The following is a 233,270-nucleotide window of genomic DNA, read 5'->3' as shown; positions in this document are numbered from 1 at the left end:
TACCACTACCCAGTAATCTGGAGTTCCTCTATTCCTCTCCATTTCTTGATTTACTGCTTTGCCTGAATTGTTCTATGTAGAGAAAATATTTCTGCTTACATGAGAAGTTAGAACTGGAGCTATAAGATGGGCACTAATAAACTTAATAAGGAATTTGGGAAACCTTTAACCCAAAAGTGAGTCACATTATCATAGGGAGTAGTTGAGGTGAAAAAACAGATTAATTCAATGGAGAAAAATAGTACTCGAAGAATACACTGATGAGCTTAGATGAAGGGCATGGGGAAGAGACTTAGAGTCATAGAGTTGTAAAGCAGAAAGAGACCCTTCAGTCCAACTTGTCCATGCCAACCAGAGATCATAAATTAATCTAGTCCCATTGCCAGAATTTGTCCATTTTCCTCTAAATCTTTTCCTAATCATGAACCCATCCAGATGTCTTTTAAATGTAACTATACCAGCTACCACCACTTTTCTTGACAGCTCATTTTATGTACCCACCTCTGCCTGAAAGGGTTGCCCCTTCGGTCCATTTTAAGTCTTTCACTTTAAATCTCTAGTTTTGGACTCCACTACCCTGGGAAATTAGCTTGGCTGATCACCCTATCCATTCTCATGATTTTTGTAAACCTCTGAGATAATCTCTCAACTTCCCACACTCCACAAAAAAAACCCAGTCCATTCAACATCTTCCCTATAGCTCAGACCCTCCAACCCCAGCAAAGTTGCTGTAAATCTTTGCTGAACTCTTTCAAGTTTAATATGTTTCCTATTAACAAGGAGGCCAGAATTGAATGCAGTACTCCAAAAGTGGCCTAACAGATGTCCTGTACAACTGCAACATGACATACCAATTCCTGGATGTGAGTTTGCTCACTGCACTCAAAGGTTCATTTTCAGACATTTCATCACCATTCTAGGTGACATCATTAGTGAGCCTCCAATGAAGCACTGGTGTTATGCCCCGCTTTCTATTTATCTGTTTAGGGTTCCTTGGATTGGTGATGTCATTTCCTGTTCTTTTTCTCAGAGGATGGTAGATTGATTTGGAGCCTAACAACAAACATCAACCATCAACAAACAAGATAATAAAATGTGAGGCTGGATGAACACAGCAGGCCAAGCAGCATCTCAGGAGCACAAAAGCTGACGTTTCGGGCCTAGACCCTTCATCAGAGAGGGGGATGGGGAGAGGGAACTGGAATAAATAGGGAGAGAGGGGGAGGCGGACCGAAGATGGACCTCCGCTCAGTTCGCAACAAACAACTGCACCTCCCAGTCGCAAACCATTTCCACTCCCCCTCCCATTCTCTAGATGACATGTCCATCATGGGCCTCCTGCAGTGCCACAATGATGCCACCCGAAGGTTGCAGGAACAGCAACTCATATTCCGCCTGGGAACCCTGCAGCCATATGGTATCAATGTGGAGTTCACCAGTTTCAAAATCTCCCCTTCCCCTACTGCATCCCTAAACCAGCCCAGTTCGTCCCCTCCCCCCACTGCACCACACAACCAGCCCAGCTCTTCCCCCCCCACCCACTGCATCCCAAAACCAGTCCAACCTGTCGCTGCCTCCCTAACCGGTTCGTCCTCTCACCCATCCCTTCCTCCCACCCCAATCCGCACCCCCATTTACCTACTAACCTCATCCCACCTCCTTGACCTGTCCGTCTTCCCTGGACCGACCTATCCCCTCCCTACCTCCCCACCTACACTCTCTCCACCTATCTTCTTTTCTCTCCATCTTCGGTCCGCCTCCCCCTCTCTCCCTATTTATTCCAGTTCCCTCTCCCCATCCCCCTCTCTGATGAAGGGTCTAGGCCCGAAACGTCAGCTTTTGTGCTCCTGAGATGCTGCTTGGCCCAGCTGTGTTCATCCAACCTCACGTTTTATTATCTTGGAATTCTCCAGCATCTGCAGTTCCCATTATCTCTGAAACCATCAACAAACACATTGATTTGGAGCCTATGTGTTGGTTGATGTTTGTTGATAGGCTCCAAATCAATCTACCATCCTCTGAGAAAAAGAACAGGAAATGACATCACCAACCCAAGGAAACCTAAACAGATAAATAGAAAGCGGGACATAACACCAGTGCTTCACCAGATGCTCACTGATGAAATGTCTGAAAACGAACCTTCTCAAAACTCACTAATACCAACTCCTGTACTCAATGAGCTGACCAATAAAGGCAAGTGTACCAAACGCTTTCTTCACTACCCTGTCTACCTGTGACTAATTTCAAGGAACTGTGAACCTGTACCCTAATGTCTGTTTGTTCAGCAACACTCCCCAGGATCCTACCATCGAGTGTATATGTTGTCCCTGATTTACCTTAACAAAATGCAACATCTCATGTTTATCCAAATAAAACTCCATCTGCCACTCATCAGTCCTTCTGATCAAGGTCCCATTGTACTCTGAGATAACCTTCACTGCACCGCAGTACCGATTTTGGTGCCATCTGCAAACTTACCAAACATTCCTCCTATATTCACGTGCAAATAAATTATATAAAGGACAAAAGCAGCGGACACAGCACCAATCCTTGTGGCACACCACTAGTCACAGGCCTCCAGTCTAATAAGCAACCTTCCACCATCATCCTGTCTATTCAAATGGCTAGCTGTTCCTGGATTCCATGTGATCTAACCCAGTCTACCATTTGGAAAGTTGTTCAACACCTTGCTGAAGTCCATTTAGACAACATCCACTGTTCTGCCTTCATCAATCTGCTTTTTTATTACTTCTTACTTGGGTCGGATGTAAACGCTAAGATGGGCCTGTTGAGCTGTATGTTTCTGTATTGTAAATATCTTATTGAAGTACATTTTATAAATCAAGGGAGCTTTGTATAGTAGGTTCATACTGAATCCAAGAAGCTCTTGTATTGATTGATTTTTGGTTTGGTAGTGCTAGTGCAATTCAGGAAACTAGACAATTGCTAGTCCCTTTTTAGCTTATTTTTCTAATCAATCTATTCAGAGATGTTATTGTATACTTCTGAATTTGAACCTGGGCCTCCTAATTCAGGGATAGGAATGCTACCAGTGCTGGTCCTGACTCTGGATTAGTAATAATCAGCACCTGTTCCAAGGTAGATCTGGCTGGCTGTTCAATGCACATTTTAGTTATTTATTGAAGCTATTTGGACATGTTATGCCATACTTCTGGGACAGGTAGGACTTAAGATCAGACCTTCCAGATTAGAAGTGCCGAAAGATCCCTAATCATTGCCAACTTAAAATTGGGTGCAGTGTAACCATTAATTAACACTGAGCAAGTTTTTGTTTTAATTGACTGCTGTTTAAAATTTGTTGCAGTCTCAGGCATACAGTGATGTATGGATGTGCCTTCAGTCAGATGCAGTTATTTACTTTATTGATCTCACGTAGAAGTTAAGCATTTGGAAGTGAGCTATTATATGTGCTATTTACATTGGGAAGCTATTAAATATTGGATAATTGGCTGGGGTGAGATATTAGCTGTTTTGTTGGTAGTGATGAGGTAAGCTATTAGTTATTGGATCATGGACAGAGGGTGTTGATAGTGGTCAAGTGTTACTAATTGGATTATGGACTAGTGGTGAGTGTTAGTAAGTAGATTATTGCAAGGGGATGAGGCATTAATTATTGGATCATGGAAAGTGGCTGAGCTATTAGTTGGATTATGGGTACCTCACTTGAATTTGTGTTATTTATAGGATCAATATTAATTATTGGATTATAGATGGTTGGTGAATTTATGTCATAGAATCCATACAGTGCAGAAAGAGGCCATTCACTCCATTGAGTGCACCAATTCTCTGAAGAATATCGGACACAGGACCCCGCCCAATCCCTGTAACCCCACATATACCACAGCTAATCCATGCAGCCTGGCCACTACTGGGCAGCTTACAATGACTAATTCACCTAACCTCCACATCTTTGGACTGGAAGGAAACCAGAGTTGGGAATTATTAGTTATTTTGTTATGGACAGAGGGTTAAGTATTGTTGGTAAGAGCCAAGTATTAGTTAAAAACCAAAAGAACAAAAACAAAGTTATTGGAAAAGCTCAGCAGGTCTGGCAGCATCTGTGAAGGAGAAAACAGAGTTAACGTTTTGGGTACGGTGAGTCTTCCTCAGAACTGATCAAGTATTAGTTGTTGGACCATGAATAGTGAATAAGGTATTGCTTATTGGATGATGAACAGGGTGAAGTATTAATGATATTATTAGGTGCACTAATTATTGGATAGTGGATGTGGTATTATTCATTGCATTATGGGCAGAGGATGAAGTATTATTGGTAGAGGTCCATTACTACTTGACCATGAATGGAGGGTGAGTTATTAACAGAGTTGGGTATTATCTCATGCAATATTGACAAGGGTAAGCTATTTAAGTATCTCGTCTATGACACTGATTCAGCCTCGGCAGCCCGCGCGCCTGCAGGAAGTGACGCCGGCGGGCGGTTGGAGACACGGTTGGAATCTAAATTTTGAATCTGGGCGATGCCCGCTGCCGACGGTTCAGGGTCGGTTACCGGCCCCGCTCTGGCGTTGGCTTTGGCGGCCGGCTCTCTCGGAGCTCTGGCTTCCACCGCGGCCAAACTCTCCCTCGGAGCCGGCAATGACCTGGGATGGGTGGACCGGGGGAAGGCCGAATGGGTGAGTAACTGACAGGACTGAGGGTAGTGGGGTCGTTGGAGATGGGGAGGAGCGCCATGGAGGAGAGGAGAGAAGAAGCTGGACTATGTATGAGCTAAATGGAAGGGAACAACATACAGGTCTTGGGCACTGTAGATAAATAATAGTTTCATTTGAAATATAACTGGAGAAGGAGGAGAAAGGTTAAATCTGGGGGCATTGGAGAGGGACTGAGTGTACACGGCGTTGGGTAGGTAGGGCAGCAGTGGGACAGAGGCATTAACTGAGTTATTGAGAGGACGCAAGTGTAGGGGATGGGTATGGAAGAGCAAATGGGAAAAGTGGCCTGGGGATGATGGATAGTGTTGTGGTGGTGAGCCATGGAGGTGCCTCCCTACAAGCTGGTCGGGAATGCAGCCCTGCTCATTGAATAATTTTGATTCCACTCCTTCTTCAACAGTTGCCCTGTGGCGATGAAAACAAAACATGCTGATAATTGCAGTAGGTCAGGCAGCATCTGTGGAGATAGAGCTGATGTTTTGAATCAAGATGACTTCATCAGAGCCCTGTGATAATGTCATATGAAGACAAGTTAATAGTTTGATTTGATACATGTACTGCCCAATATTCAGACATACTTTTTAGTCTCTCTGAACTCCAAACAGTAGAGGCTTGGGTCTAGATGACCAAAAATGTAATCTGAAAGCGATTATGGTTGTTATGCTTTCCTGCGGTTCAGCATTGGGAAGACTAACACTATATACTTTGAGTATTTCAGACCTGTGTTTTCAAACTCTGCCATGATTCTAAAATAGCCCTTCCTTCCTCTGATACTTCACCAGGGAATTCCCTGGTTGGGTCTCAGTTAAGTGTCATTGTTCACATTGATGAAGCAGAATCAATAATGGTTGTTGCCCCAAAACTGCTCCCTAGAAATATTGGAGTGTGGTTGTCCAGTTGTTAGGATTGAATTTTGGATGTGTTTGCCAAGGCAGTATTTGCTGTTGACTTCACCTACAACTGTAGATGTGTATGCAATTTGTAAATTCCATACTGTGAAAAAGTGTATGAGCTGTCAAGTGTGACATTACACTTATTTTTGAGCAAAGCCTACACACTCCACTTTCATTCTGTGATGCTTGAGTGTTATTCATTTCCTTAAAGGATTGGGAAGTCTCCATTTGGATTTTCATAGATATACTGTAAAAGTGAAACTCTTGGAATTTCTTCTTGAAAGTACATTATTGCAATTGCCTTGTGTATATGGCAATATTTAGATAATAACAGTATAATCTTTGCCTTGCTGCTAGGTTGCCATGGTTTTATTTCTGAATGTCAACTCTGATGTTTAGTGAATAGTGTGCTGTAGTTTCTGACCGACCTCCAGGTTTTGCTCTATTGCAGCTGCATATATTGCTTCAAGTAGGCTGTGGTGGAATGGCATTTCTGTTTAATGCTCTGATGTGGACATTTTTTGCCAAAGCACTACGATATTCTTCTTCAGCACGGGTATCTGTGACCACCATTGCTTCCAATTTTCTCTCATCAGTAAGTATGATTGGCTGCTTCATTATAGCATCTTGTGTTTTTAAATGTTTTGCCCATACAAAGCAGTGTTGCCCAAATGCTCCAAAGTATTCGATGGTTACTAAATTTAGAGGTCTGGCTGAATATTGTGCTTGCAGTCTCCCCAGAAGCTCAGGGCACAGTGATGGGATGTATTACAGTGTGTTTTTGTTTCAAAATTCTCTAAGCAATGTTTCAGTTCTGGATTTGGGCGGTTCTGACATTAAACCAAGCAACTAAGCAAAGCAAAAATGCTATGATATATACCTATCTGGAATGATTTTTGAGAGCTAATCTGTTATCAAGTATTGTTGGAACCAATGCACAGTTTTATAGTTGTAAAGCAATAGGAAATAATTCAAATGTCTGGAACTATTGTAGTAAATGTAATTAAATGAAAATGACAATTTAAAAACAGTTGATATTATCCATTCCGTAGAAATCTCAATTGTGCTTGGATTTTATCAGGCTGTTATGTAGCTTATGGTGAGATGAGCTGTAGAATGAGGCAAGACGGTCATTTTGACACTGATTATCTCTCTACAGCTACCCTCTTTGCGCGAATAGTGCTGCTAGCTTCTCACAAGGAGCAGTGAGTTCCCAATTGATGCCCTTTTATTAACAGTCCAATTTGTTGTAATTGGATCTCACCACATTTATGATACAAACTAGCTGTTGGGTCAGCACAACACAGAAATTAGAGCAGATTCTTGACATGTCCAATTTACCATTTGCTGCAAAAGACCACCTTGTTGGAAACTAGGCACCACCATGGTAGACATGCTGTCTGGTCCACATGCACCCATGACCACAGACATTGGTATCTGAAACAAGCCAACTTCCATGATTGCTCAAGGCACATCTCTGATTCACTTATTGCATTTTTGCACTCCAGTGCAGCCAGAACTGAAGCACTGGCAGCTGCATGTAATGCTGCAGCAAGAATATTTTGTGCTCAGGGTCACGCATGCAGTTCATGGACTAGGCCATGTTGCATCTCTTGGCTGTTTAGTTGAAGTGTTCACACAGCATCCTTCTTTGCCTTTTTGTATTTTGCCCTCTGAGTCAAAGATACCTGACTCTCATTTCTACTGTCTTGTGTGCCTTTTAACTGAGGCACAAAGCCAGGAACATTACTACTGTTTGCAACAGTCTGGTCAAAGGGATAGACTTGGTTTAGGAAAGTGCATTCAAACGCAGTCTGCGTCTGAAATCAGCCAAGGCGCTGCCTGGGGCAGGCAGAGTCAGGAACTCTGCCTGTATGGAATGACATCATGGGATGGGCTGCATTACACCAATCTTGATTCTTTCTGCCCTCTTGTGGGTTGTTTTGCTCTGAGGAAGAGACATCTTCCGGTATTATGGAAGATGATGGTTGCCTAGCTATTCATACAGAAGGAAATGGTTTCTTGATCAAGTGAGTAGGCAGTGCAGAGTGTGCAAGGTTAGCAGTGTCACACAGGGCTAGGTAAGTAGGGAAGATGTTACATGCATTAGTGAGTGTTAGAGCATGAGCCTTGGTGGGAGGTGAGTGCTATTTGGTCATTAACCTTCCTACAGTACTGGATATTGCTCCAGAAGGCTGAGATTGGTTCAAAAGTGGCGATTTCTGATCGGGTTGGCATAGTCTGTTGTGGCCTACTGCTGCTCTTGGCTAAGAGGATGACCTGCCTGCACACCGTCCTGTCAGCAGAATATCCAGGGCAAGGATTTCACTGTTTGTCAAGTCCTGGGCATGGAACCATGCAGGCAGCTCCAGACTGCAGTCCAGGTATGTAATAGCCTTTTAAATGTAGTGCTGCTTCAAGGAATGAGTGTCAATTCCAGGAACTGCAGTGAGTTGCTCTGGGAGAAGCATGTAAGATGGAGTGGAAATGGGAAACTTACTAAGACATGGTGAAAAAACTCACTCAGCCTCACAGTCATATCCCTGCACCAAACTGTACAAGACTTGCAATTAGCAAAGCAAAAAACTAAGATTCCACAGTATATCCTATTAATGTACTGGATGATCTCCAACTTCTCATTCCTCTTAAGTCCTTGAGCATCTGGGAGTTGTCTCAAATTGCTGTCCATCTATTCTTCCACAACACTCTCTGAATCTCTCCCAGTCAACTATCCACTTTCTATTGCAATAAATGACCCTAACTCATTCCCAGTGACTAGCACAATATTACCAGTTTTGTTTGCCTGCCTTTTTCTTATCACCAGTAGGTTTTGTTTCTTTGATTACCCTTCCCTCCCCTTTTGTGGAATAAGCTTTTGCTGGTATACTTGTTTTGATCATTGCCTGTTAATTTATTCACAGGACTGCAGTAACACTGCTCATACTAGACAAAACTGCATGGTTTGACTTTCCATGTGTTGTTGGTATAAATCAACGTTTTGAATTTTTTGACATTTTGTAACTTTATGAAATCTGGTCATGGAGCATCATATTGCTTTTACGTAGATGGTGTCAAGCTCTTGACTGTTTTTAGAGCTGCAGTCATCCAGGCAGGTGGGAATCGCATCACACTCTTGACGTACTTTGCAATTGATGGACAGAATTTGAGTTAGCTGAGTTAATCTCTGTAGGATTCCAAGTCTCTGACCAGTTCTTGAAGTGACAGTATTTGTATTGACCAGAAACTGAACAGTGCTGATAATGGTAATCCCTAAGATGTTGAAAGTGGGGATTCAGCGATAGTAGTGTCACTGAAAGTCAAGGCTAGTTAAATCCAATCTTATTGGAGATGGCCGTTGGCACCTCACATGTACCAGGCAATGTTGTTTGCCTCTTGTCAGCCAAAACCTGAATATGATCCTACTCTTGTTTGCATTTGAGCATTGATTGAATTTGTATCTGAGCCGTTGCAAATAGTTCCAAATACTGTGCAAATTGAAGGCCAGGTGAATTTTTGTTTTGGGTTGGTGGTGGCTTTAAAGGACAGTACCTGAGAAAATGGATTTCTTGTCAGCTTTTATCAGTGCAGTAAAACGTTAGAAGGACTACAGTTTGGAGAGGTTATGAGAAGGGTGGTGAATCTAATGGATGACGTGTAGAGGGAATAGAAGCGAGATTCTTCCTGCATAATGTAGCACTTTTTTTAGGAAATCATTAATTTGAACTCATTAGTAGAGAGGATCATACCTTTGTGAAGCAGTTGAATTTTTGGGAGCCATTTCTGGCTACTTGTCAAACTTGACTGCTCCAATTACTTTCCTGTCTCCAAAACAGGTATTTCACAAGTATCTTACCACAGAATTCATGTCTCTTATTTTCCAATATATAAACTGACAATGGTATTTATTTCAGGCCTTTCTTGGAAAATTGCTGTTTGGAGAAGTTCATGAGATGTTATGGTGGATTGGGATCACAATAACTTTATGTGGATTGCTGCTGCTTCATACAGTTAAAGAAATGAAGGTCCAAAGTGATGATTACAAAAAAGAAGAATAAACTATATGTGGGAAATTCTCTCATCGATGAAATAAATGAACTGAAACTGTTGAGAGCTTGGTGGAAGTGTATTAGTTTTCTGTGTAATCTATGGTTACCTGGCCATCTCTTCTATGGAAACTAGTTCCAGGCTTACCTCCATTTGGTAATCAAGAGGAATGTAAAATTCAAATGAAACACCAGCTTCCCCTTTCCTCAATTATTGGAAGAGCTGCTGTTGAATTCTACAGGACACAACATCAGCCCTACTTACTTTGCATAACCTATTTTAACTTGTCAAGCGAGAAAGCAAAATTCTGGGCTATCTGCCTGCAAACTACAATCATTGCTGGGTGTTTGTCTGCAGGTGAGTTCTCTTTTGGATACAACAGTTCAGGAACCAGTACCCCAGATATAGTTTTTTATCCTGCTGAATATGCATAATATCAGGCTGATTCCTAACTTTAATAGAAGTGGTTTCAAGCATCCAAATGCCTAAATTTTAGCTCCTTAAGAAACCTCATACAGTTGAAGGATTAAAGCAAATCTATTGCAAATGCTTGCTGTTCATGAAACCCTGAACGATCATCAATTCCAAAACACCTTGAACAAATAATTAATTGACAAAATTAGAACAAGGACTTGAGTTGAGAGCGATCCAGACTTTCCAAGGGCTTTTCTCAATGTTCCTACTGTAACCGTGGTGGAAACCAAACCCTGTAGGTTATCTTATAATGTATACTTACAGTTTCAACACAACATCTGCTAGTCATACAACAGGAGATTGAGGACTTGGAATATGTAATATAGATAATGTAAGTGTAAATCACTGCAAAATTTGAAACTTCCAATTCTGCAGTCAATTCTTGTACTTCTGGTAGTGTTCTGTAATTTCAGGTGAGTTACCTTTTTTCTGCATTTTTCTTGTGCATAGTTTGTGAAAGATGGTGGAAACCCAAAGTCTAATGAACAAATAGAGGTGAAAGTGTTGCAGACTTTTTTGTTTCCTTTTATTTACTTATTTCTGCCTATGTAACCTGAGTTGATTTTAATCCAACAGCAAGTTTTGAATATTTAACAGGTATGAGATTTTTAAAGCTTTCAATTTTTTAATGTTTTATTTTAAGATTGTGTGTTTGTTTAGGAAGGGATGTAAGGAGAAACTTGAACTATAGACCTGAGTCTGACATTGGTATGTTGTTGGAAGAGATTCTAAGAGGATTTTATTTGCATTTGGAGAGACAAGGAATGATTAGGGAGTCGGCATGGTTTTGTATGTGGGGTAATTGTCTCAAACCTGATTTGAGGCTTTTTTTTGGAAGTAACCAAGAATACTGACAAGCACAGCAGTAGATGTTCTTCACTTGGACTTTATTAAAGACTTTGACAAGGTTCCACGTGGTAGGCTAACTAGTAGAGTTAGATCACATGGGATTCTTTGGGGTGAACTTGCCATTGGATACAAAATTTGTCTCCTATCGTTAACCTTCTGGTATCACTCTGGTTTGTTTTTGGTCTGGAGACCTGTGACCAGTGGTGCTCCACAAGTGCTGGGTCCACTTTTGTGGTCACATAAAATGACCTACATGAGAATATAGAAGGCATGTTAGTAAGATGCCAAGATTGGTGGTACAATGGACGGTGAAGAAGGTTGCCTATGAATCAAGCAAGTCAATTGGTTGAAGCATGGCAAATGAATTTTAATTTGGATAAATACAAAGGATTACATTTTCATAAAATAAAGACAAAACTTCCACAATTAAAAGTAGTGCCTTGGGCATTGTTGTCGAGCAGCGACCTTGGGATTCAGGTGAATAATTTTGAATTTTGCATTACATGCAAAATAGGCATTTAGCATGCTTGCCTTCATTTTCAGACCTTCAATATAGAAGTAGAATTGTTCTATTGAGACTGTACAGGATGTTGGTGAGGCCTGTTAAGTGCTGTGTGCAGTTCTGGTCACCCTGTTAATAGGAAAGATGTTAAGCTGGAGAGTGATCAGAAAAGATTCACTATGATGTTGCTGGGAATGGAGGGCCTGAGTTACAAGGAAAGGCTAGATAAGCTGGGGGTTTTGCTGGATCATAGAAGGTTGAGAGGTGACCTTCTAAAAGCCCATAAAATAATGAAGGGTATGGATAAGGTGAATGGCAAGTGTCTTTTCCCTAGGGTGGGGGATTTTGAGACAAGGCATATTTTCAACATGAGAAGATTTAAAGAACAAGCAATTTTTTTAATGGCTCGTGTGTGGAATGAGCTGCCAGAGCAAGTGTAACCGTAGCCACATCTACCAATGTTTAAAAGACATTTCAATAAGTACATGATTTGGAAATGTTTGGAGGAATGAGTCAAACAGGACTAGTTTAGATTGGGATTATTGTCAGCATGGATTGGTTAGACCGAAAGGTCTGTTTCTGTACTAAATGGTACCAAAACTACTTTTTGGGTCTGCTCCTGTGCTGTATGACTCAACTCTGCTTAAAATGTTATTTTATTTCACACTTCTTAGCTCCAGTGGTTGATATTTTTTAAATGATCTAACTAATGCAACTTGCCTTTGCTATAATGCAATAGGAACAGATAAAACAGGAATTATAAGAATGGAGCTTAACACTCAGTTTTGGTGAAGAACTAATTTTTTTTCAGTTGAGTTGTTACTTTGATTGCAATGAAGGTCTTGTAGGGGAAAAGAACTTGCAGCTGTGGTTCATATAATTGATCTGCTCAGAATAATTTCTGAACTTGGTGATGGAATAGGTAACAGCAAAGAAAGGAAGAGAATTATTTCTTTTAAGGTATTATGTTTTTACTTGGATATTTATCTGATACAGTGCTGCCCCCTCTGGACTTTTGGAATGGAAATTATTTTGAATTTGTTGTATCTCTTAGCACAAAGCCATTGTGACAAATGCTGGGTCATGGCCTAAATAAGGCATGAGATAATTTGATCAACGATTGGAATTTTTTCTCCAACTAAAGTCTTGGCCATCAAGAAACCATTTGTGTATGGAAAATGTAAAACAACATTTTTATAATGAAGACTTTGTCCTTACTTACCACTGGTTTAATCTGTGGTGGAGTGAAGTTGACCTTTGATTTCTCAAGAAATAACGCATTTTTGTTGGTTGGTTGGTTTTAATTTGTGGAGGCCATCTTAACTTTCAGTAACTCTTTAAAATGTAACTTTTAACTTGTGGCTGTTGAGGATGCCATGTTCCATACAGGTAATGGCATGACAGAAGCTTCAGTAGCACAGAAAGACATACACGTCATCACATAGACTGAAAGTGATTAAATTTCAAGTTGTAATGCAGTGGCCGCAAGAATGGCAAAAGTGAGCAATGTAAAAAGGATGAAATTATCTGTTAATCCTGCATTGGGGAAGTGTTTTTGATCTTGGACAAAAATAGGTATTAACTTAGTCAACTATTTGAGCTTATGCCCTGGCCCTAGTCTATGCCATAAGAGGCAGGTGGCTGGCCTAGTGATGCTAATCTAGCAACTAGGTAACGATAGTCTAATGCTCTGGGGACCTGGGTTTGAATCCCACTGTGGGTGATGGTGGAACTTACATTCAATAAAAATATGAAGTTGAGTCTAATGATAACCACAAAGCCATTGTGCTTTGCTGGAAAAACCCTTTCCTTTGCTAATGCATTTTAGGGAAATCGTTCCTTGGTCTAGCCTGTGTGACTCCAGACCTATAAGCAATGTGTTTGACTTTTCCCAGCCTGCTGAGCAGTTTGGGATAGGCAATAAATGACAGCCTAGCCAGCAACATCCACATCCCATGAACAAATTTTTTTGGTGGGTATGGTGGGAAGAAAGAGAAAACAAACTTTGCATCTACCCTGACAAGTCCTGTATGAATCTTGTATGTTTCAATAAGGTCAGCTGTCTTCTCCACTCCAGTGAGTTCAAGCCCAACCAGTTTGACCTCCTTTTGTAGGACAGACCCTCCAAACTCGTTATTAGCTTATCTCCGGACTGCCTCTGAAGCCAGTACATCTTTCCTTCAGTAGGTGCCCATAACTGTTCGGTGTTTTTATCATATATATCCATTCCCTATTACTTGTCTGCTGTCAATTTGTGATTTATGACACTCCCAAATTCTGTGTTGTGGTTTTCTGCAGTCTTTTCTTCTGGTCTTTAGCAGTTGCTAATTACATAATATTCAGCTCATCACCAATTCTTGTCAAAGTGTATAATGCCACTTGTTTCACATGCCACCTGCCATGTTTTTGCCTACTGGCTTAATCTCTATATCTCTCTGCAAACTTTGTTTTCCTCACCACTTGCCTTCCCACTAATTTTTGTGGAGTCAGAAAACTTGGTGATAGTACATTCACCTTCCTCACAAAGTCCTTCTGACTTGTCTAGTTTGATTACTTACATTTTAGCATAGTTGGTAAATCATGTATAACATTCAATATGATTTGCCTTCTGTTTGTTTAGTCTTGATCATTTTCACTTTTCTAAGGAATGAGAAGTTGGGTCTCTGAAATTTCCACATTTTTTTTGCACCACGTTGCAACTAAGCATCTTGTGATACTGTCTACTCAACTACTTCTGTTTTAAGCTGTCAGACCTTAAACGTCCCATGCCTCCCTGCTGAAAACTCTCCAATCCAGTTCCTTTACCTGCCATACTACAAAATGGCCAAAGTCAAAAACTGTAAGACTTTGAAAGATGATTGACCATGCTGTCCTCCTTCAATCTGCCTCCCTCATTGCCAAGATTGGTGAGACTACCTTACCTTTTAATTTCACTCTTTTCTGCTATACAGCTGTGTAGGTAGACTGTGTGTTTTTATTAAATTAAAATGTAAGTGACCTCAAGATGAGTGCCTTTCATTAAAAGGCTGAAGTTACAAATACAATCAAAATTTAAAGGTTACAGACCTGTATAAAGCACTGAGTAGTCCACCTTTTCTCTCTTTAGTACAGGATGCTGTTGGCATTTTTAAATTTTTTTTAAAAAGTAACTAAAATATCCACAACTCAAGTATTTTTGAAGTAAATGCAACATTAAAACATTTCAAGAAAGGGGTTTTTTTTTATTTAAAAGGCTGTGTCCAGAAATTAGTTGATTCCACCATTTTCATTTCCCAGATGGTGCGAAATTAGCTGGAAGCCTATGTTGTCGTCATTCCATGAATGCTGCATAGAAGTAGAAATCCACAACTACAGGCTTGCAACTCCTGTTACAAAATGCTTATAGCTTTTAAAGTAACTCTTTTAAAGAGACTAAGGCCGCTAAAGAAACAAAAAAGGGGAAAAGCAAAGGTGAGAGGTCATGCTCAGAATCTGCCTGTTTTAAACTGGGGTCAGGTGTGTTGTTGTTTTTTTTTTTTTGACCAAAAATGGTGGCATGATGGCTCAGTGATTAGCACTGCTGCCTCCGTATCAGCGACCTGAGCTTGATTCCAGCCTTGGAATTCTCTCGAGTTTGTACATTCTCCCTGTGTCTGCGTGGGTTTCCTCCAGTGTTCCAGTTTCCTCCCACCATCCAAAGATTGCCGGTTCGGTGGATTGGCTGTGCTAAATTGCCTGTAGTGTTCAGGGATGTGTGATCTGGTTGGGATTCTCCTGAGGATCGGTGTGGGCTTGTTGGGCCAAAGGGCCTGTTTCTACACTGTAGGGATTCTGATTCTAAAACCTCACCTAAAATGCTTTGGCTGACCTGAGTTGTCACCTTGTGTATACATTGATTCAAATGTTTAATTATCTCATGATAATGATTTGAAAAGAATCTGGATTTTGCGTTTCGATCAGGAGTCTCCTTCCTAACTGAATAAAGATTCAGCAAGTGGCAGCCAGTTTTGAGGTGTTTACCCTTCTGCTTTATAAATTGTGTTCGAATGTCTATCTCCTCTTACACCTGAGGAAGGAGCTCAGCTTTGAAAGTTTGCATTTTTCAAATAAACCTGTTAAACTATAACTCAGTGTCGTGTGTTTTTTTGATCTTGCCCACCACAGTCCAACACTAGTATCTCTGCATCATGGATACCATAGAGAAAAGGAGAGAAATTAAAACAAAAAAAAGTGCTGAATACTCCTGGAAAACAACACCTGCAGTGACAACTCATCATATGTACAGTTGTCCTAAGAGTTAAGTGACCAGTTTATTGGAAGCTGTTGCAACAAAGGGCAGGAGTATGACTTTTCTATGTAGAGCTATTGGCAGAATGGATAGTTTTGAATTATTATTGCTTTGACAATGATTAAAGCCTTTAGGAAGACAAAGGGTCTTGCCATTGACTTATTACTTCAGAATGGGTACAAATATGAAGCATGCAGACCAACAACAATTATATGCTTTTAGGTGCAGTCAACAATTATGGTCAGCAAAGTGCATTAAATCCAAAAAAACAAATCTGTTATCGGTGTGCTGTGTTGCTCTAACAATGTTGAGCCTACCTTGATATCTATAAAGCATTGGGCACAAATATACAGCATAGATGGTTTCAAATGTCAAACCTGACTCCAGAATAAAACAGCTGATGCACCAATACACTGGCTGCAAGGGAAGTGTTTAAAAGGAAAGCAAACACGAATACATAGAAATTAGCTCCAACCTCGTGGACGATTATGCTGATTGTATAAATGATTAAACTTTCCTTATTGTTAATCTCACATCAACAATATAAGGTGGTCAGAAACTTTTGTATCCATAATGTATGTTCTGGAAAAGCAGAATGATTCTAAAAGCTAAAATTAAAATGCAAATAATGCCAACATGTCTAAGATGTTCTTTCCAAGCTGTGTGGCCATACAGCTGCTCAAATGTTTTGTACATGCTATACAAGCACATTGAGTTCTGCTTTTAGAAGCTACTCCTTGCTTAGACCTTTGAGTTCCGCACAACAAGAAACAATTTGAGAAGAATATCGATCACCGTTATGCATCCTGAAAGACATACCTCAGCAGCTGATATTCTGTAATATACTGTGTATTATGGATTACCAATCATGCATTGGCCGAATCACTGTGTTGCCAATACATAAGCTCATTTTGACTTCCTGATAGACATCAATGATTCAGCAGTGACAGCATACAGCATTCCAGTATGCACAGATATTGGTATTTGTCACAATTCGTGAGATTCAAGCCACAAAAACATGGTAGAACAGACCATATGTAACAGTTAAATTTTTTTTAAGGGTGTTACTTTGAAGTGAGATACAAGGTAAGAACTAGGATGATTATGTTTGATACACTGAGCAAATGATCCAACCCACCCGACAAACATATTCCTCTTGATCTACACGTTGATGCTGTTCCTTACAAAGTTAAAACTCTAGGTTGATCTGCTAAACTTTGTCTAGAGCCAGTGTAACATTTGCAATTTACAATTGCTGAAGATGAGCACCTACAGGATTGCAAAATGTTATATCCAGGGATCACCTGACAGTATTGGCTAAGTACCTGGGAAGTTTGTTCATTTAGATCATCCTGAAAGGAAATTGCTATATGCAAGAAGTCATTTTCAAGGGTGAACAAGTCTCTAAAGCACTATGCCAAAATATTCTGTCTGTGGAACTCATGGGTATTGAGTACACAAGATGTGTTTTGGCTGGGGATGAATGTATGTGAAGCATGTCAAACTCATCAACTCCAGTAGCTTCTACATCCACACAATTGTCCATCTGCTCCTTGGACAAAAATAGCAGCTAACCTATTCACAGTGCACAAAGCAAATTATATCCTTATGAATTACTTCTCTAACATTTCTAATGTTCAATGACTTAGCAAGCAAATGTGACCTGCAGACAGGATGAGCGCTATTTTCAATTTATTTAGCTCCTTAGAAAGGAAGGTATCCAACAATGAAGACAGTACACTGACAGTTTCAAGATGTGTATACTGAATGGGGAGTGACCCATATCACATGATATATGACAGGACATGACAATGCTTATTTTTATCTCCTTGATGCAAGAAATTAGAGCATGGATGAACATATTGAAAAATCCAACAAACATTAATTATATTGACTAGTATATATAAAAATCTCACAGCGTGCTCTGGAACAAGAGAACATGCTGTAATAGGCTCATGTTGTGTAATGTAACAAGATTAACAAATGACTTCAGAATAAAGGCAGCAGTGACCAGTACGTGATAAAATTTTACATCCAACTTGGAAGGGAGAAAGGTGGGCCTAAGGCTAGTATTTTAAACTTAAATGAGGGTGACCATGTGAGTTAGCAGAATTGAACTGGGATACTAGGTTAAGGGATAGAGAAGTAGTGATAGATATTTTAGATTAAGTACCTTCCTAGTAAAAAGAAAATTCCAAGTGGAGACAGTGAATTTGGGAGTTAAGAAATGATAAAAAAATTGCAGATTTAAGAATAATTATTTTGCTTCTGTCTTCACCATAGAGGATACAGAAAACATCTCATTAACACTTGTAAATCAAGAGTTTGAAGAAAACAAAGAACCTGGTAAAATGAACAGCTTGATGGAGTTGTGGGTTGATAAATCTCTTGTCTAAAAATTAGAGCCAGTCTACTTCAGAGAGATGTTAGGAAGCACTTCTGCCCACAAAGAATGGTGAAGGATTGGAATTTTCTTGCACAAGAACATCAGTTGATGCTTAATCGGTTGTTAATTTTAAGTCTGAAATAGATTTTTGTTAAGAAAGAGCACAGAATAGTGCAGTACGTTGCAGGCCCTTTGGTCCGTGATGTTGTGCTGACCTATTATCCTCTAAGATCAAGCTACTGTGCATATCCTGCGTTTTACCATCATCCATGTGCCTATTCAAGAGTTTCTTAAATGTCCCTAATGTATCTGACTCCGCTAACACTGCTGGAGTGTATTCCACACACCCACCACTCTCTGTGTAAAGAACCTACCTCTGACATCTCCCCTACACCTTCCTCCAATTACCTAAAAATTATGTCCCCTCATAATAGTCTTTTCCACCCTGGGGAAAAGGGTGTCTATCCACTCTGTCTATGCCTTTCAACAGCTTGTACACCTCTATCAAGTCACCTCTTGTCCTCCTTCACTGCAATGAGAAGAAGTAAATCTCCTTTGCACCATCTCTAAAGCTTCCAGATCCCTCCTATAATGAGGTGACCAGAACTGAACACAATATTTCAAGTGTGGTCTAACCAGGGTTTTATAGAGCTGCAGCATAACCTCACAGCCCTTATACTCAATTCCCCTGCCAATGAAAGCTGACACACCATATGCCTTCTTTACAACCCTATCAACTTGGGTGGCAACTTTGAGGGATCTATGGATGTCGGCACCAAGATCCCTCTATTCCCCCACACTGCCAAGAATCCTGCCATTAATTCTGTACTCTGCATTCAAATTTGACCTTCCAAAATGAATCACTTCACACTTTTCTGGGTTGAATTCCATCTGCCATTTCTTTGCCCAGCTCTGCATCCTGTCAATGTCCCATTGCAACCTACAGCACACCTCCACACTATCCACAACTCCCAACCTTCATGTCATTGGCGAACTTACTAACCCACCCTTCCACTTCCTCATCCAAGTCAATTATAAAGATCATAAAGAGTAGAGGTCCCAGAACAGATCCCTGCGGAACAGCACTGGTCACCGAGTTCCAGGCTGAATACCTTTCATCTACTACCACACACTGTCTTCTATTGGAGGGCCAGTTTTGAATCCAGACAGTCAAATTACCCCAAATCCCATGCCTCCTTACTTTCTGAATGAGCCTACCATAGGGAACTTTATCAAATTCCTTGCTAAAATCCATATACACTGCATCCACTGCTCTACCTTCCTCAATGTGTTTTGTCACATCCTCACAAAATTAATAAGGCTTATGGGGCATGACCTGCCCCTCTCAAAGCCATACTGACTATTTCTTATCAAACTGTCTTTTCCAAATAGTCATAAATACTATCTCTCAGATGTGAGTTTGCTCGCTGAGCTGGAAGGTTCGTTTTCAGACGTTTCGTCACCATTCTAGGTAACATCATCAGTGAGTCTCCGACGAAGCGCTGGTGTTATGTCCCGCTTTCTATTTATCTGGTTAGGTTTCCTTGGGTTGGTGATGTCATTTCCTGTTCTTTTTCTCAGGGGATGGTAGATTGATTTGGAGCCAATGTGTTTGTTGAACATCAACTAGCCACAAAGCGACTTGACCCACTATCACTTGTATCCTTACATACAGATAAAGAAGGACACCACTTTGATTGGGACAACACATCCATCCTAGGACAAGCCAAACAGAGACATGCACGAGAATTCCTAGGAGCATGGCATTCCAACCGGAACTCCATCAACAAACACATTGATTTGGAGCCCATCTACCATCCCCTGAGAAAAAGAACAGAAAATGACATCACCAATGCAGGAAATGACATCACCAACCCAAGGAAACCTAACCAGATAAATAGAAAGCGGGACATAACACCAGCGCTTCGTCGGAGGCTCACTGATGATGTTACCTAGAATGCTGACAAAACGTCTGAAAACGAACCTTCCAGCTCAGCGAGCAAACTCACATCCAGAACCTCAACCTGAGCTACAAATCTTCTCAAAACTCGCTACTATCTCTCAGAATCCTCTCCAATAATTTGCCCACTCGAGAAGACTGACTGGTCTGTAATCCCCAGGATTATCCCTATTCCCTTTCTTGAACAAGGCAATAACATTTGCCGTCCTCCAACCATCTGATACTACTCCAGTGGACAGTGACGATGCAAAGATCAGAGGTGCAGCAATCGCTTTCCTCATGTCCTATAATGCATTTTGGATATATAACGTCTGGCCCAGGGGACTTATCTGTCCTCATGTTTTTCAAAGTTTCTAGCACATCCTCCTTCCTAACATCAACTGTTTGAGCATATTAGTCTGTTTCATGTTGTCCTCATAAGCGTCAGGGTCCCTGTCACTGGTGAATATTGAAGCAAAGTATTAATTAAGGACCTCGCCTACTTCCTTCAACTCCATGCACAAGTTCCCTCCACTATTCCTGATTGGCAATCCTCTTGTTCCTCACATAAACATAGAATGCCTTGGGGTTTTCCTTAATCCTACCCACCAAGAATTTTTCACACCCTCTTCTAGCTCTCCTCCAATGCCCTCATCCTGTGAATGAATAAAGAAAAAAGAAAAGTCTGTTCTTCAGTTCCTTCCTGGCTACCTTGTAACCCTCTAGAGCCATGTCAATCCTTGCTTCCTCAACTTTAAGTAAACTTGCTTCTTCCTCTTAACTAGATGTTCCACATGTCTTCACCTTACCATTCCCTCCTTGCCTCAGTGGGACAAACCTATCCAGCACTCGTAGCAAATGCTCCCTAAACAACCTCCTCATTTCTGTCTTGCATTTCCCTGAGAACATCCATTCTGAATTTATGGTCCACAGCTCTTGCCTAATAGCATTGTAATTCCCCCTCCCCCAATTAAATACATTCCCATACCATCTGTTCCTATTCCTCTCCATGACTATGGTAAAGGTCAGGGAGTTGTGATCACTATCACTGAAATGCGCTCCCACTGAAAGATCTGACACCTGGCCTGTTTCATTGCCATGTACCAAATCCAATATGGCCTCCCTCTAGTTAGCCTATCTGTATATTGAGTCAGAAATCCTTCCTGGACACACCTGACAAAATCTGCTCCATCCAAACTATTTGCACTGAGGAGGTTCCAGTCGATAATAGGGAAGTTGAAGTCTCCCATGACAATAACCCTATTACTTTTGCACCTTTCCAAAATCTGCTTCCCAATGTGTTCCTCAGTGTCTCTGTTGTTACTGGTGGGTCTATAGAATACTCCCAATAAAGTAACTGCTCCTTTCCTGTTTCTGATTTTCACTCATTCCAACTCCGTAGTAGACATACCCTCCTCAACATTCTCCTTTTCTGCAGCCTTGATACCATCCCTGATTAACAATGCCACTCCCCCACCTCTTTTACCTCCTTCCTATTTCTTTTGAAACATCTAAACCCCGGAACATCCAACAACCATTCCTGCCTCTGTGATATCGAAGTCTCTGTAATGGCCACAACATTGTAGCTCCAAGTACTGATTCATGCTCTAAATTCGTCACCCTTATCCCTAACACTTCTTGCGTTAAAATAGACACACTTCAACCTGTCACACTGACTGCAACTTTTCCCGATCCACTATCTATGCTTCCTCACAGACTCTCTGCATGCTGTATCTGCCTGTATACCAGCTACCCCATCCTCTGATCCATAGCTCTGGTTTCCATCCCCCTGTCAAACCAGTTTAAACCCTCCTGAAAAGCTCTCGTGAACCTCCCACCCAGGATATTGGTGCCCCTCCAGTTCAGGTGCAACCTGTCCTTCTTACACAGGTCCCACCTTCCCCAGAAGGTATGCAAATGATTCACATATCTGAAGTGCTGTCTGCTACACCAGTTGTGCAGCCACGTGTTGAGCTGCACTCAATCTATATTTCTAGCCTCACTAACCTGTGGAACCGATAGTAATCCTGAGATTACTACTCTGCTCGTCCTGCCTTTTAGCTTCCAACCTAACTCCCTTTATTCACTTTTCAGATAATAGAATCTCTTACAACAAAAGGATTTGAACAGAAAAGTCAGAATATAATGCTTCAGTTAAACAGAATTTGGTGAGACCATATCTCAAATACTATATGCTGCTTATGTCTCCTTATTCAAGGAAGGATGTAAATGTATTGCAGGTGGTTAAGAGGAGGTTTACTAGATTGATAATTCGAATGAGTGAGTTGGCTGGGGGAAGATTGGCAAGCTGGGCTTGTTTATCACTGGTGTTTGGAAAGGCAATATAATATACAATTAATGGTGGGATCTGGGTAATGTTGTAGAACAGAGAGACCTAGGGGTTCAGATCCATAATTCTTTGAAATTTGCCTCACAGGTGAACAGCACATTTGCCCTGATTGCTCAGATCTTTGAGTATAGGAGTTGGGACATTGTGTTGAGCTTGTACAGAATGTTAATGAGGCCTCTTTTGGAATACTGTGTACAGTTCTGGTCACCCTGTTATAGGAAGGACATCATTGAGTTGGAGAGAGTTCTGAAAAGGTTTACCAAAATGTTGCCAGGAATGGAAAGATTTGAAGTATAAAGATAGGCTGGGACATTTTTCACAGGAGTGTAGGAGGTTGAGGGGTGACCTTTTGTAGAGGTTTATAAAATCACGAGGTGCATAGATAAGGTGAATAGCAAGGGTTTTTCCCTCGGGTAGGGGAATTCAAAACAAGGGTTATATTTGTAAGGTGAGAGAAGAAAGATTCAGAAAGGATGTGAAGGTCAACTTTTTTGCACAGACTGATTTGTATGTTGAATGAACTGCCAAAGGAAGTGGTGGATGCGGGTACATTTACAAAATTTAAAAGACATTTAGATAAGTACATGAAGAGGAAAGCTATGGAGGGATATCGTCCAAATGCAAGCAAATGGGATTAGTTTGGTTCAGAAACATGGTCGACACGGACTAGTTGAACCAATGAGTCTGTTTTCATGGTGTATGAGTCTATGAATCTAGCAAGGGATGACTTAATTGAAGTGTGTAAGATCCTTGACAATATGCATGTAGAGGGGAAGTTTATTCTTGTGGGTGCAACTACAACTAGGAGTCACTGATTTAAAGTTAAAGGTCATTCTTTCAAGACAGAGATGAAAGTTTCTTTTCTCTCCAAGGGTTGTGCAACTTCAGAAATCTCCAGTTCAGGTGATGGAGGCATTATCATTGAAAGTTTTTAAAGATGGAGGTAATAAATTCTTGTTATGGAGCAAAAGGTATTGGGGTAGATAGAAATGTGGAATTTGGAATGCAAACAAATCAACCATGGACTGAGGGAGCAAGTTTTAAGGGTAGTATGAGCTATTTCTGTTCCTAATTCATGTGTTTGTACATTCTGTTGGTTGTGGAGCCACACGTCATTGTCTGTTGGAGACAACAAGGTGTAGAGCTGGATGAACACAGCAGGCCAAGCAGCACCACAGGAGCAAGCAGGATGACGTTTCGGACCTAGACCCGATTTCTGATGAAGGGTCTAGGCCCGAAATGTCAGCTTCCTGCTCCTGTGGTGCTGCTTGGCCTGCTGTATTCATCCAGCTCTACACCTTGTTGTCTCGGATTCTCCAGCATCTCCAGTTCCTGTTATCATTGTCTGTCGCATGCTTTTTCTGCCATTCAGCATGTAAGTAGCCCTGTGTTGTAGTTTCACAGGATCAACACTCATTTTTAGGTATGCTTGCTACTGCTCCTGTCATGACCTACTACATACTTCATGGAACCGTGGCTGGTCTCTTGATTTGACGTTAATGATTGAGAGAGGAATATGCCAGGCCATAAGGTCACAATCTGTGGTTGAAAACAATTCGGCTCCCATTGACGAACCAGAGCTTCAAAACCCAGTAACTGAAATGTAATTTTATACAGTTATGTTAGACCATACATATTCTGACCACAATAATTCAAAAAAGAGCAGGATATTCTGCCCAGCGTGTTTGGCCAATATTTATTCCTCAAACAAAATCATTCTTTCTGCTGAACATATATGCACTAATGCTATCCTGTCCTCTGTGCTACTGCATAAAATATTTACACCACTGGGGACAAAATTGCCAGCAGATGTAAAGATTGGAGACAATGTTCCATCAAAAAGCCCGGAGGGGAATCTATGATGGCGGAGACTGTAGCCTTTATGGGACTGGGAGAAATAAAGACTAGCTGACATGTATGCATGCACAAAGTCTCTCAGCTTTGTTATTAAAGTGCTAGTAAGTTATTCATTTGGCTCTGTTTATATCATATATTTGCGTGGCAGCAGTGACACAGGGAGCCAGCCAGCCAGAGCTTTAGCAGGTTGCAATCATCAGTACTTTCTGAAGCAAGATTCAATTTGTTCCTATTACATCAATCTTATATCTTTCTCAACGTCATTGATCTCAACAACAGGACCATCTCAGGCAATAAGATGACATCTAGTTAATCTCAAACCCTTCCAGGCCACTCAAATTCCCCAACAGGCAGGTGTTAACCCGATGGACTTTGAATCCTACCTGCCTGTGCTGTGCTCAAAATATGTTAAGCAATTTTTTTGATTTTGACACAAGCCCATTAAAAAGAAATAAGGACGTTTCACTGCTCCCTAACTATAAAAATGAATACAACTACGGCAACACTCATAAAAATCTGTATAGTCATTTTCAGCAAAAAGATTAACCAAGTCAGGAATTGGTAGGAATGTTTCAATTTTCCACTTGTAAAATAAAACACTGCTGCTTACTATCATGTATTACAGCTTGGACCTGTGCCCCAGATCTATCAAACAAAGTCATTACTAGAGAGAAGTACAACAGGGATCACTATGTTGCTAGGCTATTGGGCAATTAATAAAGCATTGCTGTATTTCACTGATACGAAGACTTTATTCAAAGTATATCTTGCAGAACTGAAAGGTATCAATGTGGATTTCACCAGCTTCAAAATCTCCCCTCCCACCACTGCATCCCAAAACTAGCCCAGCTCGTACCCGCCTGCCTAACCTGTTCTTCCTCCCACCTCAAGCCGAACCTCCATTTCCCACCTATCAACCTCATCCCGCCCCCTTGACCTGTCTGTCTTCCCTGGACTGACCTATCCCCTCCCTACATCCCCCCCCCCCCCATACTCTCCTCTCCACCTATCTTCTCCTCTATCCATCTTCAGTCTGCCTCCCGCTCTCTCCCTATTTCAGAATTCTCTCCCCATCCCCCTTTTCTGATGAAGGGTCTAGGCCCAAAACGTCAGCTTTTGTGCTCCTGAGATGCTGCTTGGCCTGCTATGTTCATCCAGCTCCACACTTTGTTATCTCGAAAACAGTTAATTTGGGTTTCGCTGAAGTGATAAAAACAGCCAGTTTTCAATACACTCAATGCACAAGAATTCATGCGATAAGTACAGGAGTAGACCATTCAGCCCATCAAGCTTACAATGCCACTTAGGAGAATTATGGCTGATCTTCAGCTTCTGCTCAGTTTTCCTATCCACTTGTCATATCCCACAATGTCCTGATAAAATTTGGCATGGTGCTTTGTCCTAACCCTTGATAAACAGTGTTTGGGAAGTCTGCTCACAATCCCAACATTTGCCCTGCAACAAATTAGCACCAGGAACAGCAAGATTTCAGCCCCTTTCTGGGGGCTAAATTCTATCTTAGAAAGCCACTAGCTAATTGGATACACGGAAGTTCTGTAGGCCCAGCAGTGCTATGAGGAACTGTGGTCACTGCAGACCCATGCTGAAACTAGGTAAGTCTCAGCTTAGGAGTCTCAGCAAGGGAAGGATGTGGCGTTGGTGGAAGCTGGGTACAAGAAGCCAAAGGAAAAGGCTAAAGGGGCACTGAGTTATCTTTGGGGAGGTGGCTCTGATGCTCTCAGGGACACACAAATGAGGACAGGGAAATGTTTGGTGGTGCCATGGTGCTGGAAATGGCAGAAGAGGATGCTTTGAATGCCAAGGCTAATTGGGTAGAATGTGATATAAAGGGAATCCTGTCATGTTTCTGGGAGATTGTGAGAGCTGAAGTGCGGGGATTTGGTGGGGTGGTGGGGGTGGTGTCAAACAGATTTGAAATGATATCAGTCACAATGGGTGAATGCTTTTGATTGAGGAAACAGAAGTCATGTTGAAAATTCCCATAAGGAAGTTGGCATCATCATAATAGATGCATTGGAGATGGAGACACCATTGGAAAGGAATGGAATCATTAGAGAGTGTGAGAAAGTTCAGTAAGAATATATCAGAGTCCTAGTGGTTGTAGCCTGCTCCCAGAAATGAAGTCAGAGATGTCTTGGAAGGGAAGAGTCAGAGACATACCAGGATGTTGTCTGGGCTTGAGTTTCAGTTATGAGGAGAGACTGGATAGAGCAGAGGAGATTGACAAGGGAAATGATGTATAAATGTATAAAGATATGAAGAGAATAGATGGGTTAGACAGGAAGAAACCTCCCCTTAATGGAAGGATCAATGGAGAGGGGTTATAGATTTAAGGTAAGGGGCAGAAAATTTAGAAGAAATATGTGGAAAAACTTTTCCACCCTGAGGGAGGTGGGAATCTGGAACTCATTGTCTGTAAGGGTGGTAGAGGCAGAGACCCTCACAACTTTTAATCACAAGATGTGCACTTGTAACACCAAGACATACAAGTCCATGGATCAAGTACTGGAAATGAGGTTAGAATAGTTAGGTTTTTGACCAGTGCACGTATGATGGACCAAGGGGCCCTTTTCTGTGCTGTAGATCTCTATGACTCTATGATTACCCCTTTGTCTGCACAGCTAAAGCTGCCATGCCACCTGCATGGCATGGGCCTACTTCCTGCTCTGGCTAGAATTCCATTGGCAGAGGGTGAGTCTCTTGAGTGGCCATTAAGTCTTTTGAAAATGTGTTCATGGCTGGAGGCATTGCTGGCTGGGCTGGTGTTTTTTCCCTAATTGCAGAGGGCAGTTAAAAGTCATATTGCTGTGGATTTGGAGTCGCATGTAGGCCAGATGTAAGATATTGGATTTCCTTCTCTGTAAATTTTTACAGATTCCCTGCTCTATTTAAATATTAGACAATTTGGGAAGGGCAGACCACTAGTTAGATTTTATTTGCCCTTACTCTTCATACCCACCTCCAGGAAAGTGTAATATACAGCCCCAAAATTCAGTCTGTCCCAGCCTTACGTATATTCACCAATGTAGCATCCACAATTCCCTGGGGTAAAGAATTCCAAAAGATTCACAACCTTTTGCGTGAAGAAATTTCTCATCATCTCAGTTTTAAATGTGCACACCCCCTTATCCTGAGTCTATAATGCCCCTCCCCATGTTCCTTCTAAGCTGCTCCAAAGATCTGCACATGGTAATTGCCGATGCTATTCGCAGCATCGACTTCCAACCCCACATGATTCCATGATCAGGAGAAACAGTATCTCACTGTCTATCCTGTTCTCTATTGAATTTTGTATTTAAAATAATCTGCTACATTTCCTTTTAAATTAATCAGATGTATCTTGTATTTTAATAAATGCAAAGATAAGTTGTGTAGTGGCTTGAGTTATTTCTCATAATCATGTATTACAGAGATCTAATGCTCATCTGTGTGTTCACCTTGATGATGTTTGCTTTACTGCAAAGATATAGGAGAATCTGTCGCTCTAAATCGTTTCCTGTGTTGTTTCAGTTACTGTGAAGTTGATATTTGATGTCCTAAACTTAAATAGAAAATGAAGGGAGATCATTTAAAAAGGAACAAAAACAAAGTCTCTGGAAAAGCTCAGCAGGTCTGGCAGTATCTATGAAGGAAAAAACAGAATTAACGTTTTGGGTCCGGTGACCCTTCCTCAGAGCCTCAGAGCATCGGAATCTGAGGAAGGGTCACCAGACCCAAAACATTAACTCTGTTTTTTCCTTCACAGATGCTGCCAGACCTGCTCAGCATTTCCAGCAGCTTTGTTTTTGTTCCTGATTTACAGCATCCGCAGTTCTTTCGGTTTTCATTTAAAAAAGAGTTTTGTGAGTTCTTCCAGATGTCAGACACTCCTAGATACAATTTTTCATGAAAACAGAAGCAGAAAATGCTGGAAAAGACACAGCTGATCAGGCAGTAACTGTGGAGAGAGAATTAATATTTAAGATTGATGGGTATTTCATTAGAACTGTTTGTTTTCACTCAATGGACGTAATTGAATTTCATTTCTCATGTTTCCGAACGCTGTGAGGTTGAGATTTTAAACTTTGCCTCAGGTTTTGAAAGGCAGTCTGTAGTTGGCAATGCCACTCCTATGAAGCCCAAAGCAAACAGGGATCATAGGTGTCTTAACTATAAAAATTGGATAAAAACTGTAATGTTCAATTTGAAAACAGCAGTACAAGACAGAAATGACACCCCGCATAGAGCAGTTCATATAAAGGAAACAAATTTTAATCAACCATCAAATTTGAATATCAGGAAAAAGAAAAATTCTCATTTCAAGAGTCCTGTTGATACATTTACATTGTATTTCTCCTCTTTACCCCTCCACAACCACCCTTCAGGTTTCTGTTTCCTCAGTCAACAACTAACATTGAATGAGCCACAGTTTCCTCTGGATCAAAGCTAATGTCTTGACTCATCCAGCACAAACTTTGTACATTCACCATCTTCTCCTTCCCCCAGCTGAGCCACTCTCTCAGGCCAAATTAGTCCCTTTTCAGCCTTAGCATCCCCTTCAGCTGTGAGCTGAACTTCAAACATTCATATTCTCTTCAGCAGGTGACTTCCATCTCCTTCATGTTGCTGTGCTTCCTGTGGCAGCCAGGGAATGGAAGGTCTCCCTGACCGCAGATCTAATGAGAGACTTTAAGCGGCAGAAACACCTCAAGAATGAGGATGAGACTGTAGCATTCCTTCAGTCCATATATTGTCACCTTTCATGAAGACAGTTAAACATCCAACCAACCATCACTCAACAAGTGTGCTAGTAACTGCAGTTTGAGCTATCCAAAGCCATCTGTGTCCTATGTTCGGAACACAGACAATTCTTAATTTGTTGTAGCTATTGGATAATGAAAATTGATATGATAATGATGTGGTGATGCATAAAATGATGTAACAGTGACATCAGCAGTCACATCTTAGTGACAGTAAAAACAAACCTTAACCAAACCTCATTACAGCAAATTTCTCAAACCTCAACTACAGCAGAGCTTCCCAAACCTCAATTAAAACAGAGTTTCCCAATCAATCAGACCACAGCTTTCCAAATCTCAACTGGAGTGGAGCTTCCCAACCCTCAATCACAGCCAAGCTTCCCAATCAATGAGAGCATATCTTCCCAATACTCAGCTACAGCAGAGCTCACCAAGCAACGAGAGCAGAATTTCCTAAATCTTAGTGAGATCAGAAGTTCTCAAATTCTTGCCAATTATGACCTCATATTGGACGTCTCAGATCTGTGAGTACACAGTGGTTGGACAAGAGAATAGGATGCATGACGGCATGGGGGATGTTGGCCTACACTCAGCCTAAGGCCACTGTTAAAAAGCAAAACATAAGATCAAAAAGGCTAATGAAACCATCAGTACTTGGTTGGAGCTATGTGGTAGTCATTGCTGCACTGGAGTTCACAACACCAAAATCTTGGCTGCTGACTGAACTGGGTGTCCCAGCGACAATTTGGAAAGCCCAATAGAGAGACATATTGCAGAGATTGACATTACATATAACGTAAATTAAAGGGTTTGCAGAATCAGACCAGAGTCACAAGGTAATTACTTATAGCTAAGGAGGAAACCATTAGTGTCACATACAAGCAGAAATGACAGTGAGAATATATGACAGCAACCTCTTCAAAGTGCAGGACAGAACCTTGGGTTCTGAACCCATGGAAGCTCAAACCATGAGTACACATCAACATGACTTTCTATTTCAAAGCAGAGTACTGTAGATGCTGGAAATCTGAAACACAGAGAATTGTTGGAGAAATGCAGCAGGTCTGACAGTATTTGGGGAGAGACAGGAGTTAACATTTTGAGTCCAATATAACTCTTCTTCAGAACTGAAACTCCATTTCTCTCTCCACAGATGCTGCCAGACCTGCTAAACTTCTCCAGCATTTTCTTTGTTTGTCGTACTTCCCATTGATCCCATAAAACTCAGACTTGTAAAAGAATCTGTAGTGTGCAGCATCTTATCAAAGGTTTTCTGAAAATCCAGATAGGCAAGGTCAATACCATTTTCCCAAGATCTTTAACAAACAGAAAATATTTAACACTGTTAATCACTTTTTTGGTCTAATAAAAAAAAAATCTGCATCAGGACTTTTTCCCCTTCATTTATTTCAACCATATTTAGTCGTGGTGCCAAGAGATGCACTTTAAATACCATCTCCTGCATTAGTCCACCTTTAATTGTTATGAAAATGGTACCTTTAATTTGCAGCTAATGAAGCCTGTGAGATAGTGAACCATCACTAATTAAAACAGAACTCCAAACCACTCATCTGTCTTTAAGATCTCTGAGATTTTAGAATTAAGTCAAGGTACAGCCCTTGGGATTTTCAGGGAGGTGGGAAGAAAAGAACATAGAATATCTACTTTTCTGAGTTTCCATCCACTGTTGTTAGTCTCAGGCCTTCAAATAATCTGGCTCCAAAATTGGCTATGCAGAGGTTTGCAGACTAATGCAGCACTCTCTCTGTTTACTGACACTTTGTGAAGTGGTGAAGTCTGTGTTCTCTTCACTGGGACAGCACTGTCAGAGTTAGAAATACAAGTCCTTTTAAGGCTCAAACAGAACATGTCCAGAGTCGATTGAAAGCATGCGATGTTCATTGGATATTGTGCTCAAGAACTGAGTTCTTGGGGGCTGTCTTGTGGTGCAGTGGTAGTGTCCCTACCTCTGGACCAAGAGATTCAGGTTCAACCCCACCTGCTGCAAATAACATTTCTGAATAGGCTGATTAGAAAAATATTTTAAATTTTAAAAAAAGCTCAGTTCATGGGTTTTTTTTAATTCACAGGACGAGGTCATCACTGGCCAGGCAGCATTTATTGCCCATCCCTAATTACTGAGAAGGCAGTTAAGAGTCAACCACATTGCTGTGGGTCTGGAGTCACATGTAGACCAGACGAGGTAAGGTCGGCAGTTTGCTTCCCTAAAGGACATTAGTGAACAGATGGTAAAATGTGAAGCTGGATGAACACAGCAGGCCAAGCAGCATCTCAGGAGCACAAAAGCTGACGTTTTGGGCCTAGACCCTTCATCAGAGAGTCTAGGCCCGAAACGTCAGCTTTTGTGCTCCTAAGATGCTGCTTGGCCTGCTGTGTTCATCCAGCTCCACACTTTATTATCTTGGATTCTCTAACATCTGCAGTTCCCATTATCTCTTAGTGAACAGATGGGTTTTACCCCAACAATTGACAATAGATTCACTGTCATCATTCAACCCTTAATTCCAGGTATTTATGGAATTCAAATTCCACCATCTGCTGTGGTCAGATTCAAAGCCAAGTCCCCAGAACATCGTTTGGGTCTCTGGGTTAACAGTCCACTGATAAATACCACCAGGCTATTGCCACCCCTAAGTTCAAATGACACCATGGCAGATGGTGAAATTTGAAGGAAAAAGTAGGTTTAGTTTTGTTATTGTGATATTTCCCCTGGTGGCCAGTGTGTGTTAACTGTTATCTGGTAAATAGTTGTGTGGGTGATTAGGTGCATTTTTTAAAGAAAAGAAGTGATTTATTGGGGGTCTCGTGGTGCAGTGATAGTGACCCCCTCTGGCTGAGAAACCTCCAGTTCAAGTCCTACCTGCTCCTGAGGTCTGTGGTTACATTTTTGATCAGGTTGACTAAAATAACTCGGTCATGTGGACTCAGCTCAGTTATTTACAAAATCTGTTGGTTTTCAGACTAATAGCAAAAATAACTGTATGCCCAAACGTGTTAAAACAAAAGAACTGAGTTATTTCCCAATGATTTGTCGGCACAACATTGTGGGCTGAAGGGCCTGTTCTGTGCTGTACTGTTCTATGTTCTATGTAGTCTTCTGGATAAAGAAAGCATCAAGAAGGGAATTGTGGAAACTGGAGTTTGTGCTAAGCTATAGATTTACAATCAAACCTTTGTAAATCTATGAAAATCTTTTGCCGCCGAATTCAACATATGAATATGGGTCTAAGAAACAAACAACTGGGTTCAGTAAGTCACTCCATAAAAGAGTATTCATTCTGTGGCACAGATTGAACTTCACATTCCATGCTAAAGAATATGAGAAATAGGTCCAGAAACAGGCTATTTGGCCCTTCTAGCCTGGTCCCCCATGTTCGTCCAACATTCTGTTAATAGAACGCAAAATACATAGAAGTTAAAATTAACAAGGCAAATAGGCATTAGTTGATTGTATAAAAATATATATAAAGAAGAGATAGGAAGGCCTGGATCAAGATCCATTTGTTCCTGAGGTGTGTAATGACATCCCTGAACAGGTTGATCAGAAAATACCTATAGAAAAGAGTCATCCAGGAGAGGGTGGGTGTGTATTTGATTGGGGAAGCAAGCTCTGTGTGAAGAAGTTAAGAATCTCTGTGTTTTGGTATCTGTATATGCTTCACAAATATGCTCGAAGAATTCCCTAACATTCCATGTAATAAGATCCCAACATAATTCCAACACTGATTCCCAAAGGTTTATGAAGGAGACAATGGCCTAGTGGTATTGTCACTGGACTGTTAACCCATGGACTAAGATAATGCTCTGGGGATCTGGGTTTGAATCCTGCCAGAGCAAATGGTGGAGTTTGAATTCAATAAATATTTCGAGTTAAGAGTCTAATGATGACCATGTGTCAATTGTCAGGAAAAACCTATCCGGTTCACTAATGCCCTTAAGGGAAGGAGACCACCATCCTTAGCTGGTCAGGCCTACATATGACTCTAGACCCACAGCAATGTGGCTGACTCATAACTGCCCTCTGGATGAGCAATAAATGCTATCTGGCCTGTGAAACCCTCATCCCATATATGAATAAAGGAGAAAAAAATCCTTGAATTTTTCCTGAACAAATGCACTAACAAAATCTTTTCTTAAAAAAGTGTTTAATTTATACAAGGTGCAGGCGTACTTTTGGATTACACAAAACATAAAGCTGTATAAGGTCCACTTTATTATAGTGTTACAAGCATGAAACACTTTAGATTGGTTCCAGACGTAGCGAATGTCTAGTTGAGAAATTGAGTAATGTAACAAAATTAGGATTTTTGATTGTTTGGTTTAAAATATAATTTTTCGATGAAAAGTGTTTAATTAATGGTGTTTTGTCCTCAAGCATTGATACAGTAAAAGTTCTTTTAAAATGTGCAATCTCAAAGTGTCATCCTTTTCAGCCAGTAAGTGCAAGTTCAAATTTCTCTTTAAACCGTTATTGGTCTCAGTGGAGATTGTAACCATAGGACAAATTTTAAGCTTCACTGCTAGATTCCTGGGGCCATGTATACATCAGATAAAGGGGAGCTGCAAAATTTCACAGGGCATGTTGGTACAAATTCAGAACCTCCTGGGAATGAACACTTGTAAAGTATAAATGACTTAAGTTCTGCAAAAATATTTCTTGGAAAATGACAGACATTTTTGGGCCTCTAACACTGGATGGGGTTTCGGCCTATAGTGCTTAATAATTTAGCACCAGGTCTAGGCTTGGGCTGCTGTGCTCAGGAGCCCACAGTTGCTGTTTTACACAGAGATAGTATTAATCTTGGAAGTCATTTGCCCACTTGTCCTCTCCAAGCTCCACGCCATAGGAGTAGAAAATGCAGAGCCAAATGATATGTTAAAAAGTCCACGCAATAATACTTTGTAGCATTTTATGACTCAACAACTTCTGAAATCACTTTTCGCTCACACCCCATGTACATTTGCTTTGTTTCGGAAGCACCGTATTAATAAAAACACTAATAATACTAAAGGATGATGCCCATATAGGCAGAATGATTTTCTCACTCCGCTGCGATCTGTCAGTGGTCCTGTGAGCAATTTTGTTTTTAAAAGCATGTTCAGCAAAGTGGGAAAAATAAATCCTGTTAGAAGGCTTTTATCAAGAGTATGGTACTTAAATAATGACTTAGTGTTGTTGCTCAGTTAATGCTTCTGTGAGATCTTCCTCAGTCATTTCTAAATCATCTGTGTTAACCGCTTTGCCCTTCCTCTTGCAATGAAGACCAGAGAAAGGGTTGAACCATCCCAAGGAGAAGTTTCCGTCAAACGCTGCCTTCATTCCTTCCCATCCCAATTTCTTCTCCCAGGTAGGCGTTTCATTTTTGAGACGCTCTATGCCCTAGAAACAATTATGACAACAAAATGTAACGGCTGCAGCAAAATCACTTGGATGTCAAATATATCCACCAGAATATAAACTACGGCTCATCAGGATACTTACAAGAATGCCAAGTTTCAAATGGAGCAAAAAATTATACTTCATGAGTAACGGAGTGCTGATTGCTTTCAGGCTGTATAAATTGTTATTAACGTAAAGCTCTGACAGCCTTTTTCAGCAAAATGCAAGTTCTGTATTACACAGTGATTAGGAATTATAGCAAAAGTCCTTCTGAGAGATAATATGTGGAAACCCATTATTAATGCTTACTTCAGCTGAAGTTGCTTTGGAAATGTTTTAAGAGCTCTTCAGCAGGCATTCTTTTTTGCTTAAGTGCCTCATTATACAAATACATAAAGCTCTAAGTTAAACATATTATTTAGTAAGACAGTTCACAGATGTGGACCATCAAATAAAAAGATACATCAATCTCAGGCAAACTAACTTTAAATTAAACACTCCTTGCAACCTGCTCATGTAGGTCAGTTTTAGATTGAAAAATTGACCCAGTTGCATAAATGAGCATAAGAGCTAATGGGAGCAATTCCTTTAACGCAATAATGTTACTGAATTAGAAATCTCTGGAGATGTGGGTTAAAATTCCACGATGGCTGCTGGTGGAGTTTAAATTCAGTTAATGAAATCTGAATTTATAAAGTTAGTCTTAGTAATGGTGACTATCATCAACTGTTGTAAAAATCGATCATTTCTTTCAGGGTAGGAAATCTGCTGTCCTGAACTCGTTTGTCCTCTATATGACTTCAGACTCACAGCAACGTGGTTGACTCTGAACTACCCTCTGAAATGGCTTAGCAAGCCACCAGTTCAAGAGCATTTAGGGACGAGCAACAAATACTGGCCTTGCCAGCAATATGTGCATCCCAGGAGAGAATGCACTTTTTAAGTAAAATGGCTTAAATGAGAAGAAACTTGTGGTAATGATGTTCAAACTTTAATTTAGAGTGAAATGAAAGATTGATTCTGCTTACAATACTTTGTACGTACAGTTCACAGCTGCATCCGTTTTTATATCTGATTTAAAAAATACAATTTACTAGTTATTCCTCGTTATGTACTTGAGGCACTTCTCCAGTCTACTGAATAATTATTCCTTCCTCAAATATCTGAGATATGGACATGCCTACGCATTAAAACCATCAAGAGTCAATTATACCCCATGACCTTAAAAGCTGAGAGTCAGGAAGCCCTAATTCCCTTCCTTTGGAATGTGATTATCATTACATCAAGGATAAAGTGAATGACCCAGCTCCAGAGGACAAGCAACATTTAGTTAAACAAAGCACATGGATATTTTACATAGAACATATACCTGGATCATTAAAGGTCAGATATCAGTAAAGACATTGTGCAGGTACCAAGATTACTCCCATGATAGGCTGCAGTGTTAAAAGACAAGAAAAAAGAAGTCAAAGTTAGTCAAAGAAGAAGAAGGTGAAAAACAGATTTATTTAGTCAGGCTGAGACTATGAAAGTGATGGTTAGATGATGCATTGATGTTAATGATTAGTGAAAATGAGCAGTAAATCTGTAAGATTGATGCAGTAGTTCCTCTTCTTTATCAGTGTGATCAGCAGCTCACCTGAAAGCTGCTCCTTCTGCTATCTCAAAGTTTACCCATATTCACATCACTTGCACTGGAAAAGTCTTCATTCATCTGGTTGGTACACAAATCACAAAAATATTCCATGGTACCCCCCACCCCATGCCAGAGAGATGGAAGTTTTTTAAACTCGCCTAACTCTCCCAACAATTTATTGAAATACATTAGCTTTTAACACCACCCTCTCAGCTAAAGATCAGTTGGTAACAATCTTGCAGAGTCAGATGGTTGTGTTTCAAGTCCAATTCCAGGACTACGTCTAGGTTGGCATTCTGAGACAATGTTGCACCAGTTGAAGTTCTGACATTTGGATGAGATATTAAACAGAGTCCCCTACCTGCTCTCTCATGTGGATATAGAAGATTCTATGGTGCTAACTGGAAGAAGAGCATTGCTAGTTGGCCCCATTATCCTTGCCAAGGCTTATCCCTCGGTCAATGTCACACTACAGCTAATTTGGACATTTTAAAATTGCTCAACGTGAGCACTTACTGGGTGTAAATTTGCTGCTTATTTTCTAACAATGACAATGCTTCAAATTTCTTTGAAAGATCCTATGGTTGTAAAAGATGCTATATAAATATGAAGAAGGGTTCCGAGCTGAAATGTCCACTTTCCTGCTCCTCTGATGCTGCCTGGCCTCCAGCTCCACACTGTGTTACCGATATAAATACAAGTCTTTCTTTTTCAGTCCATTGCTTACCCTCTGTGTAAATATATATTCACCCCACTTCCAAGTGGATGGGTCTGGCCTACATGGATTCTGTGGCTATGTTAAACAGTTTACTGATTATCTTGCATTTATCCTTCAGGATCTTGAATAATTTTGTTTTCAATTCCAGCGTAAAATGATTAGCTTTTGCAACCTCTCATTACACATTGATGGGTAATACAACTTGTAAATATGCATGACACAGCCCAAAGATTGTTAGAACAGAAATAAATGGAAATAGATATCAAGCCCTGGTGGGAGGGGGAATAAATTGGAATTGAAAGCCTGTTGGAGAGTGAGATTTTGAGGATGCTTTTCAAGGGAGAAAAGCAGGGAGAGAAAGGAAAAACAGGCCCAAGGTACTGTCACCAATGTACAATGGTGGGGAAGACATTAGGCCATAGGAGATTGTAGAAAAAATGTGGCTATAATTTGTATAAGGGGGAAGCTATGGGATAGGCCAGAAGAGGGTGGTGAAGGATCAAATCTAGAGAATTGTGAAAAACAAGTATGGGAGTAGGTGATTTCTGGTGATTCTACATAGTTGTGGCGGTTAAAAGTCAGTTAAACAGCACACCACGAGTATACAGTCAAGTGCGATTGGCCAGGAAATGTGATGTAACTAATGGTTTTAGAGTTTATAGTGAGAATGATAAGGTCTTCTGCCATCCCAGATCTAAACAGGAGGAAACTGCTGGAGGAGAGGCAGGGCACTTTAAAAGGGGTAGGCAGAGTCTCAGGAATGAGTCTTTATTGGTGGTCTCAGCTGAGACCACCTTTAACAGCATGAATCTTGAAAGGAAATAGGACTCTACTGCCCTCTCACTCCAATTATGGACTTTTTCAGGATCTTCTTGCTGTTAAATTGGGAACTGTCTCAAGATTCTCTTACCAGTTCTGTGGATTAAGAACTAAGGAAATGAGAAATGGGCTACACTGCCCAGCAAGTCTGCTTTGCCATTCAAATGAGATCATGGCTAAAATTTAACATCAACTTCAACTTCCTCATCCCTCGTTAATGTGCAAAATTTATCAATTTCAATCTTGAATATAATTCAAGACTGAGCATCCACATCTGTCTAAGGTAAAGCTGAAGTCACATAGTTTTACAAAGACCACTGGGCTTCTCTCTCATTACAGAGAGACGACGGATGGTGTTTTAACCTGAGGGTTACCATGTCTCAAGTGAAGGGACAGGCTGAGAAGGACGGTCCTTCATGGTAACCCAGATCGTGCAGGAAATTAACCCATGCTGTTGGCATCACTCTTTATCATTAACTAGCCACCCAGCAACTGAGTAGGGAATATCTAAGATTCACAACCCTGAGTGAAGATGTTTCTTCTCATTTCAGTCCTCCTTTAATCATAAGACTCTGACAATTGTATTTAGATTCTCCAGGAAGGGGAACAACATCTCAGCATCTAGCACTCTACAAATTGTATGTGTTTCAAGGAGATCAGCTCTCATTCTCTGAAACTCTGGGGAAATATAATGCTATTCTTCACAACTTTCCCTCACCACAGAACAGCCCTCTCATACCAGGCATCAGTCAACCTTCACTGCAAATACCCAAAGACAAGTATATCCTTTCTTAGGTAAGGAGGTCAGAATTGTACAATTTGGAACGTATGCAGTTGTATGTATATGCAGAGAGGCCAAATGGCCTAATGCTACTCCTAATTCGTATGTGTGTCTGCGCTATAGATGTTGTCCGACCAAAGCCTGTATAACTGCAGTAAGGCTTCCTTATTGTTCTTTCCCAAACCCCTTGCAATAAAGACAAACATGTCACCTGTCTTCCTAATTGTTCACCACAACTGCATGTAAGACCACAAAACGTAGGAACAGAAGTAAGCCCCTTGGTTCAAAAACTCTGCTCCACTATTCAATGAGATTATGGCTGATCTGATTACTCTCAAATACCTGATTTGTAGACAAAGACACACAAATCTCTCTGAAAACATTTTCTGGTCTCTCACCCTTTAAGAAGATAACCCGCTTTTCCATTCTTTATAGCCAAGTGGATAATTTTCAAAAATAAAGGCAAAATATTGCAGATTCTGGAAATCTGAAATAAAAAGAAAAAGTGCAAGAGAATGACAGCAGGCCTGGGAGAATTCGGGGAGAGAAGCAGAGTTAACATTTTAAGTCCAAGTCGTTCTTGCGAAGATGCTGCCAGACCTGATCAGTTTCTGCTGCTGATAGTTTTCTATTTCTGCACTTGCTACATTTTTTCCCCCAATTACTTAATTGGTCTAAATTCCTTTGCAATCTCTCTACATTCTCCTTCTAGTTCACCTAAACACAATATGCTTGGGGGTCTCAATGCATTTAGCCCACTGCTTCCACCGTTATCCTGCCTAAATGGGGACAAAGACATATAAGGGCTTCTCAGGGAGGAATGTTGATATTTAAAACCCTACAATAAAATCAAAATCTGCAGCAGCAGGTGAAAATTTTACATCTTTAGTAAAACCCACTAAAATAGTCTACATAAACCAATCCTTGGATGAGGCAACTACTGATATGAAAAAGGAATCAAATGTAGTAAGTAATCTTTAATAGATATCAAGATGTAGCCACAAAAATGAAAACTACAAGATGCAAGACCACACAACACAAATACATTGAGAAGTGATAATAACCTCCAACATTCTATCTCCCATTCCTAAAATTTGTACTACATTTACCTTGTCTAACAAAACACTTCAGCTATGCACCATTCCATGAGGTTCCATTAGTTATTTAACTTAGTAATATAAAACTTGATTTTCACTGGTTAATTAGCTTATGATGACCAGCAATCCTGTTAGCTAACTATAAAGTCAGTTTCAGGATTTACCTTATCCAAAGTAATGGATATTTCTAACATGCTCCAACAGGAATGTAGGAGATGGTGACATACTACAAATGGCACATAGCAGTGAGCAGGATTTGTCAGTACCTCTGATTTTAAACACTTTCGGAACAAGGGTACACATGGCTTAACTTGCACCTTAACTAATTCCCTTCCCTTGAATTTTCTACTTGAAGGGGGTATGCACTGTATTGAATTAAATCTCGAGTGGCCATTCTTTGTTATCAGGCATATTTTTTTTATGGGTAGTCAAACATAGGACGACAACAGGAACGTTAAACATAATCCTGTCCTCACTTCCAGCAATGATCTTAAAATAGTGATCGGGAGTTTAAAGCCTTGCTGGGTGTGCCAGTTAAGTCAGTGTGTCCTTGTTTAAATGTCACAGAAACCTAAAATACAGCAAGAGACTAGGAAGGCAGACTAGGGATGTTGACTATTATTGGAAGATGTCTTGATACAACATGGGCGAGATTGCACCTGTGGCATTGAATGAAGTTTTAGTCTTCTTAACCAAGGAAAGACACACTGTAGAGTGAGAGATAGAGGTTCACTAGAATAATTCCAGGGACGAAGAGATTATCCTTTGAGGGGAGGTAGGACTTGTATTCTCTAAGGTTTAGAAAGTGAGATGATCCCATTTAAGTGAACAAAATTCTTAGAGATAGATTGGGTAGATACAGAAAGATTACTTCCTTTGCCTTTTTTGAGGGGTGGGAAGGGTCCTAGAACCAGGGAGGGTCTCGGAATAATGGAGCAATGTATTTAGGACTGAGATGAAGGGGAATCTCTTCATTCAGAAGGTGGTGAATCTTTGGAATTCTCTACCCCAAGGGTTGTGGAAGATCAATCATTATATTCAAGACAAAGTTTGAATGATTTCTGGATTAAATGATTTTAATAGATATGATGATAGTTTAGGAAAACAACACAGATGATCAGCCACAATCTAGTGGAATAGGGGAAGCAGGCTGTAGGGGCTGAATAGCCTACCTCATTGCTATGATCCAGGAATACTGAGGATATTTATACAGCATTGGTTGAACATTTACTCCATTGCCTCAGTAAACTGTATGACTAATACTGGGCTCTCAACAGAAACCCATAGTTCAAACAGATCACAAAAGCAAAAAGTGATCATTAAAATTACATTAATATAATTGCCTGCAAAGTGGTTAAGGAATTGTGTCAGTTTCCTTGCATTGCAAAATGAGACTTAGCAATCTGGAAATGTCAATTTACGATAAACTTGTTTCAGACATTGCTCTTTGCTGATGGTCTGTTTGGGCCAAACTGTTGCTAATTCAAGGTTAGGCCAAGACGTAACAGGCAAGAGCTGCATAGCATTGCCAGGAGTATTATCCGAGACTGCTGTGGAACCACCTCCCACACATTCCTCCTCACCTCAGAAATAACATGGCACTGACAGGGCAGTTACCTTGTTGGGTCTTTAGTTGAGGTCACGTTATTAAAAGGAAATTCTCTGCTAAAAGGGAGACGTCTTTCGAGCCTGGGTGAACAGGTTATAGAGTGTTGGTTGAAAATAACGTAGGCTATAGATATCTTGGCAAGCCAAAAACAGGACAAACAAATAGATACAGGTCTTAAAATTAACTGCATGCCTTTGTACAATGACTATTGTTAAGAGTTGCATCATAAAACTGAGGAGCATCTAAGTTTATAATGGTTAAACAAATGGTTCTTGTGGCACAGTGACAGTGTTCCCTACCTCTTAAGGCAAGAGGCCTGGATTCAGTTCCACTTGCTCCGCAGGTTTTTCACAATACACCTTGACAGGCCGATTTAAAATGTAAGAGTTAAACAGGATTGCCAAAGTTGCAGGAAGGGAAAAATAGTGAAAAAGTAACCTTGTAGAGAGAAGTAACCTTGTCCGTACTGTAAGACCAGACAAAGTGGATAACAATTGTGGCAGTTCCAAACGAATTGAGACTAAAAGTAGGTTGTGGGAAAGTAACTAAAAAATGAATAGACTGGAGGAAGGCAATTTTGGTAAAACCGAAGGCAGCAGAATTTAAGCATAGCCACAATCTTTCATCTCCCAGGCTGGCAAGTGTCATTAGTGTGGATGAATTTCATTTTGTTTAATATGATTGCTAAATCAATATAAAATAATGGACAAGAAAAACCCAACAAATCTTATTTCTTAAGGACTGACAATAAGACGTTTTGGATCCGTCAGTTAAGTAAGTTTAGCCGAACAGCTACAGTATAGCAAAGATGGGCCCTGCCCACCCAAAGTCAAAAAATCCTGAGTAAATGAAAGATCAAGTACTTGGTGTGTAACTAGAGGGTCAGTTGCATGTTCAGTGAAATATATACACCTTTATGTTTTCATTAGTTTCCCTTTTCAGCTGCAAACAACTCTATACTGAACAGATTAATCTCAACTAGTGACTGAAATAACCCTGTTAGTATTGTTAGTCATTCAGATCAGTAAACACCAGCTAAAGCCAAACACTACACAAAATATTTGTAAAATGTTTTATTTAGTTATTCAGTAATAGCACCCAAATCACACAGTATTCAGATTGCATCTAAAGCAAACAATTAGACAAACACAAAAATCCCAAGCCCCACATTAAATGCGTTCTTCAGATGTAGTTTCTTTTCCTCCCCAACATAGAGGACACAAGGTTATCAGAAATAATGATTTAACTGCATTTTTGGCAATGCTGTAATATAACACAAAACATTTAAATCATTTTGATATTACTTCTGCAAAGCTAATTCAATTGGCAGCTTTAATGCAAGATTAAAAGCCTCAAGGTTTGTTGACTTGATTTTAAGTAATGCCTCTGTTGGCCTACCAAGTAGTCGACAAATATTCATTTTCCATATTCCAGCATTGCAAGAGGTGACATCTTTTCACAGCAATTTTAAACATTCTTTCTTTAAACAAAAGCTCAATTTGTTTATTTGAGTTCCATTTCCACATCAAGGTTACAGTCCAAATTCAGGACAGCTTAACTCCTAAAGCAACCAATGTCTCAGGTCTTGAATTTTAAACAGCCAGAATTCTCTCACTTAAAAACTAAGTGTCCACCTGTATTAACACAAATCTTCTCTAATTTATCAGAAGGCAGAATTTCCCCAAAATCCCACTGATATACAAAGACAATAGTGATATCTATTGAGCTACTCCTCTAATTCTGACCAGTTTTAAAACAAAAACTTCATATTAGCAGTCCTCAAACTATAGTCTACTACTTTTACCAACCTTTATGAGGTACACATATGCTAGGGTACTGTTGTTTATATACTACCTGTCCTGGGAGAACCTTTGGCAAGTGACAGTTTCTAAAATGATTCTTGAGTGCATTACTATACTATCCAATGTAGGAATTACATTGCAGTGCTCAAAAACAATAAAAAAGGAACAGGATTTTCCTGTTTTCTATTCTTGGGAGCTTCAGAAACCGCTTTCGCTGAGGCTAACCAACTTACTAGGGTTTCAGTAAGAGGTTTTCAATGCATTTAGATAGCCATTGGATTGCGCTGATCGAGATTCAAAGATGCAATTTTAAATTATTTTGTGGCCCTTTTTTAAAAATCTACCCATGGATGATGTCTATAAACTTGACTAAATGCATCAAGAATTAACAAAAATTTAAAAATGCTGGGGAGGTAAATAATTAAACAAAGGCAAAACAGAATTCTGTGAACAAAAGTTTGATCTAGCCCTAACATTAACCTATTCTGAATAAAGCACTCTAACTGTTCATGGCACCATCAGATTGTGAACGAGGGAACACTGCCACAGAATGGTGAGAAAGCTTGCTACTTGGCAGGGTTGGTCAGGAACAAGGTCAACACCAATCTGTAGGAATCACTTCACTTCAATCCCCGTTCACGGATCTGAACACTAGACCTTTCTAAGTTGTACTTGTGGACTGATGTGAAAAGAAGCAATGTTTTCACTAACACTGGACATTGGTTCAATTGAAATTGTAAAAAGACAGAAATCAATACATTCTTGTTGGATAAGATAAATGAACGCTGGGACAGTCCTGAGCAACTGAATGGCCATCTCCGTTCTAATTTAAGAAAAGAAAAGAAAAGACAGCTTGGAAAAAACACTGAAAAAATCCACAGAATATGTTTAAAAGTAAATGAGGTAATAGAGGGATTTTTTTGTAAAAAAGATTTTTTAAAAAAAGTCATGTTTTTAAATGTAACTTTCGAATGTTTACAAAAAGCCATTTTGCCTAGTGTTTGGAAGACTAAATTTACTCTGCCTGCTGAAAACTGCAAACAGATGAGAAATTTTACACAGGACAGCATTGAGCAATAAATAGTCTAACATTATGGAGAAGCATGTAGGATTAGTAATTAAAGATTCTCAGCATATTCTCTTATATAGACTTAACATGGTAAAGTGGAGGAAAATGGAGATGGGCAGACAAAAGTGATTATGAAAGTTAACATCCTAAAAAGATGCAAAATAAATTGTCATGTTAGCAGTCCATGTAACAATGATTTTGGCGCATCACAAACATGGATGGCCATATAAATTAGATGAACTCCCTTGTCACAAACATGAACATTCATAGGATACCATGAAAATAAGTGGGGAGACAGTATTGCCATCAGGTGTGAACCAATATCAGTTGATACACCCCTGCATCAAATGCTCTTTCTGCAACCTTGATTAACAATCTTCATTCTACTAGACTTGTTTAGTATCTGTCCTTTTAATAAGCCAAGTGACTTCCTCCTAACAAGGAAGGTCATCTGCTTCTTTGGTATGATGCAGATTATGCGAGAAGACCAACAGAGGGCAAGGCCAGGGCACACCTTTCTCCCACTAAGGATTAGGTGAACCAGAATGTAAATTCATTACACAAGAGCAAATACAGGACAGAATAAGATCAGGAAGTCAGGATTTAGAAGGCTACGGAGTAGTGACAGTAAGGTTTAAGCAAGCAGTTTCATCTCATCTGTGATTAGCATTTGGACACCTAAGGAACACCTCATAGCACTCTAATTACAGTAATACAGGTTAATAAAGGCATCAAGATTATACTTCAGTACTGTAATTGTTAGAGAACGTTAATGTATAAACCAATAGGCAAATCAAGAAAATAAGTCAAAAAAATTAATGTAGACCCTATCATATAGCCTGAAGTTTCAGAAGGATGTCTGATCCTTAACAGTACTTTCAGCCACTTGATTTTCTTCAATTTCCTTTATTTCAATTTTACAGCTAGAACTGCAGACTTTAGAAGCCTGCATATATTAAACAATATTCCAGTGTAGGAGAAAAGGAAGTTTGACATTTTACTGTTTTACTGTCCTATTATTTTCATGGATCAGAGACTGCAGAAATAAAGTTGAACCACGGTGTGTACCTTTTACATCATCCATGCTTCTAAACAACACGTGGATCAGGAAGGATACAGTCATTTGTAAATAACTTATATAGTAAGTTATGACTGGTACTTGTGAAAATTAAGTAACCAGTTTGAATTGGATTGCTGGCCTAGGATGACTCAGACCACATACTGGTACGGGTCTACCTTCCCTTGATCTGGAGTTGCGAATGGACTGAGCCATTCTATTGAAAATGGATGACCGAACACAGCTTTCATATTCATCCATTTTGTTTTTTTAGCCCATCTTCTCTCTTCCTTTTTCAACTGCTCTATTCCCTGGAAACAGAAATAGAACAGCTTAAATCATGTAGGCAAGATTCGGGGGAGGAGGACTTTTCTACCCACTACAAACAGTACACCAGAACATACAATCAGCAAAGGTCACTGATATTTCAACTGAATATCCAATTAAATTTTCGGTTTAAAAACCCAAAATAGTTGTAGTTAACAGTATAATTTTTAGTTTCTCCCTCCCACCACCTCTATGTACAAATGCTATCCCTCTCACCTTCTACTAAGTGGCTGCCCAAGTGATTGGTTCCCCAGTCTTTGGTCAATCTCACTTCAAAATGGGAACAGCAATGTAGGTAGACTTCAAATTCTCCTCCCACCACCAATCAGAAGGAATGCCTCTCCAGGTGGCCTGGTTGGGATTCAGCCACTGACTAGATGAGGGGAAATTAATAAGGGTGGCCCCAATGTTCTATCATGATGCAATACAGCTGGGCACTGAGATGCTATGCCATCAATCCAACTATTGACCACATTTTTAAATACACCTTTATAGGAGAAAATTTCAAATCAATAAAATCACTAGAGCATACGCATGTCACTTATCACAATATATAGAAAACTACATGAAAATGATCTGTCATACTTGAGCACAGCCTTATAAAACTGCTACAAATACAAAGCACTGAAATTTAGAAAAATAACCCTAGAACAAATAGCTGATAGGTATACATATACAATATCTTTTATTCATAAGTTGCCTTTTACAGAAGTAAACATCTCCACAACAGGGTCCACAAGAACATAAGGTGACAAATTTACACTAAGCCAAGTATTAGGACATTTGGTTAGGTGAAAATGCTTGGTCTGAGGTGGGTTTTGAGGGGGGTGGTGGTGTTAGCAGAAAAAGAGGGAGAAAGAGTCACAAATACAGGCAGAGAAGAATAGATTCAGACCAGGCAGATGAAAACATGATGTGATCATAGCTCAAACCCACTTTGCCTGCTCCCCAAAACCCTGCAAATCATTACCGATTAAAAGTCTGCTCATCACCTCAAAGTCACTCAATGTCCCTGCATCCATTCGACTGAGTTCCTCAGATTAATCACCCTCAGAAGTAATTTCTCATCTGTTTTAAATCTGCTACCCCTAATCCTAAAGCGATGATCTCTCAGTAAAAAGACTGGCACCATTTCAATGTTTGGCAGCGGTCTGTCTGTATTTTACTCCCCCTTGGAGGTGCACCACCTAAAAAAATTATGGACCTATTTAACAGTGAGTTTCCCAGCTGTGTTTGGGAGCATGACATACAAACTGCTGTCCCAGATGTTGTGATTACCCATCTGCTTTTTGCATCTGCATCACTGCCCAGCCATTCATCTCCCAACAGGAGCACATATTAATATAATATCTTTCAGCAAGACACAGGGCCAGCTGGTTCAGAGATCTTTCACAGTGGTCAACACTGCTGCAAGTTCAGTCAGATTTTCAGCCAGACACTTTTACAGTCAGTGTTGTACAGCACAGAAACAGATCCTTCAGTCCAGTTCGACCATGCCAACCAAGTTTCCCAAACTAAATTAGCTCTACCTGCCTGTTTTTGACCCATCTTACTCTAACCTTTCCAATGCATTTATCTGTTCACATGTCTTTTAAATACTGTAACTGTACCTCCATCTTCCACTTCCTTTGGCAGTTTATTTCATATACAAACCACACTCTGCTGAAAAGGTTATGGTTCAGGTCCCTTTTAAACCTTTCCCCCTCACTTTAAAAATATGCCACCTTGTTTTGAACTCTGCCACCCTAGGGAAAAGACCTTAGCTATTCACCTCATCTATGCTCCTAATAATTTTATAAATTTCTATAAAGGTTACCCTTCGACCTCCTATCCTCCAGTGAAAAAGTCACAGCTTATTCTTATAACTCAAACCTTCCAGTTCTGGCAGCATCCTGATAAATCTTCCTGCACTCTCTCCTATTTAATAATATCCTTCCTATAGCAGGGAAACCAGTACACCATACTCCAAAAGTGGCCTCACCAATGCCCTGTACAACCTCAGCAATGATGTCCCAGCTCCCATACTCGGTGGTCTGAACATTGAAGGTAAGTGTGCCATATGCCTTAACCACCCTTTCTACCTGTGATGCAAATTTCAAAGAACTATTACATATCTGAACCCCTAGGTCTCTGTTCAACAACGCTATCCAGGGCTCTATCATTAGCAGTGTAAGTCCTTCCCTTACTAATTTTACCATGCAATACCATGCAATACCATACATTTATCCAAATTAAACACCATCTGCCACTCCTCAGTCCATTAACCCAATTGATCAAGATCCCTTTGCAATCTTAAATAATCTTCTTCATTGTCCACTATTCCACCAAACTTACTGCAAACTTACTAACTGTACCTCCTAAAATTCTCATCCAAATGGTTTAAATAAATGACAGTGGATCCAGCACTGATCCCTGCAGAACACAGCTGGCTATAGGCCTCCAGTCCAAAAAACAACTCTCTACCACCACCCTCTGTCAGCTACCATCAAGCCACTTTTGTATCCAATTGGCAAGCTCTCCCTGAATCCCATGTGATCTAACTTTACTAATCAGTCTACCTTAAGGAAACTTATCAAAAAGGCTTTAGAGTCCATCATGAACTAGCTTGCATTTATACAGTAGTTCTACAATCTAGAAACAATTCAAAGACAAATGAACTGTAATGAAAACCAATCCCAAAGCTGCAAACCCATTCCAAAACAATGAACCCTCACTTGCTTGCACTGCTGGGCTAATCACCACTTTATTCTCCTCAATGGGAAACAGTGCGCGCAAGGAGGACACTGCACTTTGAAGAAAGGTGGATTTGCTATTATAGAGCCTTTGGACCTTTATGAGCCTTTATGTTCCAAAATCTGGAATTCCAAATCAGAGATTGATAAAACCCATGGCCAGTAAGGGAAGAAATGGTCATTATTGGTAGCTTTTTTAAAATTAACAGATACATATTCAAATCCTTGGAATAAATCACTGTTTAAAATAAAACAAAATGCTACTGGGTTGTGCAGTGAGAGATTTAAGCCCTTTCAGAACCTGGATACAAATCCAGGTCAGATCAATGGAATCGAAGACTCCTGTGTCGCTTGACTACAGACACCATGAAATGCATTTCAGTAGTCTTAGTATAAGTGGCAATGGACCGCAAGCAGTGAGGGCTGCTGGGGTAAAGCAGAAGGCACATTACAAATTATAGTGCAAGTGCTCCATGTGGCATCTTGCACATTTTTGGCACAGCGTGAAGGGAGTTTTCTGGTTGGCACATGGCAAGAAGGAAACTCACTCTGGGATCTGGCCACACTTCCAGCTGCCTGAGAATTTTTCTAACAGTGCACGCATATTCGCCTCAACTTGCAGTTCACTGCAAGACAAATTCAAAACTATCAATCTTTCAAACATCTAGTTTGCACATGCCGCCTCTCGTGAGAATGACTTTAATATTCATTTCAAGCAAAACAAATGATGAATACTGTCCAAATGATCACTTTCTTGGAAGTCAGTGCTGACTAATTAGTTTACATGCAACACTACTGCTAACATTTATGCAGTTCGATTGTGAGCAGCAGTTCAAATCTACAGCCCTGATGATAGCAGTTCTATTCTGAAAATTTGGCCAATTTTTTGGGAGCACAATGAGAAAATCTAAACTTAAATTACTTGTGTATCACCAAGAATCATATTGTTGGCCATTAAAAGAGTCAGAGTGGAACGTCACAAAACAATTAGCTTACATCAAGTCATGCTTCTAACCCCACATCTGACATTAAGCTTACAATGCAAGAGCACAATCACAACAGAGTTATTGAAGTCTTATTAAACTAACTGCATTTCCTGTTCGATAACTAATTGTAGTGGTGGTAATGTACTACAGTTCACTGAAGGTTCAAGTTGCTCAGGCAACACATACTTTTATATATCTGTTGTGGCCTAGGAATACGGATATTGTTAGGAGTGACAGTCGGAAGCTCCAACATTAAGTGGCTGATCAGGAATCTCTCCTAGTCTTACTGCCTGCCGTTGGCACTGTGTTTGAAGGATCTGCAGGTCATTACTCATGCAGTTTGGACAGGTTATAAATGCACTTTCCCTGACCTCATAACCTGGAGTGAGACTCAAACCTGGAGTTTCTGGTTCAGACAGGAATGTTAACCATTTGTAACAATATGGCTTTAAACTGTGCACACACAGTCACAGTGACCTGGAAAAAACCATTATATTGGCACTAAGCACATTGGCAGTTATGTGAACTTCTGTGATACTGGTACTTATTAGCAGTTTTCTCATCAACTTAATAACATCCAGAGTCTGTCTTGACTTGAAGGGTAAATGCAGCAAGATATATGGTCCTGGAATAGGGTTAGGGACATAGTCTAGATTAATGTTTTATTTAATTACTATTATAGCATGGGTTGAGTAGGGATGAAGAAACAGAAGGTAGCGATGGGGGTTGGTTAGGAGAGAGACAGACTGCTTTGTCACTCTCGCTGTGGAAAGGGTCACATTCAGCTGCAGTGCTCTAGTTTCTCAGACTGGATGGTTCCCATGGAGTTCAAATGTAAAGAAGAATGAGCACTTGATTAAAGAAAGAGGTTATCATCAATATTGGCAAAACCATATTCTTCATAAAAATAGGAAAAGGGAGGGCTTTGATACAGATGACTCAATAGGAAGCTTTTGCACCCTGATGCTTACCACATGATTTGAGCCTATAAGCAGGTGCAGAAACTCATACCAGGACCCACTCACCAATTTTTTTCCAAAAAGGCCCATATTGGCAAATGTAAATAATTCGAAGAGCAAGGAAGCATTCCCAAGAAAAACAGATTAATTGCCATTTGTTGCAGACGATGCTGTGCACAAGGTGGCTGCTGGAATTTTCAACAGGCTTTAAGTGGCATCGTTGGATTTTAGGCAACCAGAAAAGATACAAGGATTTGGACAAATGTAATTTTCTTTGTCCCTTCTTTCCCTCCTACTTCTACAGCTCAGACATCAGGTCAGTGCCTAGTTTTCGATCTCTGAAAATACTGTTCTACACTGCACTCACAGTTGCACTTCTTCCCAGGAGAAAGCATTTCACTAGGTGCCTGCCCCTTAATGATAGACTATGTATGGGTCAGTTGTTTCACTTATCCTTAACTGATATATACAATGAATGCTCTTAACAGATAGGGAGTGAAAATGTTATTTACTCACCGTTTCATCTGAGCAGATAGAATGTACTTGGGTGCCAAACATGACAGCTGTGAAAATGAGGAAAAGAAGACCCTCAAAGCACAGCAGAATCAGAAGTATCACAGTGGATGGTGGCGAGAATGAGCTGCATTCTAGGAAAGTAGACAGAACAAACCAATGTCAAACACAGTACCACGTACACCATGGCAGGTCAGCCACATGCTTAGGCTGCAATTCTAACTGCTAAAGCTCTTTTCCCAGCTCAAGTAAAACACTCGAATGAGAGGATGACAAAAGAGTGTTTCAATGACTCCCTAAAGGCTTCCTCCAAGAAATGCAACACATGGGAGACCCTCCTAAATGAGGGGAGCCAATTCTTTGAGAAGCCCTATCAGCAAGGGGAAGGATGATAAAGCAACTGGAAAAAGCAATGCCATTGATCAATTCCATCTCCCAGAGACACCTGCCAAACATGGTGGTTGGAGAAGTGGCTCTAGGATCAGGCTCACTAGTCTCAAAAGGATCCACAGGACCCGTGACATGCAATTTCATAGATGAGCTATCATACTGGTAAGCAAGTGACTGATGACGAATGCATTCAGTCTGCAATCATTTATAGGTTTGAATGAAAATCACATGTTCCCATTTTAAGTGAGGCTATATGAAAGTTTTATATATTCAGGAAAAAATCTAATTGTTATAAGTATTGACAGCATTTGTTAATACCTATAGACTATTTACATCTCAGTACTTTATTGCTTTGAAAAACTACCTCTGCGTGCTGAAAAGGGACAAACCATTCAGTGGCTTTTAATTACCTTAACAGGCAAAGCACAACCAGAAATACAACATGATTAAATCAGAAGTAGCGTTCTTTGATTAAACAGCAGAATAGACGTTTCCATTCAATTTCTTGTTGGGAAAACGATCGCTAACAAAAAACAATGTACAATAGCCAAACCCTCAACATTCTTTTAATACTTCCAATACCTTTAGCATCATTTTTAACAAATCTTCTGACAACGGAAGCACTATAAACAATTGCATGCTTGAAAGCACAGCCGATTTGGGGTAAAAAATGCTGGAAATATTCAAGATCAGGCAGTGAACAGAGATATAAAGAAACAATTTACATTTCAGGATAATAAAATGTGAGGCTGGATGAACACAGCAGGCCCAGCAGCATCTCAGGAGCACAAAAGCTGACGTTTCGGGCCTAGACCCTTCAGAGAGGGGGATGGGGTGAGGGTTCTGGAATAAATAGGGAGAGGGGGGGAGGCGTACCGAAGATGGAGAGAAAAGATGATAGGTGGAGAGGAGAGTATAGGTGGGGAGGTAAAGGGGGGATAGGTTAGTCCAGGGAAGACAGACAGGTCAAGGAGGTGGGATGAGGTTAGTAGGTAGGGGATGGAGGTGCAGCTTGGGGTGGGAGGAAGGGATGGGTGAGAGGAAGAACAGGTTAGGGAGGCAGAGACAGGTTGGACTGGTTTTGGGATGCAGTGGGTGGAGGGGAAGAGCTGGGCTGGTTGTGTGGTGCAGTGGGGGGAGGGGACGAACTGGGCTGGTTTAGGGATGCGGTGGGGGAAGGGGAGATTGTGAAGCTGGTGAAGTCCACATTGATGCCATTGGCATCTTTCAACTCATTCTCTTTCAAAAAGATGTCTTAAAGAAGATGGCATAATTTGCAAAAACAGCAAGGGGAAAAAACAAGGAAATCAACAAATGAAAAGGGAACAGATAGGATCTGTAGTCTGAAGCATCAACTATGTCATAACCAAACTTTTCTACATATACACAAACATATTTCCTATTGCATTTATGAGGAACCAAGAGTATCAAGTTATACATCATCCTTACATTGAGCACTAATACACACACTTTATATACACTACAAGGTAAAAATTACAATTATTGAGGACAGAGGATACTGCCAGCTGTGAAATGACAGACTATTTCCCACACCCACTGTACCCTCACTGGCATCACCCCAACACCAGCAGCTTCAATCTGCAGGGTGTAGCAAAAACCCAACCTGGACTATTCTGATAACTGGTAATTATCCTATCCTAGCTGGACACAAGAGAAATCATCAGGGCAGAATTAGAAGCAGCTTAAAACTCCCATAGGTGTAAGCTTTACCTAAGCATTATCATTTATACCAGGGTGCAAGGACAACCTTTGTTTTTTTTAGTCAAATCCTTACAGCACAGAAAGAGGCCGTTTGGCCCCTTGGGTCTGGAGTGACCGACCAAAGAGCATCCCATCCAAACACAGCCCCTTACCCTGTCCCTGTAGCCCCACATTTCTCATGGCTAATCACCTAGCCTATACATACCCAGACACAAGATGGCAGCCTACCATGGCTAATCCACCTAACCTGCACATCCTTGGACTGTGGGAGAAAGTTGGAATATCTGATGGAACCCATGTGGACGTAGGGAGAATGTGCAAACTCCACACAGACATGTCACCCAAGTCATGAATCAAACCCAGTTCCCTTGCTGTGAGGCAGCTGTGCTAATCACTGAGCCACAGGCCACCCATAAAACTAGATACAAGAACATAATTCTTTAAACACCCATTTCTCAGTTACAAACACCCTATATTTGAGCATAAAGCCTTGTCATAGTACAAAAACACAAAGTCTTTACTTATAAAGATCCTTGGTGGGTACCTTTGTGCTCAGTTTTTTAAACTAAATTTAATTTAAGTTTCCGTATGATACTTACTTGTCCACTCCTCTTCAAAGCAATACAGAAAGTGAAAGCAAACCATGATAAGGGCATGTAGTGATATCAAAGCTATATACATCTGAAATAAAGAACAAATTTTTCTCAGTAATTCAGTTAAATTTGAATTACAACATAAAATTAAATGTTGATGCCATGTAGATTGTCAAAAGTGCACACCCTTAAGGTTAACAGTGCAGGTACAAAACTAGGTCAAGTAATGACAAAACAAAGAAAATGATAAATGACAATAATGTCCATATCTATGTTATCTTTTTCCACTGTGACCACCAATGCTAAATATTTATTGAGGACAGTTCCAACATTACCAGGTATCCCCACGTTATCTTTTTGGTCCCTACTCTTTCCAGTTATTCTCTTGCTCTTTATTTTTAAAAAACCCTTTTCCTTCAGTTTGTACGCCTGTGCTTGCTTACACACTGTTTTCCTTGTTTCCTTTTTAAGTTTTCCCTGCACCTTTTAAACTCCTCTAGCAACTCGGCTTTGAGCCTTTGGTATCTACATTAGCCTTTTTATGTTAATTTTATAGCGACCATTTTTTTTATTCTGTATTTTTGATTGTAGGCTTAAATGGACTGTTTTTAAACCAAGGATTGTTGAAGGATCGCTGTGTTTTTTTTTTAAGAAACAAGACACCTGACACTTTTTTAAAGCGCTTTTTACATAGCTACTTGTTCAAGCAGTAATGGAAATCTACTTTTTCAACAACCTAGAACTAAGGGGTTTACACGAAGAGAGGTTCAGCCACCAATAAATAGCTGATCGGTCTGCAGACTAGTACTAGTTATTGATGACAAAGGCCTTCTGCCTGCTGACAGCTGTATTTGGATCCCAGGTAACCGAATGGCTGGGAGGGTGTGAACAAGACAGAAAATTCATTGGACCTCTGGAAGGGCAGGAGCACTCATTTTGCGGCAGTAAAATCCACCTTAAACCTGAAGACAGTCAGTTTACTTTCCCTCAGTAGTTGCAGTAAGCCATGGTTCTTAACCAATAAATCAGCAACTTTAGTAAGTTGTGAACCAGTATCTGCAGGAGAATGAAGGAGCAACACATCTTAACAGTCTAAAGGACAATCTAGGCGAATTCTGTGGACTGGACCATTGAACCAGTCTTTCCCTCTGCCCTCACAAGCTCCGTTCTTCCGGTCTGTGTCTATTTTTGTGCATGCACAGGAGCTTATAACGGCATTAAAGTTTTAATGAGTAGAGCTGCATCTGCATGCCAATGGTTCATAGTTATTTATACGTGTTTAGAATTTCTTTGTAATAAATAACCATTATTAAATACTGAAACCTGGTCTGTGCTTTGTTAACCTGGATCCAAAAAAGTAGTTTGGGATTTCTGTGCACATTTCTTAAAATTAATTTTTCATCATGATTCCTGGAATAGCAGACCTGATTTCCAACATGCCACACCAACAAGACATAATAATTCTAACATTTATGCCCCTTTACATTCAGGGACCTGGTCTTGGTCCCACCCTGTCTTTACAGAAACATATTTGCCCTGGATTCTGACTATTTCCACCAGAATGGCATCCACTGCTGACACTCTTCTGCAAGTGACTAATGCTCCTCGTCCACTTGGGCTAAACTGTACGCTTATCTTAGCAAAATTAGCCTTTCCAACCCATCCTTATGCTTTTCCATGATTTTGCTAAAATAATTGGTAAATAACAAATACTTGTCATGAAAAATTAGTAAGTTAATGTAGCTTATTTAAGCAAAGAGAAAATTATCTATAACAATTTAAACCATTTAGGTGCCGGTTACTCAATTCACAATTGTACTTATGTGCAGTTATTTATACTCATTGAAAACTATTTGACATTTTTGAATACAAAGTTTAAAAAGTTCGCTTTTTGATTATTATTATGGGCTAAATCTAACCAAGATTATAGTCCACTATTTCCAGAATGTTCCCCTACTGATATGTCTTCCACCCACCCAGGCTCAATTCCAAATATTAGGTCCAGAACTGCCTCTTCCGTTTTTAGATTGTGACTACTGGCTGGAAGTTCTCCTGGATGTAATTTAAGAATTTTGTTCCCTCTTTCTTGCACATTACAACAACCTAAGTTAACAAGTGGGTAAGTAGAATCCCCTACCATTGTTAGTTTGAGATTTCTGAAATGTGATTACATATTACATTTTATCCAGGAGAAATTGCTCAGCACGATCAACCAGTTTACATACATAGTGAAGTGTTACAAGTAAGTGGATGGGACTTGCATTATGCACGTGTCCCCAGCTAATACTATGAGAATGCCGTCTGAAAAAAAAATTTTCACATTCTTGCATGTCAGCATACAAATAGGTAGTACAGTCTCACTGCATGTTCATATCTGCCATCAACAGCCACAGGTGAGGTACCAGAAGACTGAAGGTCAGCTAACGTTGGGCCACTATTTAAGAAAGGTGCTAAGGAAAAGCCAGGGAACTATAGCCCAGTAAGCCTGGCATCGGTGGTGGGCAAATTGTTGGAGGGAATCCTGGGGGACAGGATTTACATGTATTTGGAAAGACAAGGACCGATTCAGGATAGTCAACATGGCTTTGTGCGTGGGAAATCATGTCTCACCAACTTGATTGAGTTTTTTGAAGAAATACTGAAGTGGATTGCTGAGAGCAGAGCATTGGACGTGACTTATATGGACTTCAAGGCATCTGACAAGGTTCCACACGGTAGACTGGTGAGCAAGGTTAGATCACATGGACTACAGGGAGAACTAGCTATTTGGATACAGAACTGGCTTGAAGATAGAAGACAAAGGGGGATGGTGGAAGGTTGCTTTTCAGACTTGAAGTCTGTAACCAGTGATGTGCCAGGAGGAGGGTTTAGGCTTGTAACATCAGCTTTCCTGCTACCCTGATGCTGCTTGGCCTGCTGTGTTTATCCAGCTCTACACCTTGTTATTTTAATTCTAGGTCTACTGCTTTATGTCTTTTATATAAACGATTTGGATGCGAATATAGGAGGTATGGCTAATGAGTTTGCAGATGACACCAAAATTGGAGGTACAATGCACAGCGATGGTTACTTCAGAAATCAATGGGAACTGATCTGACGCACCAATGGGCCCAGGAATGACAGGTGGAATTTAATTAAGATAAACGTGAGGTGCTGCATTTTGGAAAGGCATATCAAGGCAGGATTATACACATAATGGTAAGATCCTGGGGACTGCTGCTGAACAGAGAGACCTTGGAGTGCAGGTTCATAGTTCCTTAAAAGTGGAATCGCAGGCAGATAGGATAGTGAAGGTGGCGTTTGGTATGCTTGCCTTTATTGGTCAGGGCATTTCAGTATAGTAGTTGGGAGGTCATGTTGCAGCTGTACAGAATATTGGTTTGGCCACGTTGGCAATATTACCTGCAATTCTGATCTCCCTGCTATAGGAAGGATATTGTGAAACATGAAAGGGTTCAGAAAAGATTTACAAGTACGTTGCCAGGGTTAGAGGGTTTGAGCTTTAGGGAGAGGCTGAATAGGTTGGAGCTATTTTCCCGGAGCGTCGGAGTCTGAGGGGTGGCCTTGTAGAGGTTTATAAAAACATGAGGGGCATGGACAGAGTAAATAGACAAGGTCTTTTCCTCAGGATAAGCAAATCCAAAACTAGAGGGCATAGGTTTAAGGTGAGAGGGGAAAGATTTTAAAAGGACCTAAGGAGCAACATTTTCCCCCACAGAGGATGGTGCATGTACGGAATGAGCTGCCAGAAGTGGAGGAGGCTGGTACAATGACAACATTCAAAAGGCATCTGGATGGGTATATGCAGAGGAAGAGTTTAGAGGGCTATGAGTCAAACGCTGGCAAATGGAACTAGATTAAGTTAGAATATCTGGTCGGCGTGGGCAAGTTGGACCAAAGGGTCTGTCTCCATGCTGTACAGTTCAATGACTTATGAAACAAGCAGTGCAGAATGATCCTCCGTAATTAGAATCTGAAGTAAATTAGATACATTGTTCTGAAGAAGGGGGAGTTCACCGGACTCTCAACACGGACACTGTTTTTTCCTTCACAGATGCTGCCAGACCTGCTGAGCTTTTCCAGCAATTTCTGTTTTGTTTCCTCGATACATTGCAGGTTTGATTACCTGAATATTATTTGCATCAGTGTGGCTTGGGTGAAATAACTTTGGAGTTCATACTGCCACCAAAATAAAAGTGTGAAACCCAAAACTCAGTCCAGCCTATGAAATGAAAAATACTACAATGCTGAAAATCCAAAATAAAAACATAATGCTGCAGAAACTCAACAAGTCTACAGCATTTGAGGAGAGAGAAACAGAATTCATGTTTTGAGTCAGTATGATTTCCAGATAAAAGTCATACTGGACTTGAAACCTCAACTTTGTTTCTCTCTCCACAGATGTTGTCAAACCTGCAGTGTTTCTTCAGCACTATTTTTATTCCAGCACAATTTATGTTTAAAGAAGAATATTTTGGTTGCATTTAAGCATTGAAAACATCATTAGCAGTACTCACTGTAAACAACACAAAGTACTTCTGGTTATTCTCTCCAACACAGTTGTTAACCCATGGACAGTGGTGATCCATCTTTCGAATGCATCTCTTACATACACTGGAATGTAATTTTGAGCATTTAAAAAGAATTTCAGCAACAGATTTGTTTTTTTACAGCAAGCTAGACAATAATCAATGTAACACCCGTTATTCCAGTAATCCCAAACTAGAAGTCAGACTTTTAAAAAGCACTTATTCCTTCTCTTGCCCATGCCCACATTAGAAGTGGCATAAAGGTCAACTTTCTAGAAGATATCTCAACTTATTATGATTCATCTCATTTTTCCTATGTACTCAGCCGTTGTTGACCAAAATGGGTGTTGCCAAATTGGCAGCCTGACAGGGTTGCTCAATGTAAAACAACTGCATTTCAAGTTTTGGGGATGGCTTACTGGTGTAAGAGGCAAGTCTAAATCTATAGAATGCTGTTGTCAAGAGGCAGGGTTGGTGGTGGGCGAAAACATAACTTCTGATTCACTGAACAACTAAATTTCACCAATGTGAATCCTCTTCAATTATCTAGACTACCTTTTCTTCAGAGTACCTTGCTGACAGAGTGATTAACTCAGTTGTTTGGATCATTACTGTGTGGTTCAGAATAATGCCAACAGCATAGGTTCGATTCCCAAACTAGCTGAGGTAGACTTGAGAGCTGTCTTCTAGCCCCGAGCGTGGAAAGTGATTGAAAATTTCCTAATTCTCAGTGCTTGTAGTAATTTTTCTGCTAAGTCAAGGATTACAAATCAAACTTTTTAAAAAGAGTCGAGCCAATGAAAACTTTGCCACAGCAAAATGTTTCAAGGAAGAACATGAGGCTTTCTGAGCTCTAGCACTTAAAGACCAGCAATATTTATTGTTATGCTGATAATAGTATTCTGTACTGATCAGATGCTCTGCCTTTACACAACCTCAATATTAGTATTTCTTGAGGTTTTTGAAAAAAGAACAGTTCCTAGTATCTGTGACAAGAAAAAGTACAACATCAGTACTGTGAAGTAGTAAGATCTTCTCTGGTTTAATACAGTAAATGGCAGAATCCTTAATGGCATCAATATACCGAAGGACACATGCGTATTGGTACACAATTCTCTGAAAATGGAAACAGAAGTGGATAGGGTGGTCAAGGCAGCACATGGCAGGCTTGCCTTCATTGGTCGGACACAGAATATAAAATCTGACAAGTCAGGTTGCAGCTACATAGAACTTTAGATAGGTCACATTTGGAATATTGCATACAGCTCCGGTTGCCACACTACCCCGGAGAATGTGGAAGTTCTGGTTTTGGAAAGGGTACAGAAATTGTTAGCCAGGATGTTGCCTGGCTTGGAGGGTATCAGCTATGGGCAGAGATTGGACAAACTTTGGTTTGTTTACACTTAAATGTCAAAGGATAAGGGGTGAGTTGATAGAGGGCACAGAAAGAATGGAGAATTAGAACCTTTTTTCCAGGAGAGAAATGTCAATTACTGGGGCACACAGGTTTAAGGTAAAAGGGAGAAAATTTAAACAAGTGAGAGGGACAGGTTTTTTTTGTACTGCCAAAGATAGTGGTGGACGAGGCTGATACAATAGCAACGTTTAAGAGGCATCCAGACAGATGAATTAATAGGCAGGAAATAGAGGGATACTGACAGCATAAAGGTGGAAGATTTTTAGTTTGGAAAGTCATCATGTGCTGATGCAGTCTTGATGGGCTGAAGGGCCTGTTCCTGTGCCGTACTGTTCTTTGCTCTTTGAAACTTGTTCCTTGAAAACAGTGATCTTAAATTGACTTTAGTAAATCTTAATCTACCCATTTTAAAATGATAAACATGGAATATTTCAGAAGAGAAACCAGTGTCTGGAGTTGAAAACTTTCCTGTTTTCATATTGCTTGTTACCTGCAATGATGTGCTCGCTCTGGCTTGATGCTGCAGCACTTGGGGCATTTGTATACCACTTGGCCCGGCTTCAATTGTAAACTTTCAATGAACTCTTTAGTGGCATTCCCTTTTGGTACTGCACCCTGTCAAACAATGAATTAATATTTTGTGAGCACAAGATGTCTAGTACTTTGTTGTATTTCAGCTTTGAACATGAAACACTGCAACACTACAATGCTAGTGAGTAAAACTGCTGTAAGAAGTTAAAAATCACTGACAACACGACTCAAGACTTCACAGCATATAAAGCAACTGCAGAACATCAATTTCCTGTTCAACTGAAGAATTTATTTTAAAAAGGTTTAGATTTCACAAGGCCAATGATGTATAAGCAACAGTTGACCTACTTAGACTTTATTACAATACATACTGAAGTTTCAACAAAAAAAAGGCCAAGCTACTGTTTTCTATCCAAATTAAACAGCTATTTAAGTTTATTCTAGGTGGTGGTAGTTGGGAGGAGGGTCTAAAAAAACAGTATGTGATAATTAGCTTCCTACCTATCTCCTTGTAGAAATAAATGAAGGTGATGTAGGCCATGTAGTCCCTGCAGCATGCTCTGCCACTGAATATGATAAATTATTGCTGATGTGAATGTAGCTTCAAATCCACCTTCCTGCTTACCCAATGACCTTTGGTCTCCTTAAGAATCTGGGGTGGGTGAATTGAGTTTCTGTTCTCACTATTAAAGCAAATTATTGCCCACTGAAGAGAATTAAGAAAAGCAGGTTTGCAGTATGCGTAAACATCAGATATAATACAGACAAAAATGGCACAGGATCGGCGAAGATTCAGGCTTTGCTAAATAGAGCTGTCTGAGAACCAAGGGGAGGAATCGTATGCATGTGGCATTTATTTTAATGCCTCTGTGGTTTGGGGCTTATGTTCTTGTGGGATGAAAGGTACAGTGACCTACATGTACCTATAGCTGCCGAGGACTCAATTTAATGAACATGGCTTTATTGTTTAGCAAATCAGCCAGATAGTTCAAATGCAAAGAAATCTAAGTTTTGTTCATTCAAACTGGGTTTCTCTTAACTGTAAAAACTGAAACAACTCACTGGGGATGACTATTATTAACGGAGACATTTGATGTCGACAGAATCATTAGATAATCCAATTTTTCACAATGTGGATAGGGAAAATGATGCTCCAAATGCTGAATGAGAAAATGTAACATACCTAACAGTTATGAACTCTGCTATAATGAATCTGCATCAATGTGCAAGACATTCTGGTTTGTAACAATAAATGGAAAGTTAAGTTTTATTCCAAACAAGTGTCTTGCATTGTCAATGTACAAGAAAGATCTCCCTGAGTTTCAATAGCATTGTACTTGCTACACTCCTGCCTTCAATATAGTGAGGGTTACTATTGACCACAAACCTCACTGGGCTAACCATGTAAATAACCAGACACTAGGTATCATTTCATGTGCAGTTTACTACTTAGCTCCCCAATGTTTTACCATATCTTATAATGGACAAAGTGATGGAATATGGTCTGATTGCCAGAACAAGTGCAACGTCAACATTGTTCCAACAGCTTAACATTATCTAGGACAAAGCAGCTACTTCAGGGCCACTGCATCCATCACCTTAAACATTCAGTCTCTGTACCAATGCACCATGGTCAAATTAAGTACCACCCTCAAGATGCACTGTCGCAGCACCCAAAAAAGTTATTTGACAGCACTTCCCAAATCCACATGTACTCCCTAAAAAGGACAACAGCACCACGTGGTACAATCACCACTTGCAAATTCCCATGCAAGCTAGACACCATCTGGATCTGGAACTATATTGCTGTTCCTTCACTGTTGCTGGGTCAAATTCCTGGAACTTCCTCCCTATCAGCACTATGAAAGCACCTACACCAGTTGGATTAGTTCAGTTCAAAGGCAGTGGCTAATCACCAACTTCAAAGGCAATCAGGGATAGGCAACAAATGCCAGCCTTATATCCTGTGAACAACTGAATTAAAAATTAAAAGGCGGCACTAGATACAATACCTACTCTGGTGTTGTTAATAACCTAATTGCTGCTCAATAATGCATATTGAGAAGCTACAAGGTGACAAGAGGATTAGGATCAGCCATGTTTTGTTACTGACTATAGTTTAAGGGATACCATGGTGAATGGTCATTTTGACAGCTGTGAACAACAGAAAATATAATCCTGCATGAAACATGATCAGAGTACAGGAGTGGGGTCAGTTTAGAAGATTAAAAAAGACAAGACAATACTTTCTAAAAAACAGTGCATCACAATGTAGTTTTAACTAATGCAAAAACAAATTTACCTCATAACATCAAGCCATGTCAATTTATTTAAACAGGAGCCATTTTTGCATAATCAAACCCTGGAGACTGTTTTCCTGCATTTATTGTGGTTTTAAGGACAAAGTACATGTTGGATTACTGTTGCTTCCTCTGTGCTAAATGCTATGACCTTCAAAAAAAGACTGAATAGAATAGCTAAATGTCACGCTGCTTGTATTCTATACTCATACTTTCAAAGGCAATTTGCTGGTGCCCCAGATACTGCAGCTTCGCTTTGCTTTATTAATAATTACTACTGCAAGATTCAGATCTGTGGAATGCTGTATTTAGCGGATTGCAAAAGCCACTATTATTCAACAGTGTTCCCATAATCTAAATCATGTACACAACAAAAAGCGGGTTTCTGACATGGGATGGTTTGTGCAGGTCCCAGCATTTCAATATTGACTGTTCAGAGACAAAGAGACAATTCTATTGCACATGGAAATCCAGCAGCACTGCAAGCTGCAGATTTTAGCCTAAGTAATTATGGCTATTCTAAAATTTTGCCTTTTCCCTCACCCTGCAATCTCAGCTTTGAACTGCTGGGCTCATCTCAGTGAGTCAGTGAATACTACACAAACACAGCAAAGTCAAGTAAGCCAGTTTATGCAACCACAAATATGACCTAATGATCCTGAGGATCCTCTCAAGATCTGGGCAGTAGATTGAAAGGGAATACTTTCTAAAATCTCAACAAACCAGCATGGCTCAGGTCTAAATGCAATTACCATTGTCAAGGCTATCCAATTCTAATTTCATATCTCCCTAAATGTTTTACAACTTTTAACAGTCCAGTCTTCTCTAATTCATCATTTTGAGTAATTTTGTCCTATTTTAATCCAAATGGTTGAGAAAGATACTTGTGGCACAGTGATAGTTTATCCACTTGATTTAGGAAGCCCAGATTATAGTCCCACCTGTTCTTGTGATGTATGATATTATCTGAACAAGTTGACTGAAAATCTCTGAACTGTTGAAATAATGCATTTTTAATATACTTTTATTCATTTATAAACATATTTTCAACTATATCGGTCACTTGAAATATTTGAAAAAAAATTTGAAATAGGCTTCCCTATTCGGATCACTCAACAAGCATGCAACCACAATGAGAACACATTTAGATTACTACAGGCCACATTGTGCAAAGTTAAGCAATTGTTGTAAGAGGGGCACATTTTTTAAAAAGTCGGGAGAATACCATTTTTGTGAAATTATTGCAATGAAAAAAATAACATTCAGAAAATTTATGACATCTTAGGTTGGGTGCAAATGATATTTAACATGCAAGTCACAATCAAAGCTCTTCATTCTTGTGACAAGAACAGCGTGGGTTTACCATTAGTTGTGTTATATCAATCTGCCTGGTTTGCCGGCTGGGGGGGGGGGGGGGGGGGGGGGGAGCATACTGAAAAACACCCAGGAACTTTAAAATATATGTGTTCAACAGAAAAACAAAAGCTAAAACTTCACATGAGCCTACATTAATAATTCCTCTTTGTGTCAAGATCTTGATTGCAATCAAGAAATCAGTGATTGGTATTAGGGCCTTAAAAGGAATTGTGTTCCTCTCAGATTCAGCAAGACTAGTTTGGCCACGGCAGAACTTTTGAATGTGGATGGTGACAGGGAAGAGAGAAAATTAACACGTTGGCAAAGAATATGTCTTTAATTTGTATATTAAAGAAACCAAGAAGCATTGCTTCTTGTTATTTTGGCACAGAAAAAAACAAAGTGAAGTGAATTAACAGCAGTGAAAACACACTTTACCTAGCTCCCAGGAGATCCAGTAAATCCTCTTTGTACTTAGGTGTTGCCCAAAATCCACACTTAACTATTCTTAGGGTGCACTTTCACTTGATAGACCTGCAATATCATCTACATCATACACAAACATCTGCAAGAAGAATACAATTGCTTCCCATTGTTGAACCACCAAGAGCCAATAATCATTGTTTTGGCAGTTCATTCGTTCTTCTCTTCGAAAGACATGAATACCTTGTTTTGTTTTGAAAATTAGGGAGCTAGACACTTTCTGGTATAATATTGTTATGCATGAGTGATCCCTAATATGATATCTACAGCACTTTCAACATGAGTACAAGCAGGAAATTGAGCCATACTGTGACTGGAGGCTGAAGGGACAGGGTGGTGGCAAGGGAAGGATGCGAAAAGAGAAACTGAAGTCACATGTTTAAAAATTATACAAGGGGGTCATGGGTTAGGACCCAAAGTAGGAATAGTTTATTTTGCTTCAGCAGTGACCTCAAGGCCAGCCAACTGCAACACCACATCCTCACTTCAGAAATGACTGAGATCAGCTAATTTGCCTGTCTTACTCCAAAGCAACCATGCATTGCACTTTGAATGTTTTTTAAACCCTGCAGTAGTTTCTGTTCCACTTAAAGTACATTTTTGTAATGAATACAGACACCAGAGATTGCACGAGTCCAGTCGTCAACTACAATTGAGACATGTAACAAATAATAAAATGAAAATTAACATTTAAGCTTCATTTGTAAGCAATTAATGGACACTGTCAAGGGCCACAGGATTTCTCAGTTAAAACACACCATACCAAAATGAAAATGGAAATTACAGCAGACTTTGTAGGAGAATGAAATGAAGTTATTTCCAATGCTGATTGGGATTGTTCTCACCATAAATGCTGTATCATTGAAACTGATTCCATGTCACTCACTCACAGCCACTGCACCCTAATCAACGCCAAGTCAAGTATGGGACTCATTTCCTCTCTAACATTGATCTCTATACCTCCCTGTTTCAGCTCACATACTGTTGAAGCTCTTTTCCAGGCCCTTGTAAACATCAGACTTGAACTTTTCCAATACACTCTGCCCCCCTCTGTCTTCAGCTCAGCCAGCCATGTTCAACTCTTATCAAAGTCCACTTGTCCAGCAGCCCTGTGCTCATTGACCTACACTGAACAAACACCCTCAAAGCCTACAGTTTAAAAACTTGCACACACGAAGCACTACCTCCCTCAGTCTAAAAATCCTCATCAGAACATAACTCTGCTTTAGCTCTGGCCTTATTTGAATTTCATCCCTAATATCTGCCCCACAATCACTATACTTTGCACCTGATGCTATTTTAACAATGTCTCAACTTCTTTTAGGTTCTCCCAAATGCCATCTTTCACCAATTCATCCCAAATCCCCATGTAGCTTTTAAAGATAATTCAGTCCTAACATGTCATCACTGGTTGGGACAGCATTTACTGCTCAACCCTAATTATCCGTGAACTGAGTGGTTTGCTAGGCTATTTGAGAGTCAATTAAATTGCTGTCAAGTCTGAAGTCAAGTATGGGCCAGATGGCAGATTTCCTTCTGTAAAGGACATCAGTGAACCCTCTGGGTTTTTACAACAATGGTTACATGCTCGCCATTAAACTCGCTTTTAACCCCAGATCTAAACTACTTGACCTGAAATGAAAACAAAGTGTTGGAGAAACTGTGGAGAGAGAAACAGAATTAACGTTTTGAATCCAACAGGACTCTTTCATGTTCCCAGAATAGAACATGGAACAATACAGCGCAGAACAGGCCCTTCAGCCCTCGATGTTGCGTTGACCTGTGAACTAATCTAAGCCCACCCCCCTACACTATCCCATATGCTTATCCAAGGACTGTTTAAATGCCCCTAATGTGGCTGAGTCAACTACATTGGCAGACAGGGCATTCCACGCCCTTACCAATCTCCGAGTAAAGAGCCTGCCTCTGACATCTGTCTTAAATCTATCACCCCTCAATTTGTAGCTATGCCCCCTTGTACAAGCTGATGTCATCATCCTCGGAAAAAGACTCTCACTGTCCACCCTAATCCTCTGATCATCATGCATGTCTCTATTAAATCCCCTCTTCACCTTCTCTCCAATGAGAACAGACCCAAGTCCCTCAGCCTTTCTTAATAAGACCTTCGCTCCAGACCAGGTAAATCTCCTCTGCACCTTTTCAAATCCTTCCACATCCTCCCTGTACACAATATTCCAAATGTGGCTGCACTAGCATTTTGTACAGTTGCAGCATGACATCACGGCTCCGGAACTCATTCCCTCTCCCAATAAAACCTAACACACCATAAGCCTTCTTAACAGCACTATCAACCTGGGTGGCAACTTTCAGGGATCTATGTACATGGAAACCAAGATCCCTCTGCACTTCCACACTACCAAGAATCTTTCCGTTGACCTATATTCTGCCTTCCTATTATTCTTCCCAATCACCTCACATTTATCTGCAGTGAACTCCATTTGCCACCTTTCAGCCCAATTCTGCAGTTTATCCAAGTCTTCCTGTAACCTGCAACTTTCTTCCACAACTGTCCACCAGTCCACCGACTTCAGTGTCATCTGCAAATTTACCAACCCATCCACCTATGCCTGCGTCCAAGTCATTAATAAAAATGACAACAGCAGTGGTCCCAAAACAGATCCTTGAGGCACACCATTGGTAACCGGACTACAGGCTAAATATTTTCCATCAACCACCACCTGTTGCCTTCTTACAGAAAGCGAGTTTCTAATCCAAACTGCTGAATCTTCCTCAATCCCATACCTCTATTTTCTCCAATAGCCTACCATGCGGAACCTTATCAAAGGCTTTACTGAAGTCTATGTTCACCATGTCAACTGCCCTATCCTTCCACATGCTTGGTCACCTTTTCAAAAAACTCAATGAGGTTTCAGAGACATGACCTGATGAATCCATGTTGACTATGTCCAATCAAATTGTTGTTTACTAGATGATTATAAATCCTATCCAAAACTTTTCCAACAACAGACGTAAGGCTCACTGGTCTTAATGAGTCTGGTCTCTGGATTACTAGCACAGCAAAATCATCACTAGTCCACTGCCTACCCAGCTCAGGAAGCTCAGACTATTTTTCTCAAATTGTCTCTCTAGAAGACTCCTTGAAGGCATTTTCTATACTGAATATATAAATGCGTATCATACTTGTTGAAACCACATTAATTCAGCTGGGATGTGTGTGTACAAAAGTTTTTGATGAGTTTTCCTATCTTTATTCCTTCCCCTGGGTTAAACGCATTGAGTTTAAAAGGAATCCAGTCAAGGTGGACTACAAACCATGACTGGCAGGTAAAACAGAAGGACTAATCGAGGGCCTTCATGATTGTTCAGATACAGAGGAAAAAGTAGTTATTCTAAAGTTATAAATCAGTGGTTAAGCCTTAGGTAGAATATGATGTCCAAGTCTGAACATCACCAATTAGAATGTCAAGCCTCAGGGAAGGTGCAGAGGTGGTTATTAAACTATTAGGGATTAGGGATGAGGGAATTCAGTTGTGTAGAGAAACTAGTAGTAGTATAACTGTTGTCCGCACAGATAAGATTAAGGAAGAATTTAATAGATGTATTCGTAATGATAAAGGGTTTTGATGGATTAGATAGGAAAAAACAGTTCCAATGGCAGGTGGTCAAGAATCTGAGGACATTGATGATAGGTGACAAAACCACAGAAATATTTATCTGAAATGAATAATCTTTGGAAAATGCTACGCGAAAGGATGGTAGAGCAGATTCACATAGGTATAGCTGAAAGAAAAAAAACTCTGCATGAATATGGAGAAAGAGCTAGAAACGAGAGAACAATTGGAGAACTCAAACAGCCAGGAAATACAAAAATAGGCCGAATGGTCTCTTTCTGTGCTGTCACTCTTTGACTATGTCAGACATCCATTTGAGGTTTGTATTTTCTTCTGTTAACATTTTCTACTCTCTCTTCCTAAAGATACTTGGACAGATTTCTGGAGGCACCAACAGCTCATTGATCCCATGTCCGAGGGCAGTTCACACAGGAAAAGCGATAACAAACCAGCTGATAAGATATCATGGACAAATAACTTCAAAGTCAGGTCTCACCCAAGGTGCATTTCCAAGCAATGAACAGAATGTGCTGATAATCTCTCCACAGCCATTCTCCTGACCAATCTCTCAGGTAGGAAAGCCAAATGTAGCATCACAACCATACCCCAAATTAGCCAACAGCACAGACCTAAAATTCTGCTTGTTTTATGTGGTACTGAATTTTACACCCCATAATGTGGTGCATTTGACTTGTAATCAAAAGCAGCTTGGTAAGGATTGCTTGTACACCAATTTACTAAACCAAACTTCCCATATTCTCTTAACAAAACGGGAACAAACTGATGGCCAGAGATTAAAATGGCACTGGATAAATTCTTGGTATTAGTAAAGAAAATTAAAGGTGACTTACAGGATCCGTCAGCATTGCTCGGGAGTGAGAAGCCAAAGCAAGGAAAGCTAGAGTATTGAATATAATCCCATTAATGATACTGTACAGTAAGTCTTTTGCTGGAACTAGCATTACAAAAACAACAACAAATTCTGCGTATAATATCAGCATCCAGGTCACGATGGCACAGGCCAGACCACAGCCATCTTTGATGAACCAGATCCTATCCATGGAGTTATCACTGGAAGGTGGCAAACACTGGTCAGCTTGCAGGTACTCGGCTCGCCGCTCAATATCCCTGTTGCGATTAGTGGATAACATGATCTAATAAGTAGTCCATAATTAAACCTGTTTAAGCAGAAAAGAAAACAATTTCAATTTTTTTCTTTTAAAACTTATGACCTTAAAAAACACATGACACATTGATCCTGACGATACCATAGTATAAATATTATTGAGGCTGAACAGCATTAAAAGTCATTTTTATACAAAGCTACCCAATATGAGATATGGTACAGGTTCAGTCACCAAAATGTACTCCTAACAGCATCAGCTGTCTCAAAGAAAAGGGCAAAAATCAAATTACCTTAGACGAAGAAGTTCAGTGACATGGATTTTTTTCTTTTATTTTGATATTGGGTGTGACAGCTGTTGGTAAGGCCAGCATTTAGTCCCCATAAAAACCAAAAGAACTGTTATTGTTCCTGATTTACAGCATCCAAAGTTGCTGGAAAAGCTCAGCAGGTCTGGCAGCATCTGTGAAGGAAAAAAAAAATCAGTTAACATTTCAGGTCCAGTGACCCCTCCTCAGAACTCCTGACCTGGACCCGAAACATTAACTCTTTTTTCCTTCACAGATGTGGCCAGACCTGCTGAGCTTTTCCAGCAACTTTTGTTTTTGTTCCTGATTTATTCCCCATCCCTAGGTGCCTTTTCAATAATCAAGCATTCCACTGAGCTCAAGGGCAATGAGAGACAGGAAACACTTTCCAGTCTTGTTAGACACATACATTCCTTAACACACATGTATCACCTACCTGTCTTCAATCATCACACAAATGGTCAGTTGACTGGTTTGCAATGCAAGAGGGATGCCAACAGCTTGGGTTCAGTTCCTGAACTGGTGAGGTTACTATGAATGATTCACCTTCTCAACCTCTCCCCTTGGCTGAGATACAGTGAGCCCCTTCTAAAGCTTAGGTTAAACCACCACCAGTCGACTGTCTCTAATGAGACAACATGACTATAGTCTGGTAAGACTATGGCAATTTTACCTTCATTACTCCGACAAGCAAGAAATAACGTGGGTATGTACATATTCCATACAGAGATCGTACTCATGTACCGTAGAAAATACGGGGAGATCGCTCATTCTAGGAAGTTACCTTCAACAGAAGAACAAGAAGAATAAGCACGAAACCAGCCAGCGGGACAGAACTGGAGCAGTCACCATGAGTAGAGGACAAAAAGCTTGGACAGGTGCCTTCCCCCCCCCCGACCCGAATACTGAAGATCGAAGGGAGGGTGAACTCCACTCAAGAAGACTGATGTAAAAGTTGGGTAAAGCCCGGTGGGTGTAGGGGTGAATGTGAGGAAACACTCACCCGCTAACAACCTTGGCCGCTCCTCCAGCCGATCCTTCCCCCCCGCGAAGGATCCCCCGCCCCACATACAGCGGGCGGCGGACCGGAGGGAGGACCCTCAGGCAGACACCGAGGAGGAGCCGCCGCCGTCACTCCGAGCCTCAGGCTTCATGCACACCGACAGCAAGGCCCATCCTCCTCAGAGGCGGGGGAAAGCGAACTCCAGCCGAACCCGGGAGAGACTCTCACAGCCGCCCCGCGCGGCTCACTCCTCCGCCTCGCCGCCGCCGCCGCCTACCCCTCACGAACCGCGGCCGCCCGTTACCGTGGACGCTGAACGGAGGGCGAGGGACCGGAAACGGAAGTCGTGCCCGATTTTTTTCCGAGGGGAAAGGAAGGACTGGAACTGACGTACACTTCCGGTCCATCTCAACGTCACAAAAAGAGGTCACCAACCGCCTCGAAACAACAACAACAACATTACACTTGGCAACGTTCTAATTCATTTTTTAATGTAGTCCCTGGCAGAGTTGGGCTTGTGCCGATCCTAATCGACTGGCTTAAGTTTTAAGCAAAATTTCTACGACTGGTGAAATGACGGTTGGTCGGCCGAGGGCATTGTGTCGGCGCTTGCAGGTCGCACGCGGATGACGCGTTGGAAGATGGCCGCTGTGGTGCTGAGCGAGGCGGAGAAGGTCTATTTGATGCACGGAGTGCAGGTAGGAGCCTGCCCTTTTACCCCGGCAGAGGGTTCACCTCCAGTCGGCTCGGCCACTTACCAATGGCCTAAACAAACTGGAACTCCGATCTCCCGGCCCCTCTTGTCTCCTTTCACGGTAAATGTTAGCAGCGCCTCTGGTCCAGACTGCCTCCACCGTATCTTCAACGGAGCGTCATTACTTAGTGCTAGTTCTCCCGCCTCTGGGCCTTGTACGATATTTCTGTTCAAAAAGTCGTGCAGTGCACGCCCGAATGACTCACGTGGTCCCCCCCCCCCCCCAATTCCCAGGTAATGTTCCCAAAAACGAAGGACTGCCGATGCTGGAGATCGAAAACAGAAATTGCCGGAGAAACTCGGCAGGTTTGGCACCGTCTATGAAGAGAAAACGGAGTTAACGGTCCGAGTCCAGTGATTCTTCTTCAGAATACTGGCTTGAAGGGAAGGCTGTGTTGTTCTCTCTCCACAGATTCTGCCCGACCTGTTGCGTAAGTTCCTTCTGAGCCCCACGCCTGATGATCGGTGCGCCAATACTGTTCACAGCATCGATGTCCACTTTTGAAGTCACTGCCGTGCAAAGGGAAAATAGTTCAAGAAAATGCCTGGCAGTGTATTCTGTGCCCTCACTACTCACTGTGTGAAAAAGATTTTTCTCACATTATCCTTACTTTGTTCGTACGCCACTTAAACATCCGTGTCGTGGTTTCTTATAGAATTGTAAACGATTTCTTTGTATCTACTTTATCCAGCCCAACCATCTATCAAATCTCCGCTAAACCTACTCTACAAGGAGGACAGTCTCAACTTCTTTAATCTATAATCATAACTGAAGTTTCTCATTCCTGGAACTATTCTATTGAATTATTTTCGCACTGTCTCCAATGCATTCACATCTTCCTTCTAAGGTAGCACACTGCTCTAGCCGAAGTCAAATAAGTGTCTTATTTAACATGTTGCCATAGTAACAACTGCTTGTATTTATGTAGGGCTTATCATGCAGTAAAATGGCCCATAGCATTTCACAGCTGCTGTAGTTGGATGATTAGCCACTGATCCAGAAGGGATCACTATTCGAGATGCACAATTGATTATATAGTTTCTATAAAAGTAAAATACTGAGGATGCTGGAAATTTGAAACAAACATCTCAAATGCTGGAGAAACCCAGCAGGTTTGGCAGTGTCTGCAGGGAGAGAAAAGCATTAAGTTTTCAAGGTGTCATAACTCACCTTCAGAGCCATTTCGGACTCAAAACATTGACTGTAGTTTTCTGTCTCTGTTGTTGGTAATATAACCCGTGGGGCACTAGCCACCACCTCTTCGGGCAATCCTTCAAGATCAAGTGGAAACCTTCAGCTCTGCAGAGCAACATCTAAACAAATACTTGGAGAGTATTCATCTTGAGGGCTACAGGAATAAAAAATACATAACAAAACTTCTGAAGAAGGGCCTCTTCCTCCGTTACATTGATGACTGTATCGGCACTGCCTCTTGCTCCCCAGAGGAGCTCGAGCAGTTCATCCACTTCACCAACACCTTCCACCCCAACCTTCAGTTCACCTGGGCCATCTCCAGCACATCCCACACCTTCCTGGACCCCTCAGTCTCCATCTCAGGCAACCAGCTTGTAACTGATGTCCATTTCAAGCCCACCAACTCCCACAGCTACCTAGAATACACCTTCTCCTACCCACCCTCCTGCAAAAATTCCATCCCCTATTCCCAATTCCTCCGCCTCTGCTGCATCTGCTCCCATGATGAGGCATTCCACTCCCACACATCCCAGATGTCCAAGCTCTTCAAGATCGCAACTTTCCCCCAACAGTGGTCGAGAATGCCCTTGACCACATTTCCCGCAACACATCCCTCACACCCTGCCCCCGCCACAACCGCCCCAAGAGGATCCCCCTCGTACTCACACACCACCTCACCAACCTCCGGATACAACGCATCGTCCTCCGCCACTTCCGCCATCTACAATCCGACCCCACCACCCAAGACATTTTTCCATCCCCACCCTTGTCTGCTTTCCGGAGAGACCACTCTCTCCGTGACTCCCTTGTTCGCTCCACACTGCCCTCCAACTCCACCACACCCGGCACCTTCCCCTGCAACCGCAGGAAATGCTACACTTGCCCCCTCACCCCTGTCCCAGGCCCCCAGATGACTTTCCATATTAAGCAGAGGTTCACCTGCACATCTGCCAATGTGGTATACTGTATCCATTGTACCCTGTGTGGCTACCTCTACGTTGGGGAAACCAAGCGGAGGCTTGGGGACCGCTTTGCAGAACACCTCCGCTCGGTTCGCAATAAACAACTGCACTTCCCAGTCGCGAAACATTTCCACTCCCCCTCCCATTCTTTAGATGACATGTCCAACATGGGCCTCCTGCAGTGCCACAATGATGCCACCTGAAGGTTGCCGGAACAGCAACTCATATTCTGCTTGGGAACCCGGCAGCCCAATGGTATCAATGTGGACTTCACCAGCTTCAAAATCTCCCCTTCCCCACCACATCCCAAAACCAGCCCAGTTTGTCCCCTCCCCCCACTGCACCACACAACCAGCCCAGCTCTTCCCCTCCCTCCACTGCATCCCAAAACTAGCCCAGCCTGTCTCTGCCTCCCTAACCTGTTCTTCCTCTCACCCATCCCTTCCTCCCACCCCAAGCCGCACCTCCATTTCCTACCTACGAACCTCATCCCACCTCCTTGACCTGTCTGTCTTCCCTGAACTGACCTATCCCCTCCCTACCTCCCCACCTATACTCTCCTCTCCATCTATCTTCTTTTCTCTCCATCTTCGGTCCGCTCCCCCCCCCCCCCTCCCTATTTATTCCACAACTCTCACCCCATCCCCCTCTCTGATGAAGGGTCTAGGTCCGAAACGTCAGCTTTTGTGCTCCTGAGATGCTGCTTGGCCTGCTGTGTTCATCCAGCCTCACATTTTATTATCTATTATTCTGAAGAAGGGCCATGGGCCTCGAAACTTCAACTCCCTTTCTCTCTCCACAGGTGCTATTTCATCTCCCGTTCTTTGTTTTATTTGAATAAATTATTGGAGCTTGTAGCAAAGGCAACCCACGTCAGCTTTCCTGCTCCTCTGATTCACCTTGGCCTGCTGTGTTGATCCAGTTCTACACCTTGTTATTTCTCCCTCCCCTCTCTCTGTCTATTTCTGAGCTCCCCTCTCCCACCACATTTCTGAAGAAGGGTCCTGATCCGAAACATCAACTTTCCTGCTCCTCTGATGCTGCCTGGCCTGCTGTGTTTCTCCAGCTCCACACTCTTATCTCTGATTCCAGCATCTGCAGTTCTTGCTAACTTAGTGATCAGTGTTGGGAACTTTAATCTTCTTGTAGACTAGGAGAATCAAATTATCAAGAGCACTCTCGAAGATGAGTTTATAGATTGTTTTTGTGACAATTTCTGGAATGATACATTGTAAAACTTACTACTGATTAAGATTAAGATTGAAATTGATGTACTCCAAATGCAAACACTAATCTGAACCTGAAGGCAATTACATAGATATGAGAGGAGATCTGACTAAGATTAATTGGGTAAATAGACTAAAAGATATGGTAGTAAATAAGCAATGGGAAATAGTTGAAGAAATAATTCAGTGTTCAATGAAAATACATCTGTTGAAAGATTAAAAATTTAGCAAATTTGAACGATAAGTCAGGAAGTCAATTTCAAAGAACTGTAATAAGTCTGAGGATCCAGGAGTGTTTTGAAACCACCAAAAGATTTTAAAAAAGATTTTTAAAAAAGGAGAAAAAATAGAGTAAACCTGCCAGAAGTAACAAAGGAAGAGATTAGTTTACATAAATATTGGTTGTTCAGAAGCAGAGACATGATAAACGATCATGGGAAATGAGAATTTGCAGAGATGTTGAACATTTGTTTTGCCCGGTTGTATAATGGAAGACACAAGTTTTGTTTTTAAATTCTGAAGATGGACTTTCACCTTACGGCGAAAGATAGTGAGGAAATTAATATCAATAGAGAAACATTTGTAAGAACTTGAAGGACTGAAATCTGGAAAATCACCAGGACCTGAAGACTTACACCCTAGGGTTCTAAAAGAAATAGTTTCTGATAACGTAGCTCTGCTAGTTAGCATATTCCCAAATTCCTTCTCGTATTAGAAGTTGCCAAATATTGAACTGCCTTACAAGAAAAAAAGGGAGAGAGAATGTTGGAACTAGAGACTAGTTAGCCTAATGTTCAATTGTCATAAATATAATGGAATTATTCCTTGGGACATCTTCTTGCACATAGAAAAGCATAGCATGATTAGAGTAAGTCAACATTATTTTACTAAAGGAAAGTTTAGTTTGACAAATGTTTTGGGGTTTTCTGAGAATTAACTAATCATATAAGACAGGGGAATCGGTTGATGTAGTACAACTAGATTTCAAAAAGGCATTTGGTAAGGTGCTGTGTGAGATTTATACACAAGATGAGGGCTCATGGAATTGGGCCTAATAGGCAATAGTGAAGTCAACATAGTCCCAGAGGACAAAAACAGAGTTAACGTTTTGGGTCTGGTGACCCTTCCCAGAACCAGAGGACCACTGGGCCACACTCCAATCAGAGAGAGAGAGATAACTGATAGTGGTTCAACCTGAGAGTCACTGTGCTTTAGGTGAGGGAAGAGGTTGGGAAGGTGGGACCTTCATGGAGATCTCAGCTAGGATCTGCGCAGTTGATGTTGCTTCTGCGTTGCAAACCAGTCATCCACCCAACTGGATGGGAGCTAATTGACCTCCAGCAGGGCTACTACATGAGCATAGCTATTATTATTGGTTAACACATAGGAAGCAGAGCATGCATACAAAGGTGACATTTTCAAGTTAGCAGGTGTAAAATAGTCTAATACCATAGGAGTAAGACCATAAGACATAGGACTGGAAATAAGGCCATTTGGCCCATCAAGTCCACTCCGCCATTTAAATCATGGCTGATGGGCATTTCAACTCCACTTCCCTGCACTCTCCCCGTAGCCCTTGATTCTTTGTGAGATCAAGAATTTGTCGATCTCTGCCTTGAAGGCATCCAATGTCCCGGCCTCCACTGCACTCCGTGACAATGAATTCCACAAACCTACCACTCTCTGGCTGAAGAAATGTCATCTCATTTCAGTTTTAAATTTACCCCCTTTAATTGTAAGGCTGTGCCCACGGGTCCTAGTCTCCCTGCCTAATGGAAACAACTTCTTAGCGTCCACCCCTTCTAAGCCATACATTATCTTGTAAGTTTCTATTAGATCTCCCCTCAACCTTCTAAACTCTAATGAGTACAATCCCAGGATCCTTAGCCGTTCATCATACGTTAAACCTACCATTCCAGGGATCATCCGTGTGAATCTCCGCTGGACACGCTCCAGGGCTAGTATGTCCTTCCTGAGGTGTGGGGCCCAAAATTAGACACAGTATTCTAAATGGGGCCTAACTAGAGCTTTATAAAGCCTCAGAAGCACATCGCTGCTTTTATATTCCAACCCTGTTGAGATAAATGACAACATTACATTCGCTTTCTTAATCACGGACTCTAGCTGTAAGGTAACCTTTAGAGAACCCTGGACCAACACTCCCAGATCCCTTTGTACTTCTGCTTTACGAATTTTCCCAACGTTTAGAAAATAGTCCATGCCTGTATTCTTTTTCCAAAGTGCAAAACCTCACATTTACTCATATTAAATTTCATCAGCCATTTCCTGGACCACTCTCCTAAACTGTCTAAACCTTTCTGCAGCTTCCCCACCTCCTCAGTACTACCTGCCTGTCCACCTATCTTCGTATCATCGGCAAACTTCGCCAGAATGCCCCCAGTCCCTTCATCCAGATCATTAATATACAAGGTGAACAGCTGCCGTCCCAACACTGAACCCTGCGGGACACCACTTGTCACCGGTTGCCATTCCGAAAAAGGGCCCTTTATCCCAACTCTCTGCCTTCTGTCAGACAACCAATCCTCAATCCAAGCCAGTAGCTCACCTCGAACACCATGGGCCCTCACCTTGCTCAGCAGCCTCTGGTGAGGCACCGTATCAAAGGTCTTTTAGAAGTTCTTCTGCCTCAGCTATTTATAGTCTTCATTAAAGACTTTAAAGATAGCTTCCACCTAAGTGTGGGGAAGACGCTGAGGCATAAAAAGGCATAGACAGATTAAGTGAGTGGATACCAAGTTGAAAGCTAGTTTATGACATAAATAGTGTGAAGTTATCCACTTTGGTAAGAAGGATAGAAAAACAGAACTTTTTTTTAAGTGTGAAACTTTGAAGTGTTCATATCTTAAAACAGATTTGCTTGTGCTTTTGCAAGATGTACAGAAAATTAGTACGCAGATGCAGCAAGCAATTAGGAAGGCTAAAGGCATACTAGCCTTTATTTTGCAAGGAACTTAGAGTAATTGAATAAATAAGTCTTGTAATGATTATACAGGGCTTTGGTGAGTCCCCAGTGGGGGTACAATGTGCAGTTTTGGTCTCTGCATTTGAGAAACAATATGTTTGCATTCGAGCTAGTATAGCGGAGATTCATTAAATTAATCACTGGGATGAGGGGTTTAACTATAATGAGAGGCTGAGGAAATTAGACCTGTAATCTCTGGGATTTAGAAGAGTGAAAGATGATCCCATTGAAATGTGTAAGCTTCTAAAGGTGCCTTATAGGGCGGAGGCTGGGTGGTTGTTTCCACTGATTGGGGAATGAAAAACATGGGCACAGTTTCAGGATTAAGAGGCTATTGTTTAGGAGTGAGATAAGAATTTTCTTCAGTCACAGGGTGGTGAATCTTTTGTAAGTTTCTTTTTCAGAGTGTTTTGGACCTTTAACGTTTCTCATCAAAAGATTCTCCTTTGGAATGGAGTTAGCTCTGTTTCAGTCTCCACAGATACATCCACACCCGAGTCCCTCCAGCATTATCTGTTTTTATTTCCGATTTCCAGCATCTGCAATATTTTTCTTGTATTTTCACAGGTTTGGAGAGTGATGGGAAAGTGGGGTTGAAGTGCAAGATCAGCTATGATCACATTAAATGCTGGAGCTGACTCAATTGGCTTCATAGTCTATTCCTGCTCCTATTCCTCGTACTTTATAAAAATATTGTTTCTTTTGTATCTGTAATATATTACATAATATGCTATTTATATTATATGAAACTTTTTGTAATATGATTCTTTTCAATTGGGAGCTGATGTCTTAAGTGACTTCCTCCAATCTCCATTCTTTAGGATGATCTACGGATTGATGGTCGTGGGTGTGAAGATTATAGACACACTGAGGTAGAAACAGATGTTGTGTCGAACACAAGTGGATCTGCTAGAGTGAAAATTGTAAGTACTAACTGATGCTGCCTGTATTCTAAATTGAAAAGTTAATCGCAACACTTTATTTGAACATCAGCTGCCATTGTACTGTGATTCTGTGATAAAGGCGGAGGATAGCCCACCTGGATTTTTCAGAATGACACCAATATGTGTGCTCATGCTGGACCAGCAGTTTGAATTGTCATATCCACTTCCTAGTGGATTCCCTTGACCCTTAATTGTGAAAGATGAAAACCTGCCTCTTGGCTTGCTTCAGAGATTGTGCCAGAAGAAATCTGGGCCAGAGGAAACTTTCCAACAAAGCTGTGAAAAGGTGGTGAGTTGAGAGTGTGAAGATAATCAGTTTGCCCACTGTTTACCTCAACATACTTTCACATTCAAACAGATGGCAATTGTAGAGGGTTGGCAGGCTAAGTTTACCAGCAGCTCTGTCTGATTAGCTGTGTATTGAAGAGACAATAGATACTGATGGATACATAGAGATTGATCACAGATCAGCCATAATTTCATTGAATAATGAAGCAGGTTTGAGGGAGCTAAATAGCTTACTTCTGTTCATGAGAGAGACGTGAATGCTAGTTCCTTTCCCATGATGAAAAGCTAATAGAGATATCATTAACAACATCTAATTCCAGCAGGACTTTGCTGGAATATTCTTGGACTATCAAAAAGATTTTCTTTTAGACAATTACAGTTGTGGAAATTATCTTCAGGTGGCAAAGTGGTTTGGCACATTTTTCACACGAGAGAAGTGTCTCCAATTGTGTGTACCATCAGAGGGAGCAATGTTTTCTCATTAGAAGTACAACATCCACTAGATAGTGGGACCCACTGAAGGACACCCTTCATTTCTCCAGTTGGCATCTCAGCAGGCTGTCAAATAGATAAACAGTCAGACATCCTGTTAAAACCTTTTTGTGTCAGATGAAAATGATGGTATTGGACCACTGAAACAGAGGTCAGTTTTACCTTCAAATTGGTACAGTAGACTCCCTCCAGCACAGAAATCATGTAACAGCATGTCTCACCTCATTGTAGTTTTCAAAGATCATGTAAAAAAACAAGCAATTGGCAGTATGTAATTGCATTTGTTTGAGGAGTTGGTACAATTGTGATGGGTCGAATGACCTCCTCCTACTCTGTAACCGTTTGGTGATTCTATGTTGAAGGAGCTGGAAGGATGATGTGATACAAATTCTCCTGTGGTGCAGACCAATGTGCCACGTGGTACTATTGTTCCTTGTATAAGTGCAATAAACTGCGTGGCACACCTGACAATGGATGGAAGCAGAAGAAAATTATAATTAAAATGACCAATGTTTCCTTGATAATCGCACTGCCACCCTGAAAGTAGAAATTAAAATGATTCCTTTATTCTTTGGTCACAGTGAAGATAGATCGAACTTAATGCTGCTTTGCGTAGCTTTCCTGCATTCAATTGCATTCCAGCTTCCAACAACAACTCCATCTATAGTATGTCTTGCAAACCGTCATCTTGCTGTCAACAAAATTCAAGTTTGTCTCACAATGTTGTTTGCTGTAAGTTCATGATTTTAAACTTGGTTGTTACTTTTCGAGAGCAAGAATGAAGAAAAGACCGAGGCATGTTGGTTGCCTTCCACAAGCTCCAAGGTCTGTATTCTTCAAACAGGAAGAGACTGGGCTGATTCCAAAACATTTATCCACTTTCAGAAATCTGCTGTTACGCTTTCAACATTTGAATTAAAATGTTTTATAGTGTCTAACACTGTTTACTTGTTACAAGCTTCATTTATGTTCTGAGTAACTTCATTTTGCATGATATTGATAAAACTCGAAATGAAGTTTGGAAGTCGGTGAGGGATCAAATTTAGAAAGTAAAAGCCTGTCAATATAATGCATAGATAAAAGTGTATTGTTTATTCGGCATCATATACAGGTGATTATTGTAATCAGTTTGTGTAAAAAAAAACACAGCCAAGATGTTCCCTTTGTATCACAAAATGTGTGATGTTGGAATGGATCCAGTTCTGCAGGGCTTGTGCCAACCATAGTCTGTTACCAACCTCCAACTCTCACTCAGTTTACTTGCTCAGCAATGCTCTGAACTTTGTTGCAATTCATTGCTTTGGAGAGTAGTTTCTTTTTTAAGTTGGGCCAAGGTCAAACATTAAAATGATGCATCATTGGAAAAGGCCGTTTGGCTGATTTGTGTTTTGTGCTGGGCATGCCATTCTGATCTCACCCAAAGTCTGATTCATGTCTTGTATTTGTTTATTCATTCGTCACTGCATTTCAAAGTGTAGTTCATTGAGCATTTTACAGACATTGTAATAGGAGGGATTTGGTTAGAAATGTGAATATTATTGGTAAAGAGTACAAATAAAGGCTGGTGGCTGATTAAATGAACTGATTTCTTGCCTTTCCAGTGTGTCTGTATGAGTGTAAATCAGGTAAGTAGCTGCACTAAGGCAGAAACTGGTTGAGAGGTTAGGCAAAGTTCATGAGGTATACCCCATTACAATTGAGTAGTTTTGAAGTATTAGGAATCTACTGATGACCATGAAACTGTTGTTGATTGTCGAAAAAACCCATATGGTTCACTAATGTCCTTCAGAGAAGGAAATCTACCATCCTCACCTGGTCTGGCCTACATGTCACTCCCGACCCACAACAATGTAGGCAACTCTGAATTGCCCTCTGAAATGGCCTAGCAAACCATTTAGTTTCCCAATTTCCACAAAGTCTAAGAATTGAAACTGGAGGGACCACCACGCATTGACCTAGGCACCAGAAAAAACCGTAGCTGAAACAGCCCTGTCAACCCTGCAAAGCCACCCTCACTGACATCTGGGGGTTAGTGCCAAAATTGGGAGAGCTGCTTCAAAGACTAATCAAACAACAGCCTGACATAGTCACATTCACTGAATCATACCTTACAGACATTGACGTAGACACCACTGTCTGTATGCATCCTGTCCCATCGACAGGACAGACCCAGCAGAGGGGGCGGCAGAGGCGAATATACAGTTGGGAGGGAGTCATTCTGGGAGTCCTCAACATCGACTCCAGACTCCATAAAGTCTCCAGCCTTCAGGTGAAACATGGGCAAGGAAACCTCCTGCTGATTATTATGTACCGTGCTCCCTCAGCTGATGAATCGGTACTCCTCCATGTTGAACAACTCTTAGAGGAAGCACTGAAGATGGCAAGGGCACAAAATGTACTCTGGGTGGGGGATTTCAATGCCCACCACCAAGAGTGGCTCAGCACCAATACTACTGATTGACCTGGTCGGGTTCTAAAGGACCTAGCTGCTAGACTAGGTCTGTGGCAGGTGGTGAGGGAACGAAAAAGAGGGAAAAACCTACTTAACCTCATCTTTACCAATTTGCCAGCTGCAGATGCATCTATTCCATGACATATTGGTAAGAGCGACCACTGCACAGTCCTTGTCGAGACAAAATCCTGCCTTCACACTGAGCATAACATCCATCATGTTGTGCGGCACTATCACCATGCTAAATGAGACAGACTTCGAACAGATCTGGCAGCTCAAGACTGGGCATCCATGAGGCGCTGTGGGCCATCATTGGCAGCAGAATCGTACTTCAACATAATCTGTAACCTAATGGCCTGGTATATCCCCAACACAACCATTACCATCAAGCCAGGGGATCAATGGACAGTGCAGGAGGGCATATCTGAAGATCAGGTGTCAACCTGGTTGAGCTACCAAACAGGACTAGCACCCCAAACAGCATAAGCAACAAGTAATACCCAGAACTAAGTGATTTCTCAATGAATGGCTCAGATCCAAGCACTGCAGTCCTGTCACATGCAGTTATGAATTGTGGACAATTGGACGATTAAACAATCTACCAGAGGAGGAGGCTGCACAAATATCCCCATCCTCAATGGTGGAAGAGCCCAGCTCATCAGTGCAAAAGATAAGGCTGAAGCATTCACGGCAGTCTTCAGCCAGAAATGCTGAGTGGATGATCCATCCTGGCCTCCTTCTGTGGTTCACGGCATTACAGATATCAGTCTTCAGCCAATTCGATTCGCTCCATTTGATATCAAGATATGTTTGGAGACAGTGGATACCGGCCCTGACAACATTCCGACAATAGTACTAAAGACTTGTGCTCCAGAACTTGCCGCTCCCTTAGCCAAGCTGTTCCAGTACAGTTACAACACTGTTATCTACCTGACAATGTGGAAATTGCCCAGATGTATCTGTACATGAAAAGCAGGACAAATCCAACTAAACCAATTACTGCCCCGTCACCCTAGTCTTGATCATCAGTGAAGTGATGGAAGGTGTCAGTAACAGTGCTATCACGCAGCATCTGCTCAGTGATGCCCAGTTTGGGCTCTGCCAGGGGTACTCAGCTTCTGACCTCATAACAGCTTTGGTTCAAACATGAACAATAGAGCAGGATTACAGACATGAAGTGAGAGTGACAGCCCTTGACATCAGGGCTGCATTTGACCAAATGTGGCATCAAGGAGCCCTAGCAAAACTGGAATCAATGGATATCAGAGGGAAAACTGTCCTGTGAGTAGAGTCATACCTGACACATAGGAAGATGGTCATGGTTGTTGGAGGTCAATCATCTCAGCTCCAGGACATCTGTACAGGAGTGCCCCCCCCGCCCCTGTTTAATGTCCTAGGCCCAACTAGCTTCAACTGCTTCTTCAATGACCTTCCCTCTATCAGAAGGTGAGAGGTGGGAATGTTCACCCATGATTGCACAATGTTCAGCACCGTTGATGACTCCTCAGATACTGGAGCAGTCTGTGTCCAAACACCACAAGATCTGGACAGTATCCAGGCTTAGACTGACAAGTGGCAAGTAACATTCATGCCACACAAATGCCAGGCTGCTACCATCACCAACAAGAGACAATCTAACCACTGTCCCACTATCAACATCCTGGGAGTTATCATTGATCAGAAACTTAACTGCAGTTACCACATTAATGCAGTGTCGACAAGAGCAGGCCAGAAGCTGGGAATACTGCAGCGAGGAACTCACCTCCTGACTCCCCAAAGCCTGTCCACCATCTACAAAGGTACAAGTCAGGTGTGTGATGGGATACTGCACCTTCTTACCTGGATGGGTGCAGCCCCAATATCATTCAAGAGGCTTGACAGCTTCCAGGACAAAGCAGCCCACTTGATTGGCACTGCATGCACTCACTCCACCACCGCTGATCAGTAGCAGCAGTGTGTGCTACCTACAAGATGCACTGCAGAAATTCATCATAGATCCTTAGACAACATCTTTCAAACCCATGACCACTTCCATCTAGAAGAACAAGGGCAGCAGATATATGGGAACACCACCTTCAAGTGCCCTTTCAAGCCACTCACCATCCTGACTTGGAAATATATCACAGTCCTTCTCTGTCACTGGATCTAAATCCTGGAATTCCATCCCTAATGGCATTGTGGGCCAACCCACAGCAGCGGTTCAAGAAGGCAGCTCACCCCCACCTTCTCAGGGGCAACGAGGGACGGGCAATAAATGCTGGCCAGCCAGTGACACCCACATCCCACAAAATGAATAAGTAAAGAAAAAGATTTGAATGCTAACTTTAAGAGGAGAGTTAGGGTAAAGTCTGAGTGTCTGACTTTTAGTTTTCTTGAAACGAACCTGTAGCATTCTGAATCAGAATTGCAAGCTAAGCTGCCATTTAAGAAAAATGGCATTTCAGTATCAGTGGCTTGAGCCGAACTGGGTCAAGGAATGCTGTTGTGATGGGGGAAAAAAAACTTTCTTTTTTTAAGATGGCTTTCAGCTTATTTCAAGATGAAAGAGAACATTGTTTTTAACCATTTCAGGGCTGGGAACGCTGACAATCTCTAGGACTAGTACTGGACATTTTAATTTTGGAAAGAGCTATCTAACATGCTTTCAGTCTTGCCATTGTAAATCAGGAAAGGGTTTATAACCCTATGTAACTAAACAGTATGGTAGTATGCATGGTAGTCGTGGAGAAATCACTGCCAGCACTGCACTGCGCCAAGATGCTCCATCAGTCTACCACTGACAACGGTGCTAGCACATATAAATTATACAGCAAGTTTGACAGGATTGGGTTGAATCGAGCAATATGCATGTTAGTACCGTTGATTTAATAGTTAAAAGGCTGAGGGAAATGCTGCCTCGTACTGTACAATTCAGAGTTGATTTGTTGGAGAAGTAAAAAGCCTTATTTGGTACCTATTTTTCACAGGGTCACACAGATATTCTTGTAGGTGTTAAAGCTGAAATGGGCACACCTAAACTGGAGCGACCAAACGAAGGCTTTTTGGAATTCTTTGTGGACTGGTAAGATGCTTGTTAAATCTCAGACGTAAAGGGATAAAGTGGGATTGATGTGAGACCTCAAGGCAAGCTTCATATTAATCCACTTATTAGTCATATTAATAGGGATCAGTCTGAAAAGGTGTGAGAATCACGAGAGGCAGAAAATAAATCCTCAGCTTTGTACAAATGTTTGTTACCTCTGGACTTGACAATTTGAATACATGCCTGATAGCCTTTCTATCTCTCTCCATCTGTGAACTTGTAGCTATCACAAGACCTGCTTGTTCCCAAACTCCTATTCTTTCCATCATCGCTCTGGATATTGACCCCCTTGGCTCCTGCTAAACAATACTTCGCCTTCAAAATCCCTTCCTTATTTTCTAATTCATCCATGGCATTGTCCCACCCTATCTCTGTAATATTCTTTACTTCCACATTCTGAGATAACTGCATGTCTAAATTCAGGCCTCTTAAGTGTCCTCAATTTTAATTGCCCCACTGTTGATGTTCGTGCTTTCATTTGGGGGCTGGGTCCCAAGCTCAATTCTTATCTAAACCTGTATTCCTCTACCACCCCTACTTAAAAAATATATTCTATTGGGATGTGAGCCTAACGGACTATGCCATTTTTTAATTGTCCACGAACTGTGTGGTTTGCTAGGCCACTTCAGAGGATAACCACAAGGCAACCACATTACTGTGGGCCTGGAATTGCATGTACAGATCACGTAGAGATAACAAGGTGTAGAGCTGGATGAGCACAGGAGGCCAAGCAGCATCAGTGGAGCAGGAAGGCTGATGTTTCGGGCCTAGACTCTTCTTCAGAAATGTTGGTCTAGGCCTGAAACATCAGCCTTCCTGCTCCTCTGATGCTGCTTGGCCTGCTGTGTTCATTCAGCTCTATATCTGGTTATCTTGGATTCTCCAGCATTGGCAGTTCCTATTATCTCTGATACAGATCAGGTAGGCCTGGCATATTTCCTTTCCTGAAGGATATTAGTAAGCCAGGTGGGTTTCTAGAACAACTAATGATCGCCGTCGTGATCTGAGCTAGGTTAATTAATTGAATTTGAATTCCACCAGTTACTGTAGTGGCATTTGAACCTGTGATGAAGGGTCTAGGCCCGAAACGTCAGCTTTTGTGCTCCTGAGATGCTGCTTGGCCTGCTGTGTTCATCCAGCTTCACACTTTATTATCCTGGATTCTCCAGCATCTGCAGTTCCCACTGTCCCATCAGACCAATAGGCTGGGCCTCTAGATTACTAGTCGAATGACATTACCGCTGTACCACCATCACCTTTATTTTCCTTACCCCTCCATCCAAGCTTTTGACCCTTTTATTGTGTGTGCAGCAGTCTCAAACGTTCCTACAAAGCACCTTTCTGTATAGCTGAAAATTGTTAGCAAGCAGTAGATGGGCTTAACAGAATTAAATAGCCCTTGCGTGTTCAGTGCACTATATAATGCATGTATGTGAATTGTAATTCTATGAATAATCCACTGGATGGTGCTAGTTGAGCACTTTCTACTGTTCGTTTATTTTACAGTGTGAGACTGAAATGAAAGCTGGGATCAGTTGGAATTTTTCTCTATCTACTTTTAAGTTAAAGAGTTGACTGATAAGCACAAATGCAGTATTTTCATCATGCCTGCACACAATGTTGTTGAGTTATTTTAAATATGATTTTGCTTGTTAGTTCTGCCAATGCAACCCCTGAGTTTGAAGGGCGAGGAGGAGAAGATCTGGGCACAGAAATCGCCAACACCCTGTACAGAGTGTTTGATAACAGCAATACCTTGGAGTTGAAGACACTGTGTATTACTCCCAGAGAACACTGCTGGATCCTCTATGTAGATGTACTGGTAGGTTTTCTTCAGGAAGCAGAAAGATCTAGTCACAAAATATAGAAAACTTTGAATAGAAATGTTTAGTTGATGTTCAGATTTGGGATTTAAAGACAGCAGTTGCAGGAAAGGAACACTGCTTAATATAACTTGCCAGAAGTTGAACAGTTTGATAATGGCCTTGCTGGTTTTTTTTATTTAAGATTAGAAATGGTCTATCTTAACAGGATGATGTGTGTCATGCAACGTGAGACAGCTCTATGGCAGCCACTTTTTGGTTAGCTTTGAAATTATGCTGTCTGATATCTCAGCAACCTCTGGGAATGTATGCTGCAGCTGCTGAACGATAACTAGCATGACACATGATTTCACTGTGGACACAGTTGACCAACTGTACTGCCTGAACTGGAGCCTGTGCACCAAACTGCCTGACTTGGTCAAACAGAACAGGTTCAGCAACAAAGTTGAAGGAGGATGAGAATTATTTGCTCCCAACCCTGACTCCCTGGAACGTGTACGTTCCCATGGTGACTGATTCTACAAAAAGGTATTTAGCAATTTCAGCTTCAAGTTTGTATCCTGGGAAAAATGACATTTCATTTCAAAGGACTATGTACACCCAGCCAGAGAATTAATACTTTATGTAACATATATACCATCATTCTAACTATGAAGTTGTCACGTCCACCCAGTAACATTAATTTTCTGCGGGAATATTCAAATAAAAGGAAAAACACTGCTAGCAAATGTCATCACCTTTGAAACATAGGGGTTAGTTCCACAACCTCTAGGCAAAGTTTGAACATCAGCATACTAGGAGTTACTATTGATCAAAACCTAAAACTGTCCTGTTAATTCTAAGGCCTCAAGAGTAGGTCAGAGGCTAGGATTGCTGCATCATGTAACTCACCTCCTTACTCCCAAAGCCTGTTTTCCATAGACAAATCACATAAGGAGTGTGGTGGTATACTCTCCATGTGCCTGCATGACTGCAGCTCCAACAACACTCAAGAAACTTCACACTATCCAAAACAAAGCAATCTGTTTATTTTGCACTTCATCTCCTTCCTTAACAACTCACTTCCTTCACCACTGAAACACAGTGGCAGTAGAGTGTGTCTTCTACAGGATACACTGCAGTAATCTCTCAGGGGTCCTTAAGAGAGCACCCTTCAAAACTGTGACTTCTACCATCCAGAAGAATAAAGGCATTGGATGCATGGAACACCACTGAAAATTCCCCTCTTAAGTCATACGCCATCTTGACTTGCAACTATATCACCTTTCTCTCAGTGTCGCTGATCAGAATCCTGGAACTCCCTCTGGAAAAGCATGGTGGGTTTGACCACACCCACATGTCTGCAGCAATTCAAGAACCTGGTTTACCAACACCTTTCAAGGACAGTTAGGGATTGGCAAGAAATACTGGTCTGGCCAGTCATGCTCACTTCCCCTGTAGTAATTTGCAGAGGAGCGAAGGATAAGAATTATATGTTTATCTCAGGATGAGAAGTTCAGAATCCATACATAAGCATTGGGCTGAACTTATAGACAGCGATTCGTGTGTAGTAGTACATTTGTGAACCTCAAGTTTTTTTGGGAAAGCAAAATCATATCAAATTTATAATTTTTTTAATATATTAAAATGCATTCTTAAATGTATATGAAAGAATAGTCTTTATTTCTGCAGTAGATCAGATTAGTGACAAAGCAAATGATATTTTGTGTGTGAACATAACATTTACATAGTTAGTATGGCTTACTATTATAGCTAAGAACCTTAGGCATTCTAGTGTGCATTCACATATATTCGCTTCAACTCATTGACGAGGATCGTTGTGATGTGAGCACTTCTAATCTGTTCTGACCTGCTTTTGGTTAATTTATGCAATGCAGTAGCTTTTTGCAAGTTTTTCATGTGTTTTTGCCCATCCAAGGAGAATATGCTAAACAAGACTTTTTCACTCCCCTTTACAACCTGACAGTGTGTTTTGCACGACTTTCCCAAGACTACATTTTGAAAGGGCTGAGCCATAATGTACAACTTTTGTTAACTTTAAGTTGCCTGTTTTTCAGTTGTTGGAGTGTGGTGGAAACCTTTTTGATGCAATCTCTATTGCAGTTAAAGCAGCACTTCATAATACTAGGTAAGAATTGGCTTTGTGTATTTTGTGTCCTGGGCAACATTCCCTCTAAACTGCTAGGCCACAAAACCACCCTTGGGTCAATGCAGCAGCAGAAAAAAATGGAGGGAAGATACGTCTTGGGGACATTGCTAAAAGCAGTTTAGATCACCAGTTAATAAACATAGCTCCACTTGCATTGAATGAACATTGTGAATTTTGTTATATTTTTGGAATATGGGCTGTGCCCTCTTAATGAAGTCTGGGATATAATCATGCATATAGTATCTTCAGCCTTATGGGGACAAAAAGCACTGGACATTTATGCTTTAAGAAAGATATGAATTGTGCTTTGGAGAGAGTGAAGAAGAGGTTTGTAAGAATTTTGTGAATTTAGACTGGAGATGTTTGGACTTGTTACCTTGAAAAGTGAAAAGCTAAGATTTGTTAGAGGCATTCAAAGTCATAAGTGAGCTGGACAGAGTGGATAGGGCAAAACTGTTCTCTTACATAAAAGCACCAAGAATGAGAGGGCACAGTATAACTTACGAAAGATGCAAATGTAACACAAGAAAAAAATATTTTCACACAAAGGATATGAGCTAAATGCTGGCAAATGGGACTAGATTAATTTAAGATGTCTGGTTTGAAATAGACGAGTTGGACTGAAGGGTCTGTTTCCGTGCTGTACATCTCTATGACTCTCTAACAAGCAGTTATGATCTGGATCACACTGGTTGTGTGGTCGAGATAGGTTCGTTTGAGGCAGTCGAGAAGATTGTTTAAATAGGAACAATATTCAGGGTTATGGGGAAACGGCGGACGAGTGGCACTGAGTCATTATACTCTTTCAATGAGCTGGTGCAGACACGGTGGACTGAATGACCACTTTGTGCATCATAATTCTGTGATACTGCAAGAGCATCAGAATCAATACCTACGTAAGAACATTCGTCAAGGTGAATGTAACAATCCTTAACTCCATGTCTGGGCTCTTGCTCTGTTTATGCCTGCACAATAATGGCGTCACATAAGCAGTTGGGACCATATTAACATTTACATTGTGATTCATGATTCAGATCAGCACCGGCCACAGAGCAAATTAATTAACTTTTGTTTTAAAAAAGTCATAAAATGAACTTATAAGCCAAGGGGTGGTTGTTTACACTCTCTCCATCCTGCCTTATCAAGACGACTTACTGTACTTTCCTTCCTTGTGTGTTTAGCACAGTTTCTCTGATATAGCTGTGTTTATGAACTGGCAACACTTAAAATAGCAGCCTTCAAACTTTAAAATATTAGTTGCTATTTATTTGTACATTTTGGGTTGCAACAACAGTTTGGATATGCCTCAGAAATACAGCATCAACTTGCTGACTATAAACTTACAAGACTTAACCTCAATTTGCTCCAGTGGGATTAATTTAGGATTAAATTTGATTAAAATAAGAATGTTAATGAATTAACAGTGTTAAATATCCAGTCTATTGGATGATTTAAAATCAAATGCTTGTAGTTGGGGATGTCTCCAGAACTTTGTCGATATTGTGCTTAAGAGCTGCTGTGGATGAATTTGTAGCTTTTGTGTTTCTCCGAAATGCCAGAATAATGAACGTCCACATGGATGTCTGATATCTATTCCCCCTGGATTCTTGGCTCCTGGTTACATGTCAGTAGTGCTTGCTGAGCCAGCTGATTGAAATCTCACCTTCCTTGATCTCAGACAATATGTCAGTCTGTTACACTTGTGTGAGCCCGACGCCCCCCCCAAAATAAAAAGCTGGGTTTATGATTTTGCAAAGACATGTAAAAGAACTCCTTTTAGAAGTACTGATGCAAAGAAGTTGGCAGAAAGACTACTTCTGTACGAAGAGGAGATAAAGTATAACATAACTACTGTCACTTTATTTTCTCCGTACTTCCAAGAATTCCAAAAGTCCGAGTGCTTGAAGATGATGAGGGTGCCAAGGAAATTGAGCTGTCTGACGATCCATATGACTGCATTCGACTCAATGTGGAAAGTGTACCTTGCATCATCACCTTAAGCAAAGTAAGATAAACCTACATGCTTCTGGGTACAAATATCTTGCACAAACCTTTTAAGTACATGACTTCTTGCTGATTGCATGTAAAAATCATATTGAAATACCGCTATTATCTTCATGTTGAAGTTGTTATGTAATTGAAACTATATTATAAACAACTTCGAAGGAACCATTTGATTCAAAATTACCAACATTAAATTACTTACTCAAAGTATTGCAGTAGTATTTTTTTTGAAAAGTAAGTGGTCTGTGGAAGATAATAAAATGTGAGGCTGGATGAACGCAGCAGGCCAAGCAGCATCTCAGGAGCACAAAAGCTGACGTTTCGGGCCTAGACCCTTCATCAGAGAGGGGGATGGGGAGAGGGAGCTGGAATAAATAGGGAGAGAGGGGGAGGCGGACCGAAGATGGAGAGTAAAGAAGATAGGTGGAGAGAGTATAGGTGGGGAGGTAGGGAGGGGATAGGTCAGTCCAGGGAAGACGGACAGGTCAAGGGGGTGGGATGAGGTTAGTAGGTAGCTGGGGGTGCGGCTTGGTGTGGGAGGAAGGGATGGGTGAGAGGAAGAACCGGTTAGGGAGGCAGAGACAGGTTGGACTGGTTTTGGGATGCAGTGGGTGGGGGAGAAGAGCTGGGCTGGTTGTGTGGTGCAGTGGGGGGAGGGGACGAACTAGGCTGGTTTAGGGATGCAGTGGGGGAAGGGGAGATTTTGAAACTGGTGAAGTCCACATTGATACCATATGGCTGCAGGGTTCCCAGGCGGAATATGAGTTGCTGTTCCTGCAACCTTTGGGTGGCATCATTGTGGCAGTGCAGGAGGCCCATGATGGACATGTCATCTAGAGAATGGGAGGGGGAGTGGAAATGGTTTGCGACTGGGAGGTGCAGTTGTTTGTTGCGAACTGAGCGGAGGTGTTCTGCAAAGCGGTCTCCAAGCCTCCGCTTGGTTTCCCCAATGTAGAGGAAGCCGCACCGGGTACAATGGATGCAGTATACCACATTGGCAGATGTGCAGGTGAACCTCTGCTTAATGTGGAATGTCATCTTGGGGCCTGCGATAGGGGTGAGGGAGGAGGTGTGGGGACAAGTGTAGCATTTCCTGCGGTTGCAGGGGAAGGTGCCGGGTGTGGTGGGGTTGGAGGGCAGTGTGGAGCGAACAAGGGAGTCATGGAGAGAGTGGCCTCTCCGGAAAGCAGACAGGGGAGGGGATGGAAAAATGTCTTGGGTGGTGGGGTCGGATTGTAAATGGCGGAAGTGTCAGAGGATGATGCGTTGTATCCGGAGGTTGGTAGGGTGGTGTGTGAGAACGAGGGGGATCCTCTTAGGGCGGTTGTGGCGGGGGCGGGATGTGAGGGATGTGTTGCGGGAAATGCGGGAGACGCGGTCAAGCGCGTTCTCGATCACTGTGGGGGGAAAGTTGCGGTTCTTAAAGAACTTGGACATCTGGGATGTGCGGGAGTGGAATGTCTTATTGTGGGAGCAGATGCGGCGGAGGCGGAGGAATTGGGAATAGGGGATGGAATTTTTGCAGGAGGGTGGGTGGGAGGAGGTCTATCTAGGTAGCTGTGGGAGTCGGTGGGCTTGAAATGGACATCAGTTACAAGCTGGTTGCCTGAGATGGAGACTGAGAGGTCCAGGAAGGTGAGGGATGTGCTGGAGATGGCCCAGGTGAACTGAAGGTTGGGGTGGAAGGTGTTGGTGAAGTGGATGAACTTCGAGCTCCTCTGGGGAGCAAGAGGTGGCGCCGATACAGTCATCAATGTACCGGAGGAAGAGGTGGGGTTTGGGGCCTGTGTAGGTGCGGAAGAGGGACTGTTCCACGTAACCTACAAAGAGGCAGGCATAGCTGGGGCCCATGCGGGTGCCCATGGCCACCCCCTTAGTCTGTAGGAAGTGGGAGGAGTCAAAAGAGAAGTTGTTGAGTGTGAGGACGAGTTCCGCTAGGCGGATGAGAGTGTCGGTGGAGCGGGACTGGTCGGGCCTGCGGGACAGGAAGAAGCGGAGGGCCTTGAGGCCATCTCCATGCGGAATGCAGGTGTACAGGGACTGGACGTCCATGGTGAATATGAGGTGTTGGGGGCCAGGGAATTGGAAGTCCTGGAGGAGGTGGAGGGCGTGGGTGGTGTCACGGACGTAGGTGGGGAGTTCCTGGACCAAAGGGGAGAAAATGGAGTCCAGATAGGTGGAGATGAGTTCGCTGGGGCAGGAGCAGGCTGAGACGATGGGTCGACCAGGGCAGGCTGGTTTGTGGATTTTGGGAAGGAGATAGAAACGGGCCGTGCGGGGTTGGGGAACAATGAGGTTGGAGGCTGTGGGTGGGAGGTCCCCTGAGGTGATGAGGTCGTGAATGGTGTTGGAGATGATGGTTTGGTGCTCGGGTGTGGGTCATGATCGAGGAGGCGGTAGGAGGTGGTGTCGGAGAGTTGGCGTCTGGCCTCGGCGATGTAGAGGTCAGTGTGCCATACTACCACTGTGCCACCCTTGTCTGCGGGTTTGATGGTGAGGTTGGGGTTGGAGCGGAGGGCTGCCCGTTCTGCGGGGGAGAGGTTGGAGTGGGTGAGAGGGTCTGTGGAAGATGTTTTGCCAGTTTAGAGTTGTGATCTTTGAGGTATATGCATTGCAGGGATTGATTTCAGCTAGTTGCTTTAATTTTTCCAAAAAGAAAAACTGTGCTTTTAAAAAGGTAAACGAGGAGGATGATTAATGAGGCTTTGTTTGAAGGATTTGAGAATGAAAGTGAACAGTCTTCTGGGTATTTAAAAGCCTTGAAATGGTCTGGCAATGCAGGACTCCATAAAAATGAGCAGTAAGTGCCATGTGTAAGGTTTCAATTGAGGTATTCAGGAGGCTATGGGATGATTATTTACATAGAAATGCTGTGCACAGATATGGGGCAAAGGCAGGCATTTGGGACTAGGGAATAGAATCACATAGGCATGCTGGGCTGAACGGCCTCTTGCACTATAACAATTATGTGAAAATTGAATGAGCGGATGTGTGTTTTTTACCTTTCAGTGAAATTAATGTAAGTTGCAATGTTAAGTTGATCTGTCACTGTTGAGAATGAGACGCCTGCGAATAAAGGTGACAGAAGTGTCCCTACCTGTTAGTATTAGGAAACAGTAGCAGCATTTTCAAGCATGTCTGAAATGCCATACACGTGAAAGCCACTAGGTGTCTTCAGCACTCAGAGAACCCAACTTTACACTTTACTAACGCTGCTTCATTTAGCAACACCTGTTGACCAAAGAGAAATTCTCTGCCAGTATTTAATTTTCAGAACAGAAGAAATTTAGGAAGATTAATTTTTAAAATTCCTTAGCCTAGAAAAGGCAGCATCGAAATGGCTTTGCTTCCTCATATTTTTTAAAAATATTTTTTGTTTATTTTGTAAGGGATTTCCGTGTTTTCCGCAGACGTCATTTGATACTTTGCATAATATTTACAGAAAGAATCATGTGTAGTGATTCAGTTCTGTACATTAAAGTGAGAGCTGCTACTTAGTATTACAGCACAGAAAGAGCATTGGCTCCTGAAAGCATTAGAACAAACTTTCCAAGCTTCCCACACTTTATCCAGTAATTGCTGTATTTTGATTTTACAAGTTTCCATGAGCCCATACCTTTGAGAGCAGTGGGCAGGGGAGAAGCTGTTTAACCCAGATTGTAAAGCACCAGCTTTTCCATTAGGATGATGTGGGCAGATTTTAAGGCTCCAGGATTGCAAATGAACCAAAGTCACTATACAAAACAAAAACTCTGATTTAGAGGGGCTGTGCAGCTGTCAGCACTCAGAGGTATGAGATAGCCATTGCTGCATTGGAACTGTCTGCCCCAGATTTCAGTCGGTGTTCCCACTGGTGGTTGTGATCTACAGGGCTTCCCAATCTGCATTAGATCATAAGAGGTGGCATCAAGGATAGACCAGATAGCCTCCTTCACCATTCAGTAAGATCACAGCTTCCAAACCCTGGCTGCCTCACTGCCCAAGAACCTGTTGATCTTCATCTTGAATCTACACAATGACTGAGCAACCACAACCTTCTGGGCTAGATGCACAAGCCTCTGAGTGAAAAGAATCACTCCCCATCTTTGTCCACAAGAGCCAAACACTTAACCTGAGGCTACGATCCCTTAATTTAGACTCTGCAGCTAGAGGAAGCAGCTGTTCTGTATTAAGTTAGATATTATCGCTGATGTTCCTTGCTTTCCACAGATTGGTCACAGGCATGTAGTCGATGCCACTTCGCAGGAGGAAGCGTGTCGCATGGCCAGCCTGCTGGTTTCGGTCACCAGCAAAGGGACCATCACTTGCTTCAGGAAAGTTGGAGGAGGCAGTTTGGACCCAGAGAGTATCTTTGAAATGTTAGAGGTATGAATCCAGTCTTTTAATTAATTGATTGCGTTTGGGGTCAGTCACCTTTTCTTTCATCTCTTTATATGTTGTTTTTAGTTTTTGACATTTTGCAGCAGGATTTCAACAACAATTTGCTTGTTGTTGGCTAATCAAGCTTTGATTGTGCATAAAGATGAACAAAATCACTGCTGTTGGTTTCTGCCATACTATTTGCCATTCCCTAAATGAAGGGCTGCCTGGTTGACCAGCAGGACGGCTCATTTATTTTGCTACATGCTGTGCAAATATGTTACAGGTAGAAATGTCTGCACATACCTCCTCCCCCCCGCCTTCTCTGAAAGTAATTCACTCACATTTTGTAGCTTTTTTCAGTCCACATCATGTCACACCAGTCCCATAATGGTTTTAGTATTTGAACAGGCTGACTGATGGAAATGTGCAACTACAGGCAAACTCCATCATCAAAAGAGCACTGTCAGTGGATGTTTTACGGAAGCAAATATAATGATTTCCACTATTGCTTCTTCCACTCAACTGAGTCCCCCTCAATGCAGTCTTCCTGTCTGCCTTCCATTTCCCCAGTTAGTGTTTCAAACTTCTACTTGTTTCTCTTTGACAAATCTGAACTCTAACATGGTGAGTTAAAAATGAAGCACAACTTGTGCTCATGTGAAGTAACACTTAGCAATGCTAGGTAGCCCTTTGTTTCTGTCACTGAGTGAGTAACAGCATTGGTCATGACAAACATTTATGGTGGTAGTGGTGAATTTGGCACTCCACTTGACAGCTGAAGGCATTCACTGTTTTTTGTTCTAACTTGTCAGCTCAATTTGCCAGTTTTTGTTTGCAGAATGATCAACATTCCTTTCAGTGTCACTTTGATTTGGACATGTATATCAGGAGGCTAACATAATTTGGTTTCCTGCATAATTTACAAATTAATATAGCAGCCCAACTCAACATTTCCACCTTTTGAAATTCTAATCACCTGCACAGTTTAAAAAGATCCCTACACCCTCACCAGATTAGTAATTAGAAGCCCCCGATCAAGACTGACGGTGTATTTTTGAACATTGGAAGTAAATGCGGTGGAAGCGATTGGGAAGTGGAGATTATGGATTCCCTTCGTAGAACTCTATTCAGATGCTACGATATGAATTAAACCCTCCCACACTCGGTTGAATATTGACATATTGGAACTGTTACTGACAAAATGTCATTGTACAAAAGATGCATTAGGTTATAGCTTGAACAATACTTGAGGACAAACTACCAGCTATTTACATGACATAGGAGAACTTTTGGTATATTTGGTGGACATTTGTATTTATGCTTGTGGTGAGACCATGGGAGTAAAGACAAATCACGGAGAAGGAGCTGCATGCAGGCCTCATTGTGGTTGAGTGGTTGGGTTTGAGGGAATTTGACCTCCGTGCAGAGTCTGGAATGAGATCTCTCTTCCTTGATATTCCTCCATTGATCTCACTTAACCAATCAGCCAACCGCCTGTAATGCGAGATTGATAATTGTGTTTAATATCTGGTTGGGATTAAGGAGGTGGGTTTTCACATAAGCCTAGGAACCTCTGATGCCAAGATAGAAAATCTCTCCTAAATACAACTTTTTATACTAGGTTCAGTTAATCTTCCTTATGCTCTCTTTCCCTCTGCTCTCCCCCTTCCCCCCACCCCCCCCACCCCACCGTCCCTCTCTACCCCCACTACTCCCTCTTGTTACCCAACTCTCCTCCAACCATCTCCCTCTTTCCCATGTTCCATCTCTGCCCCTCCCACACTCTTTCTCTTTCCACCTGTTCCCCTCTCCTCCTCCTCCTCCTCCTCCTCCCAACCTCTCCCTCACAGACAGGAAACAGAGTTGGAAAAGCTTTGCATATATCTTTACAAATCGCTTTGGAGAAAGAAGAAAGTTTAGGAAGGAAACGTCAAAAAGTTGGATTTCTTGGTTGACTTCTGCACTGTACTTATTTTCTAATAAAGATTTATTTAAAATGTTCTGTGTGGCTGGAGAGAAATCACTTTAATTTAGAATGTTTATATTCTTTCCGAGTAATAAATTGCACATTATAAAAATTGCAATCTATGTCTATTTCATACAGTAATTTGGAGGCAAATTGCTGCCATGACTGGAAAGTATTGTTAAATATACTTGCCTCTTGCTGAAGAAGACATCTTGCTTATGAAATGATGTTAAATTGCTCAACTCACAGGAGCAGTCATAGCGATAGTGTCAGCATTACTTTACTTCCTGCTCTCGTCCCTACGGATTGCAGTTTCTCCAACTTAAGGATAATCTTCAATTTGGAATCTGTGACTCAAGCTTGTGTTGAAAATCCCCACAATATTTTCATTATCTTAGTTAGTACTGGCTTGATAAACTGAGCCCTTGTGTCGTCGGATGTTCTAATTCATACTGCCAGTCAATCAAGACTCATTTCTGCGACTAACTGATCTTCTCTCATAGTGAGAATACTTTTTGCATATTGAGGATTACACCTAGTGTCTATGCAGAATGTGGTAGATAAATCATGGTATTTTGTATACTTTGATGCACTCTATAAATTAAATACCCAATCATGCAAGTTATATTGATATCTGCCTCGAATGATTCTTTTTGCCCTCAGTCTCTTTCCTCTTATCCTTGTTTCCTCTGTGTTTGCCTCACCCCTCTATCTCTCGTGTCCCTTTCTCCATCTTAAATCCTGCTTCCTGCCTTGCGCGTGCATCCCCCAACTTTTGTGTACTCAAACAAGAAACTGCATTCAGAAAGCTTTACATAGGTCATTGCAGGCTGCTTTGGAAACAGAAGAACTTTTAGGAAGGAATATATTCTTTGACTCTGAGTCTGAGTGGGGCTGGCACGTCTTTAAGTGTACTGTGTCCACCTTATTATTTGGAATGCACCTTGTTAAGGAATAGCATGACCCAGAGTCAGTAACATTGAATTTATTAATGTCATGTCAATAATCCCATGTATCACTTTCTGTAATTACCAATGTTTAGAAGAATGCCTTGAGTATAATTAAATGAATATATTAGAATATAGTTTGTCTTATTCTTTATCAGCAGTTTAAATTGACAACAAAGGCAAAATTTAGTTGCTGCTAAAAACAAAGACTTACACCCAGTGATAATGGGAGCTGCAGATGCTGGAGAATCCAAGATAACAAAGTGTGGAGCTGGATGAACACAGCGGGCCAAGCAGCATCATAGGAGCACAAAAGCTGACGTTTCAGGCCTAGACCCTTCATCAGAGGGTCTGATGAAGGGTCTAGGCCTGAAACGTCAGCTTTTGTGCTCCTGAGATGCTGCTTGGCCTGCGGTGTTCATCCAGCTCCACACTTTGTTATCAAAGACTTACACCCAGATAGCTTTGGTGTGTTGCTGGAATGTATCTCCCTTTGTTCCTGTCCTGTTCTTTGCTGTGAGTCCAGTATAGCATCACTATTCCAATGAGGATAATTGAGAATTTATGTAAAACAGCCATTCAAATTTACTGAACCCTACTCCAACTGTATCAACTGAAAAGAACATTTACATAGAAAATAGGAGCTATAGTAGGCCATTCAACCCACAAACCTACTGCACTATTCAATATGGCCGATCCTTTACTTCAACACCATGCTCCCGTGCTCTCCCCATACTCCTAGATGTCTTTATTGTCTAAAAATCTATTTATTTTCTTAAATATATTCAGTGACTTGGCCTTTGTAGCCTTATCTGGCAAAGAATTCACAGATTTCTAAGCAAAGTAGGAACTAGGAGCATGTGTAGGCTATTTGGCCCTTTGTAGTCTGTTCTGCCATTCAGTATGATCTTAGCTGATCATCCATCTTAATGTCATGTCCCCATTTTCTTTCCACATCATTTTGATGACTTCAATATCAAAAAAATTATCTAAGGAAATTTTACCTCATTTCAGTCCTAAATGGCCTACTCCGTATGGTGAGATTGTGATCTCTGATTCTAGGCTACCCAGCCAGAGGAAACATTATCTCTGCACCCCATCTGTCCAGTACTGTCAGAGCTTTATATATTTCAATTCTGTCATTCTCCCAGACTTCAGTGCTTATTTCCCTATTTCCCCTAATCACTTCTAATGACAATCCTGCTGTTCCAGAAATCAATCAGTTGGAGCTTCGTTGCACTTTCTCTATGGCAAGTGTATTCTCTCATAGATAAGGATGACCAAAACTGCCAAGTAATTGTGCTGTTATACCACAAATACCTTGGTTTCATCAAAGCCTTGTACAGCTGCATCAAGACTTCCTCACTCCTGTACTCAAACCCTCTTGCAATGAAAGCCAGTATACCATTTGTCTTCCTAACTGCTTGCTGCACCTGTGTGCTTGTTTTTAGTCACTGTATTAGGACACCAAGGTCCCTTTGTGCATCATCGTTTCCCAATCTGTTACCATTTAAGCATTACATTTCCTTTCTGTTTTTCCAGTTAAAATGGAAGACTTCAACTTATTCACGTAGTTACTCACTTACTGAACCAGTTCCTCATCTCACCTCTCAGAATCCTGCGCAGCTTTGTATCATTAACAAATCTGGAAATATTACTAAATTCCATTATCCAACTTGTCAATATATTGTGATTAGCTGGGGACCGACGCTGATCCTTGTCAAATTTTAAAAATTCATTTCCAGGATAAAGGCACTGCTGATGAGGACAGCATTTAATTTCCACCCCTAATTGCCCAGAGGGTAGTAAAGAGTTAACAAGATCAGTTTTTCCCAACAATCATCACTAATGCAAGATCGTCATTAGACTCTTAATTCCAGACTTTAATTGGATTCAAGCCAGGCCCCCAGAACCATTTTGAGAGTCTCTAGATTAATGATCCAGTGATAATACCACTAGGCTAGTGCCTTCCCAATAACCTACTTCCTACTCCAAGAAAGACTTCATTATTTCTGCTCTGTTTCCTGTATGCCAACCAATTCCCATTCTTTGCCTGTATGTTGCCTCCCTACGTGCTTTAATTTTGCGCAATAAATTCTTGTGGGACTTTATCAAAACCTTTCTGAAAATCTAAATACACTACATTTGTCAGTTGCCCCTCACTTATTAGATACACCATCAAACAAATCTCTAGTACTTTTACTAAAGATGATATCCCTTTGATAAATCCATGTTGAATTTGTCTAGACCAAAAAAAACAAAGAACTATGGATACAGGAAATCTGGAATAAAAACAAATTGCTGGAAAATCTTAGCAGGTCTGGCAGTATCTGTGGAGAGAACTCAAGAGTTAATGTTTTGTTCAGGAACCCTTCTAAAGGAACGTCACTCAACTTGGAATGTGAACTCTGATTTCTGCCCACAGATGCTGCCAGACCTGCTGAGATTTTCCAGCAATTTCTCTTTTTGCTTTTGTTTAGTCCTGTTGATAATGTCATTGTGCCCTGTTATCACACCGTTTCTAATAGACCTCAAGTATTTTCTGTACCTAGTGATGTTAGACTAACCGGCCTGCAATTCCATTTTCTTCCTTTTTTTAAATGGTGGAGATTCATTTGTCATGCTCCCATCTGCGGCGACTTTTCTAAGATGCACAGTATTTTGGAAGATAATAAAGTATCTGTTATTTACATGGCTATCTTCTTTAGCACCTTGGGATGTGGACTATGTGACCTTAGGGATCTAGTATCAGATTTCAGTCCCACAGATTTCTCCTCTGTCCTTTATTTATGAGAACTAATTTCCTTTAATTCCTCTTCGCTAGACCATTTTCTTCGCATTTTGGCGAAGCTATTAGTGTCTTCTGTGGAGGCAGAACTAAAATTGTTATTTAATTGCCACTATTTCCTTCCCATTATTTCTCCCCATTTCCATTTGCTAACGTAGTAAAATAATTATTTTATTGAGTGGACTCTTTAGGTCTTCCTGCTATTCAGTAGCTACAGTGATATGCCAAAATAAATGAACTTATGGTTCCTCAATTTCATCGGATTGTTTATTAGTACTCCCAATCTTTGTAGATCAAGTTGAGAAAGTATTTTGGGACTAGTGAAGATCATTTGTTGACCTTCAAATTCACTTTACTTATAAATGTGACACTCAACATTTTGTGAGTATTTACGTTGAACTGAATGTCAAAATTCTCAGAAATATTTTCTGTGGACTTGATAAACAACTCCGAAAAGACAATGTTGAATTCTGAACAAACAGCAAAGTTCAGAACAGGATGTTGAAGACCCTCAGTAAGCCAGGTAGACTCTGATAAGAAATGTGCTCAGGTGGCTTTTTATGAGAAACAACATCTGTTTTCTCAGCAAATGTTTGATTTGCTGAGAGACTGTGGTGTTCCCGGTTTTGAAATCTTGCTGAATAGCAGGAAGATCTAAGGACCCCACTCAATAAAATTATCATTTTACTACGTTAGCAAATGGAAATGGGGAGAAATGATAATGAAGAAGGAAATAATGGCAATTCAACAACTATTTTAGTTCTGATTTAAGGTGTATCCTTATCAGTGGAAGGGAAAGAGAGAGTGGCTGATCCAATCAGGCTTGCAGTCAATTGGAGAACATGTTTATTTATACGATAGAACAGATCATTAAATATTTGAGGGTTATTAATCCTAACTAGAAACTTCTCTTCAAATATATTAATAAGCATTTTGGGAATGTACTATGATAACAGCGTGTAGAGCTGGATGAACACAGTAGGCCAGCATCAGAGGAGCAGGAAAGCTGAACTTTGGGTCGAGACTCTTCAGAAATTTTTCTGAAGAAAAGTCTTGACCCGAAACGTCAGCTTTCCTGCTCCTCTGCTGCTTGGCCTGCTGTATTCATCCAGTTCTACACCTTGTTATCTCAGATTCTCCAACATCAGCAGTTCCTACTATTTTGGGAATGTACTAATTGGATTCCCTCTGTCTAAATTGAATTCAAATTCTCAGACTCTTACTTGGCATCCTGCTCATTGTCTGGATTAACATAATCGCTATGTTACTTTAACTTTTGTAGCTAGTCATTGCATCAAGCACCACGGGATAATAAGCTTCTAAGGTTTCGGAGTAGATTTGTTGCTCGGTTGTGGGTGCTGAGCTGGTTCATTATTGTTCCGCAAACATTTCATTACTCTGCTGGGTAACATCATCAGTGCAGCCTCCAATGAGGTGCCATTGTGTTTTCCCGCCTGGTTTTTAAACTCTGGAGTCCATTCAGCTGGATCACCTCACTTCCAGTTTTCCTTCGCTGTGGAGTGTTTATGAGGTTGAGTTCTATGTGTTTGTGGATGGCTTCCTTCGTGGAGTACCAGGCTTCTAGGAACTTGATCTGCTTCCACATTGTAGGGGCTGTATAACACAATCAGATTCCCAGCATCCACAATATCTTGTTTTTGTGTCATTGAATTCCTGCTTTCTTTCTCATTACTGTACTTGTGCATTTTCAACTCCTGGAGTACTATCTGTGAAAAGATCTGCAGGGGTTGTTGTTTGCAGAATCATGGGCATCCTGTGCTCTGAACTATCTCCCTATTTGTAAGATGGGACTGGTAAATCGCTAACGTGAGACCCTTGATTAAAAAGGAAGTAAGCCAAAAGAAGGAAAATTACAGGCCAATTAGCCTAACCTCAGTCATGGGTAACATTTTGGAGTCCATGGTAAAGGATGAGATTTCTGAATATTTGGAAGTGTATAATAAAATAGGGCAAAGTCAGCATGGTTTCATCAAGGGGCAGTCATGCCTGACAAATCTGCTAGAATTCTTTGAGGACATAATGAGCAGGGTAGACCAAGGAGAGCCAATGGATGTTATCTTCCTGGACCTCCAGAAGGCCTTTGACAAGGTGCCACATAGGAGGCTGCTGAGTGAGATAAGGGCCCACGGTGTTAGAGGCAAAGGGCTAGCACAGATAGAAGATTGCTTTCTGCCAGACAGCCAGAGAGTGGGGATAAAAGGGTCTTTCTCAGGATGGCAGCCAGTGACAAATGGTAATCTGCAAGGGTCAGTGTTGGGACCACAACTTTTCACGACACATTAATGACCTAGATGAAGAAACTGTGCGATTCTGGCTAAGTTTGCAGATGATACAAAGATTGGTGGACAGACAGATAGTATGGAGGAGGTGGGGAGGCAGCAGAAGGATTTGGGCAGGTTCGGAGAGTGGGTAAAGAAGTGGCAGATGGAGTACAATGTGGGAAATTGTGAGGTCATGCACTTTGGTGAGAAGAATAGAAGCATGGATTATTTTCTAAATGTGGAGAAAATTCAGAAATCTGAAGTGCATAGGGACTTGGGAGTTCTAGTCCAGGATTGTCTCAAGGTAGACTTGCAGGTTGAGTCAGTAGCCAGAAAGGCAAATGCAATGTTGGTATTTATTTTGAGAGGACTTGAATATAAAAGCAGGGATGTACTACTGAGGCTTTGTAAGGCTCTGGTCAGGCCAAGTTTGGCGTATTGCGTACAGTTTTGGGCACCATATCTCAGGAAGAATGTACTGGTCCTGGAGCAAGTTCAAAGGACGTTCACGAGAATGGTGCCAGGAATGAAAAGCTTAACATATGAGGAATGTTTGAGGGCTCTGGAACTATACTTGTTGGAGATTAGAAGGATGAGAGGGGATATAATTCAAATTTTCAGAATACTGAATGGCCTGGACAGAGTGGATGTTGGGAAGATGCTTTCCATTATTAGGAGAGTCGAGGACCCAAGGGCACAGCCTTAGAGTAAAGGGAAGACCTTTTAGAACGGAGATAAGGAGAAACGTCTTCAGCCAGAGAGTGGTGAATCTATGGAATTCGCTGCCACAGAAGGTTGTGGAGGCCGGGTCATTTAATGTGTTTAAGACTGAGATAGATAGGTTCTTGATTATCAAGGGGATCAAGGGTTATGGGGAGAAAGCAGGAGAATGGGGTTGAGGAACTTGTCAGCCATGATTGAATGGTAGAGCAGACCTGATGGACTGAATGGCCTAATTTCTGCTCCTATGTCTTATGGTCTTATGGAGTTGAATTCAAAAGAAGCAGCCTCACGTAACCACTTGCAAAGATGACACCCTGGCCCCAGTTGGGGAGATCGGATTTTCAGAAATCTTCGATGCAGTCTGAATCCCTGGATCTGATTTAAATTATTCACCAATTGTCCAGAATAAGCAATGTAGTTTAATAATTATAAAATAGAAGTTTGAGGTTGTTGGAGGGGGGTGCTGCTGGTGGTGGCAACCTCATTGATGTGTTCGATGTGTTTAGGGTTATGGAAGTAGTGTAGAGTGAACTGTGGCAGTTTGAAGTTCATCATCAGTGCTGTGTGACGCTTAAATGGAGCTGCTGTCATTAAATGAGCAGCTATCTTAACATTGTGTTTCAGATCTAATGTGCCCTCCGTTATCTTGTTGTCAGTCATGCTGAACATTTCTTAGCAGTGGGTCATCACACCGAGATTACGTACACAGTAATGTCCATTAGAAAGAAGCAAACAAATTAGGAGAGGTAGGCCATTCAGCCCCTCAATTCTGCTCTGCCATTCAATAAGATGTTGGCTAACCTGATTGAAGCCTGAATTCCACTACCCATCTAATAACCTTTTACTGGAATTTATCTACATCTACCTTAAAAATACTCGTGGATGCTGCCTTCGCTGCTCTCTGGGCTACAGAGTCTCAGCCTTTGGAGAGGGAATTATTTCTCATCACTGTCTTCAATGGGACACCCCTCATTTTCAAACGATGCCCCCTTGTTCTATCTGGGAAGATACGGATCTGTGAGGGTTGAGTCAGCAATGTCACCCTAAAGCTATCCTTTATTTCTACCATGTTTTGTTCCAAGTGATAGATGACCTGGGAGGGAAAAAAAGGGAAGGGAATTTTATCTTAAATGATGAAAGAAAATGTAATATTTGCATTCATTCCAACCCCCCCCCCCGCAGTCTGTCCACTGCCTCTAAAGAATAAGCATGCTAATCTGAATTTGTAATCTTTTGTTTCATATATTATTAATATTTGTTGTTTGCTGTTTCTATGGTTGCCATATGTTGGAATACTACATGGAACTTGCATGGATAGTTGCCATATCCATAAATTCAGCTGGATTCATTCCCCCCCATTTGGCTCACAGCCTCTAAAGAATAAGCATGCTAATCTGAATTTGTAATGTTTTGTTTCATATATTATTAAATACATCTGGAATCTATTATAGCCTGTGTGAAGCATTGCTGGATGTGGGAAAATATTGGCTGATGCATTTCCTATGGCCATCCAGCTGAATTTTCTGCTTACATAAGAGCTTTGAGTAACAAAGCGGTGATTCCCTAAGGATGTGATTTTTATGGTGATTTGTAACGTTGGAGACAAATTCTATCAAACTGAGGGCTCCGGTGCCACTTCTGCAGCAAATTTACAAATCTGGCTCGATTAGGATTCCCGATTTTGAAGGATTTGGGATTTTTTTTTTAGGAAATTTAGAGGGTCTGGAAAAGATTGGCACTTAACAGGCCTGAAGACTGCTTGAAGCAATCAAGCAAATGCTGAATGTTACAGAAGAAACCTTCGACTGCATCTTCCAGTGCCGTGACCTCTATCGCTTAGAAGGACAAAGGCAGCAAAGGTATTGCAACATCACCACTCAGGCCAAGGAGTACATCACCTCAGTAACTGGGGCTTGGAGCTCTTGGAGTCCCACTGTACCCAGGTTGGAGGCAGAGCCACCATTTCTGGGTCTGGGAGGTAGGACTGATGCCATTGGCCAACAGCAACACCATGTCCGTGTTTTCCAACCCTGGCCTTGTCCCTGTCTGAGCGTTCCTGTCCGAGGCGCACACCATCCTGTGTTGGAACTATATTTCTGTTCGTTCATTGTTGCTGGAACTCCCTCCCTGACAGAACTGTGGGTATCTTCACAGCCTGTGGTTTGCATCAGTTGAAGAAGGTGGCTAACCAGCAACTTCCTGAAGGCAATTAGTAATGGTCAGCCTCCATGAACAAACAAATAAAAGGGTCAGCCTTGCATTTGACTATATCAAATTATGTTTGTCATTGAAAACCACCCATTGCAAGCATGTTTCTGTCTTGGTGAATATTTTTGTAGATTTCCACACTATTAGCTTTACCCTCCACTTTACTGTTGTTTGCAAATTTTACCCTTACATTTCCACTTCCTGAGTCTGAAGAGAGGTCCAGTATCAGTGATCTGAAATAATCATCAATGGATCAATACTTCTTGTTATAAAGTGAAATAAATATAAAGTGAAATACAGTTTTATTCCTGTATAAAACTGGAATGTTGTTTAAAAAAAAATTGTCGCCCAAATTTTTATCCCGTACTCATCAGGACAAATGCAAGAATGCCAAATTTTGAGTCATCCCACCAGTTCATACTACAGGTGAGAAGGTATGATGATTGGCTGGCACGGTGAGAAAAACAGGATTTTGGGTAATGCAGAAAGAATGCAGAGATTGAATATGTATCAGAGATAGTGGGAACTGCAGATGCTGGAGAATCCGAGATGATAAAGTGTGAAGCTGGATGAACACAGCAGGCCAAGCAGCATCTCAGGAGCACAAAAGCTGACGTTTCAGAGCTCTGATGAAGGGTCTAGGCCTGAAACGTCAGCTTTTGTGCTCCTGAGATGCTGCTTGGCCTGCTGTGTTCATCCAGCTTCACACTTTATTATCGCAGAGATTGAATATATTGCTTCTGTTGCAAAGAATGGACCTCTGTGCATGAAAGCTTCAGCACATCTTTCTTTTAAGTACTGTATTGATAGGGAGTGGGTTAGCTCATTTGGAATGATGCCAACAGCATGGGTTCCATTCCTGTGCTGGCTGATGTTACCATGGAAATACCCCCTTCTTGCCCCTCACCTGAGGCATGGTGACCCTCAGGTTAAACCACCACCAATCATGTCTTTCTAATGAGAGAGCAGCCCTACAATGATCTGGGACTAAAATCACTTTACTGTTACCTTATGCAGTGATATTTAATTGTTTGCAAGGTCTCTGTGATATTGCAACAAATGACATGGCATATGATTGATGGTATCATTAAGTAGCTGATAACATATCCATTTTGTGAAATAGCTAATGGCAGGTTTATCTCCTATCAAAACCTGTCACTGTTTCTATTATAAATAAATGTTGCAATATAGAATGTGATATTTCTAGTCCTCAATAAGGATTATCTATAAAACCTGCTTGCAAATGGGTCACTCATGAGCAATGAGGTAATTAGCAATGAAACAAAAATTAATATTTCAATTTTATGGCTTCACGGAATCTCAGAAGTGTAATAGCACAGAAGGAAGCCTTTCTGAGAAATTCTTTAAATTAAGTCAATTAATTGTGTTTACCTCAGATGTCTGTTAAGGCTGCGTCATTAAGTATATTCAAAACTAAGGTAGACAGATTTTTAATCTGTCAGGGAACAAAGGTTTACGGAGAAAAGTGGAGTTGAGGAATTATTAGATGAGCCATGATCTCAGTAAGTGGTTGGTGCAGATTTGGTGTAGAGTCACTATTGAAACTGTTTCTATCACCCTTTCAATCAGTGGATCCCAGATCACAGCAACTTGCTACGGTATTTTTGTTTTAATCTTGTGTTCCCCGTGATTCTTTTGCTAATCACTAGAAATCTCTAGCCCTATTATCAACGCTTTGGTCGGTGGAAACAGCCTGCCTTTATTTACTGCGTCAAAGTCCCCTGATTTCTGTTAAATCTGCCCTGTGACCTTCTCTGTTCCCAAGAGAACAAACTCAGCTTTCACTCAGTTTTGCCATGAAACTGAAGTTCTTCATCTGCGGCATTGACATCTCTCCTGAAGGATGGTCATATTGGGCAATGACACTGCACCCCATCCCCACCCCCAGGCAGTCAGAATTAATTCCATGTTTTGCCCTTTTCAACTGGTAAATGCAGAGAATTATATAGCTCTTTGCAACATTGAAGGAGTTTTGAATTGCTGTCACTGTTGCAATGAAAATGACAATGACCTATGCAAGGAAAGGAGCGGGGAAAATGACAGAGTTAAATCAATTCAGGGTTTAACACGTAGAAACAACAACCCTTTGTTGGGTTGGTGTGATAGGCTGGAGAGATGCAAACTGCCTTTTGTAAAATGTGGGTGTCAAAGCATTGCCCCACACCACTGCAGCCTAATTCTGACGCAAACAGAAATCGCTGGAGCAACTCAAAAGGTCTGTGGAGAGAGAAACAGTTAAGGTTTCTGGTCTAGTGACCATTCTTCTGAAGTGAGCCTAATTCTGTTCCCCGGGCAGGATCAGGTAGACTGTGGAACATTCCACTGCACAGGAGGGTTCCCGAAAGAAAGTGAAACCTGCTCAGAAAACAACCAATTTAGTCTCAAAGCAGAACTTGTTGCTTCACAGAAAAGGAGCTCTGTGGTCAGAGGAGGATAGATATTCTTGCAATAATTGAGAACAGACTGGAATAATCATGAACTCTACTTGTTTTGTACCTCACTTCCTGTTGTAGGCGGACTGCCACATTTCCAGACTGGGTTGAGACCAGGATGAACTAAAGGCGTTGCAGCTGTTGTGAAAGCAGGAAGAAGCTATTCTCGAACATTCTGAAGCCCTCAGCCTGCCCGAATGTCTCGGTTTCAAGCAAACCCACCGATGTTTCTGCAGGCTCACACTGCTATGCAAAAGAAACAATTCAACACAGCATTCTCGATTCATTTCAAGGCTTGATCTTGTTTGGGGATAGATAAGGTGGGAGGAGAGGGTAGAGGAGGAGTAAGGTCAGAATTACCAGAGTGTCTCAGCCCAGGAGGAGGCCATTCAGCCCCTGCTGCCTGTGTGCACGCTCTCCTGAGTGTGCTGTTGTTAAAACATGCCTTCTCCCACCCTTTAAGTCTTGACTGGGGCGGCCTGGTGGCTCTGTGGTAAGCACTACTGCTTCACAGCACTGAAGACCGGCTTGGCTTCCACCCTCGGGCACATGACTTTGTGGAGTTTGCTCAACCTACCTGTGACTATGTGGGTTTCCTACACAATCCAACAATATGCAAGTTAAGTGGATTGGCCATGGGAAACTGCCCACAGAGTCCAGGGATGTGCATGCTAGATGGATTAGGATTGCAGGGATAGGAGAGGGGGGCATGTTTGGGTGAGATGCTTTCAGATGGCCGGTGTGAACTCGATGGGCCAGTGGCCTGCTTCCACACTGTAGGGATTCTATGATTGAAGCTGCCCCTGTGCACACTCTGGCAGCTTGTTCCAGATCATATGCTGAGTAAGTCGGTTTCACCTCCTGTTGCCAATTGCCTTGAGTCTGTGCCCTCTCCTTCTCGATCTTTCCACCACTTTCTCCCATCCATCTGTGTAGAAATATGTGGAAAAATCCAGTAATTGCAGTGGATTGTTTAGAAGATGAATTTCAATGGACTGCTTGCATCTGCCAGGGAGCCGCCGCCTTTTTGAGAACCTCCCAGTACAGATCAGTAAAAAATACCGAAATAAAACCAGAAAAATACTGGAAACAATTGGAGCAGCATCAGTGGAGAGAGGAGCAAAGTTAATGTTCAGGTTAGCTCAGGATTAACCTGCAGGGACATGGGGGAGAAGGCAGGGGGTAATGTGGGGCAAAACTAGGCAGCCCTTTTAAAATGTCAGATCCAGAGAAATGGGCTGAGTGTCCCCATTTCCCTGCTGTGAGCTTATGTGAAACTGTGTCAGAGATGAATAAACTGATTCCTGGTTTGTGCTAACCCCTATCAACCTCAGTACCATGCATGTGCGATCAACCTCTGTGCCGTCAACTGGCACGAGGAAAGCCATGGCCAACATGACATCCTTCTGATTGTGGTCCAAGGAACCTTGCTGGAAAGTGTGCGCTGGATTTTGGCCACAGCTATCAACAGACTTAACTGTGATGCGAAAGATCTGCTCACATTGGCACATGCATCAAGGTGAGGATGTAAGATACAGAACAGAACATGCAAACAAGGAATAGAAGTAGGCCATTTGGCTCCTCGAGACTGCTCTGTCATTCATTGAATGATAGATTTTTCAAAGCATAAAAAAGGCTCTTTGGCCCATTGTATCCATGTCATTTGATTTTTTTTTAAATTGTCTTGAGGATTCCAGCCTGAACCATCCTTTTAGACAGTGAGTTCCAAATCCCTTCTGGGTGAACGTTCCCATTGTTTTCTCACTTTCAGATTTCAGCTTTTACCACTACCCGAGCACCTCTTTTCAGTGCGGGATCAATCCTCTTTTGACTGTAACGTACCTGACAGAAAGGTATCCGGGATTCCAATAATTCCATCTCAAATTAGCCCTGATCATAAATGACCTTAATCATAAGATTTTGGCTTTGTGTAAAACATCGATTAACATTCTTAAATAAATCTTCCTGTCTATTATTTGCTTGGCATTTGATATAAGATAATTGCCAAAAATGTTCTTTTTTAAAAAAATGTATTCATGGGATGAGGGCATCACTTGCTAGGCCAGCATGTGTTGCCCATTCCTAATTGCCCACAGAGCAGTTCAGAGTCACTCACATTTGCGGTGGTTCTGGAGTTGCATGTAGGCCAGACCAGGTAAGGGACATTAGTGAACCAGATGGGTTTTTCTCGCCACGATCAGCAATGGATTCGTAGTCATCATTCGACTCTTAATTCCAGCTTTTCTTGATTGCACCCAGACACTTGAGCATTACCTATGTCTCTGGATTAATTCTCCAATGATAATACCACTAGGCCATCACGATTGCACTTCCATTGCCTCTCTTCTGTTACACTTTGTCACTTTAAAACATGATCTGCAAGTGGACCTACAGAGTTAAGTGGTAAGTTCACTGACTCTTCCCTGGGTTTCTTCTCTAATCCTGAAACAAATTCTATAGCACATGAATTGTCTCTCTCAAATACTTCAGTTCAATTCCTTGTCTGAAGGAGACGTGATTTTAAAAATCTTTGCAAAGTCTATATGTATCTGTTGTTGTTTCTCTAACTTAAATGATTTCCTTGAAAACAGTTGCAAGAATTTTCAAGTTTTTTTTTGGTAGATGTAATTGATGTTACTACTCATTCAATTTAAAATGAACTAAATGTTAAATCTTCCTCAGCAAATTTTCTAAAAGTTTTCTTTCATTGCTGGACAAAGAAGGTGAATTGCCAACAAAACTTTATCCTTAAGAGCTTTCTTTTCTTTATGTAGATTTTTAAAGTCTATCTGAGACCATAAGATATATGAGCAGGATTATGCCATTCAGCCCATTGAATCTGCTACGCTGTTTGATCATGGCTTATACATTTTTCTCAATGTCATTCTCCTGCCTTCTCCCCGTAACCTTTAATCACCTCACTGATCAAGAACCTATCGATCTCTGTCTTTAATATATTTAGTGACTTGACCTCCACAACCTTCTGTGGCAGTGATTTCCATAGCCTCACCATGCTCTGCTGAAGAAATTCCTCCTTATCTTGGTTCTAAAGGTCACCCCTTCACTCCGATGCCGTGCCCTTGCGCTCTGATCTCTCCTTTTCATACAGTTTTATATTGAAATGAAAGCATCACATTGAAATTACTTGCTGAAGGAATATTTTCAGTTCAATAACAAAAACTTACTTTTGCTTCATGAAAGTTTTTTATTTTGTCATCCATTCACAGGTTGAGGGTGTTGCTGGCTAGGCAGCATTTATTGCCCATCCCAAATTACCCAGGGTTAACCACATTGCTGTAGGTCTGGAGTCACATGTAGGCCATACCAGGTAAGGATGGCACTTTCCTTCCTTAAAGGCCATTAGTGAACTAGATGGGTTTTTCCTGACAGTTGACAATGGATTCATGGACATCATCAGATTCTTAAGTCCAGGTATTTTATTGAATTCAGATTCCACCACCTGCTGTGACAGGATTCACACCTGGCTCCCCCTGTATGTTTTCTGGGCCTGTGGATTAACAGCCCAGCAATAATGCCACTCAGCCACTGCCTCCCTCTAAATAAACTTTAATTCTGCCTTAGATCTTTCTATGCGATTTAGTCGTTATACTACTGTTTTCCCAATTTTCTTAAAGAGTGTCCTTTTTTAACAAAGCTTTCACCACAGCCCTTTATCATATTGTAAAATAGTTTACTGTTAATTTGTTTGTTAGAGCATTTCAAGCCTGCCTTTAGCTTCCCAGCTGAAAATTCCTTTTTCTATCCATTTTTTCATGTGGGATGTGGGCACCGCTGGCTGGTCAGCATTTCTTCCCCATCTCTAGTGGCCCTTAAGAAGGTGGTGGCGAGCTGCCTTCTTGAACCACTGCATTCCTCCTGCTGTGGGTTGATCCACAATGCTTTTAGGGAGGGAATTCCAGGAATTTGACCCAGCGACAGTGGTGGAATGGCAGAATATTTCCAAGTCAGGGTGGTGAGTGACTTGGAGGGGTACTTGGAGATGGTGGTGTTCCCATACATCTGCTGCCCTTGTCCTTCTAGATGGAAGTGGTCATGGGTTTGGGAGGTGCTGTCTGAGGATCTTTGATGAATTTCTTCAGTGCATCCTGTACATCATATAGACTGCTGCTACTGAGCATCGGTGGTGGAGGGAGTGAATGCTTGTGGATGTGATACTAATCAAGCATGCAGCTTTGTCCTGGATGGTGTCCAAGTTTCTTCGGTGTTGTTGAGGCTGCACTCATCCAGATAAGTGGGCAGTATTCCATCACACTCCCGACTTGTGCCTTGTAGATGGTGAACGGGCTTTGAGGAATCAGGAGGTGAGTTACTCGCCACAGTATTTACAGCTTCTGGCCTGCTCTTGTAGCCACTCTGTTAATGTGGTGAGTCCAGTTGAGTTCCTGGTTAATGGTAGCTCCCAGGATGTTGATAATGAGGGATTCAGTGATGGTGACACCATTGAATGTCAAGGGGTGGTGGTTAGATTGTCTCTCATTGGTGATGGCCATCATATTGGTATTGTCCAGATCTTGTTGCATTTATACATGACTGCTTCAGTGTCTGAGGAATCATGAATGGAGCTGAACATTGTGCAATTATCTCCACATCCAACCTTGTGATGGAGGGAAGGTCATTGATGAAGCAGCTGAAGATGGTCAGGCCTAGGACACTACCCTGAGAAACTCCTGCAGCTGGAGCTGGGATGATTGACCTCCTACAACCACGACCATCTTCCTATGTGATCAGAGATAATGTGAACTGTAGATGCTGGAGAATCCAAGGTAACAAAGTGTGAAGCTGGATGAACACAGCAGGCCAAGCAGCATCTCAGGCGCACAAACTGATGTTTCGGGCCTAGACCCTTCATCATCATCTCTCTGATGAAGGGTCTAGGCCTGAAACGTCAGCTTTTGTGCTCCTGAGATGCTGCTTGGCCTGCTGTGTTCATCCAGCTTCACACTTTACTGTCTTCCTATGTGTCAGGTATGATTCCAACCAATGGAGCATTGCCCCCTGATACCAATTGATTCCAGTTTTACTAGGGCTCCTTGATACCAGACTCGGTCGAATGCAGCCCTGATATCAAGGGCTGTCACTCTCACCTCCCCTCTGGAATTCAGCTCTTTTGTCCATGTTTGAACCAAGGCTGTAATGCGGTCAGGAGCTGAGTGGCTCTCTCAGAACCCAAACTGGGCGTCACTGAGCAGGTTATTGCTAAGCAGGTGCTGCTTGATAGCACAGTTACTACACCTTCCATCACTTTACTGATGATCAAGAGGAAACTGATGGGGAAGTAATTGGCCAGTTTGGATTTGTCCTGCTTTTTGTGTACAGGACATATCTGGGAAATTTTCCACATTGTACGTTTGATATCAGTGCTGTAACCGTACTGGAACAGCTTGGCTAGGGTTTGGTAAGTTCTGGAGCACAAGTCTTCAGTACTATTGCTAGAATGTTGTCAGGGCCCATAGCCTTTGCAGTATCCAGTGTCTCCAAACATTTCTTGATATCACATGGAGTGAATCAAATTGGTTGAAGACTGGTATCTGTGATGCTGGGGACCACTGCAGGAGGCCGAGATGGATCACCCACTTGACACTTCTGGTTGAAGGTTGCTGCGAATGCTTCAGCTTTATCTTTTGCACTAATGTGCTGGGCTCTTCCATCATTGAGGATGGGGATATTTGTGGAGCCTCCTGCTCCAGTGAGTTGTTTAATTGTCCACCACCATTTACGACTGGATGTGGTAGGACTGCAGAGCTTAGATCTGATCAGTTGGTTGTGGGATCGCTTAGCTCTGTCTGTTACTTGCTGCTTTCGCTGTTTGGCGTGCAAGTAGTCCTGTTTGGTGGCTTCACCAGGTTGATACCTCATCTTCAGGTACATCTGGTGCTGCTCCTGGCATGCCCTCCTGCATTCTCTGTTGAACCAGGGTTGATCCCCGCAGCTTGATGGTAATGGTTGAGTGGGGGATATGTTGGGCAATGAGGTTACAGATTGTATTGGAGTACAATTCTGCTGTTGATGGCCCACAGCACCTCATGGATGCCCAGTCTTGAGTTGCTAAATCTGTGTGAAATCTATCCCATTTAGCATGGTGATAGTGCCACACAACACGATGGAGGTTATTCTCAATGTGAAGGCGGGACTTCATCTCCACAACGACTGTGCGATGGTCACTCTTACTGATACTATCATGGACAGATGGACCAGTAGCTGGTAGATTAGTAAGAATGAGGTCAAATATGTTTCTCCCTCTTGTTAGTTCCGTCACCACCTGCCGCAGACCCACTCTAGCAGCTATGTCCTTTAGGACCCGACCAGCTTGATCAGTAGTGCTGTGGCTGAACCAATCTTCTCCTTCACCCCTCCACAAAGAGACTTAATTCAAATTGGGTGTCCAATATCAACTACTGTATCCCAGGGTTATGATGCAGATTCTTCCCCTTATGGCTTTGGTAAGATTCCGCTTGGTCTTCACCAGCTTTTTAAATTTTTTTGTTGCTGTTTATAGCTGATTTGAGATTTTACAGGCAGGCTTAGTGATATGGTTTCTTTTTGCTGCTGTCTGTTGCTTTCACAGAAACTGACAAGCTATGTGTGATTTTTAAGCTGCAGAATATTCCATCAGACCCAAGGGTCTTGACCTGAAATGTCAGCTTTCCTGCTCCTCTGATGCTGCCTGGCCTGCTGTGTTCACCCAGCTCTACACCTTGTTATCTCAGACCCTCACACCTCTCTGTCTGGGAATTTCTCTTCTTGCTGCCTGTGATTTGAGTAAAGTTAAAGATTCCTTCAACCTGGCACGGTCTGGATAAATCCACACCACAGTTCACCGTATTTTCTACAACAGTGGTCCCATCACTGCCATCATGTATATTGTCAGGAACATCTACCTGAGCCGTCTGGATTTTATGCATAGATTTGCTGCCACTGGTCTTTCTCACCAGTATTAGTCTAAGGTACTGATACCATGTGGGGAATGATGTCCACATGAAATCTTAGGCAGAAAATGGACTCTGTCTTAGTTAAACAATATATGTTTATTACATATTACTGAGTGGCTAGTTATATTATCTCTAAGATACATATTGGTCACTTGTGAGACAGAATCAACTGAAGTGTGCATTCACATTGCTGGTACTACTAACCATTCCCACACAGCCTTGGTAATAGACTCCAAAGCAGAGCTGATGTCTGGTTAGCTCCACCCTGGAGCAGCCCTTTTAGATCCAGATGTGCTACTTCCACTTGATATCAGTTATCTTTCTCAGCTCCTAACTACCTAAAACTATAACGGAGGTAACACACTCCTAACTCGAGCAACATCATTCAACTTGGCCTCTAATTCACTCCTTTCTAACTGTAGTGCACCATACCTTTCTAATTTTAGAGTTTAGCTTCATTCCCTGTTTTCTGGATTTCAAAGCCTCGTTGGCCCTGTCTTATCCTGCACAAAATCCTACCCACCACTCTCTCCAGGGTTACCTACTCCAGAATGCATTGATTTTCTATATGAGTTGCTGTTCCTGCAACCTTCGGGTGGCATCATTGTGGCACTGCAGGAGGCCCATGATGGACATGTCATCTAAAGAATGGGAGGGGGAGTGGAAATGGTTGGCGACTGGGAGGTGCAGTTGTTTGTTGCGAACTGAGCGGAGGTGTTCTGCAAAGCGGTCCCCAAGCCTCCGCTTGGTTTCCCCAATGTAGAGGGAGCCACACCGGGTACAGCGGATGCTGTATACCACATTAGCAGATGTGCAGGTGAACTTCTGCTTAATGTGGAATGTCATCTTGGGCCTGGACTGGAGGGCTTATCTTATGAAGAGAGGTTGACTGAGCTCGGACTCTTTTCATTGGAGAAAAGGAGGAGGAGAGGGGACCTAATTGAGGTATACAAGATAATGAGAGGCATAGATAGAGTTGATAGCCAGAGACTATTTCCCAGGGCAGTAAAGGCTAACACGAGGGGTCATAGTTTTAAGCTGGTTGGAGGAAAGTATAGAGGGGATGTCAGAGGTGGGTTCTTTACACAGAGTTGTGAGAGCATGGAATGCGTTGCCAGCAGCAGTTGTGGAAGCAAGGTCATTGGGGACATTTAAGAGACTGCTGGACATGCATATGGTCACAGAAATTTGAGGGTGCATACGTGAGGATCAATGTTCGGCACAACATTGTGGGCTGAAGGGCCTGTTCTATGCTGTACTGTTCTATGTTCTATGTTCTATGAATCAGCCTTTTGATTTAAATTCCTCATCCTCATCTACAAACCACATCACTACCTATTACATCTGCAAAGACTAGCCAATTGCAGAGCTCTCCTGACCCCGAGTGCAGCGTAGGTTCACGAGGTGAATTCCCGGAATGGCAGGACTATCATATGTTGAAAGATCAGAGCGACTGGGCTTGTATACTCTTGAGTTTAGAAGGATGAGAGGAGATCTGATTGAGATGTATAAGATTATCAAGGGATTGGACACTGTGGAGGCAGGAAGCATGTTTCCGCTGATGGGTGAGTCCAGGACCAGAGGACACAGTTTAAAAATAAGGGGTAGGCCATTTAGAACAGAGTTGAGGAAAAACTTCTCCACCCAGAGAGTGTGGATATATGGAATGGTCTGCCCCAGAAGGCAGTGGAGGCCAACTCTCTGGATGCTTTCAAGAAAGAGATAGACAGAGCTCTTAAAGAGAGTGGAATCAAGGGTTATGGGGATAAGGCAGGAACAGGATACTGATTGTGGATGATCAGCCATGATCATAATGAATGGTGGTGCTGGCTCGAAGGGCCGAATGGCCTACTCCAGCACCTGTTGTCTATCGTCTCTGCTCTTCCAACTCTCTGTTCCCCTCCCTGGGATATCTTGCTATGTTAAATGTGCCCTACAAAAGCATCTAGATGTTGGCCTGCTGCCTGCTCTGTCCTTGTCAGGTTTCCCCTAACACACATGCAGTTTGTACCCTCTGACTGCCATTGAAAAGGCTTTGTTACCTCTCTCTACCTGCTCCGTCACACTCCGAGTTGATTGGCTTCAGCAACCTCCACGATGTCCCCACCTGACTGTCTTCTCATCCTGCCCCCTTGGAGACAGTTAGCTCAGTTGGCAGGCTGGTTGATTTGCAATGCAATGTGATGCTAACAATATGAGTTCAATTCCTGCTTTAGCTGAGGTCACACTGAAGGACTCTCCTTGACTCACCCCTCACTGAGGTATGGTGACCACTACCAGTCGTTTCTCCCTAATGAGAGAGCAGCCCAATGGCCTAATAGCACTATGGTGACTTCACCTAGCCTGTGCCCGCACCCAATTATACAGTTTCTCAGTGCAATTCTGCAAAACCCCTCTCTCTCACAAATAAGAGCTGGCAAGGTTGTGCAGGTTAGGTGCACTGGTCGTACTAAATTACTCATCATGCCCAGGGATATGCAGGCTAGGTGGGTTAGCCATGGGAAATGTGGAGTTACGGATTTAGGGAAGGTGGTGTAGGTCTGGGTGGGATGCTCTTCGGAGAGTCATTGAGAACTCAATGGGCCGAATGGCCTGCTTCCACACTGTAGGGATTCTAAATTCACCCAGTTCAAGCCATCAATCTTCTCAGAGTCAATCTTGGGACCTTGACGCCACTAAGGATCTGTCTCACCGACAGGACCAGCTCACCAATTAATCACTACTTTTCCATTCCCACACTTCACTGTTGTCTTTCTTTTTTTTATTGAGCATTCCTTGGTGATGCATTCAGACTCAATTTTTAAATGAACTAATTTTGCTCAATTAATTTGTCTGTCTAACCGTTATGGCTCCAGTTGTGTGTGTGGCCCTTGTCTATAACCTGATCTCATGTTGCAGTCTCTGTATTGCCTGCTCCCATCCTTTTGTTGAATCAAGCCCAAGCCTTGACATATCCCCTGTGGATGATTAGTTTTTGATTCATCTCTTGGATTGGGATAGTTGGCAACTTGTGATGCTGCAGTGGTTTGTTTTGGCTCTTATTTGAGAAACTATAACTAACCCACTGTTATGTTTCTTACCCAAATGGGGATATATAAATGGGGATATATAAGAAGTAGAGATCTGGAATCCTTTCTCTTTGGATGTGTCAACTGGACATAAGGTTTCAATTACCTTTTTTTTTCCTGCAGTTCCTTGAATAAATCAGGGCAAGACTGCTCCTCTCCATCCACTTGCCTCCGACACCATGGAGCTGAGAGCAATTCCCCTCGTCCTCCTGATTCTCTGCTTCCTGCAGATGACCCGTGAGCAGGCACTCAAAAAGAAGCCAAAGAAGAATGTGGCCCCAAAGAGAGGTAAGCTGGGTCCTCGTCCTTTAGAGGTAAGATGGGTTTTACTCCAGAGCTAGCTAGGGGTCAAAGGACCCAAGCCCTGGGTCTATGCTTGCCTCCACTGAGGAGGTAACAAGGAAAGCAATAAGCCCTAGCTGTTGGCTGTGAGGGCACAGGAGTTACAAAACTATGATGTCCACCGGAGTTGAATAGCTGCTAGCAGGCATTTCCACACAGCCGGTGAGGGATGTGAGCTTCAGAAAGGGACTGGTTGAAGTGAGTGTTATGGGGCTGCAGACAGGAAGGAGAGCGGAAAATAAATGTGGAGTGAATAGAACTGAAGATGCATGTCAAAGTGCTGTGTGATAAAATTTCACATCTTCACCTCTTTGTTTATGAAATCACGAAGTTTTTATCAGAATTTGTTGGCAGTGATTAGGCTTCCTGATGCTTAAAGATCTCTAATCTCACTGGATGTTACAAGTAAACATGTTTATTTGAGTTGCAATCTGTGTGGATATGTGGTTAGTGCCTGGTTGTGATTATACCACTATGAGCTACATTATTTCTTATAAATCACTGTCACTTGTTCTCGATTAAAAACTAATATAATCTCCATGAAATAAAGCAGAAGAGAGGTTATGGTAGGGACCATTGATCAGAGTTTACTTAAGGCAGGATAATTGAGGCAGTGATGATGTGGAATCTTATACTTCACCTTGGAAGAGCTTAGCATTGCTTCTGAAAAAATTCAAACCCCAGCAGTGCAGTGCTCCCTCAATACTGCACAGGATTGGCCACTGAGATTGTGTGCACACATAGTGGAGTGGGACTTCAACTAGAATCTTCTGATTCAGAGGAGATTGTGAATCTTCCACCAAAGTGGAAGATCATATTAGAAAGGGACCATAACAATTGAGCAGAATGACCTCCCTGCTGTTCAGGATGTGACCCTATTAGTCACTAGGTAACAATGAGTTTTGTACGGACACTACACACAGGTGATTCCATGAGATACTCTGGCTGTAAGTACTAAGAGATAAAACACACTGCTGAAAAGAGGGACATACTTCTAAACTTTCTTGTCTTGCACTCGTCAGGACACAGTGCAAGAATACCGAATTTCCAATAAGCACAACAATTTACTCCAGAGTAGAGAAAAGTGCTGATTTGTTGGCACCTTGACTCTGATTAGCCAAGATATTGCCATGGAGGAAATATAGGGGAACTAAAGGCTTCCCAACCTCTCGTGTTTGTCAAAAAAGGCTACAAGGTTTGAATATAAGATAATAAAATGTGAAGCTGGATGAACACAGCAGGCCAAGCAGCATCTCAGGAGCACAAAAGCTGACGTTTCGGGCCTAGACCCTTCATCAGAGAGGGGGATGGGGTGAGGGTTCTGGAATAAATAGGGAAAGAGGGGGAGGCGGACCGAAGATGGAGGGAAAAGAAGATAGGTGGAGAGAGTATAGGTGGGGAGGTAGGGAGGGGATAGGTCAGTCCAGGGAAGACGGACAGGTCAAGGAGGTGGGATGAGTTGCTGTTCCTGCAACCTTCGGGTGGCATCATTGTGGCACTGCAGGAGGCCCATGATGGACATGTCATCTGAAGAATGGGAGGGGGAGTGGAAATGGTTTGCGACTGGGAGGTGCAGTTGTTTGTTGCGAACTGAGCAGAGGTGTTCTGCAAAGCGGTCCCCAAGCCTCCGCTTGGTTTCCCCAATGTAGAGGAAGCCACACCGGGTACAGTGGATGCAGTATACCACATTGGCAGATGTGCAGGTGAACCTCTGCTTAATGTGGAATGTCATCTTGGGGCCTGGGATAGGGGTGAGGGAGGAGGTGTGGGGGCAAGTGTAGCATTTCCTGCGGTTGCAGGGGAAGGTGCCGGGTGTGGTGGAGTTGGAGGGCAGTGTGGAGCGAACAAGGGAGTCATGGAGAGAGTGGTCTCTCCGGAAAGCAGAGAAGGGTGGGGATGGAAAAATGTCTTGGGTGGTGGGGTCGGATTGTAGATGGCGGAAGTGTCGGAGGATGATGCGTTGTATCCGGAGGTTGGTGGGGTGGTGTGTGAGAACGAGGGGGATCCTCTTTGGGCGGTTGTGGCGGGGGCGGGGTGTGAGGGATGTGTTGCGGGAAATACGGGAGACGCGGTCAAGGGCGTTCTCGATCACTGTGGGGGGAAAGTTGCGGTCCTTGAAGAACTTGGACATCTGGGATGTGCGAGAGTGGAATGTCTTATCATGGGAGCAGATGCGGCGGAGGAATTGGGAATAGGGGATGGAATTTTTGCAGGAGGATGGGTGGGAGGAGGTGTATTCTAGGTAGCTGTGGGAGTCGGTGGGATATATTCCTTTCGGATCTGAAAGTGTGCAACTTTGAGCAGGTTTAAATGACTGTATAAATTCAATCTTTTGGCAATGCCCTGGAGCTTGCTGACCCGATGTTCATTGTTCCTTTCTGCATGGCAATATCTTACCCATTAAGAGTCAACTTGCCAACCAATCAGCACCCTTTTGTCATGTATCATAAGTTATGATCATTTGAAATGTGGGATTCTTGTGTTTGGTCCTGATGTGTAGAGCTTCAGCAGTGTATCCCTTTGAACAGAAACCCTGCTACTCTTTAAAATCGTGCTGTGTATGAACCAGTGTTGAATCCTCCACCTGTGACTTAGCCCACTTTAAATAAATGAATAAAAATTATACTGAGTTATACTGATGAAAAAAAGTCAGTTTCTTAGCCAACATAAATGAAAAATAAATTGGTGACAAAATACCTTGGTTGCCCAAGTTCAAGATGTGTGTTCTTCAAGCCAAATGCAAGATAGGTACTGTTTTCAGTGCCAGTATGATGTGAGGTAAGAAGCTAATGTTCCAATGACTGACAGACTAAACAGAGTAATATATTCTTTTTGTTGAAGGAATAAGCTATTGCAGATGCTGGAATCTGAACTGAAAACAAAGAATTCTGGAGATCACAGCAGTTCAGAAGCGTAGGCAGAGTACAGCCAAACAACTATGCCTGCAGGACTTAGAACAAAATGTCCGCTATTAAATGGGATTCCATGATTGGGCACGACTTGCTGAACAATCTCAAGTGTGCTAATGGGTACATTAACGACCAATTTAGATAATCTGTTTTGCTCATCGAGTGGTTTATTTAAGCATAGAAGAAATAACATATGCTCCTGCACAGCCTTGCATCCTTGAGAAATACCTGTGACGCATGAAAAATATTGGCAAAATGTCTCTTTTGTCAGCGGTATTCACCCCTCTACTACCAACGTGGTATGAGTGGCAAACATCTTTGATTTTCATTCCCCATTGGCATTTTTAGATTGATTTTCTGCATGCGTAGCATTTTGCAGCCTGACCACTCACTTCATGTCCTTCACCTTTGGACAGCGACGGTGACGCTAAGTATGATTGAAGACATCAAGAATCAGATTGCTCAGATCATTGAGGAGGTGAACCTATTGAAGGAGAAACAGGCACTGCAGACAGGTAAAGGAGACTGGGCTGGGATGGTGCTGTGGATGAAGTGAAGGAATGGGAAAGTCTGCCTTACAATTGTGAGACTGTACCTGGTGTAACCTGTACAGTTTGGATCTCCTTACTTAAGGAGAGATAATACTTGCACCGGAAAGAGTTCATCCTAGAATAGAGGGGTTTGTTTCATGAGGAAAGGTTGGATGGGTTGGGCCGATCCGCATTTGGACACGTGATGTTATTGAAACATAAGATTCTGAGGGGGTTTGCCAGCTAGCTGCTCAAATAATTCCTCCTTTTGTGGGGGTGGGGGGGCGGTGTTAGGGCATTTAAAATTGGGGATGCAGTTTCAAAATAAGGAGTCCACTATAGATGGTGAAAATGAAGAGGACTTTCTTCTCTCAGAGGATCATTAATCTTTGGAATGTTGTCTGTCAGTGAGCAGTGGAGACTGGGATCATTGCAGTTGTTCAAGGCTGAACGCCATTAATATTGATTGAGAGGGGTGTCAAGGCTTGTGGGAGATAGACAGGGACGTGAGGCTGAGACCACAACCTGATGAGCCAGCAACTTACTGAAAGGCAAAGCGGACGTGATAGGGCCAGATAGTTAATCCCTGCCCCCCGTTCCATGTTGATACATAGAAAATAGTAGCAGCGATAGGCCCTTCAAGCCTGCCCTGTCATTCATTATAATCCTGGCTGATCATCCAACACAATAGACTGTTTGTGCTTATTTCTCCACACCCCCCCCACCCACCTTTTATAAAATCCTTCTAAACCCCAAGTGCTGCATCCAATTCCTCCTTAAAAACATTCAATGTTTTGGCTGCCACTGCTTTTTCTGACAGAGAATTCCACAGGCTCCTCACTCTCTGGGTGGAAACATTTCTCCTCATATCAGCCCTAAATGGTTTATCCCAAATCCTCAGACTGTGATCCCTGGTTCTGGACTCCCTGTTCATCAGGAACATGGGCTGAGGGAGTTCCCATCTTGGAATCTGACTTGGTCACAGATGATTTCCTTTGGTAACACAGGCAGTGTTACACAGGCTTCGAACTCCAGTGAAGAACCAAGACCGGGCTTCAGTCAGGCTAATGCCAAAGAGTAGAAGAACCTGGGATGCTTGAAGAATGTAAGACACAGGAGCAGGGGTCTACTATCTGACCAGCAGGCCTGTTCTGCCAGTCAGTAAAATCATGGCTTATCTCAAATGTGGCCTTAACTCCACATTCCTGCCTGACCCTGACCATCTCCCTTGCCAATCAAAAATCTGTCTTAATTTGTCTTTGAATGTGTTCAGTGACCCAGCCTCCATTGCTGTGTGGCTAAAAGATTTCCAAACAGTAATGACCCTCACAGAGAATCCTTCTCAGCTCTGTTTTAAATGGGAGAAGCCCTATTTTGAAACTGTGCACCCCAGTTCCAGGAGAGAGATCCTCTCAGTATCTACCCTGTCAAACGGTGTCAGAGTCTTATATGTTCAACACAAAGTCTCTAAGTGACTCGATGGGTGTATTCGATGTGGTCGCCTTGTGGTCATGGATGTATAACAGCTGGGTCTCAAATATCATGGTGTGGCAAATAATGAAACTGAGTGATAATATTTATAACTTGTGAACTGGCACAGAAAAGCAATGAATGAAATGGCTGTTGTAAAAACTCAATCATGGAGGTGATGGCTGGGTGGTTCGATCACTAGACTGTTAATCCAGAGAACCTGGCAATGTTCTGGGGACCCAGGTTCAAATCCTGCCATGACAGCTGGAGGAATTTGAATTCAATTTTAAAACAAAAAAATCTGGCTTTAAGAGAATCGTGGTGGCCACATTGATTGTTGACTGTGTTGAAACCCATCTGGTTCACTGAGGTCCTTGAGAGAAAACAACTGGTCTAGATTGCTGTGGGACTGGAGTTACATGCAATGTGGTTGACCAATAACTGCCCTCTGGGCAATTAGGGATGGGCAATACATGCTGGCCTGACCGGACACACCACTTGCTGTGAACGAATAGGAAAAGTGAAGGGAGGCTACCTCCTCAGGCTGATGATGGAATTTGTATTCAATAAAAATCTGGAATTAAGATTCTATTGATGACCATGTCAGACCATTGCTGGTTGTTGGAAATCTCCATCTGGTTTATTCATGCTGCATAGAGAAGGAAACAGTTATCCTTATCTGGTTTGACCAAATGTGATGATGTTATTGACTTAATGATCTCAAGAACTGGCCATGGTGTGATATCTATATAATGGTTAACTGGTGTTGGGTGCATTCCGAGAACAAGCAAAACAAGCCTCCCTTCCTAAGTAAACTCAACAACGCCTACGTTAGAAAGTGAGAGGGAGCGAGTCATTGCATTATCACTAACCCATCCCACACCCCGTGTTCTCTGTCCAGTGTGCCTGAGAGGGATCAAGGTTTACCGTAAGTGCTTCCTCCTTATGAGTGGACAAAAGAACTTCCACGAGGCGGCCGATGACTGTATCCTGCACGGGGGCACCCTCAGCACACCACACGACTACCACGAGAACGACGAGCTGTACGACTACGCCAGGAGGACCCTGGGGGACGAGCATGACATCTGGATTGGCGTCACCGACATAGGGACTGAGGGAGACTGGGTGGATGTGTCAGGGCAGGCCACCAACTACACCAACTGGGAGACAGCTCGCCGCCAACCGGACGGTGGCACGAGGGCCAACTGCGTGGCTATGTCAGGCACGGCCGTTGGCAAATGGTTTGATGAGTCCTGCGCGCGCCAGAAGAATTACTTCTGTCAATTTAACGTTACTTAAGCATTGTGGGATTTCACCCCAACGTATAGCCTGACTGGTTTAGCCTCGCTACTGATGCTTTATGGGTTATTGTTTCAGTGATGATATCTGGAGAGTGATACAGATACAAAGTGATTCTCATTGACCTGGGTCTACTGTACTCCTCATTCCTTCATGGTGAGTCCATTCTGTGTTCTCCAACAGGACTATGTCTGTTTTGGAGATGATATACCAAGGTAACCGCCTTGATGCCAGGATGTCACCAATCCTGGACCCACATGACTACCACAGGCTGTACGGATAAAACCCTTCTCCCCTGCCCTTGTCCGCTGCACCACACAGAGAAAGACATCAGGATCTGAGCAGAGTAGGGATGGCTGGAAGGGGTGGCTGTGTTGCTTGAAAACAACCCCCACCCCCCCAGCACCCACAATCTCTCTCCGTGCCTGGGTGCTTTGACACTGAAGCACCAGTACAGCCTGATTGTGCTGCCCCTTGTCGTGGTGTATTTGCTAATTCAGCTGTGCAGGAATTCAGAGCTTGCTTGGCCCTGTGGCTAGTCCAGGTTTCTTGCCATGCCCATTGTAAACGCAGTAATGCATGCTACTGTTCCAACCAGAAATAAAATCCATTCATCCAAAAACAAAGGAAGTTGCTGTATTGTATTCCCATTCAACTGTGTGTATATACGTGTGCATGAATGCGTGTGTGCGTGTGTGTGTGTGTGTGTGTGCATGCATGAATGCGTGTCTGAATCTGAGTGAGATAGTGTGTGTGTGTGTGTGTGTGTGTGTGTGTGTGTGTGTACAAATGCATGTGGTGGTGTGTGTGTAGGTGAGGGCGTGTACCCATGCGTGTAGTTGTGTGTGCGTGGGGGCGTGTACGCATGCGTGTAGTGGAGTGTGTGTTGGTGAGGATGTGTACGCATGCGTGTAGTGGGGGGGTGTGTGTGTGTATCAGTCCTCACCACCTCTCCCATCCCTTGCACACTCCACACTCATACACAAAATCTGCACACGCACACGCAAACGCGGTCTCTGTCATCTAAATTGATTTCAGCAACTACACACATCGCATAACACACATTCACTTTCAACCTCTCTGCTTTGAGAAGGGTCTCCTCAGCTTTAGCTACAATCAGAATTTATTGAAGGTTATCATCTTGATATTATTGCAGAGATGCTCAACAAGGAACAATACCTTACCATTTGGAGTCAGCACTTTACAGCATTCAGGCCCCCACAATGATTTTCAATAGTTGCAGATCCCAGCCATTGATAAGTTGTTTTGCCATTGCAAACTCTAGCTGTCTTCTATTTTCTCCCTTCCTTGCATCTTCAATAAACACTAACCTGGTCAGCAACACCCACTGCCCTAGAGTGAGAAAAGTGAACTTTTTAAATACTTGTGGGATGTGGGCATTGCTGGTCAGCATTTATTGCCCGTCCCGAGTTGCCTTTGAGAAGGTGGGGGTGAGCTGCCTTCTTGAACTGCTGCATTTCTCCTGCTGTAGGTTGAGCCAAATGCCATCAGGGAGGGAATTCCAGGATTGTGACCCAGTGACACTGAAGGAACAGTGATACATTTCCAAGTCAGGATGATGAGTGGCTTGGAAGGCAAGTTTGAAGGGGGGTGGTGTTCCCATGTATCTGTTGCCCTTGTCATTCTCGATGGAGCTGGTTGTGGGTTTGGAAGGTGCTGTCCAAGGACGTTTCTACAGTGCATCCTGTAGATAGTACACACTGCTGCGACTGAGCATCAGTGGTGGAGGGAGTGGATGTTTGTGAATGTGGTGACAATCAAGCGGGCTTCTTTGTCCTGGATGGTGTCAAGCTTCTTAAATGATGTTGGAGCTGTACCCAGGCAAGTGGGGAGATTTTATCCTGCTCCTAACTTTGTCGTATCACCTGTCCTCCTCCCACCCCATTGCAGATTTTGTCTTCTGTAGTCACACTCCTTCCCTTGCATTTTATCCCCAAACTCTGGTCTGATAAAAGGTCACAAACTCAAAATGTTAAGTCTCTCTCCTCCCTCCTTCTGTCCCCACAGATGTTGCCTGATTCTCGGTGTATTTTAGGCATTTTCTGTTCTTATTTACTATCAATAAATATTTTCTCCTCTCTAAGTTCCAACAATTAGTACATTGGTGATGCAATATAAAGAAAAGATTTTGAATTAAGAAGAAAGAAAGCAGAAATTGTGAAAATAGGTGAAGAAAATAGGCCATTCAGCCCCTCTAGCCTGCTCAATAAAGTCATGGTTGATCTGAGCCTCTGCCTCTTCCCCATAACCCTCCGATAGTTCAACTCTATCTCAGATCTAAGTATACTCAATGGCCCAGTCTCCACTGTTGAGTGCTAGAAGAGAACTCATGAAACAAATGACCCTTTGAGAGAAGACATTCCTTCTCATCTCCATTTCAATTGGGTGTAGGCTCAGTCTCGAACTATAACCACCTGTTCCAGATTCCTGCATTTACTCCCAGACTGGTTGAGAAACAAGTAGACTCTCCCTGAGGCACTCTTTTTTTTTCCCCACCACAACTCACCTTGCCTCCCCACAACCTCTGTGCCGTCATCAACCTTGTGTCTGACAGCCTGGGCCTCGAACTCCAAGGAAGGGAGAACTTGTAGACCCACTTGGCGAGGTTGGTTGGTATTAAAGAATTACAGAATTTTTACAGCAACAGAAGAAGGCCATTTAGCCCGCTGTGTTCATATTCATCATACATCCACCTATTCCAAGCCCATTTTCCAGCACTTGCCCCTAGCATTACATACTAATGTATTTCAAGTGCTCATCTAATTATTTCTTAAATGTCTTGAGGTGTCCTGCTTCTCCCACTATTTCAGGCAGTCAATTCTAGATACCCATAAACCTCTGGATGAAAAATATATATATTCCTCAAATCACATCAAAAACCTTCTGCCCATTTTTGTAAAATTGTGCCCTATGTTCATTGACCCCTCTACTAAGGGCAAAGATTCCTCCCTATCTGTCTATATCCCTTATTCCTAGACTGTGAACTTTGTATACCTCAGTCAGGACCTTGCCCATCAGTCTGCTACTGTCTGGAGATAACAGCCCCAACTTGTCCAGCCTCTCCTCACAGCTGAAATGCTCTTTTCCAGGCAGCATCCTGCTGAAACTCCTCTGCACCCCGTCCAGTGCAGGCACATCCTTCCAATAGTGTGGAGATCAGAATTGCAAGCAACACTCCAGCTGTGGACTAACTAAAGTCTCATTCAGTTCCATCATAACCTTCCTGCTCTTGTATTCAATGCCTCAACTAATAATGGTTCGTATCCCGTATGTCTTCCTGATCCCACTTTATCTGCATATCCTGGTGTGGAGCTGGATGAACACAGCAGGCCAAGCAGCATCTTAGGAGCAGGAAAGCTGATGTTTTGGTTGTCCTCTGATCCTGCTTGGCCTGCTGTGTTCATCCATCTCCACACCTTGTTATCTCAGTTTCTCCAGCATCTGCAGTTCCCACTATTTATTATCTACATATCCTGCTGCCTTCAAGGATCTATGGACATGCACACTAAGGTCCCTCTGATCCTCTGGACTTCCTAGGGTCCTACACATTCAATGTGTACTTCCTTATTTTGTTAGCTGTCCCTCGTGGGAGGCTGGAGAAGGCAAACCACATAGAATCTATTCATCTGGTGGAAATTCAGGCAAGAACAGCTCAGAACTGGGTCAACTTTGACGAACTGGGCTGCAAAGACTCTCCAAAAGATGGCAGAGCACCAAACAACTAAAGTCTCTCCTTCAACATCTTCACCTTTTGACCTTGCTGTCCTCCTTCAAAACCTTCCATAAAAGCTGCCTCTTTGAACCAACGTCTTGACCTCCTCTCGAAAATATCTCACTGTTTGATTCAGTTTTCACAGCCCTGAGGTATCTTTCTCTGTTGAAGGCCCTTTGTTATTAAACACAGAAATGTAGAAAATAGGAGCAGGAGGGGGCCATTCGGCCCTTTGAGCCTGCACCACCATTCAATATGATCATGGCTGATCGTACAATCCCAGTGTCCCATTTCCACCCTCTCCCGGTAGCCTTTGATCCCTTTAGCCACAAGGGCCATGCCCAGTACCCTCTTGGATATATCTATCAAGCTGGCCCCAACAGCTTCCTGTGGGAGAGAATTCCACAGATTCACAACTCTCTAATTAGAGAAATTCTAATCTCAGTCCTGAATAGTTTATCCCTTATTCCTACACTGTGAACCCTAGTTCTGGACTTCCCCAATCCAGTCCCATCGGGAATTTATGTTTCTATGAGACTTACTCCTCATTCTTCTAAATTCCAAAAAATATAAGCCCAGTCGATCCAGCCTTTCCTCGAGATAGTAGGAACAGCAGATGCTGGAGAATTTGAGATAACAAGGTGTAGAGCTGGATGAACACAGCAGGCCAAGCAGCATCAGAGGAGCAGGAAGGCTAACGTTTCAGAAGGGTCTAGGCCCAAAACGTCAGCCTTCCTGCTCCTCTGATGCTGCCTGGCCTGCTGTGTTCATCAAGCTCTACATGTTGGTACCCCGGCCTTTCCTCCTGTCAGTCCTGCCATCAGTCTCCAATCAGTGTCAAAGAGGCAGCTTTTATGGAAGGTTTTGAAGGAGAACAGCAAGGTCAAGAGGTGAAGAGGTTGAAGGAGAGACTTTAATCCAGTTGTTTGGTGTTCTGTCATTGTTGGACTCCCTCAATAGCAAGAATGTCCTTCTTCAGACTAGCAGACCAAAACTGCAACAATACTTAAGGAGTGGCCTCACCAAGGCCCTGTATATCTGTAGGAACACATCCCTATTCCTAAACTCAAATCATCTCGCTATAAAGGAACAGGCCATTCAGCCTGACATGTCCACGACACTGTTTCTACTCAACACTGTTTTTCTAATCAACGCTATTCGTCCAACCTCGATGTAAGCTAAGAAGGTAAGAAATGTAGTGAAGTGTAGACAGTGGTGCACTGGGGGAATCAGTGCTGGGCCCAAAGTTATTTACAATAAATATCAGGGACGAGGGAAGTGAATGTGCTATCGCCATGTTGTGGCTGACACAAACATAGTTGGGAAGGCAAGCGGTGAGAATGACACAAAGAGTCTACAGAGGGATACTGACAAAAGAAAAGAAAGTGGGCAAAAACTTGGCAAATAGAATATAATGTGGGATAATGGTCTCTGCCAGGAATAATGAAATATTATTTAAATGGAGAAAGACTCCAAAAAGCTGTAGCACAGACCCAGAAGTCCTTGTGCATGAATCTCAAAAAAGCCAGCATCCAGGTTCAGTGGGCAATAGGGAAGGTACGTGGAATGTTGAGCTTTATTTCAAAGGGAATGGAGCATTAACATAGCGAAGTCTTGCTAAAGCTATACCAGGTACCATTTAGACCTAACCTAGAATATCGTGAACAGTTTTGGTTCCCTTATCTAAGGAAAGATATTCTAACATTGGAAGCAGTCCAGAGAAGATGAATTAGATTTGATTCTAGCTTTGAGACTTTCTTATAAAGAGACATTGGGCAAGTTGGGCCTGTCCTTATAGGAATTTAGAAGAATAAGAATAGTTCTTATGAAGCGTATGAGATTCTTATGACATTTTGACAGGTTGGATGTGGAGAGGTTGTTTCCCCTTGACAGAGACTATTGGACCAAGGGAGCATAATCCCAGAGTAAGGAGTCATCTACTTAAGACAGAGATGAGGGGGAATTTCTTCTGTCAGGGGTTAGTCAATCCATGGAATTCTTCACCTTGGGTTGGTCATTCTGTACATTCAGAACTGACACACAGATTTTTAACCAGTAAAGAAATCAAGGGTTATAGGGATAAGGCAGGAAAGTGAGGTTGAGGATTATCAGATCAGCAAAGATCTCATTGAATGATGGAGCAGACTTGATGGGCTGAATGGCCTACTTCTGATCCTACAACTTCCACTCAAAATTATAGAAGAGGAGTAAACCCCTTGAACCTACTGTAGCATTTGATATAATTGTGGCTCATCTTCCACATCAATGCTGCTTTCCCACCAATTCCCCCTCAACCTTTGTGCCCTGCCAGAAGAAAATACCATCAGTCTTGGATATGGAGAGGGACAGAGCCAATGTTTCACCCCAATCACCTTCACCCCGGGTTAAGAATTACGAAGATCCGCAAAAAACTCAATCTCATCCAAATTTCAACAGCTGTAACACTTTGTTTCAGACTTTAATTTTTCAGCATCCACCCTCTGATGTCCTCTAAGTACATTACACATTTCAATGAGACGCTCATTCTTCCAAATTCTTAGGAATCTAGGCCCTTTCTCCTCATGGAATAGGATTCTCAACCCAGGACTCCATCCAGCAACCCTTTTGATGCATCTCTTCAAAGGCAAGTGTGTCCATAGCAGATAAGGAAACTGAAACTTTCCTTCATTCTCCATGCATGGTCTGTCCACAAGTTTATGTAATTTCAGCAAGACATCCTCAGTTTCTGTAACCCTCCTGCTGCAATGATTCACATAGAATTAATCTCCCAGATTGTTTGCTGTGCCTATATCATAACTGTGGTCGGTGTGCAAGAACGCTTAAAAATCCTTTGAACACAAATGTTTTCTTGTCTGTCACATTTTTTAAAAAATGCCTTTGATTCTTTCTATCCAAGAGTAGAACGCCATACACCCTTGTGTTTGCCACTACCTTGTCCAAACTGTAATCTTTCTTCCTTGGAAGCTACGTGCTTTATCTGATTTCAACTGGACGATATCATTTCTCTCAACAATTTATCTGTCTCTGAGGTAAAAAACCCCATACAGTCACTGAAATAAGGAGATTTCTCCCAAATTCACGATCGGACTGGTTTGTGCCTGTTATCCTTGGATGCCCCCTGTAGAGGCAATCATCTTCTCTATGTCTACCCTATCAAACCCTGTCATTATCTTTAAAAAAAAAAGCCTCCATTTGGACATACCTCACTTTTCTGTTTTCTAGGTTGGACTTCTTAAATCTAGTATCCTTCTAGGAATTTTTTGTTTTGCACCTATGCCGTCATCTCTGTATCCATTTTACAATCTGGAGATCACAACTGTTCACTGTACTCCCAAGCGCGGTAAGGCTGTAACATTCAGTAAACATTTAACGAAACATTTCAATTTTTCCCCAACGAAAATGAACCCCAGAGATTTTGCTTTTTAATGACCTAATGTGGCTGCACTTTTAAGATCTGCATGTCTCCCACATTCCTCTGATGTCCTCAAGTCCATTTAAATTTGTACTTTGCAAGGAGTGTGCCCCTTATCTGCCTTCCCATGTTGCACCGAAAGACTAGATAGGCCAAGGTTGTTTTCATTGAGTGGAGAAGGCTGGAGTCAGGGAGGGGCATCTGATTGAGGTGTGGAGAGTTTTGAGGGGCAAACACAGAGTAGATAGGGAGAAACATTTCCCCTTAGCAGAGGGGTCAACAAACAGGAAGCACAGTTTTGCAGAAAGGGGCAGAAGATTTTTGAGGTGATTTGAGTGATATATTTTTGACCTTGGGGGCTATGCGTAACTGGAATTTACTGCTTGACAGGGTGGTAGAGGCAGGAACCCTCAAGACATTTATGAACTTTTTAGATGAGCACTTGAGACACCATAGCGTACAGGCCAAGGGTTGAAAAATGGGATTAGTCTAGATGGGTGGTTGATGACTGGCAATGACATGATGGACTGAAGGGCCTCTTTCAGAGCTGTAAAAAAACTATGACTCTATGCGGTTCCGCACACTTGCATCTATTGAAATCCACTTTCCAATTACATACCCATTCTGTAAATCTGTTAATGTCTATTAATGTATTATGTTGGAAACCTCAATAGTTTTGACTGCAAGCACATAATTTGGTATCGTAAAAAAAGTTTTGAATTTGTCTTTGCATCCCCAAGTCAAAATCTTTTGTGTAAATTGTGAATAAGTGATCCTAGCATGGTTCTTTTTGGATCATTACTTTTACCAGCTCGAGCTCATGTTCTCTGGTCTTTGGTTGTAGCCAAATTATGATCCATTCTGCCTTCTGTCCCTGGTATCATATATTGTATCCTCAGTCAAGATGTGGCACCTTATCAAAGGTCAAGCTGAGGAACTTAAGTTAAGTGTTGGGAAGATTGAACTAAATGGGCCCTGGATGAGTGAGTCTTTTTTCTTAGAGTTGAGAACAGCTTCCTCAAAAAGTTGCAATAGGAATCTGCTTTTCTAAACAATACAAGCTCAATGCAATACCAACGCAATGGATGAAAGAACCATCTTTTGTTCCCATCATCAGCAAGGCAAAGTGACAGGAACCACTAAGGGAAGAATCTGGAATTTCTTTTGTCTTTTCAGGACGCATATTGTCATTGAACCAGCAGAACCCAGAAGTCATAAATTATAATTAACTTGTCCTTTACCTAATTGGGTGCCTGGCAAATGCAGACACTGAGCTCTCCATCTATTAATAATAATAATAACAATACAGACATTTAATTTTGCTTGGGAGGACAGAACATGACTATTGCTGAACAGAAAGATGCTTTGTCAAAGCTTCTCACTTTGCACTCATCAGGACAAACTCAAGAAAGCCAAACTTGAATGATCACAAGACTTTTGTTACCGGGATAAGGGTGCTGAATGGTTGGCAGTTCTCATTTGATTGACTGAGGCATTTCAGTGAAGAAAGCATCAGGAAGCTAAAAGCTCCCTGGCAATTCAAAAAGAGCACAGACTAGTTGAAAATATTCCTTTTGTCTAAGAGCTGGGGACTGTTTTGCTTCCAGCACTTGTAAATAGGCCATATTTTGAGGTTAAATGATCATCTTAAAAAGGTTTTGAGCACATTCAGGAGCATTCAATGAATGTTATCCAAGCATTGTGTCATAGTGGATGGTCTGTTTTGGGGTTTGTAACCATTTGTGGGTTGCGTATGGGCTTTACTCTCGCTATTACAAACAACTGAAAGACCACAATATTTGTGTTAATCAGCTAATCATTGAGATGGATTGCCTAGGTATCCTGCATCCAGCCACTACTGCAAATACCATTCAATACATTGTTCAGTCCTGGCTCGTGAAAAAGCACTCCAATTTAGTGTAGGCACGCCACTGAGCTCTCTAACACAGCTCATTTTAAGCGTGCAAAGCGTTAGTTAATCAAATTAATAACATCATCTGCGACGCAAACGATGATAATTGTTGCCTTTGTGGTCTTCGCCCAGGAAAGCAATGAATTAGTGAATTAAAACAGAAGATATTTTAAATGAAAACACAATCACTGCACACTTCTCACACATTCTAATTAATGCCAAGCCATTATTAGTAAGGCAAGATAAATAGAAATTCTCATTTCTTATATTCTTAGCAGATCGGGTAGCATCAATAGAGAGAGAAACACACTTAACATTTCAGGCTGTTGACCTTTCATTAGCAGATCTGACACATACCCCTGAAATGTTAACTCTGTTTCTCTCTGTGTAGAAGCTGCCTGATTTGCTGGGCATTTTCAGCATTTCGTGCTCGAGTTTCAGATTTCCAGCATCCGCAGATGTACCTTTGAAGGAACAATCTTAGAAACGGTTCCAATTAACAAGCTGAGGATGTAATTCTTCACTAGTTAGTCTTTCTGGTTTTAAAGGGTCATGTCGAGTTGAACACAAATCCATACCTTAAAAAAAAATACCTGGTATAGCAATGGTGATGTGCCAGAAGCCCAGACCCTCTTGTTCCTCTTCAGAACCATAGGAATTTGGTGACCCCATGATATCATGAGGGTTTGGGGAGATTGCTGAACATTCTGTCTTGATCACATTTATCTGATATGTTGATATTTGATGTTCCTTCAGCATGTCCCTCCAACACTTCCTGTAGTGCGTGTAATTGCCTGAGTTTTAAACCTATTTTTGTTAGGAGTTTTTGAATATTGATTTGAGTGCATTTTATTTGTGACACATTGCATGTTCACTGTTGATAAAAGAAATTTGGTGGAATTGTTTCTAATATCAAACCAGACGCAACCTGAAGCCTGTTTCAATGGTCAAATTGTTACTCAGGTTAAATCCAAGATTTGTTATGACCATTGGAGGAGCCGGAATTGAAAAGTCAGTGCACCTCAACCTCAGTCCTAACAGTGGAGTCAATGATTACATTTGTCCTCAGTGGTGCAGTAAGTTTGTGAATTAAAACAGAGCAACTTAGAAAGAAATGCTTCAGACACAAGGAGTTTGGCCTCAATGAACAGAAGAATACCTACTCTCTTGCTGTTCAGTGTCTCTTGCCTGACCCAGCTTTCAGTGTGGATCATTCAGATCGAGTTAGTGTCTGGGAATGTTTGTAATATTCGCAATTAGTCTACGTGCTGCTGGGAATCTTGAAGATATGTCACACTGTGCCTGATCACTAATGATTTAATTCTTTTTGAATAAATGTCACGATTGTTGTTGGTTGCACAAACTAAATTAGTAACAGTTCAATAAAAAAACCAACATAAAATTGCAGTTTTGGACGTAACAATGAGGGGATTGTGCTGTGCATTTTATCTCAGATCTATGCAGAAGTGACACTGGCTTTATTTTTAGGTGTGTAACTGTTTTCTTTACAGTGCTTTAAAATGGCTGCTCTATGCTTTTAGCTGCAGCTTCCAGCGAATTCTACAGTTTGGTTTACTTTCCTGAGTCCACACCCAGATATAACCAATGGGCAGAGTCACTGAGCAGACTTTCAGACTCAAACACAGGATAATCGAACACTATGGTCACACAAACGGCAGCGTCCCCAGGCCCATGCGTAATGCCGGTTTCCCTGACAACACGCCACTAAAACATGGGCCATATTCAATAAGCATTAATGTTGAACTAACTCGGATCAGATTTATTCTCTCTCTGCCACTATAACATTGACATAGAGGTGCTGGTGTTGGACAAAGTCAGAAGTCACTCGACACAAGGTTATTGTCCAACAGCTTTGTTTGGAAGTGATAATGGGAACTGCAGATGCTGGAGAATCCAAGATAATAAAACGTGAGGCTGGATGAACACAGCAGGCCCAGCAGCATCTCAGGAGCATGCTGCTGGGCCTGCTGTGTTCATCCAGCCTCACATTTTATTAGCTTTGTTTGGAAACAAGTTTTCGGAGCGCTGCTCCTTCATCAAGTAAAAGCACTTCACCTTACAAAGGAGCAGTGCTCCGAAATCTTGTGATTTCAAATAAACCAGTTGGACCATAACCTGGTGTCGTGTGACTTCTGGCAGTAATGTTGGAGAGGGACAGGAACCTTCTCCTGTGCATTGTTAAAATTCAAACAACTTAAAACAAACTCAGAGCCACAACTTGCACCATTCTGTGGAATGTCAATAAAATGCAACGTGATTCTTTTATTTCTTGTTCTGTAGATGCTGGTTTCTGTGCTGTTTCTGGAATTTTCTACAAACTCTAATTTGTTCCATGGAAGGTGAAGTTGTGGATCAAACCCTGGACAAGTTACCAGACTGTTCTTTTGACTGTGTTGTGCGTAGCAGTTGCTGGCAACAATCTTACTGTTGCTGTTCACACCTTCTCTAGACTCACCTTTTGGTCCTTCATTTAAAGTCATACGGCATGGAAATAGATCCTTCGGTCCAACCAGTCCATGCCGACCATAATCCCAAACTAAACTAGTCCCACCTGCCTACTTCCGGGTCATATCCCTCCTAACCTTTCCTATTCATTTACTTATCCAACTGTCTTTATGAATGTTGTAATTGTACCCACATCCACCGCTTCCACAGGAAGTTCATTCCCCACCCGAATCACCCTCCATGTAAAGCATTTCCCCTCATGTCAATTTAAATCTCTCTTCACTCACCTTAAAAATGTGCCCCCTAGTCTTGAAATCTCCCTATCCTCGGGAAAAGACACTTACCATTAACTCTATCTATACCTCACATTATTTTATAAACTTCTCTCAACCTCCTACGCTCCAGTGGAAAAAAAGAGTCCCAGGCTACCCAGCCTATATGTCAAATCTTCCATTCCCAGCAGCATCCTGGTGAATCTCTGCCAGTTTAATAATATCCTTCCTACAACTGGGCGACCAGAACTGGACACAATATTCCTGAAGAGGTCTCACCCATGTCCTGTACAACCTCAACATGACTGGTCCAATTACCATCTCTTTTTGCCCTGTACCTTATCCCATTCGCCTTTTCAGTCTCCACTTCCACCTCCTCACAAACCTCATTCCTCACTGTCTCCTTTCCCAGCCCCTCGATCCCTAAAACCTGTGACATCTCCCGAACGTTTTCGGGTTGAGGCAAGGTAATTGATCTAAACAAGGTTAGCTTGGATTCTTTGTCCATAAAAATGCTGCCCAACCTGCTGGGAATTTCCAGCATTTTCTGTTTCTAAAGCTCGGTCTACCTCATTGGACCTGTTCCCAAAGTCCACGAGTGGCTGAGCAGATGCAAAACGCTGCAAGTGTGTTAGCGCCATGCAAGTTATTACAACGTGACAAGCCTAAATCTGTCTACCTTTTCCTCTTGGTATGTACACTAAGGGGAAAAAGGCAAACTTACAGGGGTCTGGACCCTCAAGGGAAACAGAATTGAGAGACAAATACATACTGAAAAAGAAAATAAAACTTTAATTAATATGCTTCAAATAACAACCGCAATCCATCATTCCACAAGTTTACTTTTTCACATTTTTATTATAAAAATGCGACCTGTCGTAAGCCTCATCTGGTGAGTCACTGTATCACAGATCCAAGCAGATTTACACATTCAGCCTGAAAACAAGTGCTTTTCTTTAAAAAAAACATAAATAAGTTACATACTGTCCAGGGTTCACTTGAATTCACATCCCCTCCAATTGCTTTGTTATCTATCTAGACAATGCTGGATTAAAGAGGGGACTTGGCTGTATTCAGATTGTACATATGAAGGTAGCAGGCTACAAATAATTCAAAACTATCACTCTAGAATCAGGGGCTGGGAAGTGTCATCGGAAAACTACAGCGTAAGTCAAACACTTGACATTTACAGCAGTGATTTAAAGAGCATCAATAATTTTAGGGTAATCCTCCACACCTCTCCCTCTGCTCATTTTACCAGAGTCATTGTCTACTTTCACCAATACTGGAGACCAAGAAATTTAATTGATTGAGCTTAGAATTGTGGTGTCCCGCATTAGGTCTGTTGCTATGATTGGACGACATTTATTGAACAATCATGAGTGTATCAGAAACGTTAAGAACAAGGAATTTAGGATCATCAGTTGGACTCACAGGATGACTTAATTATGCTTGCTAGAAGCCACACATTTTCACACACAGGGCCATCTGCATGCAAAAGGACATTGTTCAGGTGATATGCCTTTTCAACTAAACAAAAAATTGACCGCAATCGAGTTGCCTTCTTATAATTTAAAGAAAGTGTTGGCAAATCTGTTCCCAAGTGTATTCTACATGGCAACCATTCCCCACTTGCCAACAAATCAGCAATCTGTTTTTCATGCAGTATAAATTGTTAGTCCCTTCGGAAGTTGGCATTCTTGCATGTTGATCAGTCCAAGACAAAATGTTGGTACTGCACATTTTTATTGCCAACAATTGTAAGTGCTTATGCCCCAGTAACTTACTGTAGCTCAGGATCAGGAGCATCTGCCTGGTTTTGTTTTCCATTCCAAATGTTTGTGACAGGGAGACTGACAACTGTCAAATTCACACAGACATTCTGTGCTGCGAACTACAGGGTTTTGCACCAGTGCCCACGAGTGCTTCATAGGTTACCAGTCAGAGAGGACAACCCAACCAAGAAATTTTTTAGCAAACCATTATTGGGTTTTGGATATAGCTGGCTAAACCAGCCATTACTGTCGAGCCCTAGTTATCCTGGAGAAAGTGGTGGCAAGATGCCTTCATTAACCACTGCACTCTGAATATTGTTACACCCACAGCGCTGTTGGGAGATTGAAGAGGATTACCGAGTGTCCAACTTACAGAATTTGGAAGTCAACAACTCTACAGGCATTTCCTATCATTTCTATTTACTGTCCTGACAGATACAGGCTCTAGATAGGTGGTAATCTGAAACACACAACCACAAACATTTGACACATTAATTACATATGCCAAAAACATGCGTCACGTTAGGTGAAAGAAGTTCACTCAGTTTTGGACAAGTATGGATAGTTTCTGGGACAAAAAGGGACAATTTAAAAAAAGAAGAATCAAGACAATTTAAAAAAGTAGTCTTTACTCTCGTCCGCCTTCTGTACAACTCGCTGTGAAAACAATTTAGCTGTTAAGAGGCAGGAACCAGATTTTCACCCTGCTGAGCCCCAGTTGTCATTTGGAGTCTCTGTGAATAGGGACTAACTGTGAACTGGTTAAGTCAGTAAAAAGGTTAGCAAGACAACAGCTAGTTACAAATAGCTTGAAGGGCACTGGTGGGGTGAAGCAAGGAACAAGACCTCTATGAATTATTACAAACCGTAGGAAATGAAAAGAACAAATCCAATGTCTGGTTCAGTGGCTCATCTAACACTGTGTCTATAGCAGGCTGCAATATGGAATTTGGTGCGAGCCTAGACTTTCAATCGCGGATAAATCAAAAACTGCAAACAAGTGCCAGGGTCTGAATTCAATGCCACTTTCTACCGAATAGAATAGCACAGACAGGAGACGCACCTTTCTAGAATTAAAACACTTCTGTTTCCCAGCATCTGTGCTGAGCGGGGAGCCATGAACAGTGCAGGTTATTAAAAGGTGAGGTTCGGGATGATGTGAAACTAAACCCCAACATGGCTCGCAGCAAAGTAACAGAAGGCAGAACATTACATCAAAACAAAAATGTCCCTAAATGTTTCCGCATTCAAAAAAATAGTTAAAACCAGGGAGGTACAGCCTATCAAAAATATAATTTGCTTGTTAGAACCAGGCAAATGATTTGCTAGGAACTGGAATCTTTTTCAGCATTCTCAAGGAGAGTCTTCTCCACATCTTGCCTCTTCACTGAGAACGTATACAGGTCATTGGATACCATGGATATTGCCTCCGGTCTGGCACCTTTGGACATGGCACTGCGGGGAGGTGGGAGAGTGGGTGGCATCTCACCCATTGGACCATTGAAAGAACGATACACGTCCACCTCAGGGGCAGACATCATTCCTGACTTGTTGAAGTAATCAGCATAAATACGGTCCTCATCAATCACAGCATAAATGTGCGATTCATTGTCCTGCCTTCCCTTCACAAACTTCCGCCTCTGACCTGGCTTACGGCTGGTCACACCTGGATTGTAGGTCCCCAGGGCAGGCAAATGTTGCTGTCTTCTCCTGTATTGGGTTAGAATAAAACAAACCTTCATATTTGAGAAACATGTAAGCACCTATCTTACACACTGAGTATTGATAAATACAGTTTGGAACCAACTGGATTTATGGAGAGAGACACAAGTCAATGACCTTCAAAATGCATAACCTCACATTTGTCTGGATTAAGCTCCATCTGCCATTTCTCTGTCTAAATCTGAAATCTATCTGCATCCCACTGTACCCTTTGACAAGTCTTCTGATCACCTGCAACTGTCAATTTTGGTGACATCCACAAACTCACTAATCAGACCACCTACATTTTCATCCAGGTCATGTATATATATATTACATGCACAAAAGGTCCCAGCACTGATCCCTGTGGAACACTAGCTACTGATCTCCATTCCGAAAAGTACCCTTCCACTGCTATTGTGTTCTGTGGCCAAGCCAGTTTTGTATCCATCTAGCCAGCTCACCATGGATCCCATGAGACTCTACCTTCTGTACCAGCCTAATATGAGGTACCTGTTCAAATGCCTCACCGAAGTCCAGGCAGACAACATCTAATGCCCTTCCCTCAGCAGTCATTCTTGTCACCTCTTCAAAAAACTCACTCACGTTAGGGAGACATGACCTTTCCCGCAAATACAAGTCCATTTGCTTCCAAAAATGAACAAATCATGTCTCTTAGTATCTTCTCCAACAGCTTTCCCGCCACTGACGTCAGGCTCGCCGATCTTTAATTACCTGGATTACCTCTGTTTCCATTCTTAAATAAAGGAACAACATTGGCCATCCTTCAGTCCTCCGAGGCCAGCAAGGATGCAAAGCTATCTGTTAAGACCCCAGCTTTTTCTTTCCTTGCCTTCCACAGTATCCTGGGATAGATCCTGTAAGGCCTAGGGACTTGTCTACCTTAAACGTGTTTCAAGACACCCCACACTTCCTCCTTCATTATGTTGCCCTGCCTGAGTGCACTCATATACCTTTCCCTAACCTCAACATCCCTCAGGTCCCTCTCTTTGGTGAACACCGGTGTAAGGTGCTCATTAAGAATCTTACCCATTTCTTCTGGTTCCACTCATAACCTCCCCACTTTATCCTTGTGTGGGCCTACTCTTTCCCTAGTTACCCTTTTGCTACTAATATATGTATAAAATGCCTCAGGATTCTCCTTAACCCTGCTGGCGCATTGTAGCCCTCCTTATTCCTTGCTTAAGTTCCTTCCTACTTACTCTACATTCTTCAAGGACTTTGTCAGCTTTTAGTTGCGAGACCTGAGGTACGCTTCCTTTACTTTTGACTATGCTGATAATTTCCCCTGTCATCCAAGGTTCCTGAATCCCACCATTCTTGCCTTTCATTTTTACAGAAACATGCCTGTCCTGCACTCTAATCAACTGCTCCTTAAAAGATTCTCACACGTCAAACAGCTGCTCCCAATCCATGTTCTCCAATTCTCGTCTAATTTGGTTGTAGTTTTATACTTTCATTTTATACCTTCATCCAAGGTCCATTTTTGCCGTTATCCATATGTGTCCGATAAATTATGGAATTATGGTCACTATTTCCAAAATGCTCCCCCACTGAAACTTGGATCAATTGGCCAAGTTCATTTCCCAATACCAGGTCCAGTATGGCTCCTTCCCTTGTTGGACAATCCACATACTGTTTCAAAAAGCCCTCCCAGACACACTTAAATTGCTTCCCATCCAAACCCAGCACTAAAGGGAGACCCAGTGAATATGGGGGATAGTTAAAACTACACACCACATCAACCCTGTTATTTTCATTTCTTTCCAGAATCTGACTACATTTCTCCCTCTCTATCTCCCACTGGGAGATCTGTAGTACAAACCCAGCACTGTGATCCTGTTCTTGAAGTCTACCCATAATTCCTCACTGTAAAATCCCTCCAGGGCGTCCTCCCTCAATACAGCTGTGACATGCTACCTAACCCTAAGTAATGCAACTCGCCCACCTCTTTGCTTCCTCCTCGGTCTCATCTAAAACATCGATATCCCAGAACATTAAGCTACCAATCCTCTTTCAACCATGTCTCTGTGATAGCAACATCATAATTGCATGTATTAATCCAGCCCTAAGTTCATCTGTCTTCTCTGTTATATTTTTTGCATTATTGGTCAGGAGGTGCCTTTACAGCACTGCATGTGGGTCAGGAGGAGGAAGAATCTTCCTCTCAGCGACTATCTCCCTGCACTGCTCCCTCTAGGTTCTAGGTTCTCAGGCCTGCTAAGATCCTGCCCTTATTTAAACTGTGACCCCCCCCACCCCGAGTCAGAAGCCCCACCTGGTATCAGCCACCACATTCACCCCATCCCCCAGGTCAGGATTGGCTCTGCAGTCTTTTGCAGGAAGCTTTGGAACAGGTAATGTATCGGAGTTTGAGGAAAAACCATGCTTTCCCATCACTCACACACTCTCACAATACACTTGCACACATAACATTTCAATACATAGAACAGATAGAACATTACAGCACAGTACAGGCCTTTTGGCCCTCGATGTTGTGCCGAGCTGTCATACCGATCTCAAGCCCATCTAACCTACACCATTCCATGTACGTCCATATGCTTGTCCAATGACGACGTAAATGTACCTAAAGTTGGCGAATCTACTGCCGTTGCAAGCAAAGCGTTCCATTCCCTTACTACTCTCTGAATAAAGAAACTACCTCTGACATCTGTCCTATATCTTTCACCCCTCAATTTAAAGCTATGCCCCCTCGTGCTCGCCATCACCATGCTAGGAAAAAGGCTCTCCCTATCCACCCTATCTAACCCTCATTATTTTATATGTTTCAATTAAGTCACCTCTCAACCTTCTTCTCTCTAATGAAAACAGCCTCAAGTCCCTCAGCCTTTCCTCGTAAGACCTTCCCTCCATACCAGGCAACATCCTAGTAAATCTCCTCTGCACCCTTTCCAAAGCTTCCACATCCTTCTTATAATACGGTGACCAGAACTGTACACAATACTCCAAGTGCAGCCACACCAGAGTTTTGTACAGCTTCACCATAACCTCTTGGTTCTGGAACTCGATCCCTCTATTAATAAAAGCTAAAACACTGTATGCCTTCTTAACAGCCCTGTCAACCTGGGTGTCAACTTTCAAGGATCTGTGTACATGGACACCGAGATCTCTCTGCTTATCTACACTGCTAAGAATCTTACCATTAGCCCTGTACTTTGCCTTCTGGTTACTCCTACCAAAGTGCATCACCTCACACTTGTCTGCATTAAACTCCATTTGCCACCTCTCAGCCCAGCTCTGCAGCTTATCATTTCCAGAGCTTCATGTATGACACTTCAGCATCAACTAAATTCAGTATGTAATTCTATGAAAAAAGCTTGACTCCAACTGTGAGACAGAAATGAGGGAGTCACCAAATGTTGCTCATCTTATTCTGATCTATGATGTGCTGATTGATCTGGTTTAACTGAATCAGTGATACCACAGAAAAACCCCCAAGATTTTTGAACAGTCACCTGGACCCCCAGAAAGTATAGACAAACTACAATAATTTACCACATTGTTAATTATAAAACTGACAAAGTTACAAAGGAGGCAAAAAACCATTAACTAATTCTTTTTTGAAAATCACAGCGACATTGGAAAGATCTTAAATGGCAACAAAGATTTGCTTAAACCGCACGAGTAATTCGAATGATGCACAATGTTTCTGTCACTCTCCAAGGGCTTTCCTTTGACTACTAGCCTCAGGCAGAAAACCATCAGAAAATAAAACGGAGGCAGAGCACAATTGAAAGCAGCTCAATGTATTGGGAAAGTTATTAGTTATTAATCAACTGTTCAGCTTTGGTTAGACAGCACGAGTGTCTAAAACAAGATAAAATTAAATGCAGTCTGCAGAGTTAGCAGAGACATTAATGCAGCAGCTTGACTCCAACTGCGAGACAGAAATGAGGGAGTCACCAAATGTTGCTCATCTTACTCTGATCTATGATGTGCTGATTGATCTGGTTTAACTGAATCAGCGATACCACAGAAAACCCCCCGAGATTTTCATGTGTTAATTTATGGCACTTACACTGGAAGAATAGAAAAGCAAAGTAGGTCGAGGTAACAAATGTCAAAATGAAGGATTATCCCAATAATTCAGTAGACAGTCAAATTAAATCTACAATTAATCTTTGGTAATACAAGGAGCATGTTTTATAGAAACTATAGTGACTAACTACGATATATTATTCATAAAATACTAAATGAATCTGCTGCTGAAGTGCCAAGTCAAGTGACAACATTGTTTAAAGGCAGAATGTTTGATGGAAAACAGAATGTTAAAGCGCTTCACTGTAGATTATTATAAAATACATATATCACAATTAAAAGATCAATTTGCGAGCAATTTTAAGAGCTCACTTAGATGTCAGGAGTAAACAAGTGGATGGCTTTCAAAAGGGAACTGCTCCATGTTGGACATAAGGGCATCAAAAAGATGCTCTGTGCACTAGTCGATCCCCTGTGGCAATGCTCATGAGATGGAACAATTGAAGCAGATCAGGATTTCATATAATCTCTTATCATATTAAAGCCACAAAATCTATTATGAAGCAAACATGAAGACTGGCCTTCCAGATTCAAATAGTGCTTGCACAGGGAAATATTCAAATTGTGCTATTCACTGCTAGCTTTCTGTTCAGGCACAGTACTAAGCAACTTTAAATAAAATATTCACGTGGGAATGATAGCATGGTTACAGTACAGGAAAAGGCCATTTGGCCCATGAAGCTCATGCTGGCTCATTGTAAGAGGAGTCTCACTCTGCCGTCGTATCCTTTTCTAGCTCTGTTACCTTTTCTCCCTCTGAGGCTTATCCAATTCCACATTGAGGGCCATGATTTCAGGCCATGCATTCCAGATTATAATCCCACTCTTGGTATAAAATTGCAGAATTGGACCAAAAGGTGGCAGATGGAGTTTAATACAGGTAAATGTGAGGTGATTCACTTTGGGAGCAATAATAGGAAGGCAGAATGCTGGGTCAATGGAAAGATTCTTGGTAGTGTAGATGTGCAGAGGGATCTTGGTGTCCATGTACATAGATCCCCGAAAGTTGCCACCCGGGTTGATAGTGCTGTTAAGAAGGCTTACGGTGTGTTAGGTTTTATTGGGAGAGGGATTGAGTTCCGGAGCCGTGATGTCATGCTGCAACTGTACAAAACACTAGTGTGGCTTCAGTTGGAATATTGCGTACAGTTCTGGTCGCCCCATTACAGGAAGGATGTGGAAGCATTGGAAAAGGTGCAGAGGAGATTTACCAGGATGTTGCCTGGTCTAGAGCACAGGTCTTATGAAGAAAGGCTGAGGGACTTGGGTCTGTTCTCATTGGAGAGAAGGAGGCTAAGAGGGGATTTAATAGAGACATACAAGATGATCAGAGGATTAGATAGAGTGGACAGTGAGAGTCTTTTTCCAAGGATGATGACTTCATCTTGTACAAGGGGGCATAGCTACAAATTGAGGGGTGATAGATTTAAGACAGATGTCAGAGGCAGGTTCTTTACTCAGAGAGTGGTAAAGGCGTGGAGCGCCCTGCCTGCCAATGTAGTTAACTCAGCCACATTAGGGGCATTTAAACAGTCCTTGGATAAGCATATGGATAATGATGGGATAGTGTAGGGGGATGGGCTTAGATTAGTTCACAGGTCGGCGCAACATCGAGGGCCGAAGGGCCTGTCCTGTGCTGTATTGTTCTATGTTCTATGTAAAAGCAGTGTCTCCAACCCCGCTCTTGTCGACAGGTGTTATGGAAATAAAGAAAAATGGCAGTGGGCAGGAAAGTGGAGCGGAGGTAAATAATTGGTAATGTTTGCATTGAATAGGACAGACTCCGAGCAGCAAAATAGTCTACTCCTGTTTCAACTTTGCATTTGAAATTTTAAAATCAGTACTTTTAATTATTGGATTTTAAAAATCAAACCCAAGAGGCTTGGTTTGTGTCTAACAGCTGTGTTAAGTGGAACAGCACAGCCAGCACCTGCAGAATTGGAGCAGCACTAGGAGTGGTGCCAGAAAATCAGAGGATGCTTCACCAACACGCAGGAGGTTTCCAGTTATTCATTTATTTAGGAGATGGGCAGAAACTTTTCCTGTGTTCCAGATTCAACCGCTCATCAAAATCTCTTGGAGTTAATGACGTAGAGAAGGACTCCTGTGGGCTGGGATGGGGGTGCTGGTGTGAACAGCTTGGGAGCCATTACAGAATGCACCCTGCCTGTTGGCAACAAAAAATAATTATCTTGGATAAAAAGAATGTCTGTACTCTATCTTCTTTGTTTTACTAGACCTTTCATAAAAAGCTGGGCTATCTCCCTCCTGCTGATGGTGTGACATGACAGGTGCAACATAGCACAGGCCAATAGGTCATGGGGCCATTCTGAAATGGTTGCACTGCTCTTCTGCTTTGGGAACACAGACATCAAAAACACATAACAAAGAGGAAGTGAAGACCCGACGTACACACTAACCATCAGCTTCCCTAATAAACTGGTGAGAAAATATAAAGCGAGTTCGGATAGAAAGAGATGGCTGAAATCCTGATGTTTGGTGATTGGGAATTTTCTTTTTACAGCGTTTCAGCTGCTTTGTCTACAAGCAATGGACTCCAGCTCTTCAGAATTCCTGGCAAACCCTCCTGAAGCTGACGCTGAAAGCAAGCCAAAATACAGAGAAACTTCAGCACCTTCCACACTCAACCTCAATTAATCTAACAGCCTGGGAAATGGTCCAGCTTTAATGGGCTTGGCTGCTGTTTTTGTTGGAGCTTCTTCTGGTTCAGAACGAGCCATTTGAATGGGCGGTGGAGGCAAGAACTTTTGAAAGAGAACTGAATAAACACTTGAAGACAAAACAGAACATTTATCAGGCAAAGTACAGGGGAAAGTGAGACTAATTGCATGCCTGCATCAAGAGCCAGCAGGGGCCAAATGGCCTCCTATGATGCTGTATGATTCCATGCAGAATGAAGTAGCCCTCAGATTTCACTTCTATTTGAGGTACACAGACATGTAGGAAACAGTAGTAGGCCATTCAGCCCTTAAAGACTGCTGTGCCCTTCAACACATCATGGCTGATCATCTCAGTCCCCTGTTCCCGCTTTTTCCCAATTCCCTTGGGTCCCTGTAGCCCCAAGAGCTATATCTAACGCCTTCTTGAAAACACTCAATGTTTTGACGTCAACAGCTTTCTGTTACAGAGAATTCCGTAGGCTCCCCACTCTCTGTGTGAAGACATTTCTCCTCATCTCTGTCCTGAATGGCCCAACCCCGTCTCCTTTGTCTGTAACCTCTGATTCTGGGCTCCCTGATCATTGGGAACATCCTTCCTGCTTTTACCTGTTAGAATTTTACAGGTTTCTATGAGATCCCCCGTCATTCTTCTAAACACCAGTGAATATGGTCCTAACCAATCCAATCTCTCTTCATATGTTAGTCCTGCCATCCCAGAAATCAGTCTTGTAAACTTTCATTGCACTCCCTCCACAGAATGTCCTTCCTCAGATGAGGAGACCAAAACTGTATGCAGTACCCCATGTGTGGTCATTCCAAGGCCCTGTACAATTGCAGCAAGACATCCCTGCCCCTGTACTTAAATCCTCTCGCTATGGAGGCCAGCTTCGCCTGTAATGTTTATCCTGAGTGATTGATGTAAAAGGACACTCAGGTCCCATTGCATCTCTCTCTTTACCAATCTATCACCATTCAAGTAATAATTTGCCTTCCTGTTTTTGCTACCAACCTCACTTTAATCTACATTATACCGCATCTGCCATGCTTTTGCTCACCCACTCAGCCTGTCCTAATCATGCTGAAGCATCTTTGCATCCTCCTCACAGTTCACGTTCCCATGCAGCTTTGTGTCATTGCCTAGTCAATTTTAAATATAAACAGTATCAAAATTCCGGAATTGGGTTATTGCAATTTAATCTATTCACCCTGACTAACTTGTCACTCATCCCCAGAAGCTTGTGTATTTTATTAAGCTACTATATGGAAGAAGATTGTTTTAAAAAATGTATGCTTTGAAATGAAGTTAAAACCATTATCAGTTGGTGTGATGTCTCAGAGAGCTGGGCAGCAATAATCCAACAGGAAGTGACTGAGTGCTGCGGCATTCACGCAGGTGATGATGGGAACTGGGGAGTGATATTGCAGGAAATTAAAAACTCCAACTGAACAAGTACAAGATAGATCAAATCAGGGGATCTGAAAATAGGATTTATCCAATCAATTTATAGCAATCGTTAAACTGATGTTACAGCCTGGAGGTCAATTGAATGCGAGGACTTGTAAGCCATTTATAAAACAAACTTCATTCCTCATTAATTTTGAGCATTTCTAATGCTCACCTTTTCCCATTGATTGTCAATGAGTCCAAACTGCACTTAAACATTCCACAAAACCCTTGTCATTGCGTACTGGATAAGGCAACTTATCCAGCCTAGTGTGCACTTACATATAAATCACAGCTTTAAATGCATATCATACATAGACAATTGTAAACATGACTTTGGTCAAAGGTACATATATTAGCATATCAAATTGCAGAATTTGGTTTGTAGTATTCTGAGGAATGACTCTCAGTTGAACAGATTAAAAAGTCTCCGTCTTCCCAAGCAGCATTAATGATAAAGGTCATGCATACGACAAAGACAGGAAATGTCTGGCTGGTTTGAGAGATTGCTCGAATCCCAGCCGCAGCACAAATGGTGGAATTGGAACACAACAGGAAATTCTCGACATATTTTGGACAAGCGAGCACTTGAACTCTTGGTAAATTTGCCATTCCAAACTAATTCTGCTCAGTGCATGGGGACTAAGAAGCTTCCCAAAGTTTTGCTCCATTACTAAGATAATTTAATTATTACAGTCATCACAAAGTTACAAAGTATCAACTGTACATTCAGCTCAGTAGGGGGCACATTGCTCTTCAAGCTCCACACAAACATTGTCCAAATTCTTCTTCATTGAGCCCCATCATCATACCCTTCTGTTTCTCTGTCCCTCATGTACTAATCCAGCTTTCTAAGGAACAGATCAATGCAGTTTTTTAAAAATTCCATTCATGAGCTTCACAGGTTAGGCCAGCATTTATTGTCCATCTCTCTTTGCCCTAGAGGCTGCTGCTGCTGGGGATCTGAGGAAGAGGCTGAGATGTACTATTCACTCAGCACTTCTGGCTGAAGGTGGATGCATGTACTTTACCCTTGACATTTGCTCTGAAATACTGCACACCTCCCCCCACCAACCATAATTAAGTATGGGTTTTTGTAGAGAATCTGCTTCTTGTTTGTAGTTTATTTACCCACCACCCATTCCTGATGACGAGGACTGAAGAAGAGCTTAGTCCTAATCGGTTTGCTATGGGGGGAAATCGCTTCGCTCAGTTTATTGCACAGGACTTCCACTGTTTGGTATGCAAGTCATCTTACTCCGTAGCTTCACCAAATTTGATGCTGCTCCAGGCATACAGTTACGAGTCATTTGCCGTTAACGTAATTAACTGCTGTGGGAGCCATTTTGTCAGTGCAATGATTTCACGTAAATGGCATCCTCCTGGTTTAGAAGAATTGTGCTTCTCACAAAACAGGTGCTTAACTTTGCTAGATGTGGTCTGTAGTAATCTAAATGTTCCCATTGCGGCCGTGTGCTTGTTGTATGGTCAGAACGGACAAGCCTGATTAAATTAGAACAAGTGACCCCTGAGGTGTTAGTGGGGGAGCCAGTGACCATGGTTCAATTGGATTTAAAATAGTTATGGAAAAGTTATGGTCTGGTCATCAAGTTAAAGTTCTAAATTGGGGGAAGACTAATTTTGATGGTATTAGGTACTTTCAAAGGTGAATTTGGGGAGGCTGTTTGTAGGTAAAGAGACACCTGGCCAGTGGGAGGATTTCAAAAGCGAGATAATCAATTCAGTTTGGCAGCTCATTCCATACAAGCATGACCCTCTGTGTGAAGAAGTTGCCCCTTATGTCCCTTTTAAATCTTTCCTGTCATCTGAAATCTATGCCTTCTATTTCGGACTCCCCTACCCTGGGAAAAATATCTTGACTATTCACCTTATCTATGCCTGCACTGATTTTGTAAACTTCTATAAGGTCACCCATCAGCCTTCTACTCTCCAGGGAAACAAGCCCCAGCCTATCCAGCCTTGCCTCATAACTCAAACCGTCCAGTCTCGTTAACTTCCTTGTAAATCTTTATTGCACCCTTTCCAGTTTAATAACATCCCTGCTGTAACAGGGCGATCAGAATAGTATGCAGTACTGCAATCTGTGACCTAACCAATACCTTGTACAGCTGTAACATGATGTCCCAACTCCTGTACTCAATGCTCTGACCAATGAAGGCAAGTGTTCCAAAAACATTCTTCACCACCATGTCTACCTGAGACACCACTTTTAAGCAACAATGTGCCTGCACTCCTAGGTCTCTGTTCGACAACACTCCCCACTGCGCTGCCATTAACTGTTTAAGTCCTGCGCTGGTTTCTCTTACCAAAATGTTACACATTGCATTTATATAAGTTAAACTCCACCTGCTATTCCTTGGGCCATTGGCCTGGTCAATCAAGAGCCCATTGTGTTTTTAGTTAACCTTCTTTCCTGTCCAATATACTACCAATCTCGGTGTCATCCTCAAGCTTGCTAACCCTGCCTCCTATATTCTCATCCTAATCATTGATATAAATGATGATCAACAGAACAACAGGCCCATCAACGATCCTTGTGGCACACTGCTGGTCACAGACCTCCAGTCTGAACAACAAACCTCTACCACCACCTTTGATCTCCTATGATCAAGCCAATTTTGTATCCAGTTGGCCAGCTCTCCCTGGATCCCATGTGATCTAACCTTACTAACATAAGGTTTGTAGCTCTGCTACAATGAGCTGCCAGAGAAAGTGGATACAATTACAACATTTAAAAGACATTTGGACAGGTACATGGATAGGAAAGGTTAAGAGGGATATGGGCCAAGCACAAGCAAATAGGACTAGTTCAGTTCAGGAAACCTGGTCTGTATGGATGAGTTGGAGACTTGGAGACCATTTCGCACAGCATGTGTGCTCTGTAGGTGACGAACGTCAACACCTTCTGGTTGCCAACCATTTTAACTCCTCCTCCCCCTCCCTGGGTGTCCATCCTGGGCCTCCTCCAGTGTCAACAATGACACCGCCCGAAAACTGGAGGAACAGTGCCTCATATTCGGCCTCAGGAGCCTACGGCCAGATGGCCTAAACATGGAATCCACCAGTTTTAAAATCTGTTCATCACCGGCCTCATCCCATGTCCACCCCTCCCTCTCATCGTCGCCTCCTTGACCTGACACAACCTGTCCGTATTCTCTCCCACCTATCCGCTCCTCCCACCTCACTGACCAATCTCCACTACTCCCTACCCACACTCAGCTATTACCATCCCACCTCCCTTTCCCAGCCCAACCCCTCCACTCTCTATTTCAGAGCTCCCTTCCCCCTTCTCCATTTCTGAAGAAGGGTCCTGACCTGAAACATTAGCCTTCCAGCTCCTCTGATGCTGCCTGACCTGCTGTGTTCCTCCACACTGTGTTTCTTCTGCCTACAGCATCGGCAGTTCTTACTATCTCTGAGAGTCCCATATGACTCTTCTTCGGATCTTCTGTGCAGCATTCAAGTGACTTCCAAGAAACACTGTGTAAAGCCAGTTGGACAGGATACTGGCAAGGTGAAGGCAGAGGTAGAGGTGGGCGAGTAGAGGAAGAGAAGCGAACGGACCTACCGTTGTTTAACACAGCAGACAATCACAGCGATAACAATAAGCAGAACCACGCCTCCAGCGACGGCAGCAGCAATTGTTATAATCTCCATCGAATCTGTTTCAGAAAAAGAATATGTCATTGCTCATTAACCTGTAATGAGAAGAGGGCATTGTGAGGCCTATATCGATGTCTTGAGTCATACAAGGGTAGGGACTTAGCCCAGTAAACTGCCCAGCAAGCTTTAGAACCAAATGGGGGTTTATTTTGGCAGGATTAGACCATTCAGCCTCTCAAGCCATTTGATGATATCACTGTCGATTGTATCTCAATCACTTAATGCTACATCCCTTCAGTGTCAGGTTTGAAAACCTCACAGCCTCAAGAACAAAGGCACAGTTTCCAGACTGAAGGCTAAAAGGTGACACAGCAACGGACATAGTACCTTTGGAAAATTAGAGAGTTAAAGTTGTCAAAGTCAACAGCAGTAGAAGCTGGGTCAATCAGTCCTGTGAGGAAAGCCAAACATCGAATCCCTACAGCTTGGAAGCAGGCCATTTGGCTCATTCAATCCACACTGACCCTCCAAACAGCATCCTACCCAGACCTACCCCACATACTCCAACCCTGTAATCCTGCATTTCCCATGGCTAACCCACCTAGCTTACATATTCCTATGCATGATGGGCAATTTAGCACGGCCAACCCACCTAACCTGCACATCTTTGGACTGTGGGAGGAAACCGGAGCACCTGGAGGAAATCCACACAGACACGGGGAGAATGTGCAAACTCCACACAGACGGTCGCCTGAGGCTGGAATTGGACCTGGGTCCCTGGTGCTGTGAGGCTGCACTGCTAACCACTGAGCCACCGTGCCACCTACAGGATACTGATTAGAGTCGGGGAACACTCACTATGGAGTTCGATTGCTACCACAGAAATTGTTGAATATTTCAGAAGCAGTAATCAACAGCTTCTTCCTTATTCTGAAGACCGCTCTGACCCAAGACATGACTAGCTGCAACAATGTCAGTCAGTCCCGAATCCACCCCTTCACGTATGTGTAGCAAACCTGTTACCTCCAGGCTAAACCATACTTGCTTTCTAACATCCCAACTTGTAGGTCCCGAAAAACAGATAGCTTCAAAGTAAAAAGCTGAGAACCCAAAAGCAGAGTACACTAAAACATCCATGACCACCACTTTAGCTGGCATCTGATTAAGTTGAATTGCTTTCATATTGCATTGAATTTTGGAATCACATTTAGCAATTACATTTGTAGGATGAAAACCTGGGATCTCATGCAATACACACAAAAAAAATGTGCAATACAATGGGAACTGCAGAAAGGAATTACCATACCCAATTCTGAAGCTGTTGCAGTATTTAAGGAAAAACAAAATCAACAAAAAGAATGTCTTCATGGGACTAAAACCAACCTTGAAGGAGCAATTGCTGTACAATCTATTTCCTGGGTAGGGCAGTGGAAAGGTCTCGAATTTCCAATGCTACCCTGAATGCACTTTGCAGTAAATCGGAGTGTTGTATAATTTCTTATCAAGATCAGAACATCAACCACACTTGTAAAAGTTCTCAGGAACAAATTACTGCAGATGCTGGAATCTGAACTGAAAACAACAATTACTGAGGATCACAGCGGGTCAGGCAGCATCCATGGAGAGAGAGCAAACTAACGTTTCGAGTTTGAATGACTTCATCAGCGTTAGCTTGCTTTCTCTTCATAGATGCTGCCTGACCCGCTGTGATCCCCAGCAAGTTTGGTTCCCAGTTGTGAAAATTCTACATTGGCTGTAAAACTCAATAAAATTATGGGGAATCACAGGTGTCACCAATTTCTTTACTTTGACATCCTTCTCTGCTCCTTTGCTGTGCCTTCATTTTTGTTGCATTAGTTGAAAATGTTAAGTCCTATGGCTGAGATTAACTCCTACTGGGCACCTTTGTCCCTTTTGTTTGAATCCTGACTGACCTGCACACAAAAGGCTGTATTCTGTAACTACAACACTACCCTCGTTAGCTTTGTGCTGTACACGGTCATGGCTCTGAAAGGGTTTATGCTGAAAACGGCATTAAGCTCCGTCCAGTGTCACATCGTAACAATTTGGAGGGACCAAACAGCTCAGCATCTGGAAGATGATGGACTCACAATCGACATTTTCCTCATTGTCTGAGTAACCCTGTCTGTACCCGTTTGCTATCGAGCAATAAACTTGTTCAGGACAAGCGTTTCTCTTTGCTAAGACTATCGAGTGAGTGGCTTTAATCTAGACAAAGCAAATCACAATCTAAAAGTACGACAGTAGCAGCAAATCTACATTATGGTCACCAAGAGTCCAGCTGGTTCATACTAGGCTGGGTTTTTAAGTTTTTTAAAGGTTGACCACAAGAACTAGGAGCAGGAGTAGGCCATCTGGCCCCTCGAGTCTGCTCCCCCTTTCAATAAGATCATGGCTGATCATCTTCAGACTCAGCTCCACTTACCCGCCCGCTCACCATATCCCTTAATTCCTTTACTGTTCAAAAATTTATCTTTGCTTTAAAGACATTCAACGAGGCAGCTTCAACCACTTCAGCGTTCAGGGAATTCCACAGATTCACAACTCTATGGATGAAGAGGTTCCTCCTCAATACAGCCCTAAGATAGACAGGTTTTTAAATCAGTAAGCAGATACTGGATTATGGGGAAAAGGTAGGAACGTGGAGTCGAGGGTTATCGGATTGGCCTTAATATCATTGAATGGTGTTAACAGGCATGATGGGCTGAATGGCCTATTTTTCTCCTATATCTTACAGTGTGGCACCACTCTGACAATTTAGTTTAGCGACTCCATTAGAAGAATCTGGAATCAAAAATTCTGACATTATATACATAATGTTATAAATATGTGACAACATTGGATCTTTGCAACAAAAATAGTGAATGCGTGGGTTTCCTCCGGGGCTCCGGTTTCCTCCCACAGCCCAAAGATATGCAGGGTAGGTGGATTGGCCATGCTAAATTGCCCATAGTGTTCAAGGGTGTGTGGGTTATACAGGGACAGGTCTGGGTGGGATGCTTCAAGGGGCGGTGTGGACTTGTTGAGCCGAAGGGCCTGTTTCCACACTGCAGGGAATCTAATCTAAATCAGGGCACAATGTCTCCATTTCCAGTTGTAATAAATACTGCAAAATCCAGCATAAAAACTGCTAGAGAAAATATAGAGTGTCTTTTTATAGGTTAAGGATTAGGTGCGGTAATGAAGAATAATCAACACTTGGACCGTGAATAAGTTGTATAAAATAAACCAGATGTAACTGAAGTGCTACTTAGATCAGGTTACTTTTCAGTTAATTTCACATGATTTAGCGTAACTGCTTCCTACCTTCGCGTACCAGCACCCGAAACTTCAAATTCAGGCGCCCACTTGAAGTCTCGCAGTTGGATACATTCAGCCAGAACCTGTGGTACAGATCGGGGAGCGATTGTGGGATCGTGTCAGATTCCCTGTAGCTCAGGTGGGTGCCGTCGGTGATCTGCTCGATGATCACAATGGTCACGTGCCCATGTTCACATCTGGGGATCGACTGCTCTATAAAAGTAAGCTCAGCCACGTGATCCGGGGGAACAGAGATATTCCACGATGCTGTTAACTTGTTGGGCATTCCAGGTCCCCAGTTAGGGCTCAGGAGGTACACTAGAGAGTTGACATCTGGGATAATGTTCATAATATAGTCCTCTGCCGGATAAAGACAGATAAAGTGAAGTGAAACAGAAAGAAGATTGTGAAAGTCCCTCACCAGTGTCTGTAATGTACAACAGCCACTAACATTATTGTAACCCTCAGTTCGAGGCTTCTCAAAAGGTGAGGGCATTGGGTCATTGTGACTAGGCTAGGAGGCAGAAGTGAAAAAACAGAAATTGTTGGAGAAACTGCTCTGAAGAAGGATTACTCGACTCGAAGTGCTAACTCTGCACTCTTTCCACAGATACTGCCCGACCTGCTGAGTTTCACCAGCAATTACTGTTTGTGCTCCTGATTTCCAGCATCTGCAGTTCTTTGGTTAACTACAGTCCTGCAGAGACCCAGGATAACACTCAGCGAGACCACCGGTTCAAACTGCACCTGGCCAATGGGTGACGTTTTCATTCATTCCATAAATCTGCAATATTAAGCTAATTTCAGTGATGGCGACCATGACACCTATTATTGATAAAGCCCCATCAATTTCACTAATGTCCTTTAGGGGAGAAAGTCTGCCATCCTTACCTGGTTTGGCTTACATGTGACTCCAGACCACAGCAATGTGGTTGACCCTTAACTGCCCTCTGAAATGGTCCTAGCAAGCAACTCCGCAATAACAACCAAAATGGAATCCCCCTCGTCCTCACGTACCACCCCACCAACTTCTGGATTCAATGCATCATTCTCTGACACTATCGTTGTCTGCGATCTGACCCCAACACCAAAGACATTTTTCTCTCCCCACCCTTACCTGCCTTCCGGAGGGACCACTCTCTCTGTAACTTCCTTGTCCGCTCCACACTCTCCTGCAGCCCACCACACCCGGCACTTTTCCCTGCAACTGCAGAAAGTGCTACACCTGCCCCATACCTCCCCACTAATCCCATCCCAGGCCCCTAGAAGACCTTCCACATCAAGCAGATGTTCACCTGCACATCTGCCAATGTGGTATACTGTATCCACTGTCCCCGTTGTGGCCTCCTCTACTTCGGGGAAACCAAGTGGAGGCTTGGGGACCACTTTGCAGAACACCTCCGCTCGGTTTGCAGTAAACAACTGGACCTCCCAGTTGCGAACCATTTCAACTCACCCTCCCATTCCTCAGACGACATGTCCATCCTGGACCTCCTGCAGTGCCACAACGATGCCACCCAAAGATTGCAGGAACAGCAACTCATATTCTGCTTGGGAACCCTGCAGCCCAATGGTATCATTGTGGACTTCACAAGGTTCAAAATCTCCCCTCCTGCCACCGCAGCCCAAAACCAGCCCAGCTCATCCCTACCTCCCTAAACTGTCCTTCCTACCACCTTAAGCGCCACCCCCATCTCCTATCGACTAGCCTCATCCTGCCCCCTTGACATGTTCATCCTCCCCAGACTGACCTATCCCCTCCCTACCTCCTCACCTACACTCACCTTTACTGGCTCCATCCCTGTTTCTTCGACCTGTCTGTCTCCTCTCCACCTATCTCCTCCTCTATCCATCTTCTATCCGCCTCCCCCTCTCTCCCTGTTTATTTCAGGACCCCTTTCCCCTCCCCCATTTCTGAAGAAGGGTCTAGGCCTGAAATGCCAGCTTTCCTGCTCGGCCTGCTGTGTTTATCCAACTCCACACCTTGTTATCTCAGGTTTTAGCTCATGTGGAACTGGGGAGATAGAAAGAAATTGGCTCTTCAGAAAAGATGACAAACTGATATAAAATGTGGAGATATCTCAAAATCAGCTTGCAAGGAAACCAGCACCATCTCTTCTCCATTCTCAGGATTAATTTGTTGCAGGTGCAGTATTAAGACTAGCAAGAGACCATCAGTAGATCATCAGCATAGGCTCCTTCTGCACTATATTGCTCACTCTATACATAGGGGCAATGTGTTAAAAGTTTGTGATTCAGTAGCAAAATCATTTCAATTGTAGAATCATAAGATTGCTTGCCATGTCTTACCAGAGCACAGGGCTGCTGTCTCATTAGAGACAGACAACTGGCGGTGGTTTAACCTGAGGGTCACCACACCACAAGTCAGGGACAAGGTTGAGATACAGAGTCCTTCCTGGTAACCTCAGCCAATGAGGGAGATGAACTCATGCTGTCGACATCAAATCTGCATCACAAACCAGCCATCCAGCCAACTGAGCTAACCAGTAGCAACTTTATGTGAAATGACTTTAAGCGAAGTGTGGCAGTAATCAATGTAAAAGCCAGAGTTAAGTTTCTCTGGACATCCTTTGCTTGGAAAACAATGTGGACAGGTTGATATAATGTGCACGTGTGAATTGTGTGTTTCTAGCTGAAATAGATGGAAGAATAAACTAAACCACGAAATTTAAAAGAAGCGTTACATAATTAGATACTTCTTCCTCTGCAGAAAATAACTTTAAAATATTATTAAGTTATACAGTTACAGAGTCATACAGCATGGAAACAGACCCTTTGGTCCAACCCGTCCACGCTGAACAAAATCCCAAAACAAACTAACCTCAACTGCCTGCTCCTGGTCCATATCCCCCCCTCCAAACATTTCCTGTTCATCTATCTATCCAATTGTCTTTTAAACGTTGTAATTGTACCTGTGCCCCCAGCTTACTCAGGAAGTTCATTCCACGTGTGAGCCACCCTCGGAGTTAAAAAATTGCTTCTTATGCCTTTTTAAAATCTCTCTCCTCTCACCTTGAAAACGTGCCCCCTAGTCTTGAAATCCCCCATCCTAGGGAAAAACCAACTACCATCAACTCTATCAAAACCCCTCACTATTTTATGAACCACTATAAGCTGTTAAAATGGTGTGCATTCCTAAATGCTTACATTTATAAGTGTAACATACGAAAAACATAGGGGGAGACGACATAAATGCAGGAACTGTAACTACAGGAATTGTTAAAATTACACCTCACCAGGTGAAGCTCCACCTCTTGGCAGTCACTGGTCACTGCAGGTTGAAAACTCACACCAATACAAGGGCGCCTCTAGGTGGAGGCCAGGACTTCAGTGTGTTCAGAACAGCAGTCAGCAGAGTGTTATAAACATTTTCTAATCAACCGCTTCAGGGAGGTTATTATGCACCGTTGGAGCAGATATGACGCGAACCTGGGCCTCCTGATGCAAAGGTAGGGACGCTACCACTGTACCTCGAAAGAGCTTTAAAGTGCTGTCGAAGTACAGCATCATGACCAACGTTACACATTACTTGTGTCAATATATGAGGGTAGAAGGTTGAGAGGCAAGTTGTGGAGAATTTTGTTTTCATGTAGAGGGTGATGGGAGTCTGCGACTCACTGAGAAAGGTGGTGCTCAGGTCATAAACTCAAACATTCGTGCAGCTTTTAGATACTCACTTGTGTTGCTCCAGGCATAGAAACCAATTAATTGTTGACTGGTGTGGTCATGATGGGCTGAATGACCTCCTATGCTATAAATGTCTCTGGTCTTACAGCATAGATGTGTTTTTCTGTAACAACTGGGAGTTTGTAAGAGCTTTTAATTTGTTTTTATCCTCCATCAACAGAACAGCTTCATCTTGGAAAACAGATGAAATAGGGACACCATCCTCACTGAAAGGCGCTGCACAAAACTTTTACCAATGGCTCAAAGTAAAGCAGCTCCTTATATTTATTTTACACTGTTAGTGTATTCTAACATTCTAAGGGGCACCGCAGGAACCTTACTGAAGTACATGGGGAGATTTAAGGGCAGATGACCAGAGAGGTTTTAAAGTGCTTGATAAAAGAGGAAACAGAGGAAGATACAGTGAGGCAAACAGGAATAGAGAGGAAAATTCAAGTGCTTGAGGCCGAGGCCCAAGATATGTCCAATAATGGTAGAGCCATTAAAAATGGAAGATCGCTCAAGAGGCCGGAATTTAAGGGGTGCAAAGATCATGGAGGGTTCCTGGGCTGGAGGAGGTTTCAGAGACAGAGAGAGGCAAAGCCACGAGGGCGATGTAAAATAGGGTGCTGCTTGACCAGGAGGGCATGTGGGTCAGTGGGCACAGGGGTAACTGGATGACTGGGACTTGGCACAAGCAAGCAGATGGGCACCAGAGGCTTGGATGGCCTTTACATAGGGTTGGGGAGGGGTCAGGTCAGGGGTGCAATGGAACGGATGGGTGTCAAGGTAAAAGAAGCATGGTTGTGGGTTTCATAGCAGATTTATGGGCTGCATTGAAGGAAAGTTGGGGTAAACATTGGCATATTCCTGCAGGAATACAACACTGGCATGTGACTTTCACTTAACAGACTCCCCCTTCGAACCCACTGACAGCAAGGCAACTCCCTCAGCACCGACTCCCCTCCCCGACCCTCCGACAGCACAGCGCTCCCTCAGCACAGACTCCCCTCCCCGACCCTCCGACAGCACAGCGCTCCCACAGCACCGACTCCCCGCCCCGACCCTCCGACAGCACAGCGCTCCCTCAGCACCGACTCCCCTCCCCGACCCTCTGACAGCACAGCGCTCCCTCAGCACCGACTCCCCTCCCCGACCCTCTGACAGCACAGCAACTACCTCAGCACCGACTCCCCTCCCCAACCCTCCAACAGCACAATGCTCCCTCAGCACTGACTCCCCTCCCCGACCCTCCGAAAGCACAGCGCTCCCTCAGCACTGACTCCCCTCCCCGACCCTCCGACAGCACAGCGCTCCCTCAGCACCGACTCCCCTCCCCAACCCTCCGACAGCACAGCGCTCCCTCAGCTCCGACTCCCCCCGACCTTCCAACAGCGCAACCCTCCCTCAGCCCTGACTCCCTCCTGACTCTCCGTCACCACAGCATTCCCTCAGCACCGACCACCCCCGAATCTCCGACAGTGCAACACTCCGTCAGCACCGATTCCCCGCCCCCGCTGCTCCTCCGACAGCGCAACGCTCCCTCAGAACCGAATCCCTCACCCGCCGTTCCTCCGACAGTGCAGCACTCCGTCAGCACCAACTCCCTCCTGACCCTCCGACAGCGCAACACTCCGTCAGCACTGACCCCCTCAACAGCACGGTGCTCCCTCAGCACTGACCCCCCCCAACAGCACAGCTCTTCCTCTGCACTGACCCTCCAACAGTGCAGCTCTCCCTCCGCACTGAGTTCCCTCGGTGTTCTTGTCTCCAAATTGGGATTTGAACTCACAACCTTGTGATTCAGGGACATCAGTGCTACCCACTGAGACACTGAACGCCTGCTGAACATGGTTTTGTTTGAACTCCGAGGCAGGAGCCGATAAATTTTACCCGAACTTTAGCAGTCCTTCCAACTTGTGCAGGGGGTCAAGTGTCATTGGGACCTTGCTCAATCTCAGGCACAACACTCAAATTCGCAGGGAGCACAGGGAGGGGAAGGGAATTCTCAGGCGGGATATTTCAAAGTTGGGAGTTCGGAGCCAGGGCCATTAAGTGGGATCGCGAGCTGAAACGTTGAGTTTCTGAGCTCCAGCAGAACAATGGCCATAACAAGCCCTGACTGAGTCCTGGTATCCAAAGCCCCACTAGCTCCTTGAAAGTTGCACCACAGGTAGGCAGGGTGGTAAAGAAGGCATTTGGGGCACTTGCCTTCATTGGTCAGACCATTGAGTATCAGAGTTGGGACGTCATGTTGCAGCTGCACAGGCATTGGTGAGGCCACTTTTGGAATACTGCATCCAATTCTGGTCCCCCTTCCATGGGAAGAATATTGTTAAATTGGAGAGGGTGCTGAAATGATTTACAAGGATGTTATCGGGAATGGAGGGTTTTAGTTACAAGGATAGGTTGGATTGGCTATCTTCACTGAAGTGTAGGAGCTTGAGGGGTGACCATTTAGAGGTTTATAAAATCACAAAGGGGCATAGATAAGGTGAATAAAAATGGTCTTTTCCTTACGGGAGGGGAGTTCAAAACTAAGGGGCATATTTTTAAGGTGAGAGGAGAAAGATTTTATAGGTACCTGAGGGGTAACTTTTTCACACAGAGGGTGGTGCATGTATGGAACGAGCTGCCAGAGGAAGTGGTGGGGGCCGGTACAGTTACAACATTTGGATAAGGACATGAATTATAAAGGTTTCGAAGGATACAGGCAAAATGCAGGCAAGTGGGATTAGTTTAGCTTGAGGAAGCTGGTTGACGTGGTTGAGTTGGACCGAAGGATCTGTTTCTGTGCTGTATGACACCCTGGCCCCGCAGTGCCTACACCCTGCACTCTCAGCCTTCAGTGCAGGGGACATAACAATGATGAAGCCTTGAAGTGGGGTCACATTTGGGAAGAGTTTGGGTCACACTGCTCTCAGGTCTTGTTGGGAACAACCTTGCCCATCAGTCCCTTCAGCATCAGATGCCGTGTTACTGTCACATGGAGGGTGGGGGGCAAAGATTCATGCATTGGGCATTAGATTGCTGGAGGGCTACGTTGAGGCCCCTTTGTAAAGATGCCTTTCCAGCCGCAACTTTGAGCTGGTTTAGAGAACAGTTTCCACCCATTGCATTTCCCACACCAATGCAGGAACACCCAAGATGGCGCTGCATTGGTGTGAATGCCCATCACTGCACATTTAAATGCCATCCTCAGTGGGTACAGGAGTGATGGATGTCAGTGTTCACTTTAACGCCAGAGAGGGACTGAGGAAACGTGACTCAAACAATCACAGCTTCCTGAAAAGGTCACAAACAGCCAGCCTTAGCAGGTTTGGCTTGTCAGTGTATTGGCTGTGGTGTAGTTGGTAGCACTGACTCACTAAGTTCTGGGTTCAATCCCACTCTGGGGCTCGAACACAAAATTTCAGGCGGAAGTCCCAGCGTAGTACTGAGGGAGTGTCGTGCTGGCAGAGGCATGTCTTTTGCACAAGATGTTAAAGTGAGGACCCATTTGCCTCTAAAATGGATGTAAAACAAAAAATCCCACTGCACTATTACGAGGAAAAGCCAGGCAGATATCCATGGTACAAATACGGAGAATGCTGGAGAAACAATAGCAGATTCACTGGGGACAAAAACAATTGATGAACAATGAAGAGGACAATGTGGAGAAACTCAGCAGATCTGGCAGCATCTGTGGAGAGACAAACAACAAATTTAACCTTTCAATTTCTGTGTGACTTCTCTAGAAGCCGGGATTTTGGGCTCTGAAGGAGCATCATATCGGGTTTAAAATGTTAACTCTGTTTCTCTCTCCATACATGCTGCCAGATCTGCTGAGTTTCTCCAAAATTCTCTATATTTGTGTCAGATTTCCAGCATCTGTGATAACTCCTTTTATTCAAGATATCCATGGTGTCTTAATCAATAATTATTCCTGAAATCACTATCATGCAAACACATTATTACATTGCTGTGTGTGGGACCCTGGCGTGCATATATTAGTGTGTGTGCCCTTCATTATAAGTGTCCATGCTTCTCTGCCACTTAGAGCTTCGCTGAACTGTTCTGGATGCCACACTTTAGGAAGAATGTGATCCACTGCTGGGGTTGGGGGGAGGTGGAGGGGTGGTAGTGAGAGAGAGAGAGATAGATACAAACACAGAGATAAAGAGGGAGAGAGATACAGATGCAGAGAGAGAGATACAGACACAGAGATATAGAGATACAGAGAGAGAGATACAGAGGTAGAGAGAGAGAGATATACAGATACAGAGAAAGAGAGATCGAGAGAGATAGAGAGAGACAGAAAGAGATACAGAGAGAGACACAGAGAGAGACAGACAGTGAGAGAGAGAGAGACAGAGAGAGAGAGATAGATAGAGAGAGAAAGAGACAGAGATAGACACAGAGAGAGAGAAAAGCAAGAGAGAGACAGAGACACACAGACAGAGAGAGACAGACAGAGAGAGAGAGATATACAGACACAGAGAGAGAAAGATACACAGAGAGAGAGATACAGACACAGAGAAAGAGATGCAGACACAGAGAAATAGAGAGAGAGATACAGAGGTAGAGAGAGAGAGATACAGATACAGAGAAAGAGAGATCGAGAGGGAGAGATAGAGAGAAACAGAAAGAGATAGAGAGACAGAGAGAGAGATAGAGAGAGAGAGACAGGCAGAGAGAGATAGAGAGAGAGAGACACAGAGAGAGAAAAGCGAGAGAGAGAGACAGACAGAGAGAGAGAGATACACAGACACAGAGAGTGAAAGATACACAGAGAGAGAGATACAGACACAGAGAAAGAGATGCAGACACAGAGAAATAGAGAGAGAGATACAGAGGTAGAGAGAGAGATACAGATACAGAGAAAGAGAGATCGAGAGGGAGAGATAGAGAGAAACAGAAAGAGATACAGAGACAGACAGATAGAGAGAGAGAGAGACAGACAGAGAGAGAGATAGAGAGAGAGAGAGACACAGAGAGAGACACAGAGAGAGACACAGAGAGAGACAAGTGAGAGAGAGGGACAGACAGAGAGAGACAGAGAGAGAGACAGATAGACACAGACAGGAACAGATGGACAGAGAGATAGAGAGAGGCAGAGAGATAGAGAGAGGACTAGGTTGTGAGAATGGTTCCTGGCCTGAGGATCTTCAGTGATGAAGACAGATTGGAGACGTTGGAGAAGAGAAGGCTAAGAGGAAACTTGATAGAAACTTCCATAAATCACAAAGGGCTTGAATGGAGTGGATTAGGAAAAAGGGTTCCTGCTCTTAAAAAAAAAGGAATGAGAATGAAAAAGGGACAGGTTTAACAGTAATTAACAAAAGAGGGAAAACTGCTAGAAAATGGAATCGAATAGATGGATATTTGATTTTTGAGTTTGATTTTGCTTGATGACCAATGTAGACATGATGGGCTGAAGGGGCATCTTTCTGTGCAGTAACAACTCAGACTGTAAGAGATGTAATTTGAGAAAAGAACAAACAGCAAATAGTTAGGATGTGGAGACAAGTTTAGTCAAGGATTTCGAGTGAGAATCGGGTAACCATTTGAAGAGAAGCAAACGTACAGGCTTATGGGGAAATAAAGCAGGAGGACAGTCCAGAGGGAACTGCTCATTTAAAGAGTCAGTACAGGCATGATGGCACAAAACTTTATAAGGCTCTAGTTAGGCCCCATTTAGAATACTGTGTCCAATTTTGGGCCCCACACCTCAGAAAGGACTTACTGGCCCTGGAGCGTGTCCAGTGGAGATTCACACAGATGATCCCTGGAACAGTAGGTTTAACGAACGATGAATGGCTGAGGATCCTGGGATTGTACTCATTAGAGTTTAGAAGGTGGAGGGGAGATCTAATAGAAACTTACAAGATAATGTATGGCTTAGAAGGGGTGGACGCTAGGAAGTTGTGTCCGTTAGGCGGGGAGACTAGGACCCTTGGGCACAGCCTTAGAATTAGAGGGGGTAAATTTAAAACTGAAATGAGACGACATTTCTTCAGCCAGAGAGTGGTGGGCTTGTGGAATTCATTTCCACGGAACGCAGCGGAGGCCGGGACGTTAAATGTCTTCAAGGCAGAGATTGATGAATTCTTGATCTCGCAAGGAATGAAGGGCTATGGGGAGAGTGCGGGTGAGTGGAGTTGAAATGCCCATCAGCCATGATTAAATGGCAGAGTTGACTCGATGGGCCGAATGACCATACTTCCACTCCTATGTCTTATGGTCTTATGGTCTAAAGGGCTACCTTTGGTGGAAATAGAGGGAGGCCTATGGGCTGCAAAGTGCTTTGAGATATCCAATGACAAAAGGTGCTATGTAAGCTGTGCTAAAGGTGCTCTAGGGGAGGCAACGGCCTAATGGTATTATCACTGGACTGTTTACTTAGAGGCACAGGTTCGAATCCCACCAAAGCAGATGGTGGAGTTTGAATCCAATAAATGTCTGGAATTAAGTTTCTAATGATGACTATGAATCAATTGCCCATTGTCAGGAAAAACCCATCTGGTTGACTAGTGCCCTTTAGGGAAGGAAATCTGCCATCCTTACCTGGTCTGGTCTACATGTGACTCTAGACCCACAGCAATGTGGGTGACTCTTAATTGCCTTCTGGGCAATTAGGGATGGGGCAATAAATGCTGCCCTAGTCGGCGATGCCCACGTCCCGTGAATGAGTAATGGATGTAAATGCAAGCTGCTCCCTGAGCTAGTTACCTGTGAGACGGGGAATGAAGGACAGTTTGATATCCACGTCTTTGGGGTCCCAGCCGTGTGACGCCCTCAGCTCCAGTAACACGTGGTCAGCTGTCTGGATCCTCTCCATCGCTCCATTGGGACAGAACTGGCCAACCACTGATATGGCACCATCCTGGCTGAAAGTGCTGACGTTGTACGTCAAGTTGCCATCACACACGTCGCCCTGAAGAAGCTGCTGCAGCTTCAAACGCTCAGATGCCAACTCGATGGTTAGTTCCGGCGGCTGTGTGAGCACCCATTTGAATGTCTGGTGAGCTACGGGCAGTTCCGAGAGCATGCCAGGCAAGGCCAGGTCCACATTCCTGACATAGCACTCTTCTGCATCTTTACAGGCTGAGAGAGAGGAAGCAGACACACCAAGAAAGAAAAACTTTTACTGAGATTGGAGAATGCTTACAGCACACGAAAAGGCCATTCAGCCCATCATTCATGCCAGCTCTTTGATGGAGGAACTCTGAGCCCACCTCCCCTGCTCTTTCCCCTGAACCCCTCAAATCACATCTCTTCAGACAATCAACCAGTTCCGTTTTGAAAGCCACAACTATATCTGACCCTACCTCCACCATAGGCTCAGGCAGCACATTCCAGATCCCAGAAACTCGCCGCGCAAGAAATTTTCCTGATGTCTTCTTTGATTTTATTTTTTGCAAATCATAAATCTGTGCCCCTCGACCTTAACCACTTCCACAGAGTCAGGATAATCTCTTGCGTTGTCAGTTTAGTTCTCCAGTCTCCTCCCAGATTGACCTCTCTGTCCTCTGACAGCTGCAGGCTTCCAATGAAACATTGCAAAACTGTGCTCCGTTGTTTTCAGCCCTTCGAGCCTGCTCCACCACTTAATGCAATCATGGCTGATCATCCAACTCAGTCCCCTGTCCCTCCCCAGACCCTTTTATCCCTCTAGCCCCAGGTACCACATCTGACTCCTTCAGTGTTTTGACCTCAACTGCTCTATGTTAGAATATTCCACAGGTTCCCCACTCTCTGGGTGAAGACATTGCTCCTCACCTCAGCTCTAAATGGTCCAACCCCATCTCCTTAGACTTTGATCCCTGGTTCTGGACTCGTCCATCATTGGCAACGTCTTTCCTGTGTTTACCCAGTTCCAGTCCTGTTAGAATTAATTAGGTTTCTCTGAAATTCCCCCTCATTCTTCTAAACGCTGGTGAATACGGTCTTAAACGAAACGTTGGCCCTGCCATCTCAGGAATCAGTTTGGTATACTTTTGTTTTATTTCCTCCATAGCCAGGACATCCTTCCTCAAGTAAGGAGATCAAAACTGCACTCAATACTCCAGGTGTGGTCTCACCAAGACCCTGTATAATTGCAGCAAGACATCCCTGTTCCTGTACTAGAATCCGCTCGCTATGAAGGCCGACATACCATTTTCCTTCTTTAGTGTCTGCTGCACCTTTAACGCTTCCCCTCAGCGACTGATGTACAAGGACACCCAGGTCTCATCGCCTCTCCCCTCAACTTCCCAGCCTATCGCCATTCAGACAATAATCTGCCCTCCTGTTTGTGCTACCAAAGTGGATATCATCACACTTATCCAAAATTATGATTTTTTTTTGTAAAATCAGGGGCAACTACTTGTTCAGTTCCAAACCAGCCCAACTTTGAAGAAAAAACTTTGTTTTCAACCCTTGAGTAAAAAAATGCTCACGAGAGTGTGGCTAATCATCTCCCACACTCTGCCTCAACTCATTTGTATCCATTCAGTTATTTTTAAGCTTTCCTACCTCATTCAATTTTAAATTGAAAGATCGTTCCCTGAAGCAGTCTCGAAATTACCACGGTCAGTTGCTAAAAGCCAATTCCCAACATGGTGGCCATTTGCTGGTCTCATCTCAGCGAGTGGGAACAGTGAGGCAACAAAACATTCAGGCTTTCGAAAACAGGCAGCACACAGGGCATTTCACTAATGCATAGTGTGAAAACTAGTTGCACGCATACCAGCTGCGTCTTTGAGATCATAGAAGTAACGATGAGAAATTGCAAGGTGAAACGCGAAATGAACTGGACTGATTAAATCGGTGGGGAGACTAAGGGAAAGGAGCGTGTGGCCAACGAGGCTTGGCTTGTGACAGGACAGTGACGTAATGCTAAACAGATATAAAATACCATTGTGAGAGACAACACACATTTTATCACCAGAGTAATGCACTGTGGCCTGGAATTTAAAAGACCACAGGATCATAAAAAAAGGAGTGGACCGTTTGGCCCCTCAAGCCTCCTCCACCACTCAACAGGATCATTGCTGCTGATCGGACATTCCTCACATCCACGTTTCTGCACTTTTCCTAAACCTTTTGATTTGCTGACTGATCAAGAATCTATCTCAGCCTTAAATATACATAAGGACTCTGCCCCCATGGCTCTCCAAAGTTCCAAAGACTCTCAGCTCTCTGAGAGAAGAGATTCCTCCTCCTCTCAGTCTTAAATTGCTGCCCCTTTCTTCTAACTCTATGCCCTCTGGTCCTAGGCTTTCCCTATGAGGGCAAGCATCCTCTCGGTGTTTATCCAGAGAAGCCCCAGGTGGAGTAGGAAAGGGCCAGTGCTCCAGGTGGGATTGACAGACCTGGTCAGTTGCTGGAAGACATGCAAGGACAGGTGGCTGACCACATGAGACAAGTTCCAACATGCAGGGTTATCAAGTAACTAATAATTATAGTTTTCTATAACCAGATAGGGCTCAAGTGCAATCGGATACAACGCTGCGTGTCTGAAATAAGGGTCCCGATGTGAAATAACTTGTATGGGATAAAAGCAATGAGGGTAAGTGTCTATAATGGCTGGTCTTGAAATGCTGCATCCTCGGGAAAAGACACCTTCCATTCACCTTATCTATACCTCCAATTATTTTATAAGCCTCTCTAAGGTCACCCCTCAACCTTTTAGGCTTCAGTGGAAAAAGTTCTAGCCTATGCAGCCTCTCCTTATAACTCGAACACTCCATTCCCAGCCACATCCTGGAAAATCTCTTCTGGACCCCCTCCATCTTCATAACATCCTTTCTATAACAGGGCGGCCAGAATTGTACACAGTACTCCAGAAGAGGCCTCACCAACGTCCTTTACAATCTCAACATAACATCCTGACTCCCATTCTCAAAGATCTGAGCAATGAAGGCAAGCGTGCTAAATGACTTCTTAACCAGCCTTTCTGTATGTAATGCAAACTTCAAAGAATTATGTACCTGAACCCCTAGGTCTCTCTCTGGTACAACACTGCCCAAGGCCCTACTTTTAATTGTGTAAGTCTTGTCTTTGTTTTACCAAAATGTTATACCCTGCATTTATCTAAATTAATCTCCATTTGTCACTCTTCAGCACACTGACCCAATTGATCATGATCTCTTTGCAACCTTTGATAACCTGCTTCACTGTCATTTGTCAGCCTTTCTGAGGCAGAATGTTATGGCTGTGGATAGAAAGATCTGTATACCACATTCCCTCCCTGGTACTGATGTCCATTGTAAGCTGCAACTGATTCTAATCTCTCCACGAATATGGACTCAAAACAGCACTCCCCACACTAAAGTGGCGGTTTAAAAGAAAAAAAGCACCATTCAGGGGAGGCAGTGTAGACAAACACTAGCTGCTTCCTTCTACCACCGCCTCTCCTTACCGAAACACTCTGCCAGCTACAGCATTTGAAATGATTGGCAGTGTCACAAGAACTCTTTGCACAAGGGGTGGGAGTGACAGATGGAAACATTAAGCGTCAAGTTGAAAAGGAAGATTCGACAATATTCACACACAATGGTTTGTTGTAATCTAGAATCCAGTACCTGACAACAACACGTTCAATAGGAACTCTCTGAAGGAACTGGATGCATAAATGAAAAGGAAAAGGAAATTACAGGGCTACAGGGGACACAGCAGAGAATTTTGTTTCAATTCAATAATTTATTTTGAAGAATTCACACTGGCATAATGGGATAACTGGGACTCTCCTGTACTGTGTCAGAACTTGGGAATGACCTTAAAACTCCTGGATGGGAAGGTGGATTTGAGGCGCTTGGCAGTCACCCATTAGGAATTCAGCTGCTCCCTCAACTGATTTGAAGATGGGTTCATATCCATTGATGGAGAGTGGGCTGGGCTCTCGAAGGGAGAGGGCCAACTAGAAGCCACCCAGCTCCAAGCTGTACTGGACTGGCCACATAAACACAGTGACTACAAAAGCAGGTCAGAAGCTGGGAATATTACATTGAGTAACTCACCTCCTGCCTCCTCAAAGCCATCCACCATCTACAAGACATAAGTCAGGAGTGTGATGGAATATTCCCCTCCTACCTGGGCAAGCGCAGCCCCAACAACACTCAAGTAGATGAATGCCAACCAGAGTAAAGCAGCCCACTCGAATGGCATTACATCTATAAGCATCCGCTCCCTCGGCCATCAATATTCAGTAGCAGCAGTGTTTACCATTTACAAGGAGCACTGCCAAAATTCACAAAGCCTCCTTCCAAACCCATGACCACTTCTATCTAGAAGGACAAGGGCAGCAGATACATGGGAACACCACCCCCTGCGAGTTCCCCTTCAAGCCACTCACCATCCTGACTTGGAAACATATCGCCATTCCTTTCGAGTCGCTGGGTCAAAATTCTGGAATTCTCTCACTAATGGCATTGTGGGTCAGCCTACAGCACGTGGAATGCAGCGGTTCAAGAAGGCAGCTCACCACCACCTTCTCACGGGGCAACACGAGTACTTAGAAAGGTGAACTCTCTTAAAGGTCAGGTCCATGTGCATCACCATGCACATGAAGAGACAAATCCCTTCTGCCTCACCAATGTGGGAATTCAGTCATTGACCAGATCAATCCGGTTATCTCCTCTAATTGCAGTCACCAGGCTCTCAATGAGCATAATCAGATACTGGTTGTGATGTAAGCCTCCTCTAATGTGGCTGGCACAAGTAATGGCAGAGGGTAGGTGGCACACCAGCCAAGGCTGGTACACAAGGCCCCAGGCACCTCTGGTCGTAAGCCCAGAGGGACCCAGAAGACCTGCCCCGCAAGTTCCAAGCTTTATTACAGCTATTTGTCTAGCCCTGAGTAGTCTCCTAAAGAGGGCAGGGTGGCAGAGCTGTGAGGCCTCAGGCATCGCAATTTCAAACAAATCCTGTGGTCTGGAAAGATAAAGCAAAACACTTACAGATGTTCTTTGTGGTTTCGATGATGACATCCCGCATCGGGTCACACCTGGAGTTGAAGGAGATGTTCAGGTGGTCTCCAGCTTCCAGTTGCAACTCGGAGCTACAGGCAGAGGTGCAGATACAAAGCAGGGGAGACACATCTCCAGCCGTCTCTGAGATCTGCTTAAATACCATCGAAACACCCTCGCTCAGATTAATTTCATAACTCTCTGCAGGACAGTAAACAAAACCAAAAGGAGACTCAGGAGCGTCGCCAGAGCTGATTCGCGTTTTTCTTTGAAGAGCAGATCAATTTGGACTCTCCCAGCTGACTTACAATTGCTGGGTGTGACCACACTGCTCAGGAATGGTGATCAGAGATAGTAAGAACTGCTGATGCTGGACTCAGAGACAGCACTGTGTGAAGCTGCAGAAACACAGCGGGCCGAGCAGCATCAGAGGAGCAGGAAAGTTGACATTTTGGATTGGGAAGGGTCCCGAACCGAAACATCAACTTTTCTGCTCCTCTGATGCTGCCTGGCCTGCTGTGTTCCTCCAGCTCGACACTGTGTTATCTCAGGAATGGCGATCCCAAGATTGTTTTTGGTCATGTTAAACCTGAATGTATGATGTATAAAATTATCAGGGGCATTGATAAGGTAGACAGAAAGAAATTGTTCCCCTTAATGGAGGGATCAAAGAGGAGGGTGCAGAGATTTAAGAGGGAGGATTTTTAGAGGGGATGTGAGGAAAACCCTTTGTCACCCGGAGGGCAGTGGGAATCTGAAACTCACTGGTTCTAAGAGTGGGAGAGGCAGAAACTCTCACATATTTAAGTAGTATTTAGAACGTGCATTTATGATGCCAAGGCTGTGGAGCAAATGCTGGGAAATGGGATGAGAATAGTCAAAAACAACCACCTAACTATCTCATACTCAATAGGCCCTTTTTTGATGCTGTAGATCTCTGTGACTATGAAGCAAAACATTTGTTGGACTTGTACCATAATAATGAGTCATTGTTGTCAGATAAGAAAGAAGAGCTGAGGCAGGCCATTCAGCTCACCCTGCTATTGTCAATGTTCTATTTGAACCCATCTTTCTCCAGTATCCACACATCCCTTCATTTTCTTTTTCAATCATTCAGGGGATGGAGGGGTTTCTGGATAGGACAATTCTTTGTTGCACTTGAGAAGGTGGTAATGAGCCACTGGTTTGACACGATGACCAGCTTGCTGGGCCATTTCAGAGGACCATTAAGAGTCAACCACATTACTATGGGTCCAGAGTCACATGTAGGCCAGACTGGGTAAGGAAGGCAGATTTGCTTCCCATATGAGTGAAACAGATCGGTTTTTTCCAATAATTGACAATGATTTCATGGTCATCATTAGACTGTCAAATCCTATTTCACTTCTGTCATGGTGGGATACATCCCAGGTCCTTAGAGCATTCTATGGGCCTCTGGAATTGTAGCTCAGGGACAATAACACTATGCCACCCCTCACCCCTTCTGTTGATTTCTGTCTTGAACCTTCTTAATTAATAACTCTTCACAGCTCTCTGGGGTAGAGAATTCTGAAAATTCACCACCATCTGAATGAAAGTTCCTCTTCTTCTCATCCAAAATCACTTGGCTGATCCCTGGTAAGGAAGGACTATCTCATGACGAGAGGTTGAGTGGGCTGGGCCTATACTCACTGGAATTTCCAAGAATGGGAGAGAACCTTATTGAAACATACAAGATTCTAAGGGAACTTGACAAGGTAAATGTGGAAAGATTGTTCTCTGCTGTCGGATAGTCTAGGGCCAGAGGCCATAATCTCAGAATAAAGGATGAGATGCGGAGGAACTTCTTCTCTGAGGGTAGCGAACCTGTGGAATTCTTTACCTCAGAGGGCAGTCAAGGCTGGGTCATTTCAATATTCAAGTTGAGAATAATCAGATCAGCCATGATCTCATTTGATAGCAGAACAGACCCAATGGGCTGAATGGCCTATTTCTGCTCTTACATCTTCTGATCTTAAATGACATTTGGTGCAAAATTTGGATGACCTCAAATCTGCAAATGGTAGAACCCAGGATGACAGCCAGGAAAACAATGGCACACTCAAGTCTAGAGGTAACAAAGACAGGAGTAAAAGCACACAATTCTGATTGGAACTATAAAGGCAGTGCCTTTTCATTTTTGTACTTTTGAAAACTGTGGACTGGAACAAGGAAGAGTAATTTTAAAACTCAGGAATTTACAAGGCTGTAAGAACTTTAACACCTATTATAAACGCTGTCTGTATAGCTTTGGTTTCTAGCAATGTGCAGAAGAACTGGAGTCAAGGGATTGTTTACATATAAAGCTGACAGGCTTCTGAGCTAGGGACAAGTTATTGATGACCATGTCCCTCTGCTTGTCAACAATACTGTCCTTGGATGTCATGCTGCTGAACAGCTGTGAACAAGACAGAGAAGCTAAAAATAAAATGCTGCAGGTGTAAATATGAAATAAAAGCAAAGAAAGCTGGTGAAACTCAGTAGATCTGGCAGTGTTTGTGGAGAGTGAGAAACAGTGTTAATGTTTTTAGTGAACATGTCTCTCTGTAATAAAATAGAAACTAACAGTCAGATCAGAATAGAAACCAGCAGGTCCTCTCCTCTCGGTTCTCTGCAGTAAGCCACTTTAAACATGGAAGAAAGCTTCAGCAGATGCTGCAAGTTGTGACTGTGAATTGGAGAAGTCAGACACCTTTCATAACAGTCACCCTGTATCTCTTGCAAACCACTGGAAGCCTTTGGAGAAACGAAGATTGAGAAGAAACCTTTAAATCAGCGAGAACCAACATATCAGATCTTAGAACATAGAACATAGAACAGTACAGCACAGAACAGGCCCTTCAGCCCACAATGTTGTGCCGACCATTGATCCTCATGTATGCACCCTCAAATTTCTGTGACCATATACATGTCCAGCAGTCAAAACAAGCTGAACTATTTGATCAGCTTTGTTCTGCCCTTTTTTAAATCCATGTTTATGTCTGTCTGTAAAGGGGGCATTTATAAGGTGTTCAGTTTGTTGTAGAATTTGTGTCATTCATTTAGGTCAATTTCATTGTTTACCTGTGGCTAGAATCTACTTACCTGTAATATATAGTGGGATTCTTGTTAAGTACAGAAAAGCAAGTAAATTTTGAATATTCCTTTAAAAAATCTTTTTAATTTTTGCATTGACTTCAGGAACAGTCAAGCCTGATTTCCAACAGTGTTCCCCAGAGAGTTGAGATGCAAGCATGCCTAGCTTTTTTTACTATTTTAACATGCTGAGGAGCTATGAGATGCAATCTATGTACAAGTTATTGAAACATAAATAATTTGAGGAGACTGGGGTAGAGTGGGCAGTGGGGAGATGTTTCCTCCTGAAAGAGACAGAAACTAGGGGGCACAGTTTAAGAATAAGAGATCCTGCTTATAAGATCGTGCTGAAAAACTGTTTTGTCTTGGATGGCCATGACAGCGCAGATGGACGGCAGGTTTGCAGTGTAGAGTAATGGCAACAGCATGGGTTCACTTCCCACATGGGCTGAGGTTATTGTGAAGGACTTTCCTTCTCAGCCTCTCCCCTCACCTGAGATGTGGCGACCCTCAATTAAATCACCACCAGTCGTCTCTCTCCAATGAGAAAGCAGCACTGTGGCACCTTAATCCTTCACAGTATGGAATTCGCTTCCTCAGAAGGTATTGGAGACAGGGTTTTTAAATCGCATTGAGGATGAGTCAGATTTTTGATAGACAAATGAGTCATAGTGGCGGGGAAGGGGTGTGGGAAGACAGGAAAATGAGGTTGAGGCTACAACTCGAATGGCCATGAATGGTGCAGTAGGCTAAAAGGACCAAATGGCCTACTGCATTTCTGAAACATTAGGGTTACTTTTGAAGAGAAACAAAGTCATTGGATGCAGTCAATTCGCTTGATGATTGTATCGCGAAATCTGAGTAGCTCAATTACTATATTTGGAAAATGTACAGCAGGAGATGCCCTTAAATCTCAAAGTAGCTTCAGTGTGAGTGATTCAGAGCCTTTCTAAACAGTGCAAATCTTTCTAATGGCTGAAACAGTCCAGATATGCATAAATTATTCCTAAAATAAAGGCAGCAAAGGCATTCAGTTTGGCAACAAAATGTTTAAGATTTGGCCAAAAATAGCAGGCAAGTCTCAGTTGGCAGCCCCTGAGTTGAAAGGCTGTGGAGTCAAATCCTAGGCCAGGATCTAAATATTTTTTTAAAAATCCGGATTGACAGTCCGGTGCAACACGGAGAGAGTGCTGCATTGTCAGAGGTTCTATCTTTGCAATGAAATGTGAAACTACATTGCAGGGTCATTATAACATTCCAGTCAAACTTGCTGTAAGCAAATTGGCTGCTGAGTTACATAAGCTATTACAGGCGATACATTTAAAAATTATTTGATTGTCTGCTCAGTGCTTTGGTTTGTTTTATTTTAAAGAATTGTTCATGGGATGTGAGTGTCGCTGGCTAGCCAACTTTTATTGCCCGTCCCAAGTTGCCCTTGAGAAAGTGGCGATGAGATGACTTCTTGAACCTTTGGATTCAGTTACACCTAGGGTCAGGAGTGGGGATGGTAGGGTTCAATAATTGGGCCCCCCCATGGATCCTGGGTGGGAGCCAGGTTGGTGACCCAGATGAGGAGCAGCATAAGGGCCAATGATTTTTGTCACTGTCTTGAGTTTGCCTTTTTTTGGGGTTTAGGAGGAGCAGATACCACGCCGCGCCCCCCACCAGTGATTTATTTTGTAATTTGTTTATAAAATACACCCACCACAGGCTAAACCAGCATTTATTGCCCATCCCTAATTGCCCAGGGGAAGGTGCTGAGCTGTCTTATGGAATAGTTGTAGTCTACATGGTGCATGGGTACCTGCAAATGCTTTCAAGGAGAGCATTCCAGGATTTTGACCCAGCGATACGGAAGGAACGGTGATATATTTCCGAGTCAGAATGGTGATTGACTGAAAGGGGAACCTGCAGCTGGTGGTGCTCCCCATGGAAGTATAAAGCTCAGTGTTCCTTTATTTTCTTTTAAAAAGGCTTTTGAAGAATCAACTGCCTGGTCACAATGAAAGGAAGTTGCTAATGTGAGTGATACCCAATAAATTGGAAATGAAGATTTGCTCATTTTTGAAGAAGGGTCTAGGCCTGAGACGTCAGCTTTCCTGCTCCTCTGATGCTGCTTGGCCTGCTGTGTTCATTCCAGCTCCACACCTAGTTATCTCAGATTCTCCAGCATCAACAATTCCTATTATCTCTGGGAAAGAACTTCATTTTTTTAATTTTCTGGGGTTAAGCTTAAATAATTTTTATAGAGGGCAATTAATTCACATGAGAAGTATGTACCCATAATATTATTTTTAAAAAATCTTACCACATGAACTGCAGCGGTTCAAAAATGGTGGCTCACCACTGTCTCCTCAAGGTCAATGAGGAATGGGTATTTGCTGATCTAGCCAATGCTGCCCTCATCTCTTGACAGAATAGATGTGCACGAGAAACAAAATCACTTGTGGTTAATGTACACCCTCCTGTCCACGAACATTACCTCCTATTAAATTCATTATCTGTTACCTTTTAACGGCTGTATCTAGGAACATTAAAAAAAGGACATCAATACACTGTCAACATGTTGTTCTTCAAAATGCCACTATCAGAGCAGCTATGATTTTGTTAAATGGTGGAGCAGGTTTGGGGGTCCAAATGGTCTACTCCTGTTCTCCGTTCTCAATTTCTTGTGAAACATTCTGACACTTTCCTGATGAAATAGCCACCTCAGATGTTCACTTGGAAGTAAACATAGGCATTTATTTTTCCCTCAGAAACTAATCCTAATCCTTCCCACATGTTGGGCCCCATTACTGTTCATCTGAAGGCCCCATTGCTCTCTTTGAAGGAGCTGGGCTCTTGCTCTGATCAAGACAAGCGAACAGGATCATGGGCTCTGCGCTACTTCATAGTACCATGTTTTATGGAAATGTTGGAGAGCCTCAACTTTCAAAGGCTACATAGAAATGGCAACTAGGAATCTTGAAGTTCACTGAGTAGATTAAATCTTAGGATTGCTCCTGCACAGCAACAAACCATTCAGCCCATCATCTCCTGTGCTAGCTCTTTGCAAGACTATTTCAATTCCCACTAGCTCTCCACCCCCACCTTTCAATTACAGCAACTAACTTTTCTTCAGATGATCGTCCTGATCCTTCTTGAAAACCTTGATCGAATCAGCCTCTGCGGCAGTACAATCCAGACCCTAGCCAAATGATGCCCGAAAAGAATGCTTATTCCCTTAGGCTGCCTCTGGTTCTTGGTTCATCACTCTAATTCTGCCCCCTCCACTTGACCTTTCTGCCAATGGGAATGGTTCAAAATTCCTGCTGGAGATACAGCAGGAATTCAATAGAAACCCCTTAACGGAACTCAGATGTGGTCCGCCAGGTGTATATAGCAGAAGTCCTGGAACATCACCAACTTCCAACTAAAGACTGTTTGAAAATAAAGTAGGGAATCACATTAGATATTGTAAGCAGATCATTAAAACTGTGCTAATCTATCTCATATCCCATCTCTCCAAGGTCAGAATATTAAAGAGGCATAAAACTTGCCTTTGTAAGGGCTAAAGTGCATTGAGACTGTAAGCATTTCTCTAAAATATAAAGTAATCATTGGAAATAGATTATAAAACTGTAATAGGGCCTCATTTCTTCGTAAAAGGTGGTGGTCCTGTGTTACAGTTCACTAAGGCAATTGCAGTTGCTGTGGCAACTGTTGCGTAGCGATTTTAGGACCCTGGAAGCAGACATGCGATGCTATTGGAGGAAGCTCCTCACTGGGCATAAATAGCACAGTATGGGTGGAATTAAGGAAGAGAAGTACGTAGAGAGCTAAGTGGAAACCAGATGTTTAAGTCATGTGTAGAGAAGCATGTGGAATAGACCAATTAGCAATACGTGGTAGAGTATATGGAATAGCCTTTCCATGATATAATTAACTTTAGACCCTGGTATATATCCAATTACCATGAGTTGCAATATTTCCATTTTTATATGTAATAAACAGCGATGTAAAGAAGCTCAAAAACTGAAGACAGTTCTTGGCTTGCCTGCACATTGAAACGGGCTGCCTTGAGCACAAACTCATGGATACAGGCAACAAAACTACTCAGCAAGAGAGCAACCTGTTGATCGGATGCATTGATCGAGGATTTAATATTCTTTTCATCACATGGCTGACCAGAAGTCTCCCCCACCCTGCTACTGATACGTGTTAGAAAGGAGATGCAGGTGGACACAAGACCAGTTTGGCCATCTATTACAAACATGCTTTCCTTGGCCATTAACTCTAGGAGCGGGGCTTGAGCCTTTGAGCTTCTAGTTCAGAAGCAGGGACAATCCCTACTTCACCACAAATACCTTTGAAAATGTACCTTCAATTTCCAGTGCCCAAGTTGAAATATAACCACACATAATTAATTAGTGTGGGAAAAGCTTACATAATTCAAATTACAGTCACCAAGTCCTGGAGCGTGTCAAAGATTTATTTCGTTCAACGTCAACAGGCAGAAATTAAATTTAAATGATGGAAAAGAAAGGGCTCATATTACGGTGGTAAAATCAAGTAATTAGTTTCAATCCTGTGGGTGGTACAACACTAAAGTAATTTTAATGGACTTCGATTGTTATCTTTTCCAACCGCTCCTCTGCTGAGTAACCATGGCAACAGATTTTAGGAAAACTCAGCCGGAAGAAAGATAGAAATTATTTGATATAGCTGTTCTGACTTCTTTGACAGTCAGAAGGAGGCACAATTTGTCCTATTACAGGAACTGGATGCTGTGTTTATATAATTCACTGATGGGGTGTGGATATCGCTGGCTGGGACAGCATTTCTTGCCCATCCCTAGTTTGCCCTTGAGGAGGCGGTAGTGAGCTGCCTTTTTGCACCACTGTAGTCCCCCAGCAGTAGGTTGGCCCACAATGCCATTGGGTAGGGAATTCCAGGATATTGTCCCAGCGGCATTGAAAGAACGGCGATATATTTCCAAGTCAGGATGGTGAGTGGCTTGGAGGGGAACTTGAAGGGGGCGGTGTTCCCACGTATGTGCTGTCCTGTTCCTTCTAGATGGTAGTGGTCATGGGATTGGAAGGTGCTGTCTAAGAAGTTTTGGTGAATTTCTGCAGTGCATCTTGTAGATGGTACACACTGCTGCTACTGAGTGGAGGGATTGGATGCTTAGACTTTTGAGCTCAATCTGCTATTCACAGAGATTGTTGTTGATCTGCATGAACTCATACACTCCACTTTGTCCCATTTTCTTTAATTTCTTTGATAAGAACTACGTTAACTAATTTGAGTTTTAATAATGGTCGATCTAACAGCAGGGGTCTTGACCGGGTAATGGGGCTCGGCAGCGTACATGCAGAAAGGTTGCTTTCCCTTGTTGGGAGAGTTTCAGACCAGATGGCAAAATCTCAAAGTAAGGAATCATCCATTGAAGACAGAGATGAGGAAGAATTTCTTCTCTCAGCGGGCTGTGAATCTGAATTCTTCACCACATAGGGTTGAAGAGGCTGGTTCATTAAGTATGTTCCAGGCTGAGACGGATTTCTAATCAGGAGGGGCATCAAGGGTTATGGGGAAATGGCAGAAAAGTAGAGTTCAGATCAACCATGATCTCAATAAAAGACAGGGTGGACTCAATGGATAGAATGGTTTCCTTCTGCTCCTGCATCTTATGGCCTTATGATCCATTGCATCACTCCTGAAAACAACAATTCTAATTTTGACTACACTCCCCAGACCTTCCAATCAGCAGAAACATCTTCTCCCAAACTGCTCTGTCTGTTCTACTCTTATCATCGGAAAACTGTCAAAGAAATCACAATTTTGTATTCCATGCATTTTGGAAGTCTATGAAAACAAAGCGCGGGAGAATCTCAGGTGGTTTGACAACCACTGTAGACAGGCACCACTCCTCATTCTGTTGGAACCTTCATTGAATGTAATATTCTTCAATTTATAAAGAAACCAGTTTGATCCCTTTGGCTCTGTGTGACCCCTCATATATCCTCATTCATTTGCCATCGTTTGTCCATTCACTTAATCTACCAAAATCTCTACGTAATACTATGCTTCCATTTATGCATTTAGAATATCTTTGTCTTGTCAGCAAATGCGGTTGACTCTTTACTGCCCTCTGGCCAATTAGGGATGGGCAATAAATGCTGCCTGGCCAGCAATGCCCTCATCCCATGAATGAGTAAAGAATAAATAAACAGCTTTCTATCCCATCAACTAAACTGTTAACAAATGCAGTGAACAGTCAAGGCCCTGCCACAAACCCTTGCGGCACACCACTAGTCAGTCACATTCTGCCAGTTAAGAATACCTGCCCATTATCCCTACCGTTTGCCTCTTGATGAACTCACTTTATAATTATATAGTGTTTAAATATGGGCACCCAAAGTCACCTGCATTGGAAGCATCCCTGCACCACAGTTGTTTGACTTTGCTCTTGTAATTAAACTCAGAAAAGGAACTGTAGCTTCTGTAAACTAACTAAACTGGAATGTAACACTGACGCTGTAAGTGAAGTTGGCCAGTGATGTGTTCATTAGCGTGTAATGTTGCACCAGAACCAGTCAAGAATAAACATGTAGAAAGAGGATAACAATGCTGTTCATTATGGTCGCGCATGACTGTTCTGACTTGCAAAAATAATATGTCAGACTTAAAAGGGAAATTTTCTTCACTGCTTCTGGTGGATTAAAGTTCAGAAATTTCTTCCTGGCTGGAAACTTGCAGGGCTGTTTCTTACAGTCGAGTGCTTTGAATTAACTCCCTACACATGCTGAGGTGCTATTGGCCTCAATCACAAGTGTCTTAACAGCATCTTCCAAACCTGCGGCCTCTTCCATCTAGAAGGACAAGGGCAGCAGATCCACGGGAACACCACCTCCTGCAAGTTCCTCTCCAAGCCACTCACCATCCTAACATGGAAATACATTGACTGTTCCTTCAGTGTTGCTGGGTCAATATTGTAGAACTCTCTTCCTTATAGCATTGTGGGGGTTCCTACAATGCATAGACTGTAGCAGTTCAAGGAGGCAGTTTGTTACCACCTCCTAAGAGGGCAACTGGGGTTGGACAAGCAATGGTGGCACAGCTTGCTAGTCCCACGAATAGACAAATAAAGTAAGAGAAGCCCAAAATGAAAGCTGAACAATTTGGAAAATAAGTAACTAACTGAAAATACTGCAGAACCATAACATTGAACTTAACACTTCAGATATACCTAGCATTATCTTTTCTCTTTCATAAAAGAGGAAAGCTGAGCAAGTACTGGATTTGGAAGTATGTGGATGTCTTTCTGGGAGCAGGGCAAGACGGGAGTAGATTGATTTTTTTATAAATTCGTTTGCATATTTTCCAGAACTTTTACATGTAGATACATATTCTTTATCAACTATTTTCTCAATGAACAGAATTTGATCAATGTTATTGAAAACTAGTATCTTTTTTATATAATGCAAAGTTAATTATTTGCATTCATATTTTAAGACTTCTCTTTCCCAAGATTAGAAGAGCTTAATACGAAGAGAAAATGTTTTAAGCTAACAAATCTAGCAGAACAGGCTGTTACAAGCCAAAGGACACAATCATAACTGAGTCTACAGGCGATGAATACAGAATTGTCCCCCTTCCAAATTCTGCCTCTCTCACACTGCCATTTCATCCACCTTTCAATATATTTTAAAGAGATTTTGGGGTGTGATTCATCAGAGAATTTTTTTTTAACATTAAAATGCTACACACTAAAACACATTTACCTTCCTTTTTATGTTTAAAGATAGAAACAAGATCTACATTTTCAACAGATTAATTAAGCACAGTCATTAAAACTTACAACATTCTTATAGGCCTCAACAGTACACATAGATGCAAGTTGTGTCTAGTTACTGGGAGTACAGTTTCAGAATAAAAAGGGGACTGAGATGAGGAGAAATTTCTTCATTCAGAGGCTGGTGAACCTATGGAATTCTCTACCCCAGAGGGTGCTGAAACTCAGTATGTTCAAGACAGAGAGAGAGAGATTTCTGGGCACAAATGAAAACAAGGGATTTAGAGATATTGGAGTGAAGTGGCATTGAGGGAGGTGGTCAGCCATGATCTGTTTGAATGGGGGAGCAGGGTGACTCTACCCTCTTCTCCAGTGCCTTGGTTCCTGAAGGGAATCTAGGCATTGGGCTTTAATCTGCAAATACAAGTACATCCATGCACACTCTGTAATTGTACTTTGTAAAGAAGCAAATGCAATGAATGCAACCTATGTCCCTCACAATTAAAGAGGACACGGTGGTAGCATCTCTACCTCAGGGCCAGGGGGCCCAGATTCGAGTCCCATCTGCCCTCGGCAATATGGCCATAACACACACAAACAGGTTGATTAAAAACACATTTAAAAACTGACCTTATTTCAGCAAAGGCTGTAGTTTTATTAAGTAAATCAAGGTGCCCCTACCTTTAAGCTATGACCTCTAGGTTCCAAGGCCCCCTGTTGTGGAGGGGTATCAGAACCTGTCAGTTTAATTGAAGAGCATATTTTCCTCTACAACCAATTCAGTCAAATAGGAACACAAATCTTTGGAAGCAAATGTAGCTCATCATGCATTCTCCATCGCTCAATGGGAACATGGCTGATCTAGCAGGGATCTTCCCTCACCCTTGATCCCATATAACCCTCAACTCCCTTCGACATTCATCTAAACTCTGTCAAACACAAACACAGTCTCGAAAGCATTCACTGACCCAGTCTGCACTGGGAAAGAGAGCTCCATGCCTAATGACCCTCAGAGCAAAAAAGAATTTTCGACTCCATCTTAAAAATGGAGATCTCCTACTCTTAAACTCCCTTGCCCAACCTCACCATCAGTTCTATTTTCCCTACAAGAGAAAGCCACCTCACAGTACCCAGATTATCTCAATTTCTTTAGTTGATTTGACAATTAATAATCCACTTTTCCAAGTTCTGGTGGATAAATTACAATGCTGCAAGGAAAATTAATTTCTCTCTCTGCAAACCTAATGCAATTTATCCTTCAATCTAATTCTATTGGGAATAAAGGCTGGATTGGAGAAAATTATTGACACTGATTTGCATTTTAAACACACCACCACTTTCAGCATGGCCACAGCTCAGTGACATTCTCACTCCCTGAAGGGAGCAGCTCAACTCTGATCTGTTCCCTGCCTTTTCTCTGTACCCTTGCAGATTCCTCTCCCATAATTATCCCAAATTCCAAATGGAATGTCACAGTACAATCTGCCTCCACCGCACCCAGGGAGAACATACTCTGATCCTAACCACAGGTTGCTGTAAACTAAGCATTTTGTTTTTGCTTCTGTTGTCAATTGCCTTAATTCAGTGTTCATTGATTCTGGATCATACCTTTTAGAACCAGTTACACTGTGCTTTCTGCAAACCAGTGAAATGATACAGGGAAGGAAGACCAATAAGCAGTGATCAATGATAAAACCATCTCAGCAAACCTTGTAAACAAGAACCACTGAACTGCTTTCCCATTCTTTCCCTCCATCCATAACACCCATGTTTTCTTCTCTGTGTTTATGTAAGGGGAAGTTTATAAAGGAATTAAAAGTTTTAACTAGCAGTTAACTACATGCCAATTATTCATAATTATTTACCTGAATCTAGGGTCCAATTACTTGTAATGAATAGTAATTTTTGTTAAGAGCAGAATCTTGGTTTGTGTATTTGTTTGAGGAGGCAATGATCTAGTGATGAGGAAACAGTGATCTAGTGATATTAGCATTAGGTTATTAATCCACAAACTCATCTCTTGTTCTGGGGATTCAGGTTTGTCCCACCATGGCAGATCAAACTTGCTGGAGTGAAAAATCCAGAAGTTCTGAGGAAGGGTCACTCTGATCTCTCTCCACAGATGCTGCCAGGCCTGCCGAGCTTTTCCAGCAACTTCTGTTTCAGTTTCTGATTTGCAACACGCGTAGTTCTTTCAGTTTTTATTTGGAAAATTAAATGGAAAGAGTTTAAGCGGCTTGCCCCTCATTCCGAGACGGTGCTGTCTGGTGTTAAGACTCTCGACTGGCCACTCCAGCCCAGAACTCCATGCGCAGCAGCACCTTCCGGAACCATAAGTCAAATAAGTCTGCACACTGCTTGGCGTGCGTGGACCCTCCCAAACGGCTGTATGGCGTTCTCCACCAGAGGATCCACGTCATGTCCAAAGACAGCAGGCAGACAGGATCTCAGCTTAACATCTCACCTGAAAGATGGCACCTTCAACTGTGCAGCACTCCCTCTGTACTGCACTGGAGACTGGTGACACGTTTCTGGAGTGGGGCTCAGATCTCCGGACAAGCACCTAGCACCCAAAAATGTGGCTGGCACCAAAGTAACTGTGGCACACACTCCCCTAATGTCACTTCTCCATTGTTAAATGGTGTTTATGAGAGGAATTCCTGAGCTGGCAGCATTGAGGTAAGGCATCCTGACTGATACCAAGAGAGAGAGTAGGAGAGTTGCTACCAAATTAAATCATTATCAGGGCTCCAAAGCTGCAGACTGTCTCGTCTCCTGGCACAGAAGAGCTACTCATCGTGAGGAATGAATTATTCCCATCTCCCAGTCAGTCATGCTTAATGGACACTGGTTGGCAGAGGGGGTGAGCCCTGGGTTAGTGAATCCAATCCAGCTATTGCTTCCATTGCTAGAGTGATATTGATTTTTTGCTGAGGGGACACCTGTGTTTGCTGCTCCATGATGTGTGCATACTGATTCACATTCTCTCACTCGCAGCCAAGCTCCCTGTTCTCCCACCACCACGCCGTCCCCCGTTTCATTCCCAGCACCCGTCAACTGGGTCATGGAGAACAGGAAGGAGGAACAAAGATGCGAATTGCAAATCAAAGTTTGTCATCTTGTGTTAAACGATGCAAAAATGAACCTCTCGACACAGATGTCGATGGTGGGATTGCCCTTACCAAGGGCTGCTCGCGGTTCCAGGTAAATCATAAGTCCTGTCTTGAAGCCACTCCCAGTCCAGTCAGATACAAACCCTAACCTGACAACCTGACAGTTCCCAAATGTCACATCAGCTGCAGTCCCTGTTCAATTACACGCACAGAAACACAGGGGCACGCACAGGGAGAGAGTGATGCACAGAGACACGCACAGACACACAGGGGGACACGCACAGACACACAGGGGGTCACGCACAGACACACAGGGGGTCACGCACGGGACAACAAGCAGCCCCGAAGAAAAGCAGGCACAGAAACATTACAGAAGAATTGATTCATGTTGCCGTGGAAACAGGGCAAAATGCCCAAAAAAATCCACAATTGCAAAGTGTGAATGGGCAGCGATGACAGTCACTGAGAACAGGCTCTGACAAAGCTGTTAAGTAGATGCACGTTGAATGCAGTTGTTCAGTGATTGCCAGCGTCTGGGGAGAACGGGAGAGCGAGTAGTCATAAGTACAACCTCATCAGCAACAGCCATGGGCTGCTCCTACAACCCAACTGCACCACATCAACAAGAGACTGAGAAATGGATCATTACTCAGACAGCGATGGGGTGGGGGCGGGGGCTAAACCACAGAAGTGGGGAGAGTGGAGAAAATGTGACAGAAAGTAATGCAAAGAAAGAACTGCATTCCTATAGCGCCTTTTACAGCACCCCAAGCTCCTCTACAATGACCAAAAACTATTAAGCTGTCATGATGGAAATGCAAATGAATGGCAGAGCAGGATCTGAAAAACGGCATTCTGCCAATAATCCAGTAAATATTTGGCAGGATGAGTACTGGCCAGGACAACTCTCAGTCACGTCCATGGAATATTTAAACTGATTCAAAAGACGGGAAAGGCTGTGGGCTAACATGTGGGGTGAGTGGGGTGAGTGGGGTCAGTGGGGTCAGTGGGGTCAGTGGGGTAGAGCCTGTGGAAATCTTACCACAGAAATCAGTTGAATGTAAATTATTGAATGTTTTCAAGGCGGAGTTAGATATAGTTCTCAGGGCGAAAGGGATGAAAACGGGAACAGGGGACAGGGATGGGTGATCAGCCAGGGAGGGACAGTTTCAGAAGGCTGAGTGGCCTCATCCTGTTCCTATTATCTACGTTTCTATCTTTGTGTTCAAGAGGGCAGCCAGAATCTTAGCGTAATGACTCATCAGGAGAGCAGTACTCAGACAGTGCAGCAACCCCTCAGTACCATACTGGCGAGTCTGCATTGGGAGCCAACACACATCATTCAAGGTCAGAGGGCGTGTGAGGAGAAGCTGTTTTTGAAAAGAAAATGAATGAATTTCCAATGCACCATCTGATTAGGCAGTGGAAACAGATTCTATCTTAGCATTCAAAAGGTTAGTCGTTGAAGGGAGGAAAACCTGGGAATGTGTGGGAGAATGTGAAATGCTTTTCAGAGAAAGACCAATTGGTCAAACAGTTATGATTAGGGCCATGGGATTCTTTTCATTTTTAAAAAAAAATGCTTTCAGGTGATGAGGGCATGACCGACAGCCCAAGCAATAGTTGTCCATCTGTAACTGCCCCAGCGAAGTTCGTGGTGAGACATCTCCTCAAACTGCCTGTGGTGTTGGGACTCTTACCATGCCATTAGGGAGGGAGCCCAGGATTTTGAAGCCGTGTCTCATGATGCAAAAGGAATTGACAACAATAAGGAAGGAAAATAGAGAGAGGGGGCAATATGTACTCAATGAGCCAAAGCACAGCCTTTTGGCTTCAGAAAGGAGCCACACCATAATGACGGAGAAAATGCTTACCTCTGTACTGAAGGAGATCAACTTTGAACCTAAAAGTTAGCACTTCGGAACTTGTCTGGTCCATGTCACAGTTCTGCAAAGATATAATAAAGTCTGCTCTATATTTCCCCTCCATTTTCCCAAGCACGGGCGGGCCATTGTACACACCAGCTTTCCTCTTGATGCACTTTGGGAGGGTGAACGTCTCGATGGTGACGTTAGCATGGTATTTGGAAGGGACTGTGAACCGCCAGGACATCAGCTCATCATTTGGAAAGCCTTCGGGCCAATCAGCTGACGTGAAGAAGGCAGGAGAGCCGGGCTGCAGAACCACCTCGACAATGCTGAACTCTGAAATGACGCGAGAAACCAATAGTTGGAGTTCAGAACCTCTGAATGACAGTAGTAGTATTGAGCAATAGATCCCCACCCCACCACCTTACCGACCCGACCCCAGCCAAGAGTTCAATCCCACCACTATCTCCCCGCTTGGGAGTATTGCACAAATCCCTTCACAACTTCAAGTATTTCAAATTTAATTGGTTCATAGCTCAACTTTTTCAAAACGGCAAACTTAATTTTCTTAATTCTTCTCACAGAACTTGCTTGATACCTTCAACTGTAACTACCTCTTTACCTATCCTGTAAAAAGCCATCCAAGGGATGTAACTGGGCCAGCACTTATTGCCCATCCCTAATTGCCCTGGAGAAAAAGGGGCTGGCAATTGCTTTTCTCAAGCCCCTGAAGCCCACATAGAGGGCTAGGTGCACCCTCAGGGCTTTTAGGACCCATCAGCCTGGCTCCCAGCTGGAAATACCTTGATCATGAAATACTCTGGTTTGAAAATCCCTGTAGGGCAAGAGTCTTCCCCATCTATCTAACCTCCTCCAACCTGACATTCCTCAGAGATAAGTACACTCCTTTAATTCGGTCTTCTTACTTATCCCAGAGTTTAATTGTTTCTCCACTGGAGTTGCTCCACGTTCCTACCCAACCTCAAAACCCTCGACTCCTTTGTCAAACAAAAGCATATTCAATTCAGTCTTGAACAAAATTAAAGATCCAGCCTCTCCATACTCCGGGAAAGAGAATCCCACAGTCTAAATGACCCTCAGAGAAAAGGACTGTCCTCATCTCTGTCCAAAATTGGGAGATCTCTCATTTTTAAACTGCATCAGCTCGATCCACATTAACAGTAAATATTGTTCAGGTATCCACCTTATCAAGGCCACTCAAGATTTTTGCTGTTTCAACAAGCACACATTGTCCACAAGGTAATTTGAAGTCTCCCAAAGATATCATTGACAGTCTCCAGTGAGAACAGAGAGACGGGAAACGCAATAGGAGGGCATTACAGATAGGATTTTATGCTAAAAATTGAATGTTTATAAGTGTATGATTATTTTTTGAGGTTAAGCAAACACGGAACATACTTCCAATAGCGGGTACGAAAAACAGCTGAAATCCTGCTTTCTCAATCGTCTCAGTCCAGGGCAGTTTAAGTTCAATCAATGTTTTGCCCTGGACCTTCACATTGGAGATGGTCCCATTCCGACAAAAGTTACCAACGAGGACTGCGCTTGTGGGATCGAAACTTAAGTGGCCCTTGATGGTGTATGTGAAAGAATCCTTGCACTCAGCCGAGTCGACCTGCTCCAAGTGATTGCCAGCAAAGTTCATGTGTACACCGACTTTGTAAGGCACAGCGATGTTCCAGATGTATGTCCTGTTGAGCTGTGGCAACTCCAGCAGATTCGCCACATCTTCCAGGTCAGCCTCTGCACTTTCTGGAAGAACCAACAAAAGAAGCCAGGCTGAAATTTATGCTTTCATTGTCTGCCAAATTGTTGCCTCAATTATACTGGTTGTGAGATAGTTCCATCTAACCATTATCTCTCAGTGCCTATGTAGACATTGGAGCCAGGCAAAGGACAGCAGGCGTTATGCCCCTGCCCCTCCTGCAGGGCATCACCACTGTCAAGCAGAGAGAGAGAGAGAGAGCGAGAGCGCGAGAGAGAGCGATATTCAATCACCAAGTCACCTTTTAGTTAGGCATGGGCAGTCCTTGAAACTGAGCAGGATGTATGGCACTCCTGTTTTTAATCAGTCAGCCAAGGCTCCTTGATTACGGCTGTTAACCTGGTCCAATCAGGGAGCTCATATTCTAGAAGGACCAACTGGCTGACCTCATTACAATCAAGACATGCAGAAATCAACATCAAACTGAGAGGAGAGTGCAGCAAGTCAGTAGCGTTGGGAAGCAGACTGGGAGAGGGAGTCTTTGTGAAAAAGTCAGCACAGAGCCGCCTTAACCTGCTTCTTCTGTCAGCAGCAAGTGAGACATTACAGGAAAATGGACAAGTGACTGGTGAGTATTTCTCCTATATCTTTTCATGGGTCAAGTGGTTTAAATCAGGAGACATTACAACTGCACTCTTCAGCTATAAGGAAATTCACTTTTAAAATATCTCATATCCAAATTATTACAAAGGGATAAAATAGAAATGGAAGGACAGGAGATGTGTTGCAGCTGTAGTATGTGGGAGTTAGTGGATACTGGTGTAAATCACAGTGACCTCATCTACAGTAAATGCTGGCTGCTCAGAGCTGATCAGCCAGAGACTGGGCTGCTGGCACAGTGATATACTAGGGAGGGGGATGCTCACCTGGACAATAATGTTCCAGGAGGCAGTCACACCCTTTTAGATTAACCTCAGGGATAGGAAGACAGACAGGTCTGGGTTTCCAGAATTTAGCTGTGGAGGAGCCTCAACCAGTGCCCTAATCTTTTAGGTACAAGGTCTTACTCATGGTGTGGCCAAGGGTACAAACTGCAGGGAGGAAGAATGAACAAACCACAGCACCACAGTCTGCAGCGCTATTCATACCAGGGAGCAAACATAGATGTAAGAATAACAGAAAAGCATAGTGTGCAAAGACAGACTGTCCTGAAGGCTGCATTTCCTACTTGGTGGCAACGTTCAGGACTTCTCTTCTGGACTGGAGAGCAACTTGGAGTGGGAGGGTAAAGATCCAGTTGCCATGGAGGGACCAACAACATAGTTAAGACTAGGAAACAGGTTTGGCTCTTGGACTACAAGCAGCTCAGGGCTAAGTTAAAGAGCTGAACCAGGAAAGGTAACTCTGTCAGAGTTACTAATTGAGCTACATGCAAATTGGCATGGGGTAGATATAATTAGAAAGGTAAACACGTAGCTCCAAGATTGGCACAGTAGAAATGTGTTCTGATTCATGGGGCATTGGCAAGAGCACAGACTAGTTTCCTGGCAACTTGTATAAGCCAGGGTTGTAGACAGGGCTTTGAGTTAAATATTTGAGGGAGAGGCTTAAATTGAAGGAAATTTTTAAAACACATATCAAAAAAGAAACAAGAGTGCAGGGTAGTGAAGAGAAGAACAATAAATCAAGAAGTGTGAAAGGAAGGGCAGAAAAGTAGCAGAAATTAGAACACAATAAATGATAATGGTGAGAACGCAAAAGCTTAAGGCTCTTACAATGCATGCATTTGTAGCAAGTTGACAGCACAAATAGAAATAAATGACTATGATTTAATAGGTATTACTGAGATATGGTTACAGGGTGATTTGGACTGGGAATGCAATGTTCAAAAGGTATCTGATGTTCCAGAAGAACAGGGTAGAAGGAAAAGGAGATGGGGTTGCTTTGCTGATGTAGGAAGACATCAGTGCTGTGGTGAGTATGATCTGAGAGCAATAGGTCATGACAAGGAACCAGTTTGAGTGGAAATAAGAAATAGCAAAAGAAAGAAGGCATGGATTGGAATTGCCTCCCAGCCCCAAAGAACTGCCTCACCATACGACAAAGTATAAATCAGGAAATAATGTGAACGTGCAGCAACTGTCACTGGTAACTTTAATCTGTGTATTGACCGGGGAAATCAGATTAGCAAGAACAATATGGAAGACAATTTGTAGCAAGCATCAGGGATTAGTCAGGAGCAGGTTATTTTAGATTGCATGTTGCTCAATGAGAGGGGATTAATAAGGAATGTCTTAATTAAGGATCTTCTAACGGGCAGTAATCACAATGTGGTAGAATTTGAAATTCAGTTTGAAGGGCAGCAAGAGTCTTAAACTAGTGTCCTCAACTTAAACCAGGGCAATTACAGTGGTATGAAGAAAGTGTTGTCAAAAGGGCTGGGAAAACAGAATAAAGGGAAAGTCGGTAGATGAGCAATGACATTTTAACAGACATTTCAAAAACACTCTCAAATGTATTTTGGTTAGAAAGTAGGGCTCAATAAGAAGGATGAACCACACATGGTTAATGAAAGCAGTCAAGGGGAGGATTCAATTACAAACTAAAGCATACAAAGTGGCAAAAATTAATGGTAGGTCAAAAGATTAGGAATTGCTTTTATAAGGAACTGGCAGCAGACGACTAAAAGGTAAATTAATAAAGGGAGAAAATGGATTACGACAAAGTGTACAGGTAGGAAATATTAAAACCAAATAGCATGAGCTTCTACAGGCATAAAAAAAAGTAATTATCTAAAGTGGGTGAGGAACTTCAAGGATGTGACTAAGAAATTGACAGTAGGAAAAAATGAAATTGCAGACAATTTAAACCAATATTGTGCTTTAGTGTTCCCCATGAAGGATGCAATAAACATCCTTAAGATATCAGATAAGTGAAGTTCTAATGGGAGGAAGAGTCTATCATGAGGGACAAAGTATTTGATGAACTAATGGAACGAAAGGCAGATAAATCACCAGGACCTACTGGCATGCATCTGAGACTCTTAAAGGAAGTGGCTGAAGACATAGTGGGGGCATTTTTCAAATTATTCCAGAACTCATTGGATTCTAGAATTGTTCTGGAGAATTGGAAAACCCTTAATGTGACACCCCTATTCAAGAAGGGAGGGAGATATTAAGCAGGAAACTATCAGCCAGTTAACCCAAAACCTTTCATGGGCTAGAGTCCATTTAAGAAGAAATAGCAGGACATTTGGAAAAGTTTCATGCAATCAAAGTCTTAACATGGCTTTGTGAAAGGGAAATTCTGTTTAAAAAGTGTGCTGCAATTCTGAGGCTATAACAAGTGGAGCTGATAAAGGATAAGTGGTAAATGTAGTGTATTTAGATTTCCTGAATGCACTTGATAAGGTTTAATGCACGATACAGGAACACGCAGTATTGGGTGCAATGATTGAGAATTGGTTAAACACACAGAAGGTGGAGTTTAGGATTACTGCCACCTTTTCTGGCTGGAAAGGCATAACTAATGGAGTGCCACAAGGATCGATTTTAATGTCACAATTATTTACTGTCTATGTAGGTGAATGGGGGTAAAGTGTGATGTATCCAAATTTTATGACAATGCAAACATGGGTGAGAGGGTATGTTAAGATGAGGACGTCAGGAGTCTGCAAAGGGATGTAGCTAGTGAGTGGGTGGACAAAAATCTGGCAGATGGAGATTAATGTCTGGAGGTGTAACGTCATGCACTTTGGTAGGAAGAATCAGAAAGCAGGCCCTTATGTACATGGAGAGAGACTCTAAAGTGTAATGTAGAAGGATCTAGGTGCTCTTGTGCATGATCACAATAATATTAGCATGCAAATACAGCTAATAATTAAGGTGGCAAATGGAAATTTGGTCTTGATTGCTAGGGGTTTTGAGTATGCAAACAAGGATGTGTTGTTACAACTGTGCAGGGTGTTGGTGAGAACACACCCTGGATTGCTGTGTACAGTCTTGGTTGCCATCCTTAAGAAAGGATATATTGGCATTTTAAGCGGTTTACAAGAAACTTCCAAGGCTGATTCCAGGGATAAAGGGGAATGACTTATTAAAAATGGCTAAATAGATTAAATTTTTATTCATTAGTATTTAGAAGAAGGTTCAATCTCATTGAAACTATAAGATTCTAAGAAGGCTTGATGGGGTAGATGTTGAGGAGATGTCAGACTAGTGCAGGAATCTCAAACTAGGGGGCATAGTTACAGAATAAAGGGGACACATTTAAAAATGAGATGCAAAGGGATTTCATCTCCTGGACAGTAGTGTACATCAGGAATTCTTCACCCAAGAGAGGAGGTAGGTAGCCCTGATTGATGTTTTTTCAGATCTATGAGGAATTGGCTCAAGAGGTGTTAAGGTCTGGGCTAAATCATTTGAAAGGCAGAACATACCAGAAGGGTTGAATGGCCTAATTTTCCTCCTATTTCTTATGTTCTTAAATTCTTAATGGAAGGGCTGAAGATTCCAAAGAAGCTTATGTAAATAGAGGGAGAAGAAAGTTGGAAGACCCACCCCCACAGAGGTTTTGTGACAGAGCTTTTCAACAAGAGTCAATATACCGAATAATAAAGAGCAGCGTCTCACCAATATCTGTTTGAACTTCAACAACAAAGCTCTGCTCGGGTTCACTGCAACTGAAGTCAAATTGGAAATCATCTCCTGGATTGACCTGATAATCATTGTAACATTCTTCTTCTGTGATACAGATTTTGCAATCAGAAGCCTGTAAACTCTCAGGCGCTTGCTTGATGTTTATAGTCATACCTTCACGAGCAGTGACTGAGATCATTTCAGAGTCTGTTCATAAAACAAGCAAAAGAGAAATCAACACTTCCTATTAACACTGCATGGAGTATTTCACAAATGTTTGGGTAAAGTTTCCATTATCCACCAGTCCAAAAAATGGGGGAATATTCCCTACGCAAACTGCATTGGATAATGTTTACCAGTAATTTCATTAAGCAGGGCACAGGGAGGAAGGGTATTTCTTAGAATGGTTTTGAGACTAATTCTTCAGTACAGGTCTAAAAATGAAATTTGAGCATACATGTTTTGTTATCCATCAGTTATTGCTCTGCTATGATCACTCTTACCTCGAAGACAGCAGAGCATGTAGTCAAGTGCCATTCTGGAAACCTGAGTGCAAAAATCCAGGCTGACACTCTAAAGCATCACTCCCTCAGTTCTACACTGGGAAACATGCCCCCTTTCTGGATCAGAGAGGCTCGAATGGCCTCGTCCGATAGACTTCAAAGATCTTGTGGCACTATTTTGTTGAAGTGCCGGGGAAGTTACCGTTGCTGTTCCGGCTAATATTTATCCATCTACTAATGTTTGAAAAACAGATCAATTTGCCAGGGTCACATGCTATTTATTGGAACTGAGGTATGCAAGTTTCTGCACTTCTTGCTTTACAAGTGTTGATTTCACCTTCAAATGTAGCTGATTTGAAGGACAGAACTTTAGCAATGCTGAGAACTATTGAGGAAGAGTCACCCGAACCAACACGGTAACTGATTTTTTTCTTCACAGATGCTGCCAGACCTGCTGAGCTTATCCAGCAACTTCTGTTTTTGTTCCCTGTTTAAATTTAAACCAGGCAAGTCAATCCTGATTGGTCATGATGCTGCCCTGAGAAATGAATGAGAGAATTGCTCTCCCAATTGTGTTGCATTAAAGCAGTGGCAAAATATGTAAAAGTAGTCACAAAGACAGACAAACAAAACAACCTAATAATGTGGCACAACCTGCTACCGTAGAAACCAAATTCACACCTTCCATAGTCTCTGCCACAGAAAGCAGTCAAGGTCAAAACACAATGTTTTCAGGAAGCAATTAGATAAGTTGGTTAGATGGGCTTCAGATTGGTTTCATAGGTTGGCGCAACATCGAGGGCCGAAGGGCCTGTACTGCGCTGTCATGTTCTATATAATTCTAAGGGCTAAAGAAATCAAAAGGAATGGGGCAGGAAAGCAGGAACAGGATGCTCAGTTGGATGATTAGCCACTGCCATCTTGACTAGTGGAGAAGGCGTGAAGGGCTGAATGGCCTGTTCTTGCTCCTATTTTCTATGTCTCTCTGTTCCAATGCAAATCTTCAGCTACAGGGACACAATTGATTCCTGATTGGTCATTTTCTGTGTATGTCAAATCAGGCCCAAACTTCTTCAAACCACTCCACTAGTTTAGTCATTTGCTCACAGAAATATCTTGAAACAAATCCTGTATAATGTCAACAAACAAATCAAAACCCAATTTGATCTCATCAGAATTTAATACACGCATGAAGAACATAATGTTTCTTCCTATTTGCAAAGAACAGGGCCCTTTGTATGAATACATGTAGTTTCCATCACACACACATATGACAAACAGAGTCTGACTGACAACCCTATATTGGTTTTCAGGACCATACTTCACACACAGTTCCAAAGGGTAGAATATCATCAAACAGCACACTCACCCATCAACTGAGATTCCTCAGTTGGACATCTCAGGATCATGTAACATTTCTGATTTGATGAAGAGACACAGCTTTCATTCATTCATGTAATCTTTCTTGGTTCAATTCTCAGGCCTGAACGAAACAGTGTCTTCAAAATTTAAACAAAGCTTGGCAATTACCTGTCACTCATCATTAACAGGATGTGGAGGTGCCAGTGTTGGACTAGGGTGGACAAAGTCACACGATGCCAGGTTGTAGCCCAACTGGTTTATTTGAAATTAAAACCTTTCAGAGCATTGCCACTTTGTCAGATGATGATGTGCCTGACCAAGGAGCAGTGCTTCGAAAGCTTGTGATTTCAAATAAACCTGTGGGATTATAACCTGGTTTTGTGTGTGTTTTGACATTAACAGGTGCATTTTTCCATGGTATGGTCTCTACCAGATATTACCTGCCAATGAATCATCACTCTCCCCTCATACAGTACGATTGTTTTCTCTGGAACTCCTTACAAATTGTCCTGATAAGTGCAAGACAAAAGACTTTGATAAAGTCAATCATTTTTCAACTTCAGCGCTACAAAACAATCATTAAATTCACTTTGTAAAGTGGGCTTATAAAAGGTGGTTGGTCATGATTGTCATGACAAGGTGGTATCATTGTTTCTTATTAAAATAAAATCCATCTGGTTCACTAATATCCTTTAAGGAAGGAAAACTGCCATCCTTACATGATCTGACGTACATGCGACTCCAAGCCCCACAACAATGTGGCTAACTCCTAACTGCCCTCTTGCTGGTTTTGCCCATAATGCCCACCTGCATATGACATGAATGAGCACACTTGTACAAACTCAAAGTGTGCCCTGTCCTGACAGCACAGAGGACAGCGTGTGGGCCCCACGGTGCAGAGGGGAAAGATAGAGGGCGTGGGCCCCACAGTGCAGAGGGGAAGACAGAACAACTGCGGGCTCTGCAGTGCAGAGGGGGGGGAGAGAGAGAGAGAGAGAGAGACACAGAGCGCGGGCCCCGCAGCCTAGAGGGGAGAGTACGCGTGCGGGCCCAACTATTCAAGATGGCGGCACCAGCAGAATTGGCCTGTCTACTCAAGGCCAGCTACATCATTTTCATTTTCTTTTTCTTCATCTTCCTCAGGCTGAAATGGCATCAACGATGACCGGCGTGAGGACTCTTGGCTTTGTCGGCCCGATGTGTGGACTACCAGAATTGGCAGCAAGGTGTCATTTGCTGTGATGAAGGAGCAGGTTGTCCTGGCAGAGGCAGGCCTGGAGTGTGGACCATGCAAAAATCCTGCAGCCGTATTTGGGTCCCCGGCCAATGAAGATGAACTCTATTTAAGCACTTTCTTTTCATTATTTTGTACCTCAAAATGTGCCATATCATGGTGACAGATCACTTTACACTATCTTGGGAGATACGTGTGACAATGAGTCATTCATAAATCAGATTAGTTTGTAGGTTCCATTTTTAACCCTCTTCATGATGACACTCATGATCCAGTATGTAGAAAATTCAATAACAGGAGATAGCCATTCAGCCCCACAAGCCTGTTACATCATTCAAATGAGACAATGGCTGATCCATATTAACTGCAGCTGTCTTTTATTATATCATTGTTTGGCTGGGACACTTGTGGATGGGAAAGTCACATGGATACAGGGAATTGCATGGAAGTTCTCTTGGGAACTCCTTCACCTGAACACAGCAGAAAGTCGGAGATCGGAGACTACTACAAGGCAGCTGCCTGATGTCAGGCTCTTTCAATCTTCCCAACCCAATCCACACCAGATTCCACCCCAGGTGGGCCAACCCACCCAAACACAGCCCTCTGACCCTGCAGATCGGTGAGGGGCAAAAGACGGAATTAGAGAAACAAACTTTGAGAGAGTGAGTCATTGAGTGATATTAATAACAGCCATTTCAAGGATGTCTGTAGCCCAGGGTAAGGAGACAAATAGATGAAAACAGCCAATGGAAAGACACAGATACAAGCCTTTAATAATTCCAAATATGATTATTGTGCAGTTAAATTCAATAAATTTAAATGTTCTCTTGACATGACAAAACAGAGACAGTTATTAAAATACTCCCAGGGCCAGCGTGGCTGTGACGTCAGCAACATGGTGCAGGGCTCAGCATTTGCGACCCATCACTTTCACTTGGCAGCGTGAACAGTCATAGATCTCTCTGACTCTACAGCACAGAAAAAGGCCCTTCAGCCCATCACATCCATGCCAGTCAAACACAATTACCTAACCAGTCTCATCCCATTTTTCAGTAGTTGGCGTATAGCCTTGTCTTCAAGGTGTAAAAATGAGAGGGAACAACGGAAGGCCAGAAGGAGAAAAGAATAGAAAGGAGAGACACAGGGGAACATTTAATGTTTTGTCACTTTCTTTGAACATTTATTTTTCCAAATGTCCCTAAAACACAGTGCAGTACTCCCTGCCATTGTTGTTATTCTGCCCCATTTTGTCCATATTTATCGTACTTATTTAGGCACCACCATGTTTTTTTGTAACCAGCAGAGCGTGTTACAAAGTGTATATGAGCAGAACTTTCTGCATGAACAATGAGAACCCTTCACAATGTCAGGAGACACAGTCTCCCTCTCTTTATCGGGAAGAAAATGTCAAAAATGGGGGGAACAAAGCAGTCTGGCTGACATGGCCATCCAATTCAGTGGGGTAATGAGTCTTTTCACTTCCCAATTGGCAGAGAGATAGCAATACGTCTTGGGGATGGCTGCAGTGTTTGACCAGTGGCTGCAGTGCAGAGTGGGAACCAGGAATATATTTCATCACATTTGGCAACTCTAACAGCCTGTCAAAATGCTCAGTTCATGGGTCTATTAATGGCGAAGATAAAACCTTATCAAAAAAGGACTAGGCATTGGCCATTTGGCCCATCATACCTGCTTTGCCGGTCAATAAGATCATGGCTGATTGGACTATGGCCTCAAGCCCATTTTCCCACTAACCCCATAGCTCCCAGTTCCTTTGCAGAGCAAAGATCTGTCTGGTGCAGTGTTGTATACATTCAGTGATCCAAACACAGTCACCCTTTGGAAAAAGGAATTTCAAAGAATAATAACCCTCTTGAAAAACATAACCTCCTCTTCTCCATCTTAAATGGGAGACCCCTTATTTAAAGCTAGCGCCCCTAGTTCCAGTTTCTCCCATGAGGCAAAAAATCCACTCAATATTTGAAAGTCCCCTGGAATCTTACACATTTTAATATGATCACCTGTTATTGTTTGAAACTCCAACAAGAATAGGCCCAACCTGTTCAACCCATCCTCTTAAGAGGTAACCTTTCCAAGCTAAAGAACATTCTCTGTACCATTAATCAGCATTTCCTCCATTGATACTGTTTTATAATTCCAGATTACATTTCAGAAAATGGGATTTAAAATTCTGTAGCTGCTGGACAGAGATGAGGAGCCATTTCTTTTCTCAGAGGACCACCTGCCTTTGGAATTCTTAACTGCAGAGAAGAGTGGAGGCTAGGTCAATGCAATTTGATCTGGGCTGAATTAGATACATTAACAAAGGCAGTCCAGGATCATGGAGGGCACACTGGTAAATGATAAAGACCACAATCAAAATCAGCCAAGATCATACTGAGTGGTGAAGCAGACTTGAGGAACCAAATGGCCTGCTCCCTGCTCCTATTCCTAATGTTCTTATACCAAAAGTGCATCTACTTCAATCACGTCCTCGAAATGCAATCTGCCTTTCAGATCTGGTCTAGCCTTTGTGGGACTCCAGACCCACAGAAACAGGGCTGACTTCCCGTGCACTCAGAAATGCCACAGCACGCCACAGAATATAAGGGCAATTTGGGACGGGCATTCAATGTTGGCCAGGCCAGCGACAGTCGCATTCTGTGAATAAATTCAAAAAAAGAAAGACACAAGATGAAAGGATCACCAAACAAATCCAATCGGAAATCTCTGCCATGATCTCATTGGTTGGTGGAGAAGACATGATGGGGTGAATGGCCTACTTCTGTTTGTACGTCTCAGGGTCTTTACTCTCCATGTGATGAATGTGGAACTTGCCTCCTGAGGGAGTGGTGGAAGCAAACTGTATTGAATGCATTTAAAGGGAAGCCAGGCAAGCAAATTGGGATGAAAGTTCACTCTCTTCCAACTGCAAGGACCCGAAGCAAAATGAATGTGTCCTTTCCCTAGAGTGAAGGGCATATTTTTAACATGAGAGGGGCATGATTTTTTTAAAAAGTCATGAGGGATAACTTGTTTTTTTATACAGAGGGCAGTTTGTACGTAGAATGAACTTCTGGAGGAAGTGGTGGACTCATAACATTTAAAAGACAGTTGCATCTGTGCTTGAATAAGAAATGTTTAGAAGGATATGGGCCAAGGATAGGCAGGTGGGACTACTATAGTTTGGCTTTATGATCGGCATGGACTGATTGGACTGAAGGGTCTGTTTCCACGCTGTATGACTCTATGAGGGAGAAGGGATTAAAGTGCTATGAAGGTGGATTTAACGAGGAAAGATCGGAAGATGCTTGTGTGGTGAAAAATGCCAGTAAGAACTGGTTGGGCTGAATGGCCTACTTCAATCCTCTATAATGTACGTAACACGCATAAGCAACCTTACACAAGGACTGTAAATGTGAGTCTCTTGACAAAGCTGCAGGGCTATCCCTGTGAAGTCAGAAACAAGCCTTCACTTTTATAGATTAAGCATAGGCACTTTACATGAAGTTATTCACTCACTCAGTCAGTGCATCCTCCTGTAATTTGTTCTGCGCCCCACCCCCCCAACAGTAGTCAAGACCATCACTATTCAGTTTCAAACCATCATACAACACATTGCCCTCGGTGCAGAGGCTGACCAAATATCTCTCGGAAAAGAAATCACATTCGGCATAGATTTACTGTCACTCTCCAACTAATTAACTGCACCTCACAAAGCGATGTTCCAAATTGCCAGGCAAAGCTGACTTGTCACTCAGTGGCCATTAACTGACAGCATCAGGATACAATTGAAATTCTAATGGTCAATTAACTGAACATTCTTGCAGGTCTCCAATCCATCAAAACCAGAATAATGCAATTAATTCTATGCATTGTCCTACAGCAGTTTACTTTGATTTGCTGTGGGTGAACAATCCAAGCTTCAGCTTTGAAGGAAACCCCAACTGAGAATTCTTGTTGGTTGACTTCTGTCAAAGCAAGTGATTGCACCATTCCAGCTTCGGATGGATACAGCACCAATTAAGCGTGAGATATTATCCGACTAACGGTGGCTCAGTGGTTAGCACTGCTGCCTCACAGTGCCAGGGGCCTGGGATCGACAGTGGGCTGGATGCTGGGAAGGGGAGGCACATGAGACATGTAAGTCACAAATCCTTAATCAAGTTGAGGTTCCGCTGGGAAAGGCTCAGTGTTTCTAGAATCAGCTATCACAAACTAAGGGGCTGCCTCACATCGCCAAGGACCCGGGGTTCGATTCCACCCTCCGGCAACTGTCTGTGTAGAGTTTGCACATTCTCCCTGTGTCTGCATGGGTTTCTTTCAGGTGCTCCAGTTTCCTCCCACAGTCCAAAGATGTGCAGGCTAGGGAGGATTGGCTGCACTAAACTGCCTGCTCTGTTTAAAAGATGTGCAAGCTAGCCATGGTTAAAATGTGGGGTTATCTGGATAGGGAGAGGGTTCACATAGACTTGTTGGACTGAATAATCTCTATCTGCACTGTGGGGATTCAATGAACCTGCTTAGAAATGTCATTGTAAACCTGGAGGAGGTGGGACTGGAATCTGGGCCTTCAGCGTCAGAGGTCAGGACACTATCCCAGTCTCTTCTCCAGTTTGGCTAAGTTGGTGCCAATTCCCCCTCAGAGGAGGGTCTGCCCGTGTTGTTTTTAATGGAACGTAGCAGTTACCAGGCAACAGCAACTGGCTTTTCATCGCTATCTGCCCTTGAGCTGAGCAGCTTGTCAGGCAAGGCAAGGACAGCAGATACCCTGTCCTCTCACAAACCTGGTGGGTTTTCACTCAAACTGATAGCAGTCACAAGGTCACCATTGCAGGGATAAGCTCCTCCTCCTGATTTATTCACAGAATTTCAGTTCCGCCAGCTGCAGTGGAGCTGTTTGAACCCATGAGCCCAGAGCATTGGCCACAGCTGCTGGATTTCCTCCACTGCGAGGACCATTTGGACTCAAGAGAAGAGTGCAGTGTTGTTAGGGAGCATGGGGTTAACGTTTCAGGCTCTTATGAGGCAGGCCCATTTCCCAACTGCAATTATTGATTACTGCTGCAACTATAATCAATTTCCATTAGAACCAGGCAACCATTTAACCGGACATTTATTTTGACTGGTTCTGATTTGGATGTTCCCAAACCAGATATAGATGGACTTTCCAGATGTGGCTCTTCTCGATATCGGCCTATGAGCTCTCTCCATTTCCAACATTGCTCTTAACTTCCAGAGAATCAGGCTCAGCTTTACATATGGGCAGAGGAGTGGGAGAACAGGGAAGGGGAGGATCCAGTTGTTGTGGCGGAGACCAGAAACGCTGGCTTTAGCCTTCCGAATGCCCAGCCATAACACATTTAGCCACAGAGACTGGATATCAGGCATGCGACAGCAAGTAGGCAGGGTAGAGTGTGATGGTAAGAGCAAGCATTGGAATGCATATAGCATTTAACCCAGTGTCGCCAGGGAAATAACAACAAGTTATTTTTATATAGTACCTTTAACATAACAAAACATCCCATTGTTTTGAAATGACCAGGTGAAAGACAAATGGATGGCATGGAATTACACGAGGAATATCACTCCCCTGGAAGATTCATCTCTCCTCCACACTCCGTTCTGACTTGGAATTATATCACTATTCCTTCACTGCTGTTGGTTCAAAATCCTGGAACTTTCTCCCAAACACCACTGCGGGTGCTCATATTCCCAAAGGGCTGCAGCTGTTCCAGAAGCCAGCTCATTGTCACCTTCTTCAAGGCAATCAGCAAAAGGCAGTTAAAGTCGATACAGTGTGCAGCTGGAGGAACACAGCAGATCAGGCACCTGAGGAACAGGGAAAGTTGACATTTTGGATTGGGAGACCCCATCAGGTCCCAATCCAAAATATTGACTTTCCTGCTCATCTGATACTGCCTGGCCTGCTGTGTTTCTCCAGCTGCACACTATCGATTCTGACTTCCAGTTCTTGCTATCTCCGTGGACAATTAAATATCAGCCTAGCCAGTGAAACCCGCGTGCTGTGCATGGAATTAACAGATTCCCAGAACTCCCTCCTGAACAATGACTGGGTGTCCCTACATCCCAAGGAATGCAGACCTCTGAGATGGCAGCTTGCACCACGTTCACACAGACAATCTGGGATGGGCAATAAACACTAGATTGGCCAGCCATGTTCACATCCCAAAAATGAGTAATAATTGAGCCACACGACCAAAATCTTGGTCAAATAAGTCAGATCGTATGACATAGGAGCAGAACTAGGCCATTCAGCCCATCGAGTCTGCTCCGCTATTCAATGAGATCATGTCTGATCTGATAATCCCCACCTCCACTTTCCTGCCTTTTCTCCCCTGCTCTTAAACACTTTCTAGTGAGGAAAGTAATGAAGTAAAACCAGAAAGTGCTGGAGAAACTCAGTAGATCAGGCAACATCTGTGGTGAAAGAAAACACAGTTGACATTTAGAGTTTAATGAGTCATCTTCAGAATTTCTTCAGCCCTTGCAAAATCTTTTTGGCTCAACCTTCAATACTCCCAATGACCCAGCCTTCTGCAGTAAAGAATTCCACAGATTCACTGCCTTCAAAGAGATGAGACCTATCTTCATCTCAGTCTTAATGGGCTCATCTGAGATTGTGCCCTCTGCTCTTAGACGCCATCAAAAGGGGAAACAGCCTTTTCACATCTACCCTGTCAAGTCCCCTTAGAATCCTGATTGGTACATGTGACAATCAGTCAATCAAAGTACAGTGAAAAGCTTTGTTAATGAGCAGTACGGGTAGATCATAGTAAGCAAGGATGTCCAGATCAAAAAGACTTACATAGAGGCATACAGGCTACATTGCACAGGGCGTGCACTCAATGAGATCAACTTTAGCAAGATCAGCAGTATTTGGGGCTAGAAAGTCCTTTTATCGGTCTAATAAAGGCAGGGAAGAAGCAGTTCTTGAACCTGCTGGTGCATCTGTTCAGGCTTCTGTATCTGCTGCCTGATGGAAGAGGTTGTAGGAGATCATAGGAGGGTATGATGGGTCTTTGATGATGTTGGCCGCCCTTCCACAGCAGTGAGCCGTGTAAATGGAATCTTCTTTGCTTTAACAAGGTGTCTTCCATTTCTGTTAACCCCAGTGAGTACAAGGCTATTCTACTCAACTTCTCCTCATTAGACAGTCCCTCCATACCCAGGATCAACTTAGTAAGTCTGCTCTGGACTACCTCCAACGCCAGGATATCTTTCCCCAGACATCCAAATCCCTGTGTTTTTACCCATTGAAATAATATACAGGTTCTTTGTTATTCCTGCCAACTGCCAGAGGAAGTGGTGGGTGCAGGTATAGTTACAACATGTAAAACAGATTTGGATAAATACATGAACAGGAAAGGTTTGGAGGGATATGGGCCAAATGCAGGCAGGTGGGACTAGTTTGGTTTTGGAACTTGGTCGGCATGAACTAGTTAATGATCTAGTGATTTAGACTAGTTAATAACAGGCTGAAGGGTCTGTTTCAATGCTCTATGACTCTATTACTCTACATACAACCAGACACATACCAAGTTTGTTCCACCCACTCGCTTAACTTTCTGCATTTCTCTATAGACTCCATCTGACATTCCTCACTATGTACCTTCCCACCTATTTTGATGTCATCCGTAAACATGGCAACAGTATAGTCACTTTGTTCATCTAAGTCATTAATTCATTTTGTAAATAAATGCAGTCCCAGCACTGAACCTGGTGGTACTCCTTTAGTTACAGTTGTTATCTGAAAATGTCTAGAATGACAATAGTCATGGACAATGGGCTGTTTGACTGGTGCCAGGTTAGCCACTATTCCTCTCTTGTAGGCCTTTCCTCCCTCCTCCTCCAGGCACCCCCAACCCTCAACTTATTAACTGAGGGGCAGGAATTCCAGTGCCTTGTAAAATTCAGCCCCATGAAACTATTTCAAAGATGAGTAGGGAACCCAGCCCGTATCCTGGTGAATCATTGTTTTTGTGCAATTAATTTGAGGGACAAGTGGGAGGTGTTGGCCTAGTGGTATCATACTTAACTATTAATCCATTGACACAGGCAATGTTCTCCAGCCCTGGGTTCAAATCTTGCTAATGTGGAGCTTAAGTCAATGACAAGGCTGCAATTAAGAGTCTAATGATAAACATGGAACCATTGTCGGGGGGAAAAGCCCATCTGGTTCATTAACGTCCTTTAGGGAAGGAAATCTGCCATCCTTAGCTGGTTTGGCCAACAAGTGACTTCAGACCCACAGCAATGTGGTTGGCTTTTAGCAGACCCATGGGAAATTAGGAATGGGCAATAGATACTGGCCTAGCCAGTGATGCCCATGTTCCACAAGCAAGTCTTAAAAGTAATTTTTGATTTTCACATTATTCATGGGAACCAGCTGTGAACAAACTGCTAGCATTTTCTACTTCAGTTCAAAAACACGTCAGCGGCTGTAAAATGCTTGGAGGTGTCCAATGGTTATGAACATTGTTCTATAAATCTAATTCTTTCTTTTTTTTTCCCCACCGACTTCAAAAGAAAGCAACTTCAATATTAAAACTTGAGAAAACTAGTATGGCATCAACTAGAGTCTCTGTTTCTGGGAATCAGATTTTGGGAAGGAAGTGGAGGTGGAGAAGGTTCAGAAGAGATTTAAGAGGATGGTTTCATGGATGGGAAATTGCAGTCCCAGGGATAGACCAGTAGAACTGAGCTTGTTCTCCTTCAAGTACGTACTGCTAACAGGACATTTGAAAGAGACACAGTCAGAGCGTGAAAGTTTCAAAGAGAGACAAAGTTGAGGGAAATGGTTTCAAACGGCTGAAAAGTAGATCATGAGGAAGTAAAACAAAAAAAAATAAAAACGGTGTTTGGAGAATCAGGAGCGACTTGAGGAAAACAAGTGCCTGGCAAGTTGGTGGATACAGAATCAATCACATCCTTTGGACAGCTAGTTACAAGATTGAACAATGAAGGGCTATGAGGAAGGAGTGGATGCCAACAGACTACCTGGATTATTCCTCATAACAGCAGATCGGAACACATGATCTTATGAATCAGGAGCAAGATTAGGCCATTCAGCCTCATGATCCTTCTCCACCATTCTGTAAGACCTCAGGTGGATCCAAATACTCCACATTCCATTTACCCTGATAACTTTCCACCTCTTTGTTTATAAAGAATTTGTCTATCTCTGTCTGAAAAATGTTCAACAATTATTTTCACCAGAGGGAAAGTTTCAGAGGCTCATGGCCCTCTACATAAAACAGCTCATCGTAGAATCCCTCCAGTGCGGCAGCAGGCCATTCAACCCATTGAGCCCACACTGGCCCTCTGAAGGGCATCCCATCCAGATCCATCACATCCCTGTAACCCTGCATTTCTCATGGCTTACCCACCTAGCCTGCATATCCCTGGAAGCATGAGCTATTTAGCATGGCCAATCCACCAAACCTGCACATCATTGGACTATGGGAAGAAACCAGAGAACCCGTAGGAAACACGCGCACACACAGGGTGAATGTGCAAACTCCACGTAGACAGTCACCCATGAATGGAATCACTGAGTCACCGTGCCACCCTAAAGTTCTCCTTGTCTTGCTCTTAAAAATAAAGGTGGGCCCTTTTAAACAGGAGCACCTTGTTCTGCAATCCCCCACGAGAGGAAGTACATCCTCCATATCCATTCCATCAACTCCAGTAGGACCACATGTTTTCAATCAAGTTACCTCTTAGGCTTAGCAGATGCAATCCTAAACTCTGCACACCCTTTCCTCACCAGTCAACCCACCCATTTCAGGCAGTATCCAAGACAACCTTTGCTGAACTGTTTCCTTCACATCTCCTCAAAATGTGGAGACCAAAACTGAACGCAGTACTCCAGGTGTGTTTTACCAATTCCCTAGGTAACTGAAGCACAACCACAATAACATTCTATTGTAAACCTGGATCAGCCAAATTATTTTTGAGTTGTTAACGGCTAAGGTGTGTACAGGAGTCAAGGTCAGGTCAGAGCTGACGTGAATTCAGTGGCAAGGGGTGTCAAAGAAAGAATGTATTTTCTCTCGAGCTTGTTGAATGTCAAGGCTGGACCCGCCCACAGAAAGGCCAATTATTTTACCCCACCAGAGTCATGAACTGGTGGACAATGGAGAGCCTTTGGTCGGGTTGGCATTCAGCCTGAGGAGTAACCTGGTGGGAACAGATTGTCCTCACCTTAATTGCAGGGCTACAGAGCAAGTGCCAGGATGTCAGACCAGATGGGGTACACATCATAATGGAATCTGTACTGTATGCAGTGGGTGCAAATTGCTTTTGCCTCAAGCTGCTTTACAACCTGCTTAACAAGGAGAAAATTTAGCTCCAATTTTGGTACTTCTCCCACATGATTGGGCCAGTTCCAGTAGCCCCAAGTTATCTCTCTCAACTGGCCCATGTCAGTACATAAGGACATAAGAACGAGGAGCAGGAGGAGGCCATCCAGCCCCTCGAGCCTGCCCCGCCATTTAATAAGATCATGGCTGATCTTTGAGACTCAGCTCCACTTACCCGCCCACTCACCATACCCCTTAATTCCTTTACTGTTCAAAAATTTATCTAGCCTTGCCTTAAATACATTCAGCGAGGTAGCTTCAATCGCTTCACTGAGCAGGGAATTCCACAGATTCACAACCCTTTGGGTGAAGAAGTTCCTCCTGACCTCAGTCCTACATCTGCTTCCCTTTATTTTGAGGCGATGCCCTCTAGTCCTAGTTTCACCTGCTAGCGGAAACAACCTCCCGGCCTCCACTTTATATATTCCCTTCATAATCTTATGTTTCTACAAGATCTCCCCTCATTCTTCTGAATTCCAGTGAGTATAATCCCAGTCTACTCAGTCTCTCCTCATAATCCAACCCTCTCAACTCTGGAATCAACCGAGTGAATCTCCCCTGCACCCCCTCCAGTGCTAGTATATGTCTTCTCAAGTAAATAGGCCAAAACTGCACACAATACTCCAGATGTGGCCTCACCAGGACCCTATACAGCTGCAGCACAGCCTCCCTGTTTTTAAACTCTATCCCTCGAGCAATGGCAGACAAAATTCCATTTGCCTTTTTAATCACCTGCTGTACCTGCAATCCCACCTTCAGCGAATATGCACAAGGACACCCAAGTCCCTTTGCACAGCAGCGTGCTGCAATTTTTTACCATTTAAAACATGGTCCATTTTGCTGTTATTCTTATCAAAATGAATGACCTCACACTTATCAACATTGTACTCCATCTGCCAGACCTTCGCCCACTCACTTAGACTATCTATATCCCTCTGCAGACTTTCAGTATCTTCTGCACACTTTGCTGTACCACTCACCTTAGTGTCATCTGCAAATTTTGACATGCCACACTTAGTCCCCAACTCCAAATCATCTGTGTAAATTGTAAACAATTGAGGACCCAACACTGATCCCTGAGGCATATCACTAGGCACTGACCGCCCACCAGAAAAACACCCATTTACTCCTACTCTTTGCTTTCTACTGATCAACCAATCCTCTATCCACGCCAATACATTACCTGTAATACTGTGCAACTATATCTTATGTAGCAGCCTTTGGTGTGGCAGCTTGTCAAATGCCTTCTGGAAATCCAGATACACCACATCCACAGGGTCCCCATTATCCACCATGCAAGTAATGTCCTCAAAGAATTCCACCAAATTAGTAAACATGACCTACCCTCCACGAACCCATGCTGGGTGTTCCCAATAGGACAATTTGTATCCAGATATCTGGCTATTTCTTCTTTAATGATAGATTCAAGCATTTTCTCCATTACCAAAGTTAAGCTAACTGGCCTATGGTATTTTGTCTACTTCCTTTTTTAAACAGTGGCGTCACATTGGCTGTTTTCCAACCTACAGGAACCACCCCAGAGCCCAGTGAATTTTGGTAAATAATTACTCGTACATCTGCTATTTCCCCCATAACCTCTTTTAGTACCCTCGGATGCATTTCATCAGGGCCAGGAGACTTGTCTACCTTTAGCCCCATTAGCTGGCCCAACACTGCCTCCTTAGTGATAATGATAGTTTCTAGGTCCTCATCTGCTATAAACTTCTTGCTATCAGTTCTCAGCAAATTATTTGTGTCTTCCACTGTGAAGACCAACGTGAAATAACTCTTTAATGTCTCGGCTATTTCCTCATTCCCAGTTATTACATTGGTCCTTTAGGGGATGAGAAGGCCAATGTTTATCTTTGCCATTCTTTTACGACTTACATATTTATAGAAACCTTTGCCGAGAGATAATGGGAACTGCAGATGCTGGAGAATTCGAGATAACAAAGTGTGGAGCTGGATGAACACAGCAGGCCAAGCAGCATCTTAGGAGCAAAAAAGCTGACGTTTCGGGCCTACTTTTGCTGCCTGTTTTTACATTCTGAGCTAGTTTACTCTCATAATCTATCTTTCTTTTCTTTATAACATTTTTTGTGGCTTTCTGTTGGCCTTTAAAGATTTCCCAGTCTATTTGTTTCCCACAACTCTTTGCTTCAGTAACCTCCAATCCCAGAGTAATGGGGATAGGACAGAATTGACTGTTCTTGGGAAACACTGGCAAAGCTGATGCAAGAATTTAAAAGCTGGAAAATCTCAAAGATTGCATAATAATTGTAACAATCCCACAGATGTTCCAAGTGAGGAGCAAATCTGTAGTCTCACTAATCCATTATAGAGAAAAATAATCATGTCTGCTTTGTTTTAAGTGGCAAGGGGGTTGAACACGCAGCTTAACTGCTCACCTTCAGTCTGTTGTCTCCATGTAATATGCCTTATTACATATTCTTTATGCAAAAGTTGATTTCAGGTATTCAAACAATTCTATATTATACTGAATCTTTGCAAGGTAATGTGATCCCTGTGTTTGGATCTACAACTGAACAAGAAGGTGAATGATTGGCAGCCAGGTCTGCCAAAGGAAGTGAACTTTGTGTTCACAACCTGTTTGCATTAACAATATGCAAACACCCACCTTACAATTGGTGAGCGTGCTAAGAGCAGACTGACTTCTATTTCCTTTTCTGCTTGGAGGATCTGCCGGGAGAGAGGACAATGAGGTTACACTGAACTTTTAATTCAACAAGCCTCACTGATTCTAATAGAAATGAGAGATTGCTTTGGTAGTTAAGAAGGGAGGTCAGATATTTCAAAAAGTCACTTCTTAGGACCATTATGTAATAAACACTGACTATTTACAAGAGGAACCCAGCTAGTTTCACATCTCGGCCCTTTCTCTGTAACCCTGCAATTAAGAATATTAGGAGCAGGAGTTAGCCATTGAGCCTACTCTATCATTGTAGATCATTGTACCTCAATGTCGTCTTCTCATGTTCTCTCTGTATCTCTTTATGTCATTAGTATCTAGAAATCTATCAATCTCTGTCTCGAATATACTCAATGGTTGGGCTTCCACAGCTCCATGTGAGGCAGGTAAAGAAATCTACAAATATCTCGCCCTCTGAATGAAGAAACTCTTCTCATCCCAGTCCCAAAAGATTGACCCTCATTCTTGGGCTCTGTCTCCGGCTCCAGTTCCCTCACCCAGGGAAACATACTTCCTGCACCTACCTGTCTAACACTTAAACATTTTTTTGTAAGTTTCAAAGAGATCAACTCTTGTTCTTTGAAACTCTGGAGATTACAGGCTCAGTACCTCATTATAGGACAATCATACCATCTCTGGAATCAGTCTGGTTAACCTCCGCTGCACTGCTTCTATGGCAAGTATATCCTTCCTTTGTCAAGGGGACACAGATGCACACAGCACCCCAGGTGTCATCACAAGAAAGACCCTGTACATTGATGGGATTTATTCTTGTATTTAAATCCTCACTTATAAAGTGGTGAACAAATTATTGGTGCAGGTCCATTTTTGCTTTCTTTGTTTTAAAAATATAGAAAATAGGGGCTACAGTTGGCTATTCAGCCCTTTGAGCATTCTCCTCCTTGCAATATGATCATGGCTGATTATTCAACTCAGCTCCCCTTTCCCAGCACACCCTTTAATCCCATCAACCCTAAAGACTAGATCTAATTGCAAAGCATTCAATGTTTTTGGCCTCAACTTGTTTGTGATAGTGAATTTCATTGGCTCCTCACTCTATGGGTGAAGAAATTTCTCCTCATTTCAGTCCTAAATGGCTTACCCAACTAGTTAGACTCCTGGTTCTGGTCATTGAAAGTATCCTTCCTGCATTTACTGTCTAATCCTGCGAGAGTTTTATAGATTTCTATATCCTCCTTCATTATCCTAAACTCCAGTGAATAAAGTCCTAACTGATCCAATCTCTCTTCAAGTGTTCTTATCTAATTCCTTTCTGAAAGACTTGGTCAGATCATCCTTGACCACATTCTCAAGTACTGCATCCCAGATTCTCACCACGTTTTTTTTTCATGGGGGACACTGGTTAAGCAAGCATTTATTGCCCATCCCTAATGGCCCTTGAGTAGGTTGGGTGGCACGCTGGCTCAGTGGTTAGCACCGCTGCCTCACAGTGTCAGGGACCTGGGTTTGATTCCAGCCTCAGGTGACTGTGCAAACTCCACACAGACATTCTCCCCATGTCTGTGTGGGTTTCCTCCCACAGTCAAAAGATGTGTAAGTTAGATGGATTGACCATGCTGAATTTCCCATGGCGTCTAGGGATATGCAGGGTAGGTGGGTTAGCCATGGGAACTGTAGGGTTACAGGGAAATGGTCTGGGCAGAATGCTCTTCAGAGTGTCAGTATGGACTTGATGGGCCAAATGGCCTGCTTCCACGCTGTAGGGATTTTATGCAGGGAGTTGAAAGTGTGTCCATCTTGAAGCACTGCAGTCCTTGAGGTGTAGAGACACCCATATTGCTGTTAGGGAGGGAATTCTAGGATTTTGACCCAGCGACATTGGAGGCACAGTGATTTATTTCCATGTCGTCAGGATGGTGAGGGGTACTTCAAGGTTGGCCACTTCCAGCTGCTGGCCCTGTCCTTCTTAGTGACAGAGGATTTTGTGTGTTTGGAAGATGCTGTTAAAGGAGTCTCGGAGATAGAAAGAGATGTTTCCTCATGTCACCATTGCTACTCTTGCTAAAAACCTCAGATCAGAGTTCTCCAGCTCTTGGTCCTATTATTAATATGAACAGCTTCTTCCTTTCTACCCTGTCCAGGCTTTACATCATTTTAAACTTATTACTGAACAGTTTCATATCACTCTGACAGATACATGGTCGTATTTACAGAGATCAATTTTGTGGTCTTAAAATGAACAATGGAATTCAAAATTAAACCTCCATTTGGTTGAGCAGGAACATAAAAATAGCTCCTTTCCTACCTAAGTAACCCACTGAAGTACCTGAGCAGGAATTAGGACTAAAGAGGGGTCCCTTTTAAACAAAGTATATATACCAATAACTCATTTCTTGACTTCTGAAGTAAATCTTTCCTTTAATCTGCTCAATGGCCTTTCAGTTTCTGACAGTGGACGTCTTTTAAATAGGATTCCTGTAACTTTAACATTTTACAGCTAATGCTGAAGTTGCTGATGACTTCAGGCCACTTTAAGAACCTAACCTCGTAGTACCATGTGGGAGTTAACACAAATATTCATTTTTTAATCATAGAATTTAGTCGGATTTCAAACAAGATACACATGAACTAAAGATTTAATGGGTTCAAATCAGCTTCAAAGTTTAAACCAAAAAAAAATTATCCTGAATTAGTCAGTGCTGCTCCCATTCATTTTTTTTTTGGCACATTCCACAGATCATTTTAAAAAGCAGCAGTTACTGCCAAAATAAACAGCCTAGACTAGACATTGGTCTGGTCTCCACAGCCATATATGGACTTTATTAGCTGTCAATTTTTACTAAGTCGATCGTCACAGAGTAGACTGATTAAATATTAAGCAACAGCCCCAGCACAGATTCAAAGCGGCCTCAATTATGTCCCAGTTATCTTCCAGTGCCGCAGGTATGCAATCTCAGATTTGCTAGCAACACTGAGATCCGGGCGAATGAGTTAATAATAAGCACCCATGATCCCAGTGGAGTTACAAATAAAATTCCAGAACCAGGGGTCACAGACTGAGGATACAGGGTTAACCACTGCAGACTGCGACGAGGGGACATTTTCTCACCCAGAGAGTGGTGAGCCTGTGTAATTTGCTACCACAGAAAGCAGTCAAGGCCAAAACATCGCATAATTTCTAGGAGGAGTTGGATATGGTTCTTAGGACCAAAGGGATCGAAGGGTGTGGAGGAAAAGCAGGAACAGGTTATCGAGTTGGACAATCAACCATGATCTAAAGAATGGCACAGCAGGCTCAAAGGGCTGAGTGGCCTAGCTCCTACTGTATATGTTTCTATGAAATCATGGGTATGCCTTGGAATGCATTTGGCCTTTTTTCTGGGGATGGGGGAGCATGAGAAGTTGAATTTTCATCGATCCTCTTCAGCATCCGAAATGAAATCTCTGGAGTGTCTGCCCCTCACATGGGGAGCTGGCCAGCACACTCTTATAGACAGCTGTGGGCCAAGCACAAAATGGACCTTCTGTAAGTAAACCATTCTGAGTCAATGTGAGATCCAGTCCTTCTGAGAATGGGCTGTTGGCAGTCAGAACAGAGGTGGTGTAGTGATAATATTGCTAGACTAGTAAGCCAGACACCCGGGCTAATACTCTGCAGACCAGGGTTCAAATCCCACCAGGACCTCTTCTGGAATTTCAATTTTATTAATACATTGAAATGTCTTTAATGTGATCACTCAACGATCGTTCATTGCAGCGAAGATCCACCCTCCTCGCTAATGACCCGAAAAGAAGAAAAATTGACTGTCCTACATGTGACTCCAGTCCCATACTGAAGGGATTGATTCTTGACTGCCCTCTGAAACGTCCTAACTAGCAAGTCTGAGAGTAGTTTGGGACGTACAGCAAATGGTGCCCTCGCCAGTAATAGCCTTACTCCATAAAGGAACAAACAAGTGAGGGGCAGGGACTCCATGTTGCGAGGATTACTGCCGTGGTAAACCTGTGAGATGCATGCTAGATGGATAAAGGCGTGTGAAAAGGCCATAAGATGTGGGAGTAGGCCATTCAGCCCATCAACTTCACCCTGCCATTCAATGAGATCATAGCTGATCTGAATCCACCTTCCTGCCCTTTTCCCTATCAACCTTGATTCCCTTACTGATCAAAAATCCATCTCTCTCAGCCTTGAATATAACAAATAAAAGATTTAAAGACCCAGCCTCAACAGCCCTCTGTGAGAAATAAAAAAAAAGGGGTAAGAAAGACCACTAAACCATCAAGTGATGAAACCAATGGTCAGATATACCAGAACTTTGTGAGAAGTTAGACAGGTTATTGCTGGGCCCCTTGCTCGGATATTTGTATCTTTGATAGAAACAGGAAAGGTGCCAGAGACTCGCGAGTAGCTCATGTGGTATCATTATTTAAGAAAGGTGGCAAGGAAAAGCAAGGGAATGACAGACCGCTGAGTGTGATGTCAGTGCTGGGTAAGTTGTTGGAGGGGATTCTGAGGGACAGGATTTACATGTATTTGGAACGGCAAGGAATGATTAGGGATAGTCAACATGGCTTTAAGTTTGGGCAATCATGTCTCACTAACTGGATTGAGATTTTTGAAGAAATGACAAAGAAGATTGATGAAGGCAGAGAGGTGGATGTTGTCCGTATGGACTTCAGCAAGTTATTCAACAAGTTTCTGCATGGTAGACTAGTTCACAAGGTTAGATCATATGGAATACAGGGAGAACTTGCCAACTGGATACAAAATTGGCTTGAATGTAGGGGACAGAGGAGGATGGTGTCAGAGGATTGTTTTATGGACTGGAGGCGTTTGACCACTGGTGTACCACGAGGACCAGTGCTGCGTCCACAGCTTTTTGTTATTTATGTAAATGATTTGGAAGTGAATATAGGAGGTATGGTTAGTAAGTTTGCAGATGACACCAAAATAGGTGGTGTAGTGGGTAGTGAAGAAGGTTACCTCAGAGTACAGTGGGACTTTGATCAGATGGGCCAAGGAGTGGCAGATATAGTTTAAGTTAGATTAATATGAGGCGCTGCATTTTGGCAAGGTAAATCCAGGGCAAGACTTATACAATTAACGATAGGATGCTGGGGAGTGTTTCCAAACAAAGGGACCTTCGGGTGCAGGTGCATAGTTCCTTGGAAGTGGAGTTGCAGGTAGACAGGGTGGTGAAGGTGGTATTTGGCATGCTTGCCTTCATTGTTCAGTGTATTGAGTATAGGATTGGGAGGTCATGTTGCAGCTGTACAGCTTATTGGCAAGGCCACTGTAAAAATACCATGTTCAACTCTGCTCTCCCTGCTTAGGAAAGATGTTGTTAAACTTTAAAGGGTTCAGAAAAGAGTCACAAGAATGTTTCCTGGATTAGACCATTTGAGGTATAGGGAGAGACTGAAAAGGCAGGGGTTATTTTCCCTGGAGCATCAAAGGCTGAGGGGAGATCTTATAGAGGTTTATAAAATTCCACGAGTGGCATGGATAGGGTAAATAGCCGAGGTGTTTTCTTCAGGGCAGGGGAGATCAAACTAGAGGACATAGGTTTATGGTCAGACGGGAAAGATTTAAAAGGGACTTGTGAGGTAGCTTTTTCATGCAGAGGGTGGAGTGTTTTGATTGAGCTGCCAGAGTAAGTGATGAAGGCTGGTACAATTCCAACATTTAAAAGGCATCTGGTTGGGTATATGAATAGGAAGGGATTAGAGGGATATGGGCCTAATGCTGGCTAATGAGACGAGATCAGTTTAGGATGTCTGGTTGGCGTAGACAAGTGGAATGTTTCCATGCTGTACAACTCTGTAACTCTGAGTTTGTAGCTCCTCCAAAATGATCAAGATTGTAAGTGCTGGGATTTTATGGCACTAGGCAAAACCCTCACATTGGGATCAAATGCAGATCCTGAGCTAGTGCCAGTGAAGCCCCCATGGCAATTATGTACAGCAGGCTGGATCTCCACACAGCTGGCCCAATCACAGGATTGGCAGCTCAACAGCTCTTCTACCAAGGGGTGGTCACTGCTGGGACTGCAAAGAGAAAGGGAGGGTGTTTTCATTTCAGGGTGCAAGGAAATTGGAAAAATTATTGCTATCCTGCGGCCAACAGGGGAAGCCTTGACAGTCGGAATGTGAAAGAGAAAGGAGTCAGGGTTGTTGAGGGAGCCTTTGTAAACAAGGAGCCCCTTCCATGTGCTCTCCAACCCCCAGATATATAGCCCCCAATTCACCCCACCCACCCACACAGTCAAAGGGAGGTGGGCCTTTCCATGAACTAAACTGGCCACATACCTGGAAGGACGAGTTATTGCAGTTCCCGCTCCTTGTAAAACAGCCAATGGCGCAACTGAGGAAGCTCACTGGCATTTTACCAGCCACCAGTTCACCAGCCACGCACTGGTAACATCCTGCCAATGGCGCAAGGAGACGACTCAGTTGGGGAAATAGAGAAACTAACTTGCACCAAGGGGCAGTGTATAAACCAGAGGAACTCTTTGTCAAAGAAAGACAACAGCCACTTTTGCCACGAAGGCACCACACAGTGTGTTAGCTATCCACAGGACGCCGAGAGGGAGGATTTACTGAAGGGGACAGGCAGAAATCCAACAGTGGTCATCCATAAGGACAGACTGTACTTGAATTTTGCAGATACAAAGCGATGTGCTCGGAAGAAGTGAAGAGCAGCAACAAAAAAAAAGAACTGCAAGTGTTAACTGAGTGGTTGGCATCAAGGTAACAGTGCTACCTTCATGAATAATTGGCAATATTTTCAGAACTGCGCAGGAAGGGCTGCCTACCTTCAAAATCAAGTCAAGATAAGCAGGCTTGCGGCAACACTGAGGTAATGATCTAGAATCACCCAGATTAGATAAAAAGGGAGAATTGGGTAGGAAACACTGAGACAGACCGTGGGTGAGAAGTCAGTCAACAGGTGGAATTAGACAGGAAATCCCAGCCAAGGAACATTGAAATTGGGGCAATATGTTAACATGTACTGGGCTTGAAAGCTTGCAGCATTCAGAATAACATATCAGAACTGGAAACGTTAGCAGAGCAGAATATCACAAACCATGGCTAAATAGGAAGAGGAAAGAGTCCTTACAACAGCCAGGGCTAGCAAGTTCAGAAAGAAAAAGACATTAAAGCAACATGTGTTCTAGCGTATGCTAGCTCATTTGGCTGGAAGGCTGCATTGCAATGCAGAGTCAATAGCATGGGTTCAATTCTGATACCAGCCAAGGTTACCTTGAATATCCTGCATTCTCTCCCTTTGCCTGAGGCGTGGTGACCCACGGGCTAAATAAACAAAGTTGATTTTGTGGAAGCAGTAAATTAATTATTCTGTCAGAACACATTGAAAAGAACAAAAATCTAACTTGTGCTACAGGCCTCTTGCCAGGATTTTACCTCAGTGGTCAAGCAAGATCAGTGATGAAACTGCAAACAGGAGATGTCAATCAGCCAACTCTAAAACTTGGAAAACGTAAATGCTTTAGAATCAGGTTTGGTTACTGTGGTGTATAACACCAAGTATTGTTCACGCATTCCCGACAACTGCCACAGATCCAGATAACATACAAGAAGCAACGATAACCACATCAGTAACATCAAATTGAACAAGATTTGCATGTGGCAAGTGCTGATGAGGTGGAGTCAGATATACAAATTAGAAAAGAGTAAGTCATCATTTCTTGTAACATCAGTTTCCTGAAAAAAAAGGCAGGCGTGACCCAAGATACCAATGACATCAGCTGGGAGGCAGGTTCAAAGGTCACCCCAGATAGAACAGGGGTCAAATCCAATGGTTTGGCACTGATCCAATCCACTCTGGCCATCCAGTCAATTGAACCCCAAAGGGTTGCTGTGACAGCATGCACTTTTTACAAGCAGTCTGCAGCAATAGTCAGGGATGGTGAAGGCCCCAATTTCCATTCCAGTCACATGGCTGACCAGGAAGTTTTCCCATCTTTCCTGGGGAGGCTATGGCCCAGTGGTATTCTCACTGGACTGTAAACCCAGTGACCCAGGTAATGTCCTAAGGAAGGATCACTGAAAATGACATTAATAATCCTATTGATAAGGAGGAAGTGTTTAGTGGGAGGTATACAAGAAAAGCAGGATTAAGTTACAAAAGATGCACAGAGGCAAGAGGAAGAGTTGGTGAGGAAAGCAGAGTGACAGGAATCACCAGAGGTCAATAATCAACAAATAGATTTCCATAACTGCAAGAGATCAGACCGAGACCAGAAGAAAACTGTAAAAAACGAAAAAGGAACAAACAGAGGTACAAGCCAACTAATATCATTTCAATACCGCAAACAGACATTCCAAGGCATACCCATGATTTCATGTGTAACAAAAGCACAAAAAAAACTTCAGAGAACTGAAAACAAAAACGTAATTTACTTTGGCACAGGAACAGGCCCTTCAGCCCTCCAAGCCTGCACCAACATGCGGCCCATCACAAGTACAACCCCCTACCTACTCTCCCGCGGACTGTATCCTTCCATTCCCATCCTAAAATAACAAGCTTTTATCACAATGTACAGAGGCATAGTTAAACTGGACTTCACCACAACCTGTGTCACTTAGGTCCCAGTCTGTTGTGATTTGCCATCACTGATTATGCAGTCTAGCTATTAGATTAGATTCGATTCCCTACAGTGTGGAAACAGGCCCTTTGGCCCAACAAGTCCACACCGCCCCAGAAGCATCCCACCCAGATTAGTGTGTCATTATTATCCCCATACCAGTATAATATTTTGAATGGCTACATCCAAATTTTACAAAAGGTAAATATGTGCCCACTGATTTCTCTAAAGATGAGCCAAGTAAAATTAAACAGAATGAGATGGAAATAGATGAAAGGTGATGAGAGAAGTGATTGGTGACACACTGACTGCCAGTCTATAAATGATGGAAGCAAACCATTATAGTGTCCTTAATTAAGGAAGCAGGAGATATAAACAGACCCACCAACTCGGGTCTATTCCCCGCAAAATCTAGAATTAGTCATCAAGAGTAAACTTTGGGATTCCACAAGCACACATATGGGACAGGAGCAGGTCTGGGGTCTTTGAGCCCTCATGTGTGCTGTACTGTTCTATGTTCTATGTTCTATGTCTGCTCCATCTTTCAAATCAGTTTGTGGCTGAACCAATTACCCACAATCCAGTCTGCTCCTGCTAACCACTCATATCCTTGCTGGTTAAGGATCTATTTACCTCTGCCTTTAATGCAGCCAAAGACTCAGCTTCCACTGCCTTTTCAGAAAGACAGCTTTAAATACCCACAACCCTCTGATTTTTAAAAAAAATTCATTCATAGGATGTGGGTATCACTGGCAGGACCAGCCTTTATTGCCTGTCCCTAACTGTTCTTGAGAAGGTGAGGGTGATATGCCCTCTGATGCTGTAGTGCTGTTGGAAGACACAAAATGCCCATAGGAGAGAAATTCCAGGATTTTGACACCCTGCCTGCCCAATAGTGAAGGAATGGTGATATATTTACAAGTCAGGATAACAAATGGCTTGAAGGGGAACTTGAGGTATGGAGTTCCCATGCATCTGCTGCCTTCATCCTTCTAAACGATAGTAGTTATGAGTTTTGAAGGTGCAGTCTAAGGAGTCTTGGTGAATAACTGCAGTGTACTTTATTGATGGTACACAACGCTGCTACTGTGCTTCACTGGTGAAGGGTGTGGATGCTTGTGGATGTGGTACCAATCAAGTGGGCTGCCTTGACCTGGATGGTGTCAAGCTTCTTGAGCGTTGAGCTGCACTCATCTAGATAGGTGAAGAGTATTTCATCAGTTTCCTGACTTCCGCCTTGTAGATGGTGGACAGGTTCTGAGGAGTCAGGAGGTGAGTTACTCGCTGCAGGATGCCTAGCCTCTGACCTGCTGCTGTAGCCACTGTTTGGGGGCCCAGTTCAGTTTCTGGTCAACGGTAACGCCCAGGATGTTGTAAGAGAGAAAAAAAATTGTCCCTATTTAAGCTTTGAATGGGTGACACCTTACTTTTAAACAGTGACCCCTACTTCTAGATTGCGCCATAAGAGAAAACATCTTATCCATACTCACTCCTATCAAAGGCTTCTCGGGATCTTAAGTGAAACATACAAGTCCCCTCATGCCCTTCTAAACTCCAGCACAGCATTTCCAACCTTTTCTCATGAGATAACACACCCAACCCAGGTAGTAATCTGGTAAACCATTTCTCAGCAGCACTCCAGACATGACTCACCATTCTTCCCTATAAGTGAAGCATAACATCTCCAGTTTCATATTCAATTCCCCTCGCAAAGAACAATAGCATTTTATTAGCTTTTCTAAATTACTTGCTGTACACATATACTAACATTTTGTGATTCACACTACAGGACACTTAGCTCTGAAAATACTCACCATTTTGATCTGTGTTTTTATTTTAAACACTTCCTACCAAAATGGACATTTTTACATTTTCCTTTATTAAAATCCATTTGCCACATCTTTCCCCACTCAACCCATACATCTTTTTACACTCCTTCACAGGTATCTTTCTGAAATACAATTGTGTCAACAAGGATAGCCATCATACCTGAAGTATCTTTACCCAAAATCACTTCTACAAAGTTATATCAGGTTGAGGTCCCTGTGGCACCCCACTCATTAGATATCACTAATCAGAAAATGACCATTTATGTCTATATTGTTTCCTGGTAGCTAGCTCACCTTCTATCTATGCTACCCCACTAAACCATGAGCTTTTATTTTCTGTGAATAACATCAATCTGTTATTTGTAATGGGACATCAGTCAATCACTTTTAGTGTGGATCCACTAAACAGGTCATACCTGTTCAACCTTCTTATTTGCTTGGAAGCCATCACCATTTCCAGAATCATGTTGGTTCTATCTGTGTGTAAATAGATTTTACACTGCTCAGGTCTCAAAGTATATCAGTCCCATTCATCACATCATCTCCAACTGAAGTGACCTTAGCTCTTGTTTACTCCTTCATGATCTCGCTTCTTTTCATTCCTTCAGTGACCAGCGCCACAACCCTCTGACATATCTGCACTCCACCAAATCTGACCTTTTACAATGGCCTAGATTTTAAATCATGTCCTCATTGGTGGCCATGCCAGCAGTTATTTCATTATCAAGTTCTGCAATTCTCTCCCTAAATCTCTAAGGCAACCCTTAAGTTCTACTCAACATTCCCTTACAAATAAAAGCCAAAAGAACTGCGTATGCTGTAAATCAGGAACAAAAACAAAGTTGCTGGCAAAGCTCAGCAGGTCTGGCAGCATCTGTGAAGGAAGAAACACAGTTAATGTTTCAGGTCTGGTGACCCTTCCTCAGAACAATACTTCCCTTACAATACTTGTTGCCTATTGCACTGTGCCAGTATTTGCCTCAGATGCAGTTTATCACCTGTATTGGGCTGCTCTCAAGAGCAACCCAGATCCAGAAGACTCAGTCGCAGCCGCACACCATCAACAGGTTAAACCTACATCTGGAAGACCTGGGTTCCACAGCATCATTGAAGAAGGTCCTTTGCATGTCTCATTTACCACAGCCAACAAGTGAGCAGGGAATCAGCATGGATTCTTCCCTTGTGAAAAACTCTCACTCATTTCCTTCCCTCCGTCAAGTAATACGCTTAAATTCAGTGGATTGCACGTCTGATCTAAAGTCATAGGCAGAAAGACACTACTTAAAAACCTACCACTTTGACTGAGCTTTCAACCACCTATCCAAATCTTACCTTATGTGGTTTGCCATTAGAGTCTGCTTTTAACCATGTGAGGTTTTATTATATCAAAGGGATTACATAAATATAAATGATTGCTCTTGTAAGCCTACATAAAAACCTATTATCAGAGATTCAGGGTAATCCTCAAGCATTGTTAAGAACCTGGTTGAAAGCAGAAAGTAATAACCAGTTATCATGGAGATAGTCTGGATTTGGGGGCGTGTTAAGTACCGAGTGGGTTGCAATGGAACTCACATAAACCATTACCTTGCAAAAGTGAGAAACAGCAGCTCAATGCAGAGTGGGCGCATTTACTGATGACAGCAGATTGGGAAGGTCAGCAAGATCAAAGCAGATCGCATAAACGAACAATGCAAAGTGATTTGGCAAAATAATTATGTGGGCAGATAGGCAGCAGGTAAAACCTATTGTAAATAACTGCAAAGATTTACACAGGCAGAGGCACACGGGCACACATAGGATACGGATTAAAAGCAAGAACCTGTGCAGTTTGATGCTCCAAACCAGGTACCAAAGCTAGAATTCCGGAAATGGGTGTGGTGAAGAAAGAACAGCACTGGAGAGAATATATCTAGTGGCTCTAAGTGGATGAATTAATATCTGTTAATACCTTCTTCAGCAATTGCTATTTTGTGATTTTCCAATCTCTTTTGTAATGAGATCGTTTTCTTTAAAAACAAGAAATAGTTGTAAACAAAGGTAGGGAATTGATTTGAGTGATAATGGGAACTGCAGATGCTGGAGAATCCGAGATAATAAAGTGTGAAGCTGGATGAACACAGCAGGCCAAGCAGCATCTCAGGAGCACAAAAGCTGACGTTTCAGGCCTAGACCCTTCATCAACCTCTCTGCTGAAGGGTCTAGGCCCGAAATGTCAGCTTTTGTGCTCCTGAGATGCTGCTTGGCCTGCTGTGTTCATCCAGCTTCACATTGTCATCTTGGGGAGTTGATTTGTTTGATTCTGTCCTTGTATCTTTCGATAGACCTTGCATACTTGTCCAATGTCAAGACACATGCTGTAAATTGTAACCACTTACATCACTACCCTTGGCACTAACGGTGGGAGTTATTTAAAACATTATTCAGACAACTGCAATGCATACAGTCGAAAATCAAGCCCATCCAGGCCATTAGATATAGTTAAATTCAGTACCACCCCAGTGTTAGTAAATTACAGCCCTGCCATTGACAGTAACCTGGAAACAGACTCCCCATTGCCAGCCAATATAAATGGCTCATTAATGCTTTGGAAGCTGCAAGTTTTTGGACTTTCAGACAGCATTGCAGATTTACATTGTAAAGGTCAACGGCTAGGGATGACCACACTGTGTTGGCAGCTGTCAATGTTCACTGATTTCAGTGCGGTAAACAGTTTAGCTCACATTTTCTTGCCACATTATCTGAAATCATGTGCCTTCAGGCAATGCTCGAGATTGAGTGGTCTGAGCATCACTCTTGAGTGAGAGTGATGAGGGACCTGATTGCCTGGCTTATTTTTCTTTTCAATATATTAAAGCCCTGAGATTTCAACACAGCCTTGAGTCACAAAGGCAGGGAATGCATTGTCTGGACGGCCACTTTCAGGTGAAGATAAATTGACTGAACCCATTGGTAGAAACATCAGGGAGAAAGAGACTTAGGACAAAATAGCTGATCTGAATAACTTGCAGAACTGATGTAGTAATCACAGAAGAATTTTAATGGAGATAAATGCTAAGCAATACATTTTAGCAGGAAGAATAAAGAAGGCACACTCTTTAGAAAATGATTCCAAATAGGGTAGAGGAACGAAAGGATTGAGCACATTGTGATAACCTCAACAAGGTCCATGGGAATCAGTAATTCATCTCCCTGTAGAGCTTATTGAGCATGAGTTTCCTCGGCAACAGGCAATGGCCTGCCCAGCTGGAATTCATCACTGAGCCCTTCAGACACCAAACCCAGGGACTTTGCACATAAATATTTAATTGGGCGTTTTACTGGTAGTAGTTAAAAGGGGAAAAAAATGCAAAGAAGGTCTTGATGATTTGGGTGGTGGGAAAGTTGCTCAGTTATGAGAGCTACCACTCCTGGATATAAAAGAAACCCAGAAGTGAGCACCACAGGGTATAACAAGATTTAACTCCTCCTTCACTGTTATTTAGTCCCTTCCTGTTCTCCTTACTTCCCCTCCACTTTTGACGGTTTGCATTACCCACAATGGGCAATGCTGGTAAATACTGAATTGGCAACACGGGTGTGTTTACTGGTGGTGTTTAGTAGTTTCAAAATAAACATTACAAAAAGTCTCAGAGATTTTAGTGATGGGGCTTCGAGGTATTTTTTTAAAAAAAGCAAACCCATAGTAGCATCGCTCATTGGGCTCAGGGTAGGATTCTTGCCCTGAGATTGGTTGTAGGCTGATACATGGGAGGTCCTGAGTTCAAATCCCAGGTGAGCCCTGGTATGTTCAAAAGTTGGGTTAGCTTTGAAAATAATAGGGTTCTTGTGGCACAGTGGTAGCAGTCCTACCTCTGAGCGAGGAAATCAAGATTCAAATCCCATCTGCTACAGACATGCGTAATTACATCACTGAATAAAGTAAAGTGGGCCCCTTGACCATCTTCCTAAGGGTGGCTTTTAGCCCCTTGAGAACCAGTCATGGCTCCACATCAAAATGGAATGCTTTTGAACCTTCATTTCCACGAGGACGGGCGGGAAATGGTCTGGGCCTGGTTCAGCCAGCCGGAAATATCCATAGGCCTAAAGGACGACAGGCTAAAGCACGTTGTACTGCTCTACGTCCAGCTACTGGCCCCCTCCCACCCGCTGTGATGGATATCGTACTTAAGTATGTACTGGACGAGGCTTCAGCCTGGAGGGACTATAGACAGCAGGTACTAACAGGAGATTGTCACATACTATTGGCACTGCTGTTGATCACAAGTCCCATTTCAGGGGATAACATCCCACCATGACAAGTCAACTGAATTTACTCAGTGTAACATTCAAAGTCTGAAGGAACATCCATCTAAGCCGATAATCGTCCCAAGCAAGGATTCAGTTCAATAATGCAGGAGACTCTTCTGCAGGAGGAACTAAAGTGGCAACTCGTTATCAGGGCCAGTCATGCCAAGTAAAAATAAATACAAACAAAAATGAGAAGGCTTAGGTGATCTCTCAGGATGAAAAGAATTTCAAAGCTTTGTCATGACCCTTGTCATTAGCCATTTGTTTGGAATCTGTGCTAAGGGGCAGAGGGAAGAGCAGAACAGGATATCGAGAAGAAAGAAGTTAAAAATAAAATGTCTGGAACTATTCAAAAAACAAGATAACAATGTGTGGAGCTGGATGAACACAGCAGGCCAAGCAGCATCTCAGGAGCACAAAAGCTGACGTTTCCGGCCTAGACCCTTCATCCCTTAACAGGCGTTGCATGTAAATCTCCAATTGGCTACTAGGTCCGCTAGAGTGATCTGGTCTCACCAAGTCCAGGAAGGTTTTAATTCTGGTTATGATGGCCCTTTTTGCTGGATAAATACCCAATCCCTCACATAGAAGACTTATACACAAAACTGGTCGGGTGGGGGGCTGTCCTTCACAAAGCTGGATATGAGCCATGTGTACCTGCATTTGCAAATATGATGAGGATTTGTAGAAGTACACTACTATTAATACCATCAAGGTTTATATCAATATAAGTGATTCTCATTTGGGTTATCATCAAGTTGTGCCATTTTCCAGCACACAACAGATAACATTTTGCAAGGTCTATTCTAGCTTTCCATTTACCTGGATGATGTGCTAATAACCAGGAAGACTGACGAAGAGCATTTTGAGAACTTGGACATAGTGCTTAAACATTTCTTCAAGGTAGGGGGACGCCTTAAGGAGAGAAAAATGTGTCTTCCATGCATCCCTACTTGGGCTACAGAGTTGACAAGACAGGGTTACACCCATGTGAGGGTGATCAAAAGTGCCCCAGCTCCCATGTCCATACCGGAGCTTCGGTCTTTCATTGGATTAGTGAATCATTAGGGAAAATTCATATGTAAACTCGCTGCCATACTAGCACCTGTACATTTGCTATGGAAAAGGGGACAGCCTTTGAAGTGGTCTCATAGCTAAGACATAGCCTTTAGGGAAGTGAAGAAGCGGTTATCATTGTCTAAGGCGTTGGCACAGCATGATCCCAAGTGAGATGTGGTGCTAATATGTGATGCCACCCCATACTGTATCAGGGTAGCAATCACTCACAGATGGCCCAGCAGAAGGGAAAGCCCTATGGTGTACTCTTTGGCTGATGCCAAATGAAGTACGTCAAGATAGAGAAGGTCATGAACAAAAACAGAAGTTGCTGGAAAAGCTCAGCAGGCCTGGCTGCATCTGTGAAGGAAAAAAAAATCAGTTCTGAGGAAGGGCCACCGGAAACAAAACGTTAACTCTGATTTTTTTTTCTTCACAGACGCTGCCAGATCTGCTGAACCTTTCCAGCAACTTCTGTTTTTGTTCCCGATTTACAGCATCCACAGTTCTTCAGGTCTGGTGGGTCATCTTTGGTATGAAAAATTTCTACCAATACTTCTATGAACACAAGTTTGAAACAGTAACAGACAAAAAGGCCCCACCAGAGCTACTTAAGGAAGACAGGGCCATGTTGTCCATAGCTTTGGGTAGAATTAAGTGGTGGGCCCTTATTCTCATTGAGTATAACGACAAGTTGGAACACTGTCTGGGAGGCAAAGTGGCTAACGGGGATGACTTGAGCTGCCTCTCACTAGCAGATAAACCACTTGGAGAACCCGTTCTGGTTTTAAACTTTCTAGGTGCCTTTCCAGTTATCGCTGACGATATTCAATTGCAGACGCAAAAAGATCCCATCCTGGTAAGTCGAAAACAGCTGGCCATGATGAGGGAAACCAAAAAGTCCGTCACAATCAGATTTGAAACCTTCTGGACCCAGAGAGACCAGATCACCCATCTACAGGATGGTCTGTTATATTGGGGAGCAGGAGCGATTTTGTCAAGTAAAAGGTCACCACCAGAAACTGGCTGAACCCCACCAGGGTCATTCAGGGGTTTCCAAAGTGAAGATGTTGGTGACAAGTTATGTCTGGTGGCCAGGATTGGATGCCAACATAGCTGCGTTGGTTGAGCAGAGTATATAAGGATATAAATGACTGCCAGCAGCACCCCCACATTCTTGGGAACGGCCAGATAAACCCAGGACTCAGTTACACATCTACTCTGCCGGTCCTTTCACGGGCTCAATGTTTTTAATCATTGTGGATGCCAACTCAAAGTGGTTGGATGTGCTTGAAGTTCATTCGTCAAACACAGAGACAGAGACAACGTTGAAAAGTTGCCACTTTCCCACACTACCCCAATATCTCTTGGACGCTTTCATATCGCAAATGTATCGATCTCCAATCTGAACATGTGCAAGCCTCCAGAGCCCTTTGGGGTAGACAATTAACTGTCCTGAGCAAAGAATTACAGGCCCAGGCTCCACACTATCTCCTCACTGGCACAGCTCTGCCATCCCAGGAATGATTAACTGATTAAAAGACCGTTTGTAAAATGTTGGGGGCTATTTCCAGAGGAGTGGACTTGAAAAGCGCAGAACCTATGTATAACAAGTTTATTCAGGTTTAACCACATTTTAGATTGGTCCTCGTCTCAGTATTAAAACAAAAACTAAACAAGCTTTTGAGAAAAGGTTGATACCAGAACTAAGAGATTATAGGCATTAGGTTGGACTGATTGTACTTCTTTCTTTCTAAAGAATAAAAGGGGCTCAGGATTGGCCTAATAATGGTCTATAAGGATATGAAATGGCTTGGCAGCTCCATGGAGAAGGTATTTCCACTGAGGGGAGAAAATGGAACATGGGACCATTGGTGGTTAGACAGTCATTAATAAAGTCAGTGGGAAATTTAGAACAAACTCCTTTGTCACCACACTGTCATGAATAATGTGCAGCCTGCTGCCAGGTGGCGTAAAGAGGTAGGAGCAGACATAGGTCCTTCAAGTCTGCTCTGTCATTCAATGGGATCATGGCTGATCCAATCTCCCTCAACTCCACTTTCCTGCCTTTTCCACCATAACAGCTGATCCACAGACACATTTAAGAGGGAGCTAGAAGTACACTTTTAAAAACTTCTCCCCTCTCACTTTAAACCAATGCCCCCTACTATATTTGACATTTTCACTCTGGGGGACAAAAAACTTACTATCCATCCCATCCATGCCTCTCCATGAGTATATAAAATTGTGAGAGGCATGAATAGGATGGATGGTCAGAGTCCTTTCGACAACCTCCCTCCATAAAATGGTGAAAGTGTCAAATGCTAGGGGGCACTGGTTTAAAATTGAGAAGGGGTAAGTTTAAAGGAGATGCGTGAGGCAAGGGCTTTATTTTACACACAGGGTAATAGGTGCCTGGAACACACTGCCAGGGAAGGTAGGGGAAGCAGATACATTAGTAACACTTAAGAGGCATTTACACACACATGTAATGGGCAGGGAAGAGATGGATACAGACCACGTGCAGGCAGATGGGATTGGTTTAGAATGGCATCATGGTCAGCACAGACATGGTGGGCCGAAGGGCCTGTTCACGAACTGCAATGTTCTACATTCTATGTTAAGGCGTTAAACCTTTTTTCTCCATTATTAATCCTTTATTTCAAAAAAAACCTACATTTATATCACATTTTTTGTGGCCAGGTGACATACAATAAAGTACATTATTTTGAAGTGTAAGGCCGGATGCCTGGCACCCGACTTGTGCACAGCAAGCTCCCACAGCAACAGAATCTTCTTCCCAATGGTAACTGTTACACACTGCAGGGATAACTAATTTTCTCCAAAGCAGTTCCTTTTTAAGGCCACACGTGAGGGCAAACAATGCCACAGCTTAACATCTCACTGGGAGATAGCACGCTCAGCAGTACTGCACTCCCTCAGCCCTGCTGCTGGGGTATAGGTCAGCATTTCAGCACGCAAACCCTAAATAGGTGTTGACCCAGACTTTCCGGCTGGAAGAGAGAGAGAGAGCGAATAGCAGCTGAGCCATGCCTGACAGGAAGGGTCTTGTACGTAGAATTTCAAAAGTCAAACTTCAATCCTTAAGAACATGTACATAAGGCTGCATCTGTAAGTCATGTCTACAGGAACCTCGTGGGCAACACCCCAGCAAAAAAAAATCGCGATTACAACTTTAATATTTCCCTGAACAGCAACGAGAAGTGGGTGAAGTGACAGCTGTGAATTCGGAGCAGTACCAGGTGAGTTCTTACCTGTTGGTAAGACACAGGTCAATAACAGCAACAAGTAGACTCCAGCGATACCCATCGCCCCTCCGAACTTTCAAACAAGAAGGGGGGGGGGGGTTGTTCTCCAAAGTTAAACCTTTAACCAATTGTGGGCGTGTGTTTTAATTTCCCCTCCTATTTTTCCTCTGTTCTTTCTCCCCCCAACGCCAGCCACATTGGCTGCTTCCTGTTAAGGTTCCTCCTCCTCCTCCTCTCTCGTCCCCAGGTAGGTTCTAGGTGTGTCGCTCGTACAGAGCTGTTGGGCACGTTGAAGGAGCCGAGTGCAAAACGTGCTGTTGTTCCCAATAAAACACCGCCTCCTGAAATCACACGTTGGGCAATATGACGGAGGAGGAGAGGGAGGAAGGGTTGAGCAGTGACTGGGACTAACTGCAGTTGAAACTGCACACCCAGCAGTGTTGAGGTTGGAAATTTCAAGTTTTGGAATTTCTCCTTTGTCGATTTCCATTTTTTATCCAAAATGAGTTCCCAGTCTGTATGGTACACCTCGCCAAAGGAACACTGCGTTTATGATTTTTAAATAAAATTTCTATTTATAGTTATTTTTATTCCCACCCCGGCCTCATCCCATGACCAATGCTAATGGAATGCATTGCCGGAGAGGGTAGTGGAATTGGCCTCACTAGGGGCATTTAAGCGGCTGTTAGATAGGCATGTGGATGATAGTATAAAGTAGGGGTGGAGCTTAGATAGACGTTAGGATTAGGGTAAAAGTTCAGTACACAGTGGTGGGTGAAGGGCCTGTACTGTGCTGTACTCTTCTATGTTCTACGCTCTAAGTTCTGCTACCCATTTGGGACACACCTTGGGAACAAATGTGACTTGAACCCAGGTCTCCTGACTCTGTGTGATTGACTGATAGATTTTATTGTCCCGTGTACTGAAATACAGTGAAAAGTGAGCGTACAGGCAGATTACAGCAAGCAAAGGATGTACAGATCAAAAAGACTTAGAGGCATACAGGTTACATTATTTGAGGCTAGAGAATCCATTCATCAGTCTGATAATGTGTAGATGGAGTCCATGGATGGAGAATTGGCTTCCATGATGGTCTAGGCTGTGCACACCACCTTCTGTAGCTTCTTACAGTCCTGGGCAGAGCAGTTGCCGTACCAGGCCGTTATGCACCCGGACAGTTTGCTTTCAGTGGTGTATCTGTAGAAGTTGGTGAGGGTCCTTATGGACAGGGCAAATTTCCTGAGCCACCTGAGGAAGAAAAGGCATTGCTGTGTCTTCTTGACTCTCGCATCTACATGGGAAGTCCAGGACAGGTTGTTGGTTATCATCACTCTGAGGAACTTGACGCTCTTCACCCTCTCAACCTCAGTTCTGTTGTTGTAGATGGGGGTGTGTTCTCCTTCTTTAAACATAGAACAAAGAACAGTACAGCACAGTACAGGCCCTTCGACCCGCGATGTAGTGCCGACCTGTAATCCTACTAAGATCAATCTACTCCACATACCCTACATTTTACCATCTTCCATGTGCCTATTCAAGAGTCGTTTAAAAATCTCTAAATTATCTGACTCCACTACCACTGCTGGCAGCGCATTCCACACGCCCACCCCTCTCTGTGCGAAGAACCTACCTCTGACATCTCCCCTGTACCTTCCTCCAATCATCTTAAAATTATGTCCCCTCAAAATAGTCATTTCTGCCCTTGGAAAAAGTCTCTGACTATCCACTCTAACCCTAACTCTCTCCTCATCTGGTACACCTCTATCAAGTCACCTCTCATCCTTTTTTGCTCCAATGAAAAAAGCTCTATCTCCCACAACCTTTCCTCATGAGGCTTGGCCTTCAGTCCAGTCAGCATCCTGGTAAATCTTCTCTGCAACATCTCTAAAGCTTCCACATCTTTCCTATAATGAGGTGACCAGAACTGAACACAATATTCCAAGTGTGGTCTAACCAGGGTTTTATAGAGCTGCAGCATAACCTCACGGCTCTTAAACTCAATTCCCCTGTTAATGAAAGCTAACACACCATATGCCTTCTTTACAACCCTATTAACTTGAGTGGCAACTTTGAGGGATCTATGGATGTGGACCCCAAGATTCCTCTGTTCCCTCACACTGCCAAGAATCCTGCCGTTAACCCTGTATTCTGCATTCAAATTTGACCTTCCAAAATGAATCATCTCACACTTCTTCAGGTTGAATTCCATCTGCCGCTTCTTTGCCCAGCTCTGCATCCTGTCCATGTCCCATTGCAACCTACAACAGCCCTCCACACTATCCACAACTCCACCAACCTTCATGGCATTGGCGAACTTACGAAGCCACCCTTCCACTTCCTCATCCAAGTCAGTTATAAAGATCACAAAGAGTAGACGCCCCAGAATAGATCCCTGCGGATCACCACTGGTCATCGAGTTCCGGGCTGAATACTTTCCATCTACTACCACCCTTTGTCTTCTATTGGACGGCCAGCTTTGTATCTAGACAGTCAAATTTCCCTGAATCCCATGCCTCCTTACTTTCTGAATGAACCTACTATGGTGAACCTTATCAAATGCCTTGCTAAAATCCACATACACCACATCCACTGCTCTACCTTCCACAATGAGTTTTGTCACATCCTCAAAAAATTCAATAAAGCTTGTGATGCATGACCTGCCCCTCACAAAGCCGTGCTGACTATTTATACTCAAACTGTGCTTTTCCAAATGGTCATAAATACTACCCCTTCAGTATTCTCTCCAGTAATTTGCCCAACACGGAAGTAAGAGTGACTGGTCTGTAATTCCCAGGATTATCCCTATTCCCTTTCTTGAACAAGGGAATGACATTTGCCACCCTCCAATCTTTTGGCACCACTCCAGTGGAAAGTGAGGACGCAAAGATCAGCACCAGAGAGGCCTTTCTGAAGTCAATGATCAGTTCTTTAGTTTTGCTGAAGTTGAGACACAGTTTGTTTTCATTGCAGCATGTCAACAAGTCCTCTATCGCCCTTCTGTATTCTGACTTGTCAATGTTAGATATCAGTCCCACTACGGTGGTGTTGTCAGTGAACTTGTAGATGGCCTTCATTCAGAATTTGGCAACACAGTTGTAGGTGTAAAGGGAGCACAGTACGGGGCTGAGGACACATCTTTATGGACATAACCACTGCACCATAAGAACCTTTAAATTTATCTAAGTCCTGTCTTCAACATGAAACTATCCAACTGTGCTCCTGCCTCAGCTACTAGCTACCGAAACCCATTCCTTAGATCCAGCCTGGACTATTCACATTCACTACGGCTGGTCTCTAACATTTCATCCCTCTGTAAATGTGAGGTTCTGAAACTTGAGTCCTAACTCACAGTGAGTCCCATTCTCCTCTCCCCACAGCTGTGCCCACTAACCTACACTGCCATCTGGTCAAGCAAAATGCTGATTTAAAAATTCTAAGTTTTGTTCTCAAATCCCTCCAGATCTTGTCCCTACACACCTCCTCTGGTCCCCACAACCCTCCACAGTCTATGAACTAATTTAATCCTGACTTCTTGAACAATCCTCAATTTTAACTGTTCTTCCATTGGGTGGCTTGCCTCCAGCTGTCTCGGCTTCAAGATCTGGAATTCCCACCCTAAACCTTTCCACTCCTCCACCTCACTTCCCACCCTCAACCATTCCTTAAAAACTACCTGTTTGGTCAACTGTGCTAATATCCTCAATTGTGTCTCAGTGCCCTGGTTTACTTTATAATGTTTCTGGGAAATGATTCATTATTTTAAAGACAATATATAAATACAAGTTATTGTAGGAAAATGTCATTCATAAAAAACTGTCAAGGTCTGAAGAAAGAGACAAAAACTGAAAGAAATTGTGGATGCTGTAAATCAGGAACAAAAATGCAAGTTGCTGGAAAAGCTCAACAGGTCTAGCAGCATTTGTGAAGAAAAAAATGGGGTTAATGTTTCAGGTCGGTGACCCTTACTCAGAACCTACATTCTGAGGAAGGGTCACCGGACCTGAAGCATGAAATCTGAAGAAAGAGATGTTGAGTTATAAAGGTTGTTTTAGGGAGTGAGTTGAAGGAGGAGAGTTAGCAAGGCAGGGAGGTTTAAAAAGGGATCTCCAAAGCTTGGGGCTTTGGCAGGTGAAGGTCTGGCTGTCAATGATGAGATAAAGATATTGTTGGAGGAAAAGGTTTCCAAGATGTTGTCTTTTGATTTGAAAAAGTTAATACTTGATTGAAAAGTAGAAAATAGAAGTGGGCCATTCAACTCTTTGATCTTGCTCCACCAATCAATACAATCATTGCTGATTATCCATCTCAGTCACCCATTCCCACTTTCTCCCCTAACCCCTTGATCCCTTTAGCTGTAAGAACTATATCTAATTCCTTCCTGAAAACATTCAATATTTTGGCCTCGCACACTTTCTGTGGCAGAGAATTCCACAGGCCCCCCACTCTCTGGGTGAAGACATTTTTCTTCAGCTCAGTCCTAAATGACATACACCTTATCCTGAGTCTGTGACCCCTGGCCTGGACTCCCTGGTCATCAGGAACATCCTTTATAGTCCTGTTCGGATTTTTCCTGTGGGATACCCCCTCATTCATCTAAATTCCAGGGGATATATTCCAACCATTAGACCATAAGAGAGAGAGCCAGAATTAGGCCATTTGACCCATCCAGTCTAGTTTGCCCCTTGATCATGGTTGATGTGTTTCTCAATCCTGTTCTCCTGCTTTCTCCCCATAACCTTTGATCCCTTTACTAATAAAGAATCTATGGATGTCTGTCTGAAAGACACTCAGTAACTTGGTCTGAATAGCTTTCAGTGGTAATGAGCTCCCCAGACTGACCACCCTCTGACTAAGGACCTGATCCAGCCTGTCCTCGTATACCAGCCCTGCCATCAGAGGAATCACTGGCAAAGCTTCATATCACTCTGTCCATCACCAGAACACCCCTCCTCAGAGGAGGAGAATCCTTACTGAGTGCAGCAAGCATCACCCAATGTTGTGAGGACCTGGCCACAGTAAAGAAGATCCTGTTAAGGAAGCTCGAGACAACACAGCGTAGAGCCGGATTAACACAGCAGGCCAGGCTGAATCAGAGGAGCAGGAAGGCCGACGTTTTGGATCTGGACCCTTCTTCAGAAATGGGGGAGGGGAACGGGACTCTGACATAAATAGGGAGAGAGGGGGAGGCAGATAGAAGATGGACAGGAAGCTCGAGACAACACAGTGTAGAGCTGGATGAACACAGCAGGCCAAGCAGCATCAGAGGAGCAGAAAGGCTGATGTTTCGGGTCAG

At 42.8% G+C, this 233,270-nt stretch overlaps 5 protein-coding genes and 1 pseudogene across 13 annotated transcripts; 4 read left to right on the top strand and 2 right to left on the bottom strand.

Annotated features, from left to right (window-relative positions):
• Nucleotides 1-4,378: 4,378 nt before the first annotated feature.
• Nucleotides 4,379-9,693, top strand: tmem42a (transmembrane protein 42a). The gene is made up of 3 exons (XM_048547939.2): nt 4,379-4,655; nt 6,039-6,182; nt 9,499-9,693. The coding sequence occupies exons 1-3, from the start codon at nt 4,500-4,502 to the stop codon at nt 9,640-9,642; spliced, it is 444 nt and encodes a 147-aa protein (XP_048403896.1). The 5' UTR covers nt 4,379-4,499; the 3' UTR covers nt 9,643-9,693.
• Nucleotides 9,694-33,062: 23,369 nt separating this feature from the next.
• On the bottom strand, nt 33,063-70,240 carry LOC125460783 (palmitoyltransferase ZDHHC3). 6 transcript variants are annotated; one of them, XR_007249335.2, is made up of 9 exons: nt 69,870-70,240; nt 68,287-68,613; nt 59,663-59,787; nt 57,744-57,840; nt 53,233-53,314; nt 50,525-50,655; nt 38,769-38,857; nt 35,786-35,852; nt 34,359-34,416 (listed from the first exon to the last, which is right to left on the bottom strand). XR_007249335.2 is itself a non-coding variant. In XM_059652071.1 (8 exons), exons 3-8 carry the CDS (start codon nt 68,584-68,586, stop codon nt 34,204-34,206), a joined length of 948 nt encoding a protein of 315 aa, XP_059508054.1. In that variant the 5' UTR covers nt 68,587-68,613; nt 68,852-69,021; nt 69,870-70,240; the 3' UTR covers nt 33,063-34,203. The 6 variants fall into 6 exon arrangements, 5 of the variants coding, with proteins under 5 accessions (XP_059508054.1, XP_048404655.1, XP_048404689.1 ...); XM_059652071.1 differs by lacking the exons at nt 35,786-35,852; nt 38,769-38,857 and adding an exon at nt 68,852-69,021 and having other exon boundaries at nt 33,063-34,416; XM_048548732.2 differs by lacking the exon at nt 35,786-35,852 and having other exon boundaries at nt 34,303-34,416.
• exosc7 (exosome component 7) lies at nt 70,241-108,235 on the top strand. Of its 3 annotated transcripts, none has more exons than XM_048548766.2 (8): nt 70,241-70,567; nt 77,811-77,912; nt 84,132-84,226; nt 85,904-86,069; nt 88,128-88,198; nt 90,101-90,224; nt 94,433-94,588; nt 96,440-97,597. In XM_048548766.2, exons 1-8 carry the CDS (start codon nt 70,496-70,498, stop codon nt 96,503-96,505), a joined length of 852 nt encoding a protein of 283 aa, XP_048404723.2. In that variant the 5' UTR covers nt 70,241-70,495; the 3' UTR covers nt 96,506-97,597. The 3 variants fall into 3 exon arrangements, with proteins under 3 accessions (XP_048404723.2, XP_048404733.2, XP_048404712.2); XM_048548776.2 differs by lacking the exon at nt 96,440-97,597 and adding an exon at nt 108,034-108,235 and having other exon boundaries at nt 70,242-70,567; XM_048548755.2 differs by having other exon boundaries at nt 70,243-70,567; nt 96,436-97,597.
• A 1,132-nt stretch (nt 108,236-109,367) lies between these two features.
• On the top strand, nt 109,368-125,146 carry clec3ba (C-type lectin domain family 3, member Ba). 2 transcript variants are annotated; one of them, XM_059652095.1, is made up of 4 exons: nt 109,368-109,471; nt 118,094-118,258; nt 121,638-121,736; nt 124,123-125,146. In XM_059652095.1, the coding sequence occupies exons 2-4, from the start codon at nt 118,150-118,152 to the stop codon at nt 124,518-124,520; spliced, it is 606 nt and encodes a 201-aa protein (XP_059508078.1). In that variant the 5' UTR covers nt 109,368-109,471; nt 118,094-118,149; the 3' UTR covers nt 124,521-125,146. The 2 variants fall into 2 exon arrangements, with proteins under 2 accessions (XP_059508078.1, XP_059508088.1); XM_059652105.1 differs by lacking the exons at nt 109,368-109,471; nt 121,638-121,736 and having other exon boundaries at nt 118,020-118,258.
• An 11,977-nt stretch (nt 125,147-137,123) lies between these two features.
• On the bottom strand, nt 137,124-228,234 carry LOC125447104 (CUB domain-containing protein 1-like). The gene is made up of 9 exons (XM_048521230.2): nt 227,984-228,234; nt 192,764-192,976; nt 187,826-188,179; nt 186,413-186,742; nt 170,550-170,759; nt 165,340-165,714; nt 154,948-155,301; nt 151,586-151,679; nt 137,124-139,800 (listed from the first exon to the last, which is right to left on the bottom strand). Exons 1-9 carry the CDS (start codon nt 228,036-228,038, stop codon nt 139,416-139,418), a joined length of 2,370 nt encoding a protein of 789 aa, XP_048377187.1. The 5' UTR covers nt 228,039-228,234; the 3' UTR covers nt 137,124-139,415.
• LOC125464534 (large ribosomal subunit protein eL13-like) lies at nt 223,344-223,896 on the top strand (annotated as a pseudogene).
• Nucleotides 228,235-233,270: the final 5,036 nt, after the last annotated feature.

The sequence above is a fragment of the Stegostoma tigrinum genome, chromosome 2, assembly GCF_030684315.1.
Source record: "Stegostoma tigrinum isolate sSteTig4 chromosome 2, sSteTig4.hap1, whole genome shotgun sequence".
Lineage (NCBI taxonomy): Eukaryota > Metazoa > Chordata > Chondrichthyes > Orectolobiformes > Stegostomatidae > Stegostoma > Stegostoma tigrinum.
The sequence above is the reverse complement of the archived record's forward strand: the minus strand, read 5'-3'. Positions and strand labels throughout refer to the sequence as shown.

Coding starts and splice junctions, on each gene's coding strand:
- exosc7 (XM_048548755.2), top strand. CDS start 70,496: ATGACGCGTTGGAAGATGGCCGCTGTGGTGCTGAGCGAGGCGGAGAAG. Junction 70,568..77,810: donor ATTTGATGCACGGAGTGCAG/GTAGGAGCCTGC, acceptor TCCATTCTTTAG/GATGATCTACGGATTGATGG. Junction 84,227..85,903: donor TTGGAATTCTTTGTGGACTG/GTAAGATGCTTG, acceptor TTTGCTTGTTAG/TTCTGCCAATGCAACCCCTG.
- LOC125460783 (XM_059652071.1), bottom strand. CDS start 68,586: ATGTTATCCACTAATCGCAACAGGGATATTGAGCGGCGAGCCGAGTAC. Junction 59,788..68,286: donor GAGCAATGCTGACGGATCCT/GTAAGTCACCTT, acceptor ATTGTTTGACAG/GGTGCAGTACCAAAAGGGAA. Junction 57,841..59,662: donor GAGCGAGCACATCATTGCAG/GTAACAAGCAAT, acceptor ATTACATTCCAG/TGTATGTAAGAGATGCATTC.
- LOC125447104 (XM_048521230.2), bottom strand. CDS start 228,038: ATGGGTATCGCTGGAGTCTACTTGTTGCTGTTATTGACCTGTGTCTTA. Junction 170,760..186,412: donor TGATCTCCTTCAGTACAGAG/GTAAGCATTTTC, acceptor ACTGTCCTGCAG/AGAGTTATGAAATTAATCTG. Junction 151,680..154,947: donor TCGGGTGCTGGTACGCGAAG/GTAGGAAGCAGT, acceptor TTTCTGAAACAG/ATTCGATGGAGATTATAACA.
- clec3ba (XM_059652095.1), top strand. CDS start 118,150: ATGGAGCTGAGAGCAATTCCCCTCGTCCTCCTGATTCTCTGCTTCCTG. Junction 118,259..121,637: donor GAATGTGGCCCCAAAGAGAG/GTAAGCTGGGTC, acceptor ACCTTTGGACAG/CGACGGTGACGCTAAGTATG. Junction 121,737..124,122: donor GAAACAGGCACTGCAGACAG/GTAAAGGAGACT, acceptor TTCTCTGTCCAG/TGTGCCTGAGAGGGATCAAG.
- tmem42a (XM_048547939.2), top strand. CDS start 4,500: ATGCCCGCTGCCGACGGTTCAGGGTCGGTTACCGGCCCCGCTCTGGCG. Junction 4,656..6,038: donor ACCGGGGGAAGGCCGAATGG/GTGAGTAACTGA, acceptor GCTCTATTGCAG/CTGCATATATTGCTTCAAGT. Junction 6,183..9,498: donor CTTCCAATTTTCTCTCATCA/GTAAGTATGATT, acceptor TATTTATTTCAG/GCCTTTCTTGGAAAATTGCT.